The 286133-nt window shown below is 44.3% G+C and overlaps 7 protein-coding genes and 3 long non-coding RNA genes across 15 annotated transcripts; 4 read left to right on the forward strand and 6 right to left on the reverse strand.

Annotated features, from left to right (window-relative positions):
- Nucleotides 1-49662: 49662 nt before the first annotated feature.
- On the reverse strand, nt 49663-51818 carry LOC147172997 (uncharacterized). Its single transcript, XR_015095428.1, has 3 exons — nt 51636-51818; nt 50534-50673; nt 49663-49931 (listed from the first exon to the last, which is right to left on the reverse strand). It is a non-coding gene; the product is annotated as an uncharacterized LOC147172997 (long non-coding RNA).
- Nucleotides 51819-62600: 10782 nt separating this feature from the next.
- On the forward strand, nt 62601-64818 carry cited4b (Cbp/p300 interacting transactivator with ED-rich tail 4b). Of its 2 annotated transcripts, none has more exons than XM_086079443.1 (2): nt 62601-62854; nt 63316-64818. In XM_086079443.1, exon 2 carries the CDS (start codon nt 63324-63326, stop codon nt 64098-64100), a length of 777 nt encoding a protein of 258 aa, XP_085935569.1. In that variant the 5' UTR covers nt 62601-62854; nt 63316-63323; the 3' UTR covers nt 64101-64818. The 2 variants fall into 2 exon arrangements, with proteins under 2 accessions (XP_085935569.1, XP_085935568.1); XM_086079442.1 differs by having other exon boundaries at nt 62604-62854; nt 63303-64818.
- A 13532-nt stretch (nt 64819-78350) lies between these two features.
- On the reverse strand, nt 78351-88923 carry LOC147172999 (polycomb protein SCMH1). 2 transcript variants are annotated; one of them, XM_086078017.1, is made up of 17 exons: nt 88757-88923; nt 88126-88240; nt 87195-87267; nt 86930-87007; nt 86748-86818; nt 86441-86675; nt 86277-86365; nt 85176-85419; nt 83730-83968; nt 82867-83052; nt 82163-82289; nt 81800-82000; nt 81562-81732; nt 81033-81146; nt 80457-80576; nt 80243-80376; nt 78351-79041 (listed from the first exon to the last, which is right to left on the reverse strand). In XM_086078017.1, exons 3-17 carry the CDS (start codon nt 87217-87219, stop codon nt 78922-78924), a joined length of 2154 nt encoding a protein of 717 aa, XP_085934143.1. In that variant the 5' UTR covers nt 87220-87267; nt 88126-88240; nt 88757-88923; the 3' UTR covers nt 78351-78921. The 2 variants fall into 2 exon arrangements, with proteins under 2 accessions (XP_085934143.1, XP_085934142.1); XM_086078016.1 differs by having other exon boundaries at nt 85176-85422.
- LOC147173000 (uncharacterized) lies at nt 88449-167387 on the forward strand. Its single transcript, XR_015095341.1, has 5 exons — nt 88449-88545; nt 92912-92991; nt 98884-99004; nt 167177-167247; nt 167327-167387. It is a non-coding gene; the product is annotated as an uncharacterized LOC147173000 (long non-coding RNA).
- On the reverse strand, nt 165762-214709 carry LOC147173001 (forkhead box protein O6-like). The gene is made up of 2 exons (XM_086078019.1): nt 213170-214709; nt 165762-169668 (listed from the first exon to the last, which is right to left on the reverse strand). Exons 1-2 carry the CDS (start codon nt 213650-213652, stop codon nt 168004-168006), a joined length of 2148 nt encoding a protein of 715 aa, XP_085934145.1. The 5' UTR covers nt 213653-214709; the 3' UTR covers nt 165762-168003.
- Nucleotides 214710-222789: 8080 nt separating this feature from the next.
- On the reverse strand, nt 222790-225699 carry med18 (mediator of RNA polymerase II transcription, subunit 18 homolog (yeast)). 2 transcript variants are annotated; one of them, XM_086078899.1, is made up of 3 exons: nt 224943-225699; nt 224769-224871; nt 222790-223439 (listed from the first exon to the last, which is right to left on the reverse strand). In XM_086078899.1, exons 2-3 carry the CDS (start codon nt 224839-224841, stop codon nt 222883-222885), a joined length of 630 nt encoding a protein of 209 aa, XP_085935025.1. In that variant the 5' UTR covers nt 224842-224871; nt 224943-225699; the 3' UTR covers nt 222790-222882. The 2 variants fall into 2 exon arrangements, with proteins under 2 accessions (XP_085935025.1, XP_085935026.1); XM_086078900.1 differs by having other exon boundaries at nt 222790-223435; nt 224765-224871.
- Nucleotides 225700-226117: 418 nt separating this feature from the next.
- Nucleotides 226118-236389, forward strand: cyp4t8 (cytochrome P450, family 4, subfamily T, polypeptide 8). Its single transcript, XM_086078898.1, has 12 exons — nt 226118-226632; nt 227332-227476; nt 228125-228169; nt 229621-229748; nt 230440-230564; nt 230654-230808; nt 232373-232479; nt 233410-233600; nt 233682-233815; nt 234334-234398; nt 234777-234859; nt 235903-236389. Exons 1-12 carry the CDS (start codon nt 226447-226449, stop codon nt 236072-236074), a joined length of 1536 nt encoding a protein of 511 aa, XP_085935024.1. The 5' UTR covers nt 226118-226446; the 3' UTR covers nt 236075-236389.
- A 1612-nt stretch (nt 236390-238001) lies between these two features.
- Nucleotides 238002-260942, reverse strand: zbtb7b (zinc finger and BTB domain containing 7B). Of its 3 annotated transcripts, none has more exons than XM_086078010.1 (4): nt 260499-260942; nt 257990-258068; nt 242351-243405; nt 238002-241898 (listed from the first exon to the last, which is right to left on the reverse strand). In XM_086078010.1, exons 3-4 carry the CDS (start codon nt 243397-243399, stop codon nt 241313-241315), a joined length of 1635 nt encoding a protein of 544 aa, XP_085934136.1. In that variant the 5' UTR covers nt 243400-243405; nt 257990-258068; nt 260499-260942; the 3' UTR covers nt 238002-241312. The 3 variants fall into 3 exon arrangements, with proteins under 3 accessions (XP_085934136.1, XP_085934137.1, XP_085934135.1); XM_086078011.1 differs by lacking the exon at nt 260499-260942 and adding an exon at nt 259634-260042; XM_086078009.1 differs by lacking the exons at nt 257990-258068; nt 260499-260942 and adding an exon at nt 251557-251670.
- LOC147173005 (uncharacterized) lies at nt 260678-274285 on the forward strand. Its single transcript, XR_015095340.1, has 3 exons — nt 260678-260976; nt 264346-264551; nt 273293-274285. It is a non-coding gene; the product is annotated as an uncharacterized LOC147173005 (long non-coding RNA).
- On the reverse strand, nt 263626-285869 carry LOC147173006 (uncharacterized). The gene is given in 10 exon segments (XM_086078008.1): nt 263626-268475; nt 269382-269546; nt 269631-269871; nt 270416-270562; nt 271538-271756; nt 273284-273360; nt 273363-273444; nt 274536-274749; nt 276249-276455; nt 284648-285869. Coding segments are annotated over 10 exon segments (4329 nt in total). The 5' UTR covers nt 285313-285869; the 3' UTR covers nt 263626-266163.
- Nucleotides 285870-286133: the final 264 nt, after the last annotated feature.

A 286133-nucleotide genomic window follows, 5' to 3' on the forward strand; every position in this document is an offset into this window, starting at 1 on the left:
TTATGGGTAAATAGAGATATTCAAATCATGGGATTCATGTTTTATGAATCGATATCAGGCTCAAAAAGGAAAATCGATTCGTTATTGATTATTCGATTTTTTCTAGGTACCTCTAAAGTCAGAGTTTCCGAATCCAATCCAAAAATGTTGTATAAAACCTCACGCGGTCACAACGGTGGCATGCGAGGATGCGCGACAGCCTCTTCAGGTTTGGCGACAATCCGTGTCTTTTCATACGGTCAAACAATACACTGCACAGAACGAGGTTATTCTATTTCTGCGTAAGCCAACCCCCGCCGGCATCGCCGTACATCCGCCTCTGACAAACTACTGTCCGTTCACACAAGACAAACAGTCAAAAACAAACAGCCGGCCGGAAAGCAAACCACCGCAAACTTTGATCACTTCGGTAGCTCAATAAAGCATCGACGCCCACAGAGAGCAAGCAGGCCCTTGCGGCACATCTGCGTGCCACATGTGCGCTGTAAAACAACCGGCAGCTTTTTTTTGGACTGCGCAGGAGAGACGCCGCGCTCGTACGTAGCTGGGGAAAGGGTCTGGGCTTCCTTTCTAAAGCTGCAACACGACCCAGGATAAGCGGTAGCAAATGGATGGATGGAAATATTTTCATCTCATCCATGCTGATGTCAATGTTTGTGTAACATTATAAGGTGTTATTTTCATTAAAAAAAAACTCAATCATTTAACCAGTTACGGCTTCTGCAAAATTTAATTTGGAATTTGTTCGTCGAGGATTTATTAATTCCCTTAAATTGTAAGAAGAATTGATGTTCCATAATTAATTAATATCGAAGCTGATCAAATCGGGGGAAAAAAATCGAAATTGAATCGAACTGAAATCGAAACGATTGAGGAAATTAGAATCGAACCCAGCCCTAGAGGTATGTCAAAGTTACAAAGTTTTGACTCATCAAGTCAACTGTGAGGCCGCCACCTTAGAGGTCACATTTTGATCAGAACTTGTTTGTGGTCGACCATACAGAAGCGTGGAACTGCCGATGAGGAGTAAACATTTTTTGACTGGCAAATAACGTATTTGTAAATAAGTTTAAATGTATTTAAACATGTTTAAATGAACTTAAACATTGAATGTATTTGTCGGCTAAAGGCATTTTCCCATAGATGCACACGTGCAAGTCGATAGCGCTTAATACTATGGCTAAATTGCTAAACGAAAACATGCACTGCAGACATACAGTAATAATAATAATAATAAAAAAGAATAAACAATATTTACTTACTTATATTTTTTTTTGCCAAATGCTAAAAAAAAGTAGCAAGTCAATGTACCGTGGCTTTATGGGAAAAATTAAAACGTTTTTAGCATTTAGCATTGAACGTTGAACGTACTTGCAAATGTTTGAACATATTTGCAAATACAACATATTTGCTGGTACAAAAATGTTTACTCCACATTGGCAGTTCCGCACTTCCGTATTACCAGGATCATCCCAACATATATTTTCACTTCATAAACAGAGCCCATTCGTTTTTTTAATTTGGTCAAGATGACCAAATCATTCATATTTTTTGTTTCCGTCATTCTTTTAATTATTCCAGGAATAACACGCAAATTTGAATGTCAAACGTCACGCTTTACGTATGCCTTTATTGTACTGATCCCAACTCGATTGTTTGGCCTTGGCGGAGGTCGGCGCTCAGAGTGCTGGTTCTAGTTCTTAGTTTATCCTCAAGTGGGCAAACATTTCTTGACCTGAATTCCATCAGCAGATGTTTTGTCTGTGAGCAGCCAATGAGGAGCTCAAAAGAGATTTGAAACACCTTTCAAAAATAAACCTCAACCCTAAGCAAAGGCTTACTAAGAACGATGCATCGAAAAAAATCTGTCTTCCCTTTTTTTTTTTATGAAGTTATATTTTACCGGACCTCAATCTAATTTCACAGATTTGCCTCTTTGTGCCAGATTGTGGACAATGTGGTTGCACATGATGTCGTTAATTACACACTAGCACAACAAAAACAATTCTAAGCAGTTGCTTTTTTTTCCCCGGGGATCCTTAAAGCAACAATTTGTAGTCATTTTAGCTTTGAAACAAGAGACCTTTACCACGGCTCCAAGGGAAACGTGTATTTTTTATTTATTTTTGTTGTGTTGTTGAAAATTTCAAAAGGTCTCCTTCGGTCAAAATACACGAGGGATAAAGAAAAACTGCCCACGTAAAGACGCTGTAAAGTGAATTTGGAGATTTGCTTCTAAATGCATGTTTGAAGATAATTTTGTTTGTGGCAATATAGCATTAAGCTAATTTTCACCATTTTAGTTCTCCTCATTTTGGGGGGGGGGGGGGGGGGCTGTGGCTAAAACGTTGTTGTGTGACGCACTTTGGAGTCCAGTTTCCCCGGCCGCTCTGTAAAAGAACTTCAGCGTCTTCATTCACATCACCGCCACCGGTAATCTACCGCATTTGCGACATGCTAGCAGCTGGCTAGCTACACAATGAAAATGCACCTTGTAACAATCCGCAGTGTGGCACCGCGCCACTGGGTGGCGCCTCTTTGTTTTTTGTGGGCACGAGCAGCGCTTTTTCATTTTTTGATGCCGGGGAGGCACGACTATTGCGACGCGCACTGTTTTTTTGTTTCCTTTTAATAAAAGTCAACCTGCTGCTCCGTCCATGGCCGATCAGCCACCGCGCATTATAATTTTCCCTTTGGATAGTCCACGAGCGAGGCCGTTTAGAGCACCTTGTTGTCTGCTTTGAGTGCACACATCCGGCAGACAAAGACAAATGAGCCGGATTGTGTGAAAAGAATAAATGGGGGGGGGGGGGGGGGTCAGACTTGACCAATTGGGGCTTCAGGCTTGTGTGGCCACTTCAGAGTGCCTTGTTGTCTGCTGTGAGTGCACGTACGTCGTGGAGAGAAAGCATAACCAAAAAAATCTGCCTGCACACTCATTGTGGCGCAGGCAGCGGACACGTAGCCAACCACAATTACCAGCCGCCGCCATGCTGACAACTTCGCCCAACATTCTGTGCCAAAATGTTTTCAGAAATAGTCGGCAATCAAAAGACGCACTTGTTGTTTTTTCGACACATCATTGCAAGACCCAACAATTTCTACGCAAGCCATTAAAACGTTTCCGCAATATGTCGCATTTTAAACATATGAACTGAGCAACAGGATTAAAGCGCTAAACGGCTAAAAAGTATCATCCATATCCAACATTTCCCTTTGATCTAATTTAACAAAAAAATGATAAAAAAATTCGATCTGACCCTGAGAAGTTCAAATTTGTGCTTTTTCTTGTCGCAAAGAAATGTTGAACATTTCCAATTTCATTGCGATGACAAAAAACTGTTAGCGGCAAGTCAAAACCATCTGCAAACCTTTTGCAACCTTTTGCAACCTTTTACAAACCCTGATGAAAACTTTAAACTTGCTCAGTTAGCAAGCATTTGCCTCTCATCGAGATACCAGCTCAACGCTTTGGCCGGTTAACCGTCAGCCAAGGCTGCATTCTCATTTTGCTGATTTCCGATATCCCAAACCCCCCAAAAAATGTCACGCATTCAATGACATATATTTGCCGCAGATACTACACTGAACAACAAATAACATAAACGCTCTTTTTCCAATATATCAATTGGTGCGGTATCATTGGAAAAATATCACAATGATATCATAGTGTGATTACTTTTACTTCCATGTTGCGAGAACCTAAACATAATAAAACACGAACTGGATCCTAATAACCTTTTTTGAATAAACCAACAGTCGTGCACATTTGTAACGTTAATCGGCCCCTCACACCCGCAGATCGCAAGCGCGCTGAACACATTTGACTTTACTTTTACTCTCCGTGCCGCTGCCCGCACAGCGACTTCCCATATCATCCATAAGTAATTCAATTAGGGTGGAGACTGTTTGGTGACCAGACGGAAGCTTAAGCATTAACATAATTCCAGACTGTGAGGCACTCTCCGGTCTGTGGTGAGCCTGCGTGTGTCCTCCTCCTCCGCACACACACACACACACACGCACACACACACACACACACACACGCACACGCGGCCCAAAAACCAAACTGAGCATCTCTGAGAATTTTATTATCATTTTTTAGGGGGCTCTTGTAGCAATTTAGTGAGTAATCGTCGGGATTTGCAGCTCCCAATCCTCCATTTACATGTCAAAACCTCCCTGGGCTGTGGATGTAAGGGACCCAATTTGGAATGACAAAGCTCAGCCAGACACAGCTGATCCACAAAAAGAGGGGCTGGTTAAGTTCTTCCTCCCAGTCACCAGCTGCTCCACTGACCCATAGAACCCCCCCCCCCCCCCCCCCCCAGCCCCCACACATTCAGCACAGCACAGCGGTGCCGCCACGCGCGCGCGCGCCATCTGAGGAGCTCGCGCCCTCATCAATCTCATTTGCTACCATTGATTATGTTATCGGGGCGCTCGTTTAGGAGCATTGTGTTTCCTATTCGCTTTTTATTCACTCGATTTGCTGCTTGATTGTATGCGAGTCCGACAGTAAAAAAGGCAACGTTTTTTGCAAAGGCTTTGTTGTGGCTCAACAGGCAAAATTACAAATACATGGTGCCTTGAGATAAGAGTTTGGTTTGTTATGTGACCACAGTCGTTACTCAAGTCGGTCGTATCGCAAATCATCTTTATGCATTTGCATGAATGGAAATGTCATTAATCTGGGCGAGCCTCCACTAAAAGAAACTAAATTGGTAAATTATGTGGGTTTTTTTAAATGAGAAAAATAGCACTCAATAAAAACATTCAGTAATGAAATTCAATAGATTTTGTTTTGTTTTGAAAGCAGTAAAAGTTAGATAGACGACGGATATATACCGTAGCTCTAAAAAAAAAAGAAGAAATAATAATAATAAAAATAAAGAATATATCACTAGGATTACTTTTATAATGAATTCCTAAATGTGTTACGGCATCACTGGATGTCAAATATCAGTTACTTAGAGGGTTACGGGTATGCGTTATATAATGTGTTAGCATTAGCATTAAGCTAGCAGACTAAGCTAAACTATGTTGTTGTTGTGACTCTTGTCGTGTGTTTTAAATACACAGCGTGTAATTGTCCTTGTTTTATGTTTCGCTTGAAAGTAAATTTCATCTGGTTGTGACATTAAATCGTTTGAAGACTTTTTTTTTTTTTGTGACGGCCTACGGCGTAATCTCAATTTCCACTTGAGTCAGAGTCGCCCTAAGTCTGTCACTAAACAACGCCAGTGCAGCAGATCTCATGATTGCATGAAATATGTGTACATTTTTAAAGAGAGACGGGCATTTTGCATATTTTTGTCGGTCTATCATCATCAGTCCACCATTTTTTTCCTCAAGCCCGGTCCACTTTTTTTATTTTATCCACACTTCCGTCGTCACTTCGTCACCGCTATTTTAGCACCGACCAACAAAAGTGGGCAAAAAAGTGGTCAATATTGTTGGACTGTCCGTCACTGACGTCAGTAGTCCTTTAAGTCGAACAAAATAAGCACCGATACCCCCTCAATCGACTGTTGCCAAAGTAAATTCACACTAAAAACAATTCACATGAAACACGTCATTAAACGAGTTAGCACACTCGCCGTCGACGAAATAGCATCAACTGGCGTGAGCGTACACATTAAGGCATAAATCTAATCACCCACACACACACACACAAAAAATAAAAAAATAAAATAAAATAAATAAAAAAAATAAAAATAAAAGAGCAATGATGATGACATTTCCGAATAAACAATACTGAGCTCTTAAAAAAGTACGAAAAAAAATAAATAAATAAAAAAAACAGAAAAAAAAAAAATAGACATAAATCTAAAAACAATTTACATACAGCGGTAACTGCCTACTTGTGCCACGTGACCACGCGTCGTTCATAACCTCATCATGTTGTAAACTAACGACATTTCGATATTGCGCAATCTTACATGTTTTAGTATTAAAGTCGTTTTTGTGCAGTACTGTACAATCAAAAAAAAAAACTTTTGTCAAGATATCTTGTGCCCGCCGGACGATTGATGAAATAAGCTCTTACATCATCTATTTGGGTCCTGACACTCAGTTTAGAAAAGGTTGCATAAAAGCAAAGTGGTTGCGCAACATGCTAATCCCCTCACAGTTGCATCTTTAGCGTGATTATGTAAACTCCAGATGATTCAAGCCTTCCCCTTTCATGCATTTGATTTATTCCATTCGGCAGGGCAAGGTGATTGTCTATCACGCGCGGAACCGAGTCCACTGCTCTATTTGTGTCGGCCTCTCAACACAAAGTGGTTAAAGGGATGCGTCACCTCCCTACATTGTGCACTGGAATGACAGGACCCAAGGCTGGGGGGGGCTTTTGTTTTTTTCCGAGGTCGCACCCATTGTGTTTTTCTTGGATTTGGCCGTCATTTTCGAAAAAAGGGGGACTTCAGCATTTGCAACCGCCGCTAAGTGTTTCCATAACTGAGGACAGAGAGTACCTGACTTGCTTGTTGTAAGTAAGACAAGCCCGGGGGGGGGGGGGGGGGGGGGACGGGGGGGGGGGGGGGGCGGGGGGGCGGGGCCAGAGCCCAGATGGTCGGGCAGAGCCGACTCCTGTTGATGCAAAGGAGGAGGATTACGTAAGTAGATTTAAAAGCGGCGAAAAACGGGGACGCGTTTCATTAGCGTCGCCGGTGGCGGCTCTAAAAATGGAGCACCAGCCCAGAGAAGCAGACGCGCGGGGATGGAAATAGCCTTTAATGGCCCCCGTTTGGGGAGCTTTATTCCATCGCACTCTGCCGCCACAAGGAGAGCGACAGACGGCGCACGCTCCGCCGAGAGCGCCGCCGCCATTCGCCCAATCGCCGCGCTCCCTCGGGCCGGCAGGGAAGGAGGAGAGTGTGGGAAAAAAGGAGGGGGGGGGGTGGAACAATAGAGGTGGGTTATGGTGGGGGTGAACGGAAAGAAGGGTGACAAGAATGAGCTGGAAGTCGTGTTGTTTGATTGTATAACTAAATAGTTCATCCGCTGGCACCGTTTAGCGTTACAAGTACTTCTTGGGCGCAGCTCGTGATATCGCGCTGAACGTTTACGAGGCCCGACCTCAAAACGTTCCACTCAATCGTAACCCCCCCCCCCCCCCCCCCCCAAAAAAAACATGTCTCACAGCTGCAACAAGTTAGTCTGTTCTTTAATAGATCATTCGAAGTCTTTACCAACAAATGTTGGCAGCCTTGATTATTTTTAAAACATTTGACTGAACTTTTATGCAAACAATATTCATTGATGTATCTACGCTCTAAAAAATGGTGCAACCAGAGGCCGGCAGTGCTGCGTTGCATCGACTTCATTACAGTGTTTGATTTCTTTCGGAAGATGGAAGCCGATTGCGTCGTGCCCAAGCTACGCCGTCTTAGCCAGACGAACATGCTACCGTTCGATAACTCCCCGGGTCCGGACGGCGAGTCAACATCTGCTCTGGTTTTTGTTTAGGCTGTGCATTGTCTTTCCGGCCCACGTATCCTCAGGCCCCCCCCCCCCCCCCCCCCACCAGAGTGTCGGCCGGCACACCTCTTCACAGGCGAGATCAAACTGAATAATCCTCACTTCTCAAGTATAGCAAATTTCGCAAATTTTGCGGACGAAGCACGCCGGGTTGGCAGCACACGTCGGAGGCTGCTTAAGCAGCACGCAGGAAGATGTTTTGGGACATCTGCCGAAACTTGGGATCGAACCGGGGGACCGTTAGATCTTCAGTCTAACGCTTCAACTGAGCTATTCTGGCATATGTTCAGTTGTATGTACTCCAAACACAGTTCATAATTCGGTAGAAGATGTGCCCAAACTTGACTGGTAGAAATGAAAACAATCGAGCGACACTGAATTTTCACAACCATCGAGAGTGTTGAGAGATTTTTTGTGTGTACAATATTCAGACTGTTCTAAGCAATTAGCATTATCTTGCCACACCACCAAACTGTAGCAGTAAATATAATAACCTGTTCTTTTCACGAATTCCGATTTCAGATTGAAATCAACATGAAATGAGATCTGATTTGGATCAGAACCATATAAACGAGCCACAGTAATGCTATTTTTACAGCGTTTTAGGTGCTCGTTACTTGTATAATGAAGACTTACCAGGTCCTTCTAATCTCAACTGGCAAGGCTATATTAAAAGGTTTAGGTCTCTGGAGGGTCGTCTGTGCACATTTACTTGTAATAGCTTTTTCATCCAGAGGTGGCCTTAGCTGAAAGCACGGCCACAGTTGCTGCTGCTGCTGCTGCAGATGTGTTGGGGGTTGGGAGGCATGCAAGGATGGAGGGCGTGTGGGTGGTAGAAACCCAATCCCCTCATATTGGGTGCACATCGCCCCCAGAGAGTATCCAAGAAACCGGAGGCCCAGCTGTCCTTAACAATGGACCTGCCCCTCACCAGCCACTGCTCAAAAGGAACGGGGGGGGGCTCTTTGTGGCTCCTCAAGGGCTGCTTCCAGGGAGACTAGCCAGGACATGCTTTCATTCAACACGGACATGTCTATTGCTGCTCAGGACGAGAAGCGGATATTCCGTTGCCAAAGCTTCATATGCAAGCAAAACATGTACGAAAAATAGAAGGGCAGTAAAAAATATCAAAATCAATCCTCATTTAATATGATGTGAATCTGAATGTTTAAATGGCGAAATGTTGAGTCCTGTCCTCCGCTGTCGTATTAGCAATTTCGATAGCAGCGTGAAATGCACCTTGAGATATTTTCCCAACCAAGTCCTTGGAAGTCACCATCGGATGCACCTTTGGTTTAAGATAGCGGACAAACGCCAACATCCGGGTTTTCCGTGCATCCGTGGTTCATGTGCACTTTTTAACACGACTTGGGCTGTGACAGATGATGTTTCGCATCAATCACAAGGACGTAAGAACGGACGAGAATGCAAATTGAGAAACGGCTTTCAGTACGCTCAGACATATGTCCGAATTTGGTTCACGGCATGGCTTGTGGGGGGGGGGGGGTCGGGGGGGGGAACCTTGACAAATGAAAATGTGTTTCTCGTATTAATTACGTTATTCATTAAAAATATATATTGCACATGTATGTACACCCACACACATATAGCCTTACAGTACATACATACATGAATATGTATATATATATATATATATATATATATATATATATATATATATATATATATATATATATATATATATATATATATATATATATATATTTATTTATATATATATATAATATATATATATATATTTTTTTTTTTATATATATATATATATATATATTTATATATATTTATTTATATATATATATATTTATATATATTTATTTATATACTGTAGGGGTGTGAATTGCCTCGTACCTGGCGATTCGATTTGTATCACGATTCATGGGTGACGATTGGATTCGATACCAATTAATCCCGATGCGAATCTATAAATTGATTATTGCGGGGGGTTAAACTCAAATTTAGAAAATACTAATCAGTAAACTTGTACATGTACACTGTAAGATTTGCATGAAAATGTATTTATTTCTCTGAAAATGCAGGCTTCTAACTGAGCCGCTGCATTTAACAAACAGGCTGCAGTCTGTTTCATGTTTGAACAGCACTGAAATAAAATATTAAGGCGTAATGTTCCATTAATATAACATTCTTCCATGCTTAAAGTGTGAACCCTAACCCTAAGTAAGACGTTTTGTTGAATAATCCCATAAAAAAAATGATGTTTAAAAATCGATTTGGCCGCTTATCGAATCGATTCGAGAATTGCGCACTGTAATATCGCGATATATTGCCGAATCGATTTTTCTAACACCCCTACTATACAGTATATGTTTTGAGTACCTTCACCCAAAGCTAGTATAAGCTACAGTAGATAGCGTAGATTGTTTTCTGTATGGATTATGACGATGCCAGTGTGCCATTATAATATTGTATTGCAATAAGCGAAGTGCGCATTACGTTTGCGCATGCGTGAAAATCAAGTAAAAAAAAAAAAACTTGCTACCAAACAAAGCTGTCATTTGAATGGCGCCGAATGGAGTGCTGAAAGTGCCTTAAGTGACAAAACGACAGGTGCACTTGGTGCCATTCTTAACTGCTCGAGAAGACAGAAGCGTACGCTTGTAAACCTCCGTTCACTCTTCCCAATTTCCAGAAAGAAAAGAACGATCCAAACGGACGTATAAGAGGCTAAAATAGATTTTTTTTCAAAACACATTTATTTTGTCAATATCCTGAAAGCGAGGGAACAGACGGAAGCATCACGACGCTCGCTAGCGGACGTACGTGTAACCAAGCTAATGAGTGACGGTCATTTAAGAACCTGCTTTTAAGCCCCAATTGATCCCTTCAGTGAAGAAAGCTCCCAACCCGTCTCTCGATCGCGTCCCGGTGTTGCGTCCTCGGCCCGACTCCCGATAAAGTGCACGCATTCAATCAAATAATAAGCACTTAAATAGGCGTAACTTTCGTGTCCCCTGCAGAGGGTCGTCAGTAACGACATGCTATTCATGTTTAAAAAAGATTCAATAAAAAAAAACATCAACTTTCCAACGGTTTGAAATGGTCCAAATCAGCGTTAAGACTCCATTCGTTTTCCATGACATGCCTACCCATAATGCACCGCGCTGTCGAGATGCGCACTTTGCTCCTAATATCATATTGTGACTTTGTCTATCATTACACAACCCCTTCTAAATCATTCTTAATTAAATGACAGTTTTAGCATTTTATGTGTGTCATCCTGTTTTTCATAAATAAAACGCTTTGGTCTGAAATGTGTGTCAAGATATCAGCATGACCTTTTTTGGTACATAAATTAAATTGACACTGCCGTCATATAATTTAGCTAGCCTTCATATGAAACATTCCAATTGTTTTTTTACAATTAATATTAGCGGCTTGGCAAAACAAATGCAAATATGCCGACCGAATGAGAGCTTACGATGAAAACAAAATCATCCCACGACTTCAGTGGCATTTTGGCTGCTAACGTTAGTTTGCGTTTGATGTGAGCCAACTTCTTGGAATCATTTTGTGCCGGCTTGACTGTTGTTATATGTCTTTGTGTCGGAGGCTTTGCCGCTCTTTTGTTCAAGTACAATGTTCGGAGCCTCTGAGGTGAAAACAAAAGCGACCACTAAAGCTAGCTAGCTATTCAACGAAAATCCTCATGCTACAGTGGAGCGAGGGCAGCCAACATTCGTTTTCTCTTATGTAAGCTAGCAGAGCATATCCCTTTTACAGCCTGATTAAGTGTCTTTATTTATTCATTTTAGTTTGAAACCTTAGTGTTTAACTGTAATCAACCGCTAGCTCTAGATTGTTTACGGTATATTGAAACTAATCAAGCATTTGTTTGCAAACCGAAATGCTGAAAGGAGACGTTTGCTTCGACAAAAAAAACAAACAAACTGATGGACAGCTGCTAACGTTAGCTTCCTATTAGCATAGGCTCCAGTTACATCCTAATGGAGTTTGTTCAACATGAGCTATTGTTGATGTGGACATTTTACATGTGGTTGAGTGGTCTCGTTTTTCAGGTATTGTTAAGTGAGCAGTCGTAAAAGCAGCTTAAAATTCAACTTATAACACACGGCAAAAGGGATCTCATTGTAACTGGATTGGTTAGCTGCTCATATATCATTTCACAGTTGTCTTGAGTGTGTTTCATATTTTAATTCAGCGTTTTCCTAAAATACATGAATAACCAAAAGCTTGACCAATATTGTCTTTTTATTTTTTATTTTTATTTTTTTTTCTCTTTTCTTATAAAGAGCTCAGTATTGTTCATTCGGAAATGTCATCATCATTGCTCTTTATTTTTTATTTTATCTTATTTTATTTTTTTATATATAGAGCATTCTGTTTCTCTTAGCTTCGCACAGAGTGGTTAGTTTACAGCATCATGTTTATTGCTAGGAACTTTAGGAGTTTTAATCATTTTTGTACACAGTGTTTTGTTGCAATGCACATTTTAATATGCAATACGCATAATCAAAATATTCCAATTTAGCCGGCACATAAAAACAAACAAACAAACAGCTCTAATATCCTATCACATCTGTTAAATGCTAGCGGCTAACATTGCATTGATTTGAAGGTCAAGTTTGATTTGTTTTCCTGCATTGATTTGGAATAAAATGCCGCATACAGTTTATCATGCCGCTTAAGAAACAAACAACCCGATATTTTGTGACAGCTGGACGCTAACGTTAGCCTTCCTTAAATGATTGTGTTTGGCGTAAAATGTCATGTTTGAAACATTATAAGCAATTAGCGTTATCTTGCCCCTTGTGGTACTTATTTGCAAATACTTGTTGATTGGCACCTGCTTTCCATATTCGTATTTTTTATTTTTATTATTATTATTTTTTTTTTACAATCACCAGCGTGAGCTGTCGGTCTATATTGTTTGCTAGCTGCTGATTGCTGATGGAGATGATGCCGCGCTGAGTGACTTGGAGTTTGTTGGGAAACGATTGAGAGCCAATGCGGGTGAGACAAAGAGAGGCAAACGTTTTTTTGTGTGACGCTGTTTTGTGTAGGTGAGCGTCCCCTCAGGTATTACTCCTCCCGCCAGCGAGGTCTTTCAATCCGTGCAGCACAAACAGGCAAAAGTCCACCGGGGAAAGCAGCAGTCTGTCAGTTCTGAGGCTTATGTTGAAGGCGCCCCCCCCACCCCCCACCTCACAAAATAACAATGATTCTCTCTCTCTCTCACACACACACACACACACACACACACACACACACACACACACACACACACACACACACACACACACACACACACACACACACACATATGCTCGAAGGCATATGACACGCACACACATACACACAGAGGGGCGGCCTTTTTCCTCCTTCGCACACTCAATTGTCCTCTATGCCCTCCCTGTGTTTATTCATGGCGACCCCGGCGCTGATACCATCTAATTCTATCTCAATTACATCAGCCAACTCCCTATCCTCCTCACCAACAACTGTTTTCTTTCGTCCCCCTCTCTCTCTCTGTCCACCTCAATCTGCACTGTGCCTTCAATAACAACAACAACAACAACAACAACAATAATAATAATCGCACCTACTGACACTATCTGCTGAAAAATGCACCAATTTACAATTTTCCCTCAAATTATATATTTTCTTTATAACGAGAAGACCTCAACGTGCAATTTAAGGCGCATTCCCTTCCTCTAAACACGGAGAGTGAATTGCAAAGTAGCCTTGCTCCAGAACACTGTATTGAAAAAGAATTAAAGTAGGCCAAAGTACCAGCTGTAAAACTTACACAGCCGGCAGCCAGACACTCGTTGGTCATGCTAGCAGCTAGCTTGCGTCGGAGACCTCTGCCGTACCAATTAGAGGTTTCTTAGCATCCTAAAGTAGCGATTGAACATGAGTGTTGATGTTGGTCGCGATAAAGGAACATCTAAAAGGTGTACTAAGGCTATTGCCATTCGTGTATTACTGTATTTCGTAAACTTATTTTGACGTTAGGCTTAGCGTTGAGTATGTTTCAGTGTTCTTTGGACCTGTCAGAATGTTACTGACTGTGAATGCGCGCTTTGTTTTTGTTTTTCCCCACCAACCAATCGCGGATCGGGCGTGGTCCGAATCGCGGGGCCTGATCCGAACCGATCAATGATGATCCGTTGCACCACTCGTATGATCCCTGAGATTCAATTCAACATGGCTGCTGTGTGACCAAATGGCTCCCTTCCTGTTCAATTTTAGTGCATGGCTCCTTGAAACATTTTCATGCATCCGGTAAAAGGCAGACGTTCACAAAATTTCCGTGGCCATCATTGGAACCAGTGTTAGCGGCTAATTATTTTTCTAACTTTCCAGGGGGCGCTATCGAGTGAGTTTGGGGGGGGGGGGGTATTTTCCCCACGAACGCACATGATTGCAAAAATCATCAAAAAAAGAGTTTGCCAGCATGTTAAAGAAGTTGAAAAAGTTAGTCGGTGATTGGTCTGAAAAATAATATAGACAGCGATTCCAAGAGGACCTTCGTACTTGCTGGCCCTAATAATAGAGTGCGGGGGGGGGGGGGGGGGGGGGGGGGGGGGGGGACGACAATACAACAAATAGCACCACTGTGATTGGCACGGATTATAACCCAAGCAAACAAACAAAAAAACAATGTGGATTTAGGACAAAGCGAGAGCGAGCCAAGAGCGGGAAATTGGACCGTTTCGTTCAGTTGCATCAGCACTCCAGCTTGCTTTGTTACGCCAAATAATAAGGTGGTGGTCATGCGTTATAAACTTGCAAATTGTGATGCAACGGGGGGAAAAAAAAAAAAAAAAGATGCCCGTGAGATATGATTTAGTGCTTTCACTACAAGTTGGTGGTTGTGTTCGTCTCTAATTACACGCTGCTGCCTTTCCTGGAGCCAGAACGCACGCACCCCCCCCCACCCCAGCACCGCCCCCCCCCCCTCCCAAAAAAAAACCGTACCTTTCCTCCCCTTGGCAGGTAAACCATAAAGTGAAGAATTGGTATCCGACCAAGTCGTAAATCATTCATACGGGTTTGATTTGTTTGAACATCGCATCGCATGCGGCTTTTTTAGCATCGCTGTTGTCTTTTTTAATGAGATGCACGTGTCGCGCTCAAACACTTTTGTCACATTGACCGATTGTGTTCTTTGGCTTTTGTAGACTTTCATCACTATTTTTGTTACAAAGAAAGAAAGGGAAAAAAAAGCGCCGTGATCCACTTTAATGCCATCCGCGCTGGCTTTTTATCAGGATTTGCCATCTTTATTCCTTGTTCTCCGGTCAAATGCGTCTCTTGTGCTTTTAACGGGCAAACATCCAGAGATTGTCCCTACTGATGCGCAGGACTAAAACGAACTGTTTTAATGACTTCAGCCACTCGGCGAGGAGGTCGGGTCAGGTGCTTTTAATCCTGCTGCACTTTTCTTTTTTTTGCAGCGCGCTGTCAGGAACAGTTTGTAATACGGTGCAACCTCGAAGGCTGAATATAATCTGTTCGGGCCAAATGGAATTTTGTGATTTGTTTTTTAACTTCATGGAAACATGGAAATTATTTTTTTTTTTAAAAAGTGTGTGCAGTCCTAAAAGTGAGCTAACAAGTTAACGAATGCTAACGTAAATAAAACACTTAAAAGAAAAAAAAAAAAAAAAAAAAAAAGTAAAAAAATAAAAAATAAAATAAAAAAGGATTGTAAATGTGTGTTCGATGGTCCTAAAACGTTTTTGCAGTGCTGAACCTATTTAGTAAAAAAAAAAAAAAAAAAAACGACACCCAATCCGTCGTCGGCCAAAAGGTGAACGACGCCTACCCCCCCCCCCCCCCCCCCCCCATGGCGTCGGCCCAGACGTCGCACGTCGCGTAGAAATATGACGTAAATACACACCGTGCCGACCCCGACTATTACGTACCTTTAGCGCATACACGATAAGTAATTCCCTCCATATCATCAGCGGCGGCAGTCATTGTTTCTAAAGGCAACCGGAAACCTCTTTACGGGGGCGGGATATAAAAACGTAAACAATGCATACGGTTACTTCTTCCCTCCCACGTGAATGAAACTCTCCGGCTTTTTGCACTTGCTATATTCAGTCGCGTTCCCATGTCATGCCACAGTTTGGCTTTCATACCTTTGTCGGCATACCCTTAACGGTAATATCAGACAATGCCGGTCTAACCTGAACCAAAGAGACGTCATATTCCAGATCTTCTGTCCAGACAGACATTGTACGTTCAAAATGCATGTACATGGTCCGGGCTTTCCATCAGTACTGGTTTACCCGCGTTCGTCACTTCCTCTTCTTGCCCCCCGTGCGCTGATTCGCTAGCTAACAGCCAATCACAGCGATCAAATGCCTCAACGCCGATTCAACATGACAAATTTGCTGAAAACGATCAATCCGACTTTACGACAGTAATTTCTACACTGATCAGACGGCGCGTGCCGTCGGCCAACGCTGTCCGACTCCCGACGTCGGATTGGTGTATTTAGGCCTGTAAAGCGCCGCAACGTAGATGCTAATTAGTGCTAGCATTGAGCTAAGCTATGTTTTCAATAACGCTGGCTCGGGCAGAGTCATGATTTGATGAATTTCCATCCATCCATCCATCCATCCATTTTCTGTACCGCTTGTCCTCACAAGGGTCGCGCGGGGTTGCTGGAGCCTATCCCAGCTGGCTTCGGGCAGTAGGCGGGGTACACCCTGTACTGGTTGCCAGCCAATCGCAGGGCACACAGAGACGAACAACCATACTCACAATCGCACCTATGGACAATTTGGAGTGTCCAATTCACCTGCCATGCATGTTTTTGGAATGTGGGAGGAAACCGGAGTACCCGGAGAAAAGCCACGCAAGCACGGGGGAGAACATGCAAACTCCACCCAGGAAGGCCGAAGCCCGGACTTGATCTCACAACCTTTGCACTGGGAGGCGGACGTGCTAACCAGTCAGCCACCGTGCGGCCTTGATGAATTTCATATTTAAAAAAAATCTATACTATCGGTAAGTCCACACGGGTAGCAGGTGTTATTATTATTCATATATTTTTTTTTCCAAATGATTGAGCAACCTAAAGTGTTGAAATGGCTCGCTGTCTTTGACGATGTCATGCTAATGGTTCGGGGACCACTGCCTCAAAAGGAAGACCGGAGCACTCTGAGACGCGCTCGGGAACGGAGACGCCCTTCACGCTCGCTGGCTTATTTGTTTCCACTTTGGTGGTGCACGTTGCTGCCACTTACAGGACTGGAGCAGCACAACAACAACAACGAGAATTAGAGGTCGAACCGCTTCACACACACGACTTGAATGTCTTCCACGTACGCAGCTGTTTCCTGCTGTTTCTGACGTCCAATATGACATTAGTCTCTCAAACTAACGGGGGAAATCTTCCATTATGTGGCATTACGAGGTCTGCGCCGGGCGGAGTGTTTTTCTTTTTTCCAGCTGCTTCTCGAGTGGGTCATTTTGCGCTGATCCATCGCAGAATGTGAACGCGCAAAACGGAGGACATTTTGATAGCCCTGTCATTGAACTCCTGCAGTGCAATGACCATCAACTTCCTGTTGCAGACAATAACAGGAAAGTGGTTAACAAGGTACCCGGCGGGCACGTCCAATATTCGACACGTCCTCCCGCGACAGCAGCAGCAGCAGCGCGACTCTTTCAAGCTTAACGACACAAAATAGAATCGAATCAAGTCAAATCTATTCGGTTGTTTTGCAATGCGCGCAGCGGAATTAAAAATATGGCATCGCACGCACGCACGCACGCACGCACGCACGCACGCACGCACATACACATCCTCACCCACACACACACACAAAAAAAAAGAAAATATATATATATATATATATATATATATATATATATATATATATTAAAAAAAAAAAAAAAAAAGATAAAAAAAAGAGCAATGATGATGACATTTCCGAATGAACAATACTGAGCTCTTAAGAAAAAAAAAAAAATAAAAAAAAATATGGCATCGCAAAAATCAAACAGCGCTTTGTGGTGAAAGTGAGAATCTTTTAAATAATGCATGCATGGCGTCTAAACTGCAGGGGCTGACTTATTATATATTTCCAAAAGCAGTGACCTTTACCTTGGCGCGCATACAAATGAAGCGAGTGCTTAGACACGGCCGTCATGTTTATGCGAATGTTAATCACGCTCGGCTCGCTGCAGCGGATACTGGAAGGAAAACAGGCGCACTTCCCCCCTTTTTTCGCCCAACAATTTGCACCTCAGCAGACAAACAAACAAGCAAGCGCTAAAAACAGAACAATGTTTTCATTTGCGGTTTGTAATTCATGTTGTTGAGTTATTTCTGGGAGGCGGCGCTGCAACTGTGACTAATCAATGGAAAGAATGAGCAGAGATTGTTGTGCGTTTTTTTTTTTTTTTCTCTCTCTCTCTCTCCGGCTTTTGCTACGATAAACGATGATGCAACATCGCCCCAAAGGTCATGTTGTGTTAGTGAAGAGGCATTTTTTTCCTTTTTATGTGCTGCGTTGTGCTTTCTTTCTGTCTTTCTTCATCTGGATGGATGAATGTGTTCTATTGTCGCGCACAGCCAAGGAACGGATAAAGATCTACGCGAGCCGACGGGGGATATTTCAATCAAATTACTTTTGCAAGAGTGTTGGTAATGCCAACGTAAGCTGTGATCTATGAATTTAAATGTCAGATCCAATCACTTTAAGTTTCACTCTTCCACTTATTCGCGCTCAGCCGCTGCGTCTGCACGCAATCAATATTCGGGTTAAGGTCAAAATTCGGAGACGTTCTCGATAACCCGTTTTTTACACGCACGTTACTCGTGTACGTTTCTCGATCTAAACTGCAACGCGCAGACGATGCGATTACGCAAATAGATTCCGCTTTTGATTTTCCAACGTCAATAATGCACCCGACTAAGTACAATTTCTACAGAAATTGCGTGGGAATGCTGAAAGCTAAATGCTAATAGCTGAATGTTAAGTTGAATGCTTATGAAGGAAATTGAAAGATAAATTATGAGTATTAATAGTAATAATGATAGTAAAAAATTAACACCTGAACTGCAATCTGTCAAAGTTGGGATTTGAACCATCACCTCCTGTTCACCGGTCAAAAGTTGTCTCGCACGGAATTGAAATTTGAACGGCGTAAATCGGAATTATTATGTGGGAGTCGTTTCTTGGCAAAAAAAGTGAGGAGAACAAAAAATGGTTTCATCGTCCTCATGTGTGGAGGCGATAAGCTCTAGTATTTATGGGCTCGGTGTTTGTAAACCAAACCCCCCCGCCAACCCCCCCCCCCCCCAAAAAAAGGAGAAGAAGAAAAATGGATCTTTTATGACTGGTCTGACTTTAAAATAACAAGAGAACCGCAAAATAGCTCGGTAAAATTGCAATAGCTAAAATCATGGTTACAAATGAAACCCCGCGATAGAGTGAAGCCGCAATCACTGAACCAAACGGCAACGTAAGATGGCCGCCGCACATACAAGTCGCCCCTGTATTCAAAAGACAAAGATTCCTTGTGAATAAAGTCTGCACAGAACACAAACCAACGTTTTATGAAATGGAGGCATCCCAATACACAATTATATGACCAAATGTTTGGGTTCGAAAAGTTGTAACCCAGGGGTCTTGCGCGTATACGTGGCCTTTCAAAACCCAATATTTGGGTTTTCTCAGCCTTCCCAATCCTCGCCGCTTCGACCACTCCTGCCATTCTTTTTTGCAAACTGCTCCCGGAAAGATTTTGCTACGTTTTTCCTTTCCCTCAGCCTGTAATTAATGTTCTTCGGGGGGGGGGGGGGGTGTAAATATAGTTGCTTTTAGCCAATTACGCAGAACAAAGACAGCGGATGTCAGCAGAATCCTCGGCGCTCGGGGAGCTCCGAGCACCAGCAGGGCTGACCTTCAGGCTTTCACGTCTTTACCGCTCCTTATCTGCCACGCGCTTCGTTCTCATCGGCGTCCGGGCTCAGCCTGCTGCAGTCTTCCAAGGACGGATCCGGCGTTTCAATCAAACAAGCACATTTTTTTGGGACTGCATTTTTCAGCAAAATTATCATACTGGAAATAACAAACATTGGCCAAGGTCGAACAGTCCTAATTTGGATTGCAGCCACACCAGAATGGGGACGGATTCTTGCTTGGCTCGTTCTCCGTCACTTTCAAAAGATTTGTGAAAATTCATGTTATTAATAAGCCTGTTAACTATTTACGAAAAAAAAACACCACAGAAAAAAAAATGGTTGAGTTGTTTTTGCATAAATTTGCTTATTTAAAAAAAATCTGTGAGGAAATAAGCTTCTATGAGGAAATGAAATGTTCACAATCGACACTAAACATCAAGATATGTAAAGTTGTGTTTCTGCTCTTTTTTTTTTTTTTTAAGAAAATAAATATGAGTGAAAGGACAATTTCTTTGATGCCAACATTTCATTTCTATCTTTTTCTTGGCTAATTCTTTACATCTACACATAGCACTAAATTTTTACGGGAATTGGTGCTTGCATGCGCACGAACGCTGATAATGAAATTTCATATGATCGCCACCAAAAATTGCTGGGTTATTTCTCGGTCAAGCGTCATAAATCCTTGACATTTTGGTATTAATCAATTGTTATGTAACCGCTCATTGTTCCCCAAAAGAAAATGAAGAAACAATCATTGAAATATCCAGGACATTTTTCAAATGTAATTGGAAAAAAATGTTTTCCTGAACTCCGCAAACGTTTAAAGGAATAACAACAATGACGAAACATTTGAAGGCTACCGAAACGGAATGCATTTTCCAACAAGATGTAATTGGATTGTTTTGTGGCCAATGTCACGCGTCTTTACAAAGTTTCATGGCAATTGTTGAGTTGCTTTATGTGTGGTTTGGAGGAAAAAGTCGATAAAGAAATAACCTTGCAATGTTCACAAAAGCTGGAGGTAAATTCCTGGCAAGCGAATACTTTCTTTTTCTCGGCAGCCCTACAACACAAACAATGGGCGCCATTTTGTAGCCATCGCTGTCATATGTCTCCGCGTGACCTCTTTTGGAACAGGTTCGTCACAGAATCAACATTTCGTTTCTAAAAAAGCCATCGGCACTCGGTAACTTGCATATGCAAACGATGTGTTCTGAGGAGCTATTGGGCGGGATGCCGGACCCGACCGATCTTTCTGGAAAGACTGGCTGCACAAAGTGGAAGCTGGCGATGCTCCCCCGCTGACTTGCGCGTGGAACCTGCCGCCAACAGGCTAGCCAACGCATGTCAGATGGTGCGAGTGGCGGCTTTCAGCTCGTCCATTGGTCGATTGGGCCGCGTTCATAAGACACGAGCTTGCTTGCGCTTCTATTTGCATTGGAAAGGAGTTTCGTAACATTTTTACGTACTTATGGATGGATTTACAATGCGTTGTAGGCAAGGGCCAAATTCCGATTCAAAACTTTATTTGCACGCACATTTCAAGTTTTACTCATGTTAAAGATTAGACAGCACTTAATATGAAAAAGCAAAATGCACTGAGCTGTCACCAACGTCTTACAAATGCAATTATGCCATCTAGTGGCAGAAAATTACCTCAACACAAATCAATATCACACTCGGGTTTTTTTACAGTACAATACATATATTTTTTATTTTAACTAAATTTTATGAAATATTATGAAATTTGTGTATCAATGACAAAAAAGATGCAACCATTTTTCTATTAGTTTAACAGTTTTTCCACTTTTATGTTAACAAGAGTATGAAAACTGTACTTGTACTTTTAGAACAGATATAAAATCTGCGATTAATCGTGAGTTAAATATTCAAGTCATGCGATTAATTACGCTTAAAAATTGTAATCGACCGACACCCCTAATTTTGATACATAAATGTTTTACTCTCATAGGTTAGGCTTACATTAAACTAAAATGAATCAGGATTTTAATATGAAAGAGTTTATGTATCGAGTTTAGTTGGAGTTGTTGAGTGAACAGTTTGACTGGGTCCACAATTTCGATGGGTCAAATGCAGAGGTCGAATTTCATGTACAGGATGTGTGTCCATCCGTCCGTCCATCCATCCATCCATCCATCCATGACAAATCTTCTTTTCCGTCTTGAAAAGCGATGTTTTTTGGAGATGCAAGGATTCCGACCGACGCTAGCGAATCGTAGAAACAAATCTCTGAGTTTACTTGACAGAGTCTTTAAGTCGCAGGAGCTGATTCCTTCCAAATTTTCCATCAATCTATTATTATTATTTTTACATTTTAAAAGATGGCTTTGTTTGTTTGAATTCGTAATGAACTTAAAGTCAATATTCAGGCTACTGCAAGAAGTTGGTATCAATGAAGGTACGAGTCCAAATTAGATTTATTTGGACTTGGTGTGGACGCCATTCTAGTGTTTTGTTTAGTTTTTTAAAATATATACACACAGCATATAACAACTGTAACATCTCGTCACACCCATTTGCATTATTTACATGGCATAATCGAACCCATTTGCATATTTAAAGAACAGCCTGGCCTCATCGCAACATCTCGCCTACGGCGGCTTGTTTGCCACGCGGCGCCGTGTCGCTTTTCATGAGTCTCATCGGAAAACACTCCCGGAGAATTCAGGAAACGTTAGCCAGTCCGCGGATCATCATGACGATATTTGTTTTGTAAGAGAAACACACAAGAAGGAGCCTTATTTGAACTTTGATCCACGAGAAAAAAGGCGATGGGGAACAGCAACGAGGGCTCGGCGAGCACTCGGGGCGCTTTTGGGGCGCCGTGCGTGACCTGTGGCGAAGGCGAGCCGGAGGTGTGGCTCGCTGCCGACAGGATGCCTTGGGGAAAAAAAAAATAGGTCACACGTGCGGGAGGGCAAGATCCTCGCCGGCGACACGTCGGGAGCGCTCGTACGCGTCTTCGGAAGTGGGGATTGGTTATCAATCGGACGGCGTCCGCTGGTGCGGGCGAGCAGAAGGCGGCGAGGGCGAGCGGGTGTTTTGTTTCAACAAAAAAGTGGACGTTCATCAACGCTACCCGCTGGGGTCGCCTTCGTACTCGTGCTCGCACTCTGTGCTTAAGTGCAAGTACAGATACCGGTGTAAAAAAAAAAAAAAACTGTTTGGTAAAAGTACAAGTAATGATTCAACTTTTGTAGTGAAGTAAAACAAACAAAACGAAATTCAGCACAAAATAATTGTACTTTCTATTTTATACAATAGCCACTTTGATAGCTCCAAAACCTCTTTGTATGCAAATGTTTGGCTCTTCTATTAATATGCACAGTGATAAGAAAAAAAAGAAGGAAAAAAAAGTGTTGCGCAATATGAACCCCAATTTGACTCCTTCATATCGGAAATCTTATATCCCGATAACGATGTACGCCGATGCCTTGAGATGAGACCAAACTCATGTTGTGTGTTTCAAACAACATTGCCTTAAGAATGGCTCGCGAGCTTAATGCAATCATAAAACGGGATATTTCAGAGTGTAGAGTGTCACTTGGCGGTAATTCAGCAAAAGCATTTGCCAACTGCCAAAATTTGAAGAAAGAAATGGAAGAAGAAGTCATGTGAGTAACGTGTGATGATGCACAAACTTCAAAATTCTTCACATCCCACTAAATGATGTTATGACTCGGTTTGTATAAAGTACAATATTCTCGAGTACTATTTCCTGAAACACACACTTTGTGTTGGGTTTGTGGGGGGGTCGGAACGAAACAATGGCAACGATGATGTGAGATATTTGAGTTGTGAGTGCAATAATCGCGCTACAAACTAAAGTCGTATCTCAGCTGTGCAAGTAAATCAGCAGAAAAATACAAACTCCCACGTTAGCTACCTGTAAAAGTCCAGTCACGAAGTAAAGTACCGCTAAGGCAAAAAATAGGGACCGGGTCACGGGTTAGCTGCACGAGTTGCCAAGTTAGTCGCTTTAACGTCTACGTTTTACACTCGGAGTAAACTGCCATTTAAGTGTCATGGCCACTTACATGTGAATGGACGGGCAGCGGCAGCCCACTGAGCTGCCGCCGACACCCTCTTATTAGCTGACATTAAACATTCTGTAACCCGGTGAGAAATTTCTTGGCAAGGAGCACGCTTCTTTTTTTTTTTTTCTCTTTTTTTTTAAGAGCTCAGTATTGTTCATTCGGAAATGTCATCATCATTGCTCTTTATTTTTTTATTTTTTTTATTTTTATTTTTTTTTATTTTTGTGCGTGCGTGCGTGCGTGTATTTGTTAGCTCACCAAAAAAAACTATTAGAAAAAATCTCATACCGTTCACCTAAACCGAACACCAGGAGACCCGAGGGGACCAAAGAAAACCAAGGAAGGTGAAATCCAGCACCGACCAGACACCCCCCACCAGAACTCCTCCCCAGCCCAAGAAACATCCAGACCCCAACAAATCCAAAAAACATAAAATCAGGGAGGCCTCAAGAGACCGAAGGAGAGACCGAGAAAAGGAAGGAAGGACGCTTCTGACTCCAAACCATCACATGCAGTTTTAGATCCACTCCACTTGTTCTTTGCGTTGGCATGTGACAAAAGTCCACAGCTAAGAAAGAAATGCTTAATAATATAATGTTTTAGCTAATAAAGAGAGGCACTCACATCATGATAATCAGACCTAATTTGAGCATTTTATAGTCAGTCAGCAAAGTCGCGATTGTCGGATAACAAAAAGATTACCCTGAGTAATTGTCTTATTGGCTTTAGCCCCTGATGCTAGCTAGCTAGCTAGCTTGCTCCCTAGCAGGTAAACGAGCACTATGGGAGCTAGCTAGCTAGCTAGCTAGCTAGCACCTGGGGCTAAAGCCAAACTGTGGCAGGGTTTTTACTTTCTGGACCTGGATTTGCCACCCCTGGAACTGTATTTCTTCCCAGCCACTCGGTGCAATGATTCAGCAGCTTGAATTTGTCTGATGTAAGAGCATTTATAAGGATCATGACTGCACGTCTTGAACATTACCAGTAAAGCAGAGTTGCGTCATGAGATGTTAATTGCGGTCAACAAAGAGTTCCGCACAACTTTCCATCACGGGGCCGCACTTCTCCCAAAATGGTGACTCGATTCTCTGGAACTGTGACTCGATTTACAAGCCAATCGGCTTGATCACTCTCAATTTATCATCACATGAGTGAGACGGAAGTTTATGAAAGGGTTACTTGGAAGATTTTCAAATGGAAGCGACTTGTGGAATATGTCTTGAGGGATTTTTTTTTTTTTTTTTTTTTGAAGAGCCGAACCCAAGCCAAATAGTCTGCTGCTGCTTCTTTTCTGCCAGTTGTCACAAGAGTAAACAGGATGTGTGCAGCGTGTTCGAGGAGGGAGGAGGGACGACGAGGCGCACGCCTCCAGAAGAGAAGCAAAGAAAGCTCCGTTTTTGTGACAGACAATGAGCAGAACAAAATCACACGGCCACGCGTCGTTTTTATGATTCCGTGACTCATGACGCTATAAAAAGAAGCAGCTGATCACTTTGAGACAAAACAGTGACTAATTGAAAAGAGGAATTGAAGGTGGAGTCGGTGCTTCTATTCTTATACGCCTTTTGTTGAAAACATATCAAAACACTTTTGGAATGAAGAAAAGTTTGTACGTAAAAAATGTCAGCGACTACCTTCGCATGCGGTCAATATTCGGGATCGGGTCGAAATTACGCTTTCTGAAACATTCAGGATAACCAATTTTACGGACGTAACATATGTGCTATTTGTGATCAATTGGAATATCGCGATCCAAAAACGCAAATAGACGGCATTTCTGATTCTTGCTTTTTACGGTCAATAAGACAATATATTCACGTCAATCGTCACACTAATAAACGAGTCGGTTTCCTCCTTGCCGCAAAAGTGCGATTCACATTTTACGCCCTCAGAGGCCTTCAACTTAAAGGTGTATTCAAGGATCTTCTCGAAAAGTTGAAGCCAAACGTCCATTTGTCGCTTAAAAAAAGAAATGCGCATCAGGAAAACCATCCTACCAGCTTTCCTGCTCTTCCAGGGGAAACGCCTACACTGTAAAAAAATGGGAGTCATATTTACTTGAAAAAGCCTAATAAAGGTTGATGCACTCAGAAATTCAATTTTACAAGGAGTTGAACTCGAATTTCTGATGTGGAAAAAACTACTAGCTATTTTCAAGTAAATCCCGACATTTGAACCACATTGTGCGAGCTCATCTTCCTCGTTATCGGTCCCTGCAGCCGGCGTCGCTTCACAGACCGACGTCCTCCTGCATTTTCAAAGCGAGATCGACGAATGGCTGAATCCGAAGCTCAGCCTCAACATGCTCCGAACGCTTCGAAGTGCGACGCACGGCGTGGTTGCGGCAGATTGATTGACGGGATCAAGAAGCAATCGTTAAGATGATCCACCCTCTGGTCTGGGGTCTGGATGTTTCTTGGGCTGGGGAGGAGTTCTGGTGGGGGGTGTCTGGTCGGTGCTGGATTTCACCTTCCTTGGTTTTCTTTGGTCCCCTCGGGTCTCCTGGTGTTCGGTTTAGGTGAACGGTATGAGATTTTTTCTAATAGGTTTTCTGGTGAGCTAACAAATACACGCACGCACGCACGCACATACACACAAAAAAATAAAAAAAATAAAAAAAAATAAAAAAAATATAAATAAAAGAGCAATGATGATGACATTTCCGAATGAACAATACTGAGCGCTCTTAAGAAAAAAGCGAAAAAAAAGAAAAGAAAAAAAAAAAGATGATCCACCCGGAAGATTCAGCGAAAAAAGATCTTTGAATGCATCCTTTGACAGCTTGAGCATAAAATATGCTACGACGTTTGATTGCCTCGTCTCGCTGTCGTAGAAGATGACCAAAAAAGTGACTGCACAGCGAAAAAAACATTGCCCTGGACGATCGAGGTCTTCCGAATGCGTTTCTAAGAGCAAGAATTTCGGACTAACCCAGGGGTCCTATTCGGGTTTTTAAAAATGTTGCGCGTGTTTAATGGCCTTACGAAAGCCGAATATTGCCAATATCCGGGTTTTTAAAAAGGTTCTTGCCTGCATGTAAACGTAGTCACCGAGCGTGTGCGGAGGCTCGTCCGCACCCGCGGTCCATATGTTGTCTTTTGTTTGTGCTCCTTTGTTGCTTTTCATCACGCAACTCGTTTGCTCCGGAGCTGACCAGCGGCTGCCAGAGCTAACGTCACTTAGCACAGGGCGCAGCGGCGGCGTGTACATTTCATGACCGCAGCGTGTCGTCGCTGCCAAATTGTCCGCCCCCGCGAGCGCGATTCACTCTTGACGCTCGCAAAAAAGCCCGTCGCCTTCATCTGTTTTTCGGTGGGGACGCTTAATCCCGCGGGTCGTCTCAGGTAGACGGATCCCGCGCGCGAACCGTGCGGGGACACGAGGAGGGACGCGGTGCGTAGACTGACAAGCAGACAGACGAGCGCGGCTGCTAACGTAGCGGGCAGGGAGGCGCCGACGGCCCGTTGCCAAGGTGACACCAGGCCGGCCGGGTTCCGTCTCATTTGCGGATGCAAACGAGACCTTGCAGCTCTTCCCGACGCTTGCTAAGCCTTCTCCGGAGACGTAGACTTAAAACCCGGCTCCCGGGAGAGAGGAGCGCTCCTGCTTTAGCGCACACCTGATCTGACGAAGGAAGGCGCGCTCGAATATTTGTTTGCTTTTCACGTTTTTTGCTGCCATTTGCTTCCTTTGTGTCCGGTGGGCTCCTTTTGAGAAGAAGGATTGCGAGTGGCTCCGAAGTGTCCCCACAACCCCCCACATTGACATCTTCCCTCCTTATATCCTCCAAGCTGCCATTGATTCTCTCAGTTGAATTGGCCCTTTTCAGAGACAGGGGGGGGGGGGGGTTAGGGGGGGGGGGGGGCGGGAGCTGTTGAATAACAGCTCTGAGCCGACGCAGCACTCCATCCCCGGCGACAACAAAAAGGCAGACTCCTTTTGTTTAGCTAAAGGTAAACAGCTGGGAACAGATGACGCTGGTCCCGCTGATTTACGCGGCCACAGCAACTGGCGTGACGAGGTTTTGTCGCGGAGGACGCAAACGCGTGACCGGAGAGACAAATCAAGTCGGACAGGATGAAAAATGGAACAAACAAAAGCAGGCTTTTTGTTTGTCTTCCGCAAGCACCTGAAAGATTGGATGACATTTGAAAAACAATGTGCCGGAAATCTTCCGGCAAAAATAACAACTTGTATTATGTTGGCAATTCTCCAACAAAATGAGTAACCTTGAAAAGGAACAAAACCCAAGATGTCAAAACTTTGTGTTACGTTTGAAATGTTCTTTATCAGCATGAAAAACATCGCATCTACTTTCCTGATGGGAGCCGCCATTTTCATGTCTTTTCACTCTCACACGTCGGAAGAGGTGCAAACCGCCCAATCCCCCGCCGGCACGACGTCACGGCGGCCCATTTCGTCTCCAACGCTATTATTTCTTACTCTTCGTATTTTTCCGTTGGTCCGTATGCGCTGTGACACTGTGCTGCCTCCCACAGGTCGTTCTTGGTACTTATGAGAGATCCAGCATGGACGAGGAGCTCAATTAGCGTTACGTGCGCGGTGTGCGCACGTTGGTCACTGATTTGGGGTTTTTCAGGCAGATTCCGATATTTGGCAGAATACAATTCCGATAACCGATTAATCCAAGGAAATGAGGTCAGTTCCTGAAAATGTCAGAATCGCATCAAACTGGCAGTTCAACCTCAGATGTCAACATTTGCTTTTTTGCACACGTTTTTATGAGAACAGGCTTTACGAGAAATATGCATTCGAAATCCTTCAAAGTCGTTGTCACGCTCAAATCGCAGCAAGTATTTTTCACGAGAGAGTAAATGCACTATTAGCTGCGATCATTTTGCAGTCGCGAGTACAAAACGGGCGCAAATGGAGGAGCCATTAACAAGCGAGGCTGACGCACACTTATGAGAAATGCCACATATGCCGCGCCGACCAAATCCTGAATGGTTAAATGGTCATGAATAATTAGGGCATTCTCTCAGTGAGCAGATGTCTCTTTCTGCTCCTCGCAAGGATGAACTGGCGGCGAGATAAGCCTGGTGGGGGGGGGGGGGGGGGCCGGAGGTGGAGAGCCGTTCTTTTTCTTCTTCTCTTACGGATGTTAAATCGGAAAATATTGCACGGTGCGGTCTGCCGAGACAATGTAGCATTTGGGCACAATCACACACTCCCCCGCATATGTAACACTCTCACACTCACCCCCCCCCTCACCCCCCCCCCCCCCCACACACACACACTGAAGGCTGATCAATGCCTCCGGCCCGCTGACCTTCCCCCAAAACACACACAGCGCATAACACGGGTTATTTACGAGCATTCCCACTTGAAGGCCCCGAAGTCCAGAGAGACTGCGACGGTACGAGGCCCCCGCTCTTGTGCCTGCACGGCCATAAATTTCCTACCTCGCCACTTTAATATTGATAATCGCTTGTCTTGTCTAAAGAGGGGGGGGGACACTTTGTCTTTGTAAGTATATTCCTGAGCTCCGAGGACTCTTCCGTCTAATGGCTTGGCGTTTTAAAGAAGGAGGCTTTTTTGAGCCGAGGCTTTCACGACGCCCCCCCCTTGTCGGTCAATAAAGGGTGTTCGGGAAGATCGGTGGAGGTTAAATGGAAAATTGACATTCATATTGACTCGATTCTTTTATTTATCAAGCACTACAGAGGTTAAGAACCAGATTTCTATGGGAGGGAAACGGTATCTGTCTGTTGCGTTTGCAGTTCAGGAACAACAGCGACTACGAACGCCGGCAGTCAGTAACCCTTTCAAAAGCCGCATTTGGACAATATTCAGGTTTTAGCTTCCGACGCTCGTACCTTGGCGCGTAAGCTCCAAACGACTTCATTTTGCCCTTCTCGTAACCCTCAAAAAAGTCACATGAATGGTCTCCTGGTGTTCGGTTTAGGTGAACGGTATGAGATTTTTTCTAATAGGTTTTCTGGTGAGCTAACAAATACACGCACGCACGCACGCACATACACATACTCACCCACACACACACACACAAAAAAAAATATATATATATATATATATATATATATTAAAAAAAAAAAAAAAAAAAAAAAGAGCAATGATGATGACATTTCTGAATGAAAAATACTGAGCTCTTAAGAGAAAAAAAATAAAAAAATAAAATAAATAAAAGTCACATGAAGATCTCTTGTGAGCCTGCATCGAAGCCGTGCGTACTTTGCACGCCGGGCCGGTCGTTAGCACCGGACAAGAATTTGACTCTGATTGGATTACGTAGGATAGTTTTGTTGTTGTTCTGGGTTTTTTGCATTCAAACGGGAACAGCGTCGTCAAGAAGGCGATCATTATGCAAAAAAGCCGAGGTAGAGATAAGGCTTGCATATTTTAATAACGCGCCACTCTGGGACCGTCTTTGATTACGTTGTCTCGGAGTAGAAGGCGTAAAGAAGAAGAAGAAGCCTTGGAGCCAAAGTCGCTTGAGAGGGATCCGAAAACAAAAATACGGATGAAACCCAGATAAGAAAATGGAGGGAAAAAAAAGTCAAGCCTTTAACAAGAAGAATCGCTTTTCACGTTGGGTTGACCCGGGAACGCTCAAGTGATTAATTCCAAGACTGTTTAAAGAAAATGCCAATCCGCAAGCTAAACATGGCCGCCCGTCTGATTATTTGCGTCCGACGCGGCCTTTTTGTCGAAGGAGCGATCCGCTTCCCGTTCGTGTTTTCTTCCCGGGCTCGCCGTCAGTTGTTGTTTGACGAGCAGACCGAGACGAGACGGCCGGTCCACGGGCTCTCCAGACGGCTCCGGTGTCCTAGCGGGATTTATATCCGGGCAGATCCGGCACCGCAAATTACAGCCTCCTCGCCGACACGTTCGATAAAAACAGAACCTAACAAACCCCCCCGAGGTTGCGGGGATTTATGCTGGTTTTTACGCTCATCTACTGTAGCTTCATATTAGCCCCGATGGGAGGCCGCATGCAAGACTCCATTTGCTGGATTTTCCCCGCAGGTCCAAGGGCCCAGATTCAATTCAAGCCCGGTAGCGCTGATTATATTTTGCCGTCCGTTTCAAGTGTGACGCGTGAAACACGAAGGAATCAGGATTGGTGAATATCTCACCTGAAACATTACGTGAAGAATCAATGATCAAATTGATCGGCAGCTATTCCGTTCATCATTTACAACCCCTGCTGCTGCTCACCACTCCTCCTTCAGTGGCTTGCGCTCGGGGATCATTTAGTGATGGGTCCCGTTTTTATAGTCTTTGATATGACCCGGCCGAGAATTGAACCCTTGACTTCCCAGTCTCAGACTAGCCACTGAGTTGGTATTTGGATCTGTTTTTTCTGTTTTTTGGGATGCTATGCCGACTTGTTAAGTTCTTTTTTCTCATCAGCTCTGTTCTTTGTGTCTGCCAATCAGCTGCCTTCAGCCACTTGTGTCTTTTCCAGGTATGTTTAGTTTCTTTCAGTCTTTGTTTGTTGTTGCTGTTGGGTTTTGATTTTGTTAGTCTTATCATGTTATGTTTCATTTTGTAGTGAGTTTAATATATTTGTGTTTCTTTGTTACTGTGTGTCAGTTCTGATTCTATGACCTTGTTTGTCCTTTTTTGTTTTTTGAATAAATGCTTTTTTTTTTTTTAGACTTCTGCACTTCCTACTTCCCTGCATTTGCCAGCACAGCTATGCTAACTTTAGCCTGAAACTGGTTAGCAGCACATTTACGCTAAGCAGTTGTTGCCTCCGAATGAATATCGGAATTTGTTTGCAAAAAAACTTGCATTTATCGTCATGATTTAGCATTTAGCAAAAGACATGTTCCTTTTGTCACCGTCATGGCACAAACCCGATGCGTACATTTGTAAGACAACGGATTCCGAAGTTTTTTATTTATGCTATCGTGGTGCATAGCCGAATTAATTTTTTAAAAATGGTGTCACGTGCCAGCACAGCTATGCTAACTTTAGCCTGAAACTGGTTAGCAGCACATTTACGCTAAGCAGTTGTTGCCTCCGAATGAATATCAGAATGGTTTGCTAAAACTTGCATTTATCGTCACGATTTAGCATTTAGCAAAAGACATGTTCCTTTTGTCACCGTCATGGCACAAACCCGATGCGTACATTTGTAAGACAACGGATTCCGAAGTTTTTTATTTATGCTATCGTGGCGCATAGCCGAATTATTTTTTTCAAAATGGTGTCACGTGCCTGTCTGTCTGCTCATTCAGTTGATCTCATACGTTGTTAGCCTTTCAATTAGCCGTCCTCGGCGCCGAATGACGCTCCGCCAGGCCACAGCTCGACAGTTTTATGGCGTGTAAATGCAATCTCGTAAAAAATACCTTAAAGGTCATGCGGCGCCCGCCGCTAAGAAGTGCATCCAGCGCGGCGATGTGACTTGACTGACGAAAGTTAGCGGGCAGCAAATAACTGTCAGCGGCACGCGGCGACACGTGATCCAATCGCGGCGAGTCGCCTTAAAGGTCGGCCAACGCAAACAAGCGCAACCGTCGATATATGCATTTATGGATTTGTTTCTTGGCGGGTTGACATGTGGGGGGGGGGGGGGAGGTGACATGAACTCTTGGATTGGAAGCAGGAGGGGCTGACGGGGGAAACAACGTTATTAAGTCGATTGAATTACACGCAAGCAAATTTGAAACAATCAATGAGGAGCGAAACATGTTTAGGGCTTGAAGCTCATTGATTGCGATCACGATGCGTTTCTTTTTCTTTTTTTTTTCCCTCCGTCAAGCCCGCCTGCTTCCTCAGTTATGACTGTACTGCGCCGGGGGACAAAAGATGTGAGTCACAAGGAGACGATGACTTATTTCTCGGCTGAGCTGCTCGACAGCTTTTACTGTCCGATCTCGACATGTTGCGAGCTTCCACTTCCCTCATTTCGCTCATCATCGTGCACACCTTGCACAAGCCAATCACATCTAATGCAAGCGCTGACAAAACAACATCGACATGAGGAGTAGTTTAGGGTTCGTTTTTTTTTTTTATTGTACTTATATTATGTTGCTCATTTTTCCACATGGACTCTCACTACAGACTCACATAGCAAATTAATTAATGTGAGCTCTTTATTATTGCGATCCCTTCATACTGTCAAGCAAAAAATAAAGAAAGTGGTCAGACGAACATGTGCGATATGGATTCACATGTATGGTGTTCCACAGGGTTCAATTCTGGGGCCCCTGCTGTTTCCATTATATCTTGTTGCCCCCTGGATTCCATCTTAAGGTCGAGACGCACCGATCCGATGTCGGGAGTCGGACAGCGTTGGGCTGACGGCACGCGCCGTCTGATCAGTGCCGTAAAGTCAGATCGAGTTGGAATACGTCGGGGGGGGCGTTTCCAGCAAATACGATATGTTGAATCGGCCTCGGGGCGTCTGATCACTGTGATTGGCTGTTCACTAGCGAATCAGCGCACGGGGGCAAGAAGAGGAAGTGACGAACGCGGATAAACAGTACTTGATGGAAAGCCTGGACCATTTTTTTTCCCGCTCATTTTGCGCATCGTCACAAGAGCGAGGCATTAAACGATACTGTGCAAAAAGACGGAGGGTTTCATTCACGTGGGACGACATCGCGAGAAAGAAAAAAAAAATCGGTATGCAGTGTTTACATTTTTATATCCCGCCCCCGTAAACAGGTTTCCGTTTGCCTTTAGTAATAATGACTACCGCCGCCGATGGCATGGAGGGGAATTACTTCTCACGCATGCGCTGAAGGTACGAAATAGTCGGGGGTTGTCATTTTTCTACGTGACGTCGGTTGTTGCATCGAGGCCTTTAAAAAAAATAGCAGTGGTTGCGTTTGTAAGTAAATATCGAGTTGAGTTGAGTTGAGTGATGGAGTCACTTCCTTAAGATGCACGAAGATGGGGAATGTAAGAACACGAGGATTTCTGAATTCAATTGAAGAGAGTCACATTTGATGAAAAGGCAACCCTCCCTGTTCATTTTGGTCTCCGGTAAACCCTATACCGATGTCTTGAATTTGGAAAAGAAAAAATATTTTTTTTTTGCAATTGGGTGAATGTGCATAGAAAACTGGTGCAAAGTCATCAAGCAATTGAAAGTTTCCTGTTCAAACTATTTGCAAGACTTGCAAACTGCCTCCACCAAGGGTGTGCCTAATTTTGTGTCCGTTGGGTGCAGATACTGTGCAGCGATGAAACGGTTTGACTGTTAAAAGTGAAAGCGTTTCCCGTCTCGGGCGTTTTTTGGTTTTCAGTCGGATGCGAACTGTATTTTCAAAATAGATCTCAACATTGACAGGACGGCTGTGACCGTTTCTCAAGGTGAGGCGTCGCACCCGTCAAATGGCACTTGGTAGCAAGCAAGGGGGGGGCTTTTTGGGTGGGGCGGGCGGGATTTGTGTGATTGTGTGTCGGCCCGGCTGAAGGTATTTGTGTGTGAAAGGAAGTGTGCGTGCCGGATCACCACATCAGCAGGAAATCTCCGCAGGAGGCCCGCTCGCGGCGCCTCGCCCCCGATTCGCAGTCTTTTTGCAACCGACACGCTGGGGCATGTTGGGAAATAATGGATGTTTGCAATCCCCAAAATAATAAATCATATCACATTTGGTGAGCGAGGCAGCGTGGATGCGGCCAACTGCTAAAGTATGATGACTTTAAATGTGTTCCAACGCCTCCGACGAGGCGATCGTTTACTTCAGAGCTTGAACTTCTTTATTTCTCATCCGCTTGGCAGAGGCTGGCAAACTGGCCCGAGCATTTTCAATTTTTTTTTTTTTCATTCTATATTAACTTCACAGCATCCCTAAAATTGCGAGTGGAGGCGCAAAAGCCACTTCATCTTGTGCTCAAAATGCGGACGGCGAGCCAGCTGGAAGCGCGACGGGGGGGGGGGGGGGGGGGTGGGGGGGTGGGGGGGGTGGGGGGGTGGGGGGGGTGGGGGGGGTGGGGGGGTGGATGGTGTGCTGGTGTGCTGCCCATTCTCATTTTGTAAACTTCACTTGCGCTCAAGTCGAGAAACATTCGGCAACTGATACCTGCATCATTAAAAGAATATGTCTTTTTTTTTCTTTCTTTAAAAAAAAAAAAAAAAAAAAAAAAAAGAATATATCAAAAAATGATATTTGCTTTGGAAATGCCTGCCATATAAGATCAACTTGAGCGTGAGCGGTAACGAGAGACCGATTGTTTTTTTTTCCAGGGCTGATGTGGATGCCCGTAGTTATTCGTAGTCAAGGAGGCCGATAACCGATTTTTTGCAGCTGATGTTCATTTGCTGAAAAAGGACAAATATCGACGTCAAAAATTGGGTAGTACAAACTCTTAACGTTGTTTACATTTCTTGAAGCGTATGTTTTAGGGAGTGACGAAAAACGATTTCAATCGGAAAAGAGGTGAAAATGTACCGTCTTGAATTGCATCGAGATGCTTATCAAATCGTCTTTTATCGGAGAGGTGCGCATCTAATGTTTATTAAACAGATTTGCTACGTTAGATGTTTTTTTTCTTTATTGTAGACATCTTTATTTTAGAATTCTAACAAAAAGTTGTTTGTTGATGTTTATTCACATACTGAGCAATCAAATCTTTACTTTCACAACCAAAATAACCCAGTTTTACATTCATCTCTAAACAAATCTTAACACATTTAAAAACGTACGCGTTTACCGCATTTTTGTGCCATGATCAAGCTTGTAATTCATTTACTTAAATATCAAATACATTTTTTTCAATTGAAATAAATGGAAATGCCGTCGTTCCTTTCCAGCTGGCCGAGACGCACACCAAAAATGAGTTTGTGTTTTTACAAAAATAAAAATAGCAACTGAGCGGTCTTTCCATTATGTTTGCATGAACAGCAAAAGTAAATCAGCCTGCACTGTTTGTGCTTTCGAACCTTTTCAAGGTCTTTTTCCTCAAGACTAAATCATGGCAGGCCAAGAGTGACATTCTAACTGCACATTTCTTTTTTATTTTTTTATTTTAATTTTTCTATTTTTATTTTATTTTTTTATTTTTTTTATTTTATCTTAAAAAAAAAAAAAAAATAACTGCACATTTCTACAAACATCAACATTGTCGCTCTTACTTCCCCCGCTGACGCCTTCTCAGCTTAACACTTTTAAGCGCAACGGCGGCCCGGACGTGCGGCGTTTACGATCATCGACAGGCGCGCACAGAGCGCCCTGGTGGTTGGCCCGTTGTGACGTAAACATAACACGGCGGCGCTTAAACGCTGTCGATCGGGTAATAATGGCCGCATTGATTCCAGCGGAGCACTTGACCGTCTGCAGCTGCTGGATGACGTCTGCGTGACGTCGCGCCTTCCACATGACCACGCAAGGAACAAAAGGCCTCGAGGAGGAAAAAGCATCCGGAAAGAATTGAGCGGGATGGACGCTACACGGGTCGTTTCGAATCACGCTCATGGAATCTCCCAAAGGGTCTCGCTCATTGACCAGCGCTTTAATTTCCCATGTGAAGAAGGGGGAGGGGGGGGGGGGGGGGCACTGTTGTTAATTGACACGCCATGTTCTGCCATCATGACTTTTTTTCGTGTTCAAACTTTGGAGATTTTTTTCCCGCCTGTTGAGCTTCACGTGGGGCGGCAGCGCAAAACGTGGCGCGACAACCTCAGTTTCACATTTACAGTTGGGGACACAATGAATTGATCCCCTGCTCATATTTGTTAGTGTGCTCTCTTACAAAGAAATTAACTAATTTTCTCTCCCAAGAACGTATAAATACGTTCTGTTTTAAATATTGGCATGCTGCCAAAGACGTATTTATACGTTTTTATGTTTTGTTTTATGCTAGAGCATGCAGAAGGCTTTGATGCAGCCTCAGAACTGAAGAGAATGCTTGAAGCAGTGGTAGTTATTGCAAAAACGGCCAGTAGGTGGCAGCAGAGTATAAGAGATCAACCAGGGCCATGTTGCAAAAAGCTCTTTTCACCACCGTTTTCAACTGATTTGTGAATAATGATGAAACTTAGCTATCTTCTAATGCAAATTGCTGCAAAACTGAAAAAGATACAATATACCTTTTTTCCTGAAGAAAGAAGAGAACGTTCTACATGGCGCAGAGTTGTAAGAAATTCCAAAAAAGGAGCAACAGGGCTTGCAGGCACAAACATCAAGATACAGAACTTCAGTTTTATGCTACAACTATGAAAAAAAACAAACTCTCTGACTGTTGAGCATTTGAGAGGATTAATCGATTTGTTCTCAAGCTATTTTCAACACTGAAACGGATTTGGAATTGAAATTAAGAGATGACATGGAGACGGGCCAATAATATGGGTTTGTGGAAAAATACAAAGTGGGCGATATTTGGTTGACAGTATTTAGAAATTATACTATACGAGGGTCATAGAGTGGCCGAGTCATTTTGCAGATCTCAACCAAATAGAAAACCTGCGAATGGAGCTGAAGTTTCAAGTTTCCAAGCGGCAGCCAAGAAACAAAAAAAAAGATGTCTGTTTCTGTAAAGTGGAGTGGGCCAAAATCTCTCCAGTTGTGTTCAGACCTGCTGACCAACATTAAGAAACGTCTTATCGCTGTGTTGACGTTTCTCCAGCAAGTTTCAATTTCAAGAGGAAAGATCATTTGAGATGCGACTTGAGTTACGAGCATTGTGACACCAATTTAGTGTTTGTGTATCATTCCAAATTTGAGACTTTGCTTCCTTGCCAGTGAGCAAACTTCCCAAGCCAGCAAAGCATGAAGCGATGTTTTGCACCTCGCATGGGATGACCCGCAATGAACAGAACGGACGTCAAGTTTCGAGGTACAAAACCGTCCCGCCAATCAAATCCCTTTCTGTCAAGTCAAGAGTCCGCAACGCACAAAAACATCATTATGATGTAACTGTGAGGAGAACACTGCAGGTTTTGTCCTCCGTCTTCACAAGAACAGAAGCTCGTCTTCTCCGTACCATCTTGCAAAAAAAAAGGAACAAGAAGATCGACACACACAAGCCCTTGAAAGGGGAGCATATGATTCGCAGAAACGCCGGCGCGGTGAAAGTAAACAACACGCCGGCACTTGCATAAGCTGCCGTACATTCTTCCTGGGTTCGAAAAAAAGCCGACTGTCCTTTTCAATCAAGGCTTGTACTCGACCCGCTCGGTGAAGAGTCAAAACGCGGCTTGAAGTGTTCTGCAATTTACCGTTCGAGAGCCCCGCACTAAAAAAAAGATGACCCTGGGCTATAAAACATGACAAAGCGCACCATTGACTCGCGTCGCGAAATGCGGACATTTCGCTAAGCATCTTGAGGACGGCTATATTTAGAGCCAACATTATGCAATAACGCTCTACGAAACTATTTGTATCAAGTGGAATGCTCTGGGAAGCGTCTTCAACAGTGTTGCCTTGTACTTTTTTTTTTTCCCAGTCCCATGCTGTGAGCAATAACCCCGCCCCCGTCTCTCCGTCCGTCCGTCCGTCCGTCCGTCCCCGCCGCCTCAACTGAACAGCGTGCAACAGGGTGGAGGTCAAAACAGACTGCAGATAAGAAGGAAGGAGGAGGAGGAGGAGGAGGAGGAGGAGGGTGGCGGATGACGGTGGGGCGTACCCCCTGACCGCAGAGCACAAAGTCTTATCTTGTCCTCGCTGGTTATCGGCCGCACATTGAGCATGTGTCCTGCTGCCGTCAGAAATGTTTGTAATCATCAAGAGAAGGCGAAGAAGCGGAGCAACAGAAAAGTCCACAATTTGATTTTTTTATTTACTGCACGTGATGCAGCACTTGACGTGATAGTCACTGTCTCAAAGGCGCTTTGGTCATTACGAGTGGGGTTTCCATTCACCTATTTTTATTTACATTTTCAAGAAATGCCAAAATAAAACTAAATTAAAACGCTAGAAATTCAAAAAAGGGCCCAAATTTCGCAAAAAAAAAAAAAAAAAAACGCTTAAAGGGAGTGGATTTGGAAGTTTATTTACATTTTCAAGAAATGCCCAAATAAAACTAAATTAAAACGCTAGAAATTCAAAAAAGGGCCCAAATTTCGCAAAAAATAAAAAAAAATACGCTTAAAGGAGTGGATTTGGAAGTTTATTTACATTTTCAAGAAATGCCAAAATAAAACTAAATTAAAACGCTACAAATTCAAAAAAGGGCCCAAATTTCGCAAAAAAAAATAATAATTACGCTTAAAGGGAGTGGATTTGGAAGTTTATTTACATTTTCAAGAAATGCCAAAATAAAACTAAATTAAAACGCTAGAAATTCGAAAAAGGGCCCAAATTTCGCAAAAAAAAAAAAAAACGCTTAAAGGGAGTGGATTTGGAAGTTTATTTACATTTTCAAGAAATGCCAAAATAAAACTAAATTAAAACGCTAGAAATTTAAAAAAGGGCCCAAATTTCGCAAAAAAAAAAATAAAATTACGCTCAAAGGGAGTGGATTTGGAAGTTTATTTACATTTTCAAGAAATGCCAAAATAAAACTAAATTAAAACGCTACAAATTCAAAAAAGGGCCCAAATTTCGCAAAAAATAAATAAAAACGCTTAAAGGGAGTGGATTTGGAAGTTTATTTACATTTTTAAGAAATGCCAAAATAAAACTAAATTAAAACGCTACAAATTCAAAAAAGGGCCCAAATTTCGCAAAAAAAAAAAAAAAATTACGCTTAAAGGGAGTGGATTTGGAAGTTTATTTACATTTTCAAGAAATGCCAAAATAAAACTAAATTAAAACGCTAGAAATTCAAAAAAGGGCCCAAATTTCGCAAAAAAAAAAAAAAAAAAACGCTTAAAGGGAGTGGATTTGGAAGTTTATTTACATTTTCAAGAAATGCCCAAATAAAACTAAATTAAAACGCTAGAAATTCAAAAAAGGGCCCAAATTTCGCAAAAAATAAAAAAAAATACGCTTAAAGGGAGTGGATTTGGAAGTTTATTTACATTTTCAAGAAATGCCAAAATAAAACTAAATTAAAACGCTACAAATTCAAAAAAGGGCCCAAATTTCGCAAAAAAAAATAATAATTACGCTTAAAGGGAGTGGATTTGGAAGTTTATTTACATTTTCAAGAAATGCCAAAATAAAACTAAATTAAAACGCTAGAAATTCGAAAAAGGGCCCAAATTTCGCAAAAAAAAAAAAAAACGCTTAAAGGGAGTGGATTTGGAAGTTTATTTACATTTTCAAGAAATGCCAAAATAAAACTAAATTAAAACGCTAGAAATTTAAAAAAGGGCCCAAATTTCGCAAAAAAAAAAATAAAATTACGCTCAAAGGGAGTGGATTTGGAAGTTTATTTACATTTTCAAGAAATGCCAAAATAAAACTAAATTAAAACGCTACAAATTCAAAAAAGGGCCCAAATTTCGCAAAAAATAAATAAAAACGCTTAAAGGGAGTGGATTTGGAAGTTTATTTACATTTTTAAGAAATGCCAAAATAAAACTAAATTAAAACGCTACAAATTCAAAAAAGGGCCCAAATTTCGCAAAAAAAAAAAAAAAATTACGCTTAAAGGGAGTGGATTTGGAAGTTTATTTACATTTTCAAGAAATGCCAAAATAAAACTAAATTAAAACGCTAGAAATTCAAAAAAGGGCCCAAATTTCGCAAAAAAAAAAAAAAATTACGCTTAAAGGGAGTGGATTTGGAAGTTTATTTACATTTTCAAGAAATGCCAAAATAAAACTAAATTAAAACGCTAGAAATTCAAAAAAGGGCCCAAATTTCGCAAAAAAAAAAAAAAAAAAAACGCTTAAAGGGAGTGGATTTGGAAGTTTATTTACATTTTCAAGAAATGCCCAAATAAAACTAAATTAAAACGCTAGAAATTCAAAAAAGGGCCCAAATTTCGCAAAAAATAAAAAAAAATACGCTTAAAGGGAGTGGATTTGGAAGTTTATTTACATTTTCAAGAAATGCCAAAATAAAACTAAATTAAAACGCTACAAATTCAAAAAAGGGCCCAAATTTCGCAAAAAAAAATAATAATTACGCTTAAAGGGAGTGGATTTGGAAGTTTATTTACATTTTCAAGAAATGCCAAAATAAAACTAAATTAAAACGCTAGAAATTCGAAAAAGGGCCCAAATTTCGCAAAAAAAAAAAAAAAACGCTTAAAGGGAGTGGATTTGGAAGTTTATTTACATTTTCAAGAAATGCCAAAATAAAACTAAATTAAAACGCTAGAAATTTAAAAAAGGGCCCAAATTTCGCAAAAAAATAAATAAAATTACGCTCAAAGGGAGTGGATTTGGAAGTTTATTTACATTTTCAAGAAATGCCAAAATAAAACTAAATTAAAACGCTACAAATTCAAAAAAGGGCCCAAATTTCGCAAAAAATAAATAAAAACGCTTAAAGGGAGTGGATTTGGAAGTTTATTTACATTTTTAAGAAATGCCAAAATAAAATTAAATTAAAACGCTACAAATTCAAAAAAGGGCCCAAATTTCGCAAAAAAAAAAAAAAAATTACGCTTAAAGGGAGTGGATTTGGAAGTTTATTTACATTTTCAAGAAATGCCAAAATAAAACTAAATTAAAACGCTAGAAATTCAAAAAAGGGCCCAAATTTCGCCCAAAAAAAAAATTACGCTTAAAGGGAGTGGATTTGGAAGTTTATTTACATTTTCAAGAAATGCCAAAATAAAACTAAATTAAAACGCTAGAAATTCAAAAAAAGGGCCCAAATTTCGCAAAAAAAATTAATAAAACGCTTAAAGGGAGTGGATTTGGAAGTTTATTTACATTTTCAAGAAATGCCAAAATAAAACTAAATTAAAACGCTAGAAATTCAAAAAAAGGGCCCACATTTCGCAAAAAAAAAACGCTTAAAGGGAGTGGATTTGGAAGTTTATCGGAAAAAGGAAACAGGTTTTGCGAACAAATGCTGACAAGGCCGGATACATGTCCACGTTTTGAACGGATATTACGTCACACGTACGTTTGTAGTCCCAAAGCAATGTCGGCCGATAAAGTAAGGTATGTTTGGGATTGCGACGAAACAGAAATCTTTTTGGAATTAATGGAATTTCCGATACAAAACAGCAAATAAAGGCTACGGTTTATCAGGAATTGCAAAAGCTCATAAGACGTCATTGCACGGCGCAGTCACTTCCTGTTTTTATTTTTTATTTATTTTTTATTTTTTAAAGAGCTCAGTATTGTTCATTCGGAAATGTCATCATCATTGCTCTTTATTTATTTATATATATATACACACATATACACACTTCCTGTTTTTCTTTTTCTTTTAAAGTACTGATGGATCACATCTCTAGGTTGTCGAGAGGGTTTTGTTTGGTGGAGGAGCCGGTCGCAGGAAAGCAGGTCAATGAGGCGAAGGTGAAGTGCAAAAAGGGATTTTAATTTCTACAAAACAAAAAAGCGAGATCCAAATCGCAAGGAAAAACAAAACATGGGGGGGGGACAACGAGGCAAAAACGGGCAGCATGACATGAGGAAAAGACAATGAAGCAACCAGACAGAGCGGAGACAGCAGACTAAATACACAGACGCTAATGACACAACAAGACACACCTGGGGCAAGACACAAGGGCACTGATTGGTTGACACGAGAAAGGGCGGGATTACACGCTTAACAAGACCAAGGGAGAACACACAAGGAACCCAAACATGACATAGGTTGTATACTGCCACCTACAGCAGCGGAGATCCCTCGCAATATTCGCAAAAGAAGAACAGATGGAAACGGACATAAGTCGCATGTCGGGTTTGCGCATTTTCCACGAAATTCGCTTTAAAAATTCCAAACGTTTGGATGTAAACCTGACTAATAACACAAATGTCAAACTCGAGGCCCAATGTCATTTCATGTGGCGCACAAAATCATTTTTTCTTGACTTCTGTTCAAAACGTATCCCTGTTCTGTTCACTCCATTTTCACTTGACCGCCGGAAACAGAAAAAAAGTGACTGATTATTGACAGCAACCTTTAAATACGAAGACGCTCGGTTGAAGCTCACTTTGAGCCGCTGCTCCTCCACATATGCATCAAGAGGAGCCAGATGAGGTGGTAGTGTTCCCACCCTTGGACAACCCAGGACGCGGCACAGAGACCACGTCTCCCGGCCGGTGTGGGAACAGTTCAGGAAGTTCAGTTCAGAAGAGCCGAACGAAGTGGCATCCAATAGCAGAGCGGGGTCAGAGTGCGAATAGCGATAACATCGGGAAAAGCTCGCCTGATATTTCCTGGCAAGCACTTCCAAATATTGGCAAGGTTGCACCAGGTCACTGTTGTCCATACACGTTGCCCCATGGTGAACACCCCAAAAAAACAAGTGCAGTGTGAAAAAGTCTTTACAATGGGAAAACTTGCTAAAATCACACGGCTCTACCACTTTTAACCAATCCGGTATGTTCGCCATAAGGGAAATATCCGTTCATGCCGTCTTTACCGCGTCACTCTACGACATTTGCCCCCGTGTCCCATGCTGAGCTCGGGTCACGGGGGTACCGAATACTCAAACTTTCCCTATATTTTACCAGCTGCTATGCAACTCTGCAATCAACCTGCCGGCACCAAATGAGTGGCTGCCCGTCGCCACCGCATTCCATCAACGATGCGCTGTGCTCTGCTAATTGCAGTGTGAAAAGGGCTCAACAGTATTGGAGCAATTGATATAGACAAAGGCCGCGTTTCCACCGCAGGACGCTCGGGTATGGGGAGGGGGTAGGGACTTTCACAGGAGCGGTCCTCCCTTGTGACTTGCGTCTCCACTGCGGAATACGACCCGTTTCACGGCGTTACGATTTTCGATCGACATGTAAACGACGGTTTCTCCCGTGACGTCACCCAAGCACCGCGCGCCGAAAATCACCAGGAAAGAGAAAAACTTTGCCGTTTTTTTTCTGCTTTTTATTTTATGTACTTGGCGTGGACGGATGGTTTGAGTGAGAGGAGACGGCGTCTAGATGAAGAATTTGAAAAGGCTAACAGCAGAGTGGAACGAAAACAGGAATTATTAAGAGAATTGTTTTGCCGGAAGAGACTCGAAAACCGAGAATGCGTCATCGTCACGCATGAAGGTAAGATCGTTTTTTTATACAAAATCATTTTTAGCCAATCAGCACGAAAGCCCGATCGGGACTTTATCGGGCCGGCGGACTACCCTACCCTCGAGTAGGACCTCCGCTCGTCCCCGTAAGTTCCTGTAAATGTGGCCCGGTTGAAAATGGCTCCTGCAGTGGAGACGCGCACACACTGACTGGGCCCGGCCCCGTAAATTTACCCCGAAGCTCCTGCGGGGGGAAACGCGGCTAATCATTCACACTGCCTAAGCCCAGATTCGAACCCAAAACCTCTCGACTATGAGGAAGATGCGGCAACCAACAACTTGGATCTTTTTGATATTGCCCACTTTTTTTTGCATGATATTGAAGCGCATAGACCCAATATGGTTCTTTGAGTCACTGCTCATGCAGCACCTCTGTCCGTCTTCATGAGGACATTTGTAAGCCAACCTATCAATCATTACACACATCAACAGTTCAGCTGTGTGTCCACTGAATGAGGCGGTCACAATCTCGGAGTGAGAAAACAGCAGATCAAGTGTTGCTTCTTGGTATTTTGTCACGGATGTGCGGCAAAGATCTTTCCCAGAATTTTACTGCGTCTCGTGTTCTCGATTCACGGTTTCGAAACTTGCAATATCCCGGGGATGAGCCCAGAGTGGATCTTGGATAAGCCGCTAGCCTCGTGGCTTAGGTCCCCCCCCCCCCCCCCCCATCTCCCTGGTGCTCGCTCCTTCCCGCACCCGCCCTCCCCCTGCGCAACGCACACTACACACTTGCCAATTTAATAAAAAAGAGACTTTGTGTCATGCGTGTCTCTCCTGCAGCTTCCTGGCCTGAGTGACAACATGGCGCCTTGAGAGAGGAAAAACAGGACCGAGACCGGCAGAACTGATCGAGTCTGAACGCAGGCGCTTGCAGTACACAGTTTGGTCTGAACATAAAAAAAAGCCTCGCCAGGACGTTGCGCAACACGTCAGGACCGAGGGTGGCGCAACGCAGATAGCTTTTCCCGGACAGGAAGGAGAACTTGTCGCTTCCTGTCGAAGGGCAAACGTCGAACTGTCAGCGCCCGGGCAAGAGCGGAACTCTGCGGCCGGCGCGGGGGAAGAGATTGACGGACCGGCATAAGGCGGCGTCTGAACTTTTGCCCTTTGACTTCGTGGTGTTTTTAACATCTTTGTATGTTTTTCCGTGACATCGGAGGAACACATTTATTGGGTCGGACTAAATGTGAGCGCTGCCTCCCACCCAAAGTCTTGAATGACTTGAATGAAGAGGATCAGCGTAGATATGGACGGGACGGATGACTGCTTGTTTATCGATGTGCCCTGTGATTGACTGGCGACCGGTCCCATGGTGGACCATTCCTCCTGCCCAACGTCAGCCGGGATTGGCCGCAGCTCAGCTAAAGCGTTACAGAATAAGGATCGATGGGTTTTGCCCTGCGATTGGCTGGCAACCAGTTCAGGGTGTAACCCCGCCTACTGCCCGAAGCCAGCTGGGATAGGCTCCAGCAACCCCCGCGACCCTTGTGAGGACAAGCGGTACAGAAAATGGATGGATGGATGGATGGGTTTGACGGAAACGGCCCTTTTTAGCGTAGATTTGGTAGGCCAACGGAAATTGGTCGGCGATGCAATTACTGGGCTTTTTATATCGTAGCAATTGCGCTCGTTGTCATTTTGGTTGCATGCTTACAAACGATGCGTTATAAAATGGCGCTAAACGTTTTTAAAACAACATTAACATTTTCATGTAAGGGCTCTAAAAAGCATAAGTTGAAATGGAGGAAATGCGCAAGTGTTCAAGTGTAGACCTGTGTAAGTATTTTCAAAACCACGACAAGAATGGAGACCAATCACGCAGTCTGTCTTTGTGTCAGTCTTTCAGTCTAACAACGGTTGAGATGCAGGACACGCCCTCACGTTTTACTTGCCACTTTTCGGCATGCTCGCAATGTTATTTTTTAGTCCGATCTGTACCAATAACAGGACAACCGTTAAATTTAGGGCTGAACGATTATGGAAAATAATCAAATTTCAAATTTTGTTTGCCGCTTGGAACGATTCGTTCGCCAACGCTACAATGCACGCACGTCAAAAGAGGCTGCGGCAGCGACACCGAAATGGCGGTGAGCAATGACGAGCAATAATCAATGAGTTTGTCCTCATTTTCATTCATGAAATCGGACGACTCAACACGCAGACCTAATTAACCTCAAAATATAGGACAACTCAGCAATATCAACCTGTTTTTGTTGTTTAGTTTCGTCCCATGTTGTGTTGTTTTCATGTCTTACTCATTAAGTTTCCATTTTCACCTGTTTTCGTCATCCCAGTCTTGTCCAGGTGCGCCTCGTTTCGTCCGATTGCTTGTATTTAGTGCTCTGGTTTCTTTCAGTCTCGGTCTGTTCATTGTTGTCGATGCTCTTGTCCCACAATCATGCCACTTTTTCGGAGTTTGTTAATTTTGCTATATTGATTCTTTTTTTGTTATTGAAAATTAGTTTTGCATGGCACTCCAAATTGTCCATAGGTGCGATTGTGAGTATGGTTGTTCGTCTCTGTGTGCCCTGCGATTGGCTGGCAACCAGTTCAGGGTGTACCCCGCCTACTGCCCGAAGCCAGCTGGGATAGGCTCCAGCAACCCCGCGACCCTTGTGAGGACAAGCGGTACAGAAAATGGATGGATGGATGGACAGTTTCCATGTGATGCTGAAATGGATGGATGGATGGATGGATGGATGGATGGATAGTTTTGCTTCCCTGCAAACACGTCCACCCCCTTCGTACCTGAAACTTTTCAAATCTGCCAAGATCGCCCACTAGGTTATTGTCACGTGAATATATCTTAAACGTTGAGGTCAACTCATGTTGCACTCCATCCAGAGAGAAAATGTCTTTTTGTCTGCAAGTTTGCAGCCCACCTCCATAATCCGGCAGCACCCCCCCCCCCCCCCCCCCTTCATCTCCATCCTCACACACTTCCCGATTATCTCGCCGCTGTAATGAAGCGCTTGAGCGCTAACTGAGTCCAAAGTGATTTCTGCTGTGAGTCATTTGGGTAAATATGAGGAATGACAGCGCCGACTTTCAATTTGGGCTCAGCTGTTGAGCAGTCGAGTTGGAGCGCACAAACGCGCTGACGGACGCACACGCAGCTGTCAGCGCTTTGGGTGTTTTTCCTTATGCTTTGGGAGAATTGTTTAATGCGTAGATGCGCGGGAGATGGCGGCGTAAGCGTTTTTTTTGTGTTTTGCGGCGTGGCTCGTGGCGCGGGGCCGAGCGCGTTTGAACGGCCCCCAGTGTTATTTTGCGACGATTAGGCCGGCTTCAGTTTTGACGGCGCCCCAGATGGTGAATGGGGAAAAAAATGCTATTACGCCGGGAATAATACGGATTGGGCAGCACGGTGGACGAGTGAACACCGCAGAAATAATAATGCCTTCACTGGACATATAGAGACTGACTAATTGAGGTTGAAGGACTTTTTTTTTTTTCTCCAGTCGCCAACACAAACTGGCTCACTTACTGTCCCGACCATCCTCAGTTGCACAAGCCCCGCCCCTAACTTCCTTATCCAATGACATTCAGGTACCTTGTTTGTTGTCTTCTAGTCATGTGGCTGTTTTTTTCCAAACCCATACTGTGCCCCTCCCTTAGGAGCATAGTTTAGGTTTTTTTTTCCCCCTCCCCCTTCCATATCTTTTTCTTTTTCATCTAAGAAAACTGGCGGCACGGTGGCTGACTGGTTAGCACGTCCGCCTCCCAGTGCAAAGGTTGTGAGATCAAGTCCGGGCTTCGGCCTTCCTGGGTGGAGTTTGCATGTTCTCCCCGTGCTTGCGTGGCTTTTCTCCGGGTACTCCGGTTTCCTCCCACATTCCAAAAACATGCATGGCAGGTGAATTGGACACTCCAAATTGTCCATAGGTGCGATTGTGAGTATGGTTGTTCGTCTCTGTGTGTCCTGCGATTGGCTGGCAACCAGTTCAGGCTGTACCCCGCCTACTGCCTGAAGCCAGCTGGGATAGGCTCCAGCAACCCCCGCGACCCTTGTGAGGACAAGCGGTACAGAAAATGGATGGATGGATGGATAGTCATGTGGCAGTTTTTTTCCAAACCCATACTGTGCCCCTCCCTTAGGAGCATAGTTTAGGGTTTTTTTTCCCCCCTCCCCCTTCCATATATTTTTCTTTTTCATCTAAGAAAACTGTCACGTGTCCCGTTCTGGCTCCCTCTGAGAGTTTTTTGTCTCTTGGACGGATTGTAACTTAAGCGAATTTCCTTCCTCAATATCGGTTATGTGGCTAGTTACGATACGATACGATACGATATACTTTTATTTTCCCCGTGGGGAACTTTTTCCTGGACTCCGTCCAGCTGCAGTTACAGTAAAGAAAAAAACAACAGAATAGAAAGAAAATTAAAGTTTTAGTTGCGAGATCCGAGGGTCTACAAGACCCCTGAAGGTGCGATTGTGATTGGATGAGCGAGTCTGGTGAGTGCTTGTGTGCTGCGCGAACCAAACACCCGTTGATTTCAGCAAGACGTCCTTGTTGTTGCCGAAACACGTGATCGGCAAATAGTCAGTTAAAACCCTATGAACTATTATATAAAAACCACAAGAAGAAAGAGTAGTAGAAGAAGAATTGTCAGCTGACCTGATAAGCGCATTGCGGTTGCCAATTCTTGTTCTCGTCGTTTCTACAATGCTGAATGACTTGCGAGACACGTTTTGCTGTGCAAACACTCCCCGGGTCGCTTCCTGATGAGCTATTGTTCAGGTTTCACGTTTATAATAATCAAAGTCAGTGGTGACCGCACACAGACGGATTTGCCGTCGTCAATTTTGAACAGCTTTAACATCGAATGATTTTTTGGTGTGCGCAAGGAAAAGTCACTCTTAACTCAGCCCATCCCACGAGATCAACTGGCCTTTTGCTAACTTTGATCGCAAATTTGATGGGGGAAAAAAAGTCTCCGATTAAACCAGATTGTCGGTATTCAGGCCGAGATTAGATTCCCCGCAACAAAAGGCTATAAACAAACCTTTTGGCGACGTGACCAAAGTCCTGCGCGCAGCAAGCCAAACAGGCTGCAGGTACAAACGGGCGCACGGCGCGAGCTGGGAGGAGCGTCGCCGAGCGCTCGACTCCTCCTGACATCTGTGAGTAAATTACACTGAAAGAAGCGAAAACATCCCTGCCCCCTCTCTCGCACCCCTCCTCCATCCCCCGCGCGCATCCCTTCCTCCGCCAAACAACTCCCAACCAGTCCGGGATGGCGCAGCACAGCATGCCGGCTTCGGCGGGTCTCGCAAAAGCCAGCCCCTGTCTGGCCCGCACTTGCTGGGGGAGGGGCGCCTTTCAGGGCCTGGGGTGTGAGGCTGGTGGGGTGATGAGGTTGGATGTCAAGAATGTGGCTCATGGTCGACTCTTTTGTGCGAGATGAATAGGCCCACGCCGAGGCTGGGGCGCTCGCCGGGCTTTCCCGGTTGACTTGCGTGCTGGAAAGGCCTTCGAGGCCTCGGCCCGCCTCTCCAAACGGGACCGTTGGTCAACTTAAACGCCCACTTCTTGTAGACCTACACGTCCTCTTCATGTTTAATGTCACATCATCTTAGGATCGGATAGCTTGTCATTTCGTTTCGACGCCTTGAGCGCCCCCGTACTGTCTTTTGTTCTTATTCACATGAGAAATTAGTTGACGAGCACAAAAAAATGCACTGTAATTAGTTGGCATATTTTGGGATTCTTAAAGAAGCTTCATTCTTTTTAAAGTGAATAAACGTTATGATCACAAAGTATAATTGCACTAATTAGAGTGCAAGGTTAAAACAGTCAAGAAAAGAGGAAAACATGATAGAGTGTATTTGTTTGTATGCTAGCAGGCTACTTCCTGGTTTATTTAGAATAACGTGAGAAAATGGGGATTGTGGCATTTTTTTGGTTGTGGAATTTCATCGTCTGTTACATCATATTGTTGGGCGTCATTTGTATCCTAGCAAGTCATTTCCTGATCTCTTGGACGAGGCTGGAGGTACGCCTTGAATGCTAACTGAAAACTGGGACGCCACAATTTTGCTGAAAATCAAATATAGAATCACTTCTCACCAGGAACTATTTATAACAAATTCAGTCAATCCGCTGGCTGTGTTATTGCTTTAGCTAATGCTACATGCTATCTTGGCCGGACAGTTCAATAGTGCTAAACAAAGCAATGCATTCACCATTATCGAACTTTTTTTGCTTGGTCCCAGCAGCTAATGCTAAAGCTGTATCCTAACATTGTAAATATGCTAGCAGAAAACCTCACCTTACATTAGGACAGCCGGACTACATTTCCCATGATTCTTAGACACGAAAGCAGGAAGTAGTTCTAGTTTTGGTATGACGAAAACATAATCCTGTTGTTGACATAGCCATGGCCCAAAACCCGGGACGCTAGGATGTGACCTGCGTAAGAATGGGACAAAACAATACTGCGATTGGGATTCTTAAAGAAGCTTCATTCTTTTTAAAGTGAATAAACGTTATGATCACAAAGTATAATTGCACTAATTAGAGTGCAAGGTTAAAACAGTTAAGAAAAGAGGAAAACATGATAGAGTGTATTTGTTTGTATGCTAGCAGGCTACTTCCTGGTTTATTTAGAATAACGTGAGAAAATGGGGATTGTGGCATTTTTTTGGTTGTGGAATTTCATCGTCTGTTACATCATATTGTTGGGCGTCATTTGTATCTTAGCAAGTCATTTCCTGATCTCTTGGACGAGGCTGGAGGTACGTCTTGAATGCTAACTGAAAACTGGGACACCACAATTTTGCTGAAAATCAAATATAGAATCAATTCTCACCAGGAACTAATTATAACAAATTCAGTCAATCCGCTGGCTGTGTTATTGCTTTAGCTAATGCTACATGCTATCTTGGCCGGACAGTTCAATAGTGCTAAACAAATCAATGCATTCCCCATTATCGAACTTTTTTTGCTTGGTCCCAGCAGCTAATGCTAAAGCTGTATTGTAACATTGTAAATATGCTAGCAGAAAACCTCACCTTACATTAGGACAGCAGGACTACATTTCCCATGATTCTTAGACACGAAAGCAGGAAGTAGTTCTAGTTTTGGTATGACGAAAACATAATCCTGTTGTTGACATAGCCATAGCCCAAAACCCGGGACGCTAGGATGTGACCTGCGTAAAAGAATGGAACAAAAACAATACTGGCGAGATCCGTTGGGACGTTCTCACCCTAAAATGATACATCAGGCCATGTGACCCGCGACTCCCTGTTGCCCGTTTGTCGACACCCTCCAGGCTTCTGCTTTATGGAAATATGCTCCAGTCGCATTGCTAATTATTTAAGACACGTCACCTCATTAAGAGTGTTGTGGAGCGAATGAATGATTAATAGGTCACTCTTGCCATCATCGGTCGCCATGTTCTACTCCGTCCTTACTTTAGCAAGTACCGGTTTGACAAGTCGGACGGGCGCTCGTGGCGTCCACTGCATCCATTCTCTCCCGCGCCGTGCGCGCATTCCTCGATGTAACTGGAAACAACATCGGTGGCTCGGAGGCAGGAAGTGCAGCGGAGGGGACGTGATTAGTGTGCGTGTCGACAAAGACGCCCCCCGGGCTAGTAACGCCGAAGAATGGCGTTGCTTGGCTATGGAGGCGGCGGAGCTCGTGGCTGCGACTGTAAATGACCGACATTGCTCGGTAACCATCGCAAGATCGGACGCGCGAGCCGCGGTGCTGTTTGCGTAGTCATCATCGGCGTGTGTGAACACCTGCAGGCACTAAGGCGACTTATCACGCCCCCCCCCGGCATCGAGATAAGGGGAAAGGGAATTCTCCGCTGCGGCGGCCAACGTTATTTTAGCGGTTATCTGATGCTTCAGACTTCCCTTCGCGGGCTCAACTTTCGCAACCGCGACAAACTCTTCCATCAGCCTTCCAAGGGTTCCCGAACGCTTCGGATGCAAGGAGTCAAACGAGCTTTCAAGCGGCTCCCGTCGCAAAGACGCAGGGAATTGGAGGATGTAGCACAGAAAGTAGCTAACTTTGAGCTGCCGCTCCTCCGAGGCGACGATAGCCTACAGAGAGAGAAAAGCCGTGTGAAAGATTGCAAAAGATTGAAGAACATTCTCGCACCTTTTCATGCCACTGCACACACAGAAACAGTTTCCCGACGTGAAGGCTGCTAACGGGCCCATTTCAAAGCAACTCAAAAGGAGACTTCTGGTGTCTGTTTTTTTACAGCCATTGTTTCGGATCTGGGCACAGCGCTTGTTGGAAGGAGTCCAATGTCTTGCAATAACGTTTTTAACTGACAACCACAGAACAGTTGCAAGAGGGAATTTCCGCCACAAAGTCGATGGGGGGGGCGGGGGCGGGGGCGGGGAGGTTTTGAAGGCAGGCGGCGCTTTGAAAACAGTTCGGATTCATTCATGCAAGAAAAGTCCAAAACACATTTTTTTTTCCCTTTCCAGCTCGATAACATTGTTAAAAAAAAATGTCTTCGCGCCGGCGTTACGGTAAACGGCAGCATCTGAAGCATGCCGGCAATTCTTCTGTCGCTTTATGCTTTAGAAGCCATCCAAGTGTGACATTTATGTCCAAAGTGCGCATTCACTCAGCTGATGTGGCTCAAACGCGTTACCGTAATGAGATCCACGGTGGCACCGCCACAACAGTGACGATTGCGTACACACCGCTGAGGTCCCACCTCCGAGAAACATCATCATCAGTACACTACACAATGATGTACTTAATTATATAAGGCGGGAACTGTGTTTGCTGGCCTAAAAACACAATCTCTTGAAAACTGGTCTTAAAGCGCAAGAGCGTTTTTGGCGACATTACTGCTCAATAATGAACCCGCTCACGTGTTGAGGTAATAAAAATAATAATAATAAAAAATAATAATAATAATATTGCATCGCTTTGGACATTTTTACCCAAAATGTACAGTTTTTAAAAGCCTTCTGGCAATTTTTTGAAATACAAAAATAATACCTGGCTGAGTGGACGGTCTGCTAATAATTAATTAAGATGTGGACTTTGTGTTGTTTGGATGACTTCCCGAATAAATTAAAATCTAGATCACTGTTGTTTGTTTACCCTTGTGTCACTGATAATGACTTTATTTTTAGATGTGTTTTTGCTGCAAACGATTGCGTACACACTGCTGAGGTCCCACCTCCGAGAAACATCATCATCAGTACGCTACACAATGATGGGTTGATCCGCGTTCCGACCCTCAACTATGACCACAACCCAAAGCTTGTGACCTCAAGACAAAGATTGCTTTTTACAAGCAGCCAAAAATGAGTTTCCTCTGCAAGGTGTCCAGGCTCTCCCTTAGAAATAAGGCGAGAAGCTTGGCAATCCTGCCAGAATGAGAAGAGCTCGATGAAGTGGCTCGGGTATCGATTTTATGCCTCCCTAGTGAGGTGTTCCAGGCGCGTCCAAGCAGGAGAAGGCCTCGGGCACGACCGAGGACACACTAGAGTCTCTTCGCTTGCCCGTGAATGCCTCCGGAAGTGGCTCGGGAGAGGGAAATCCGTTTCCTGCCGTCCTGCAACTTGACGACCCTGAATAAGCAAAATGGATAATGTATGGGATTTAAAGTTTTATTGAAGTCATTTGACTGCAATGATTGCAGTAGCGGTTCAGCAAACGTACCTCAACACGTGAGCGGCTTCATTATTGAGCAGTAATGTCGCCAAAAACGCTCTTGCGCTTTAAGACCAGTTTTCAAGAGATTGTGTTTTTAGGCCAGCAAACACAGTTCCCGCCTTATATAATTAATAAGTACATCATCTGGGTTTACGCTACAGATTTTAAGTCGATTTCAAACCGCCCCCGTTGGATTTAGCAGTTGCATTTTTGGATGGCTGCCAATCAGTATTAGATCAATTCCAAGCATTTTTTGGACGTCTTTAACTCATTTAAGACCCGAAAAGACCTGATGAGGCTCGGCCGGTCATTAAAATGCCAGAGTTGTAGTGTACTTGAAATAGTTGGCGGAAATGCTGGCCGGACACTCAATAAAAGGAATTCGGAATGGAACGCAGGTGGCCCCATTTGGAAATAGCTCAGTAACAATTTGCCAGAAGGGGAACGCAACAGTTCATCCATCCATTTTCTGTACCGCTTATCGTGTTCTGGGTTGCTGACTTAGGGTGATAGGCTGACTACATCCCGGACTGGTCGCGAATCAATTTCAGGCGACCATTCACATTCACATTCACATTCACATTCACACCATCCCTGAGTGGAAATTGAACCCGTGTCGCTTGCACTGAAGTCAGTCAGGCGAACGAACGTACCACTGCACCGTCCGTGACTCACGTTCATGGAAAACATGTTTTCATTATGGCGCCAAACGGGGAAGGAGAGAAGGCAAATGGACTTCCTCATTCAGATGAAAATATTGCATGGTCACCTCGGGTCTCCTGACGGCGGTGTTCGGTTTAGGTGAACGGTAGGAGATTTTTTCTAATAGGTTTTTTGGTGAGCTAACAAATACACGCACGCACGCACGCACACACGCACGCACGCACATACTCACCCACGCACACACAAAAAAAAAAAAATAATAATAATTTAAAATAAAGAGCAATGATGATGACATTTCCGAATGAACAATACTGAGCTCTTAAAATAAAAAAATAAAAAATAATAAAAAAAATAATAAAAAAATAAAATAAAATAAAATATTGCATCGCTTTGGACATTTTTACCCAAAATGTACAGTTTTTAAAAGCCTTCTGGCAATTTTTTGAAATACAAAAATAATACCTGGCTGAGTGGACGGTCTGCTAATAATTAATTAAGATGTGGACTTTGTGTTGTTTGGATGACTTCCCGAATAAATTAAAATCTAGATCACTCTTGTTTGTTTACCCTTGTGTCACTGATAATGACTTTATTTTTAGATGTGCTTTTTGCTGCAAACATGCCAGTGGACTCGTTGGACTCCGCTTAACCACGTGACCACACAAAACGTACATTTCCCACAGAACTTTAAATGCCCAGCATCCAAATCAGCAGAAGAGAACGGTCTCTCTCAGATTTTCTGTTTACAAGTGCAAAAAAATGAAGCACACAAAGAAAAGAACACTCGACCCAGTGTGAAACATGGAGGAGGCTTGTTTATGTTCCGAGGCTGCTTCGCTGCACGGGGGCGCCTTGGATCTGTTCTCGCTGTGCTGTGCCGGGTACAATTACTTCTAATGGCTATCAGGGCGTTCTGGAGCAAAATGTGCTGACGAGTGTCAGAAAGCACCGTCTCAGTCGCAGGTCACGGGTCCTGCAATGGGACGAGGACCCAGAACATACAGCTACGAACACCCCGACCAAGATATCAGACTTGAGTCTCGATCCAAACACGAACCGACATCTGCGGAGGGAGCTGAAACGTGCGGTCGGCAGGTGCACGCGTCTCATTGGGAGTTACAAAAATAGTTGGCGGCGGTTGCCTTGAAAGGTTGCAGGCTTTGCTTTCCATCCTTTTTTGTCCATTTGTTTCCTTCTGTTGGACCACAATTCAAAAGCAAGCAAACTTGAAGTTATTTCGACTTTGGTCCATTTTAAAGAGATTTCTTTCACCCTTGCAGGTTTTTCCTGTCCATGTGTGTAGCGAACACGCACAATACTCAGGTTTCCATCCAATTGTTTCCAATTTTTTAAGCAAAAAGGTGACCGGTTTCCATCCGTTGTTCTTTTGCGAATATTGAGAGGGGACTCCGGCGCTGTAGGTGGCGCTATACGCCATACAGATGTGATCCAGGGCTAACTCTGTCCAATCACACATTTTCAAACGGTTATTCCGAATGTTTCAGAAACTGGAACTTTGACCTTAACTCGAATATTGACAACAAAGTCACACATGTGTTTTTTCTGGTTGCGTTGACAATAATTTGTGACTGATACCGTGTAGCGTAACTTCTTCTACGAGGCGCACATAGATATGAAATCATATTTTTAACCTTCTTTTTAAACGACACCAATCCAATGAGGGCTGACATTTACGTACAACTTATCTCCTAACCTGATGCGTGTTTAATTTTACTTTTCAAAAAAAAATGCTGTGGGACCGAAAAAAAAAGACATTTAAAGTACAACAAAAACAAGGTGAGTCAGCATTTATGTGGAACAATCCAACAATTTTGGGGAAAAGCTCTTTCCGAAAGTGGTACATTCCGACCACAGCCAACCCACTTTTTAAAAGAAAGCCTCCGACCCAAAAGTCCCTCTCACCTACTTCTGTGTTCCAGCGTGGTAGGCTTGACTCAGAACACCCCCCCCCCCCCCGAACCCATGCTCCCTCCCCCCAGCAGCCTTGACTCAGGCTTATTGCCCTCGCTCAGCTGCTCAGCTGACTGTTGATTGGTGCACCAGAGGAGAAGGAAGCCTTGGGAGTATTTATAGAGACTCTCTCGTTTACCAGAACAATAACAACCCCCCCCCCACAACCCCCCCTCCAAGAAACACACACAAAGAAAAGAGGCTACATGACTTTTTAGGTTTCACGTGGGACACTTTGCACGTCGCTCACATGCGGCGATAACAATATACTGGAACATGAACTTTGCCTGCGTGGGTTCGCATGCAGGAAGAAATGCGGCTGCCAGCGGCGGCGTTGACGCACACGACCGCAATCGACTTTTAGGAAGTGGCAGCGCGGTGCCCACGGTCACATGGGATCAACATTCAAGCTATGCAGTTCGACAGCAAATCTTGTGCAAGTTCCTCTTGAAGCTGCAAAGGGCGTGTTGACACCATAACAATATATTCAACAGCTTTCTTTTCTTTTCAGTGTTTGAAGACTTTTCGGGTCCGGGGCGACAACTTTGCAGGTGAAAACTGCATTACGCATACCAGGCCAATAGTTACAAATACTTGGAAAAAGAACCCATAAATAATTTACTTCAACTTATCATCAAATGAATCAATCTCTTTTCAAATAAAATGAAAATGGCAATAATCAATTTCAGCCTCCAAAAACTTCTTTTTTTTTGCTGTGTTTTCAATTTTAAAAAAAATTGAATAAATAATAACGGATAAAAATGTAAGAAAATGTAAATAAACTAGTTTTAAAATATATAATTTCTTTACATACTGTAGTATCTGCGCGATAGATGTGTGCCTTTAAGGGGTGTAACCTAGTTTGTGATGTCAAGGGTTGGCCAATTTTGTGTGCGTGAGTGTCTGGACGAGAGTTGTGGCTTAGAGCAGCAGTTTTCATTTTGTGTTTGTCGGACTATTTAGTTCTGTTCAATTCAACAGCTGAAAGTGTTGCTGTTGTTTTTTGTTCAATCACTTCAGTAGTGTCGAGGCTTATAAACAACTTGCTCGTACATCAAATTTGGGCTCACAACACAAAGTAACAAACAAACAATTTACGGCTGGTAACGTGACAAACCCATGAATTGGTCATGGCGGCACTTTGCGTCTCATGCAAATGAACCAGCGCTCAGCATGACTGGACCAACAATGTCGCTTACTCGCCATCGGGAGAAGTGAAGCAACCGGCGGCCATCTTGTGTTGCCGCTCGCTAAAACCCGGCTCATTACTCCTCGCGTCGAACACGCGCCGTGTTTTTAATGAAGGAAATAACCGTTGTCAGTAAAAGTGGCAACGTAAGATGTCTTCCCTCTGCCATCAGCTGCGAGGGCATACATGAGTCGGCGGCAGGCACACCAGACGCCCGACCCGCTATTGGTATACGCGGAGGGTTGGGGTAGGTAGCAACAGAACGTCATCGTCAACAGCGGCGACGTAACCGGTACGTAAATCTGAATTATAATTCAACAAAAATGATTGATGCGTGTAACTGCACGGTGCCTGCGCGCGTTTTAAAATGTTCAATGAAATCCCACTTGGAGTTTTCTGTAAAACGAAACGTACAACAAAAACACACAAAACTTCAACGAATCATGAAGAATCCGATTCATTATCATTTCATTATCAGTAAAAACAATTGATTATTATTACTTTTTTTTTTTGTGTAAATGTCTTATGTCTGCCATTCAAAAGTATATTTTCCATAATACGAGCCCTTGAACCGAGCTGGGGACGATAACGCGTCTCAACATAGTTTTCAGACCTGTTTTTGAACATTTGCATATTAAGGCTCCAAAACAGTCGCCATGTAAACAATCACCCAAAACCAACACGATTTCAATCCATTCTTACGTGAACGTTCGTCCTGAGTTCGGAACCGGACGGCATTTCCAAATGTTCAAATCTGTTCGGATATTACCTGTGTTGACTTTTGCTTCTGTTTGCTCGCGCGTTTTGGGCGTGGCCGGCCGCATGTGTGTTTTTGTTTCAACGCACTGATACCGGATTATGGCTTAACTTGCAAATACATGTCGATTGTTACATTCCGGTCCAGAGATGTTTGGGCATGGGCACAATTTTGCCAATATTTACGAACCTGACTACAAAAGAATGAAATACATGCGGTTCACGTGGATCCTTAAATGAAGACAATATTTCCACACGTTCACATAAAAAAAGGTATTTACAAGATCTTGATTTTATCGGCACCTTGGGAAACTAAAGAGACCGCGTGTCGCCGCGCATGTAATTACTTTCGCTTGCTAATGGGTTTGTGGCGGCGGAGAATAAAGCCGCAGCAGCGCTTGTTTGATGTTTTTTGGTATGCCGAGCATGGACGCACCCGCCGGATTCACGGCGACAATTGCTGCCACTTTGCTTTTTGCCGTACGTGCCAATCAATTTGCCGTCATGACGGGTTCGTTCATAGAAACGGTCGCAGGCTGCCGGGCGAAGTGAGCGTCGGCATCGAGATTGACAAAGAACGATTTGGCGCAACCTGAGTTGCGCCAGTTGTTTCGCAAGTCGTCAAACGGGCGAAAGGACGCCGCATTTAATTCTGTTGTCGCAGAATTCATTGCTCAAACGTTCCTTGTTGAATTTGAACAGCGAGAAGCGCTTTGTGTGTTTTGATGTGTTATATCTCATTTTAAGAATACTTTGGCTTCCGGTGTTCTTTCCTTAAACGTATTGCACAGGAAATACTTTACGAGGTATTATGGCCTAATATCTTTTCTCATTAAAGTAATGGTGGGATGACACGATACCCCTCTTTTTACCTAATCAACACTAATTAACTTCATGTCTGAAGAGCATTTGTCATCCAATTTTTCCCCAGCGCCACAAAGGTGGGCGGGCAGATCAGTCCGAGGGTCTTAAAGTCCCTAAATCTCATCGTTGGGGGGGGGGGGTGGGTGGAACACAATTTTCCATTTGCGCATCATTTGCTGTCACTAAAGATGAGTCATCCGTCGACTTTGAGAGCATTTACGAGTGCGTCATCGCAACGGCGTCTCCGAATATGCCGCCAGCGCAGTTGACGTGAAATGCGGCCCCGGCGTGACTCACGCTCTGGCGCAGGCCGGCGGTCCTCGCCAACGCAGAGTGGAAGCGCCACTTGCACCTTTGTGCTCCTATTAACATGGTCACATGACACCCCCCCCCCCACCCCCTCCCCACCCCAGCGCACTCGCTCACACGTTAGGGATCAATAAATGGCTGAAGGCGGCGGCCGTGTTGCATGTTTGTTTGTGCTGTGTGTTAGCTCCGCCCCCAAAATTGTGGACTACAGTCAGTGGGCAGGATGCGTTCATCCAAAGTACACAAAAGCAGAAGCTTGTTGCCGTTTTGTAGAAATGTTTGTTGTTTGTCTTGTCGCGTGCTAAAAATAACATTTGTGCAACGCGTGTGCACTTACTGAAAAATGAGACTCTCCTGCTCGGATCATTTGGCGCCCACGACAATGGAAACGCAAAACTAGCAAACTAGCAACCGTACCCAAGCCAAAAAAGGTGTTTCATGCCACTCCCAGCTGAAGTTTACTTTCAAATTTAACACAAAGCAAAGAGAAATACACGTTGTGTGTTTTGAACAACCACAAAAAATACAAAACTTCATTGACATGCCAACGGTTCGCGATGAGAGTTGCGGTTTTAGAAGCAACTGATTCTTTACATTCTCTATGATGACGTTTTTCTAGACTAGAATATTATAGAGTGCTTTTTTGTCTTTTTAACATCCACAAAACAAGCACGCCCTTCCCCCAACCCAGAATGCAAATGTTTCAGTCCCATTGACCTCAACCGCGCTTGATGAACAGGAAATACATGAAACCAAATATGGCACTTTTGTTCGAATTTTCGTTTTTGCATCACAATGGCAAATTCCCCAACACAAATGAAATGCAAATTGTATGGTCCCTTCGGTATTGCGCAACGTACATCGTTCTCCCAAAACTAGGAAGTGGCCTGTAACTACCAGACGGATCAACAAACGCAAATATACAAATTCACCATTCAACGATAACAGCCACAGTTGGAATTGCAATGAAAGGCCTTCCTCTCCAAACCGGATTGCAAATGTCCGCCCACCCCCCCACCCCACCCCACCCCCACCCCCACCAATCCATCATTCTCCAATAGCCAGAAAGTTGCCTACTAAGTACAAAACAAATCTGCAAAACGCGGGCAATAAATGATTCTTGGACTTTGGTTCAATTGTCATTTTGTATTTTATTTTCCAGATTTGAATCACAACCGAAACCGCTTGATGAATGGAAGCCCCCCGGCCAGTCGTTCCTAACAATTTACAGTAAGCTCAGTTCGGGGCTGCACTTGCTTAATATTCATGAGCTAAAAGTTGTTCGTACAAAGTTACTGTCATTTTGACTTTACGACTCTGTCACGCGTACGTTGCAGTCCAACTTTACACATTTGCGTGACGTCAGTCCCGTAGGAATGGATACGTAAACTAAAGACCACTTTTAACATATTTGATCAATTAATACGTGTTTATCAAATACTAATCAGGTGATTAAAAATGGTGGCCACACAAAATATTGACACTTTGGCCATTTTCACTAAGGGGTGTACTCACTTTTGTTGCTAGCTGTTTAGCTATTAGCTGAGTTATTTTGAGGGAACAATAAATTGACGTTGTTCGGTGAGATCAACATTGACTACGTTTGATGATGTCGGTGTCATTTCTTCAGTGTTGTTGCATGAAAAGATCGAATTCAACATCTGCAGATTTTTGTGACAAGTTTTGATACACGAAGCAGTTCTAGATGTTGCATTAGGGCTTGAAGCGCAGTGTGAGGGTCAACTGAAAGTTTCTTTGAATCCTAGCTGGAGATCAGTTTTCTTCACTTCTTTCATCAATAATGTTGCGATAATGATCCATCCTGAATGTTTTTTTGTTTTGCTTTTTTGCCTGAGCATGATCGTGAACTGTGAACTGTGAACTGTGAACTGTTTCAATGTGCCATCAGAGCCCAAAACAGCAACCCAATGTTGATTCTGTTTTTTTTATTTGCACCGACGGACTGGCCGGGTGAGTTTGTGAGTGGAGACTGGAGTGCCCCTCACCTGGGAGTGGCTTAATAATACGCGCTTAAAATGGCCCCCGAGAATGTCAAACAATGACAAAGGCCTGCTGAGCAACCGTTTGCCATTTGCAGACACATTCCCCGGACGATCTCCCTCACGTCTCCGTGCACTGATTCGGGGGGGGGGGGGGGCTGATTTCATTTGCAAAAGCAGGCGCAGGGTCGTTGTCCTCAAGTGGGCAATCGGCAACACGTGCATCTGGCGAGCGAGCGCAGGGCCGCATCGATAGTCGGAGCACATCGGCGCACAGCTGTAGCTACATGGCCTAGAATAGCACATTCCTCCAGTGCCCCCCCCCACCCCCCCTTTCACAAGGACCCACTTGCTAGCTCACATGGACCGCAAGTGGACGTGCACAAGCAAACATAACAGCATAAAAAATGTTCCTTTAATGCCACTTTTCCCCTTCTTCCTCGACCGCGCACTTAATGGCAAACTCATGTAATCACCTAAATTGTCCGCCGCTTTTGCAGGCTTATGTTGCTTCCTGTCTCTCCAAACGCACGTCTCATGTCTCCTGAGCAAAAAAAAAAAAAGAAAGAAAAAAGAGGTCAGCTGGCTGCAGGGCCTTTTCCTATTGGGCTCTTTCTTGAATAATCTGCCTGATGACATCACAGCGGCTACGTTTACACTCTGGCGTCAAGTCAATGGGGGGAGCAGAAGACATGCTCATGTAAACGGAGCGGCCAGGAAAAGGAGATGTCTTCTTAAATGAAGGTTAAAAACAAAGAACGGCAAAATAAGGAGGTCATGTTGCGAGTGAGCAGTAACCGCATTAGGACATGCAGTAATTTCATTTGCGTGTCTTTATGGAAGTCGTGTTTGGACATCGCTGGCTCGATAACATCTTTTGCTATCTTCTTCAGATGCATCCGTCAAAAATAAATAAATGCACAAAGTGGGTTGTTTAACCTCAACTATTAGCCAATCGTATTTTTGGGAGACAGACAACAACAAAACTGTGGAATGTTTTTGTCTTTTAGCATGCAAAGCACTTTTGAGTCATCGCAATGAAACAGGGCTGAAAAAAAAATCCAATTGGCTGACTTGCAAATCCAATTTATGAAATATTCGGCATCATTCGTTTACATGCGCCTGCTGATGACATGTTAATAAAAGCAGCCATTTTTTTTATGCCCTTAGTCTCCTCGTGGATAAAATGTGTACATGGCGGAGAGCCCTCTTCTGGATTCAGTGTCTTGTCTGTCCATCTATTGAACTGGTTGTGGAGGGAAGTAATTGAGTACAAATCCTTCATTAATGTACTTTTCAGACAATTATTTTTACCCTACCAAGTCATTTAAAAAAAATATGAATACATAACCACACATGAACAACTTTCTACTTGTAGTCTCTACAGTAAAAAAAAAAAAAAACTATCTTTCTATCTATCTTTCTATCTAAACCAAAAACGGTTTGGTTGGGGGGGGGGGGGGGGGGTTATCACCACAGCAGGGGTGGAGAGTATTTAAATGTCTTTGCCGCGTCACCGCTCCGACGACCGCCCTTTTCTCCGTTACGCCTCAGCACAATTACACTAATGAGCCAATGGGAAGAGAGGAGGCGCCCTCCCCCCTCCCCCTTCCCCGTTGCCTCCGCCCCCAGCCCCTCCCTCCAACGGAGAAGACCGCCTTCCTTCCTCGGGAGGCTTTTTAGATGTGCATAATCCCCGAGTTGACCCAGAAAATCGTCAGTCGCTCGCTTGAAGATCTGCCGCTGCGGTCTTTGTGCGCACCTCACCCGGCAATGACGCGCGGCCCCGCGGACTCCTCGTACTGAGCGCGCGCCCCCCCCTTCCCCCCTTCGACCTCCCTCCTTTTTCCCTCCCTCACCGCAGCAGCGGACCACCGAACCGCCGGACCGGACCGAGCCTTGAGCGGAGTAACTTTTGTTTTTTTTTGTTTTTGAAGACGGTAAGGTAGCGCACATTTTCTTCTTGTGGTTGTGTTCGATTTGGAAGGCGGCGAATGTTGTCGTTTTGTTTGCGGTGTGCGCACGCACGCGCGCGCGCGCATGTTCCTGCCTCGGCGCTCCATTGTTTGCTCGTTTGTGTCAAAACGCGCCCTTCAAAAGATGATTGCGATGGTTCGGCGGCTGCAATGTCTCCCGATGGAGTCGCGCCGCGCGTTGCATGATGTCAGTCTTCTTTGTTGCAACCTTGCGTGCGTAAAAATGACCCCCCCCCCCCCCCTCCCCGCCCCCCCTTTTCCTGCTCGATCGCATTGAATTGGACACTGTAGCCATTTTAAAAGGCAAGTGCGTCGCTGATTGTTCTTTATTGCGACGCGTTTTCAAGGCGCTGTGATGAGGAAGAAGCATGCAAGGTGAAACGCACGTCCTAATGTGTTGTCGTCCCCACAGGGGGGCATGGCAGACCACCTCATGATGCCCATGAATCACGGTTCGGCCGGCGCCGGTCTCCACGCGTACCGAATGGGCATGAACGGAATGCAGGCGGGCCACCCGCCTCACGGCCAGCAGACGGCGGCCATGCGGCCCATGCCCGGCGGCCAGATGATGCACTACGCCGGCGCCCAGGCCGGCATGGACATGCGCCAGCGGCAGGGCATGGTGCCGCCTGGCGGGCCCATGAGCGGCGCCCAAATGGGCCACCACCACCAGATGATGTACAACGGGCAGCAGCATCACATGCACCAGGCCCAGCAGCAGCAACAGCAGCAGCAACAGCAGCAGCAGCAGCAGCAGGTCCAACAACAACAACAGCAACAACAGCAACAACAACAACAACAGCAGCAGCAGCAGCAGCAACAGCACGCGGCCCAACAGAACCAGTTCATGAACGGCGGCCTAACGTCGCAGCAGCTGATGGCCAGCATGCAGCTCCAAAAACTCAACACGCAGTATCACGGACACCCGCTGGGACCCATGGGCGGCGGCGGGGGCCACATGGGCGGCCCCGCCAACCAGTACCGCATGAGCCCGGCCCAGCTGGCCAACATGCAGCACATGGCGGGCCCGGCGCTGGCACTGAACGGCATGGACGCGGACATGATCGACGAGGAGGCGCTCACCTCGCTGGTGGTGGAGCTCGGCCTGGACCGGGTCCAGGAGCTACCCGAACTCTTCCTGGGCCAGAACGAGTTTGACTTCATCTCGGACTTTGTCAGCAAACAGCAGCCCAGCACGGTCAGCTGCTGAGACCGCCGGCAGCCCGGGCGCCCCCCCCCCGCCGACGCCACAGCTCGCTCGGAACCCACGGGACGAACGCGCGGATTTTTCGGACCGCAGAGCCGAGGAGTCCCCGCGGAAGAAGAACTCTTGCCGGCTGGCCGTTGCGGTCTACAAGGTGGCGGGGGGGGCCTCGTTTCACCTCGCCACTTCCTGGACGTGAATGTAAAAAAGAGAAAAGAAAAAAAAAGTCACAAAGCCACTCTGAACAATGAATGACACTGTGTTTTCCTGCGAGGTGTATTTATTTCCAATCGGACCACCTGCCGGGCCAATAATTTGACTTTCTTGATTACGTTTTTTTCCTTCCCTCCTCATCCTCCAACTTGCTCTTCAAATAAGCTCAGAAGGTCCAAAAAAGGAGCCTTAATTTTACGAGGCGTCGTCCACTTTTTTTCCCTTTTATTTTTTATTTTTATTTTTTATTTTTTAAGATGCGCTGTTGTGGAAAATCAACTGCTTGTACTGTACGAAGCTGTAAACCTCCGACATGTCCACACTGTTTTGTGTTCTCATGGAGACGTAGAACCGCCTTAATCACACAGATTCTTATTTATTATTCTTGCTTGTTCGTAGCCCCTTAATCTTATTTTAGTTTTGGGGTGGACGAGCTTCTGGAAGCAGGAGGAGGGACTTTGGGGTCTTTGTGAAAGGTTTTGAGGATCAATAAAGATGGCCTGGATCGAAATGTGGCCTGCTTTTCCATTCATTGTGTGGCCTCTCGCTCGCTCCCGAGCCAGCTAAGTGCCGAGGGTTTAACCTGCGGCTGAGGGGGGACGTCAGCGCCATGGAAACCTGATACAATATTTATACCTTGGAGGTGCGCGCCTCAATTTGTTGGAGGCGGCGGACAAAAAGGCCACCAGGAGACGATTGTTGTTCTCACTGATGTGGCTTTTGTAGCGTTTGCCGTTTTCAAACACAAAATGCTCGGCAATTCTCTCCTTGTCACAAAGTCACTATTTGGATGTCATCGATGCAAAATGCTACATGTTTGAATTTGCGACGGGTGAAATAATAGCAGGAGGGGTTTGCTTTGTGGAAGAAATTCAAAGTCGCATTTATTTGGCGTGCAGCTTTTTTAAAATCTTCTGATCCAAAAGATTGGTTTGTAGGGGATATTTGATGGGCAAGCACCGATACCAGGTATCGTTATCAGGTAGATAGATACCAGTATTGGCCGCCCTCTTGTGGCCATTTTACAATCAGGAACTAGAAATGACATATTAATGAGAATCGAAAATTACCATTTATTTCATGCCATTTTAAGAAAAAAATGCTATATTGGGATAAATAGGTGTTTGTTTTTTGGGGTGGTAAATTTTACATTTCATAAGTATCGGTGGAATCAGTACTTAGCATCTGTATCGGACGGTGACTACTCGATAGTCGAGTATTTGTAGTGGTATCAGCCTGTAAAGAAATTGCTATCCAACATCCCGAGTAGAAAATGAGTGAGATTTGTAGGGAATTTCCATTTTCTTGAATCTTGTCTTGTTTGGCGCCCGTTTGGAAGAATTGTGAAGGAATATTTTGTTGCGCTACACTCGTGTCGCAAATTTCAAGCCTGACTAAATGTGTGTGGCCTACGGCCTTTCAATTTTGATTTTGGTACCTAACAAACAGCTATTAAAAACCATAACGAGCCGATGTCGTCGTCCGTTTGAATTTTCAAGCCAATCCGATTTTACGGCTGCTGTCTCTTTAAAAACTGTCAGATTTCTGTGCGTTTGATATTTTAAGCCAGTCAGATTAATTAGTTCGGGGTTATTCTTTTTTCTTTTTTTTTTAAATGAAGACAACAGCTGGACTTGGGTCAGACTTATTGGGTGGTGACTGTAAATATTTTGCTGCTCAATCACATCTGGTCCTCAGCGATGCTATTTTTGAAACGAATGTCATTGCACGACCGGGCTTTGTAATACGTTTCGAATCCGACTCAACTGGGCTGGTTGCTGATCGTAACGTCGCACAGTTTCGGGGGAAAGTTCAACTTGTGTTTGAGAAGTCCAAGTCAGTCAATTTATGAGCTGAGAGAATTGTGAGTTTCTATAACAGAAACCTCCACCTCAGTCAAAAGATGTTTTGTGGAAAACACTTTCAATTCATCTGCTTATTGGGTGAGAGGATTTTGAAATGTTGTCATCATGGTGATCGTTAACAACAGCGCCCCCAACTGGTAAAAGGTTCAGATCCAAAGCATATTTTCATACTTTAGAGACATTTCAAGTCGATCTGAATTGAATTGTCCTGATTGTACGTTTTTTTTTTTTGCAATACGAATTTAACACGGAAGTAGGTTATGCTGCTTACATGTTGCTGGTTTAGCTCGCAAATATGCAGAACGCTCGAGTAAATCCACAGAAGAATGTGGACAATGTTGCCACCTACAAGAAATGTCCAATTTGATGGCCTTTGTTGGAGGTCTGGAATTTCCTGAACGTTACGTTTTGTCCCTGCTGACAAATGACGATGATGCTGCTAGAAACTCATTGACTTTGCAGGCCATCAATTTTTAAATCCAGCCTTGGCGGAGGTTCTCTTATGTAAATACCGTGGTAGGTAATTTCCAATTCACCTGTTGACTTCAAATAAAAACTCGCCGCCAAAAGGGTAAGAGGCTTTTTAAAAGTAGTATTTAACTAACATTAGTTTCACTTAAAGCACTGCAAACATTTGGTTCATTGCTGTGTGTGCGTGTGTGTGTGCGTGTGTGTGTGCGTGTGTTGGGGGAGGTGTGACTGGCCAAAGAATGCTTACCTTGATGGGGGTTTAAGTGACTTAAGGCTTGTAAGCCGCGACTCACAAGAGGCCCGGTGCCTTTTCACGGCTCATGCACACGCACGTACACACACACACACACTTGTCTTTGTTTCATTGTGGGGACATCTCATTGAAATGATGCATTTCCTAGCCCCTCCCCCTAACCCCAACCATCAAAAAAATGATTGCTTACCCTAACCTCAACCATAACCCAATTCAAACCTAAACTCTAAAACCATGTCTTGACCCTCAAAAAGAGATCTGAACTTGCGGGGACCAGCAAAATGGCCCCACAATTTCAAGTCGGTCCCCACAATGGTAGTTACACCTGGAAAAGCACGCGTGTATGGGCCCCGCAATGTAGCAAAGACAAAAACACATACGCATGCATATGGAGTGAAGTGGGCGGCTTTTTCAAATGTTGATGTTAAATAACAGCAGCGCCCCCATCTGGCAAAAGTCTAATAGTCCGAAATATTTTGTTGTTGCTGAGAAAACTGAAGTGGACTTGTTTCAAGTTTCAAGTTTCAAGTCAATAACACTGGCTGCCTCTGACATTTTGCGTTTTTGGACTTGGACTTGACTTGTGTGTGTGAGAAAAATCAGAAAGCTGATCCCGATCAGACATTATAGCGATTCAAATTTAACATAGGAAAACAGGTCATGTTTTTATGCTATTATATGAGAAATCAACAGAGCGTCAACAACACTAACTCTTCTGATGAAACATTAACTTAAAAGTAGTTGAAAGGTCCGTTTGCCATGGCCTGCGGGGGTCGGTATCATTTTTACCTGGCAATAAACGACTTTGAGGAGGACGGTAGGAACACTGGCGCACAAAAAACTACAAATGTGCTGACTGCTTTGTGGCATACGTCACCTCCCCCTTTCCTCATTCGTTACAAAGACGGAAGTCAATTTGAATGTCGACGCACGATTACGGCTTTCCTGGCAGAAGCCGCAAAACAACTTAAACGTTTTTTTGTCTCAGGAGGCAAAAAAAGGTAAAGGAAAGCTATTCGGATAAAAGACAGTCAAGGAGCAACATTGGCCTGGCTTTCACAAACAACGCAATGCGCTTGTCCTCATGGGAAATGTGGTCTTCCTTCAGGCATAACATTACCGCTTTTGGCCGCCATAATCAACATCAACTGTAAGTTCCTTAGTGTTGCTTTAACAGGTGAGCAACATTCGACTTTTTCATGTAGAAAACATTCAGCTGGACTTCTTTTACCCCCAAAATGTCAGAATTTGTAAATTCGTAAATGTCTATTGTGTGTGTTGCTGCGTGCTAATTAGCATAAACGGTGAAGAGAGTGAGTGAGTGATGCGGCGCTAAAGTTTTTGGGCTTGTTGTGTGCCTGCGGGCGACGAGGCGCTTGATTGGAGGTCACGTTGGGGGGGAAATTTCATGGCTGCGTTTAGCGTATCGTATTGTCAACGCAAGCATGTTTAGCCGCGCAAGCGCTAATGAGGGGAAAACAAGCGCTGCTGCCGCTGATGCTCCATTTTTGGCCTTCACATTTCTTCGCCGCTTGTTGTGCTTTACATCGACGCTGCAAGTATTTCCTTCCACAAACGATGTTGAAATGTCCTCAATAAGAAAAGAGAAAATATTGAGCTGAACTTGTGCTTGAGAAATTTCAAGTCATCAACCCCCTATTGACATTTGGAATGTTGACATTATGCAGCTTGATAACAGTATTCATTTTTTTTTTTTGTCTAGAAAACACAACTATGAGAGTGTGAGATATTTCACGTCAAATTTTAAAGCCGGACGCGATTGAAGGACGAGCGACGCCAAAGTATTCCCGTTTGTCGAACGGCGTTCACCAATTAAACGTCTGCGTAGAAAGAAAAGGTGGTAAAAGTAGGCCATGGCACATCGCTTAGCAACGGGCCTCGTGCATGGCGCCCATTTGGTGAGATGGTCTGCGTGTGTGCGTGCGTGCGCGTGTGTGTGTGTGTGACGCCCGCTCGCATATCTGCTAATTGCGCGCTGTAATGTCATGCCTCAATTAAAGCGGCAACGCATTCATCATTTTGGCTTCATAAAGATGCAAACGGCTCCGGCGGCCATTCGGACGCTACGCAGGGTCGTTGCAATAAGCTGAAAGGCACTGAAGTCGTTGCCGCGGCGACCCCCCCCCCCCTCCCCCCCGGATCACTTATCTTTCTTGTGTGCAATAATGGCGGACCTGACTGGACACTGTTAGCATTTTAGCATGCACATTCATTAGCTTGATCACTTGGCGTGTGGGCATATCTTACCATTAAAAAATTGCGCAATCCAGAGTTTGGGGCTATTTCATTCAAGAGGAGACTGAGGGCAGCAAGATTTTAGGATATACAGACTGTATACAGAAATGCTGACTTAACTCTGAATGCTGAAGTATTAGATTTCTGACTGAGGACAGTAAAAAAAACATTTGAGGATACACAGATAGAAATTGCAAAAAAACGAACACAAATGCTAACGTTAGCTTAAAACCAGTTGCTGTTCCTCAGCTCCGGATGCTGCCGTTTTACACTCCACAGTCTCCTCTTTGCTGCACTTTGCCCTCAGTCTCTTTTTAAATATTGGTTGTTGCTAATACTAGCATAGCAAAGAATAGACTGAGCGCAGCAAGAAAATGGTGTCATTTTAAGATACACGGTTAGAAATGACACAAATGAGCACAGTTGCTAACGCTAGCTTAGCGAGTTACTGTGTCTTAGCAATGTCCACTGCAATATTATCCTCCACAGTTTTCTTTTATACTGACAAACAAGTATTCACATCCGTGGACTGTTTGGAGTTGTCAATGGACCAAACAAAGACACACATTATTGTGTGTGACTTGGGTGAATGTGAGGCTATGAAAAGCGCTTTGGGCACTAAAGCTAAAAAAGTGCGATATAAATAGCAGTCCATTCCATTCCATATTTGTGGAATGTGACCGGAATACACGGAGAAAACCCCATAAAGATGGCGACAATTCATTGATTCGGAAAAAAAAACTCAAAAACTATTTTCAAGGCGGACTTTTAAAGAAAAAGCAGCCGGTGTGAGAAGAGGCTGACCACGTTATTTTAATTTAAGCTTTTTGTTTTTCTTACTCCATAAATATTGATTGTGAACCGCTCCAGTGCAATCAAATTGATGCCGGTGATATTAAATGGACGAATGAGGCCACTTAAGGCTCCGATTGGAAATGCAGCGCCCGCCGCTGCTTTTGGGGTCGGCGACCAGTTCTAAATGATGATCCCTTCGTGAGAGGCCACCTGCCTTCCTGCCTGGGTCAGGATGCGTTCACCGCTTCTGCTTTTTGCAACAAACCGTCTTCCTGTGACGGCTCATCATGCTCTCGTTTCAAGTCAGCCGGGGCGAAAGCCACATGCTGACTAATAAGGCAAAGCGAAAAAAAGGGGGGGGGGGGTTTATATGTAATATTTGGACATTACTAGCTCATTTGAAAAAGTTGCATTCATCTTTAATGGGGGTTTTCCAGCAGGTGTGTTTATGATGCCGATAGAAAAAAAAACACCTGACGTGTTTATGTCCTTTCATTATTCGTAGGCGTTGTTCCAGGGAAGGACGGGCGTCCATTTGCAGCTTTCACACATGAGCGGGCCTTCGAGGAGGTGGCACGCACGCACAGTCAGGTGCACAACGTGATCAAACAAGCTAAAAGAGACTGCTCAGTATCAGCGAGGCATCAAGAGAAGCAGGATTTACGTCTCGTTATGTTGGATGTCGTTCGAAGACGAAGACGAAGACGCGCTTTGCACAGCAAAATAAATCCAATCGATCAGCAATTCAAGGTCTGACAAGTGCTTGAATGTTAAACCCCCCCCCCATCAATGACTGTTTATTTTAGGATTAACAGTATCCAACGAAGGAGGTCACTTCTCACTCCTTCGCACTAACTATATCGAGCAAAAAAAGGAACTCGCGGTGTCAGGCGATTAACTTTTTCATCGTAATTAATCGCATGACATCAAGAGTTAACTCACGATTAATCACACATTTTACACCTGTACAAACATTTTTGTTTTTTAAAGTTTTCACACTCTTAGACTACTAATAGACAACTAATAGAAATATGGGTGCATCTTTTAATCGTTGACAGTCATTTCATTGTTATTTCTCAATATGTAAGACGTTGGTGACAGCTCAGTGCATTTTTCTCTTCATATTAAGAGCTATCTAATCTTTTTTTTTCTTTTTCTTTTTTAATAAAAAAAAATAAAAAATAAAAAAATAATAAAAAAATCCCCCAAAAAATAAAAAAAATAAAAATAAAAAATAAACAAAATAAATAAAAAAGAGCTATCTAATCTTTAACATGAAGTAACTTGTGAAATTCTGCTCAATACAACTCGACCCCAGCCTCTACAAATATATGCTTTCTTATTAATTCATTACTGCTAAATTTTGACGTGGACTTGTCTGCTGCGTTGCGATTGGAATTCCCCCACTACAGGCTTTCCAAGTAAGGTGCGGTCATTAATCGCGTTAAAAATAAAAGAAGACATTTAAATCAACTCAAAATGAATGCCCTAATTTTGACACTGGGAGTGGTCAAACGAGTATGTGCAACATGAATTCACATGTAAAGCGGAAGGCACGGTGTTCCACAGGGTTCAGTTCTGGGGCCTCTACTGTTTTCATTGCATCTGCTGTCCCTGGGTTCCTCACCTTAAGACTGGAAGACCGTCTTATGCTGGGAATGAGGGTTTTTTTTCTAAATGGTTCAGACCCCCTTGTAGATGTTGTCTTTTGTAAAATGTGTGCCATTGAGTGAGTTCACGTACTAAATGTAAGAATTGGAAGCAAGCATTTGATTTGTGTTGAACGCAATGAAGAGAAAGTGCGAGATGACAAGACAACTTCCAGTTATTTATTGACAACATGGGCGTGTTTCTATCTGTTTGACGGTTTCTAAAGGGGGGGGGGGGGGGGTGATAGATAGAGCATGCTTGAACTTGTCAGACAATTTTAAGGTTTTTGTCACGTTGCCGGTGTTAGCAGGCGGGAAAACAGCGTATCCCTCAAGGGGGGTTAAGGTTCATTTTTATGGACTCGGGTGCAACTTCCTGACATGTGACCGTTGTTGTTTTCATGCGAGAGGCCGTGGGGAAGGGAAAAAAAAAAAAACGCACCCTAATCACATCCACGCCACGTTCTTTCCAGGAGACACTCAGTTAAGCTAATTGTTTTGTTTTCCGCCCGCAAGCTGCTGAGGGGGCTTTAAAAGGCAGCCATGTATGGAGAACACGCATGCAAGCCTTGGCGGCTAAGTGGCTGATTTTGGCATGTTGAGGCAGGTGACAGGTTGCCAGGCGACGGGAGACTCCTCCTCCTTCGCCACCCTCCCCAAATCTGGCCTCGCATGATTTGCCAGCTCTTTGAAGTCAAAAGCAGGCAGCGTAAATAATTGATTTCGCCGCACGCGGCTGACACCTTGTCGCGGCCCGAGCACGTCGAGGTATCCCGACGACGTCTGAAGGTGATAAATATTTAAGACGCGTGTGATACACACCGGCTGCGGCTTGTTGTTTTTTCTCGCAGAAGGGGGAGGCCCGAAGTTTTGACAGCGTCGCGCAGAATTAAAATGTTATGCGTTGTTTGTATTCTGTCAGCAGGTGAATTCCCTCTGATGAAAAAACACTCAGGCTTCTCTGATGTGATTTGTCGAAACCTGCCCAACGGATTGTAAACAGTGACATTTAATTGTTTTTGATTTGTTTTGCTCACAGGCTCCCCCTGCAGGCTCAAGTTGAATTCATTTTCAGCCAGTCAGGATATAGAATGGCAAACATCTGAAGACACGGATGATCCAAAGCTACTTAAACTCGAAACTCAAACAGACTTGACTGGATTCTACCTTGACTCGCTGCTCACCACGCATACCACCACCCTCACACTGCACGCCAGCACATTTGTAAGCTACTTTTCAATTTTCTGCCCCAAACACTCACCAACAACACAAACTCATTTAATTTATTCCAATATCATTAAGTTGCAAGTGTAAGTGAAAATCTATGAAACCCCCCCCCGAATCGAACCCTTCTTTTAACTCATCAAACCCACTTAAAATGATTAAAACTTGAAACATTATATTCACAATGTAAATGTATTTGAGCACAAAAAATGCTGTACTGTAGTATTGTTGCATCTGTGTGCATGCATGCATGTGCCTTTAAGAGGCGGGACCTAGTGGTGCGTGAGTGGCTTGGCGTGCGCTGTGGCCGTCAGCAGCTACTGCGTGAGTGTGTGTGCTCATTGTGTTTGTTTTGCCCTCCTCCCAACATTCAATACACATCTGAAAAATGCATTGGTCACTGTGGCTCTCTTTTTCCACACGCGAGGGCATCACAAGTAACTATTGAATACCGTAAAACATGTCAAGAACGATCGCTGAACAAAGACGATCCACCGACTGACGACAAATTTTACCCAACGAATTTTTTAGATCAATTTGAGCTTTTAGATCAATTTGTCACATGTGCGCACATTTTGTAATTATTTGCACACTGTGCATATATTCTAAAAACCGTATTCATATATTTAGATTTGTAATATATATATATATATTTTTATTATATTGTCCTTTCAACACAATTTAGTGAAAGTATAGCGGCACTTAAACATTTTTTTTTTCATTTGTACCATGTACTTTGACCAATTGTGGGTAAATCTGGGTCACTGGATTATTTTAGCAAGGCTAAATTATTATAATGTATCTTATATTACAGATACAGTATGTATTGTTTCCATAAACACTGAAAAAAACTGTGCTGACTGTCGGTGATTCGTCAGGTCAACAAGCAGATGTCTCTCTATTACAAGCCTGTGGACAACAAAGACGATTTTGTCGCTGGTATTTAAAGACACCTACATTCCATCGTGCTGCTTTAACAGCCGAATGTTCCAACACAAACAATCCAAGTACGTTGACTGATAAAATTGTTTCCATTTTTCATGGGGAAAAACATCGCCACGTTGACGCTGTAACATATTTCACAAGCCGATCAATAATGACTGAGGTTCAATTCTGCTGCGGGGGCCTTCTCACTGAATTGCATTATATTGCAAGGACTTCATATGATTCCATTTGCACCGTGTACTCGCGGCTTTTATATGACCCGGCCAGCCAGGGTCCAATTTTTTATGAGAGCAGAGTGGAGAAACGCAGCGTCCGTCGGCCGACCGGCAGGTTTGTTCGCAGGCTCGAAGGGATCCAAAGAGTATTAGGGCAGCCTGTGTTCTGTACACAGTGTCTTCATGAGCGGCGCTTTAAAGCTACGTGCTAATCTGGTGACGGCGGCGAGCACATGCTTCCCAAGACAGACTAACTGTCTGTAAGCGTGGGGGTGGAATTAACAGAAGAGAGCGCTTCTTGTCAGGCTTCATGTGGGGCTGCCCAGCTCATCAAATAGCACAAACACAAATGTCGCTATTCTGCTGCCTTCCACTTCAAATGCGCTGTTAAATAGTTGGACAGTAACCGCCCTCCAACACGGACGGGTTCGGTCCCGCTATTTCATAGCCTTTTTTTTTTATTGTCCCGTTTTGATTCTATCTGGGTCTAACTGTTGTTTACATTGGGTGTAATTCCACTGTCAACCACCAGATGGTGGCAAGCTATATAGTTTGAGACGGTGTACATTTGAAAGAAGAACGAAAACAGGAAGTATTTCAGTACAACCTAGTTTTTGTTGAAAAATGACTGTTTTTTACTCCTACAGAAAGTGACGGCTTTAGGTTCATTTTAAAATCGACATCTTTGGGCAAGATTATTGACATATATTGTGAGTTGATCACTTTGCTAGTTTGGAAAAATGGGATTTGTTTAAACACATAAAGGGATTGGTACTCTGTTATAACTTTCAATATTTTTGTTATCTATTGCTTTGTCTCACTATATTGTGTGTTTCAATGTGTTTGTATTATTTCAAACGTTTGCTTAAGACCTTTAAAAAAAACGAATTAAAATCGGGCATTTCTATATTGCGGATTTCACTTATTACAGGAAACCCCCACGATGGAGGGGGGATTACTGTAGTTGTAACAAGACGTGCAGGCAAAAGAGGGTCTCCACCATTAACAAGGAGACATATTTGATCTAATAGGAGACTATTGCAGGCCACTGAATCTGGAGTGGACAATTTAGCCTCGAACCCCTTTGTCTATGAATTGATTGCCCATTCGTGCTGTTTAGGAGCATTGTTTAACAATATTCACACTTAAAATATTAGCATATAACTCTATATCATTATTATTATATATTTTTTTTTAATCCTCAATGCAGAATTGTCAATGCCTCTGTGTGAGTTCATTTGTCATTCAGGCTGTTTTTAGACCCTCGGTTAGCTTACAGCAGGATGCCTTCACTCTGTATGAAATATAAACAGAGCCTGTAGTGGAACGTGGCCTGTGGCTCAGATATTATTGCCCACACTTAACAGTAGGCCGACTAACATTTTACCTTGCAGGACAAATGTGGTTGCGATGAGCTGGCCCACACCATCTGTGGGCGGGGTGAGGGTGGAGGTTTATGTGAAGATTGGAAGATATTAAAGCCCCCAGTGCCCCCACTTCCCCGCCATCTACAGCCACCCTCAGAGCCATGTGAGCAAAAAAGTAGGTCTGCTGCTCCTTTTTTAGTGGAAAGTAATGAATTTTAAATGTAGAATGATGCCACACCAAAATTGACCGATCCCTTTTTACGGACAGTGGAGCCCGAAGGCCTCACATTGGTCGCAAAAGCCGGAGCATAACAGATATTTGAACCTGGATTTACTGACTGTTAGGCAGACATGTTAACCACTTGAGGTTGGAATTCCACTAATCAGGAAAGCTATGCCTCTGACATTGAACAACAAAAGAGTTCGTACCGCCGTCATGCAAGACATCAGACGGTCACAGCTCCTCAGTAAGCCGCAGTAAATGTAAGCAAAGGATAAAGAATTTTTATCCTCTATTATTGGTCGACGTGTTGCTCCGCTGTTTGTGTTGGAATAACGCGGCGGTCTGTGTTGCTTTGCAAACAGATCACGTACTCAAAGGGCTTCGGAAGCATCGGCGTACACTGGAAGCATCTTGAGTGCCCTGAGGCTGCTTGGGAAATGTAGTAGCGCCAAGGCGAGGATGATGTGACCGCTAGAGCCGAGTTGAATCTCATTTCTTATTTGCAACCTCCTCGATCTTTGCGTCTGTTGACAGGATTCACTTGACTAACAGTTTGAATAGATATGACGAGAAATCTTTCTTTTCAAAACTGCTCTCTCTTCAAAGTTTCATTTAAGCAATACCTATGAAACGGTACGAGGTATCGTCCTTATATTTACATGGGCCAGCAATACTATAGGGCCCGGGCGGATTAGATTGACATAGCAACACAAAGAGGCTGAAATCTGATTGGACAAAAAAAAAAAAAAGGAAGCAATGTGGCTAAGAAAAATATGACAAATGAAAAGAATAGACTGTTATAAATTACAATTTAGTGCAGTGTGCTTTGAGATACAAGTTTAATTCCATCTGTGACCATGCTTGTAAACCACATTACTCGAATCTCAAATAATTGTATCCTATTGAAATGAATGCAAATGCCATTAATCTGTTCCAGTCAGTCCGGAAAAAAACAAAAAAATAAAATTCGGCTCGACTTCTCAGTACAGCAGTAGTATTAGTTGTTCTTTGCTGAGGATAAAGACATACATCTGAATATCAATCTGGCCAACACATGCTAACTGTGAGTCTATCTGTCTATGCAGTTTCCCATTGTATTTTAGCCAAGTTGAGTTAGCATTAAGCTAGTGAATGCTATGTAGTTTTTTTTTTTTTTTTTTAACACATAATGTGTAATATTCTTGTGTTTTTTTTTTTGCTTAGTTCAACAATAAACCTCAGCTGTTCACTATGCGCTAACTGCTGCATTGTCGCTTGAAGACTCATCTAAAAATTCTCAAGTCAGGTTACTCATAACTCAGGGTAACGTTTTAGATTTTAAATGTACTGTATTTCTGTATTCATGAGTGTTTAGCCTTGTTGACCTCCCATCACTGCTTTCATCATACAGGATTTTTACAATGAAGGTTTTATGATGCCGTACAAATTAATTAGCTATATAGAGGAAAATTGTCTTGGGAAAAAAAGAACAAATCAACCCTGTGTGTACTTCTACACACACCAACACTTCCCTGTACGTCATGTGATGTATGAGTCAGTAAATCTGGTGCGTAAACATCCCGGTTGAAACATTGCTATCTGTACGCCATTACGTGTCATTACGATACATCTCGAATGCGCTTTAAGAGGTGACAGTCGGCCAGGCAGCACCTTCACAACACACAATATTGAGCACAAAGAACTGTTATTTCTGGCTATAAATAGCGCCGCTTACACACACACACACACACTGGCTAGCATCAACAATAAGCAGCAGAGGCATCAGGGCCCTGGCTTGTGACATGAGTGTGTATGTGCTCTCTTACACATGCACGTCAGTTACAATCAGTGGGCTGGGTCCCTTATTTTCCTGTTTGCACACAGAGGATGCGGTACAACGTTTTTTGCCGACGTCAAGTTTCACACACGCACACTCTAATATAAGCCCACTGCTGACAGTGAAGGCCATCGTTGTCATCACAAGCCACACACAGCATGGCGCGGCGGATGGAAAAGGTTGGCTGGTAATAAAACGTCAGAGTAAAACAAAAAAGTAACATGGTGTTGAGGGGAACAGATGGGAAAGCGGCCCACCCATGGCACAACATGTCACAGTCCCAAGGAGAAACACCAAGGAGACTAATAAGGGAGGGAGGAAAGGAAGGAGAGAGCGATAGTGAAACTCTGCTGCCCCCTGCAGGCTGACATGTGTCAGTGGAAAATGTGAATTACAGTACAGAGAATCCTGGACATTCATGATTGGGCAATTATAGTATTACTCGGGTGTATCTTGTGGAACCTTGGTATTATTTTTCTTCCACAATTTCTTGGCAGTCTTTCAATGCATTTTGCGCACTGCAGTGAAACTGAAAAATGTAGCAACTGATATCAAGCACAGTCTGCTTTGCCATTATTTGCCTGCATTCACTAACATTGACTAATTTGTTATTTTAAAAGGTGAGTATAATGACGTAGTCCATCTTTGGGATTTCACATTATGTTAGCATCAGGGCTGTGAGGGTTCAAATGTATTCGGACAGTTACTAGTTGCTTATTTGTTTTTGTCTTAAAAAAAAAAGGCAGTAGCATATTCCAAGTACCATATTATAAAAGTCATGTAACAATTACTTTTGGAGTACTCCAATACCAAATATGCTAAGACAAAGGAATTTAAATAACAATACAATATATATATTACAATATACCGTATCTGTATTGATTTACATATCGATTATTATATACCTGCATCTAGATCTATTGTGTGTCCAACACACACAAAAAACAATATAAGCAATCAAAAATTGCATTATATATTTATTAAGCACAGTTCTCTTCATGTAGGAACTCTAATATAGTATCAAAACATTTTTTTTCTCAAAAAAGTACAAACAGTCAAAATGGAGACAATGTAAATGTAATCCATAACAAGAAATTAAAAACACATTTTGTCATGGCAGAATTATAATAGTTGTCATTTAGCAACAAGCTAATTTGTCTGACTGTAGTTAATGTTGTAGTAAAAGGGAGACATTTGTCATAAACATCGACTCGGACCAAACGTAATGATTTTATCAGTTCACGTTCTTCAACAAAAAACGCAAAATACATTATATTTTAAGTACAAAAGGTGAAATGTACAATCAGGCCATGAAAAAGAGCCCATTTTCAAGTGTTTTGTAACAATAACAATAAAAAAACAGAAACTACGAACATATCCCATGCTGCCTTGGGGCCGGATTGTGCTACATGAAATCAAGCGTCCTCATTGGATGAGACGGACGTGGTTCCCAAGATGGCGGCCGATATATGCAACGAGTCAAATGGTGAAGACCTTTGGAAGGCAAACCTGCGGATATCGGGCTCCTTCTGCGCTCAGGCTCGTTTGAGCTTGTCGATGTGAAAGGTGAGTTTGAGGGCGGGGCCCAACTTCAGACCCATGTACTTCATCATTGTGTCGCTGCGCAGCAGCAGCAGCGCCTTGCCATCGATTTCCTGCCGCGGAGGACAGACGCTCGCCTCATTTTATGTTCATGCCGTGCATACGGAACACAGTGGCACCTGCCTTTACCCAACTTAGAATTTTTTTTTTCCACTTATTGTCTACCATCCTACTTTTTACGCCTACACAGAGCGACGACCTTTGGGCATGTGTAATTTGAGATGATAAGTTTGTTGGTTTGGAATACACTGATACACTGTTTGTACAATACTTTTGTCTTACCCATTTCTCTCTTTCAATATATTATACGTGTTAAAATGTGTATTGTTTAAGTAAGACGGCGCATTAGGGCCACGTAGAAATATATTTTTTTAGAGGGCGGGGGCAATATTCCGCGAAAAAAAACCTTGCAAATTTGCGAGTTTATAAAGTGGTAGATTTGCGAGAAAAAAAACTCTTACAAGAACTACAAGTAGCGTACTACTCGGATGTTTGTGCCAATACTTTTCGGTCGGGTTTTCAAATAAGGAGATAATAATTGCTTTAGCAGAGATTAACCATATCATGTTGAGCATTGGCACGTTTGAAGCGTTGGGAACAACAAAGACGCCTCGCTTTGCCAACGTCCACACCCTGAGGATCAAACATTCAAGTTAATTTGTTAAAATGTATATTTACTACTAGTACTAATTTACATTTATGTTTCCAGAATTATTATTTACACATTCATACATTTTGGCATTTTTTTGTACAAGTAGCTAAATTGACGTGTCAAATCTGCTGCTCTCCGTCATTCACTTGCATTTACCTAAAGTATGCTAGCTTCTGATTGGTTTGTGTTTAGTCAGCTGATAGGAGATCAGGAAGTGTTGTCGATTTAGCTGCCATGTATGATGAGTAAAGTTGAAATTAAGAATGAATCCGTCTCCATTCTGCCTTTTTATTTTATAAACAGTGTCCCATTAACCACCAACGACTCCTCACATTAGACTATAGCTCCGCTACGAGTATTTCTCGTAAGTTTCTGAGTTTTTTTCTCGTAAATCTTCCACTTTTTAAAGTCGCAAATTTGCCACTTTATAAACGCGCAAATTTGCCACTTTATAAACTCGGAAATGTATGACTTTTTACTCTCGCAGCCCCTGCCCTAAAAAAAAAAAAAAATTATACGTGGCCCTAATACGCCGTCGTATAAAAGTGTGTAAGATATATAAAATAGGATATTTCTGTATCGCGGATTTCACTTATGCTTACGTGTTTCCTGAACAGGTCAGCGTGCGGTGCCAGCACGGGGTCGATGTCTTTGATGTAGCGCATGACATCGCTGACGCTCCACAGGTTGGGGTCTTGACCGCCGGGCTTGGGACTTTCCCCAAAACTACTCGATCCTAAAGGAACACGAGCGGCGACTCATTACAGGGACTGTGTGTGTGTGGGGGTGTGTGTGTGTGTGTGTGTGTGTCTTTACCAGACGAGCTGGCGTGTTGTACACGGCTCCCCGACTTTTGCGTCAACGAGCTCGGTGATCGGGAGCTCGTCTTTAAGTGCTCTAACGTTGCCGCCACAGCGCTGCTCTCCACGGACTCCCCTGACCAACACACAACAATCACTGATTAAATGTGATATTTGTGCAAATAGTCATGCAAATCACTTTTTCTTCAAACACCCCTGTATAATCATCTTTACAGATTAAGAACAGTTTTAAGACGAAAAATGTAAAACGAAAAATTTGTCTTTACAGGTGCCACGTTGAAGAATTTCGTTTTAATCTCCAACTTCAGCTTTAAAAAGGCCTGTTATCTTTAAAAATCGCCGTAAAGCAGATGCTTTATGTGCTGTGGTAAAGTTGTGTGACACATGGCGGTGGTGGTATTGGCAAAAGTGCTTCAACACGTGGCACAGCAATTGGAGGACAATGTTTCAGGAATTACAGTACAGGAACTATCCACAAATACAACACCGTTATTTTTTCCTGTGTTAACAATAAGGAGTGCCGTTATTCGTCATTTAGGGCGGATCACAAACACCATGAGCTTAGTCGTACAATTGGCGGCGGGCCGGGAGATCTTGGCCAGGGGGCTTTTGTATGAGTCCTGCAGGAGCCTCTTGGTGCCTCGTCCGGGACTTGTGGTCAAGTTGTCTCCCAAATTTCTCCTGTCTGTACCCAAACAGAGGAAGCGTTAAGACAGTGAACCCCGACCATATCACCGTTCATCTAATCTATTATAGAGGCAAGTCCCAATTTAAAGTACAATATTAGTAATTTTTCAGAGGATACAGAATACATAACTGTCAGTATTGTTATATCATCTGTCTGTGGATGTGTGGTTCGCCATTTGCCGTCAAAAAAATGACACTAACCATTAGCATGTCAATGGCATTTTCCATTACATGTTAACATTGAGCTAGCTTTTTTTTTTTTTATAACTCATCTTAAAATGCATTTTTAGTCTACGGCGTTTGTCTCAACATGGGACTTGGCATTGTTTTATGGCGTTTACAGTTTTTATGTTAATTATATAACTCCTACGATCATGTGACGTACGAAGACCCCCAACATGGCCGCCGCATACCTGTTGTGAAGGTGCGCCCGTCATAGTACAAGCTTTCCCTGGCCACGGGCTGACTGCCAAAAAGCGGGTCGCAATGTAGATTGTGGCAAAGCTTCTCCAGGAAGCGGAGGACATAGGTGACGCTGCTGGCGGTGGGCAGCGTCAGCGTGTGCTGCTGCTTCTCAAACGATGCTGCAAGCACAAATTCAACCAATCAGCATTTCAAGTGCAGTTCATTTCATATGCATAATAACCTCACCTGAAATGAGCTCGCCCCCCTGGCCGGGCTTCAGGCAGGAGAAGACGGTGGCCTGGTTGTGGGCGGAGTCAACACAGGCTTGGACGCACTGCTGTAGCACAGACGACGCCTGGCCGGGCCCAAAGTGGTCCGGCAGCTGCTGGATGCGCCGCTGGTCCAAATGGGGACCAACCTTTCCGTACTTGTTTAGGTAGACACATACTAGGGGGACAAAAGCACAATGAAAATGGCTTTTTGCATAAACTGCATTCGAAGAGGACGACAGTGGCATACGCAGTGAACCCCCTGAAGTGAGTTTACAAGTGTCATGTAGCTCGGTCCCATTAATGGGGGCCTGTAAAAACGGACTTCAGCCAACAATACCTGTCGGGGCCTGTAGTGCAGATTTGGGGATGGTGGCGTTGTCGAGGGGCACAGTGCTGGTGTCGGGCTCCGGAGTGCTACTGGTGGGAGACGCGGGGACTGGATTAGGGACCAGTCGAGGTTTTCTCTGGAAAAAAAAAAGAGCCATTAGAGCATTTGTACACTGAAAGTAAACTAATATCTTAACAGTAATTTGCGTTTTAATCTATATGAAAAGACAAGCAAATGGTAAATAACTGACACAGTTACCAGGACCGATTCTGACATTTAGCAGGAAAAAAATCTAGTGCACTGTGACTGATTGGTGACTCGTCCAGGATGTCAGACAGGATTGGCTGAATTTGATGAATGTTTAATAAGTACTTTTTCGTCTCTCTGACCTCATCAGCTTTTTTTTGCATTCTTTTGAGGGAAAAACGGAAAAGTGAAAATGGTTGGCAGGTGTTCGGGCGTCACATGGGAAACAGCAGCTTCAAAGTAAAGCTACAGGCCAAGAAATCAATCAAATATTGGCAGTTGTGGCTGCTTGGCAGCTTCAATGACTCTCTGGTGGCTCCATTATTATTATTATTATTATTATATTAGGGTTTGATGAGCACTTTTATGATCTGCTTTGCCAGCTTGCTAAAGTGGAAGCGCCACTAGCATAGCAATTTGCTGCACTTGTCAAGCCCCCAAAAACCAATGACGCGTGTGACCGCTACCTTGCTGCCAGGCTTTGGGCCTCTTTTCTTTGGAATCTTGACAGGCACGTCGTGCATCTGCGGCAGGGATAACCTCTGTGCCCAGTTGGCCGGGAGTCTGCCGCGGGGTCGTCCTGGACCCGCTGTGGGCCGCCCAGGCCCAGCCGTGGCATCTGGCAAGAAGTTGGCTCTCTTGACCCAGCTCAACTGCAAAGATGAAGCAAACGAGCTGAACGGTAGAAATAATAGTCGGCATGATGCTGCCAAAACTTGAGAGACTTGAATCGACCTTTTAATACCACAAACACATGATCGCAATTACAGAAACCAATTAATACTATACAATAACACTCTCAATATTAGAATCAATATTTATCAAAAACATTTAAATAAAATACATCATACTCATTAAATGTAAGCAGATTGTGACAGACGCATTTTGTTCGTCAAAGTTGGCAGTAACAAGTTTTGTTCTGACCAACCAAACAGAAGTGCTCACATCATTGAGGGCCAGCGATCTGGCCCTGTGAGGATGAATTTGAAATCTGATTGGTGAATGAAACTGTCCATTGGTACTGGCCTTAGGCCAGCATTACTGATTCTGAGGGACCTGGGCGGATTACCTTGACATGACAGCACATTACGGCTACCCAAAAAAAGAAAAAGGCACCCACTTGTACTGTTAGCAAGGCAGCCAAGAGAAATACTACAAAATTAAAAGAACTGACTGTTGGGAATAGATTACTAACATTTTATGGAACAAATTTAGATGGTAAATGTAGGTCAGTGCTTTTGATATTGTTTGGGCTGGCCCTCATTTTCCCCTGTGGTAAAAATGAAAAAATCAATCACCACTTTGAAATGTTATGCCGTCTGCAGCCTACCTTGCGTCCTGGTTTGGGTCCGCGTTTCTTGGGGATCTTAACAGGCTCCAGACTTTTGTCCGTCTGGATGCTTGCCGGCCCTGAGGCTGAGGCCTTCTGAGTCCAAGACCCCTTGGCTTTCCTGCGGCCGGGTTTGCGGCCCCTCTGACCAGCGGGTTTGCTTTCCGCGGGAGGTGTGTGCATGGCCGAGGTCTCCATGGTGCCGTCTGATAACGGCCCGATGGACTTTGGCATCACCGCTGCAAAATAGACAAGGACAGGTAAAACATACAAAACAAAAAATGAAGGGAGGGAGTTACTAAGAATGTTTCAGGGAAAGGAAACACATTGAAATGAATAACAAGCCTAGTCATTTGATCAAGAGTGAGGGGAAGAGCTTGAGGTTACATAAAGCTGTTTATTGAGAAACGCCTCCCTACAAACATGTAATAATACTCCCATATTGTCAACAAGCTCACGTTAATTGCTTTCAAGGCAGTTCATTCATTAAATTCACATATACTATTTTAATGCAAAACTTCATACATTTTCAAGTGTGTTTTGGGGACTTTTTTTTGTGTGGAGGCAAAGCGGCAGAGAGTGACAACAGCCATAAGAAGAGGAAATTTAACTCACTGCAACGTAAGACAGCGGTACATGCATCTTTGTTAAGGATGCTCAGTACAATATGGCTCAAACGAACAATAAGTCCACATCAATAGTAAAAGATAAAGAATGAAGTGTATCTAAATCATACTATCATAATTTTCTAAAACAAATGGAACCAAGCAGCAAATCGGGAAAAGATGTGAAGATTTCAATCGGGTCTGCACGGCGGCTGTGACAAAGCAACAAACGGTGTGAATGAAAGCCTTTGAGGCCCACGGGTGCAACTGAGTTTGAGGAAGGCAGCTGCTGACAGTCACACTGACAAGTCAATCAAATACCTTCCACAGACACGTGCCACGGAAAAAAATACAGTAAGCGGCCTGCGGGGATTTTTTATTAAATACACTTTCAAACGGGCACAGCAATCAATATAGCACTGAAAGCTGCAACAACTTTTCATTAGGTAGCAAAAAAAACAACAACATCTGATGAGTTAATTCTTTGTCAATACATTTAAGGACCTTTAGGTTACATGTTCATTGTTCAGCCTTTGCCCGTGCAGAAGCGCTGAGTAAGCAACTTCCTTCTATCACTTGAAATGCATTTCTGCCAATTCACTCTTCTTATTGTAGCTGTCCTGCTCAAAATTAAACACACGTGCCATCTCGTCTGTTCTCCGCAGATTCATTTTGTCTAGTGCCTTAGTGACACTCGTCCTCTTTGCTCTTCTCTGTCCCTACAATCTGCTAACCAGTCGACATATATGGAAGATTGACACTTTACCGGCTTGTATTCAAATAGATGCTTCTCGGGAGTGCCCGCCCACTCCCACAAGCCCAAATTTGTCAGAATCGGCACCTTTTGTTCCAGGCGGCTGCAGGTTGTCGCCGGTGAGCGTGCACCAGCCGACCGGGAAGATGTCGCGCGAGTCGTAGCGGCAGTAGTAGTCGAAGGCCCCCCGCCAGCCGTCGAAGGTGACCTGCACTTCTACTCCGCGCAGCGCGCCCACAGTTGCCGGGCAGATGAAGTGAGGGTTTTTGCGGTCCACCGCCTCCAGCTTCATGCCCACTTGGAAGGAGTTCTGCTCCGGCGCCGGGGGCTCCTGCTGAGGATGATGCAGGTGGAAAGAGAGGGTTACAGCATGTAAGGACCTGGCATTGCGAAAAACACTTACACACAGCCCACTGAATGCCTCCGTTGTCGGTTTAAGGCAAAAAGCCAAGGCAGCTTCATTTATACAACGCATGTCACATACAAGGTAACTCAATGTGCTTTAGATAATTAAAAGTACAACAGTTAAAAGCACTTACAAACAAAAGAGTTAAATACATTTAAAGTAATAAAAAGAACGTACAGTGCAAGTACAAGATTTTTGAGAAACTTGCTAATGAATGGATTTTAAAAATGCTTTGAAAGACCGTAATCATGGGTATGGGGGGAAAAGTATTGTTTTTAACCTGGATTTAAAAGTATTTTCACTCGGGCGGACTTCCCCTTCTATTTGCAGCTTATTCCATTTGTGTGCAGTACAACAGCTAAATGATGCTTCACCATGTTTGATTTGAACTCGAGGTTCCACTGATTGACTCCAGTCTGCAGACCTCAGAGTCATACTGGGTTTATATTCAGCACTTCACGGGCGGGTTAAATCCTGCCCTGCTATGACAATGTTCAGAGGTGGCAAATCCAGATCCAGAAAGTTAAAACCCTGCCACAGGTTGGCTTTTGCCCCTGATGCTAGCTCCCATGGTGCTCGTTTACCTGGTGGCTAGCTAGCTAGCTAGCTATTATCAGGGGCTAAAGCCAAACTGTGGCAGGGTTTTTACTTTCAGGACCTGCATTTGCCACCTCTGACAATGTCATGCAATTAGCAGAGCACACGCATGTGAACTAAATAAACCAAGCCACATTGCGTAATGAACTGCGAAACTGCCTACTAAATGAGTGTTATAGAGGTACCTTGTGAAAGATGCGCGGAGGCGCCATCTCAGCACCATTTAGCGTCTTCAGAAGAAACAAAGGCCAGGAGGACGCGTTGAGACGGAAACCTGATCCAGGAATATTCCAAATTTGAAGCAAAAGCGCACAAATCATGGCCCATGTCAGTCGTGTGCGTCTTTTACCAAGCGGTGGCTGCAGCATACCGCCGCTCTTCTCACAGTTGCCAATGGGCTGGATCTCGGACGAGTCCACCAGGCGCCAGAAGTCGTTCTTGTTGTCGGAGCCGTCCAGGCGCAGGCGGAGTCGCGAGCCCGTCAGGCCCACCACAGTGGCGATGCAGGTGGACGTGGTGTTGCGCGGGTCCAGAGCCTCCAGCTTCATGCCCGTTTTGAACTCGTTGACTGGCGGCGTAAGGCTCTAAACGGGTTGTTGATTGACACGTGTGAGCGTCAGACTGTTGTGACGGACACAGACAAGGGTATTGCTTACCTGACGGAAGCACGAAGCAGGTCCTGCGCTGGCGCCTGTCTCTTTGAGGTACTTCTCCCAACTGAAATGGCCTGTGGCGATCCGAAATAAGTCAGTCAAAAACCGACATTTTTGCGGGACTTGTTTGCATGTAAGGCCTTTAAAGTTGTGTGATTGGTAGTTTGACAAGTAATAAGACTTACCTTGGAACAGGGAGGGCACCCGGGACGGCCGTCCACTCCGGGCATGCTTGATCCTTCTTGCATCTTTCCACTCTATAGCTTTAGTTTTAGAAAGTAAAATAAATTCATCTACTGGAGAAATTCCTTTTATTCAATGTCTGACATGACAATTGCTGTACAAATAAATAGTCTACGGGAAAAAAATCTGAACTGATTGTAAATGCAACAGCTACAAGCTATTCAATGGTTACTACATATTTTGAATGACACCATAATAACATGTTACCTTTCTGCGGCACAGGCTTCCTCATGCTCCAATGGTACGGAACAATTTCAGGATATGAAAGTTGCCTACAACCCTATGAGATAAAAAAAAAAAAAAGGTTACGTTTTCCTTTCAATCTTAAAACATCATTTTTTATTTTGAAACATTCAGAGTATTGCAACTTTTGAGCAACTAGACTTGTGAATGACAGATGAATATGGAAAAGTTGATCTTACTCGATGACCCTTCAAATACATGCACCAGCCACAACAATGAGGAATGAATTTAACAACATGTTTATAATTGAGGTGGAACTAACTCATTCATAGAGGTTCTTCTAATATCCATCTATTTTTATAGAATTGTCCTCATTAAAGTCACGGGCAGTAGTGCAACAATTAATCAAGCAACTAATCGATATCAAATTAATTTCCAACTCATTTAATAATTGAATAATCATTTGTAGCCATTGCAATTTAAAATTGTCCAAATGCTCAGAATTTCAGCAGTAAATATTCAGATTCCTGTAGTCCTCTATGAAAGCTGAAATATTATGTTTGTGTTTAATCAAAGTGGCACATTTGCCAAGACCTGCTTTCACTTTGGAAACCAACAACCTTTTTGACTACTTTATGAAATGTTACAGACGAAAGCAGGAGCTTAATGATAATAACTTATGAAAAAAATTATAGTTTAATCAATGGCGGACATAATCATTATCTTCAGACGTAGTGTGAATAACCTGTAGTTGACACAAAGATAAACCTGAAGCAGCATGAGAAGTGTACATTAAACTCATTACTGCGCCAACCAACACCAAATGAAGCGTCGAGGATATGCAGAATTTGATTGTTGAAGAATTGCGACACATGAACAAATACAGTAGTCCAACAACGAATAAAGCCGCCGCGTGATTTCCCATTGCTAATCCGACACAAAAGTGCACACTTACCTTAGAACTTCATAACAATTAAGCGTTGTTCGATCCCCACCGGACCGGACGGGCTCCTTTTCAACACAAGTGCGCCTTTTTTCTTCCGGCGTTCAAATCGAAGCGACCCGCCAACCTTCGAAGACAAATGACAAGACGGGGACAGCATTAGCGGGGGCTTCAACTTCAACAAAAGCCCCCTCAGCCGCGGAAAGCCTCGAATGGCCCAGAAACAGTTGCGGGGTTTGGCGTGGGTCGCCCACGCTAGTGACACGCAGACGCGCGGCGGCTCATTCAAAGTACAAAAGCCTCCTCCCTCCCACTTCCTCGCTTAGTCGCTTCCCCCCCAACAGCGCACACAAGCCGAGGAGAGCTGCCAGCGCCGTTTGACAGGCGGCGTTGCGAGTCGGGAGCTCGGCTAACCAACGCTACGGTCACGGTGTAAGTGCCACAAAAACTAACAAGCTAATGCTTGAAACTTGACGCTACTTTGACATGTTATTACAAACACAAACACGCCATGTTAGGCAAGCTAAGCTAAGTAAGCCAAGTGTGCTAACTAGCTTAGCATGCTAGACGCTAGCTTGTTGTTGACCTTATTAAAAAAAAAAAAAAAAAACATTGAATGGCAATCCGTAAAACAAGAGCGTACCCAGCACAATGGAGCGGTCGCGTTTGCTTTTGCGGGCTCCGCAACGACGACGCGTCCTGAAAGAAAACGCAGCTCTCAGTCTTGTTTGTAGACGTGAGCTCGCTTTGTAGCGTGTTGTTGTTGCCAAGGAGTTACCGCCAATCCGCCATTTTTTTCCCTACTGGATGACGGCGGTAGGGAATGAGAAATGTTGGGGGTGGGGGGTATACTCAGACGCTGTACGATGGCCAGAAGAAGAAACAGCGGAGCCCAGTGGCCAAAAGGTAGTATTGCGACAAGAACCTCACGAGAAACACTCCTCATCTCGCGAGTTACACAACTTTCAATTCATAGCAACCCACTAAAAGTTAAACAATTTTTGTCCTTTGTTTTGTTTTTATTACCAATAGTTTAATTACTGTTATTTAAAAAGTTATATATATATACACATATACTAGTATCCTTAGTATTGTTACTGTTTATATCATTATTCTTTAGAACAGGGACCAACAACATGGTGCCCTCGGACAGCAGGTAGCCCCCAAGGTAAGTAGCTCGATTCATGTATAGATACAAAGAGTGACTGATCACTAATACAGTATTTTCAAATTGTATTAAAATGTTTATAGAGCAACAGTGTACGCCAATACTGTTCATCGTTTGAACACACTAATGACTTATTGCTTAATAAAATGCTGTTATCGTACACTGTATAAATATCTATTCTCATAAATGACTGCAAGAAAGTCATGATTCTTTTAAATGCTACTGCAGCAAAGCGTTATGGTGCAATTTAAGCGCATTGAAATGTGTTCTAGTTCAAAAAAAAAAAGAAAAAGAAAAGATTGCCTTAAGCAAAACCTGGAATTATTTATAACTATTTGTTCCAGTAAAAATATTCTAACATGGTGAACCTACAAATAGGGAATTTCAATATTTCATACACGGAATATATTAAGCCTGAAATTAAGTCTTATAAAACAGTTTCTCTTCAATTTTTCAGGGCACTTACCAAATAATTAAATAAAATGCAGACCTCTTTTCTATAAATCTGCATCAACAGTAGGACTGCTTTGCACTCCAACATTATACCACCAGGCATAGGTGGTTCTAGCTAAAAAAAAGAAAGAAAAAACGATGCAGTACTTGATTGAAACTTAATATTTAAACAAAAAAAATACAGCACCCCTCTATTGCCTCAAAAATGGTGTGCTCTAAACAACCTACACCCCCCACACCCCGCCCCCTCCCAAATCATCTCCTGGACTGGCCCCTGAGCGCTAACTTTATACCTACACTGAGCAATAAGTTACCTTCCAGTAATACGGTGCAAGTTCAAAATATACAAAATTGTTAAATTGATCTGGCCTGGCTGGGAGATCAGCATCCCTAAACAAACCTCTGACCCTAGAATCGGCCCCTCGAAGCGAATGTAAAAAACAAAGATGAACGATTCAGATTAATTGTTTGTTCTGGTAAACACTGTCGAAATTACTTTGGGTTACGTAAAGTTACTTTTTTTTTCAAATAATTAATGTAATATGTTTATAATCGTGTAAATTGTGTTTTGCCATTCACGGTCTTTTTCTCTACGCCTGGGATTTCCGAGTTCAAAGGGGCATTGCCGTGCATACTTCTAGGTATGAAGTCGGAAAAATCCAACTTCCCACCTTCTACAAATGCAGCATAATCCACTAGTAGGACAGAAAGAAGGAGAAACAAAGACAGGATTTTTATTTATTAGTATTAAAAGTACAGTATTACATGACATCTCACTTCTATTCATATTAAAGTCCAAAATAAAGTCAATTTCTTAAATACTCACTATGGGGGCTGAAGTAGAAAACTTTTTTTTTATTTCAGTTTATTTTGGTTGTAGGTGTGGGAAAATAGCTGCCATGTCAATTAAGGCCCGTGTGGCAAACGTTGCTATGTGATTTGGACAGAACACCTCCAGGCCCAGCACTCGGCTTGTGTGCATAACGGTCACCTGGCAGTGCCACTAATGCCGCTTCGTCCTACGCGGGTCAGGCCGTGGCCCCGTGGCACCCTCATCCTCCCCTCCTTGCAGCCCAGGCAATTATGTTTGGTTTCACACGGTGAAAAGGGTTAATTGGCAGCGCCCACGCGCCTGATTGGACCTGTTTCACGCCTGTCGGCCTTCATCGTGTCAAAGGAACCCCCCCCAGTCCACCGGGAGACCGTTATTAGAGCGCTCACACAGTCGCTCCTCGTGGACATGCACACACCACACTCGTCTTAAAATCTGACCTTCTTATCATGGTGCACATGAGTGGGAGAAATGTGCATGCATGCATGAATGCATGAATGCATGAATGCAAGCTGCAGTGCACTTCATGCTCAGACCTGAGCGTGCTTGCATTCTAGCATTGCCCACAAGGGGTCAGTGTTGTTTAAATTAAGTTTCATTCTCACTCCTGTCCTTCCCTCCTCTCCCCTCATTATCATCATCATCATCATCATGCTATCCTCTGAGGACCCACATGATCCATCACGGCACATTGTTCTGTCATTTCAAATCACTCGTTAAATCCTAATAATGATCGTCCTCTTTCATTATATAATATTTATGCCGTCCTTTTCTCTCGCTGGCTTTTCTTTTTTCAAGTTGATTTTGTCTTTGAGAGTGGCTCATTGTCAAGTTCCCCTCCAGTGTTATTGTGTGCTTGTCTCTCAGTAAGTCCATGTGATCTTAGTTCTTTATTAATAAGGCATAAACCATAGAGCTGCTGGCACCCAACTCCATTATAGCTGCCATACAAGTTCATTAGAGCCAATTAACTGTGTGGACAATGGGCCTTGCTTAGCGGCCATTTCTTTTATGAAGCGCGCGCTTTCAAGATATATTATGCTTCTATAAGTCTTGCAAAGGTGCTTTTGAAAGCTAGTGGTGTGAACGAGTCTCTCAATGTTGGGCGCTTTCCTGAGAATTTAACAGGATCATTTCATAATCATCTGTTTTCTATAGCGCTAATCAAGGCCGCCGGAGTTTACCGAGGCTGACTTTGGGCGAGTGCTGGGCCACAGCTTCGATTGTTCAGTCCATCAAAATACACATTTTGACAAATGACCTTTCACTTTTCAATTCTCACATTCAGATCCATAAATATTGGGACATGGACACAATTCCCATCTTTGTGGCTCTGAACAAAATATTCTTTGACTGCAGATTTTCAGAAGTATATATATTTTTTCAAATCTAAATCATTTTTAGGGCTGGATAAATGTCACGTCATACCCAGAAATGTCATATTTGTTGTATGTTCATATGCATTTTGCGACAAACTTTGCATGCTTAACTATTTTATCCACAGGTGAATTATTTATAATTATATTTAATGTGATGTCATTACACTACAGTATATATATATTTTTTATAAAGTATATTGTAGAGTGCTATTAGTTTTTTAGGAGAGTCTGGAATGGATTAAGGGCATTTCCATTAGTTTGGTTGGCAAAAGATTTGAGATACAAGTGGCCTAAGAACAAATTCAACTCGTATCTCAAGGCACCACTTACGGCCTAGCCATGGCATAGGTTAGCTGAATCTCACTTGTACCTTTGTTGTGAAAGTACATTTGATACAACGTCATTTTCGATTGGCCGTCACATCTGCGGCGCCATTCACCAGCGATTCACATTTTGAATAGCTAATTGAATATAGCTTACCACCACACATTCAAACAAATTGTAATCCTTAACAGGTGGTTTATAGCGGGAGGATTGGAGCAGCCGCTGATGCTTTATTGAACAAATGCAACAAGAAAAAATAATAAAAATACACACAGTAATTGATAATACACTGAAGTATTTGGTCGGTACTTTGCAGATTTCATTTATTACAGGGACGGTCTGAAATATAAACGAGTATGATGAACGGAGTCAAATGGAAGGAATGAGGGATTACTGTACATCCAACTGTGAAAAACGGATCCCTACATTCAGTGTCAGCGCAACAAAGGAAAACGGCGGAAAAGTGGCGACTTTTTCAGACATTGTTCAAGGGGCTCCGAGTGTTTGCGTGTCCTTCTGTTTTTACTTCACACTTGGCGGGTGCATTTCTGGCGACCCAAAGAAGTGCAGTATCGAGTGTGAAGACGTTTGGACGTACGATCCCTTTGGAGTTTTGGCTAAAATGTGTTTTTGCTTTCACAGCCGCATGTTTCCACGCGCCAGCTTGCATCGCTTTGTCAGCGGGACGCGACCGCCTGGAACTCTCCCGTTCAGGACTCAAGGTATCGAACTCCACAAGTTGCACTTAAAGCAAAACTGCAGTTATGGATGGAAATGTCACAAGCAAACGCTTTTGTTATTTATTATGAGGGATTTTTATAACAAAAAAAATGTTTCTCTGCGTAACAAAGTCACATGAAAATGTTTTTTCAAACGACCTTGGATTTGCAAATTTTCTCTTAGTGAACCCAACGACATCATTACAAATGTAAACAAGATCATTGAGGGAGTGCATACCCTTTGTGATTTTTTAAGCCAAGATCAATGAGTGATTGAGCACAACTGTGAAACTTTCAAACGGTTATGTTGTCGACTCTTCTTTTTTTTTTTACTCCAGTCCTGTAGGAGGCGGTAAAGCGCAGTTTGCATGTGTTCCATTGCCTGAGTGGATTTCTTCAGGTTCAAATTCATGAACTATTGGCTACTGAAATCTAAAACTTTTACACAAGACAAATATTTAATTCACTGAAGGTGAATGTGTATATAGAGCTGTTAAAACCAGACTTTAAATGAAAATGTATTTTGTAGTTTTTAAACTCAATATGCAAACATTTTAAAACAAATCTCAGACTGGAAGTAGAAGCAACATTGCTATCAGTTCCTTCTAAATGCTGAAAATTGTCGTCTGAATTTTTACGTAATTCCCATAAATGACAATGGGGTAAATTCATGTGAGAATCTGGGCTAGCACCGTCCGTGTAGGTCTGGTCTTCGGATTTTCCTGTGTGGTGTTTGCATGTTCTCCCTGTACGTTTTTTAATTTTTTATTTTTGCACACGTACTCCACCGACTGTTATATGGAAAAGCTTTTCATGACATCTGTTTTGTCGAACAATTGTCATGTATGTCTCCTTTTGATGACTGAGATATGCGCGCCACCTGATCACCATGACTGCAGTCACATTAGTTACATATCGTAATAATATCTACATACAAAGCGGAATTGTAATGTTCCCTTTGCATGAAAACAAAAAAAATCAGATACTTACAAATGACCAGCAGTGTGAACCCAGTCCATGATGTGGCACAGAGGCGTGTCGACAACGTTGTATTTAAAATTTGCCAAAGAATGCAAACAAAAAGAAAAACACTAATTGTATTGTGGCTCTACATGCAGTCAATAACTCTTTCAAAACTTGAATATTAATTATATTCATCGACTGGGGAGGGGGCGGGTACAGCTGACGAATGACATACCTTGAATCAAAAATGCGCAAAACCCCGAATATGACCCCTGGGTTACCCCTTTTCGAACTCGAATATTTGGCCAGATAAACGCGATCGACTTACCTCCATTCAACGGAACATTTGTTTGCGTTCTGCGCATGCTCTATCTTGGTCTTTTGAGCACACAAAGTACTTGTATGCACGCTGTCTGGCGAGCATGCGGAAATAAACAAAACATGGAGAAACTCGGACGCAAGACAGAACCACACTTCTGGAGGGAGGAGGAAACTGACTGCTTTATTAGTGTGGTGAGTGACATGAATGTCATGTCTTTTATTGAGTCATGACTATGGCTATCTGCCGATACCGATTCCGATTATTAGTACTCATGGAGGCGATAACCGATATTTCAAGCCGATATTCATTTGTAGTAAAAGAGAAAATAATAGCGTAAAAAAAACTAAAACGTTTTCTTTTAATTTTAAACATATAAAGGATTGACAGCTTTGTTTAAAAATTATAACAAAAATTGCAGGGAGCTTCCAGGGTCATCAGCATGTGTTAGGCTAAATTAGAAAGTAAGCAAGTAAATAGTTCCCTAAAAGCTTCTACCGTAGTTTTCCAAAATGTCAACATATCTTAATTTTCTTTCTTTTTCTTTCTTTCTTTTAAAAAAAATAAAAAGTGTAGCAAGTTCCAAGTGTCAGCATAATTTTTTACAAAGTGGAAATTTAAATAGATCCATAAATAAACGTTCCCTGTATCTCACTGGGCGACAATGCATGCCAATGTAGCTAATTTGGTGTATTTGTCAGGGTTCATTAAAGGTTTCACAAGATCTTCACAGACAGTGAAAAACTGTCTGAATATTTTCAAAATGTCTTTGCGACAAGTAAAAATTGTCTGTGAACATCTTAAAAATTCCTGACTAAAGCCCTAAATTTGCTACGTTGGCAAGCTTTATCGGCCTTCAGATTCGTCAAAAGTCTGACGCCGATATGTCCGGCCGATCATGGTTAGTTGTCCATGTTTTGCCGTTTAAATTGGGACATTCCAGTTGAACACGGGAGTAACTCTGTACACGCACATATATAAACAGGTCATCCCGAATGTTTCAGAAAACGGAAATTTTGACCTTAACCCGAATATTAACAGCATGTCACGATTCGATTCAATTCCAATTTTTGGGTCTGCGATTCAATTCAGAATAGATTTTTGATTCAAAATGATTTGATTGACAATGATTTCTGTTTCAATTTATAGATGAGCAAAGAATCGTCATGATCTACTCCAGTCTGCCTCGCTAATGCTAATTAGCGCGCTACTAGCGGCACTTTTATCACTCAAAAGAACGGCTATTCATACAAAACGCATCTTAACATTACTCACCGGCATATGCTCTTCCTACGCTGCAAAAAACACCTTTTATTGGCTTCAACGTTTTTCCTTCTACTTTCTAATGTGGCTACAATTTAACTGTGTATCAGAACGCGCGGTACCACACTGCCCTTAAGTGGCCAAATTGGGTACAACATGAACAGGATTCCCAGTAAAGGCACACACAAACAAGGGCAAGATGGTATAAAATACAGATTTTGGGACATTTAAAGTCGATTCTGAATCGTACTTAATGAGAACCGCGATTCTTATGAGAATCGATTTTTTTCGGCATACCCCTAATCTAAATGTAGTCTGTATCAGCCTGCCCTTCCTTTTGCCCCTTCCACTTTTCCAAATGACCCTAGACAGGTTAAGCGGCATTACAAATAGTTGGTACATGGGAGCAGCCTCTGTTTTTGGCAGCAGCCTCAGTTTTGGGTCCGTTCCGAATGTCTTGCTTGCTCTTTTTCATTTTATCACACTAATTGAGTCTGGCTGGGCTTGCTGGCAACGTGTTTTTGGGCTTCCAAACATGTTGCCGAAGGTGTCCGCTCGCCAATGGCCGGGCTCCATCGTCGCGGCCTGTTTCTGCTCACGCAGGCGGGACGGCGAGAATCTTTTCCCACCGCGCCTCCTTGTCACTTTCAGCACTCTGGCACACTCTAACAAAGTCACCCCCGCACCAACTCCTCCTTTATTCACACGGACACAAATATCCACATTCAGGCCGTCATTAGCACGCACACACGAGCGTGCGCACACGGCGAGAGTCAGATTGCGTGTGTTCCCTCCCAACTGTGCCTCAGAGGACCGCTAGCGTGCGTTGCGCAGACGAGGACGACACACACAAAAACGAGTCCTGGTGCACTCCCCATCTCTGCTGGCATCCTGGGAGGGACATGCGATAGGAAGAGAGAGAGCGAGCATATGTTGGGTAGACGTTTGTGGGAGGGGGGGGGGGATATTTCTCTTTGGATGTTGTCTCACAAGCTCTGACGGCGTGGCGCAGAAAGAAGGCATTTTTTCCCCGTCCAATTTATTAATCCTTTTAGGCGATGTTCTCTGTTCAGAAATGCAAATTGAATCAATCTGAGGCTGACTTTAAGACTTTTCAAGTGGGATTTAATTAGAAGCTAGGGCCTGCAGTTTTTAATGAGAGAGGGGGTGGAGAAAGACAGAGAGAGAGAGGCAGAAAAAGAGAGTCATGGGGAGGGAGAGCGGCTTTGCGGTTTTGATCTGGGGTCCTGCTGGAGAAAGGATACACAAACACACACACACACACACACGCACACACAAAGTTACAAACATGCGCACATGCACGCAAATTCACCCTGTGTTTGGTTTTTCCCTCATCTCCATCTTCAGAGAGTTCAAGCATGCATCTTTTTTTCACTTGAAAATACATCTGCAAATCGACGGCCCAAAAGTTTGTCGGCGTAGACGGAATGACGCTTGACTTTGGACTTCAATCTTGTTGTTAGTCGTTAGCGCAGGGTTGGAAACATGTTACAATAAAGATGCGCGTCAGAGGGAAAAGTTCACTTTTGGAAATCTTGGGACAGCCAACTCAAAATATCAGATCATTAATACTATGGATGTTTGCGAATCTTATTTTATACCCTGTTGGATTCTATTAATTTAAAGCTCAGGACCGGTTCACCAAATGTACTTTCACGTCATTTTGTAATCTATTTCATTTGAGCGTTTGATTTCAAATTTGATATCTTGATGTCCTGCTATCACATAAGACTTTGAGTTGTGAAAGTCTGAAGATTGTTAGAACATTTCCAGTGAAGATGCCTTTTATCTACCTCATGTGCTACAAATACTTTAGATTTTCACTGAAGAAAGAAAACAAATACCAAACTAATTTGAGATTATGATTGACAGAATGTTGGAATGTACTGATCTGACCTGTTACCTCATCCACCTTGGGTCAGATAACCTGAACAATAAACATCCATGCAGCTCTGACAAAAGACGATGAGTATGAAAGTGGGAAGAGTGGTTGAAATTCAACACTGACATTGCCTATGACCTCAGCTCTAAACACTTCAAATGTTTGACATCTATAAAGTTCTTGCTAAATGGGCTTTCGTTTATATAGCGCTTTTCTACCTTAATGGTAGTCAAAGTGCTTTGACTCTGACCTTGTTCACCCGCTGATGACGCAGCATCAGGAGCAACTGGGGTGACTGACGATCATGCTGATTCATGGTATGGAAATACGGACAGTGGAACCTCAACTTATGAACGGCAATGTTTACGAACAATTTGAGTCGCACACAAAATGTTCAAATTACCGCTATTTATTATTTACTATTTGTTGGATCAATGCATAGCCGTCATTGCAACGTGCAAAAAAACAAAAAATTAAATCACTGAAATGTTGTATGTACTAGATTTAGAGAAGTCTAAAAATTGGTTGTAATTTTACATTGAACGTGTTCGGGCATAAGTGAATGGCACTATTGACCTCCTCGATGAAAATTCAATCATGGTTAAATCAAGCGTGTCCATATGCTTATTGGAACATCTCCTATCAACTGGAATTTTCGTACCTGCTATGTTTTGTATTAGTTATTGATAAGAATCAGTAGCCTTTTTATTGGTCTATAAATCACTAAATGGTTTGGGTCCTGTATATACTCAAGAAATGCTGATTAAATATAAACCCAGCAGGGCTCTGAGATCTACAGACTTGGGCCAACTAGTGGAACCCAGAGTTTGTAATAAACATGGTAAAGCTGCAGTTAGCTGTTATGCTGCACACAAATGGAATAAGTGAATAATAATTATAATTAAAATCAGCACCAAGTGTAAATGCTTTTAAATCCAGGTTAAAAACGTAACTTTTTTTCCCACATACTTTGGATTAAAGTAGCACAAATGAGCATTTGGTTTTCGTTGATTATGGCGGCACCTTTGGACAAAAGCGGTATTGTTTTCCCTTTAATTTCCCTCGAAAGAACCAAATTTCCCATGAGGCCAAGCGCATATCATCGGGAAATCCGGACGTCCAAGGCGTCCGCAGTTGGACTGAATAACATTGTTTCCAGTGGCTATTTTCTCTTCTTTTTTTTGATACAGCACTGTAACTTTTCTCAAGTATGTTAACAGCAGACGGTGGTTGTGATCTTACCTTCTTTATTGCACACACAAACGATTGCGCTCCCCTCCTCCCTCCCTTCCCGTGATGCATTCGTAAACAAGAAAGAACACAACTTTTGAGTGTTGCGTGGCTGGTCGGGTCAGTCTGGAAAGGCGAACTATCAAGCTGTTTGCTATTTATTGCTACCATGCAATTTTCCAACAGCTAACATTAGCATAATTGTTTTTTATTCGAGCATGGAAAGCTACCTTCTAAAAAGAGGCGAGTCCCCGCAAAGGCAGCGTCGTTTGGGAATCCCCCGTCTTCGGCCTCGCCAGCAAGTGAAAATCCTGTACTGTGATTTTAATCACATCCAGGTAGGCTTTTTATCATCATTATCATTGTCGCCTCAGACAAAAATCTTCGTTTCTTAGGGTGTTTTGTAGCTTCTGCATGATAACAGTAATTGCGCATAGACGTTTGACGTGACTTCCCTCTGGAACGACTGGGGAAAGGACGTATGTCGTAAAGCAGTCTGCACGTTTGTAGTTTTTTTTTGTGTATGGCAGAGTTCGCACTATCATACACCGTCAAATATTGTTCAGATATGATGATTGATTTGGTTAACTTGTCCACCTCTGCTCTCATAGCCTACATATCAAAATCCATATTAACCTGGTTCTGATAGTTTATAAGCATGAGAAATGGCCAAATATGGAAAACAGGAAGAGAATAATTACGGTCTGCTGTCGATGTGCGATTAAAGGACGCCCGATGCTCTTATCTTGCCATCCATCCGGGTCATTCGTCTCGGTGAGAAATTCTTCTCTGGCGAACACTTTCGGAGCAACCGCAGTCGCCTCACATCACAGGCCGACCAAGGCTCAGTTCAAACAAAGTCGATTGAGCGTCCCACATGCTTTCGCTTGACTTCCTGAGAAGGGCCGAGACATCCAAAAACGGCGTGCAGTCAATGAGCGCACGCATGTACGGTATGTGTGTCAGAGCCCAAATGTTATTTCTGTGTTTATTGTGTTTATTTTTAGTTATTGCCGCTCTTTTGAACATTTGCGGATCCTCCCATCACTCGAGTAGCAACGATTGTAACAGACAACGCCTCCTTCAAAAGAAAATCTGTTGCTTGGATTCATCAGAGACGTTTTCACTGCCATTTGGCTTCCGCACACTCAGGCTGATACATTTTGGGGAAATATGGTGCCGTTAAAAAGGGTGAAGTCAGCCCGTGGTGCCAGGATGTGGTTTTCTTGGGAGCCTTCCACCCTCTTGCCTTTCCTGTCACCCACTCAAAGTGGGGCCGTGGTAACATTTTTGAGGGCAGATGTGTGACTTCTTCACAGCCGCGCTGTCAGATTTTTTTTTCTCTTCTCCTTTCTGTGTGCTTTCCTTTTTGTGTTGAGGAATCCACTAAAGCCGAGTGGGAGGGGAAGGCTTTGACTCATGAGTGCTTCTAAATTGACCATTTCCACTTTCAGAGGTTTCTGTGTGATGCTGTCTCACATGAGATGCGGTTTGTCTATGCGCACAAAAAAAAAAAGGCGATAAATGTCAGGAAGATTATTTCAATCTTGCAAAGCTTAACACGGGTACGACTAAACATGAAAAGATAGGAAGCAAAACAACAATTTTCTATGCCAGCGGGGTTGACGAACGCTCGCAAAAAAGATGTGAGGACTCCCATTAAAGTCAAAACAGCCAGCGCGTGCCACCACCAAAAATGTTTGACATCTAACTCGCACTGTCAATGTTTAAACAATACTAATTAATCTCTGTTATAGAAACATGTAATTAATCTCCCTCTCATCCATTATGGCTGTTTCTCTGTCTGCTCGCTCACATTTAATGGAACATGAAAGAGAAACCCGAAGAGCAAATGCTATGTTGTGGTCCTTGCGGGGAGCTCATTGTGGGACTTACATCAGAGGAGAAGACAGGCCGAGAGACAGACGGACGGACATGTTTTGACAAACAGACAGTTGGTCCAAAACTCCTCCCTATCTTAGCGCACTGTGCCACCTCCCTCTCTCTCGCTCGCTCGCTCGCTCGGTGTCTTTGAACTAAGGCCTTCATTAACAATCTGCTGATTAACAAGCTAGGGAACACGGGGGGTAGATGGATCAGAGGCGCACAGACAGACAGCCAGAGACATGGAGAGAAATAATAAGAGCGCCATGCAAGTTAGACTGCATCCACATTATGCTGCCACATTCAGACTGCATATTAATTTCCACGGGGCCGCGGCAACAGCACTAAAAATACAGCTTCATTAAAAAAAAAAAGAAGGGAAGGGAAAATTTTAAAACGGATGGAAAAGTTGGACGCGGCTCAAACTTAGCCGCAACACATGAAAACACCCAATCAGTCTCAGCGTACACTGGATTAATGTCAGCGACTTGCTCCGTTCCTGGGAGATCACTTTGTTCCAACGATTAGCTGGTTAATTAAGTAACAATCGGACAGGATTCCTACCTTAGGGGGGTCTCCAAAAGTCTGTCATACAGCGTGCCTCGAGGAAAGAGAGACCATACCCATGAGTTTTCAGAATCACTCATCTGATTTGTTTTGGCTTCGACTTACGAGCAAAAATTCAGGACACAAGCATTGTAACTCACTTACAACAACAAGGAACAGTTTGGCAGGTATTGAGCAATTCTTCTTAAAGAAAAAAAAACTGGCTTCAAATTTCAAAGTAGGCCTGGGAAAAAAAAGTCGACCAAGTCAGATAAGTCATTTTTGCGAGTTGAAAGTTTTGTGTTTTGTTTTTTCTGGGAAACTTATATCAAATTATTACATGTATGACGTTGGTTCATTTGTCTTGTAGGTTATAATTGCCCCCCAAAAATGTGTAGGCAGCAACTGGAAGCTGTTCAAACCACAGGCAAATGGATTGACAGCATGCCGTTCTGTGTTTGTTTTACTCTGCTTTAGTCTGGTTTATTGTGTTTCATTTGAGGCCTAATTAATACCGAGGTTGCTGGACCATGGAGACAAAAGAGTGGGCGCAAGAGGACATTTTTGGACTACATTTTGCATGCTGATGTCAAAAGGAAAAACACTGACAGATGACAAAAATACAATAGCAGTCCCTGTTTGCGGCAAGAGCCTACGTAGCAATTAGCCCCGTTTATTCCTTGACATTAAATAAATTTTAGGGGTTGCTGATGAACTGATGTTTTTCAAAACCCTAACCCTAAATCCAACCCCATACTCAAGGGTGCCTTTTAAGCCAATCTTCAAAACCCCGACCCCGACCCTCACCCTGAAACCTTAACCTTATTTAGATGGACATCTTGTGAACTGAATTTCTTCAAAAGCACAACCTGACCCCGAACCCTATACCTAGGGGTGTGTTTTAACATAATCTTCTTTAAAATCCTAGCCATATATGTAGGTGTCTTGTGAACTGATCTTCAAAATCTCAACCAGGACCTCGAAACCTATATCCATAGGGGTTCCTGTGAAGCAATCGTCAACACTCTAAACCTAACCTGGTTCATAAGGGAGTCTTATGAACGATTTTCTTCAAACCCCCAACCCTAATCCCTAACTCTGACTGCCTAACCAGAACAAAATTCTTCATATCCCAACCTGGATTCCTATCTCTAAACTGTAAACCAAACCCTATCCATCAATGTGTCTTGTGAAATGTATGTCAGACCCTAAAGCTAACCCTTTTCAGAGGGAAGTTTCTTATGAACTGATCTTCAAAACCCTAAATCTAACTGCAAACCTTAATCATAGGAGTGCCTATTGAGCTGATCTTCTTCGCGACAGGATTTGAGCGTAATAAGCCTGTTCACTTTTCTAATGATACCTGACACGTGATTATTGAGGTAGTCGAGGTCAAATCACTACACAGTCCTTGGGAGTATTCTACCAGTGGCAATTTCCAGCAACTATTCTATTTCTGAGCAACATAACCTTATTGATTTTCAATGTGTGATCCACAATGTAAATGTAAGTATTGTAGAAGTGCTTCTTTCCTTACAGCTAATCATTGAAGTCTTCATATATTTCATATATATATATATATATATAAAAGAAGATTATCTTTGCTGGATTTTTTAGAAATTGTATTTTAGCTGAAAGGGTGGAAGGAAAAACAACGGAGGTTTTAATCAGCAGAGAGAGATCCGACTCAACTATTTACTTACCACCGCCGTTGCACCGTACACATTTAAATGCAACTCGAAAGAAACGTTCAGAATTCATTTAATTATCTTCAAATGTATTTTTTTAGAGCCTAGCTAAATGCAGAGTATAGGAAGTGGGGAGTCAGACATTATTTTCAAACACCAACATCTTATTCGCCAGTGTGTTGAGTGCATGCAGCAGGAAGTCACAAAGAAGGAGTGAAGGAGACGTTTAATAAGACCGGGTGAGATGGGAAAACCCGGCTGACACGGGGTGTTAGAGGGGGACAGGAATTCAGGCTGATGTGGCGAGACAGCCAAGGAACTGGCCTGACGGACGGATCGGGCGAGACAGGATCCATGGAGGCAGCGAGTGCGAGGGATTGGTCTGCGAATTAATTGCGCCTCTCATCACAAGATGAATACTCTCCGCCGCTCCCCGTGGAACTGAGCACCCGCAAAAAAAAATAATAATAATGAATACGCAAATAAATAAATAAAAGCTGTAAATATATGAATAAACATGATCAAACTTCTGAAGGACGGGATCGTGATCGATATGCAGTCATGGTGAGAGTTTGCGTGTCTGCCCATCTTTGTAAATGGATTTTTTTATTTTTGCATGTTACGACTTTTCAACGAATAAGACAGTCCTCACTGCATGTTTGTCTGTTATGCTCGTGAACGCGCATACATGCATACGTGCGCTTGTAGGCGTCCATAAGTACGTTCAAGAGTCTCGACGGAGTTTTTCTTTGTGCAAGTTTGTATTTACTTGCATTTGGCTTTGTGATGCATTTATCCATTTTTATTAGTTTAGGTCTACTTGCATGTGTGTGTGTGTGTGTGTGTGTGTGTGTTGGGCTCTCTGGTGAGTCTCCTTAACATCAAACAGCTGGAAGTGATAAAATATTTAGGAAGCACTGGGAGTCTGTGAATATTAATACTGCCTTTTCCTTCTGTCTCTCCCATCTCCTTCTCTTTTTCCTGGTCTTTCGCTTCCTCGTTCTTTCCTCGACCGTGTGCCTGGCTTCCTAACGCCACTACGTGTGTCTGCGCGTCCCCTCTTGTGACCCCGTTGATGGGGGTAAATCACAGCGCTTTAATTGGGAGTTGCCGATGCCCGCCGGCGCGGGGGAAGAGGACTTGACCTCTGTCATGCTGGTGGCGTCGGCTTCTCGCCGCGCGGGAATGAGCCGTGTCACATGTCCCGCGTGGTGCCCGGCGGCTGCAATGGAGTTGGCCGCGGCACACCCCCGCGCCATGTCAAACATGAGAGTGGACCAACTGGCAGACACTCACACTGGCCGGTGAACAAGCAGAGCCATGGGGCCTTTTTTCCCAACTGTGCTTAGTATTTTTTGGAATCCAAGCCTTAGCATCGACTGCACTGACATTGCTTGTGATGGAAAAGCAGGGTACACACACATCGCTAATTGGGCCAAATTTTGAGTGTTTATCCTGCTTCTGATCAAAGATAGTAATTGTCGGCTGTATCTAAAACATTATCCTGTGGTGTGGGGTGTGTCCAGAGTCATATTTCCTCCTCAAACTGCTTGGAAAACAGATGTTGAATATCACTGATTTGAGATCGGAGCGGCCCAAATTTCCTTCCGAGCAGTCGAGAAGAGTCTGAACACACCACACACAGCAGGAATATCTGTTCAGATTTTCTTTTTGAGGCTTTCCGGTAATCGGCGTGTCCTCAGGTTTGTCAGGAGGGAAGATTTGGGACTGAAATTGGGCAAAATTTTCCGCCGTGTGAACCGGACTTAACCTGAAACTCGTCACGCCAATAAATGGTGACGGCTCTGACAAAGGCTGAAGCTGTTAACCTAAAGAACTTGTCTTTAAGAAATCGAAAACTTATTATTATTGCAAAGCATTTTGGTTGTAGTCAACACTGAGTACGGAAAAATGGCTAATTAGAAAGTGACCTGAAGCTTGCGCTGTTGCCAGATACAAATAGAGCAGTAACTGGTTGTGTTGAGTGTTTGAATAAAAATGAGATAACAGTTAGCCTAGCTTCTTCTACTGCTAGTCTTTCATCGTTATTGTATTTTCCTGCAGTCCGGATGCCCTGTGGCACCATTCTGCTTCTAGCAGGTCAGTCTTAGTACTACAACAGCCATCTAGTTCACGAGGAAATGTCCTATTTTCAATGAATGCCTATATCCTTATGTGCATGATGTGCTGTGTTGATCATATCGATTACACCACAAGAGCAGTAAGCACACCTGCCGATGTTTTCCTCATCATGTGCAAGATCCCTCAAATTTTTGAATAACAAATCTGTATATTTTTACAAGGGTTACATTGAGTGGCTGGATGGAGATTGAATGTGCAATGTACAGAACTCTGTACCATGTTAACTATTGACACCCAGTACCTCAATTTCTTCTGGCATTTAGAGATTATGCCGAGACTCAAAATTGGGCAGTGGCAAGGAACATGTACTCCAAACTTATTGGCTTGGAATTCATTCAAAATCAATATTGCCTACGTTTGGATTTTGGACATAATCCCTGGAGTATTGAGAATTGTGATTTTCAAAGCCCGCCAAGTGTGGACAAATTAACCTTATTGGGACGTATAAATCCATACATATTTGTCTAGGTTCAGTAAACCAAATATGTTACGTTGGAATGTGCCGTAGTCCAGAGGTAGGCACTTCCCTCTCTTTGTTGGCCCCGTTGTTGATGGATGCCCACATTTTCGGCGAGTGCTTTATGACGCGAAGCCTCCAAAAAATACCCGGACTGAGAAGGACTGTCTGTACTGACCTGCAGAGATGGACGAAAACCTGCTTCAGTCCGTGCTCAGTCTGTGTATTTTTTCGGGTCTTTTTTGCCTTATGAAGCACTTGCCGAAAATTCGGCCTTCGTCACCAGCGGAGAGATGGAAGTGCTATAGTCAATAACTAGCCTTCACTAACACATTAGTAAATGTAATAAATATAAAACAATAAAATGAAAAATATCAAGGACAGCGGTAACTGAGCGTACCTTATTGTGAAGACGTACAGTATTCTTAGTTACTAGTTGATCGTGCGACATTTGTAATCCTGAAATGTCATTTGTCGGTACCATCATAAACCGAGGACCCCCTTGTATTCTGTTCTATTATTTCCTGCCGGAATTTCTTGTTGAAAAGCTTCATGAACCGATCTGACCTTTGCTTCATCCGTCATCTTATCTGAAGATGCAATGCACCCTGAAGGCTGCAGGATAGGTTGAGAATTGCAAATGTATAATTACATAATGATCAAAAGCAACAATGTAGATTGCGAGATGCGAATGTGACTTTGCGGCGTGCAGGAAAGCAGGTGGCGTGAATGCTGGCATATTACAGGACAGACAGACGGAAGGATCCTGCCTGTTGTAGCATCGATGACAAGAGCGGCAATGTAATTACAGGCTCTCTGATAAAAATCAATCTCATTTCTGACGCTCACAACACATTTCGCCAGCTCAAAAGATCTCTGCCTCGTTTAGAGAGAGAGAAATGGCAGGAAGTTGAGGTGAATGGATGAGAACTGCAGCCATCTCTGATGTGCACTCAAGTTGCACCGCTGGGGCATTTTCTCTGGCAATTCTGAAAAATCACTCGCTGTTAAACTGCAGTGACCTCATCTACTTGGCGCTATTTCAGACCTCGCTAGGTGGCGCTACATTTCTGTATATCTGGTCATGATAACAATGACCTCGCAATCCAGCGAGCTTTTTTTCTCTTTTCCTCTTTGGAACATGTGTTTTTTGTGACTTCTTTGTGATAAAGACCGCACGCATATGCTGCTGCGTATTTGTACCAACGAGCCCATTTTTTTGTGTTAAACCTGATTAAAATTTACGGTAATGGCCCAGATGTCATGATATTGAGGCCAATAAAGAGCGACCGGTTTTATATGATCATCATGTGACAAATGAAAGGTCACTATCAAAGACTTTGTGCAATCAAGAGCCCTCAGCAAAACGTGGATTGATTTAGACTCAATTTCAGATTTATTTTCATCTAATGGAGGAGGCCTTGGTACTTTCCACATATGATATCAACTGATGTGACTTGGCGTCTGCATTGATTTTGAATGGATTGTAAATTTAGACAGAGAAGAAGAACCCTGTGTTATCCCCGCTGAGGGCAAATTCAGTTCTACATTCCCAAGTCTGGCGCAGCACGACTTGAACTTCAAGCCACCCTTTGGTCTGGTGCAGTCCCCAAGCCAACACGTGTTTGCTTGGAAATGACAGTGAGTATCGTCAACAATGGAAACAAGAACAGGATGTCTTTCCAACTTATTTGAGTATGGAAGACTATGTAAGTGCCAGAGATTTTTTTTAAACCCTGTTTCTCAAGCAATCAAGAATAATTTGAATCGTCACAGACAAAATACCTGTGGTTCGGATAACACGAAAGGACAAACACTGCGATAGCTTGATTGAAGCCCTGCTCACATTGGCTTTTTTTTTAACCATCTTTTTTTTCAGCTCACTGTCGAGTGTGTGAAGTAAAATACAAGATAGGATGGTGAAATCGACTCACTATTTGAATCTGCAGTTTAACACACAAGATCACCTCCCATCCCCCATTATCTTGACACGCATATAATTATCTGACTGTGTACAAGGAGTCAATAACCCAACAAAAACCCGAATATTGGCTTTGAAACACGCTCACAACCCCGAATATGTTCATATTCAGTTTTTTAAAAACCCAAATAAGACTCCTGGGTTATCCCTTTTCCAACCCGAATATTTGGTCATATAAACACACTCGGAATACCTTGATTAAACGTATCATTGGTTTGTGTTCTGCGCATGCTCTATTCGCAAGGAATCTTGTTTATAAGCAGATGTAAACAAACATGGCGATGCAACACAGCAGCACACATTTGGAGGGAGTAGGAAACTGGCTACTTTTATTAGTGTGGTGAGTGCCATGAATTTTTCTTTTATTGACGGTCGAAAGTAAGAAGCAGAATTGACGTCACCCATGCGTCGCCATTTCGATTGAACCACCACAATAACCACATGTGGGAGTCACTCTGTTTTCTCACGAATGTAAATGGGTTATCCCGAATGTGAAATGGTTTCTAATGGTACAGTGACCTGTGGTTCATATCGGTAAGCTTTCAGGAGACGGACAAAAATATGGAACAAATGAATGAAGAGTTCCAGATGGAAGGTATTGTCTGGCCTTGTGAAATTTGCAGCTTTGGACCGTCGTTGCATGTCATAGTCCTCCGCTTCCTCGCGTCTCTTGTCCGTCCCCATCTCATCAACTGTCCAGTAGAATAACTAACGCATAAGCGACGTTTGAATGTGACAGCACAAACACGGATGAAGGAGATTATCACAGCATGCAGTCGGCCCCTGGTTTAAGGTTTTGCTAAATATAGTACAATCATCTTTAGATCCAATTTGGAATTTTTTGGATGCTTTTCATTTGCGAGTTTGTGAATGTCAAAGAAAGACGACAATAGTTTATTGAGTGTCACGTTAAGGTGTTGAGCCACCACAAGAATCCTCCGTCCACTTGAATGCATCTTGGTGTTCCGACAACAATGTGGAACTCTTTTGACGAGATGAAGGCCAATGTCCCAAAATATAGCCCTCTAAATTTGCTGTCTCAGTGGTGGCAATGGTGACGAGCTTTTCAATTGGAATGAGATCTGGGGACTGTGACTAAACTTCAGCATGTGATTCACATTGTTTTCATGAAGAAGAAAAAAAAGACCTCGATTCTGAATGGAAGCATCTGCAGTTGTTGTTTCCACTCTCATTAAGGCAGGTTTTTTCCTTTTGTTTGTAAGCCATCTGTACACTTATAATTTTTAAATCTTTTGCACTCACTTGTAAAAATCTGATCTTTTGTATAGGTGTGATTATTGCATGTAGTTTTAATGCAGAGACAATGACAGTTTACCCAACGAGCTCAGAGAAATCCATTGATTTGGAAGGTACAATTTGTACATATTATAGATAGATTGCTATTATTCCACAATGCTCTTCCCCTGCCAAGGATACAAAGGCACGGAAAATGACACAAAACAGACACACACGCACGCACATACACAGCTGTTGAAGGAGAGAAAAGACAGAGATGGAGGAGAAAGGCGTCAGTGTGGAGAGGATTTATGAGCGGGGCCTGTCTGTTGGCGATGGGCCTGGGCCCTCTGTGGTCCACTCCTCTGTAATATTCACCACTCCTCAGGCTCCCATGTGTCTGCCTGCGGCCACACTGTGCACTCACATGCACGCAAGCGCAGACACACACACACACACATCGCAGACGGCTCCAGAAGAATCCAGTCAGTTTGCAATTACCCTTCTGCTGTCATTGGGCAGTTAACATCTGCTTGCTCTTTCGTCTCTTCTCATCTCGCGCTTTTTGCGTTTGTATTCATTTAATCTTACCCGTCGGTCCCCTCCGCCGCCCGACACTCCACCTGACCTAGCGTGCAGACGCAGAGACAAAGCCACAAAACCGCAGATCGGCGTGCTCGACTGTACAGGAATTCCACAAAAATGTCACAAACGGTGAAATGGTTTCTTGAGCTCTGATTGAGTGGCGGCTCGATTGCAAGCTCTTGATTGTCTCAAAAGCTTAGTAATAGAAACCCTTTAGCGTATTTCCACTGGAGCCTAGCACCGCACCGTGCGAAGCCAGCACGGTGTTGGCGAGTGTTTCCATTACAGCTGACCGTCTGGGAAGTGGACCGTGCAGAGCTGCTTGTGGCCCTACGCCTACGTTGGGCCAGAGCGAGCTCTGGTTCATATTCTTCTTCGCTCCCACTGCTAGCGTGTATAGCCTCGAGGGCTTTCCGACGATAAAACATCGTCCTTTTCTTCGCGGCGGTGATCATCCTTGCGTTGCGAGCTCTGAAAAAGCGCCACATCTGAAGCACCACAAAAAAACAGAATGAGCAACCGATACCGGGCAGCGTCGTCCTGCATGGCTTCGGTGTTTTGGTTATGTGTTTTTTCCCGCTCGACTATTGTGTCGCAGCCGGTTATGCGTTATTTCCGCCCAGCTGCACATTGGAGGTGGAAACGCAGTGCGTGCGTGGGTTGGGCTGAGCTGACCCGCCAGCGAGACGAGCAGCGCGGCGCTGGACTCCAGTGGAAATACGCTATTTGACATTTGAATGGTGAAGTTGAAGAAAATACGGCAGCTATCATTTGCAGGTGAGATGTCCCAGTCATTTGGGGCAGAATATTGAGAACAAAATTGACCAAAGGTTGTGAGGACTTTAAGAATGAAGAGGTTTATAAAATTGCTGGAATGGAAAGTTTGGGTGGTGATATGCATGGTAAGCTAAGATAGGGTTGGGTCTTGTCCTTGTGTTTGTTTGTCTTTAAAAAAAAAAAGTACATTTGTAGCAGCCCGAGCTGACATCACGTTGCCGTTCTTTAGACAGCAAACTAGTTGAGACTGAATCAACAGCGCCTCTACAAAAGGTGTACAATGCAGCAATTATGGCGGCGCCCTGTGGAACAGGTCAGGGCTGACAAGACTTGTTGAAAAGAGACACAGGAAGAGCACAGCAATGCTAAGGGGGAAAGTAGACAGCCTAAACAGGACTGTGATATATAGGGATTTTTTTGTGGCTTGGTTGTCATGGTTACAAGAGCTACAGGAACTACAATGGACAACACAAACACAGTCGCTTTGTTTTTTTGCGCGCAATGAATGCAACCAAATTACAATAAGCTCTTGCAGCAGCTACCTTGTTGTTGACACAAACGCACCTCATGTTCTGGTATGGTAGATTGTTATGATATTTATATGTTGTTGTTTTTTGCCTATGTATTTGGCGACAAGTTACATATACACAGTCATAAAAGACCTGGAAAAGTTAAGGAAATTGAACATTTTCTAAGTCCTTCAAAAGTTAATGAAAAATAATATTTTATGTAAAGTTTTGGAAAAGCAATGGAAATAGTACAAGGATTTTAGATGGAATAAAACAAATGCAATGTGTGATTACCGCATTTTACAAACCATTTTGCGCACTGTATTAGGTACAATATCAATGAACAGGTCTATTTGAAAACACTTTCGTACATGAGGCACAATAGTAGTTAAATAGTTGATTCTAATTCTACAGTATGTTTATTTGACAGATTTAGCGCTATTATGCTAGTTCCAGACCGGACACGAAATATCGGGTAGTACGGTGTCTCACCGTTTGTTATTCGCCGTGCAACTCCGCGGCGTTTGCTTCGAGTTAAGGAGGGGATCCTCAGAACATGAAGACATTTTTGAAAATTGCTAGTCGATCTGGCGACCGGTGGTTGTGTTATTACTTTGGCTGAAGCTAAATGCTATCTTAAGTCACAGCTCAACGGCTGTAAAAAAAAGTCACCATTATCTCACCTTTTTTGCTCGGTCACAGAAGCTATTGGAAGCTGGCGGGCTACTTTTCCCATGACTCCTAAACACGGAAGCAGGAAGTAATTCTAGTTTCGGTAAAACAAAAACATAGACTCCTGCTAGCAATTAGATGTGGAGGAAAATGACAACGCAAACGTAATAGGAAGAAATTTTAATTCAAGATGATGAACCAAGACGCCGACATCCATCCACACTGCATTACAAGGCACACTGTCAATTTTTGATAACAAAAAAAAAAGGTCAGATAAATACAGAATATTTTAATTGACACATTAGCGATGTTAGCGTAAAACCAACAAGTGGACGGTTCATCCACGCTCTCAGAAGTTTTAACAAGGTTTATTTTTTTTAATGAGAGGTTTCAACTTTGGCCCATAAGAGCGCCTTACCACGGATGTTCAAAATGTAGACTTTGTTTCAAGTCCTTTTGACGTTAGCGGCAATCAAAGATAAGAAACACGTGGTAACTGCAAAACACTGCAGAAGCAACTCAATCGGATGTTTATTACAACAGGTGATGGCGTTAATATGGCGATAAATTGAGACCAGATCATTATTCCAGTATATACTTTTTGTGTGTGTTTTTTTTTTGGAAGGTAAAACATTGAATCAATAAGATTTGGAAACACAAATAGGGGGTGAAACGTGAGCTACAACTCTTCATCATTGGGGTATGTTGACGAAAGCATATGAAAGACATGTTCTGAAGACACCTGGGAGCCCTTTTAAATGTTTAGAACATACCCGTTAATGTCACTAGTCCTGTCCCTGTAGAATCCTTTTTGGTTTCTTGTTCATTTACAGTCCCTAGTGTGTTATTACGAAATGTTGTTCCTTGCGTTTGTTTGCATTTTGGTCTCCTGGCCTGCACAGTAACAACATGCACAGCAAAGACATCCACTAAAAAAAAATCAGCTCAAGATGATCTAACAAAAAAACCAATGAAGCACGTTGCAGAAAAGAGCCATCAAATAAGCATTCAGCAGGGATCAACTGCACCACTGACACACGTTCCGGGCTAGCTCGCTAATAAGCTGCTTAGGTGCATCAAACGGCGCGCACAGCTACGCGCAAATATCGCTTTTTTTTTTAGATGCTGGCTTGATGTTAAGGAGGTGACATGGCGCCTGCTCGTGACTTGTAACCGCCGCGGTATTCTTTTTTTTACTGGCTGCGCCGAGTAACGCCGTCAATCTGCGAGCTGCTGTCAATCACGCAAGACATTAGCATGCAACTCCAACCAGCCGAGACGGAGGCCTCATTTATTTTAAACTATGCCACCATTATTTCAGGCGGCACAGAGGGATAATTTTAATCTGATTTGAATTTTAGAGGAAAAAGTCAGAAAATAGAAAAATATGGTTGAATTAGTTTGCCTTCTTGTTGATGTGAAGTGTCACATGCAATATGGGTGAGTGGTTACTACGTCGGTCTCACAGTGGAGATGTCCTGGGTTTGAATCGTGACTCAAGTAATAATAATAATGCATCAGATGTATATAGCGCTTTTCTAGACACTCAAAGACGCTTTTACAATGGAACGGATACATTATTCATGCACTCACACATTCACACTGTGGTGGCGGTAAGCTACTTAAGTAGTCACAGCTGCCCCGGGGCAGGCTGACGGAAGCGTGGCTGCCAGGGTGCGCCTACGGCCCCTCCGACCACCACCAAACATTCGCACCTTCCATACACCAGTGTGAGTAGCACTGGAGGCAATGCGTGTCAAGTGCCTTGCCCAAGGACACAACGGCACGACTTGGGGAGAGCGGGGATCGAACATTCGACCTTCTGGTTACTGAAGGTCTCTACACCTTGAGACATGGCCGCCACAAGTGTGTTTCCTTCCACAAATAATCAGGACTAATTTAAGCCTGACGTTCAAAGTCAGCAAAAACCCGATTATTGATTCAAGATTACCATGACAGATTATCCTGTGGTGTGGCTTGAGTTAAGAGTGATGTTTGTTACACGCGCAACATGAAGAAAAATCGGAGGGGAAAAATGTCATGTGTACTCAGTGTAAATGTTTTTATAAGCATTGCGGAAATTAATGAAGCCTTGAGATATTTTAATTAATTGTGTTGTTCTTCACTAAAGACAACACAGAGAAAAGACACGCTTCTGTTATTCTGTGGCGTTCCCACTGAGAAGTGTTTTAGCCTCTTGTGTGGCTACACGAGATAACCGATATTGCCAAGAAAACTGTCAGGATGATGCAGTGCACGTCTGATGTTGTTTAATGTTTGCTTTTTATATACGGTATGAATGTGTCTGACACCAATCACGGCAGCAGCATTTCCTGCTTGGCTTCATGGGAAAACACAAGAAAGGGTTTGAGGTTAGGCTTGGTTGTCATGGTTACAGTAATAACAGGAATTGGAAAAGAACAGGCTCAGCCGTATCATTACTGGCTTTGCAGTTAGGTGACTTATATGGCAGAAATCCGGGTTGATTTATACCGACATGATTGGCATGCACAGCGGAAGCTTCAAAGTTAAACAATCCGTTATGCGATGCCGACGCTAAAAGTGAATTTATGCTTTCAAGGCTGGAATTGTCACCATCAAAGAAACATGATTAATTGTTAAGGCATTTTAAAGTAACATTTTGGAAAGAAAAGCACGTAAGTGGGGTCACTCGTATCTCGAGGCATGAACGAGTGACTGATTCCGAACGCACTTGCCATGTGATTGTACGCCATGACTGTCACTCATTAGCAAGAGTAATAAAGGACGCTTCCGGGAGCGGTAGTGAGGCAGTGCTGCCGTTTTAACCGAGCGACAACAGCTGACAAAGGAAGAATAAAGCGAGGGTGATAAAGAATGGGCAAGGTGAGCGTACAAAGGAGAGGGACCGAGAACTGTGAGGGACACATGAGAGAGTCCAAATGGAAAGGAGTGCTGGCGGGGCCGGCTTATGAAATTGAGCGCGTCCACACGTTCAAAGCCAGCGCATGAGGGATTTGACAATAAGAAAGACTGGGGAGGAAGAAGAAAAAAAAAACATCAGTGGCACTGAAACAACAAAAGCAAGAAAAAGCTGAAGAAAAGCAGCAAGGAGGATGAGGAAGACTTTGGAAGTAACCCATAAAAAGTGTCCTTTTTCGGGGGCCTCCACAGTATGTCGGACACGTCTAGGGGACACTGCGAAAGCCTTCAAATGCAGAAGATCCATGTGCTGCTTTATTTCAAATGTGACCTTTTTGGAGCGTTTTAAGAAAATTGGATGTGATGGTTATTGAGTGGAACTCTGGACCTCAAACACAAACCATTCCGGGAGGCAAGATGCCTTACTCATTTTCCCAATTAGAAATATTTGTAATACTGTCAAATGAATTTGCCCTTTGGCCAGCATAAAACTTGAATGTTGCTCAGGTCATGTTTTAAGGTACATTTAAGCGTATTAAAAATACAATTCAGAGATTGGATGGATTTACTTTGAGGCGAAAATTCCGTGTTAACTTATTTTTGTGGTCGACGTATCCAACTTCAACCAAGGTTATTTTAGTTAGCGAAACTGCATTTTATGTTTACAAATCGAACTAAAACTAAGTATAAAAAGCAACTTTAGGAGGGAAGCCCAGTCTTCCCTCTCCCCAGCCTCCCGCCGGTGGGACATGCATCCAGGTGGCATCCAAACCTGATGACCGAGCTTCTCACCCGATCTCTAAGGGAGAGCCCCGGACACCCTGCGGAAGAAAACTCATTTTGGCCACTTGTATCCGGGATCTTGTTCTTTCGGTCTCGACCCACAGCTCGTGACCATAGGAGAGGATAGGAACATAAATCGAATGGTAAATCGAGAGCTTCGCCTTAGCTCTTTCTTCACCACCAACCGATATTCGGTCTACCCATAGTCGCAAATTTGCCACTTCATAAAGTGGCAAATTTGCAAGTCTTTTTCTCGCAAATTTACCACTTTATAAAGTGACAAATTTGCACGTTTTTTCTCTGAATAACACCCACCCTAAAAAAATATATATACGTGGCCCTAATACGACGTCGCACATTCCATTCCATGTTCGACAGGTTCCACTGTACTGTTTCCAACTTTGCAACTCAGTTCTTGAGTCCGATATCATTCAAAATCAGCAACACAGCCACCCATGCAGTATTTATTTAATATTTTTGGAAAAGGAAAACAAATCCAAGGCTTGTGTTGGGTTAAGGCAGTTGGAGCGGGTGGCAAATTCGCTGCATAACACGAGGGCGGGAAGCCCCCCGCTGAGAGCCAGCTCTCAGAAGTGGCCTTGTGGCGCTCGCCGCCACTTCCAAGCAGCATCATGAAGGAGCGTCACTGTGTCCGCCGTCGGGACCCAATTCAAAGAAGCCCCGGCCGCAGCATGTGAGCTATGCTGAGGGACGGGCTGCAAAGAGCTCGAGGAATGTGGATGCGCTCCATGTCCTGCCATTGCCTCCCCACATTCCACCCTTTGTCTTTTTTTTCCCCTCCCTCGACATTTCCGTCTTCACGACGACTTTCTTCATTTGCATAAGTGAGGCGAGCGTCCCAAATTGTGCTCTCTCTTCCCTGCCGCGCTTTCTCCCTTTTAGTTAACAAGAGCAGAGAGTTCAAAGTGTAGCCCTAACGGCTTACATGTGTTTCGATTAAGGAGCTGGCACGCACTCGCCATTTTAATGGGCTTTCCCTGCTCTTAGTTCGCACGGCGCTGGGAATTCGGAGGTAAAAGGCTCTTAATTGCTCCGGCTATGGCAGGAATGCGGTGGGTCGGATGGCAGGAATGCGGCGTGGCGCTTGAAGGCACATATGTGGCCACAGATGCTCAAATGGCACACGCGGCAGAAAGACGAACATCAGAAGGTTGAAGGTCAAGTTAAGGCGGCGCGCTGCATAGAAGCAATGAATTAGCACCGTCTGCCTTTAATGTGAGCGAGATCATTGGCTCTTCACTAACTGGCCTTTATTCAGTCGGCCTTCAGCTTTTTAGGAAGTTTCACACGAACCTTGTTGTGAAATTAATTGATGGACTGGAAAAGACACGTTAAAAAGTCGGAAAAAAACACTCAATTTAAATTCAGCAATCCATTTTTTTTATACAGCTCTTTTATTGAAACTTTTCTCTCATATTACGACATTATTCTTGCAAAACCGTAATTGTACAATTACAGTCATTACAGAAAATATATATATCAAATGGAGTACAATAGACACATTTTCAAAGGTTTTTGTAAAGAATAAATACTACTAATACAAATGTACTTCTTACATAAAGCGATAATTTGACCTCAATGTAGCATCTCAAACAATGTAATGATTTGATTGCTTATTCAAATTGACATCACACTCGTGGCTGGACTCACTAAGAGAGTGTGAGAGGCCAAATATTCCACGACACACAATTTATTTATGGGTGTCCACTCAAATGTTGCAACTCCCCATGAAGAAGGGAGACAGGACATCCCATCCAAATGTTAGCTATAAACGCATTTCGACGTTCGTATTTAAAGGCTGATTCGCTGCTCAATTTGAGTGACTGCCATTTTGTTTAAATACGAAGGGTGTCAAAATGTGTTTGTTAATTTTGAGTGACTTTAAAGTTCCTTTAACGCCACAAATTTCTTAAACGTACGATTAATGACCGGCCCTTACTTGGAAAGCATGTACTGGGGGAATTCCAGTCGCAACGCAGCAGACACGTCCACGGCAACAATTAGCAGAAATACATTTAATAATATGCATATATTTGTGGCGATTGGGGTCAAGTGGTATTTTACAATTTTAAAAATGTGCAGAATTTCAAAAGTTACTTCATGTTAAAGATTAGATAGCTCTTAATATGAAGAGAAAAATGCATGCGTTTTACAAATACAATTATGCCATCTAGTGGCAGAAACATGACCTCAACAGAACTCAATCACACTCATTTTTTACAGTACATGTTTTTAATTTCTCCTCAATTTTATGAATTACTATGAAATTACTGTATGAATGACTAAAAGATGCAGCCATGTTTCTATTAATTTAACATTTTTTCCACTTTTATGTTAACAAGCGTATAAAAACTTTTATTTTATTGTACATTTTATTATATATTTAGAACCGATATAAAAAAAATTGGATTAATCATGAGTTAACTATTCGGAGGTATGAAACTTTGAATCGCCTGACACCCGTAGTAAATACACTCAAATTATAAATGAAAGTCTGCTCACTTCCTGCGCATCTCCTGGCGGGTTTGCCCCCCTCCTCCCGGTCCATAAAAGCTAGTGACGCCCCTGGGGTTAGGCTGTCTTCTGTGTTCCACTCTCCCCTTGGAATACTTCGCCCTCCCAAAAGCACACTTGGGTACAAAATTAGAAAATGGGAGGAAGAAGAAGAAGAAAAGGGGAAAAAAAACAGCGTAACCGACGTGGTGGCATGTGAACTAATGAGAGGTTTGTGCGGGTGTGGGTTGCAATCGTCACCTTTTGTCCCACGTTTGTTGGTTTGCGGTGTGCCCGTTGGACCTCCTTGTGGGTGCCCACTCCAGGCTGGGAGGGCACACGCATTCCTAGTGGCCTTATTATTATCATTATGCAAGTGTGACTGCAAATGGTCCCCGTGAGCGCCAACAGATATGAAGGCATTTTTGATGACACGCACGCACACGCACGCACACGCACGCACACACTCGTTTCCCTTCGACCTCTGCTCTGAGGCGAGACAGCGCCAGCACACGGGCCGCCGCGGGGGCCGAGCGCCAGCGTGTGTGCCCAGCTGCATGCCAACTGCGCCCGCGGGCAGCCCGGCCCCCACGCACCCAAGGGAGCAAACGGCCTCTATGTTCCTCACCCCCCCCCCCCCCCCCATCAGTTTTCCTCACCCCCTGTCCTCCCATCCCCGTTCTCCCGTCCATCTCTTTTCCGTCTCACTCGGGCTGCAAGTCCTGGAGAGTGACTGACAGGCTGTGAATTGCTCTGAGGCTATACCCAGATAAAAGGCAAGGCATGCACACGCGCGCACGCGCGCACACGCACACACTTCACTGAGAATCACATCCACTGTCAAAGACACAAATCCTGCCATTCTCATATTGGGCCAGCTGCAATACACACTCCACCCAATGTAGGGTGACAATCTCTTTGTCCGCTCCCTCCGCCCTGTCGTCTGAGTGTTTGGTCACTCGCTGTATTGCTGCCTGTGTGTGTGTGTGTGTGTGTGTGTGCGTGAGAGACTGACGCAGGCAGGCACAGTGTGTGTGTGTGTTTGTGAGAGGGGGAGATATTGCGTCGCAGTGTGTGGTGTCAGGTCTGGCTGCGTGAGCTGACACTGATTATAGTCTTCACAGCTCACTCCCATCACAGGCAAACCATACAGACCAGGCCAAAGCCCGTTATTTATAAAAAAAAAAAAAAAAAGAAACGAAAAAAAAGTTGCAAGGCCGCTGCCTGGGTACGCAATTGCTTTTATATGCCTTCAGCTGCTTGGCTATTTGCCTTCACAAAGCCGCACTGCTGGTTAGCAGACAGCAAAATGAGCTCCATGAATTACAACAACGTCAAAAAAAGGCCTCTGAGATCGCACAAGTCGGAATTGGAAAAAAACGGAATTAGGGGGAAATAAACACCTAAAGTGGCACAAAAGAACTTGGAACTGGTGTCATTGATGACCCAAGTGTACATGACGAGACCTCACTTGTCTCTGTGCGTGCGTTTTGTTTTTCTTTGGCTTTTTTTTTTTTGGTGACACTGTACACATCATCAAGGTTTATCTTATCAGGCATCCTGCTGATTTTTAAGAAGTAGGGATGGGTGGAAACTGATACCAGGTATCATTATTGGGCCTTATGGCAAGGTATCAGCGTCTTGTGACCATTTTACGATTAGGAACTAGAAATTACAGGAATAGAAATTTACCATTGATTAATCAAGTTTAAGGGAAAATGCTATTAGTGTCAGCATTTGTTATTTCGTATCCGTGATCAGTGATCAGAATCTTGTTAAAGCCATGAATCTAAAAACAAGATTTTAAACGGCATTAAAATGTCTTAACCCTGTTGTGTTTGTTTCTTAACAATGTTCATGGGTCAATGTGACCCGTTCTAATGTTTAATCATCAAAAAATATCACATAGCGCTGTGTTTTTATTATTTAAAAAAAAAAAAAAAAAAAAGGCCAGGAGCTAAAGTTGAACCTAAGTTTTTTTTTTTCTTAACCCACCATTTGAACCGCAGCGTAACAAAAGGGTTAACACATGAATAGATGATATGTAATATTTGATGATATAGGCGGGCTTGCAGTTCATTTTAAATGGACGACAAAGTCTTGAATGTCACTTGCTGAGCCCTCAGGCGCTGTGTTGTCATTTTCAGTCGGCAGCTCAAGTTGCAAAATGGCCTTCATATTCCACAAAAGCAGAATTCATCAGAACGCCGGGTTTAGCCCTGGAGAACCCAAGAACCCTTTTCTTCTTTGGAAAATTATGAATTATACATTAAATGACTGCTATAAGTTCACTGAACACCAAAATATATGTTTTTTCAATTTTAACCCTTTTTTTTTTTAACTAGCTCAGAGTTGCTAATTTATCAAAATGTATATATAAAACATACTCCTAGGCATTCTGCAACATGATATGAAATAGATTAACAAAAAAACACAATTTTACCATCTGATAGTTTGCTGAGAAGATGCTTTTGTTTGGATTGATTTCCAGCTCAACAAAATTGGCATGTTGCCGCCATCTTGTCAGCACCACTCAGGCTCATGTAAGTGCAATATTCATCCACTAGATGACCCCGTGCAGGGGTCAGAAGTGGCACTCTGGACTTTTGAAGTTAAATTTGTAAAAAAAAAAAAAAAAAAGGGCTTTGTTATTTGAGTAGCAGAATTTATAGGGGTCAAATTTGACCCCGTGGGTTCTCCAGGGCTTAGACAAGACAACATTTTCATGAAGGAAACTTTGGACTTCCTCTTAAAATCACGAAGCACAAACTGTTAATGCTTTTCATTGTCCATCCATCCATCCATTTTCTGTACCGCTTGTCCTCACAAGGGTCGCGGGGTTGCTGGAGCCTATCCCAGCTGGCTTCGGGCAGTAGGCGGGGTACACCCTGAACTGGTTGCTTTTCATTGTATTTAATTGATATATATATATTATATAAATCACACTATTATCTCATTTGCTCCCCAAAATTTATTAATATGTTCTATTTTAAATGTTTTAAGTGTTCCAAAGATGTATAAGATGTATTTTTTTATGTTTTTCTTTTATGCCAGACTTTGATGCACTGCAGAGAACGGTTGAGGAAATTATAGTAATTACAAAAACGGCCAGCAGGTGGCAGCAGAGTAAAATAAATCAAGCAGGGCCATGTTGAAAAAAGCTCATTTATTCACAGTTCTATACAGATTTGTGAATAATGATGAAACTTAGCTATGTTCTAATGCTAATTGCTGCAAAACAGAAACAGATAGAAATATACTTTTAGGATTGCTTCAGTGAAAATGGCTGCTGGTAGTAAATGAGTTAAAGAGTGCTTTTTTTTCATATTCAAAATACAAAAACACAGGAATTGGAGGTTAAATGTAATTTTCATCCCATTCAATGGGGAAAGATGACTTGAGATACGAGCGTGGTCACAGAACAAATCAAACTCGCATTGCGAGCACTGCTGCGTTAAGAAAAAAAACGTTTAAATTGTCCTTACTTTGCTCAATGGAGTTGGTGGCAAACCACAGGTGTTATGTTGACACCAAACTTTGCTAACCACAAGATGCGTCCATCCACTGACTGACTCCCTGTGTTGAAACGCGCTGTTCTTTGCCTTTTGTGCCAGATAATAGGCCGCACTTTGGAGGGTATAATTATTATAACAAGCATTGTGTGCCCCCCCCCCCCCACCCCCACCCAACCACCCACCCAAATGCAAGCACACAAAGCGTGAGCACCGAGACTAACAAACGTCAACGTCTGATGGCTGCGCGCTCACATTTCAGTGTCATCGACTGCTTTACGGCACATAGAAAAAGCAGTCCATGCCCGTCCAAGCGAGTAATGGGCGCATTTGACTAGCTGGAGTGGGAAAGCTGAGGTAGCGAGGGTGGGGGTGGGGGTGGGTGGGGGTCAGGTGAGATAATGAGGATGGGAGACAGATTGAAGGTGATTAGCACAAAGGAGGGAAGGGCGGCGGCCCGCGCCGCGTGTTACAACGGAGCCAGTCACCTCGTCATCTGCAGCCTCAGCGGGCGTTGGCGTGACGTGCCGCACGACGCCGGCGGCAATCTGCGTGCCTGATGCCAAGACGACCAGCGTGGTGGCGCTGACGAGAGAGGCGCTGCTAGCAACCGCGTGATGTGATTCTTTTTTAAACAGCCGATTAGAAGCTCGACGGGTATACTTTGCCCGATTACCTTTACACTATATGTGATCGTTAATAATGATTGAAAATACAAATGTATGTGAAGACACTGATCATGATTTTTCACATTTATTTCTATAAATCTTTGCCACTTTTTACATTTTGAAGAGATGACTATTCAAAAATCACAATGTCTCATCACTGATGAGCTATTTTTAGGTAGAGTCCCACGGGCTGCTCATGCGGTCCCTGCGGGCCTACCTGGTGCCCGTGGGCAATAACCACCTCATGGTAATCTAAAAATGATAGGGATTGTAATTGTTATGGAGATGAATTTCTATAGGTTATAGCTCTGTGGTTATATTGCCACCTGTCGTGCATTTCCACCAAATGCTACCAATGAGCGTTAGCTTGGATGAAGCCTGTGCCAGGCTCAGTCTGCGCAAGAACAGAACTAGTCAGCCGATGCAACAACCTCTCAGTCACTTGACTCAGCGCGAGGGCTGCAGACTCTGGAGAGTCGCCAGCGCCGGTCTGGTTCTGAATCACGAACACCGCTGACGTGCACCCTTGTGCCCACAGCCACAGCGTGAATGTGAAATCACGTCGTCAAGCGGCGGCGCGCACACTGCATTAACCCCTCGACTGGAGATGATGTAACGGTGAGGTCGGCGGAGGTCTACTGTTGTTCGCAGCATTATGGAAGGAATCCATTAGCATGTTTTTCTTAAAAAAAATATATATTTTTTTCTCTTTTTTTTTTTTAGTTCTTTTTCCTTCTTTTCTTTTTTTATTTTATTAATTTTTTCTCTTTTTTTCTTAAAAATTCTTAATAGAGCTACGACTACATCTTGTGCTGAAGCGTGGTAGACACATACTGATAATCGGGCTACGTTTGAGCACTTTCTTTCCCCCATCTTTAATTGTCAACAAAGTGTCGTCTGTCACTGAATTCTTATCCTGCCCGGCAATTATGATTCGGTGTCGGGTGCGTCAAAAGAAAACGGTTAGTGTTGACAATCATAAATGTAAAAGCTCATATTTACTCGGGCCAATCTTTACGTGTGTGGTAAACGTTCAAAGTTCTATTCAAGAACTAAACTCATTTTCTTCTTCTTTGTATTTTGCGTCAGTCTGGATGCCCTGAGTGAGGCAAGCGCCATACTGCCTCTCACAGCTTTATTTTGGTACTGTAACAGACGTTTAGATTTTAGATTTCAGGGGTGCACCGTTCACAATTTTCCCGCCACTCACCAATCCCCAATCTTCTAAAAAGTCGGCCCTACCATTCGCGATTTTTGCTGATCCCGATTTTTTTTTCATAACAAGCAGCATACACTTTCAGTGTTTGGATCTTGTTTTATTGGAAAACATTGACAAATATCTGTGAAATAATATAAACGGGTTGTTTTAGCTGCACTTGAAGTAGTTCTCTCAAATAAAAATGAAAAACCTGTTAGTCATTTCAGCAGAACAGGAGAGTGACTGACTTTTCCAGACCTCTAAAGGAGGGAGATGAGATCGGTGGAAAAAATCGGTTTATTTTTAAGGCATCGGCCGAAATCTCATCTCCCCCAAAATTAAGGAAATCTTGTCAGATCAATTGGCCGGCCGATCGATCGGTGCACCCATACTCACGATTGCGATATTTGTGTGGTGTGTCGTGTTTGTCATCTCGAGTTCACCAAATACAATTCCATTTGTTTTTGTCATCATGTTTGTTGTCTTACATTGTCTCGCAAAATCGAGTAAGATGTTAAAAATCGGTAACATGAGCCTGCCTACTGAACATGCTAATGAAAGGTCTCCTCTTTCCTGATAAAATTAAACTTTTAGGTTCAAAAACCTTTCTTTTTTTGTAGGGATTTCCATACTATTTTTCTTATAAGAAATCATGGAACTGGTCTGTTCCAAGATTTATGATTTTGCTATCATCCATTTTCTATTACATAAAAAGACAGTTTAAAAAGTGTTTAAAAAGGTCAACCATTTCTCATAGTATAACAACAAAACACTATAACGTACGTACAAAGTATATTTTCGGGCATGGACTGCTTTTTCTATGTGGCGTATAGTTTTTTACGAAAGTTTTGACTGCCTTGAAGGATGCTGGTGATTAACTCTTTTGTTGTTGTTGTTTTTTTAAAGAATATTGATTTTGAGCATCATGAGAGTCTGTCTGTCAAATACTGCAGCGGTGTATCAATGAAAGTGCATCATTCAATTTCAATTGCTTTGAAAGAAAGATGAAGTGTCATCATTGCTGACTTAAAATAAGCGTGCGTTTTTTTTCACCGTGGTTTTCATTGCCTCCAGATGTCCGCCTCATTTTACCCGCTTGCGGCTTCTGTGAGCGGTAGCGGCGGTGAAAATACCGATGTGTGGTGCGTAGCGGCATGCAAGGAGCAGGTGTACAGCGGCGTAGCGGTGGCGCGGTTCCGGTCCCCGCCGCCCGGCCCCTTCCGTTGCTTAATGACTGTGCCGCAGCCCCGCCTCTTTTGCCTTTTTTTTTTTTTTTAGCTTTTGAAATGCAGCCAGGCAGATGTTCAGGGATTACACCTGCACAAGATGCAGCCTTTGACATGCCGAACACACATAATTACGCTCATCCAGGAATCCATTTTATGTGAGAGGTGGCATTCGTGGAGACAATCCTAATATTTTGCCAGTGATGGGAGTAGTATCATAATAATAAGAAAACATGATAAATGTTGAGATCTATGGAACCGAAGAAGGTGAAAAAAAATCACACTGGGCCTACATGAAAATAATTGAACACACCCCTAATGGAATGTACTAAATACAAAACAAATCAAAAGTTTTACAGTGCACATTTTACTCTTTAAAAAAAATACTCCTCAAGCCCTCTCTTTATGTTGCAGCTGAAATTGACCTGTTAAAGTTTACTCTTAGAATGAAAATAAAAGCCGCTAATATCAACTAAAATGTTGTAGCTCGATTACCCCCCCAGGGTTTTCCAATAGGTGGCGTTCTGAGCCCTAAATAGAAGGAAAAGGTGATTGAAGTAGTAAGAATGAGAAATGAGGTAATAGCAGGAGAGGTATAGAAGATAATTTTGCCTTTGCCCCGCAGAGTGGAGTGTCTTATGAGGTAAAAGACAGGTTCTTTGAAAGCTTTAAATAGCTGATCCTCAGAATAGATCAAAGTGAAAAGGTTTTAGTCAGAGCAAACCTAAATGGACATGATGGGAGAGCCGAAGACACATTTCACCAGGTGCGCGCAGGAAACCGGTATGGCAAAAGGAATTAGGAGGGAGGAACAATTCTTGAGTGTGCCAAGAATGTCAGCGTCGCTCGAGTGAATATGCTCTATAAAAAGCCAGATGAGCGACCAATCGCATGCAAAAGTGGAGGAAATGTGTTCGTGAAAAGAACGGATCGCAAGTGTCCGAAGAACTGCAAAGTAATACTGCGTGAAGACGTAGTGGCCCAGCACAGACTGTCGTTGGGCATTAGAAGAGAAAGTCTGCGGACGTTGAAAGCAAAGAAGATCGTAATCTGGAAGTTAAATGGTTCAGAAACTGGTAGAATGCAGAGAAGAAGTCAAGGACAGATTGGGGAAGCTGTGCCTTTAACATTACAAGAGACCCGGAGAGCTCCGAAAACTGATACGCGGAGGAAGCAACCGCGGTTTACAAAGGTGAGCAACATCAAGGGGAAGAGACTTGCTGCTGACACGAAGTACAAGAAAGTATAAAAGAAAAAGAAAGAGACCTTCAGACGGTGGAAAAGGGGATAGCTTAGAGAGCTGTGACAAACACCAGAAGAACCACGGTCCGACTCATATAGCAACATGGAAACGAAAGGAGGATAAGAGAGATCAGAAAAATAAAAAAATCGGAAACGAAACTGGACATTGAAGATATTCCCATTTTCAGAGATTTAGACGGGTTGCTGCTGACAGAAAAACAGAAGATGAAAGACCAGTGGAGAGGTTTTCAACAACCTTGTGAACCGGGCATCCACCTGTAGAGAAACCCATATCATTTTGGAACGAGGTATGAAGATGCTTGAGAAGTTGAATTGGAAATGTGATCACTGGTCAACATTGACAATATATGCAGTTCGGATTCAGTCCAGATTGTTGAGCAATGCATTCTGTGTTCGTCATCAAGCGGCTACAAGAGAAACGGCCAGAGCTGAATAAAGACCCGTGTTCACATATATAGATTACGACCGCAACCCAAGAGGAGACCAAGTCTGCTGGTGCCTATGAAAGAGAGACAAGTCCTGAAGAAGCTGATCAAATTGGTCAAAGCAACACCGTGAAGCAGGAACAGTACGGGAGGTTGGCAGCCCCACTACACCATATGGGAAGTTCTGTTATTATGTTATTAAAAATTAAGTGATTGCTGGAATCTCTCCTGAGATTGGTTGACAACCAGTCCAAGGTTTGACCTTGCTTCTTAACCAAAGTCAGCTGGGATACGCTCCAGCACAACCTTGACTCCAGTGAGGATAAGCAGTTTTGAAGATGGATGTACTCGATTTGCAATTCTGGCTGATACTTCTCACCCCCCCTAAAAAAAAAAAAGAGGCTACATTGAACTGAGAAGATGGACAATCTCACGCTAAGAAGCTCGTCTAAACTTGGTTCATTAGAAGAAAATGACGGCAAATTCTCTTCAGCCTGTCTGTCGAAAGCGCAAGTGCAGGTTGTGTTTTGGGGGACAGTTCTGATAAGGATTCTGAAAAGATTGGTTGTCTGGCCACATCCAAGAACATGAAACAAGAACGGCTTGTAACTTGAAATACTTGCAAGGTGTGATGTCGTTCCCCGGTGGGGTTAACCAATCAGTTTTTGATTAGAATGAAAGTGGTGTAGGCCAATCGGAGCACAATTTTGAAGCCTACGGCCCGCCGAATTGTGCCATTTTTGGCGAAAGGGGGCGTGGCCGCCAACCCTTACAGCTCAGGAAACACTGGGTCAATCTTCACATAAAAGCTTTTTTTTTTGGAAAGGGAATCTCCTCTTTTATATTGGGAAAATATCAACGGCAAACCGCCATTGTGGTGCGACGATATTGGTAGCACATCATATTACACAATCGCACATAGTTGCTGACACATGTTGATGTCACTCTTGTGTACAGTTACATGCATGTCAGAAGACACGACCCGATTCACTGACACGCATCTCTGCCTTTAAGCCCTGTTTTTTTTTTTTTTTTTTTTTTGCCCGGACGTGCGGTTTTTAGCAGCTCGGCGCTACGCGCCTCAATCCGCTGCCGCCTCCCCTTTCGATATTGTGTGCCATTACGCTTCTTGCGGCTGGAGTCGGCCTGTCTGGCTGGTGCGGCCTTAATGGAGAGGCGCTCGGCGAGCCTTCAGCAGAGACGGTCTACCTTTCTCGCACGCCGCTGTCAGAAAGCATACAGGCCTGATTAACGACAACAGCCACAATAGCTCTTTATGCATTCTCTCCTCCCGGCTGGCCCGCTGCCAAGCCAGCCTCAGGGAAGGAGAGATGTACTCCTGTGTGTGTGCGTGTGCGTGTGTGCGTGTGTGTGTGTGTGTGTGTCACAGTGAGAGTGGGGATGTGTGTTTGTCAGAGAGCGAGAGAGAAAAAGGTGAGGGATGTAATATGTTCTAATTATGTGTGTGCGCGCCATGTAGGGGAGGAAGGCATTCTGAAAAGTGCCAAAGAGAATAATCAAACGCTGCAAAGCCAATTCACAACTCTCCAAGCGGCCTGAGGTCTTTGACAGATTTGAAAAATGGGGCCGTTTTTTTTTTCTCGTAGGCCTTCATCAGCCATGTAAGCAAATCGGTAACTTGAATTATCCGTTTGTCCATCAATCTATCCATCTTATGTTTATTCTTATTAGAGAATTTTGTTAGACTTCTACTGACACTGTTTATTGTCCTTTTTTAAAGGCGTACTTGACTCATTGAGCCATTTCCAGCAATAAAAAGTTGATATTTTGTCTATAATTTATGCGATAACCTTTAAAAACACATTTTGCCACCTGCTGTCAATGCCGATGACATCATTGATTCTCAGGAAACCGGTAACAACCAATCCCGGCTCAGTTGGCTAACGTCACATGACCAAACCCAGAAAACAGGTGAGCCGTGATTGATTGGCCGCTACTTGCTTCCTGAGCACCTGTGATGTGTTTTAAAAAAGTATATTAATTGCACATGAAAAAAGAATGTTATCAAATTAATCATAGACAAAATATTAACTTTTTTTTTTAAAGCTGAAAATGAGTATCCCTTTAAAGAAATGCTTTATATATATTTTATAAACATATTATGGGTGTGCTCAAAATATCAATATGGAAATATACCGTTGTGGGCCTCTTTACAATACGCGCATCGATATGGAGGCATAAGTATCAATATTGCACATTCCTTTTCTAGCTTGTCACTGAAAGCTGCAGTGTGCACGCATTTCGATTAGGCGCAGCGCTGGCGGGAAATCGGAAGCGTTGCTAACGTAAAAACATGATGTAAAGTATCGGGATATGCATTGCCTTGAAGTATGTATCGTGAGGTTGTTAGCAATACCCGATATACTTTATGTTTGAAACACCTCGCGCTTTATGGAAAAGTTTCAGCCACCAGGATTCCTCGTCATACCCTAGCCAACGTTAGAACCCATTGTGCTTTTTTTTTTGGTGCTTTTGGTCCCATGCTAAGCTAGCTGGAAAGTTCGCCTCTCAGTTTTGGGGTCCCATCATTGGTTGCTATGACGACATGAGAGGCCAGCAGCGAAGTAACAACAGAGGCGTTGTTTGGATCGACTCCGTGATCGAGCTCATAACTGAAACTTGCGCCGATCTCAAATCGTGAGACAACCTGGGTGGATGTTGCTGCATCCTTTTCCGCCACCTAGCGACGGCGTATCCAAAGCTAGCTCTTACCTCAAATGTTGGCTTGTGAAACAGAGGGAAAAAATCAACCTAGCGACGTCTCGTAAGTTGGCGCACTCATAAGTCAAGATGGCGCTGATCGCATATTGTGAACTTCACGCTAGCATTAAGCATCAAACCGAGTTGGATGGCGTAGCCCCGAAAGTTGCTAACTGTTGTTGCTTTTGGATGTTGAGGCGCGTTCGCGTGCTGCGGGGTGCATGCACGCTAGCAGCCATCTCCCCTCGCTCCTAACACAGAAAGGTTGAGAAGAGCCATCTTTCATCTCCTCTGCATCATCACAGCGTCTGCATTATTAATGGGCCTGATTACTGTAATCAAAAATTCTTATTTATTTGGAGGAGTCGGAGGAAGGAGAAGGGATGGAGGGAGGGAGGCGGCGGCGGCGGCGGCGGTGCCTGCGCAGGCTTTTCTCTCCAGACAAAAAACCTTTTGGTCTCCTGCTTTAATTTTTCAGAAATGGAGATGCCGCAGTGCCCTATCTTCCCCGAGTTCAGAGCTAAGCTAGTTAGGCGCACATAAACATGCAAAATACAGAAGCTCTGACATTCAAACTTTTTTTTTTCCCTCGCAGTCTTTGAGCCTCGCCATGCCGACGCTTACGCACACACACACACACACACACACACACACACACACACACACACACACACACACACACACACACACACACACACACACACACACACACACACACCCGCACGCACATGGAGATAACTGTCAATAATAGCATCTTCACCAAGACAATCACGCAGACCTTCAGAGGAAGCCGAGGCAGAAAGCGGAGCGTACGCGTCCTTGCGTTTCATCCGCCTTTTTTGAGCTTCCTTTCCAGCCTCTTCAATGAAATCTTCCTCCTTTGGCCTTCCTCGTACTTTCCTCTCCGTTCCTGCCTTGCTTTCTCCTCCACCAGCCCCGTTCTTAATCTCTCCAGGCGCCGCCATTTGCATGCAAATTGTCCATTAGCGGCTGTGGCAAGAGGAGACGCCGCCAGGAGCTCGCCACCAGGTAATCAAGGACAAAAGGAGCGCAGGAAAAGGCGGCTGATGAAAGGAAAGACAGAGTGCCGGAGGAAGGCGGGTGGCGAGGGGCGGGCCTGAGATCACAGGTGAAATATGGCGGCGTGGAAGGAGGAGGTGAGGCGAGGCGAGGAGAGGAGAGGAGAGGAGAGATGGCACGTGGAAGGAGGAGGTGATCTTTGTAATGCAAAAGGTACACGTCGAGATTAGAATGAGTGCAGCGCGTCGGGATCAGAGAAAACTACTTTGGGGCTTGCGTCACTCGCAGCGCTTTGGGAACTCGATAGCAGTCGGCATTGGGAGAACGCTTGGTTTCGGGGTTTTCTGCATTTTCCCCATTTAAAGCAGCTTGCGACAAAAAGTAGCTTCTCACCAAGGCATTGTCCATAAAAAAAAAAGGAACATTTTGATGCATTTTTTTCACATTTTAAAACCATTCCCGTATATCTTTAGGAGGTCAATTTCAAGTTTTCAAGTTTGGCTTTGACTTGCGAGTACAAACTTCAGATACAAGCATTTAACTTCACAGCAAAGCAGCACTTAAGCAAATAGTGAACAGTTCTTCCAAAAAGTTCCTTCGAGCGGTTTTCACGTCAGTGCCAGTTGAAGTTTACTCTAAAGCCCGTATCCTACGCAGAGGGCGAACGTTTGCTAGTATTTGCAAAAGTGGCGAATATTCATTTGTCTTCAGGATTCGTCCGGTTTCGTTCAAAGTCGCCATCGTTCGCTAACATCCGCCAACCGTTTTGATGTTTTTTTTTTCTTGTGACAAGAAAAAACATTAAATACATTTTGAACATTCAAAAACAACAAAAACTGCTGGGAAATGTTTAGCAAATGTTTTTAAGCTTGAACAAACCCTGACGAAACATCAACAATCGCTAGCTTTGCAAATACATTCGCCACCCTCAATGTCGTGCGGGCTTAAACTAATTACACGTTGTGTATTTGAGACACGTACTGTAGCTTAGCCTTTTGGCTGCTACCTTAATGCTAATGCTAGCACATAACAGGGAACCATTATATATAATTATTTACTCAAGCAACAGTTATTTGAACACAAAATAACATTTAGTAGTTCATTGCAGTATATTTTTATTGAGTCACCTTACAATAATATATTAAACAATACACACACACACACAATCAACAGTCATACTGAGTGGTGATAGAAATGCGCAGGCAAGAGCAAACATTTATTTACTGTAAGCCTGGCCAATTTTATTTTATTTACAAAAATCTAAATTTTGCTTAATCTACCAGCTTCTAAAATATTCAATATAACTGTACTCATTCTTTATCCTCTACAAGGAGCTGAGCCGATCTGTGAGGAATAGACAATTAATTTGTTCAGTTTCCCCCCCAAAATTTTTTACAATTTTTCAATTTTTTTCTATAATTTTGCTACAAAAAATGTACAGCATAAACTAAGTTAAGCGTGATAATCTTACGTTAACCGAAATCGAGGTTGAAATGAGTTAATCATGATTTTGTTTTATGCCACAATTGCCCAGGCCTAATGAGGGGTTTATTTTTTTTGTTTTAATGCGGGATGCTGAAGTTGAGGATCTTGGCCCGCTATTGCATCTTGCGTCTGAACGTGCATGTTGCAAATCTCTTCCAACTTACACTTTGCAGCAGACAAAAATGACAGGAAAGGAAAAATAAACGGAAATTCCGCATGCGAGATGACATTTTAATTCCCAAATCTGACATTTTTTTCCTCCTTAACACAAGATGTTCGCACGTAGTGCAATCTTGTCAGACGACATCGAGGAGTAGGTTGAGCATCGCAAATGTTGTGGTTTAACTGAAAATAAACAAATAAATAATGCATCTCAAGCATGGTCCATCCTCACCTGCACTCGTGCATGTTAAACTTCTTATGGGAGAAGAAGTGCATAAGCGTCAAAGCAAATGAGCTTCCCACCGCCACCGCCAAGGCCCCCCCCCCCACAAAAAAAAAACCTCCCCCCCCGCTGCAAAGTTCTTGATTGCGGCCTGTTTGATGTCCTAAACGCGGCGTGCTAAGATTTGCTCTGTGTTCCTCGCAGAGCCGCGTTTGAAGCCGCGCTTGAGCGACACCGCATTCGCCTCGTTACACTTTTCCTTAAAACGGCAATTATTTCCCTTTTCTTTTTTTTCAATCTTTTTCGCATCTTCCGGCGGGGCGGCGGAGGAGGGCGGCGACAGGGAGCGCCGACTCGCACCCACACATTTGCTCTTAACGAAGCCGTAAAATATGCGCGCGGCAAATTCCTCTCTTCCGACTGCAGACAGCCGCTTTACTGTTTCCTCAACGCCTTTTTTTTTTGCCCTCCTCCCTGTCACAAGTATTACCGAAATTACACCTCCCGCCGATATCAGCAGCGTGCACCTATTAAGGCTCATATATTACTGTCACGGGCGCTTGGTTGAACCTGCCTCCGCTGCTTCTGCGCGTCTTCATAAGCTTCCGCTGTCACTTGTGAGAATATAAAAGAGTCTTTGGAGATACAAGGCGCCGTAAAGATGTTTATTACCTCCACCAAGGAGGTTATTATTCGCTTCACTGTGTCTTTATGTGTTTGCGGGATTGCGCAAAGGCCCAGTGACTGCGATCGGGGGAGTTCTTTGCACTTTTTCGCAACGGCGCCAATGGTACTGTCCAATGTGGAATCACAATAGACTTCTAAACAGCGTCCATTTGAGAGAAATTCAGAGAAAATTAGGATGTTTTTTTTACCATTTGTGACTGAAATAAGTTGAATTTGGGTGGCATAGCTCAATGGTAGAGTGGTCGTCTAATACAGGCAGAAACAGTGAAAGGAAAACTTGCCCCCCCCCCCCCCAATATAAATATAAAAATGTGAAGAGCTTGTTTCTTGAATTCTGTCAGGCGCGGCGGCTTACCTCGTTTTGTGGCGCTGCTGCAAGCGTCGAACAATGTTCAACGTACGTGTCCGACGTAATCTTCTTCCAGAGTCTGCTGCATGTTGCTTCATGTTTAGTGTTTAGTTTTTTCAAGACCAGAGGTGGCAAATCCAGGTCCAGAAAGTAAAAACTCTGCCACAGTTTGGCTTTAGCCCCCATGCTAGCTAGCTAGCTCCCCTGGTGCTTGTTTACCTGCTAGAGAGCTAGCTGGCTAGCATGGGGGCTAAAGCCAAACTGTGGCAGGGTTTTTACTTTCTGGACCCACAGCGAGGTATTACCCGGCCAAATGTTCTCATATCTACTTCCGGGCTTTCATCCAATCATTCTTCTCTGACGACAATATGCTATGACGCATTCTGAGTCTGATTCAAATGGGAAAATTCTGATCGTTTTGACATTCTGGATCCGGATTTGCCATCTCTGTTTAAGACGTTGTGGCAAACGGCAGTTTTCGATGGTTGGTAAAACCACATTTTATAATCGTACTGTTGGCAGAAAAAAATTGCTTTCGTTTTATTTGGTATCTACGTTATCATTATGTTGCTGTGTGCTTTTAAAGAGGCACAGATTGGGCCTTGCCCCCCCCCACTCCCCTCATTCCTCATCCCTCCTTCCTTCCCCATCTCAGAAACTCAGGATGCTAATTAGCGAACCGCCAGGCTTCCCGTTCTTTCTGATTCAGAATTTTAAAATGTACTTTATTTTTTTAGCACGACTTGCACATGTACAACTTTTATTTAAAAATAAAGGACTGTTTCCTCCATTTTTCCTCTAAAACATACAATTTTATTCTCATACGACTTTCTTTTCAGTAAATGTATGAGATCTTGTGCGCTTTTTGCATGCAGAATCTTGAGGGGTCGTTTGAAAGCAGCTTTCCTCCAAAGCAGATCCAGATTGCGCAATTGAATTTACGGATGGAAAATCCCATTCTCCGTCCTGGCTCAAGATGAAACCCAACCACCTTTTAACAATTAAGATCTTGATCTCGTCTTTGTGTGAATCAAGGTCACCGCTTGTGCGGCTCATAATCGCACGCACGCACACACACCAACACACGGCTGACCCGCCGCTTGCGTGCTACGCGGGCCAAACTAGCATTATGCAAAGGCACGCGCACGGCCGAGTGCGCCGAGACGGTGGAGGACACGCTCGCCTCACCGAACTTGGCCTGTGCCCAGCGGTGCACTCCCCTTTTATGACCCGTGTTTTATGGTTTATTTAAAAAGTAACAGTCCCTTTATAGGTCATTAAAGTCCAAATAAAAGACAGCAGACCGACTGCGCTGGAGTGGGGCGCGAGCAGACGCCACGTTGACATGCACATACACGCGCACACACACAAGGGCATGACAAAGAGCATCCAAGGCCTTGAGTTACGACCTACGTTACTTACATTTTTGTGTCCTATACTGTGTCATGATGAGAGAGAAAGGGTGAAAACATGCAATCACTTTCACCGGGAATTTTCAATTTCTTTTGAATTTGCAAATATATGTTAATACATGGCACGGTGGCTGACTGGTTAGCACGTCCGCCTCCCAGTGCAAAGGTTGTGAGATCAAGTCCGGGCTTCGGCCTTCCTGGGTGGAGTTTGCATGTTCTCCCCGTGCCTGCGTGGCTTTTCTCCGGGTACTCCGGTTTCCTCCCACATTCCAAAAACATGCATGGCAGGTGAATTGGACACTCCAAATTGTCCATAGGTGCGATTGTTCGTCTCTGTGTGCCCTGCGATTGGCTGGCAACCAGTTCAGGGTGTACCCCGCCTACTGCCCGAAGCCAGCTGGGATAGGCTCCAGCAACCCCGCGACCCTTGTGAGGACAAGCGGTACAGAAAATGGATGGATGGATGTTAATACACTTTTTTTCCAGAAAATATGGATGGGCTCGTGGTTAGCGCGTCTCGTAGTTCTGATTTTCAAGGTTCGAATCCTTGTTGTGGCTTTTCTATGTGCACGTGGGGGCCAGGTATTATTTTGCTGCACTGTAGAATCTGTGATGTTGAATGTGTGAGTGCCTTTAAATGACAGGCCTCGCCTGTCGTGCGACGTGGGAGTCAGCGAATGGAAAAAGAAGTATGAAACCCTCGTACCTACAGCAAATAATTTGCGATACAATACGATTAAAAACTTTACGATGCAGTGAAGCAGGAAAAAGGACGACTGCAGTCTCTTTCACGTGATAACGACAGTTGAGGATGATACGAAAATAAGTGTCACTTTGAAAATCAAAGAAAACGCACAAATATTTGAGTTCATATTTTCATGCAGTTTGCCCAATATGCTAATGGCAATATGTTTTTATACCGTTTTCACGGGATTGCGTGCACTCAACAATAAACAACAGAGCTCACACTTTGCGTGGTGGACGAATGAATGAAATTAAGCTAATGCATGCACATGAACGCCTCCTCACCTCTTTCCGTGGTCACACTTTGACCCGCGCGCGGCGGCAAAGTGGCCGTGATTAACGTGACAGAAATGTCAGCGGAGAATAATGGCGGCCGTGTAATTACGCAGGCCGTGTGGCCAAAGAGAGGACAGAATGAGACAGACGCCCCAACGAGATGCATGTTGCCTTTTCACCAATCCGCGGTTCGGTTCGGTTTCGTGCTGACGGTTTTCGGTCATTTTGGTATCATTGAAATTATTATCATTATTTTATTTATGCTCGTGGCAGGCATAACAAATAACTGCTCAGTTGGAAGGTCAAAGGTAAAACCAACTTATGTGTGTTGCCATTCATACAACAAAGCAACAGTTGCTAAATAAGTCTCATTTGACGGGCATAAGACAAAGATGTGTCATAATTCATATCTAATATGGATAAAGTAATGATTACCTTGTGTATTATTACTTTCTCGACATGATGTAAAAGAGCTCAACTCATGCTCTAAGTAGCTACGGAACCTTTTAGTCATCTCTTCATTCACATTCTTTAACACCACCACACTGGATTTCAAATGAAACGGACACGATTGGCTTTAATTGCAGACCTCCATCTTTGTTTGGAGGGGATTTGCGGTCCAGTCAACATTTTCCTTCCAAGCCTCGATAACCCAATCTGACGTCGGCTAGCTGCTTGCTATATGCGGGGTTTGAAACAAAACACTACAGTCGTGCACCAGCCAGTTTTAATTCCGAAGGTCCGTTTTATGTTCCGAAAAGCTTGCTTTGGATTAAAGACTCTGTAGCGATGCTCGGAAACTAACGCCAGTAGTCGTCATGAAACCCGAGAAGGCTTTACCCGCCCTGCTGCAATTTGATTGGCTGTCCCGTCGCTAGAAGGATCTGACGCGCCGTAACCATGGACACCATCGTAACCATGGTCACCGCCATATTGGTGTATTGGGCGTTCCCAGCATGCTTTGCTGCGCTAAGGCTTGAAATTGTGTTTTAAAGTGCATGTTCTGTCTTAATGAATTCTTTAGTTAGTGGTCTAGTTTTCTTAGTTATTAGTGATACTATCAACTTCGCTGTAATGTGGTGATTTTAGTTTTGATGTGACGCCGTGATCGCGCATGACGTGTGGAATAATGATTTGCCTACATTGTGCGGAAGGGAAGAGAGATATTCTGCTTGAAAAAAGTGACGTGTGAACTGAGCCTCACTCCTCTTCGTGAGTGCCACATTAGGTTTGTGCTCATGAGGTGGGATCCAAAAAAAAAAGACAGAACGTAGCGCGGGCGGTCCGAACCGAAACTATTAAACCAATCGGCTTTAATGGTTCTCAAAAAACGTTCCAGCCCTACTTTATAAATATATATATAAATATATATATAAATATATATATATAAATAAACATATATATATATATATATATATATATATATTTATATATATCCAATATATATATATATATATATATATATATATATCCAATATATATATATATATATATATATATCCAATATATATATATATATATATCCAATATATATATATATATATATATATATATCCAATATATATATATCCTATATATATATATATCCAATATATATATATCCAATATATATATATATATATATATATATCCAATATATATATATATATATATATATATATATATATATATATCCAATATATATATATATATATATATATATATATATATATATATATCCAATATATATATATATATATATATATCCAATATATATATATATATATATATATCCAATATATATATATATATATATATATCCAATATATATATATATATATATATATATATATATATATATATCCAATATATATATATATATATATATATCCAATATATATATATCCTATATATATATATATATATATATATCCAATATATATATATCCAATATATATATATATATATATATATATATCCAATATATATATATATATATATATATATATATATATATATATATATATCCAATATATATATATATATATATATATATATATATATCCAATATATATATATATATATATATATCCTATATATATATATATATATATATATATCCAAAATATATATATATATATATATATATATATCCTATATATATATATATATATATATATCCAAAATATATATATATATATATATATATCCAATATATATATATATATATATATATATATATATATATATATATATATATATCCAATATATATATATATATATATATATATATTGGATATATATATATATATATATATTGGATGGATTGATTATTGCTGCTGAAATTTCTGTGTTTTGACGAATGGCAGCATCTACCTTTTTGAAAAATCGACCATCCGAGATCCATTTAAAACTGTGTTGACTTCAGGAAACGATTTATTTATATTTTCAGATAACGTAATAATACATTGTAGAAAAAAGATGCTTTGGTCCCTTTTGCTTTTGTTTGAAATTAAATCAGAAATAAGTGAAATTTTAACAGTTATTTTGATATTTTGGAATTTGGAATGATTGGAATTGTTGACAAAATTATATTTATTTAATTTCTATATTGAAAAGTGTGATGACTTTTTATTCGATTATTAAAATACGTACTGAAACCTTTAATACCGAGACATTACGCTAATAATTAATAATACGGATGTACGGTGCCATTTTTATCTTGTTGCATTCATTGCAATGTTGATTATATTCTTATTGTGCGGAGCTGATGTTTGGTGTGCTAATGCATCCTATAACAAGTCATTGTGATTCAGCCTTCCTTTCCGCTCACGTGGTCGTTGTGGGTGAACGTAACAATGGAGACGAGCCACTCGATAACAACGCTTGGCGTGTGTAAACGAGCGGCGAGGCCAAGTGCAAGTTGTGTTGCGCGTTGCTTCCTTGCAACAAAACACCGAGTTATATGCGGCGTCCTTGACTGTGACGCACTTGCACAACTTCACTCTTGCCGCATGTGAACGTCTCCTTTTGTATGCACGAGTGAGAAAAGGAAACAGAACGATGGCGAGGGGGGGGAAAGCTTTTCCGTTGTTCGTTCGCTTGCTTTGGGCTGCGTAACACGTGAGAGATCGGTGCGTATGCGCGGGGTCACCCTCAAAAAAGGATGAAGCGGCCTTTCCCCTCCTCTTTTTCACTATCTGCGTCCAAATATGCGTGTGAGAGAGAGAGTGAGCGCGGGCAGCGAGGCCTTAGTCTTATTAGCGATAATGAGAGAGAGCGAGACACTCTGCCAATTTACATCCGTAATCTGATATTAGTTCCTGCCACCCACACTGGATGAGAGCACACATACCCGCACACGCATTGTAGAAGGTGAACGGCGCAGATGCGGGTTAGACTAGGTGTTGGTAATAAAAAAATAAAAATAAAAGGTGTTCATTTGTGTAAGGTTTGGGTTAACCATCCTCACATTCTACACTGATCTGTGACTGAATGCGTGTGACTTGAAAAGGCGGAGCCTGCCTTGTAGAGGGACGTCGGCTGTCAACTGGCTGGACCAATAGCATGTTGAGGCAAACGGCGGGTTGTGCGTCAATGTGTGATTGTGTTTATTTTGTTACCGTTTTGTCAAAAAGACGATTGAAAGTGAACCGGCAGTTGTGCCGCATCTTGACCACATTTGAAGGGATTTCGGGATTCTGATTCTAATTATAGGAAATTAGCTAACAACAGTGGGGTTTCCATCCACCCTTTTTTATTAAAATTTTCAAGAAATGCGAAAATAAAACTGAATGGAAACGCTAGAAATTCGCCCAAAATTTGCAAAAATGTTTTTACACTTGGAGGGAGTGGATTTTCAACCGTATCAAAAACAGTAAAATAAACTCTGACCGGATACGCACTTTTTGACAGGATATTACCTCACACGTACGTTTGTAGTCACAAAGCATGGTCGACGATCAAGTAAGGGATGTTTGGCGGTAGGACGAAACCTAAATCTTTTTGGAATGAATGAAAGAAGCGGATATGATTGCAATTTTAGATGGAAAACAGCAAAGAAGCGCTACGGTTGATCAGGAATTACAAAGGAAAACGTATACGACGTCATCGCGCGACGCAGTCGCTTCCTGGCTCTCGATGGCGTTTGCCACCACCTACCGCGGCGGAGTCCCTTCTCAATATTCGCAAAAGAAGAACAGATGAAAATGAGTGGCATGTCCGTTTTGCGCATTTTCAGTAAATTAGCTTAAAAAAATTCAAAACTATTGGATGGAAACCTGACTATTGTTTCTCAACTGTAGAAATGCAGTTATGCAACTTAGCGCACGTTACACTTTAGCTTCTTTTGCCAACTTTGGACAGCCTCCGTCTTTTACGCACTTTCTTGCGTTCGCAAACGGTTTCGTTTTGAAATATAGCGGATCTACCTTGACGCCTGACTTCCTTTCCTTTTTTTTTTTTTTTTTTTTCTTTTTTTAATTTTTAAATTTTTTTATTTTATAAATATACTTCCTTTCCGCCGCCGCGCGTAATCCGCACCGCACTGCAGCTGGTATGAATTGACACGCTGACTCAAACCCGAGTGACAGCCCCCACTGGAAATATGTCCAGTCCAAGGATCGTCCCATGAGTGTCTATTGTACAAATGTAGGCCTATTGTAGCCCCTTTTCTGTAGATTTGCCGCACTACGTCGCCATAATGAAAGTCGGGCTCATTTCTTGCAATGATGTGCGATGCGATGCGATGTCTCAACAACGGCGCCGCTTTCTCCTACATTTCCTTTTAGCCTTGACCCTCATTGCATTGGAGCCGCAAAAGTGTATTTGTGTGTTACTGCCTTTTTGATTTTTTTTGTGTGCGCATCCTTTCTCCCTCTCTCAATGTTGCGTACGGCATCTCCTCGTACCGCCACACACTCTTTCTCACCAATTACCTGTCTGCATGCCTCCGTCTGTGATGTGTGATTGAAAGAGGAACCGAAAGATGTGTGTGTGTGGGTGTGCGTGTGTGCGTGCGTGCGCATATGGCAGCTTGTGTGAGAGAATGTGTGTGTGTGTGTGTGTGTGTGTGTTTCGGCGTCTCATTCTTCTGTTTCCCCCCTCCGGATCTCATGTATAATTTATGGGCCTGGCTCATGAATATGCTAATTAGTCGCCGTGCAGGGAGAGGTGAGAGGGCTTCCCCTGTTCTATTCTTACATCCGTCTGATGAGAGAGCAAAAGAGAGAGGGATGGAGAGGAGAGAGGAAGGTGGGTGGGTATTGGGGAGGTAGCGGAGGAAAGAGGATAAATATGTGAGGGGGGCGGGGGGGGGGACGACAAAGGGCATGATGCTGGAAGGAGAGTGCGCGGGAAACGCATTTATATGAAATCCCCGCTGCTCAACAAATAAGCATTGCGGCAATATGGACGCCGGCGAGCTTGGCGTTGTTGCTATATATCGTACGGGAGACAAATGAATCACCCATGCTGAGGGGACGCGGGGGGGGAGATTGGAGGCGGCGGTGAGAAAAAAAAAAAACCTGTGAGATAAGACAAAAGAAAATAGTTCTCTCCATATTTCACTCATGATTTTTTTTTCGGTGCGAGACAGTAATCAAGTACAAAGAATTTGTAACTTTACTTTACGTTCCTGTGAATACATTTAATATTTGCTAATCCAAAAATTTTTCTCCACATTTGCAATTTCGCGCTTTCATCTTTCAAGATGTGAAAAACCCTTGTGTGTGTGTTCGAGACCAAAATACAGCATGCGAAATACTTTTGCCATTTCTGCAGAGAAGAACACGTCGTTCTTGAATATTTAAAAAAGACGGCGACAAAAGAAGGCTAATCAGAGAAGTTGCATCAAGATGGTAGCGAGATTTAGCCAGTAGCTAACAAACTAGCCATGAGAAGAAGTGGAGGGGGGGGTGATTGGGGGGGGGGGGCGCTAAACATCAAACGCGTCGTCTTCAAAGTTGCGTAACATGAAAACGCTTTTAAAGCACATCAAACCCTGACAGGCAGCTGCGGGAAGATCTCGCTCGCCTTTCTTCTCACTTCGTCTTTTCCTTCAACCACGGTCGTCTTTCTGCCGGGCCGCCGCCGCCGCCGCCGCCGCCGCCGCCGCCGCCGCCGCCTCGCCCGCTTCCTTTTGTCTCGAAATCTCGCTCTCAGGATGGGAAATAGTGCATGACATGCTCAGTGTGCATGCATGTGTGCATGGAGTCCGTGTGTGTGTGTGTGTGTGTGTGTATGGAGGGTGTGTGTGTGTGTGTGTGTGTGTGTGTGTGTGTGTGTGTGTGTGTGTGTGTGTGTGTGTGTGTGTGTGTGTGTGTGTGTGTGTGTGTGTGTGTGTGTGTGTGTGTGTGTGTGTGTGTGTGTGTGAGCCCTGTGGGTAGCGAGGGCATTCCGGCCGACAGCTGATGATTCAGCATCTGTCGCCGCGCTTACGTAAGAGAAGCGCACATGAGGCCCGAACGGCTGACTAACAGGATGAATGACCCGAGTGACAAAATAGCTCGACGGACGCACGAATGACCCGCCCACATGCAAATGAACACGCCGCCACCGCCGTGCTGTACTCGAGTACACCTGTGCGTCCTAATGAGAGCCGCGTCAAACACTTCCTGTTCTTTTCTGCTCCTTGTGCTTGTGATGGAATAATTGCCTCTCTGGGATTCCAGCGAGGGATCGTGATTAGCCAAGGTGGATGTCACATGGTTGGATTACTGCTCTCTCATTGGTTGAGCTGTCAATCACACGCCAACCGTCCCACTAGTCTGTCAATGTTCACTCAAAGTCATACAAGGATATTCTATATTTATCATTTCTATTTTGTGATAGTTTTAGTCCTGATTTAGTCGACGGACACTCAAAAATAGGTTTGAGTCTATTTTTAGTAGAGATAGAACGCTATATTTTTTTCAGGGCCGATACCGATGCCGAGTATTAGTAGTCAAGGAGGCCGATAACCGATATTTGAAGCCGATACTCTAGTTATGGCGTCAAAATGTTTTTGAAATAATAATGGCAATCTTGTCTTTGTTGTAATGCCTTAAAGCATTCATGCTTATTGAACACATGTTCTGACTTTTCAAAATGTAGTAGTTGTTTTTTAAGTAAATAGCTCTGTTTTTTCCCAAAATTAAAAAAAACTGACATCTTAAACTTTCACTTTTTTTTTGTCAAACAAAAAGAAAAGGTACAGAAAAGTTCCCAGGGTCAATCAATTAATTGTTCAATCTATTTTTTTTTAATTCAAAAACAAATTGACTGTAGGAAAATTGTCAGCAATTGTGTTGATCATTGTTTTCCAAAGTAAAAGCAGATGTTTGCAAATGTCTTATTTTGATCAAACACAAAGATAATCAGGATGCTTTCATGGAGGACGGCAGAAATCAAAATCAATTTACTGTTGAGAATATGAACTCATTCACTCGCAGCCATTTTCACTGATGTAACCCCCTTCACTCCCGGCTGTTTTACTTGATTTTGACCGATTTTGCAAGGCCAGCATTGTGTTATTTTGCTATCAAAACACGGAACCGACCAAAAGAAAGATTAGAGTCTCTTTTTTCATCGGGAAAGTATGTTTCTATCTGTCTCCGTTTTGCAGCAATTAACTTTAGAATATAGCTAAGTTTTATCATTATTCACAAAACTGGGGGGTAAAGGAGCTTGTTGCAACATGGCCCCGGTTGATCTCTTATACTCGGCTGCCACCTGCTGGCCGTTTTTTGTAATAACTACCATTGCTTCAACCATTCTCTTCATTTCAGAGGCTGCATCAAAGCTTTCTGTCTTGTCTTTGGGAGCATAGAATGTATTTATATAAGTTTTTAGGAGCAAATGAGTTTGGACAACTTTCAGTTAAACATGATTCAAATAGTTGTTCATTTAACAATTGATCTAGTTGTCAATTAATTGATTAATTGTTAGCTTGTGGACATTTGTTGGATGAAAGGATATGGCTTGGTTGAACAACTTCTAATTCTTGTTGTTTGAGCTTGCCGGGAAACTTTTGCTGATACCCGAGAGAGCAAAAAAACCCGATGTAGCCGGTGAGAGAGCAATTGAGAGGCGGAGGTGTGGACCCCCAAATCATTACGCTAAACTCGGACAGCGTCGGGAGGCGGAAAATGGAGAGTGACAAGAATTGCGCCGGTCGGCATGCAAATCGATGCGGTTAGCGAGTCGACCTGCTCCTTATCCAGATATAATGGCAAACACACACACACACACACACACACGCACACGCACACACACACACACACACACACACACACACACACACACACACACACACATATTTACAACACACCGGAGTGAGTTCCTGGCTGAAGGTTGCACTTGCCCAAGAGCACGTACTGGCACAGCTTTAGGTGCTTGAGAAGCCGAAGGAAAAAAAGGAGAAAAAAAAACCAGGGTATGTGTGACGACCTTCAGAGTGCGGGCCTGACGGGGGGACGGACGTCTGGGATGGCCCGCCGGAGTCCTGCGAAGGACTCGAGGTCAGGCGCCGTAACGGCGAGAGACGCAATAACAAGACAAAAAACGCCTGCAAACAGCTCGCGCGTGACACTTTGAGTGGACCATTCGAGGAGAAGCAAAAAGTAGAGAAAGTAAGCGAGAGGGAGCGGGCGAGCGAGGTGTCGCCTCTCCTCACTGATCCCTAATGCCGAAGGGGATTTGCATACATTTTTAATCAAAGCAAATTAGATCATAACCAAATTAAATCGTGCTTTCCAGCCGCCCCCTTTCTCTGTCTGCCTCCTGTTCCATCCTCCCACCTTTTTCCTCATCATTTAATCATAAACACTAATAGGTAGACCGCTGCAAAAACTTCACCAGCATGAAAATAATTGACCAAATAAATATACGACGCTTAACACATCCATGTGAGATTGACGCCACAGCTGTTGCCGACATTAGCAGCGATGGTGAGAACCAAAAATGGCGTAACGGCTCATGCAGCAATATTCAGAAACTCTGCAAGCTATCATGACATCGTTAATGCTAAGAATGCATTTTTAATTGGTAGAGTTGAGTACATTTGCATTAGTTGATTAAGACGTCGCTACGACGCTGACATTATTATCATTTCTATTCGCAGCGTTCGCATCGATGCTGGTACGAACACGAGGCGTCCCGGCTGGCTCGCCAATTGCCGGGGGTTGGCACGGCAACCAGCATAGCCTCGAGCGCTTTTGTGAGCTGCTAGAACCGGCTAACGGCATTTCCATTCATTTCTATTGAAGAAGTCGCGCCACCGAGCAGTATCAGACACCTGGCGATGATGATCAGTTGCATGTATGGAAGTGGGCGTGGCAAGCGGTACTCAGAAAAAGTTGAATGTCAGCCCCATTGAAAATGAATGGTTTCCTCCTCAGGTTATTGAATCGGTGGAGGCTGGCTGGTGTCTGCGGATCTCACGCGGCTTCGTCCGTCCTTCCTTCCTTTTCTCGGTCTCTCCTTCGGTCTCTTGAGGCCTCCCTAATTTTATGTTTTTTGGATTTGTTGGGGTCTGGATGTTTCTTGGGCTGGGGAGGAGTTCTGGTGGGGGGTGTCTGGTCGGTGCTGGATTTCACCTTCCTTGGTTTTCTTCGGTCCCCTCGGGTCTCCTGGTGTTCGGTTTAGGTGAACGGTATGAGATTTTTTCTAATAGGTTTTCTGGTGAGCTAACAAATACACGCACGCACGCACGCACGCACGCACATACACATACTCACCCACACACACACACACAAAAAAAAAAAAAAAATATATATATATATATATATATATAAATAAATAAAAAAATAATAATAAAAAAAATAATAATAATAAAAGAGCAATGATGATGACATTTCCGAAAGAACAATACTGAGCTCTTAAAGAAAAAAGAAGAAAAAAAGAAAAGAAGAAAAAAGAAAAAGAAAAAAAAAAAAGAAAATGAATGGGGACAAGTTTTGCGATGACCGTAAGTAATGTGGAATCGGACGATATATATACCCCGCGAGGCGTGAAATAGTAGTTGTTTCAGGGAAAAAAAAGTGTGGAGAATAAAAATCACAATAATAATGTAGTCACAACTTCTTTTTCGTTTTTACAAGCGGCATAAGGTTGAAGTTTGGTCTGTGTTGACTCCATAATGTGCTGTCAGCAGCTAATCCGAGAGCTTGGTGATGGGCATGATGGCATCTTCCTCCCCTCCTCCTCTTCCTCCCGCATCCTGTATGTGAATGTGTGAATGTGTCATGGAGGAGACATCAGGAGGCAGCCTGCTGATTTATTCATGATATGACTTTTAATATCATTTACTGGGACATGGAAGTCTGCATCTTAAATAGGCCTGCAGGCACCTTTGGGTGGCGGCGTGCGGAACGCGCATCCATTTTGTGTGAGCGTGTGTGTGTTGGGGTTGGGGGGGGGGGGGTGGTGGCGGTTGGGGCAGGGAGCGAGGGCAACTTGAGGAGACATGCAGATGCCTTGTCTGCGTGTGTTCGCCGTTTGTTATATGTTGGGCTTTCGGTTGCAAAATGGTGACAAATGTGTGACGTGTCGTACGTTGCAATTGAGTTATCTGGCAACAGCCAGCAGCAGGTGGTTGTAATGGATGGCAGTGTACCTTGAGATACAAGTTTAATTAAATCCGTGACCACGCTTGTAACTCAAAACACTCTCAAATGATATTTTTCCCTTGACGTGAATTAACAACAATTAGCAATCCCTTGAACGATGACTTTTGCATTCGGTGGTGGGAATGTGTGGCGTGCCAGTTGAAAAGAAGATGCGACGTGAGGTAAATCGCTTGGAAGGGAGACCCAACGCTGGCCGTGGTTTACCTGTCAACAGGTGGGTTGATTCACTAATAGATGCGGTGGAAATTCAGACCTCGTTAGCAAGCTCTTTGAGGGACTGGCTAATGAATTGAGGAGATGGCAATAAATGGAACGCCTGAACCTCGGCCGTGCCAGATGAAGCCTTCAGGCTCTCGTGCTAGCATCGTTTGGAAATGAGCCGGGCCTACCGCTTGAGTGCTTCTTTTAGAAACTGATGCTGGTCATTTCCAAAAAAGGAGCAAAAATAACTAGCAAAGCAAAACGCGTCTGCCTTCCTTGAGCGTCAAGCAGAAAAAATGGTAAAAAAATGGACCCGTGTCTGCAGACCTCACAGCCCTCCTGGGTTTGAATTCAATGAGCATTTCCTTAATATATTCAGGACCCAAACCATCCATTAGCTGAACTGCTTATCCTTAAACCATTCAGTGATTTTCAAGACCAGTAGCAGAATTTTAAAATCTCTTCTACGGTCGACTGGGAGTCGCCTTTCGAACTGGAGTAATATGTTCTGATCTCTTTGTTGTGGTCAGAACCCGAGCTGCAGCGTTCCGAATGAGTTGGGGGAGAAAAGCAAAATTGACTTCTCCTTTGGACGACAATGCTTGATCCAATTGTTTCGATTTTTTTCAAGCGAATGAACTTCCTTTCCATCTGTTCTTCTTTTGAGAATATTGAGAGGGGACTCCGCCGCTGTAGGTGGCGCTATACACCATTAAGAGATGTGATCCACCAGTAATTTAAAAGAAGAAGAAGACCAGGAAGCGACTGCGCCGTGCGATGACGTCGTATGAGTTTTCTTTTGTAATTCTTGACCAACCGTAGCATTTCTTTGCTCTTTTCCATCTAAAATAGCACGAATATTCGCTTCTTTAATTAATTCCAAAAAGATTTCTGTTTCGTCATCCCTGCAAACATACCTTACTTTATCGTCTGACATTGCTTTGGGACTACAAACGTACGTGTGACGTAATATCCCGTCAAAACGTGCGACGTGTATTTGGCCTTGTGTTTCCTTTTTTCGACAAATCCGCCCCCTCTAAGCGTAAATTGTGAATTTCTAGCGTTTCCATTCAGTTTTATTTTCGCATTTCTTGAAACTTTGAATAAAAATGGGTGTAGCCTTATGCAAGAACAATGATGATAATGTTGTCAGTTGCTATGCCGGCGGCCATCTTGCGTTGCCACTCGACAGAGCTTGACTTGTACACAAAAAAAAAAAACATCCTGGCATTTTGACTTTGGCTGATTTTCTATCTATATTCAGACTAGATTAACAGACTGGTCCCTGTAAATATTAGGGTAAAATGTAGGAAAATAATCATTCAAAAGAGGCTGGCTCACCGGGCACCTGCCCTGCGTGCCAGGTGGCCAGTCAGTAAGCGGCCACGCTGCATCTCTCACGAACCCGCCTGGAGAACGACTGCCGTTGCTCGGAGCCATTTTGAGCTCCATCAGGACCAAGTCGAGTTCAAACCCTAACCCTAACCCTAACCCTAACCCGAACCCGAACCCGAACCCGAACCCGAACCCGAACCCGAACCCGAACCCGAACCCGAACCCGAACCCGAACCCGAACCCTAACCCTAACCCTAACCCTAACCCTAACCCTAACCCTAACCCTAACCCTAACCCTAACCCTAACCCTAACCCTAACCCTAACCCTAACCCTAACCCTAACCCTAACCCTAACCCTAACCCTAACCCTAACCCGAACCCGAACCCGAACCCGAACCCGAACCCGAACCCGAACCCGAACCCGAACCCGAACCCGAACCCGAACCCGAACCCGAACCCGAACCCTAACCCTAACCCTAACCCTAACCCTAACCCTAACCCTAACCCTAACCCTAACCCTAACCCTAACCCTAACCCTAACCCTAACCCTAACCCTAACCCTAACCCTAACCCTAACCCTAACCCTAACCCTAACCCTAACCCTAACCCTAACCCTAACCCTAACCCTAACCCTAACCCTAACCCTAACCCGAACCCGAACCCGAACCCGAACCCGAACCCGAACCCGAACCCGAACCCGAACCCGAACCCGAACCCTAACCCTAACCCGAACCCGAACCCGAACCCGAACCCGAACCCGAACCCGAACCCGAACCCGAACCCTAACCCGAACCCTAACCCTAACCCTAACCCTAACCCTAACCCTAACCCTAACCCTAACCCTAACCCTAACCCGAACCCGAACCCGAACCCGAACCCGAACCCGAACCCGAACCCGAACCCGAACCCGAACCCGAACCCGAACCCGAACCCGAACCCGAACCCGAACCCGAACCCGAACCCTAACCCTAACCCTAACCCTAACCCTAACCCTAACCCTAACCCTAACCCTAACCCTAACCCTAACCCTAACCCTAACCCGAACCCGAACCCGAACCCGAACCCGAACCCGAACCCGAACCCGAACCCGAACCCGAACCCGAACCCTAACCCTAACCCTAACCCTAACCCTAACCCTAACCCTAACCCTAACCCTAACCCTAACCCTAACCCTAACCCTAACCCTAACCCTAACCCTAACCCTAACCCTAACCCTAACCCTAACCCTAACCCTAACCCTAACCCTAACCCTAACCCTAACCCTAACCCTAACCCTAACCCTAACCCTAACCCTAACCCTAACCCTAACCCTAACCCTAACCCTAACCCTAACCCTAACCCTAACCCTAACCCTAACCCTAACCCTAACCCTAACCCTAACCCTAACCCTAACCCTAACCCTAACCCTAACCCTAACCCTAACCCTAACCCTAACCCTAACCCTAACCCTAACCCTAACCCTAACCCTAACCCTAACCCTAACCCTAACCCTAACCCTAACCCTAACCCTAACCCTAACCCTAACCCTAACCCTAACCCTAACCCTAACCCTAACCCTAACCCTAACCCTAACCCTAACCCTAACCCTAACCCTAACCCTAACCCTAACCCTAACCCTAACCCTAACCCTAACCCTAACCCTAACCCTAACCCTAACCCTAACCCTAACCCTAACCCTACTCATTAGGAATTAGAAATATTTTTTTATATAAAAAAAAAAAAATTTTTGATTGTTTTTGTTTATTGTTTTATATTAATAGATAGTGATTACATATATAACAAAGGCCACTTCTATTGAATAAATAAAAGATTAAAAATCAATTATACCCGAACCCGAACCCCGACGCTTTCTCTTTTTTGGGCCCGCGCGGGCTTTTGAGCTGAGGGGCGGGAGGGAACATGAGTCTCAAATCTGGAGGCTATGAACACTCATTTCCACAGTAAAGGATCACACACCAGTGGGACTGCGGGTGCTTGTAAATGAAAGAAGATTCCCTTCCAAATTGAAGTGAATGCTTAAATGTGCGATTAGTTGGATGTTTATTTCTCGTAATGTGTGAGTACTTGTAGGAACATACACAGATGACTTGAGGCGGTATCGCAAAAGCTGCTCGGCGCACTTAAAATTGGAGTTTTCAAGTTTTGCATTTCTCAACAAGATTGTGTGAGCGAGAAGCCTGGAGCTATTTGTTAGCATGCTAGAGGCATGCTAGTAGGCCTCCCTTTCAAAGCGGAGCTACAAATGGGCTTGAAGGTCATATTAGCGTTTGCGGCTACGCTAGGCCAACTGGATAATGATTGGAAAATGCGACCGGAGGAGATGGCAAAGCTTAAGTCGCATCATTTCCCATTTGTGCCGTCTATATTAATGTGTAAAAATCATAAAAAAGGAGCCAAATAACTGTTTGATACTTTCTTCTTTTCTTTTTTTTTAAACTGATATCAGTACGAGTATCCACTCTTTGGGTACCTTTTCATATTTAAAATTTCATTGAACACAATGACCAAAAATCAATTAAAACAATTTTTGACGTAGATGATGTTTTGCTGCAACTACTGTCGAGAAGGACTTACTCAATGTCAGAATCTTCTGAACTCTCTCTCTCTCCCTCTCTCTCTCTTTTGCTCTCTCTCGCTTTCCCTTTCTCCCGCTCTGTCTCTCTCCTTCTCTCTCTTCCACTCTCTCCCTTTCTCTCTCTTCCACTCTCTCCCTTTCTCTCTCTCTCTCTCTCTCTCTCTCTCTCTCTTTTGCTCTCTCTCGCTTTCCCTTTCTCCCTCTCTGTCTCTCTCCTTCTCTCTCTTCACTCTCTCCCTTTCTCTCTCTCTCTCTCTCTCTCTCTCTTTTGCTCTCTCTCGCTTTCCCTTTCTCCCTCTCTGTCTCTCTCCTTCTCTCTCTTCCACTCTCTCCCTTCTCTCTCTCTCTCTCTCTCTCTCTTGCTTTCTCTCGCTTTCCCTTTCTCCCTCTCTGTCTCTCTCCTTCTCTCTCTTCCACTCTCTCCCTTTCTCTCTCTCTCTCTCTCTCTCTTTTGCTCTCTCTCGCTTTCCCTTTCTCCCTCTCTGTCTCTCTCCTTCTCTCTCTTCCACTCTCTCCCTTTCTCTCTCTCTCTCTCTCTCTCTCTTTTGCTCTCTCTCGCTTTCCCTTTCTCCCTCTCTGTCTCTCTCCTTCTCTCTCTTCCACTCTCTCCCTTTCTCTCTCTCTCTCTCTCTCTCTCTCTCTTGCTTTCTCTCGCTTTCCCTTTCTCCCTCTCTGTCTCTCTCCTTCTCTCTCCCTCTCTCTCTCTCTCTCTCTCTCTCTCTCTCTCTCTCTCTCTCCTCTCTCTTCTCTCTCTCTCTCTCTCTCTCTCTCTCTCTCTCTCTCTCTCCTTCTCTCTCTCTCTCTCTCTCTTAATCAATCAAACTCTGCCCAATACGGTATCTAACGCAATCAGGCAGGGAACCAGCAGCCGCGGCGCATTGGAATAACACATGCCGACTGAGGAGGGCGAGCGGGCGCCAACTGCCGGTTAAAGTACAACACATTCTCAGTGTGATGTGCAACAATTGCAAAAAACTTCCAACAAATCTCTCAAGTTTGGCAAACAAGAATGGAGGGGTGTGCGTGTGCGTGTGCGTGTGCGTGTGTGTGTGTGTGTGGTGTGTGTGTGTGTGTGTGTGTGTGTGTGTGTGTGTGTGTGTGTGTGTGTGTGTGTGTGCGTGTGTGTGTGTGTGTGTGTGTCGTCTGACGGGCGAAGGCGTTGCTGCCTGCCTGCAGGTCCAACGTGCCCGCAAGTCAGCCATCAAAGTTTCACGTGGGCACATCAATAATTCAGCGCACCTGCATTGTGAAAGTGTTGGCATGCCACCTGAGGCTGACGACAAAGCGGGCAGGAGGGGGGCTGAGGAGGGGGCGGGCGGGGGGGGGGGGGGGGGGGGGGGGACGTCACATGTCTCGGTCTCGACGCTAATTGCTCTCCCTTCCCTACTAGTGCATGTCCAATTAGAAGGATTCCAAACATTTCCACACACTCAAAAACGGTCAAGATAAACCGCACACGTCACATTTGATGTCGTTTGTGCATACGAGTTCTGTCAGAAAAGTTCCAGGACTGCTGTCACAAAATATGCGACCCGACCGCCAGCTCACTTCGTCACAAACACACAAGCTTCGAAAAAAGGAGCCTTCGAGGTCTTTAATGCAATTTACTCAAAAACTAAACACCAAATGAATTGAATTACACTTAAAACAATCACATAGCTTAGCGTTTCGGTCCGCTAGCTTGATGCTAACCCCAAGTAGCATCCATGTTGTGATGCCTTTGTGTTTGTAATGATGTCATTACTGTATTACATTGGCAATCAGATTATCCACTCATGATGATTTTGCCCATTTTGTCTGCTTAGCTTGTCTTTAGCATGCTGCTGCCTCATTTGTTGTACTTTGTATGAATGATTCCAAAAGGTCAATAGCGTATTAACTTTGTATTATTGGATCGTGTCGGACAAGTTCAATGGAATATTTTGCTGTTTGTACCTCCTCTGCTCGCCTAAACGTTCTGCCAAGACATTCACAACACAAATTTGTGCCCCTAATGAGATCGCCACTGCCACCTACTGCAGTGGATGTGCAATTACACTCTATTTTGTAATAACAATAATAATAATAATAATAATAGCAATAATAATTTTGCAATCGCAAATGGACAAGCTGCCACCGTCATTATCAATTTGCACTCGTCCTCCTCTATCGCATACATGTTAGAAAAAAGCTGATGGAGCACAAACACACGTGCTGTACGGGGTCAACGTGTGTTCTCACACGCACACACATGGACTTGACGTTGGCATGCGAGGCGTCCGACGGAGACGACTTGACAGGCGAGCCAAAGTGCTGACGGGGGGGCAACGTTGCTGCGGGGAATTCTCATGAGATGGGAACGTAGCGCATGTTTGCATCGCAAAACAACGCAATCGGCGGAAATTTCACCGTCCTGTCTGGATCAACGTCGTTGCAACGGGGAAGACCTCCGCCAAGGCCCAACAATCGCAATTTGTGTCAGCATGAAAACTTATAATCCGGCCTTTCTCGCTGACAAATGAAGGCTGATAAATTGAAGTTAAAATGGTCGCCACTTAACGCAGCTAAAGGCAGGAGAACCATGTGATCTCTCCCAGCCAATCGGGGACAAGAGTCATCAGAATAATGATTTGAGGAAAAAAAAAATATATATATATATATAATAAAAATAACTATTTAAAATTATGTTGTACAGTTCAAAATAATGATAATTTAATAATTATAATTTTTATAGAAAAAAAATCTACAAAATGAAAAGACAAGATATTATTAATAGTTACTATAATCGTAAAGCAAAAAATAAATAGTAGAAAAAATCTGTAGCAATAATTATACAATTAAAATATAAAAATTTTGTATATAAAAATTGTACTGCCACAATTATTTCTGAGGTTAAAATTTTGGATTTATATTGTATTGTTTAAAAAAATAGTTAAAAAAAAAAAGTTTAAATAATTTTGTTTATATGTATATAATTTAAATGGTTTGTAATTTACTGTAATAGTTTACTGAGGTCACAATTTTGAATTTGTAGTAAAAATAATTATGTAAATATATAATTATAACTAATAATGACTTTCTAAAAAAAATATTTTTTGTAAAATGTTGTTTTTGTTTACTGCACAGCTATATAAATCTATCATCATTATGATTATTAATTGCTTTGACCTTCGAGATCCTTGTTGCTCCGTCCTCGTCTTTCTCCCAATGACTCCCGAGTGACCTTTGGTCACGTGACCTTGCCGATTGCACAGCAGCTGACCTTGGGCGTGTGTGTGAGCGTGACGTCCTTGGGGGAGGCCGCCGTCCGTCTGTGTGGATTTTGCTCCATCTCGCCAAGGTGACAAATCTCAGGCAGGACTTTTTTTTCGCACCACTTCAGACGTTCAAAGGTCACGCTCGGGTCACGTTCAAGGTCGCTGCTGAGGCAACCCAGTGGTGCTTTTCCTGCCTATGTTGTTAATGCAACCAAAAACAAAAAAATGCTTTTAAATATTTTGTTAAAATAACAATACTGTAATTATTAATGCCTGTCAAAAGAGCCCAAAAATATTAGTCATTTTAATTATACATATCATTCGAAATCATTATTATCTTGTGATTTATTTAAAATTTTAATATTTTCTCCATTGTGATATTTTACTATTCAATATTAACACTATATTTGTATTTATTTATTTATTTGATTTATTTATTTTACGTATTAATTATATTGCTAATTGTTTGTTTTACATGATTTCATTTTTTTTGTATACTGTATAATTCTTGAAATTGCAGTCAAAAATGCAGTCACGTCTTTTTTCGCAAGAATTTAGTCGGATTTTGGACAAAAATTAATGCACCGTGCTGCATTTTGGTGAATTTTCACTTAGGGGTGTACTCACTTTTGTTGCCTGTCAGTTGAGATACACGCACGTACCTTTTGTACAGTTTTTCCACACAGATTTTTTTACAGGTAAAAGTAAGTCCAAAATAAAAATGAAAAATAACATGAGAATTAAAATGTGTATGTTTTGTTTTGTTTTGTTGCACATCATAAAAAGTTGAATAATATTTCTTTATTTATTTTATACGTTTTCATTTTGTATCCATCAATGCTCCATTTGAAGCTTGCTCATGAATACAATTTTGGCTTACACCAAAAAGCAAAAATTGGGGGCACTTCCTTCGACTTGAATCAGTACGAAGCGTCCACCAATGGGACGCGGGCGTACCTTCTTGATCCCCACTCGCTCAAGCAATGAGAAACGAGGCGGCCCACCACGGAGATCATCTATATTTCATGCGCCTCTCAATTAGCGGCATGGTTGACGGGGTGTGAGGTCAAGGGGAACCGTCGCCAACCTGAAGTGGGTGCGACTCGCGAGGGGGGTTTGATGTGATGTCATTTCCTAAATGCGATGATGACACGTGAGCGTGGCAAGAATTGAATAAGGCGGTCCCCGAGGACCACCGGCATGAGGTCACAAGTCACCGTTCGTCGTGCTTGTCATGACGTCCTGGAGGGTCAAATTAAAAGTACACAACCCTTCCCACAATACCTCATTATGGACGTGGCAATAATGTAGTATTTCCTTCAAAAAGTTATAAATACATGGTCATTTCTAGAAATGTCACTTTTCTGCATTCAACGTTGAGAATCTCAAGGTTAGTGTGGTTTTAACTGAAATTTGATGATACTCTACCTCGGCTTATGAGTTTGATTGCTAACTGAAATCCTTCCAACCTCAAAATGCCACAATACAAAATTGTGCAAAATAAAGACACGTCCTCTTCCAACATAATCAAATGTAAAGAATTCATCAGTGAGTGAATCATGATTTCATGTTTTCGCTCAATGGGCATTGTGCTGCTCCTTTTGGTGTGCACTCCCTGGCCACCAGGGGGCCATAGAAGGCATACGTACACATTGATTGATTCAGCGTGGCCCATTTACTTTCAACAAAATCATGTTTTATTCATATTAAATGCATCCTTAGGTCATTTGTTAAGAAGATGTCAAATGTAGCTGGCTCTTCAGTTCCACTTTTTTTTGAAACAGCCTCTTAAGGAAATGCTGTGAGTGCAAATGAAAGGAATGAATGTGAGAAGCTAAAGTGGCCTTTGATCGACAAAGTGAAAAGATGGAAGTGACGCGAGCGCACGCACGCACGCACGCACGCACGCACGCACGCACGCACGGCCTCCCGCCGCACTCCAATTGCCGGTGAAAAGTGAAACCCAAAGTCCGAACGCAATCGCTTCCCTGGAGGAGAGTCACATTGCGCAACGCGGCCTTCAGCTCCTCGCTTTTCCTCCGTCCCCGTTCTTGGCCAGTTTTGCAACGACCTCGGCGATTCCGCACTTCCTTTTGCCCGACCGTCCTTTATCGCCGGGCCTTTGCGGTTGCTAATGGCACAATGCAGTCAAACCCGCAACCACAACCTGCCGGACAGAAAGATCAGAAGTAAAACATTTTATTTTTAACATCATTTGTAATTAAAAACGGTGGCAGTGTGCGGGCTCCGTGCATTGCAGATATTTGCTACCGTACTTCTGAGAGTTTCAGGACGGGGTTTTCAGCATACTGAAGCGTGTAACTGCCAATGCGGAGTCAACATTTTTGACTGGCAGGTGCGTTCCAACGTAGTTGCAAGCACATTTGAATGTATTTGCAAATATGTTCAAACGTAGATGTTGGTTAAATACAAAAACTTTTTAAGGCGGTGGATGTACTTCCGGGTCATCTTCCGTGTGAGCGAAAGCGACGAGGACGAACCGGGTAAAGCAGTGGGAAAGCGTTCCCGCCACCGTACACGCTCCCTCCTCATCGAGAGATCGCAAACGTTTTTTTGCGAAGGAACACAAATGATTGTTTTTTCCCAACCATGTCACCTTAGGGGCTCCGTAGATTTACGCATGCAAAATTTAAAATTATTTTTATTTTTTTTAGCATTTGAGCTACATTATACCAATACGTTCAAAAATTAAGTACGTAAACATTATTTATTCCCAATTCTTGTGATTTATCATTATTTCTGCAGTGTAGGATTTTTGTTTTCTCCCGTAATGTCACGAGATTTGCAACTACATTCAAACTCATGTCAAAATGTTCGAACGTACGTGCAAATATGTTTAACATAATTCGCAAATACATTGGAACATATTTGCCGTCAATCGATGGAAGTGATTGGCGCGAATGCAACGTGTATCGCCTGGCGTCCTTCTCTCGGCCACCGTACGGCGTCTCGTGGCGGCTGGCGAGATCCGAGATCAGTCTGCCACGGCGCCCGCTGTGATCTTGAGCTGTGGGCTCTGGTGAGTAGTGAGAAATTAATTAAGAGTGAAACAGCAGCAGGAGGCAAGATGGAGGGGGAGAAAAAAGAAAAAGGGGGAAGAAAACGCCTGCGGTGGTGGAGGGATGGGAGAAGGGGGGCGAAGGGGGCGAAGGGGGGGGGGGGGTCCTCCTGAAGGATCAAGACAATTATTGCTATTATCATTGTCTAATATGCGTCTCTCTCTCCTCACTTGACTCGGCCTTTGATTGTCGCCCCCTTCTGGCCCCTCGTTTGCGCCCCCCCCCCCCCCGCCCCTGCCGCCGCCTCCCACTCCTCCTTTACCCCCCCAGAGCAAGGACGGCGCTGTTTGCCGGTGGCGGCTGCAGAAGAGGCCCTAATGAGATGTCTATCGCCTCCGTCTAGACTGGACTGCAACACGCACGCACGCACGCACGCACACACGCACACACACAGCCCACAAGCACGGGTGCGCCACCAGGCAATGTATTACACTGTACCCTGTCTCCAGCCCTGGGAATAGCAAATGTGTGTGTCTGCGCGTGTGTGTGTGGCATGACCAACGTGTCTGGGAGGCAGGGGAGCCGCGCTTGGCAATGGATTTGTTTTTTTTTTGTGTGTTTTTTTTTTTTTTTTTTTGCACTCTTGCTTGCGCGCATATGTCGACAGTGTGTGTTGGAAAAGGCGCGATTGGGGGGCGGGCCGCCGGGTGGGCAAGGCGACACCATGATGGATGCCCTGGCACGCACCCCTCACCCTCCCTCATCGTACACTCTGATTGCCTATTCCCCAAAAAACTATGGCAAGGATAATGCCCTCAAAATCCAACCATCCTTGTTGTCAAAGCCTTCGGTCACTTCCTGCTGGGCGGTCCCACGGTGGAGCTCCGCCACAGGGACCAGCACTCGGGGGCCCTGGTGACTCTGGAGAGTCCTCTCCACTGGCAAAGACAACATTCCTTTCACACTTTTTTTTTTTTTTTTTTTTTTTTACTTTTAGAGATCATTGCAGGCAGCACGTTGGCCTAGTGTTTAGAACATCTGCCTCACAGGGCTCAGATTCACATAACGGCTCCAGTCTTTTTGTGGTTTTTACACGGCTTCCGACTTTCTCCCCAATTTTTTAAACATACGTTAGACACAAAATGTGTTGATTTTTTTTTTTTTTTAACCAAAAACGGACCTCAACAACAATTGCTATTCTGCTGTCGGTTTTCTTCTAGCACATCTAGTTTTTTTCTCCAGATGAGCAAAACTCCACTGATGAGCAGTAGTAAGACTGTAGTAAGAAGATCTGATTCTGATTGGACTCATCTTAACTCGCATGGCAACTTGTTTGTGCATCCACAATTGAGAGGTGTGTAATAGCAATGCTAATGGATAATAGCAATATCTGCAAACACTAGCTAGCATCGTCGCAATTTTTCATATAAACAGTGATTTGTAGTTCAAAAACTTGACGTGGTCGAGAAAAACCGACTTCAGTTTTGGATTCCGCACCTCAAAATGAGTTCAAAACAGTTGTCAGACCAAACTCAACAAAAATTCTAATGTTATCATTGTTAAATGACGCACATGTAGCTTCACTTTAGCTTGCCACGACAACGACCACAACGTTCCCCTCCTCTCTGTGTTTATTTCCACTGTTTCCGGCTGTGTTGCGTAACATAAAACGTATATTGCTACTGTGTATATAGCCCTTAAAAAATAAAAATAAAATAAAAACACAATCTTATTACCACAATTCCGATCAGCTGAAAATGACGTGATCGGGCCCAATTTCCCTTCCCATGATCGCAGTCGGGACAATCTCTAACTAGAATTTTTATTTTAAAACACCTTGACAAGAATTGCTTGCTACAACAATGTCTACAAAATACTTCTCCTCTTTTATTACCTCGCTTGGTGCTCATAACTGAAGAAGAAAAATCGTACTATGTCGTCATCGACAGCTAGCTAGCGTTAGCTCGACGTATCAAACATATTTCGTTAGTTTTCCTAATGTGAATTAGGTGACCAAATTGTTAAATGATAACTTAAAAACATATTTTACGAGTATGGGTTTTTTTCCCGGATAAGGTGGATAATGTTTGCTTTTAAAGTATTTGTACTTGTCACGTGGTCTCTGCACAGTCTTGTGGGCTTCCATGTTGATATTCCAGGGAGCCTCCATTTCTACAATATGGATGCTGCTAGGGTTCTAGGGTTTGTGAGTGCGAACCGTTTCTAATATTCCGCTCCAACTTATTCCGCTCGTGTTTCGACGTCTCGGTATAGAGAGCGTGCGGTGTCCCTAATCAAGTGTCTGTTGTGGGAAAGACGTCACTTAGTCTGATGCGATGGGAAAAAAATGGAGCTTGTCTCACAACGGTGGCCTCGCCCCTCATAGTGTGTGAGTGTGTGTGTGTGTGTGTGTGTGTGTGTGTGTGTGGCATCTCTCATGGTACCCTGCAGCACACACACACACACACACAGTGGCAGGGTGTGTGTGTTGGGGTGAGGGGGGGGGGGTGTTCTGTAGAAAAGAAAGAGAGACAGCCAGCTCGTTAGCAGCCATGCTGAAAGTCTGCTCCACTTACTCGCTCGACTGGGAGGCCCCGCCTTTTTTTTCTTTTCTTTTTTTTTATTCAGACTCCCTCCCTCACCTTTTCGCCCCTAGCCCCCCCAGGTGACGCACTCGCCAAGGGTCGCCCAAGGGGGCCAACAAGGTGAGTCACTTTGTGAAGGGGGGTTAGCAGCGGTGGTGGGTCAAAGCCGGCAAAGCCTTCGTTTGCCAACAGAAGCACCAGCACAAACACGGACGATAATTTCAAACAGCAAAAATCTGAAAATAACTGATGTGCGTCATAATTACATTGAGGGGGGAAAAAATAACCCCAAAAATTCTTGAATACGTGGGGGGGGGGGGGTGTATACCGTCAATAAGTGTTTTCCATGATAAATGGGAGTTGCCCTTCCAATTAAAAAAACAACTTTTTCTTGACCAAAATTTCAGCCATCTGATGGAATAGCAAATGTGGATCTTTGATGCCAATCTGAGCTCTTATACGTATAAATAAACATATTGTTGCTGCTATGTGAATAACACACAATTTTTTTTACGTTTTTGGGATGTCTGCATTCAGTTTCATCCCCAAAACATAAAAATGTAATAAAAAAAAAAAAGAGTCAAAAATGGACATAACGTGTTTTTCACAAAGCAGCGACGATATTCCCTTTTTTTTTAAAGAAAAATATTTAGTAAAACATAATTCCCTTGTGTTACTGAAACCATAAACAATAAATATCTGATTTATATCTGATTTTTGATAAATATCACTTATTGTCCAATCCAATGTATTTTGTTGTTGTTGAATACTTTAGCTGTATTCAGCTTTAATGAATGTTTAAAATCAGCTTCCTCAAAGCATTTCTTTTCCAGTGCACTTTTAGTACGTCATTTACCTAAGTTCACCTTACTGCTGTCGACTGGGGGGGGTTTGGGAGGGTGGTCGTGTGTGTGGGGGCGACTGTTAATAATCGGAGGCACTTTTGCGTTATTTATGCGAGGCTGCGCGTGCGTGCGTGCGTGCGTGCGTCCCGCGGGAGGTGGCAAGCATGTCTTATCCGCCGCCATCGAAGGCTGACGCTCCGAAGCTGCTGCCATCAGCCACAAACTCATTAATTACTCTTTAGTATCAAGCTGTAATTAGAGACACCAATCAGGATGAAGATGCCCCCCCCCCCCCAAACAGTCTCCATCCACCCCCAGCCCCTATTAGCACTGTGCTGTGTGCTATCGTGATCTAAAGCTGGGGGGGGGGGGGGGGCTGGGGGGGGGGGTGAGGAAGTAAAGGATGGAGAGAGGAGGGGGCACAGAGGTCGGGTGAGGAATAACACAAGAGGGAGGCGATGTCGACACCGGCGAGGAGCATTAATTTGACATTAATTGTGTCATCTTGTGCTTTATTGACCCCCCCCCCCCCACACACACACACACACACACAACTCTCATCTCCCTCCTCCCACCCACGCAAACACCTCTCATCCTTCCTGAGTGAATCAGGAGATGAGCAAAGAACTGATTAGACGTGTCTCGAGTGTGTGTGTGTGTGGGGGGGGGGGGGGGGGGGATGAGGATGATGAGGGTGACACGGGGACAAGAGGAAGAAGAGGTGAGAAGGTTTGTGTGCGGTCCGCAAGAGGTAAACGCGACCTTCCATGTGGCGACCCACTGATGATGTCATTGTATATTGAGCGCCTTGAGATAGGAGTTGTATTTGTTTGATGATCACACACTTAACTCAAATCAGCGGTCCCCGTTGAGTTGCTAATGCTAACAAAAACAGCAGCTCTACGCAACAGATACTCGAGTAGTTTGTTTCAGTAAATGTTAACTTGAGTAGTTATTTTTTTTCTCATGTCCTATCGTAAAGTAACATTACTTTTACTTGAGTACAGTTTCAGGCTCCTCTACCCACCTTTTCACTCATTTTCTTGGTAAAAGCAAAACTATCGGTTCTTCTATTGGGCCTGATTAGAACGCGGAGGTGTACCTAATGAAGTGTCCACTGTTGTGTTCATGTCCATCGTAACGTTGCGTGGCGGCTGAATGGCATCCACGCAACTCCAGATTCCTCCGCCGAGCTTTTGAGTTAACGACAACAACGAAAGCACACTCGTAAAGATCGTCATTGGCTGTCATTCAGGAACGCGCGTGCGCGCGTGTGTGTGCGTGATTACGTCGACTTTTCTTACCAAATATAGACGCTGCCATCAGGCCGCCATCTGCGGCAGATTATTGGACTTGTGCGAGGTACCTGGCACACATTTGGACCAATCCGAATGCTTGTCCACACACACACACACATGCGCGCACACACACACACACACACACACACTCGTAGGCAGTGTTCAGAATCACACGCTACGGTCAGTTTGCCAATTTTTAGTGCTGTTCAAATGTGTCGTATCTCCGACGTTGCAAATTGTCCCACAATGCATCTTGAAAAGTAGCGAACAACCAACTGATGGTGACTAGAAAAGTGCCTTGAGATATGAGTGACTTGACTTACAAGTTTTTGAGATCCGTTGATGAATTATTCTGTTCAATTCTTGTTCCCCAAACGCAACATTTATCAGAGTAGCGTGTTTTTTTTACGAGTGCCGGCGCATCTAATGTATTCTTGCTTGCAATATTTGGGGGTTGAGTTCCGTTTTAAATGGACGGCAACGATTTGATTCTCATTTTTTCTTCCTAATTTCCTTTCACTACTGAAAACCCATTTGAAGAAAAAGAAGAAATATTATTTCAGCCATTGTACACAAAGAGATTTAAAAATCAAAGGGCAGAAACATTGTGCCATTGTGCTGAATATATATAAAAAATAAATTGTATTTAATCAAAGTTAAATAAACAACGAAATACTTAATTTTTACCAAGGTTGATACACATTTTAATAATTCAGTTTGATGGATATTTCATATATCAAGTATGACATAAAAAAAAAATCTGTTATATATTTGTTAGTTTTTTTCCAGGAGAGATTTAATTCCGTTACAATAATAGGTTGTGCATTGTGATGAATATTGCAAAATTCATCCGTTTTGGGGGGGCGGCCATTTTGTCACTTGCAGTGAGGATGACATCATAGTTGCTTCGGGTTCAGGTAACGACATATTGCAAACGTTGCAGAAAGCAATGTAAAAAAAAAAAAAAATCAATTAATAAATAAAAATAATTACATGATGGTCTTTACATGATGGTTTTTCCCATCTCGCGTGGGCACGTAACGTTCGCCACGCGATGAACGGCAGCTTGTCGCCTTCATGCCGTTGTGACGCATCAACTCATGAGAACTCGCTCGTGTCGTTTTCTGACACACTTTGAAGTTTGTGCAAGTGATTGACACGTCTTTTAATACACGACTCGCGCTCGACAACAACTCTTGTTATTAATGTTTGCCCATACCGCCTTGTTTACGTTGACGCGCGGAAATTTAAGCCGTCCGAGGTAATGCAAAGTCTCCTCCCGGGTGGACTTTCCGGGCGGCCTTAATAACTTAAATGGCGAAAGTCGCGTCCGCCAGGAGCCGTCTGCTAATTGTTTGGGACTTTTGCGAGCGACTTTAAAGCCCCTCAAGGTTTTTGCGATGACCCCTCTCGACCGTCTCGCGCGGGTCTCGTGCTGTCGTGCGCGCGGGTGTGTTTTTTTTTTTAAAGCTTTTTGAATGCAAAAAAACAAAAAAGCAAACATAATCCAGTGGAAAAGTGTGATTGTTTTGTCAAAAAGATGCTTATCGAACGAAAGCTCCGAAACCGTTGAGATGTTCCATTTTTTTCACGACTTGAGGGATTTTGTGCAACGCTAACCTTCCCAACGAGCACGCTTTGTCACCTTGCTTAGCGCATTTGCTTTCTTGTGATGACACCTTTGACTCTCTCGTCGTTTAACAAGATGACGCAAAACATTAGACGCAAACAAACGTCACGGCTCGAAAACCGAAAACGGGACATGTATTGCTGAATTCTTCCACAAACGCAAAATTCATCAGAATATCCTCTTTAGATTATTGCGGCGGTCACATACAGCAAATTATAGCAAATAAATTAAATAAATAAACAATAATAAATATAAATGAATAAACATCAGCATTAAACAACTTTTTTGATTAATTAAAACAAAAAATGGTCAGAATGATAACTTGTGCTGCTGTTTTGGTTAGCAACTCAGTTTAAAACGTTTCCACATGCATTATGTTTTTGTCTTGGGGGTTAAAAGCGCGGTGGCCTAGTGGTGAGTACATCTGCCTTATGCTTCTAAGGCTTTGGGTTCAAATCTCGGCCATTTTCTCCAGGTACTGCCATATCCTCCCACAAAAATAATAATAATAATAATAATGATAAAAAACATGGATGTGAGTGATGAGTCTAAATTGTCAAGTGTGATTCAGAATCACATTTATTGGCAAAGTATGTAAAAATGCACAACCTGTTCGAGAAACATGAAAACTAATAAGCAACAGAAGAAGACAGAATGAGAAGCCTGGTGGTTCGTTAATTAGCGCCCCTAAGTTTCTTCAGTGGTAAAAAGGAGACATAAGTAGGGAGGTGGGGGGGCGGGGGGGGGGGGGGGGGGGGGGGTTAAACAAGCCCCAAACTGAGCTCCTTTGAAAGGTGTACTGTAATTGTAACTGGTTAGTCTACATATGCCTTGGGATTGGCCGGCGACCAGTCCAGGGTGAACCCCAAATCAGCTCGGAAAGGCTCCAGTTGATCTGTGAGCAATAAGAATGGACGGATATGTCGATTAAGTAAGATGCGCTGATACTCGACAAACTCTCAAGGACATCGCAGCTCGGTCTGCTAGCGGTTAGCGTCCCCAGCCAGCCTTTAGCTTGGAGGGCGGTCCGCATCCAGCACGGAGGAGGAAGGACCCGCTCCCAGATGCTTGAGTGGATGAGTAATGGCGCGCTAATGCTGCCTCGCTCTCTCCCTCTCTGCGATAATGAGCAAGAGAAGAGCAGACCCTCCCCGAGGCACAGCACCTGGACCGAGCCGACTGCCTGGCTGTCTGCTGCGCCTCCCAGGAGAGCCTCGCTCTGGATCCACGCCAGACTCCAAAGTGGACGTCCTCGTGCCCCGTGGACAAACCAAGGAGCGTCTTGAGAAAGTTTCTCGAAAATGTCACTTTCCACACCTTTGTGCTTTCCCTGCAGGAGGTCATTGCGGAGTGGGCGTCGGTTGCACCGTTCACGCGACCTTGAGGGTATTGGGTCGTAGTGGTTTTTAGATTTCAAAGGATGCCTTTCTGTGACTCCTCCAGTATTCTTCTTTCTTCTTTTTTTTTACAACTCGCTGATGGCCACTTCCTGGTTGAAGCCTTGCAATGGCGACATACGTTTTGAGTCAAATGCGTTATGAGAACAAATTGAACTTGCATGTCCAGTTTAAAAAACGGAAGCAACTTTCTGCACCACTTTGTACAAACGTAGCGATTTTTATGTTGTTTCCAAATGTACGAATGTGTCTGTGTGGGGGAGGGGTGGGTTGTGGGGGTGAACGTATGTGTGGGTGGTCCCGCGGGGGCCCGGCGGTATGGCGCCGTAGTGCTGCACGCTCCTCCCGTGAAAACACGTCCAGTGGGAGCAGGACAGCTGTGGCCAACCTACCCTCGCTTCCTTCCTGGGTCATAACGAGCCTCATGACACACCCATGACGCCGACACTCACAATCTGCCTGCCTGTGTGTTTGTTCGTGTGTGTGTCTCTCTCACACACACACACACACACACACACACTTGCACATGCACACGCAGCGCTTTTCACATGCAGGCTGAAAAAACAAAAACAAATGATGTCCCCAGACTGCCACAGGTCTGATTGTCATCCTCACTCATGCATCAAACTCAAGGATCGAAAACCCCAAGTTGGGTATAGACCTCCGCCAAGGCTTGAGCACAACACATTACAAGCCTAATTTTATTGGATTACATTTGTCAGCATCTGAACATGTTCAATTTGAAAGCTTGCCAGAATCCAGGATCCAGAATCGACTCGATTTGACATGAAAGCTTCTGATCATGCATTCGCAAAGCAAATGGAATTAATACAAATTTTTAAAAAATTGTATATACTCTGGTGTATGTACAGAGGTGGGCACTTCCGTCTGTCCGATGGTCCTCACGGACTAAGGCATTCGTGCTCACATTTTCGACCAATGCCTTATTACAAATGGTAGAATTTAATCATTATATTTTAAATAAAATTAGCAAAAATAATTTCTTAACAACTTGGAAGAAAGGGCATTGTATGTCTTAAAAAAAAAATAATACATTTATAAACTGGTTTATGAAAAATTATTTTTAAAATGTTTTCTTTCTGCCTGAGCTGATGCAAGGAACTACATTTTGTCAAAGGTGGGCATCGTCATTGACTGGAATTGATGATTGATGGACGTGCCCACCTTTTGGCGTTTGCTTCAGCACTTTCAGCGAATGCTTGATATTGCGCAACCTTGGAAAAAATGCACAGACTGAGCACTGAGTGAAGCAGGATTACTTCTGTCGATCGTGGTGAGTACACACTTCTCAATCCGGGTATCGTGTATTTTTGTGAGGCTTCACATGATCAAGCATTCGCTGAAAGTGATGAAGATTGATTGATTTTGTGTTTAAAAAAATAAAAGAAAAATAATTTTTTAAAGAATCAAAAAAGTCAGCCTGAGCAACTTGATAGCATCTTTTAAAAAAAAAAAATTTTTTAAAAATAAATAAAATGATAAAAATTTATATTTTCGTCTTTTTTTTTTTTGTGCTGTGTTTGTGTTCTGCCAGTAATGACAACAGATTTGTGGTAGTTTCTTTTAAATGCATTTATTTAACAGTCACCAGATGATGAGATACATTCTCTTGAAAAAAAGAACAACAAAACTGATATTCTTTTCAGATTTTTTTTTAAAAACTATTTTACAATATTCTTAATATATAGATTTTGTACAAAATAAATGTAAGTAAAACAGGGGGAGGAGGAGGATTGACATCTTAAAAAACAGGAGGGAGGAGGGCGGGTGGTGTACGGGCGTTGACTCAAACAACTAACCACATTTAGGATTCTGCAAAGACCAATCAACCTCTTTCATAAATAAATATAGCAAAATCCGACATCACGTAGCGCTCTCTTTTGGGATCGAAGAAGCGTGTGGTGGCTAGCATGTAGCGTCTCCTCACACAACTCGCCCGTTTTGCTTCCCAGCAGGACGTTTGACTGGAACCAGTGCGACCGAAAAGCCCTGCAATTGAAGGTGTGTTTCCCTCCCTTAATGGTCTGATAGTCTCTGCCACGTTTTGACCTTTGGCTGGAACAATAACCCCGCCCCCAACCCACCTTTAGCTTTTGTCTACAAGTCCAAATGCGTTGGAGGGATGAGGGAGGGGGGGGGGGGGGGTTCTCCTTGGAGGAGCCAGAGAAGAAGAGGGTAAAAAAAGGAAGGGTGTCCTCTCTATGACTCCCTCAAGGCCAATGATAAAGAAGCTTCAGACTACCCCCCCCCCCCACCCCACCCCTCGCTCCTTCTTCTTTACCACATACACACATACTCCACCCCCCCCCCCCCCCTCCCCACACTCACAAACATGGAGACAATTGAGCAAAGCACACACGTGGGCGGGCGACCGATCGGCCGAGCGACCGGAGGCTGGGAAGAAGGTCACACTTGCACGACTACCGACATCATTTCACCCACAAGTTTCCTCACTGCTAAAACGTCAGCGCTGTTGGTCCTCAGAATTTGCAACGACACGACGACAACAGAATAAACACACAGAAAAAAAAAATTGGGCCGGGCAGGCGGGGAGGTTGCGAATGGCTTTGCGGGCTTCTCATCAACCCGAGCCCCTTTTACGCTGGCTTGCTGTCCTGCATGTAAGGTCGGGGTTCTGATCCAGTATCCGAATAACACACCAAAGTGTGAAGCTGGCCATTTTGCATCATCAAGTAATTGTCGCTGTGAAAAACGCCGGCAATGACATAGCGATGCGTCAAATGATCTGAATGCGCAACGGCTGCGTGAATGTGCAACATCGAGTTCTGTGTGAAAAAGATGGTCACATAAATGCCAGCTCTATGGTTATACCTCCGAGGTGACGGCAGTGTGGGCGGGAACAAGACATATGATTTTTTTTTTTTTTAATGAAGAATAGTTTGGTGTTAAGGGGGAACTCAAGGCAAACATTTTGCCCCCACGAGTCTAAACACAGTATTGTGATTATTATTACGTTCGTGGAATAACAATTAAGCATTTTCATTCCTCTCAGAGGGCTGCCATTTTGTCCCATACCACCCTCTGCGGCTCGCATTGTGAATGTCATGGCCGAAAGTTTCCACCAGCCGAAAGTCCCAAAATTACGTTTGGGAATTTTGGGAGTCCTGTTCAGAGGTGCCAAATCCAGGTTCCAGAAAGTAAAAATTCTGCCACAGTTTGGCTTTAGCCTCAGGTGCTAGTTAGCTAGCTCCTATGGTGCTAGCTAGCACTAGGGCTAAAGCCAAACTGTGGCAGGGTTGTTACTTTCTGGACCTGGATTTGCCACCTCTGGTCCTGTTTTCTCAGTTTCATCACGTGATGTTCGCATTGCGAGCCCGAGGGTGCAAATTCAGTCGACGGTTGACACAGTACAGGACAAAATGGTTAGTTATTATTCCACAAACGCAATATGGATCCGAATGCCGTGTTTAGACGACAAAGGATATTCTTTACCTCGAGTTTCCCTTTTCGGTCCAGACTTCTTTTCTGTCTCGCCCAAAAGTGGACGCTGACATTGGCATCACACCATTTCGTCTTTGCTTTCTTGGCGCCCCACCCCCTCTCGCCATCCCTTTTTCCCCACTCGGGTGAGATATGGGAGGACAATGTGTTAGCTTCTCAATAATGACGCATCGCTGCCGCATCACTTTGGAGATTAAAAGCAAGATGCTGAATTTCAATCAAGGCCCATTAATGGCTGGCTGTGAGTAATGGCCACTTTGTCTCTGCTGGCAGAAGGGAGAGAGAGAGCCACTTCCAGACAGCGGGGCAAGAGTAAGAGAGAGCGAGAGGCTCCAGAGGCCCAGGTGAGACAAGGTGATACAAGTTTTTAATTCACCAAATTGCATGCAAGCGAGTAATGATGGAATCCATTTGGTGATGTAGTGACAACGCGACTGGGCCGAGTGGCAAGAGGACATTAACTAAACATCACATCCAACAGAAAGAGTCAAAGTGCCAAGGTCTGAATGTATGAGGCCGTAAATAACAGCAACGCCGCGCAGACATTGGCGAGAATTGATTGGATCTCATGAGCATGAATTTCATTATGAGGAAAACAGTTCTGGATCAAAAATTGATTTGCATTTATTGAGTTTTTGCTAAGGTTTTTTGTGCTGCAATCGTAATGCGGCAAGGGATTTGCTTGTTTTTTCTTGCACGTTTTGGTCCCCACTTCTGACTATGACTGATTAAGGGTCCTATTTGAGTTTGGTTTCTGACACTTTATCAACTCACAAAACATGCCGGGTTCTGCAAGAGCTGCTCCGTGAACACACTTGCGATAAAGTGCATGGAGAGTTCAGCTCTCGTGGTAGATGAGAAGCAATGATGCTAAGAGATTGTCATCACAGTATAGCTGATATGAGGAAATACCAAATGAGACGTGAGCTAGAACTCAAGGGGAGAGGTGGGGTGGGTCGGGGAGTAGAGGGGACCAAAAATGAGGATGGGGCGACAGACAACAAAGAAAGACATGGTCCTATAGTCTCTGTGTCAAGTCAGGAATGTCACAGTTGAGCACAGTGCTTTATGGGTAAGATTGTTCATTTGTGGGCCGGAGTTTAGCCAGGGACCCAGCTCTGGTTGCTGTGGGTTTGCTGTGGCCCGGCCAGTCCGCTCATTCCCATCCCCATGCCCATGGTCACACCCATCCCCATTCCCATTCCGATGCCCACCCCCTGGGCGAGGGAGCAGTCAAAATTGAAGTCCATCTCCTCTCCAGAGTCCATGATGTCATGGAGGAGGATGGACTCCACGTCGCAGTCCAAGCTGCCCTGGAACATGTCAATGTCCAGGTCAGCGGGTAGTCTCTCGTGCGGGTGGGGTTGGTGGTAGCCGTGATGGTACCCGCCGGTGCCGTTGCTGCCGACCATTCCCTGACCGTGGTGGAAGGGTCCGTTAGCCATGGCTTGGTGTTGCGGGTCGGGGTAATGGTTGTGACGCGGGTGCGGATGCGGCGCGGTGGCCAAATGGCAGGAGTCCTGGGGCATCCCAAGCATCCCCGCCGGGTTGGGGGGCAGCGTGGTGGACGCCGGGAGGTGGGCGTGCGACGGGGGGCTGTACAGGTAGGGAGTTTTGTGATTGTAGGTCTGCAGTGGGTTACTGTTGCCGCACGGGTTGAGCGACAGCGCTCGAGGCGGGGTGTGGTTATGGCCGATGCTGTTGTGACTGAGGTTGTGAGATGAGTTGTGATCATGAACGGGCGTATGGCTATGAGTTCTGTTGTGGCTGTGCGGTCCATTGTGGCTCTGGCCGTGGCCGTTGTGGTGCCCGGCGTGGTGGCTGTGAGGGTTGGCGCCGTTACACGACATCAAGGGATGGCCTTCTCTCTTCAGGCCCAACATCATTTCCTTGGGGCAGTACGGCTGCCCGGCTGACACTCCTGTTAGAAGACTCTGCAGGGCATTGGTGCTGGAGTACGTTCGCATTGTCCCGGAGAACCTGGCTGGCTTGTTCTCTTGGATGGTTTGCATGGGTGAGTGGTGTCGCATCATGCCCATGCCTGCCGTGCCATACCCGCCTGTGCCATAGGAGGACTGGCCCTTCACTCCAGAACTGTAGTGATAGACTGAGGTTTGGTGCTTATGTCTGCCAACAGAGGGATGCTGTTGGTGTTGCTGCTGTGAATGATGGTGATGATAGCCGTCCTCAATCAGCTGTTCATCAAGACTGATGGCACCTGTCAGGCTTGCCAGCTGAGGCAATTGCTCAAGGGGAGGACAGCGGTTGCCTGCCCCCATGGACGGAGAGCGGGCGGTGGGCGACGGGTAGAGGTGGGGGGAGGTGGAACAGGACAGCCCTCCCTCATCAGGTTCCTCCGGTTCCCCCTCCGCGAGGATGGGCGACAAACGCCCACTTAGGGTGGAGGCTGAGGAGCTGGCCCTGGAGTGGAGATCTGTCCAGGCATCAAACTCACTGTCCGTCACAGAAGTCCCTCCAGAACCAGGTAGGCCTTTATGCGGCGGACTGCTGTGGTCAGGGGAGCCCTGCAGTCCCACCACAGCCGACCCTGCTCCAATTCCAGGACGTCCGACCCGCTTGCCTCGAATGCGACCTTTGCTCTTGAGATACTTGGTGTTGTTGTCCATGGAGACGGCTCGCCGCCTTGGAGCCTTGCCCATCTTCCCTCCGTCGGGGTTCAACATCCACCAGGAGCTCTTTCCCGTGCCCTCGTTCTGAACACGGATAAAACGCGTGTGCAGGGACAGGTTGTGGCGGATGGAATTCTGCAAAGACAGAAGGAAAAAATGGTTTTAAAGATCATATTAAGACTTTCTAAATGACAAGTGTATATGTCTGTCCAGAGTCAGCACTGAAATTTACATTGTGGGTCTTTGGCATTTCTGTGGGGGCGATGTAACCCAAATTTGTGCAACCCCCGGATGTACTGTATGTTCTCTCTGTATTTCCAAAACATATATTAGGGTCATTGGGGACTGAAAATGGTCTGTAGGTGTGAACCGTTTCGTCTGTCTCTTTGCGATTGACAGATGACCAGTCTAAAGTGTGGCCAGTCTGTCATCAGCTGGGGTAGGCTCCAGGGCCCCCGCGACCCTTGTGAGGACAAGCAGTTAAGAAAATGGATGGCTGGATGGAACTATCAATGGCCGGGTCACTTTCACATCTGTTATTACTGCACTCAAAATTCTGTCCAATCATTGTCAACCAAAGTCACGGTGTCGTAAAACAGTGAAAACACAAACAGCTCCAGAGGACAGCGTGAGCTGACGAGGCGCTCAGACCCTGTCAGCCGCCGCCAACCTGAAACGACCCGCGACTCCGTCTTTAGAGGCCCTCGGCACGCACGTCAGTCCTCCCACTTTGGTTGCCATCAATCCAGCTGTCCTCCTCTACGTCTCCATTCGGGCCGGGCCACGATGTGAGCTGCTGTGGATGGTTGTAGTGTGTTTGAAGTCTGTGCCAACCTGGCGTCGTGCCAGCCGCCGTTGCACTCTGGAGCTCGCCTTGAATGGGAGGATGTATCAGGAGATTGAGCTGGGGGCAAGGAAGGCTAATGGATGCATCCCGATTTCCAATATCTATTGCCACTGCCAATCTCCTTCCTCACCTCCCCTTCATTTTTTCTGTCTCCGTCGCAATCCCCAGCTTCTATTTTGTCACGGAGTGCTTCTTATTTTCTTGTGTCGTTTCTTATTTCCTACATGTCTGTGCCCACAACAATCATTTTCCACGTCTGCTTTCAATCGCTCTGCCGTCAATTATGTAGTGTGTCACCAATTACTTTCCCATTATCCTGGCAGCGTGTACAGTCAGCGACTCGGTAATTCCGAGGATCTCATTTTTGTATTATCATTTACATTTCAAGGGTTGCTGGATGCTGAAGTTCCCGATGCGCAGCAGAGCCACTCACCGGAAAATTTGCCTTTTTTTTTTGTTGTTGGCACGCCAAGCGCTTTGGCACTCAAGTCGAAAAAGTATCCAAAAAAAACCCCACCCCCTGTGGTTTGGGAATATGGTGCTACAATGGGTTTATTGAGATTGAGGGGTACGCACACTTCCACCATCTCCATTATGTCGCAGATTATTTGTATTCACGGCGAAGTGCGCGCCAGGGAAACAAAATAAATCAAATTCTGGCAGAGAACACGCAGGAAGAGAGAGAGAGAAAGAGAGAGAGAGAGAGAGAGTTGGGGAGACGAACTGAATTCAGGTGATCTGTGAATGCCTCCTTGGGTTATCTCGCTGTGACACCTCCGGCGGCGCGGCGCCATGGCAACCGGGTAAACGTGCAACGGCAGAACTATATCATATTGTGGTGCGAGAGCGAGAGAGATGGAAGGAGAGTGGGGGATGGGGGGGATGGGGGGGGTGACTCGGTGGAGGATGCGGGAGGTTCTTTTGATGCCGCTTCTTCAACACTAAACAGCCTTTCATCTCGGCTGTGCAAAGGCCCGCAGGGGACGCCCGCTCCCCGCTACTGACGTCTTCTTGACGCGCCAACTTCCCCCCACCACCCCAAAACCGTCCCTCATTCTCTCCCCCCTCAACCTATCATACCGCTCTAAATCATCCCCATCAAATCCTGCCTTAAGTGAAATATATCGTCACCCCCCGATGCCAACCTCGTATGCCCGCTTGATGACGATTTCGAAGAACAGATCACGCCGCCTCGAGTCACATTAGCTCCTTCCACACTGGCCATGTAAGCCTTTTTTTTTTTTTTTTCATTGGTCGCTCTTGTGCTTGGATGGCCGGTTCAAGATTGAAATATACGTACTTTTTTACCAACGTAGTTATCAGAGACGGCGTGTGAAGGCAAACATCTGAGACGCTCCTTCTGGGGGTGAACGATTTTCATCGCAAACAGTATTACGTTTACATGCAGTCAATATTCAGTTTAGGGTCAAAATACAACCCGTTTGCATGCGTGAGCGGACAGAGTTACTGACGTAGACGTATCCCGATCTAAACCGTGACGCACGGACAAGTCCTTCCGTAAATGGACGCCATTTCCGCGTTTACTTATTTAACTCACCACACTAACAAAGTCGTTGCTTTCCTTCTCACTCCAAAAGTGTGGTTCTTTGCTGCGTTATGTTTGTTTACTTGTGTATTTCCAGAGGGTTACTCAGGGTTACATACACGTGCGTGTGTATACATACTGTAGCATTTTCGCCGTAGAGACAGAAAATAACATGAAAACGTCCCAGAGAAATCAAATTATTCAAGTTAGGCTTGTTGAGTGAATAGCAACGTAAGATGGCCGTCGTGCATTCAAATCAAGATTCCTTGTGAATAGAGCATGTGCAGAACTCAAACCAATGTTATGTTCAAGTTGAGATATTCCAAATGCGTTTATATGACCAAATATTCCAAGGGGTATTTTCGTTGTTTTTTTTTAAACCTGAATGTGAGCATATTTTACTTTTTGTGTTTACGTGGGTTTGAAAGGGTCATTGGCTGCATGCAAGCATAGTCAGTGGCACTGATGGTGCCACCCCCTGAGCTTTTTGTAAAACCGAATATCCCTCAGTCTACAAAAAAAAAAACTTACCACCACGTTTTTGGAAAAAAAATAACTGCATAAATTAGCATTTTTAAGGACATTCAGAGGGCATCCATACTGTTTCTGAATGTAAACACAAATGACATATGTGACGTAGGAACATCATTTTTCGCAGGCTAATGTTATGGATGTCTTCCAGATCTTCACTTTGGTTGGACGTTTTTAAAAGAATCATTCATGTCAATCTGCGCTATTGCGTGGATGACAGGCAAAGATATCTTGGTTTTGTGAGATACTCCGCTTTCAAGTCTTAAACATTGCACCTTCAGCAGAATTCAAGCTTTTCGGGTCATAGCAATCCAAATAGCAGCCTGTGAATTCCTGTCGGGCCCGGCTATCATTACGTCCGCACACTGTGCGTCCTCATTCAGGCACCGAGTCCAGTTTCTGGTTCTACGACAGAGCTAAAGTGTTTGCACGTGGTTGTCATTAGAGTAAAGATGTGTGAAAAAGGTTTGAAGCCTCTGCAGCCCATCTGAGCGTAAATGGGGCCAACCCTGGCCGAGCTGCACTTGCACTTGGGGCTAAAACTCTGTGTGACCCGTCTGATTCAAATCTCAATTTTATCCCCGTGTGAGGGAAGAGCAGCCACACTAAACTTGGAGGGATTTGCCGTCATCCCAAACCCTCTTTATCTGATGAATCCACCTGCTAGAGAGATTTGGGAGATTTCGGACAGCAGCCGGCCATGACGGTCGTCATCAACATCGCCCAGCCAGCTTCCCTGCGCCGCGTGTTCTGCTTTCAACGTCGGAGATTAGGGCACGCTTGCAGGTGTTTCCACCGTGCGGACGCGCACTTTATTTCGGCTTCCCCCCCCCCCCCCCCGGGTCTGAGCCGGGGGGGCAATTTGGCCAAACGATGGCCCTCACGCCCCCCCAAAACAGGCAGTCACTACTAATCCCTCTCTATCCCAGCGTAATCCCAGACAATCCTGAGCTAATCCCGAGTAGATTCAGGGACACTCCCAGCTGGGCGTCTCGCACAGAGCCATGCCGGGTCACCGTGGCGGCAGCGGGCAGCGGGCAGCGGGCAGCGGGCAGCTCGCTCCAATATATCGGCATTCGGCGGTGACGCTGAATGATAACCGTCATATAGAATATGATCATTACAGTTCCAAAAAGCGTTGACATCATTTGAAATCTGAGGAACGACAGTACATGTCCTTAAATCGGCTTCATGTTGAAAAAGTGAAGACGATTCCGCAAAGCTTCACTAATGTTTCCTATTCGCATGACATATTTTTGCCTCCTGCAACATCAGATCCTGAAACTGAAAAGTTATTCATAATTTTACAAATGTAATTATTATGCAACATATCAATAATTATTGGAAAATCTATTTTACTACCAGCAAAAATATTCATCGTGGAAGTTGAAAAGTAAAAACGTATATTGAATGTTTTGGATGAAAATTCAGTGTTAGTAACTCAGATTGCGAATCAAATTTTGCAGATATGCTTCTTGAAATTTCCCATGTCGAAATTTGTTCTCCAGATGGTGTATATTTATTGAATTCCCTGCGCAATCTTGTTTGTTTTAGCATATGCTAACTCACAAAATGCCTTCTCATTGCCGGTGAATGTTGTGTTCACTCTGAAAAAAGCAACATATTCATCTTAAATTGACCTTTAAACTTAATCTTGACATATCTCGTGAACATCTTAAGTCATTTGAGCGGGAATTGGCTCTGTGATGAGGCTGAGGAGAATTTTTGCAAACGCCCGTGCGCAAGTCAAGCCGACTGCCTTCCGTCCTTGAGTGGGGCCTAGCGAGCTTTGCCACATTTTCGCCCCTTTCAGATTGAATAGAATAAAATCAAAAACTTTATTATGTATTAAATATTCATAGAATGGAAATTTCTCCTCCAGCCCCCCCGGCTCGCCGAGGCAGACAAATGAAGCCCGCAGAAACATACAATGACAGGGGAACACACACATCACACGCTCGGGTCCGAGAAGCTACTTCCTATTCAAATCACCCCCCCCCGCCTCCCCTTTAATACAACGGGCCTTCAAGAAAGGCCGCTAAATAATTAATGAAGCGGCGGCGGGGTCTATACAGATGCACTTTCTGCTCCCATAATATTTGGGGGGAGGGTAAAAAAAAGCACAAAAAGAGTTATAAGAAAGTCGTCGGCGTGGTTTGCAGGCCAGCACACCCGAAGTAAATTAGGTCAAAGGGGGCTAATATGGTTATACAGTAAAAGAGGATAAGGTCATTGAGGAGGAGCAATCACAGCCAATTAAAGTGAACAAGATTCTCCCGGCTGATCAGAATCAACTCTCATTAGGCTTTAAGTATCCAGAAAGCTGATTTGGACATTTTAGACAAGAGACAGCAATCCATCTGATTGGCTTCTTCGTACTCAAATTAAAAGTGTGACAGCAAAAACTGAGAACTGGGAAAGTGACTGCCCAGTTCTGGTCAGACAGACGTCATCAATGTCATCCACGCCAATGCTGATGCGCAATCGAACTCTCTAAGGTCATCTTCAGATTCAGGAAACGAAAATAAACACCCTGTCAAGTATTTTCATGAAGGTCTTGTGACAAATGTCGGGTTCAAGAAATTGGGAACTTGTCAAATATAAGTGTCGTCAGACTGTCCACAGCATTTGTTACTGTAATGCCCTCGCATATGGGAAAGGAGAGCTCTTCAGAAACCACTTAAACCTATTAAGTTGAAATGTGTTAAGAGATTGAGAAATTGAAATTGAGATTTAAAAAAAAGTTTGCAGGTGATTATGGCACATAACTCCACGATAAATGGGGGTTTAAGATGCTACAAAACTGAATACAACCAATTTTAACCTTTCTTTTTGAAGCTAATCGTTCAAAAGTTTGGACATCATTTAGAAACATCCTTATTTTTAAAAGTATACAGTATAATAATACTGAATGTGTTTGAATGGAAATCTCGAACAGAATTGTCTGGTTGAACCCAAACTTTGGAACCATAGTGTATATAATTGCTCCAATGTCAAAATATACAATTAATTAATTAATATTACAAAAGGAGTATTGATTAAATAGCAGATTTACTATTAAATAAATAACTATTTCTGTATTCACTGTTTTTTCAATGTGCCTGAAGCCATCTCACTATATTTTTGAGGCCGTGCTAAAAGTGACTTTTAGAAAAAGAGGAGGTTTGTTGTCAAGACTGTTGACAGTCAAATTATATTTCACCAACAAGGAAAACACTAGCTTAGTGCGGTCGTTGTCCATGGTTGTTGTTTTCGTTTGACTGGAACGCTTTTGAGGTCGAACCTCACGAGCTCCTCGTGGCTTCCATACGATTTCCCAGCATTCTACAAGAACCGATCTGATCCCTTTCTAGAAACAATGAACGGAAACGGTAACTCCAACGCTATCGCTAACGGGACATTATCGCGTCCGGACCGATGTAACACTGTTCGAGATGACCGATGTCGGTTTGTTTTCAACACCGTTGACAGTCTAATCACGTATTCGCAAACAAGGAAAATGCGAACTTAGCGTGGTCATTGGAACGGAACGCTGTTAATCACACAATCTCCGATTGGTGTTTTTGTCTGAGGAACCTCCTCAGTTGCCTGTGAATCGAATCCACATCGACTCGATGGCAACAGAACAGAACTGCCGTTCTGCTTGTCTTAGAAGATGTTATTCATCCGTTCTTAGCTAAAAAAAAAAAAAAAAAAAAAACACTCTACCTCTCTGCACATTTCTACAAAGCTCTAAGACGCCACAAGTTGGTGACAAAGACCTCACTAACAGGAAAGTAGAAATTGGTGTCTAGGAAGTATTGCTAGTGGGGGTTCACTGTAGAGAAAGGAGTGGATCCAGGGTTGCCATGGGAATGATGGTGGTGGGGGGGGGGATGCCAAAAGATGTTAAAGTTGTTATGTAAAGGTCAAACGGTCCCATATTGTTTCTTTGGCACAGTGATGGGGGCAAAGGTTACTTATGTCTGCTCCAATGATTTGTGTGGGATAACCTGACTGGCACAGTGGCAGCTGCGCTCTGAGGTACGGGGGGGGGGGGGGGGGGGAAACGGCGGTACCGTAAGGGGCCCCCGTCCCAGGCGCACAAAGAGGTGCCCTCGAAATGCCCCCCACTCAACCCACCCCCAAAGAAGAAGCCGAGAGGGGGTGAGACGAAGCGGGTCAAACGGTCTCATGGTGAGGCGGCGAGGTCTGGGAAAAAAGCGCCGGGTCCCGATGGATGCCGGCCGAAGCGCCAGGCAGGCCCCGCTAAGAAACGCAGCAGCTGTTCTTGTCGTGGCACCGGGTCGAGCCGCTTGCCACACTCCGCTGGTATTACCGCAGCATTTTTCACGCAGAATGGAGCCATTATGTTTCGGTCAAAAGGGGTATCCCTGCATGGCGCGCATTCATTTGATGGGGCGAAATCAAGAGGGACTAACACAAGCGCTAACTGTGTTTATTGTGGGGTTTTTTTCCCCGTGTGCACAAGGCGGCAGGGATCAGGGGAACGGCGGAGGGAAGAGTGGGGGTGCAAGGGGGGCGGCGGGCGGGGGGGGCTCTCTACACAGGCACAGTTTTGTTCTGCGCAGGAATGAGTTTTGTCAGCTAAGCCTGTCTCCGGGCTATTGGTGGAAATTAGCGCCGGCTAAATATTCGCTTTCCCTGATTGATGTCACGGCTGCCGTTGTCCCCCCCCTTTGAAGGGAAATAAAGAATCGAGGGGATAAATAGGGACAGGGTTGCGGGAAAGAGAGGACAGGGGGGATTGGTGTCTGTGGGAGCCTTGAATGAGGTCTAAAGGGCCTAATGGCCGCACAGATATGACACAAAGGAGCCCAGACAATATGTTGTAGCGGCGACAAGTGAGACTATGAAGCAACAACATGGCGAACGTTTGTGCGCGCGTGTGCGTGTGCGAGCAAGACATGTCGCTATTTGCCTGAGCAGCTCCGAGCGAGATGATTAAAATCCCTTTAGGAGGCTTCTTTAAGAGAGACAGATGGGCAGGGCGGCCTGTTTTTGGAATGCAATCAAATTGAAGAGATTAAAAATAGGCCGGTCGTCTATTAGGAGGTGAGAGAGAGTTCCTCCTCCGCCACGCGGCGCCGTCACCTCTGCGAGCACCGCGCATGCCACGCGGGCTCAATAAAGCTGCCATTACTGGCATCGGGGGGCCGGATTGGATCCGTGTGGAGTCTGGCAATTGGCACCGCGGCTCAGTTCTTGCACAACAAGCGTCAGGGGGAAAGCTGAGGGGCTGGATAAGCACGACTCCGGACCTAAACCCTATTGAGTGTCAGGATCAGACTACAAAATGTGGCCCAATATATTTTGTTGGGAAGGACGAAACTCCTGATCGCGCGGCGTAATCCACAACCGGCATTTTGGCATCGGAGAAGCCATCCGATGCCAAAATGAAAAGTCGGTCTCGTTTGATCTTTCGGATGTCCGATCTTCCGTGTTCCGTGCGTTGTCCACGATAACCCTGCAACATAGCACCTTGAGGTCAACCAATAGGATTGTGCCTCGCTTGCCGTCGTCAACAGGATTGTCGTTATTGCTGCGACTGTAACGGTTATGCCCGGTAACGATTTTCCCCTCCCGCCTCGCCCCTATTTGACACGATTAGCCCAATCACCGTAAAAGACGTGATACGGCGATATCATCACATCTGCCAGCTCGACACTCTAAAAATGGATTGGTTAAAAAAATAAAAATTACCAATCTAGTAGGTTAAGCTCATATTGACTTGATTAAACAAAAGACTGGTCAGATATTGACCATTCCGGGTGTTTACGGGCATACCAATTTTATTGGTTAGCCAAACAACCAATGAAATTGGCTACATTAGAAAGTAAGTCTCGATAGATCACTTGGAAATACATGTATTATTATTATTATTATTATAAGTGATTTCAACATATTATAATGATCACCAAATGACTCCCGAGCATGGCCGCTGCTCCTGCTAGTATATTAGTCACACCGACAACCGTTTTACTTTTTAAGAAGTGAAAACGCATGTAAATAATATTTTGAAAATCCCACCAATGCCATGAACATGTTGTCGTCATCGCTTTATGTTGCACATTTAAGTTCTTTTAAATGTTTGAGGATGACTTAGAAGAAGGACCGGATGTCATGTTTTGTCCCAGGTGCAGTAAAAAAAAAATTTAAATAAAGTTTTCCATCCAAACCACAGCGCACATGACTGTTATTAGACAGCTTAAGCAGCAGATATGTAAATCTATCTTTTCACAGCCATCGCTTTTAATGCTTTTTAAGCGGATTTGCCCGCAGCGTCCGCATGTGAACGGGGGGGTGTGGGGGGGCGTGCGTGTGCAAACGTAATAACGCCAACCCACTCGAGTGCCGCTCAGCTTGTGAAATGGCGCGTTAGCACAATGCTCACAATGTCATTAAAGCCTTGCACGATATTTATATTTGTACAATTAAATCAACAAGCCTAAAGACTCGTGAATATGGATTGGCATGCGCTTTGGATCATATCGTGAAAATAGATTTTAGGGGTTTGCCGATACAAGACTCCCAAAAGTCACTCAAAGTTTGTTGAGGATTCTCATAATGTTACAAATGAAAATTGCCTCGGCACCAGTTTCGTCGGTTTCAAATCGGCTCCACACGTCGATCGTAGCAAAAAGTCTTAAGACCCGCAATTAAACCGGAAGTCCACCATTTTGATTTGAAGCAGCTATTTTGGGCTCATTTTCTGAATGGAAACGCTAGAAATTCAAAAAAAGGCCCAAAATTTGCAAAAAAAGAGTTTTTACGCTTAGAGGGGGTGGATTTCAAAGCGTATCGAAAAAAGGAAAATTTGGGCTATGGAAACAAGTTTTGCAAATAAACGCTGACAAGACCGGATACAAGGTATGTTTGGGGGGGACAGAAATATTTTTAGAATTAATTAAAGAAGCAAATATTAATGCTATTTTAGATGGAAAACAGCAAAGAAACGCTCGGTCATCGCACGGCGCAGTCGCTTCCTCTCTTCTTTTAAATGGCGGATCACATCACCTAATGGTGTATAGCGCCACCTACAGCGGCGGGAGTCCCCTTTCAATATCCACAAAAGAAGAACAGATGGAAACGGGCGGAAGTCATATTTGTTTGTTTTGCGCATTTTCAGTAAATTTGCTTAGAAAGTTCGAAACAATTGGATGGAAAGCAGACTCATGAATGTGTACCGGTAAAAAAAAAAAAAGAGAGAGAGAAAAAAAAATCCCTACATGGCTTCCATTGTACTCAAATTGACTGAGTTTGTACAGTTGAGTGATTGAAAAGCTGCTCCATACCCGACCCCGTTATTCGGCAACGCGGCGGGAGTGCCGTTTATGAAAATGGAAAAGCCGAAAGCGCCGCGCGCCGGTGCGCCGGATCAGGAAGTGGCCGTGGAGAGGGGCCCGTAATGGAGTTGGTGGGGGGATTCCTGCCTGACTGTGCACTAATTGCAGCCAAGCCTTGGCCAGTCGTCAGCGCGGCCCGCCCCCGGTGCCAAAGGGAAGCGTTGGCATCGGGGCCGGCGGAGGCGGCGGGGCGAAGGGCCGCCACAGCTTTGGAGGGTAAAAATAGACGCGGACAGATTAGCCGAGCATCTGAGACCCGGACAGGGGATCGGAAAATCCACTCGGCTAATGCCAGGGACAGCTGAGTGTTGCCGGTGGGCGTGAAGGGGACACAATCTGGGCCTCGCATCTGACGCCCACGCACGTTAAAACGGGAAAGGAAAAAAAAGTGTTGCGCTGGACACGTAGCTGCTTTTTTTTTCAATATTTTTTTTTCTGCCGATACCTGCGAGGGAGGCCGAGCTCACACCCGCCCACGGAGGATTCACACAACAGGTGTTTGGGCTCGGCCACCTGCGGGGCCGGCAGCCTGCTCGCACTTCACACGCTCGGGAGCAAACGTACATTTTCCACTGGGCTCGCCGTGCCTTTGTTCGCTCAAAGCAACACCGCGCCGGAGAGGAGGCGCTTTATGAGACTTGTTTTTTCTTTTTTCTTTTTTTTTTACAAGACAGGCCAGGATCTGAACGTGCGGGCCTTCACGGGTCCACGTGCGCACCTGCGCGTCTCAAGGCGCCGTTTATACATACGAGCGCTTTAATGGCCAACAGACGCGGTGTGGATTTGATTATGTGACCTCCATGGGAATGAATGCCGCTTTTTTCCATTTACTTTTCTTTTAAGTCGTTAACTACTCTTGTTCCGAGCAACGGGAATGCAATTCCCCACGTTCTATAGGTCAGCAAACACCCCACAAAAAAGTGACGCTATTGAATGTACGTGTAAAAAAAAAGATTTTGGTTTGTACAACAACTCAACACGGCGGCTCTTTGACTTTGACACGCATAGCAGTCGTCCCTCGTTGATCGCGGAGGTTTTGCTCCAGACCACGCACACTTAAGACCAGTGGTTCTTAACCTGGGTCAATTGAACCCCAGGGGTCCGGCGAGTCGGGGGTCCAGGGGAGGTCAAGACACGCACCTGACTCCAATGATGTCATGTGATGACACGCCCTGCTTGGCCGTCGTTGGCTGTCGGTGATCACGCTACATTGCTTGGCCCATCGAGCAGTCGACTTGTGGCTGTTGTGATGGGACGTCGTGTGTTTTCTTTATTATTATTATTATTTTTTATTTATTTTATTTTATTTTTCTTTATTATTTTAATCCACTCGTATTATGTCGAGCAAAAAAAAAAGAAAAAAAAAAGTGGTCGGATGAACGTGTGAAACATGAATTTTTTAGTTCGGTGAATGTGGAAAAACTGGTCCTTAGATGAAATAAGTAAAAGTAGCAATTCAATATTTATATGAACAAAATATTAGCCTGGCGAGCCACACTGGCGTCCATAGACAGCAATTTGAAACACCGGCCGAAAACAGGCCGGCCAATCAAATTGGTCGTTGAATATCAAAACAGAGTGACATCATGACACCGTAAATCGTCAAGTTTGCGTTCAACGACGACGTCATTCACTGCTGTCTCTCTTTTAAGCTAATAGCCATGTTGGAGTTAGCATCCTGAAGATGAAATGAGCATGAATTTTATTGTGAATTGAGAATGTAGAATTGTCTGACTGTTAACGAGCTGAAACGTTTTAGCCACTTTAGCATGTTGTGTGGCGGCGTCAGATGTGGCGAACAATGTTGGAGTGTTGACGCTATTTTGTTCCCGTTGAGCCACGAAGATGAAAGTGCACCGGCGACCGAGTCTCTTTGGCGAAATGTTGCGAGGGGATAACAATTTATTGAAATTAGCGATGGTAGGCTAACCATACACGTGCATTTTTAAGTGTGAAATGATCCCCAACTTTGGACATGTTTTGTCTTTTGACACATTTTACTCCCGCGTGTGCGTGTTGGCATGTAAGTATGTAATCATGTGACAACGAGAATGAGAAAAAAAAAGTGGACCATAATATAGTGACGGGTGCGGTGTGATGATAGTCGCACTTATTGACTGCAGACAGAGACTCACCACACTTCGCTTTCTATCCATAAGTACATATGAAATAGTTCATGTTGCATATTATCATAAAATACATGAATTGCATTGGCACGGGTTTGAGTCTCTTTGTACCCAGAAAAAAATATATATATTTTTTTTATTAGCCTTTAATTACATCTGCGACATTTTGATGTCATTCACCTGAGGTTCAAATTTCAGATTGGAACAAAACGAGTTGGTCCGCAATTAGTGAGAAAAAGTTGTTCGGTTGCGTTTATTATTGTCATATCGTTGTTTTCCAAGTTAAGATCGATTGTAGACTTTTTTGCTCACGTCAGACAAAATTGGAGATATGTTGAAACTTCAGAAACGTTGTTGCTAGCAACAACCAGCAGCAAGAAAATGGGCCGCTTATAATAATAATAATAATGATAATAAAGTACCACAGGAAATAATTTGCTGATTTGATTGTGTTGCCTCTGCGATGCGCAAAGAAACTCAAATCATCCTTTTTCTTTTCTGCCTTTTTTTTTAGCCCGGGCCTAATCTCATTCATAACGATGAGAATCTCATTTCCTACGTTCCAAAGGTCAGCGAACGCCTCTGATCACACTTAAATGAACACCATTCTCAGCATTTAATTCAATTTCGCTCGCCATTCCTTGCATTGCCCCTTTAATCGCATTCCGCCGTGTCATAATAAAGTACAATACTCACGCACACACGCACGCACGCACGCACGCACGCACGCACGCACGCACGCGCACACCCTAAGGGTGAAGATAAGTCAGTCAAGTGGTAGTTTGGGTTACACATGTTAATAAAATAAGCTTCTTAATTCCGCGCTCTCAGTTAAAGTAGCATGAATAAAACACACGCACGCACGCACGCACGCACGCACGCACGCACACGCCGGCGTGACACAAAGCCTGGCACGCCGGGCACACTCATTACCGCAATGCCAAGCTACCAGTTGCTAAGGAGACCTGTGGGAGAAGGAGGGTTCCGTGTTGTTGCCATAGCAGCCGGCTCGCTCCCTGCCAGCCGGCTCCCACGGGGTAGGGGAGAAACAGCGCCAGAGGTGGGTGGGAGGGGGGAGGGGGGAGGGGGAGGGGGTGAAGTGGGTACAGCGGTAGGGGGCAGCCGTTTCAATGGGCGATGAGGTGCCGCCGAACTTCATTAGGCCCGCCCCACGTGACCACACGCACGCACACGCACGCACGCACACACACACGCACACGCACACACACACACGCGAGGAGGACAGAACAAAGGGGTGTTGAATGCGGCCCGCTTGCAAGTTTGTTGGGAAGCAGAGGTCGAGCAAGGCCGAGCGCGGAGGCCTGCGTGTGTGTGCGTGTGTTTTCAGCGCAATGACCTTGACCTTCATCTCCAGAGTTATCCCCCCCCCCCTCGAAAAGCAAGAGCAGTCGCATGGCAAGCATCTGCGTGCACGGAACGCAGTCCTGCCGTTTTGTACGTGACGACTGAAAAACATTTGGAACGACGTCCAAATGCGGCATTCGATTCGATTGCATGATCGATTCGGAGTCTCACAAACGTTCAAGTTCAAAATCCAGCAGAATGATGATCATTTTTCAATATTTGATCGGTTTATTTCTATTTTTATTGTATTTTTTTCACCCCCCCCCCCCCTACAATACACAAAATTGTAAAGTAGCCAGCAAATTTGTTTTATTACGTTGCCATCCTCACTTTCTACACTGTCGTATCTGCGACATTAAATGTGTGTATGCCTTTAAAAGGCGAGGCAGGCCTGTTGAGTGACGTGAAAGGAATTTTATTTCAAACTATTACAAGTGCACGATCCACCCTCTATGCCACGGGTGTCAAACTCAAGGTCCGGGGGCCAGATCTGGCTCGCCACGTCATTTTATGTGAGCCACCAGGATTCCTTGCTAAAATTTGGACCAAAATTTGAAATTGTCTTGTCATAATAACGTTGAGGTTTTGCAAGGTTTTTTTTCGTTACCCTTTTAACACGTTGAACAATAATTGAACAAACAACTTTGTGTTGCTTCCCTCCTGGCTCGTGCTAATTACAATGTGAGACTGCAGAAACACGAGTGAATCATCGGCAATAAAAGTACAACAATGGAAGCCCGCGATGTCCAAAAGGGAACTGAACTGGAACTTGCCTTGTGCGGGAAAGAAAAAAGAAAAAACTTTAAAAATTAGCATCATGAATTTGACATTTAAAAAAGAAATCTGAGTTCACAGATAAAACAACGCTAAAAAGATGTGATTTCATTTGAACATCATTTTTAGCAGATTTGAATCATTCGCAACCGGTTGGAATGAAGCACATTCAATGGACCGGTTGTTGTTTTTTTTCCCGTGTACCTTCTTTAAGTCCCCAGTAATTAAAAGTTGCCTTCATTTTAATTAGCTGTCGAACGAGCGCACGAGTTATCATCTCGGCGGACCATCCAGTCAAGTCATTGATTTGAATTTGCAGGAAGCCTCGCAGGTCATTAATCAATTTTCCTATTTGTCCTTTTATGGTCATCGCTGAGATTTTAATACGCTGCAAAGATTACGGTAAACACGGCTTCGTTAATGAGGTTCAGATCAACATGATAAGTGACTTCCCGTCACGGCCGCTGCACTCGTTATGTTTTCCAAATCTGGTGACGCGCCGCAGCTTTTTTTTTGTTGCTGCTGGTGTTCTTCTTTCTTTTTTCATCTTGTGTGTGTGTGTGAAAGTTTATCATCAAATTGAGGGAAATGTCAAAATGCCAAATGTGTCCTCTTGGACTTAAACGAGCGCCTTTAAGTCAGCGAGCGGCTAATGAGCGTCTCTTTTCAACAATGCCGCCGCTGTTTTTGTTTACGGCGTCGGCGACAGGAAATGTAAAAAAAAAAAAAAAAAGAGAAAGAAAAAAAGTATTGAAAAAAGAACGGTTGGGGATAAATCACGAGAATGCGGCGGCGTTTTTTAAGAGCCGCGTTACAAGACCAGAGCGGCGAGATGATATACGGCGTGCGTCCACATTCATGATGAGAACATTTAGGCGGGATTTACGCTGCGGGATTCACATTTGCGGTTTATACTCTCAAGTGGCGCACGAGCAAATGTGGATAAAAATCGGATCCATATCGAAAGTGTCTCCCAATGCGAGCGTGAGGCTCAACAAATAAACACGCAACTTTTATTTTGAAATGTTGTTACTTGAAATTGATTAATAAACGTGTTGTAGAGTTATGCACGTGCAATTTGGACTCTGTATTAAAAAAGAAAAAGAAAACTAGCACGATATTGGCATAATAATATACTTTATAAAAACACACAATAATGACGTAATTAAATTGTTTCTGTCATTTTTTTGTTTTTTTTTGCTTCAATTCAATGGAGATTGTGCTGCTCCTGCTGGTGTGGCCACCAGAGGGCAGTATAATACAGACACGGAACAGGTCAAAACTCCTCATCGGTCTTAATTATTATCATTATGCTTTTGTTGTGACGCAGATACTACGGTGAGCACTTCTCTGGTATCTTGCTTTGTTTGTGAGCATTTCGAGACGGTCATAAGGAATGTCGTTAATTTGAATATACAGCGTATAATTCTCTTAAGCCCACTGAGGGGGAGAACGTTTGCGAAGGTAGCCACTTTTTTTTTTTTTTTACTTCGTTTTAGAGTAATATTGACACTTGGGAGAGAGTAAAAATAAAGAATTGAAAAAAAGATCAATGAAGTCAACTCAAGGGTTGAGGAACGACAAACTCACAACCTTCGCCTTGGGAGGCCGCCGATCTACTGCCTGAGCCACGCAGCTCGTTCTGTCAGATGGAATCTTCCTAACTTGAGAGCAAGCAGTAGGAGGGGCACAGCTTAGGTGGTCGTGTGAAAGTCTCCCAAGATGAAAGTCGTGAGTTAGTTCCTCAACCCCTGAGTGACTTTTATTTATTTTTTCAGCTTTTTATTTTACTCTCTTCCAAGTGTAAATATTAGACGACTCTAAAACTGAGTATTTTTGGTCCCACTCCAAATAGAGTCAAATTTACTGCAGCATTCAGTGCTTGTATCTCAAATTTTTTGCTTGCAAGTCAAAGCAGCAACAACAACAAAAAAAGTTCCAAGTTATTTTGTCCCTCAATGTTCGAGGCACCACTGTCGTTGCTTTGAATTGGACAAAATCCAGCATTGGCAAAAGCAATTAGCGTCACGGCCGGGGTGCGAAAGGGTTAATAAAAAGCCTGCTTCACATTTTGCAGCGTAATAACGTCGCGGCCGCGCGCATTAAAGATCCTTGACCCCGCTTATCACGTTGTATCAGCTCCGGCCGGCGACTCCCATTTCCATAGTGACGACGAGTCCTTTAATCAACACGGGCCCCGCCAGCCTCGGGGCCGATCCGATAAGCCGCAATCGATCCGTTGTGCTCGCTATTTTTGTCCACTGCTAGCATTTGGCTTTTTGTTTACTAAACCAATTTCACACAGATCAGATGCGATTAAGATTATTTATTTTTCTTTAGAAGAAAAAAAATATTAATAAGTTGTTGCTAAATTCCCGCTCGGCCGCATATCCGGTCCGGTGCACAGCAAAAAGCGAAAGAAGGGAAATTCCTGCTCAGGGCGTAAGTCTGCTTTTAGCGGACATCATCGTGCGCTCCAAAATATCAGATGACAAAGTAGCATCGAAACAAGCAAAAAGCAATGAAAAGCCTTTCACTGCATGATGTGTCCAATGAATTGAACGCTACAAAGTGTCCGTCAATCCGTCCATTTTTTATGTTGCTCTTTTGATCCCAACTGACTTTCGACAAACCCTAAACCGGTCGCCAACCAATCACAAACAAAAATGTCATCATATTCACACCTTTGGACAAATTTGGGTCACGATACATTTTATAGCGTCGCCCAAGTGAGCGAGAGGCGGGAAACGTCCTGGACCAGCGGCAGCGGGACCGGGGGGGGGGGGGGGGGGGGGGGGCAGGTTTTCATCATGAAGAAAGTTAGTATCGTACATGGTAAACAAAAGGTTGATAAAACAGGGGCCGTGATCATGTGCAACAGTGGTGTCCGACATACGTCCCGCGGGCAACAACTGGCCCGTCAGAGGGTCCAATCTGGCCCAGGAGGACACAACAAAAACTCAAATGAAGTGTCATTTTTGTTCACATTTCTAATTACTCTGCAATAAGATAATAATAAATGGGAATGCTGTATTTTCGGGATTTAAAAAAACTGCTGGAACTGAGAATGCAGGTGGTAGTATGCATGGTGAGCAGAGAGCCAAATCGGGAGCGGAGTCTTGCCAATCAATATTTTATAGACGGAATTCCTCTGTGTGAGTGACGAGAGGGCCAATTAACCAGGAAGTTAAACAGTGTTAAAAGGGACACCAGAAACGGGGCACTCATTCGAGATCTCCAACTGTACTTGCATCCTGCGCATTATCTTGCGGCATCGGCAGACGTACGCCGCGATTATACGCGTACCGCGGGCTAACGACTCGCTCGTAATTGTCGGCAGTCCATTACGGAGAAGCATCACAGATAGAGGTGGCAAATCCAGGTCCAGAAAGTAAAAGCCCTGCCGCAGTTTGGCTTTCGCCCCAGGTGCTAGCTAGCTAGCTAGCTAGCGAGCTAGCAAGTAAACGGGCAGATACAACAGTGTCGAAAGTGAGGATGGCAACTTAATAAAACTAATTTCGTGGCTACTTTACAATTTTCAAGTCCTGTGCGGTCGCAGCGTGTCGCGTAACCAGCGCCCGACATCGTTTGATACCGCCTGGTAACCCCCCCCCCCACCCCCCAGCCACGCCCCCCCCTCCCCCGGCCTCGTTCTGCCCCGTTTGAAGCTGGCATGAGGACGATGAGATCCGGGGAGGCGCCTCTCATCTGAGAGGAATGAGGATGCTGGTTGTGGGGGGGGTTGCAAGGAAACGCACAAGTACCCCCTCCCCACTGAGCGCCATGAAACAAAAAAGCGCCCAATTAAGTCAGTTTGAGTTAGGGTCTTTTTGTGTGTGTGTTTATTGTGAGCGGGGCGGGGGGGTTGAACTGTGGATGCAATAAATGGAAATAAGGGGGAAATACGCTAAGTAGCTGAGACTATCTAAAAGGCGGCAGTGTATATGTGGAACGAGGGGGGGGGGGGGGGGGCTTCCATTGCCTCTTGTAGATCACCCCCCCCACCCCCCCCACTCTTCATTCTCCCGCCTTGGAGGGCCAAACTCGGCTCTCAGCTCCTCGACGGGAGCCGCTGAAATATTAATCGCCGCGCTCCAGCCGGCGACGAGCGAACACAATCGCTTGAAACTCCCACCCTAATGAGGGTGTTCATGAATGGCTAATGCGCACAGATGGGTGGCTGATGACGGGATGGCTCGCACCGGGGGGGGGGAGGTGGGGGGGGATATAAGAAGACGAGGTGGGGGGTGGTGGAAAGTGAAATTTGGGCGGGGGCGCAGGGATGCTGGTTGTGTAAGGGGGGGGGGGGGGGTGCGCGGGCACGCCGTAACCTTTTAAGAGCCTCCTGAAAACTTAATTAAGACTAACCCTTCTCTATTCTCTCTTCAACACACACACGCGCACACGCACACGCACACACACGCTATAGCGATAGCATCAACACACTAAATTGGTCTACAGCGAACCCCCGCCTATTCACTATTCTTTTTTTTTTTCTTCCTGTGGGATACCCTCGTGAAGCTCAAGAACTGCTTCTACCGCCAAGTTGGGAAAATGCAGTTTGCATTTGTTTGCCTTCAATGGTCGTCATTAGCATAATTGCTAACTGTTTAGCATAGGCTAATTTTGTTGGTGTGTAAATAATGAGTAGAATTGTAAAAAATTGCAGGTAAGAGGGGGTTGCGATTATCCAATGGAATAATTGATCAGATAATACATTTTAACGAATTCAAACCCCAAAACGTATAAATACATTTTTTAATACTTTCTCCTTCACTCCCAAAAACGTATTTATACGCTTCATTTGTCGGCAATAAGATTGTCACCTAAATAGGCAGCAGAACATAAAACATAGTCGATTTTTCGTTCTAATGTATGGGGTTGTTTAGTTTGTCAAAATCACATCAATATAAGAACAATTAAAAGTCATTCAAACCCAAAAACCTATTTATATCTTTTTTGATGTTTTTTTTTTTTAATGCTAGAACATACAGAAGGCTTTGATGCAACCTCTGACAAGAAGAGGTGGCTTAAAGCAATGGTTTAAGTTATTACAAAAAACGGCCAGCAGATGGCAGCACAGTATAAGAGATCAGCCAGGGCCATTTTGCAACAAACTCTTTTTGACAGTATTTTAAACAGATTTGTGAATAATGTTGAAACTTAGCTATCATATGCTAATTGTTGCAAAACGGAAATAGATAGAAAACGAAAAAACGGCCAGCAGGTGGCAGCAGAGTATAAGAGAGCTTTCCCCACAGTTCTAAAAAGATTTGTGAATAATGATGAAAATATTCTAATGCAAATTTCTGCATAACGGAAAACAGATTGAATATTTGTTTTTCCTGATGAAAGAAGAGACTCATTTTTCTTTTGGTAGGTTCCATGTTTTTATAGCAATAGAACACAATATTCTGTGGGCCTTGCAAAATCAGTCAAAATCCAGAAAAACAGCCAGCAGTTTGAGTCAAAATGGCTGCCAGTGACAACCCTATATATATATATTTGCCCCCCCCCCCCAAAACTCAAAATACATCCCGCAGTGATAACATAGAATAGAATAGAATACGAGAACGCCAACGAAAGCGCTCACATGGGCCTTCACCTTAACCAGTGCTAATAATGCTAACATCCGAGCCAACATCATGCTAGCTGCTTGTTGACTTTTTCAGACTTGCAAACAAATCCAGGCGCCGTCGCAGCTATTTAACGCAAGGCCTTCGCCAACTCTCCATAGACGCGGTCGGGTTGGTGAGCGCGTGCGCCAACATGCCCTCGTCTCGCCGTGAGAGCGCGCACGTGCTCTCATTTACATTTGGAGGTCATGTGCGCTTGTTGACGTCGCGCGGCCAAAAAATGCGGGTTAACGCGTCTTCCCGGGACGTTTCCACGGAGGCCACCTGGGGATTAAGAGCAGCCGCGCGTGAGCGGACGCACGCGCCGCGCGCGCACGCACGCACATATGCAGCAAACTGCATCTAATTAGAGGAGCGAGATGCTGTGACCTAATTCCTAACCTCTCCTCCGCTGCCAGTCTCGGGGCCTGCGCTCGCATCGGTCGGATTGGGCGGGAAAATGGAAAGCGGGAGCGGGAGCCCCGCGGGATTCGGACGAGGAAGGCGAGGGTGGGAAAGGATTCATACGTTGACATATTGTGAATAGCGTACTTACGCTAACGGGGCTCGTCTGCTACTCAACCGCAGATGGACAACAGGCATCTATTGAGGACAATACAGCAGCCGTGTTTCGAGATATGAGTTGAATTCGGTCTGTGGGCACGCTCGTAACTCAAACCGCTCGTATTTGAAATCATCTGCACGGTTTGTATGCAAATGTCGCTTTCAAGGGCTTGTCTCGACGTTCCCTTTAAGTGTTAGCATTAGCATTATGTTAGCAGGCTAAAGGCCAAGCCATGTGGTTATTTTAAGTACATGTCATTCACTGAACCCTTTTGGATGAGTGTTGTAAAACTCCGCCTCTTCTCTCACTCTGTGGGAGCCGTGCAGCATGATGTCACCTCAAGATTGAAATTGGGATTGATTGATTGATTGATTGATTGATTGATTGATTGATTGATTGATTTGAGCTAGTAACAAGTGAAAATAGTTAGGCGAGATGCATTTATGTAAGAATGTTACGTTAATGTTTTGAAGTATCGACCAATACCGAGTCTCAATCTGATTCCCCAACAATACATTTCCAAGAAAAAAAATGTGCATCCACATTTTCTTAATTATCTTTATTCAAATGGAAAAAAATAATTAGGTAACTTCTTATGACTGTAAGCAAGCATTGGTTCAAATCAAGCAAACAAATGAAATATTTCATTCTTGACTTCAAAAAGAAGAAAATTCACAAATCGGATCTTTTTTCAGCTGAAAATCACGCCGGGGTTTCCCCCAGCGCTTCGTAAGCTTGGCGGGCGGCCCTTGATGAATAATTTCCTGGCCTGAATTTGCTTCCCAGTCCATCCTTTACCAGGCTTAGTTTTCTGGATGTGATTGGCCGGCCCCCGATTTCCGACCTCTTTGAAACAACTCTCTATATTGTTAATTTTCACTCCATGCAAAAAATGGCGGTTGACTGTAACTTTTGACGTGTCCAGTGGCGTGTGTTATTACGTGCGTGCCATCACACGTTCAAGAGCTCGCCGGGATCACCTTGATCGGCCGTCTGTCCGTCACACGGACGTGGGCGTATTTATAGTGAAAAGTGCGTGACAGGGGTTTGGGGGGGGGGGGGGGTGTTTGTCTCGGGAGGGAGTGAGAGACTCGACGACACACATCTGACAGCATCTTTGCATGAGACGATACACGCATGTGGAAAGGTGCTGCACCTTCATGTGTGTGCGTGTGTGTGTCACAGCTCTCCTGGAAGGAATGGGGGGAGGGGGGAGGGGGGAGGGAGGAAAGGGGGGGGGGGGCGTGTTCAGCAGCAGAAGTTTCCGCCTGAGTGCGACTGTCAGTGGGCATCAGTCAGCCCAGCAGTGTGGCAGGACGCGGGGATCATTAGTGGAGACGGAGCGAGGGAGCGAGGGAAGATGCGGGCGGGGAAAAGGGGAGCAGAGGGGGCGAGCGAGTGGCTGTGGGAGTCGCCCGCCGCCGCCGCCGCCACCGCCGCCATGTCTTCATATCCCGTCTTGAGAGCATTACGCACACGGCACTGCACTTTCCTCTCAGTCACGCAATCGGCCCCTCCGCCGAGACCCCGGCCCGTTCGGGCTTCCCGTCCCTCGCCGCCTCCCTTCCTCTGTCACTCTCCTCGCCTGCGTCCGTCCTCACCCCGGCTGTCCTCACTTAAGAAAGGGAGCGTCACAGATTCCCCCCCCACCCCCCTTCCTGCGTTCCGTCTCCAACCGCTGTGCCCATTTTTTTGTCTGCTCCACATCCCACTCTCCGGTACTTGACCTGCCGGTAACCGCGACGAGCTGGAACAGCTGTGCGACACATGTTGCCAGATGTGTGGACACAAGCGACGGGGATGCCAGGTCGTGCCACAGACGAGGACGCAACGTTGCGTCTGGGGGAATTTGGAGGAGCACCTGTTGGCTCGTCAGCTTGTCCTTACAGGTCAGGGGTGTGCAAATGTGGTCCTCGAGGGCCCCTAGCCAGCCTGTTTATTATTATTATTATTTTTGACAATTGATGAATAGTTTTTTCATTTAAAATTGTCCATAGTCTCTTCATTTCCGTCGTCACGCCTTCACCGCGCATACACGATGAACAGATTCATCAAAACGGCGCCCTGCTAAGTGCAGTGTGAAAAGGCCGCTGCACTTCCTTTTAAGGATGCTAATTGCTCAGCTCATTCGTTGGCAGATGCCGACGCTTGCCAAGGAGCATTTCGCGAGATGCAAACCTGGAATCTGGTCAATATGTAAGATTACGGCTCTCCACGTGCCAATATTTGCTAATGAGACGATTAAACGTTCACATATTAATTAACTGTCATCTCATTTCCAGCCGGCGACGCGTCCCCGCGTCCCCCCCCAACCCCCCCCCCCCCCCCCCCCGCGGGTCTGTGACCTGCCCCGCAACGCCCTTCGCTGAATAGCACAGTCAACATCGCTGACATTTACCAAACACAACGGTGCCTACAGAGCTAGCGGTGTTAGCACAAGTGGTAAATCCTCCCCTGGCTCGCCGGGTTGCGGGTTCAAGGCTCCCATCTGTTTGCTTTGCTGTTGTAGCATTTACTGCTATGATACACAAACGGCCACGCCGGCGATATACAGTACATCTGGGGCGACCGGCGGTTCGGATTTGGCAGCTCGCGGGAGCGCGTCGTTTAGCAGTACGCTATGCTAATGAGCGTAGCCGCATGATGTCACGGCGCTACGATCTGGCGGCACGCCAGAGAAGCCGGCAGATTACCGCTTTTGGAGTGAGACAAAGTGAGGACGTGTGAGCGAGAGGGTGAACGAGGACGCAGACGGCTCAAAGGAATTACTTCCTCAAATAGATTATTGATTATTCGTAGTAGCGCGGACGCCGTACGGGACGGCGACGCCAATTTGGACCTGGCTGCTGCGAGCGGAGATTTATTTGTAAACACCGATCTGCTTCAGACGCTCACTATTTAGTGGAGCCGCAGGTTCGGAACACAATCGGACGGTTTGACCTTCAATTTGTTTGGATTTCAAATGAGAAAAGAACAATTCTGGAGCACCTCACTAAAAGTAGCAGAATTCTAAAGTGTGCATGATTATCTGCTCAAGTTCTGCCAAATACTTCAAACAACTCTTTGGAAGGTCGGCGCTTCACAGTGCAGATGGACAATGACCGGAATGACGCGTACGGCGAACGCAAACAAAGAGTTTTTCAAGGCAATGAAGTCATTTACAGGTAAGTCCGAATTTAGAGTCGAACATCTCCAATGTAGTCAAACGTTCGGAGACGTGTCGGGTGGGTCACCCCAACGTGATGTGCACTCTTTTTGCGGTGTGCACAAACACACCAGCAAGCGTGGAACAAGGTCAGCGAACGCCTCACGGTCGCGCACAAACTGCCACACAAACTTGCCCTTGTTCAGTTCCCACCTCATCACTATTCCAGACGCAGCGCCGCCTCCTTCTAGACAAGTGCGCGCACACACGCACACAAAGAGACACCCACGGTCAAGCTTGACCCCCCCTCGCTTCTTCGCAGCCCCCCCCCCCCCCCCCGGCTCCCCTCTAACACCTCCTTGCCACTCATCGAGATCATCGGCCTGCTGCGGATGACTTGCCAGGATTTAAGGAATACTCCACTAAATTGATTGCAGATATGAGGGGGGCAAGGGAGACAGGTGGGGGGGGGGGGGCATCTTGGGTTCGATTACAATTGCACACGTGGGGTAAAGAACCTTCATCGGGGGTGTCAACTGAATTACGACAAGTCAACTCAGGAAAAATGACTGACTGCGTCTGAAACGTTGCCAACCTCAGACGAGTCGAGGAAAAAAAACCCAACTTCAGTTTATTTTGGGAAAAACTCCGAAGCATTTCACAACCCAAACTGAACACATTTCATGGAGCATGACTTCCTCAACGTAAACTTTCTTATGGAGCTATGAATGCATTTGCGGGTTTTGAGCGTCACCGTGTCGGTGGATTTGACAAAAATGAATGAATGAATAAAATACGTTGAGAACCAGCCAGGGGGCGTGGCTTCTTTTGCGCCGCCGCAGTCCCGCTCAGAGTGCTCGTTGGACGGCCGCGACGTCGTCAGGCATCACCACGAAAGGAGGGGCCGGGCCATCGCACTGCCGTGGTCGCCGGAACACAATTCCGCCGGCGGCCCGCTGAATGAAAAGCCGCAAGACGCCCTCGTATTGAGAAGTAACCAATCAGAGGAAAGCTGTTTTAAATATCGAATCAAGTTGAATGTTAATGAGAAAACAGATCGCTCGCAATCAGTTATTTACGAAAATTGTTGGAAGGTCATCCTGCTCATTCCCAACCCCAATTTTCTTTCAAGCCCGGTAAAACAATATCCGACTATATATTTTTTTCCCATTAATTGACGAACAATTGCACTGAAATGTATTGTTCTGTATAAGACACACAGTAATAAGATTTTGATTTGATATACAAAAAAATTATTAATTTAGAAAGAAATGTTGGATAACTACTTCTGAAACAACTATTGTTTACCTGATTACCAAAAAAAAGAAATTATAATAATATATATATATATATATTTTTTTTTTTTGTTTACTACAATCTCTCAGCAATATTTAAGAATTTGCAAATTTGGGACAGATGAAGTAAACGCACATGATTTGCCTTGTCGGGTCGCATAAAATAATGCAACGGACCAGATCTGGCCCCGGGCCTCGACTTTGGCACCTGCGCCTTATGTAATACTACGTTGTGCGACTGCTTCTAAAATACACGCACGCACGCACGAGCACGCACGCTCGCACACACGCACGCACGCTCGCTCGCCCCGACCCCCGCACCATTTACCCATTTGGCACTAATTGAGGGATCTTTTTTCAGAAGCTGTAATTGCACACATTTAATTATTTATTTTGATGGGAGGCAATCTGCTGGATAGCACTGTGTGCGCGTGTGTGCACGTGTGCGTGTGTGTGCGTGAGTGTGCGCATGGCGCGAAAGAGCACGGGTGGGCGAGATGGCGCGGGTCAGCGCAGCTTTTTGGCTAAATGTGTGCGAGGGCAGTCGGACTGCAAGCTAACGCTCTGCTGGGATTTGAACGTATATGAGGAATTCGCTCCAATGTGAACGCGAGTGCGCGATGCATCCCAAAGTGCGTGCGTGCGCGAGCTCTCTGAGTGCAACGGGAGTGCACTAATGGACGCACACTTGAAGTGAAGTGTGCAGAATGTAGCTGAAGTGCAGCCAAGACCGGCTCGGAAGCTCCGAGTCTCCACTCTCAAAACGCGTCTTCTGGTTGCTCGTCGCCGATCGGCTTCACATTTTCATCTTCTCGCATTGATAGAATCATAACCCCCCCCCCCCCCCCCCCCAATCCCCCCCCCCCCCCAGCAACCTCCTCCGCCATCCACTCTCGCTGCTAAAGCTCCTTTGAGGAGGAGACGAGCGTGGCCGGCAGTCTGGCCTGCCGGCAGTCTGGCCTGCCGTCCCGCTGCGCTCTGAGCCGAATGAAATAAGGGAAGATGACATGTGACCACCAGTCGTCTTGACCTTTATCAAGATCGGCCGCCTCAGGCAGGCCCCACGAGACATTAAGAAAATGACGGAGCATTATTAACCCGCACTTACGCACACACACTTGCACTGGCTGCGGACTGTTCGGTTTTCTTTCTTTCTGCTTTTACACCCCTGAGAGTTAAATCGAACGATCAAACTGGGATTAACAGTCCGCGCTCGCTTGATTTGTGATTTGTGCCCTATTTTAAGAGTTTTGAGTTACAAGCAGCTGCTTGGGCGACAAACTTGTGTTTCGTTCACAATAGTTGGGTTTCCATCCATCCGTTTTTATTCACATTTTCAAGAAATGCGAAAATAATGGAATAATGGAAAGGCAAAAAATTCGAAAAAAGGGCCTAAAATTTTCAAAAAGTCTTTTCATTTCGAGGGGGTGGATTTTGAACCATATCGAAAAAAGGAAAATGCTTATTTTGGCTATGGACCAGGTTTTGTGAATAAACGCTGGCGAGAGGAAATTCACTCGCCCGTTTTGACCGGATATTACGTCACACGCATGGCAGCAAATAAGCTAAACATCTGACAAGTCTCATTCTCACAAAAGATGGAGAAGCCATATGCTAATTGCTAAGCTAACCTAAGTCAGACAAGCTAGCACTTTTAACACAAAAAACAAGTGCTTGGGGCCATCTGGCTCGAACCGGGGGAAAGCAGAGAACATCCAACTTTGGATAACAAAATAGCAGGAAAAAACATATTGTGTGTTTGGACTCCGCAGACAAAGTCCACTTGAACTTAAACAGAACCGGAAATGGAAATGAAATATGCTACGCTACACCGAACGTCAGCCAGGAGGAGTGGCCGACATGTTGCATCATATATAATAAGCAGTACGGAAAATAAATGAATGAATGAATGAATAATGTACAAGTAGTATAAAATATTTATATCAGTAATATTATTTTCTTGTTTTCACAATAGAGTTCTGAGTTTTGATTTTGACTTTTGAGGTCTGCACAATCGGTGTTCTCAAATTACATTACAGGAGTTTTTTTTTTTATTCCAATTAAATTTTGCTTCTAGACAAGAAAATACAGTTAGCTGAATTTAAGAAATCAAAACTCAATTATATCAAAAAGAAAAACAACTGTTCATTGCAAAGATAAGAATATTTGCAAAGAATATTTTTGCTTGCGTTCCCCTTTAAAAATAAAAAAGGTTTTATGACGGTGGCAGGTTGATCCGGGAACAAATGAAGTCCCTTCACATTCTTTCTTATGGGAGGAACTGATTTGAACTTGTGAGTCAACTAATATAACGACATACCACTATGCGCTTCTTTTTTTTAATACAGTTGTGTGTTTGTGTGGACTTTCATGTGTCCCTCTTCACAAAGCACAGAGCGGCCCACTTGTGAGTGATCCCGCATGTTGAGCACGCCGCTCGGCCCCATTGAGATCTTTTATCAATTGGCGAGTGCTTCAAATTGATGCGAAACCTGCGAGGGCCAGATGTGGACCCTGGCGGCCTCCCCGTACTTCTGACAAGGCAGCGTTTGCCGGCTTTGCTTTCCGTCTTCTTCTCCTCATTTGGCGGCGGCGGCGGCGGCGGCGGCGTGCGTGTGTGACCGCCCTGCTGCTCCGCAGTCAATCAATGAGCAGAGACAATTCCCATAGTGACATTTACGCAGAAGAAAGACGGGCATTTATCACTTGAGTTTGGAAGACGGGAAAAGAACGAGTGAGCGAGCCGGTGTGAGGGAGGGAAGGGAGGATGGGCGAGAGAGAGAGAGAGAGAGAGAGCTGGCAAGAGCGAGCGCCACAGATGAAAAGGGGATTTCAAACGCACATGAAAGCAGAAGGAGAAATGAGCGAGGAACGAAGGAAATGAGCGATAAAAAGGCTACTTTGTGGGGAAGAGTGCGACTGCAAAACGGAACAAGTGAAAAGAGAAGAGGAGGAGGAAGAGGAGGAGGAGGAGGAGGAGGAGGCGGCCCGCCAGTGATTGACAGCAGCAAAGAGCAAGACGAAGAAAAAAAACGAAAAAGGGGATCGGCTGAGAAAACCCCGGGGTGTGGAAAGGAGGTATAAATAAAAAAAGGAAAGAAAGGCAAAGAAAAAAAAGGCTGTGGGCGAGGGGGAGGAAAAAGGAGGAAGAGGGGGATGAAAAAGGGAGAGCGAGAGAGAAAAGACTGAGAGAGCCAGACGGGCCGGGTTCATTCGAGGCGATGAGCAACCTCGGCGCTCAGACCTCACACGGTCAGCATACTAAACACCGGACCCGGTCCTGACCCAGATTAACGCCAATGACATACAAATCCAATTGGGACGCATTTGCCCTAACACAACCCCCCCCCCCCCCCCACCCCCAAGTCACAACGCCCCCGCCTTGACCGGAGCCTTCCCCTCTCGCTCGCTCGGTCCCAGCTGCGCTCACACGCACCTCGTAAACCGTCAACCTCACCAAATCCTCTGCCTGGAATATGCCGGGGGAAAACAGGAGAAGACAAACTTTATCCAAGAGGAGATTGAGGGTGGCAAGAAAACGGGCTGCAAAAACAAAATTGAGACTGTGGATAATATTGTGGTATCCAGAGCTAAAAACACAACAGTAAAAGAGGAAAAGGGCCTTCTGTATATACTACTTGGTAAGAAGATGACATTTATCCAAGAGGAGACTGTGGGCAGCAAAAAACAAAAACAGACTGCGGCAACAAAATTGAGACTATGGAATATAATACGACACCATGACAGAAATCATATTATACTTAGTTTTTGGTAATGTGACAAATTTTTATCCAAGCGCGCAGCAAGAAAACTGGGCCAATGCAGCAAAGTGGAGACTATGGAGTATTTTACTGCAGCATCCAGAGATAATCAAAAGTAACACTGGAGATGAACGAGGGATTCAGTTCGTCAGTGTGGCACTAAAATTAATCTTTCTATGCTGAGGATCAAGTGAAACAAATTAGACATACAAATTATTTTCATACAATTAATGATGATGATGATGATGATGATGAATATTAATTAGAAATCCATTTTATACCTAGAAGTGTTGTATGAATTTTAAACTGGGCATGTGCAAAGTGACCAATCAGATGTGGACTTTTAGCATTAGCCTTGAAGCGTTAGCCTAGCAAGAAAGATGTTTTGATTGTATTTCTATTTTCTGGTGTTCGATTTCACATAGTTGACGATCTTTGGGCTCATCCTAAACCACGGCACGGCGGCGACTTTCAATCTTTTCGGTGCTGGCAGTTCACACACTTATTTCGGTGAGCGCCGCAGTTCGCCATGATGGACAAACGTGAGTCGTAGCAAGCTGGAGTGAAATGTAAGCGGCGTTCTTAAAGCCGCGCCGCGCAAAGCGATTTCTTTCCAAGGTCAGTTCCCTCTTTTGGGCTCAGGTAAAGCTGACATTAGCGCTCTCAGCGGGGCGCGAGGCAGCCGCTACCCGAGGTGACCTCGACTCCATCCATCAGCCGCCGCCGCCGCCGCCGCCATCCATTAGCATAACAAGCATCCCTTCTGCACATAACTCTTGCCGCTCCTCCTTTTTCTATCAACCAGCTGCAATCAGTCACCGCTAACAACATTTCCCTTTGTGATGCCCGACAACACGCCTCCTCACCCGTCCCCTCCTTCCATCACATGTGAGTTCAGGTAGACCGATGAACAATATCCCCCGACCGCAAGTCCCTTTCCAATCCTGACGGGGCCTTGATGGACACGGGCCGGAGACGGACGCCGTTTAGCTCGGCATGCATCATCGCCTTCCTCGGTGACGTGTGCGACAACACGCCGCGCACGCACGCACGCACGCGCGAGCAAGCGCCCATCCATCCCGTGCGTACAGCGGGAGGGGGGCGAGGGGGGTGAGAAAGTGAATCAGGAAATGGACGGCGTGATTTGTGGCAGAAGCGTTTTGCGTCCGCGGGAGCGATCCGGCTCGGGGCGCACTTCATCTTGCGGCGGGCGAGGACGCATCTGTGTTGTTTATCTAGCGCGGCTGCCATCTTGTTACATTGAAATATTCATACACATGTATGACAAGATCAGGCCCATTATGGCGCGCTTTCGGCGGGGGAGGGGGGGGGGGGGGCATCCGTCAGAGTCAATTATCAAGACAAGACACATTTCATAATCCTATAGAAAGGCTTCAAGTGGAGGATTATTGCAGGCCGGCATCAATCACGGCGCCGCATATTGTTTGCCGTCATCAGTATGATAATGCGCAACGGGCTTTTTCAAGGATAAACTCGCCATTACAATATTTCACCGAGCATGTAAGCAAAGGAAAACACATTAGGGCCTCGCGTTGTGGGTGTCACATGACAAACGCTTCAAATGGATTGGCTGCGGAAACAAATGAGGCCTCGAGCGCAACGCGCAATCGATCGCAAAGTCCGCGTCGCGCTCACGGATCAGATATTTTTTCTAAAGATTCACCAAAAGTATCAAAAATATAGAATAATAAATAGATGCAAAATAATATAGACAAAATGTTGCCATCTTAGAACAAAGAACAACTGCACATCCACAACAGTAGGTGGCAGTGGCGCGCTCATTGTCAGAGAGTAGCGCAAGGAGCTCCTCTGCAAAGTTGTGCTTACAGCATCTTTATAGACTAATTGTGCTCGAGTTGGGTTGGGGGGGGGGGGGGGGGGTCTTATTTTCAACTTCCTGCGGGGGCGTAACAACAAATGATTGAGAAGCACTGGTTTAACTCCACAACGGTGCTGCCACATACTCCACATTGTTGCCAAAAAAGCGGGCTTAGTTCCCGTTGAAGAGTTGGTCCTCGGAGGCCGGCGCCGTCGTGAGTCGTAACCGGGCCGGGCTTTGAAGCCCGGAACAAGAAGCGGGAAAATCCTTGCCGGCCAACAAAAGGAAGTCGTTCCACAAAAGGCACTCGTGAAAACTAGAGAAGGCATCTTTAAGTACAAATAAAAATAGCGTGTCGGGCTATTACGACGTACGCTAACAAGAAGGCGGCCCGCCCGGGGCCACGGCGTTGCGTTCCCAGAGACGAGGCAGAAGCGAGCGGGGCAGAATTGGCCCTGTGGTGGTGGAGGAAGAGAAGCCAGCGTGACTCGTTCGCTCGCTCGCTCGCTCGCCCGCAATTAAGGTGGAATCAGGGAGAAATCCGCGCTGCCTTGATAATGAGCCTCGTCTGAATTATTAACGAGAGCTGCTCCCCCGGGACCCGGGCTCCCACTGAGCCCATCAACCCCCCCCCCAAACACACCCGCATACACTCAGACGGAGAGACAGCGCAAGCGTGCGAGCGGCCTGGCGCGCACGAGCAACACGAACGCAACACACGTGTTGACTGAACTGCTCTTTTTTTCGTAGTCGGACGCATGGATACGAAAATCTTGCACATTTTCTGTATCTATGAAGAAGCACTTGATGACGTGAATGTCTTTTTTGTGTGTAATTGATTTTTAAAAACAATTCAAAGTGTGCTTCTTATTGAATTGTGCCCAATCAATGCATTGAAAGAGTTTTTCTGGCACGCGCTGGAGGTTATTTGAAGACTCCACTTTTATGACTTTTATTTCATTTCAAACAAAATGTCACTTGTTGGCAGCCATTTCAAGTCATGAATTTTTTTTATTTTATTTTTTTTAAAGACTCGATCCCACTTGTTGCCGGTGATCGTCTGCGCTGTGATATGAACAACCGTGTTCCCTTTATGACGCGCATTATTGCAGGGTGAAAATAAATGAGCACAGTCAATGTATTGGAAAAATGAGGAAACACTTTTGTTCTTTGAAAGGAAGCTGCCAAGTTCAAATGTTTTGTCGGACTTTTTTCTTTTAGCGTTTGCCACTAAATTCTCATGAGGTGTTCCATTTTTCTCACACCTGCAGAATGACGAAACTTTAGCAGGATTTTACGCAGAAAAGTAGTGCAAGGTAATTCATGTCAAATCAGCGAATGTTGCCGTAGGAAAAAATATGGCGGAAGAGCTTTCGGTTGTCAAAGGAAGTTCAAATGTAACGGAATGCTTCATTTTTGTTTTCGAGTTTTTTCGTGCAAGATTTTCTGCTAAACTCTCGAGATCTTCTTCCATTAGTTTTTTGTATATATCTTTTTGGGGGTTTCTCACAAAACGTTTCTGTAAACTGCGCCTTCAGTTTTGAAAACAGAATTTAGGGAGATTAAACTCAAGAAATAATAGAAGAAAATTGCCAAACTGGAATATTGCGCGTCTTTTTAAATCATTTTTAATTTCTTTCAATATTTATCTTTCATTATTTATGACTGCTTTTTTTGTACCGTATATGCTTTGGAAAAAGTGGAGGGAGCCGAGCAACGTTGTGTTTTTACAACGCATGTGGAAAAAAATAAACATCTTAAATCTTGACAAATCGGTGAAAAAATAATTTAGTGTGATTCTCTCGAAAAAGTAGGCAAGTTCAAACACACTTCTCTTCAGACCGATACCGATTTTTATTTTTATTTTTTTTGCCTAACTTATTGGTGGCTGCTAATGACAGCCTCCACGAGTACCAAAAAAATAAGGCTGGTATCGGCCCGATGCCAATATCGGTACTCGCCCTTCCTTCATAAAAAAATAATCGTGTAAAATTGTAATTCATTGGTGTCATGGCTTTTGTTTGGCAAAGTATAGAAGTTTCAGTGCCCACAAGTCTTACATGTTTGTTGGCAAAAGTTCGTTTTTTTTTCCCCGTCACATGATTTGGAGGTTCATATACTGGACGGACGGACGGACGGACGGACGGACGGACGGACGGATTTCCCACTGAACATTCATCTTCTCACAGGAGTTCCTGTAAAGTGCACCTGCGCTGATTTGAAGGGAAATGTGTCGTTTGATGCCAGCGCTTCCCAAAATAGTCCTTTCCCAATTGTTCGGAATGTGTGGCAGGAGCTGCAGGGCCGCTGCGAGCCACGCACACAAACACTGTCCTATTTTTTGCTGCGACCCGAGGACAAGTTGGAGGATATCGCAACAGGGACACGGGGACGTTTATTCCCCTTTGATTGGGATGTGTGTGTGGTGAATGGAAGCCCCCCCCCAAGTGCATCCAGCAGCACTGGCGTGACTCACAAACCCCTCGACCGCCCCCCCCCCCCCCCCCCCGCGCCCCAATTTCATAACGCCTTTTCCTGGAAACACGCAAGCTGTGGTGTAACACGTCGACCCCACCATCAAACGTCCGCGACATCAAACTTTTGCACACACCAACGCAGCTGCTAAGGGCTGTTGAACCCGCTCCACCCCAAAAAATCTAGACTAACCCCCCCCCAAAAAAAGAAGGCAGACAGCAAAGCGGGCACCACAGAGACCGTCCTCACCCCTCCCAAGAAAGAACACGGCGTTCCTCCATGGGTGGTTCCAGTTTGTGTTCCATGCAAATGTGCGCAAAAAGCGTCCGCCTTCCCGCTGCAGCCTTTCCCAAAACATTTGAACGTCCCGGAAGACTTGGCCAAGCGTCCCAAAAAACAACATGAAGACAAAGGCCACCATTGAAGGCGGCGTTATCGCCATTTGGAGGGTTTTCCCGCACTCAAAAACTCAAGACGACGATGAAGCATCTTCATACCACTCAAAATTTCCATTTGGTCGCTAGCGGTTGCGAGCTTGACCTCCGCAAATTTGCTTTGTGGCCAACCTAGACGGGTGCTTTTTTAATTCAGCCTCAAGCGTTTGTTTTCTGAGGAGTGTGAAATTTGGTAGGCATGTTTATCATGAGGAGGCTCACAAAAAAGGAGTCATCCCGAAAACACACAGGAAGTCGGCTGCCCTTTTGTTTTAAGAGGGCATTATATGATCATTTTGTCCATCTTCAATGCTACCAAATCATCAACAAGTCCACTTCGACAGATGGCTGACGCAAAACTGCCAGACGTGGCCGTTTGCGTCCTTGCGTGTGGGCGGGGCAAGGTGGCAAAGTTTGATGACTCATAAGTCTGCTCCATGTGTTAAGTTGCACTTGATAACATGGAATTTGGTAGACATGTCTACCATGAGTAGACCTCCAAAAAAAAGTCTCCAAAACGATACAGGAAGTCTGCCATTTTGGTTTGAAGCAAACGTTTTAGCCAAAAACAAACGTTGCTATTTTTGAGTTCGGATTTGTGAGCGAGTAACGTTCGATGACTTGCCACAATAGACCCCGTCTTCAAATGGTGAGAGCCTATTTTACTTAACATAAAATTTGGTCGAACCATCAATCATGAGAAGTCCAACAAAAAAAAAAGTCTCAAAAAGCCCTGCCCACAAAGACACAAGAAGTCAACCATGTTGAGTTGAAGAAGCCATTTTAGGGGCATTTTGCGATGAACTCGTCCTCAAGACTTTGTCTGTCCGATTGGTACCAAATGTGGGCAGGGCACGGCAGTGAAATTTGATGAGTCATCATAAAACAAGACACTCACAGAACTCAACTTTGGAAGTCACAGTTTGGCAAATTTCATATTTTTTCAAAAATCGATACTTTTGGCCAATCCACAATCAAAACGATTTGAAAGTGTTGAAAATGGCTTGTTCTCTTTGATCATGTCATTTTAATAGTAATTAATAATTTTTGGGGTCTCGTAAAAAGTGACGATTTTGGAGGTACAAGGTTTTGGCGTGACGCTCGTGATGTGATGATTGCCAGTTTTACTTGATAGCATGAAATTCGGTAAGCATGCCTGAAGAAGCCATCCATCCATTTTGCGAAGCGCTTGTCCTCACAAGGGCATGCTGGAGCCCATCCCAGCTGGGGTGGGAGGCGGGGTACACCCGGAACTGGTCGCCAGCCAATAGCAGGGCGCAGTCTCAACAAGCCATTGTTTTGAATCTGCAATTTTCTATGATTCTCTTAAAACACGACTTTAAGACTCCTTGAGATTTCGGCCATTTGCTACTAAATTTAAAGGTGTATAGATAGTCAATGCTAAACATTAGCATTAGCATTATTCTGCATGCGCATTCCTGCCCTACTGAGAGCAATTGGTGATGAAATAAATTCAGGAAAAAAAAAGTCAATATTCTCCATATACTCAGAGCGGCACCTGATAAACGTTTTTTTTATTCGATTTTTTTAGGAGGCTCTGCCAACAGGCTTGGTCGGAAACGCTTGAACTGCGTTCAGCTGCGTTCGGCTGCAAACTCCGTCTAAATGAGTCCAAGCCTGTCGAATTGTGAACTTGACGCTCTCATCCCCTTGCGTTGCGTTCTGCTCCAAAAGCCCCAGCAGCTCAAGGGAGAGGAGCGGAGGGGAAATCCGCCATTGTTATCCTATTATCTGGGAGATAATGTGAGAGATGAGATTTCCTCCAAGATTAGCGTCGGCGTACTGCTTAAGGCGCTCTGCCAGCTCGCAATCCCGAGGCCACGCCGCTTCTCCGCAAGCGCTCCTCGCCTGGCGTGCCCTTTGCGACAAAAAAGACACAAAGAATGCGCACGCAACGTCTGAGACGTGGACGGACGGGCGGACGGACGGCAGTGATGAAAGAGGAGAAATCAAAGACAACGGATGGAAGGAAATTGCAAAGTGGGCAAACTCGCATTGTTTTTCATTCCGCCGCCTCCGATTGCTGTCGAGCGTTTCTGAATGCGTGCCCGTGCTTTGGTCATTTGCATGAGCATTAATCATTTTCAGTGAGAAATGAACTGCCTGAAGGCTTAGGAGGGGAGGTGGGGCCGGCGTGGGGGGGGGGGGGGGGGGGTTGTGATGGCATCGTGTGCATCTTGGCATTCCGACCCGCGACTCAAAAGGAATATACTGCCGGAATTCAACCTGGCTTGAACCGACGAGAGACGAAGTTGCTCATAATCCCGCAACATAAATCTCACCAACATGCATCATATGCTCTCATTCTGCAAGTGTGTGCGTGCGTGCGTGCGTGTGCGCGCCGCTCTCTCAAATTACTCGGCTCCCCTGAGCCAAGACGGAGGATAAAATATGAATCAGCTGATGTCTGGGATAGTTTCCAGTCTCTCCAGGCTTCCCAGCCAATCGTCAAGTGACACAAGCCTGCACACGAAGAGGACAATAACACGCACACACAAAAAGTGTCGCCATGTCATGAACACACTAACCCCCCCCCCCCCTTTAAATCAGATATGATTATGATGTCAAGTGGAACCTCTCAGATTGACTTGAAATCCATCGCGAGATGCTAACCAACCTCAAAACGAATTTCCCCAAATGATAGAAATATGATATAACGTTTTTAACACTCTTTGTGCCACTTCCTGGTTTGAAGGTAGCCGACAGTTTTTAGTCACAGTTCCCGAACCGTGAAGACAAAGTGACACCACCGCTAGCCGCTACTGTCCAGTGTACAAATGTTGTTCTGCCATTTGTACTGAAAAGTCCGTTGCTTTAAGGGTTGCAAAACTGTAATTATTGATGTTAAGCGTTAGCATCCATAGGGCGCCTTGTTATGCTAACATCAAGCTAGCGGGAGCCATTCATATGTAACATTGCTTTTTTTTTGTGTTTACATTGACAGTGAACTCGGTAGTAGCATTAAACAGCTTGAAGTTTTTGTTTTTTTGATGAATTGTCCTCGTGAGGATGAGCGGCATGGCTAACGGATGGATGTTGACTCTGACATTTTGCTGCTTAATGTGAGTTGAGATGAGTTTTACGACTGACGCATCGTTATATGCTTGGAAGTCAAAGCAAGAATATTTGCGAAAATGGCGGCTCACATCTGAAAACCCGTACGTTGGGGCACTCGTATATCAAAGCACCACGACAGCTGCACGATATTGGAAAAACATGATAGGTGATCATGCAATAACGATTTTTACACATACTCACCCACACACACACACACACAAAAAAAAAATATATATATATATATATATATTTAAAAAAAAAAAAAAAAAAGAGCAATGATGATGACATTTCCGAATGAACAATACTGAGCTCTTAAAAAATAAAAATAAAAAAATAATTAAAAAAATAAAAAAACAAAAAAAAAACAAAAAAAAAAACGATTTTTGATATTTACATTTGTATTATCTAATGAAGAATTACATTTTTCAATGCTGCAAAATAAGTAGGCTTGTTGTATCGTTAGCTTAATTTAATAACTTCCAGCATTTTAGGATGCAGCGGAACTCGAGTTCCGGATGAATTCTTTTTACAAACTTTTTGTGTACAAGAAAAGCTGCCTCTCGTTTCGTAATGCGTTTAAGGTTGCATCTGACTGTCAAATAAAAACATACAATTCCATCTTACATTTATTTCAAGTTTCCTGGGCCATTATTGCGATGACGTTATTTTTCCGATGTGCTATTTTTCAAACGTAAAATATTTACACGCTAATCTCCAATTTTCAGGTGCCTCCAAACAAGGCCAACGTGCACGTTGACGGCCACCTTGCACTGCACAACATAAAACTCTTGTTTGTTTTGTTGCAAGTCAGAGCGGCTGTCTGTCAGTGTTGCCAACCTGCTGCATAATCCCGCGGCGGAGTCTCAAGTGTTGGGAAAAGCCCACAAGACTCGGCGTGACTAAATGTTGTGGAGGGGAAACGCGGCAGTGTGCCTTTACACATTTCCGCATCGTTACGCATCCTATACAGTAGCTGATGACGTCGATTCCAACGCCGACCCCAGCGACACGATCTGCCGCCTTGACGAACTCGTTGGTACCTTGGGGCCATCTCCGCCCACCCCTATACATCCATCCACTTGCATTCCAATCCCACCATTGAACAACAAAACCAACGCTGGCAACGTTGTGTGCAGTGACACGCTGTCAGGCCAATCGCGCCGGCGCAGCGTACACGCCTATGGAAGGAGACAGCCCCTCCCTCTGGAACCCCCCCCCCCCCCCCCACACACACACACACACACAAAAGAGGCAACAAACAACGCGATGCATGGCTGCAACTGACAAGTGCCTCTCTCGTGCATATCACGTGCACCTGCAGATACAAGATACAAGTGACCTGACTTGCAAGCCATCAAATGTTTTTTTGTTTTCTTGAGGGAGGAGGCTGGAACGGATTAATGGCCTTTCCATTTGTTTCAATAGACAAAGACGATTTGAGTGGTGAACGTTGGTCACAAAATGGATGAAACTTGTATATTTAAGGCAGCACGGGAACTGGTTTTGTATGTTTGTTTAATTGGTATCAATATCCGTATGTTTTGCAAAAATACGTCTTAATTTATTCCTCATTATGTTCTGTCTGTGCGATTCAAAACGCTGTCCACGCCTCTCAGTCCTGATTGATCAGAAAAAACGATATGGCTAATAACACACATTATCTTTCCTTGGTCCGTTGACTGCCTGAGTGGTTGGGATCCCACCATTTTCTTGAAATAAACGCACCACAGAGCCCCTGAGAGCAGATCGGATTACGGCTCAACTTTGGGCCGTCGGACAATAAAGGGCCAATTAATCTCCCGTGGTGGCGACGAGTACAGCTGGGAGGCGTAGGAAGGGTTCAAAAGTGCAACGCGCTTCCTAAACTCCCTCCTGTAAGAAGGTAATTGGGAAGTCGTGACCCGAGGACGCTGCAGCCTTCCAAGAAGTCAGAAGCCATCAGGTATTTATAGGAGCTTAATGGCGCTGTCTCGGTGTAGCCCCCGTCTGGCACCCTGATCTCGCCACCGTTCCGGCGTGACTCACGGTGGGAATCGTTTACGCTGCCCGCGGAGGATGATTTTTCCACGTATAAGTCCAGGTTCGATCCGCCGTCCCGAGAGCTTGCTTTGCTTTTAGTTGGCCTCCTACGCAAACAGCCGAGCTATATAGCGCTTCATTTCATTTGATTTCATCAGCGGCTTACCGACAATTATTATTTTTTTTTTTTTCCCTTTTAAATTCTGCGCCACATCAGAAAGACCATCTCTTGATTTTCAAGCCAATGTTTTGCTCGTGGCTGAAGTTCTTTCACAGTGCCGCTAAAATGAAATTGCCTAATGTGAATAAAAGGCTCCAATTGGAGAACACAATGACTTTTTCAAATTAGCTTGTCGATGATGAGGCCATCTTTTAAATGTCATAATCAAATACGTCGTTGTGAAAATACGTCATTATTAAATGCAATCTGACTGAATGTATCTTTTGAAAGTGTCTGATTTCTCTTTCAAGAAGATTGATGTAAACAATCGCAAGAAGTTTCATATAAAGGAGACACGCTAATGTGCTAATGTCGCCAAAAAAAGCTTGCAATGGCCAACGTAGCTGGTTGCGTCACAAACAGGACTAAAAGTTCATCAGCGGGAAAGCATTTCCACTTCCTGTTTGTTTGGGGCCCGTAGCGGCCACATGTGACCCGCGCGCCGGGCGGGTCAGCCAGCACAGCCGCTCGCGCATTAGGCCAGTCTGCTTTAAACGTCTTAGGTAATCCCGCCCGCCATTACCTGAAGTGGGCCCCTTGTCTGGACCGTGGCCTGGAATAGCCCGGCCCGCTACCACCGGATTCCAACCCCGTCATTTGCCCTCAACGGAAATAGCAAGTTGCTTAAGCTCTGGAGCAACTTCCTGAAAAGGTCATAACGTTTGCACTCCATGCCAGTAAAACTCAACTCTGTCAAATAACTCCAACATTGACCTCCATTCAAATCAAACAATGTTAAAAAATACACTTCAGGGATTTAAATCAATTCTGAGACATTTAACACTCCAATTTTTTGCTGCAAATGCATTATAACAGTCTTAGATTCTCAAAAGACAAATTGGAGAACTTTGGACAGAAAATGTCACATATCAAGTTTTACACGACCAGTTTTAGGAGAGAAAAAAAGACCCACATGAAAATGTCATAAAGCCCTAATAATGTAATAAGGATGTAACCGTAACTGCAGTATCACAATATTAAAAGCGGCACGTCCGTTAAAAAGGCAAGGTTATGTTCCATTTGTGCAGTTCTAGCACCTCTAGTGGTTAGTTTATTAGTGCAGTTTAATTTTAATTAGGACTGTTTTGGCCACGTTGACGGTTATCACTGCCATAAATCAGTCATATCAGCAAATATTTGTCAACATCTCCACCCACAATTTTTTTTTTTGCCTGCTTCAGCTGAAGACAGCGTTGAGAACTAAAACAGATGTTTTATACAAAAACACAAAATGGGTTCGTTTTTTTAATATGAGCCTTTTTTGGGAAGGGGGGGTTACAATATTGTGAGTTTTTATATAGTATCTTAATTAATATCACCAACCTCCCCACAATATTGCGATCATTATCGTACGCATCGTGAGGTTCATATCGTGATATTTATTGAATCGTGACGTTTGGATATTGTCACGTCCCTACAGTGTAATTTGTTACATTACATTAACGGTGAAATGAGGACATTATCGGCTCTTAAGTGCAAACGTTCTTACATTTTCAGGAAATGATTAGATTAGAGGGTGTTACAAGGTCAAGAGGTCGGCCTGTGCGGCCGCTTGACGAAGTCGCCTGCGTCGTAGGCCGAAGTCTACCTGGATACGTGCCTCCGTGGAGTTCACTTTAATGGGGCCGGATTAAAATGTCAGTCAGGTGCGCGTTGTCTCGACGGAAGCGGTGACTGAGTTGAGCGCTTATGCAACGCAGCACAAGTTTCGTCCGAAAGGCAAATCCCCCGACAGGGGAGGGAGGGAAGAAATGAATGGCCGCGGTGCGATTCTACGGTTTGCGTGACACGCCTAGAAGATGTCGTAATGGCACAACGTGACAGCTCCATGCGATAAATTTAGCAACGGCCATTTGAATACATGTTCAATAACGAGATTAGAGAGGAGAGGGGGCGGCCAGCGCTAAATCCCGCTTTGTAGTCAAGGATATCCTCCAAAGCGGGATATCGTGTCAAGTATTTGACAGCCATCCCGACAATGCGCCCACGGACCGACCGGCCTTGGCCGTGCGCGTTCGCACGCGTGGCCGCGGAAAGGAAGGCGACGCCATTCACATGCAAATGTGACGAGAAGCGAGGAGGGAAGGTGAGACGTCTCTCGCGGGCGCTTCCTCTCTCTCTCTCGTCTGCTCAAACGGTCACGCTGAGGGGCGGCCAGGCTGATAACACGGGCATATGTCTGTGGGTTGGGGGGGGGGGGTATAAAAAGAGGCGGGGCGGGGGGGAATATTCTAGGCTCCCAGCCAGTATGCGCTCAGTTCTCGTCATCCTTTTGAATATTTACACAGTGCGGGGCAGCTGACCCGGTGACCCCGCTTACAAGTGCGGACTCTCGGTGGCCACGGAGAGGCCGACGTGACCGCGCCTCCTCCAACCGTGTCACGTGAAACACGAACCATCAACTTGACGTGCATGCGCATCACTGTCGCAACAGCGGAAAGGCCTCGAGGGAACGCCGTGACTAAACGCGCCTCGCGGGACTCATTAGTGGACACCAAGGTAACACTTTGTATACCTGAGCAGGGCAAAAAAAGGTACAGCATGTTCCGAACGTATTTGAGAGCCAGTTTAAACCCACAAACACATTTGCAACATTTGCTTCTTAAGACTCTTTAGATGCGCTCCTTCAAACCCCAGTTACTTGGATCTTTATAAATATTTGCTATTGATTCAAATCAAGATTGTATTCAAAGAGGCATCTTGCCAATTGGCACATAAAAAAAAGCAAGTATTGTGTCCAGGCACGTGCACGTACACTCAAGCGGTGCTCAAGTACATAATAAGAAGAAATGACCCTGTGCTGTGAATTCCACGCAAAGATTTCAAACATTTGAGGGACGTTTCTTGATTTTGGTCCCACCTTCATTTATTTGGGCTTCATCAGAGGAACTTGGAATGGCGACATGTGCGAACTGACCCCCAGTTAACAAAAATGTGAATATGAATATTAAAAGAGGGTGTGTGCACTTATGCAGTCATGTTGTTTCACTTGTTTATTTGTACTCCTCATTTTTGACATTTGAGTTTCATTGCAGATTTTTGGGTTAACTAACGGTGGGAAAAGGTTTTAAGGATTTATCTTGGTCTCATTTATGTAATATTGCCAGCAAGTCGAATTCTGGCGATATTTGTTGACAAATACTATGAGACGCCATCTTGTGCTGCTCCCACTGCGAACGTGAAAGAGGCCTCTTTTTTTTTTTAGGTGGGACCAATCAGGCGTTGTTTAGGGCGGGACATGCAGCGCAGACGAAACCAGGAAGCGCAGACGGCGGGGAAAACAAACAAATCTAACATCGACGAATGCACACTGCAATTATTTCTGTTCTCGCAGAATTACTGAAACGGTTTCACCGTTTCCTTGTTGAATGTTAAACAGCGAGAGGCGCTTTGTGCATTTTTATCTGATAAAGATGTTCGTGCTTTTTTTTTTACAAGACGGAAGATGACATTTTCATCCGTTGCCATGATTGGTCAAAACAAACGTGCACAGGATGCCGCATCGTCCAATCAGCCGGAAGTATTGTACAGCAAGTTGCGCCTTTCCCGAACGGATCTGCCGAGTGAAGTCCAAGATTGATCTTGTGAAGAACTCCCTTGAGTCAATCACGATTATCAATATGGCTTGCGAGGTTATCATTTTTGCATACCACAAAAACCTGGCATTTGAACAGGGGTGTGTAGACTTTTTCTTGCCACTATAGTATAGAACCTCCCCCTTCCATCTTTGAAATAGTTATCTAATTAATTAATTACTTTTATTACTTGGTCAGCCATTCCAAAATTGCTTACAAAAATCCTTAAAGAATCCTGATGAAGGTTATCATAAGTCGTGCATGAAAGAGCTACAAAAAATATATCATAACTGTATACATCATTTTTTGTCTTGAGCTGCACCTGCCCCCAAAAATGTATCATCTGCTTGACTGTACCCCAAAAAGTACCAAAATACAACATGATGTTGCTCCCCTTGGAACTTCAATTCAGCAACCTTTAATTTTGGGTCGTGAAAGTTGGTTGAATTCATGCAGATTTGACCTTCGGGAGCAAAAATGCCTCCCAATCAGCATCTCAGACTCTTTCAAATCTTTTTTTTTTTTTTGTGCTCAGGATCTGAGGCCATGTTACACCTAATTAATAGTAAGCTTGTCACTGAAGCAAGTCAAGTCAAGTCAAGTTTCGCCCCTTAATCACCAAAGTCTCAAAGGGCTTCAAAATGGCCACAGTTGACATCGTCACCCGGACAACCAACTGAAATCGACTCTTCGATACTATCAAAGGTGATTTCAACCCCAGCGTGCGTTGTGCCCTCGTGCCTTCACTTATCACTTAAGGTGCGCTAATGGACTTGTTCTACTTCAAGTGACGGGCAGGCCGTATAAATGAAAGCGGCTGCTCGGTGCACTCCGACCGGCCGCCACGCAGGCTCGTTACACGCCGCAAGCGGCGACTCAATCATGCCATCGATGATCTATTCGAATGATTGGCGGCCGAAATGAAGCGGGACGAGCTCACTTGCACTCAATGCTCTCTCTCTCTTTCTCTCCCACGTTGCTTGGCGGAAGCCGAACAAAGGCTCGGCGACCGAACGGTACCTGCATGTGTGCACGCGGTGCAGGTGCAAATTGCGCGCGGTCGCTGGCCGGCGTCTCACCTTCCATCCGGCCGAGCTGTTGCTGTCGCCTTTATCCTTGAAATAGGGCACGTAGCGGACCATCCAGTCGTAGATCTGCGACAGCGTCAGCCTCTTCTCCGGGGTGCTCTCGATGGCGCGGGTGATGAGGTCCGCGTACGACTGGTTCCCCCACGCGTTCCGCCGAGACGACTTGGCTTTGCGCAGCGGTCCGCCGGCGTCCAGGCACGGGCGCGAGGCGACGGCGGCCGCGGCCGCGACCGCGACCGGCGCGCCGGCCGGATGCTTGAGCTCGCCCGGCGCGCCGCCCGCCAGCAGCCCGGCTCGGCACGCCGGCACGTCCTCCGGCTCCACCTTGATGGCGGCCAGCGGGAGCCCCCCGCCGACCTCGGGGAAATCCTCCGGGCAGGGCAGCGGCCAGGTGCACGAGCGAGGCCGGCTTTGCGGCTCGAAATCCGAATCAACCTGATGAGCGTCCAGTTCGTCGTCCTCCATCATCAACATTTGCGTGCAAAGTGGGGAGAAATCAAAGCTGCGGGGCTGGCGTGGGGTGGGGTGGGGGATACATCCACCTTATTGTGTGAGTGATTTAAAAAAAAAAAATGATTTGGAAGCTATGCTTTTCTCCCATGCACCGCGTGCGCGTCTCGCCGGATCACTTGACGCCGAAATGCTCACGCGGCTATTAAACTTACGGATCAATGAGGGAGGGGGGGTCGTCGGCATAGACGGATCATGATGAATCGAATCACAGCAGCGGGAGCTACATCGCGTGTAAGGACAGCAGCAGCAATAAAAGTAACAACACCTTCTCGTCCATTTTAGCCCCAAAACGTCCAAGAAAAGGTCCTCCCGGATCAGGCTCGGCACATGGCAGATGCCGGGATCGGTTCTCCTCCGGTAACGGCGGCGGCAGCAACAGATGATATTCGAGATGCGTGCGCAGCTCGAACGCTCGATAAATCCACGGAGGAGACACCGGGAAGGTACGGAGAAAGGCAGGGAAGGATCACCCGGGGGAGGGCGGGGGGCGACGAGGCGTGATTGTAGCGTGAATTATTCAATCTTTCCGATGAAGCAAGTCGGCGGGCGCGCAAGTGTCTGCGATTCGAATAAAGAGGCGTGACGAGGCGCCGGATTCCCAAGCAGCAACAACAACAAAAAAAAAAAACAGTCGTCCACTTGCCAATTTGAAAGAAAAAAAAAATGTCAATGAATCGCTGTCCTCTTACTCAGATGACACACATGTTCTCCGCCAAGGCGAGGATGTGACGCGCGCGCCGTGCGGCCGTTGGAGTGCGAGGCGAGAGATGCTGCCAATTGTGGAGTGCGCTCAGCAAATCAATACGCTCCCCATCGTGATCGCATTGAGACCCCCGACTCTCTCCTCCTTCCTTCCATCTCTCTCTCTCTCTCTCTCCTCCTCCTCCTTCAATTTGAGGCTCCACAATCCTTCAATCCCAAAAAAAAAAAAATCCTGGTGAGTGAGTGTTCCTTCTGGCGCAGCGTCGCTTTGTGTGTGCCAGATTCCACGCCCAGCCGTGATTCAAAAAAAAAAAAAAAAGAATACACGAGAGGTGGAATTTGTGCACAATTCCACTCATGCATGCACGAGCAAATGGGGGAGAAAACACTACAATGCAGTGAGGGGATTTGCGTGACTGCGTGCGTGTGTCGCGTCCAAATGTCCTCCACGGGGGGGGGGGGGGGGGGAGCTGGAGAGCGCGCAGGTTGCACCTCAGCTGATTATTTGGCAGCTATACCTCAGTGAGTGTAATTTTCTATGGCGATTAGACAGATTTAGCTCAGATTAGGAGAGATTAGGTAACCCTAGATTTTTAATCCGAGGGGAAGTGAGGTGAAATGGGGTCTTTAACTAAATTAAATGTCCACCACACAGGAAATAAAACGCTTGATGATGAGAAATCCACAGGCAATGCTCTCGGTCTGTGTGAAATGCTGCTTGGTTGAACGAGGGGGGCGTCCCCCCCCCCCCCCCCATCATCATCAGCCTGCACCCCGGTCAACTGCAGCCACAGGTGCTCCCTATCTATACAGGCCTTGCTTTGGAGGGGAAGGGGGGGGGGGTCCTCACAATGAAGGAGTGAGTGATACAAGATACTGTAACTCCTCATATTGCACTAAGGTGACGAGAATGACGGCAAAATTAGGAGAACAATCTTTGCAATGATATAAAACTAAAAACAGCGACAGGAGAATCAAGTCAGAACGCTGTAAGGTTACAAGAACAGTCACAGTTACAAGACGAAAGTTATAAGTGTGATTAGAATTTGTAACGTTACAAGGGCCGTCGAACAGTTGCAAAAACAATCTGAAAATGAAAGATAATATTGTTACATAAATGAAAAGGTGGTTGTTAGCAAGTGCAGCGATTCCCAACCGGTGTGCTATGAGAGATCAGCAGCAGGTATGCAACTGGAAATGATCCATTTTGCTTACCTGGTCTGAAAAGGATTCCAATGTTTAGAAATGTGCTTTCATTAGATGGCATTTTGTCATTTCTGTTTGGTGATGTCAAATACGACTTGTTTGGGGGAAACGGTGTTGCAACCCCAATTGCTAATATGAACACAATTCTATTTGTGGCTCTAATCCTGCTTGGTGTTTTTTTTTTACCTTTAATCACCCAGAAAGATTGGCCCGGGCTATTTTGCAGTCTGCCACGCATTTCGCGCACACTCACACCTGTTATGTTGCTGCTTGCTGCAGGGAAGCTTATTACTTATTCATGAACTTTACAGCCAGACCCATTTTCACACACACCTTGACGCATGCACACACACGCACACACGCTCAGTCACCACAACATTAGGTACACCTAATCAACACGCCATCAGAACTTATGATGGTTATTATCATCTCTGTAAATTTTGGATGCAGCTCTTGCATTGGACATGATTCGATTTTGTGCAAGAGGAACTAATGATGAAGAGTGTCGGTGGATGCTGGGTCGGGTGTGAATCTTTTGTAAAGATTTGCAGCTGTTGTGATTTACTACCGCAATGTGCACGTTCCAGTCAGCGTTTCCATAAAAAGAGTATTTTTCATTTTACGTTTTTCTTGCTATTCTTAAAACCCTATTCTACCCTTGCTATGTCCTCAACTATAGCCAGACAGATACTTTCCTTCATTAACACCTGTTGATGATTCGTGCACTTTTATTCATCGCAGAGCTGACTCAAGGGTGTAAAACTGCAACATCAAACATAAAAACATTTACATGCTGCTGTAAAATAGAATACAAGAAAAAGCTGTGCCACACTTGTCTGCCGTCCAATAAAAAAATAGGCTATGCTAGCATGCTAACGTTTTTGAGCAAATCGCTAGCTCGATGCTAATCACTAGCTCGATGCTAATCGCTAGCTCGATGCTAATCGCTAGCTATCTTAAATGCTAATCGTAAATAAACATATGACAACAGGAAAAACTCGCAAATTTACAAGACTGCAGTTCTCACAATACAAGAGTGAAGTGGTCTTATTATGAAAAATAAATGAAAATAGTCGCCAGTAGTTATATTTTTTTAGACTAAAGCGGAAGAGTTACAAGAATAAAGTTACACGGATAAAGATGCGTTGTTACGTGAATAAAGACCTGACAACAAGAATAAAGTTGTGCTATTATGAGAAACAAGTCGTGATGATGAAGTCATAAGTAGTTTGTAGCAAGTACAATAGAATAAAGTCTTAAATGTTACGCAAGACATAACAACCCAAGAATAAATACAATCGCAAAATTATAAATCAATCAGATCATAACCGTAAGTAGTTTTTGGTGCAGCATTAAGAGTATAAAATTGTAAAGTTACATGAAAAAAGTATCAACATTACATGAACAAAGACGTAACGAACCAAAAATAAAGATCAGCTATTATAAATAAATCATAATCGAATGAGACTAGTCACAAGTTGTTGTAAGTAAAAAGTGGCAAAGTTTAGAAAATAAAGTGACAATGTTGTGAGAATTTTACGGTGCTGAGGTTTTGTTTGCGGGTCATACACGGCTCACGGGATGTCGGCTGGCTAACGTAGCTTAGAGCTGCATTCGTCGCATCGGAAACAAGTTGAACTGCAGCAGTTCAACATGAATTCGCTTCGTTTGCGCCTCCTGTAACAGAAGGTGCAAGTACTATAAATAGACGAGAAACATAAATAAATATACTTACCAGATATGCCAACTTTCGAGCTCACCATTCCCGTTCTTTTTTCGTGCGCTCCCGGGATCAGTAGCACGAGTTATCAAAATGTTCCACAGTGACGATTATTTTCGCCTCCATTGTTCGGATCCACAACTCCAGAACGTTATGCGTGATGCGGTCGATTCTTGATGCCGACTGGCTGTCGTGACGCAGCGCCACGCAAACTTGTGGCTCAAGATGCCATTTTCCAAACGTATTTTTTAACCCCGTGCGCTAGCCCAGTTGGCGCCAATGGAACGGACAGTCGACAATATCCTTGCACCTTAGCTTCCCCCGCGCAAACGGGACTGGAACCTGCAACCAGAGGACAGGCTTGAGTGGGCGTGTCGCATTGTGCGTGAGGGTGGGAGGAGCTGTGGCGAGGCCTCCACCGCACATTTGCCACGATGCCAAGCATTTTCCGAGCACCGCGCTAGCCACATCAGAACCAGCATTTTGTGTGTGCGTGTGTGCCAATGTGCCTTGTGCATGCAAAGCGTGGCGTTCATGTCAGACGAACACTTGAGCCGGACAGACGCTGGATGTTTTAAGCAACAACCTGCAGCTCGGCTACGCTTGCGTGGTTCATTTCACCCAAAAGTGGTCGAGTCGACTTTTCTTGTTCAGACAAGTGAGAATGAGTGACGAGAGGCAAAAATCGTGTCAGAGTCCAGCAACTGAGTCAGAAAACCGAGACGATCGAACCCGTGAGAGTTTTTTGTTTTTTAAACGACATTGTCCCCATACCAGACATTCCACAAGCGTGGTGGCCGGCTGCGTGCGGCTGATCCTGGAACAGCGCGTTCCTCGCCGCCGTAATCACCTCGCCCGGCCACAAGCGAGGAAGCGGCAGCATCAACCGGGCGCGCATTTTGCGCCTGTCAATTAGCACCCTGGAAAAAGAGCTGTGGAATTTTTTTCCGCATAAGCTCGGGGAAGCTAAGCTAAGCCCACCCTGGTTTAAACTTGAACAGCTTCACAATGTTGTGTAATATCGGCAAAGCTCCCCACTGGGATTGCAATAAAAGGACGCCAAAGAAGCCACAAGATCACTCTGGGGAGTTTGATGCATGTCTAGAAGCCCAAGTCTCCCCCCCCCCATCCCCATGCAGCACCCTCCCTCCCTCTTCTTTCCCATGGCGGTTTCTGCCTTCCCAGCACACAAGCCACACTGGCTAACAAGCATATGGACTGCCAATGACACAGGAAGGAGACGGCTCCAACCCAATCCAACAGTTGGAGACGTTCCTTCCAAGGTGATGCCGGATTTCGGCCCCCTGGCGGCGCTGGCCACCGCGCCGCCTGACTTAGAAGACTTCCTGCCCCAAGCGCCATCATGCCTTCTACGTGGCGTCTTGTCATCGGCGCTGCCAACTTGGCATATTTCGCCTCGGAGACAACAAAGACAATGGCTGCCAAGAGTTTTAATTAAGAGCGTGGTGAAATGGAAAGAAAAAGGCACGCGCAGGTAATGACTCCTCTGCCTGTTTCTTAGGTCTTACAAAATGTGATTAATTAGCACTATCGGCCTTAGCCAATTAATTATATTTAATAGTTAAATGCCCAAGGACCCCCACCCCTAAAAAGCAGAGAGTCAATCCAAACCCTCCCCATTGACATCCGAGCCAGCATAATTGGATTAAGATTCGAAATTTAAGAGATTGGGGCCATTGGATAGTAGATGTGGATTATTAGAATGAGATTGCATAAGGTTCAAAAATTCAAAATAGACATGAAAAATACGAGACATACGTGGACTTTTAGAAACCAAATGTTGGCAGCAACGGGTTTCGAAAGGCCATGTAAACACACGCAAAACTCCAAATAAGACCCCCGGGTTACCAATTCCTAACTTGAATATTTTGTCATATAAACGTGATCGGGTTACATCCTATGAACGGAATATTGGTCTGTGTTCTGTGCATGCTCTATTCATAAGGAATCTTGGTATTTTTGAGTACAAGAACGACTTGTACGTGTGGCGGCCATCTTACGTTGCCACTCACTAAGCAAGCCTGACTTGAGCACGTGGCGCTTTCACGTTATTTTCAGCCCCTATGACGACAAAGTGTATAAACGCACACATAAACAAGTTTGTGTGTCTGTTGTAAACAAACGTGGCGACGAAGCACAGAACCACATTTTTGGAGCAAGGAGGAAAACGGACTACTTTGATAATGTAGTGAGTGACACGAATATAACGTCTTTTACTGACTGCAGAACGTAAGAAGCGGAAATGACGTTTATTTGTGTCGTGACGTTGTCCGCGTGTGGCGGCTTGGATCGAGATATGCGTACGGGAGTTGACCAACCATGAAATTGCTCAACTTAGCTGTCCCTATAGTTCTGGAGATGCAGCTCTAGCCTATGTTTACAAGAATCATGTCAACATCAGTTCCACCAATGACCACAATAACAACATCTCAACGGCAAATCCACGGACGGCATTAAACCTAAACTAACCGATCAGGATAACCGGAGCCTTATCAATATTGTGGCGTGTGCGTATTGACAAAGTGCCACTCTACAAGTCAGAGTTCCTACAAATAACGCATGCAGCCCATATTGCCTCTGGCAAGGAGTTGAAGGCCTCACTTGTGCATGTCAGTGGTTGGCTGCATCCACAAAAGCCGAGTAGGCCCGATGCCAAGACACTGATTAGCCCGGCAAGGCCCTGCCCGCGTTCTCCGGGCGATGCGGAGCGGAGGTGCAGAGGGAGTGCATGCGGCTCATCACCAAAGAGCACTGTGCTAAACACAAGTTTAAGTGGAAGAAAGCCAGGAAAGTGGAGAGTACCCATGCCGGACATGGAAAGCCTTCGGCAAGGAGGCATCTGCCTCTTTAATGCATAATTCAGTCCGAGCTGAAACATCGTGCTTTGGTCCCTCGTCTTGCTGGAAAAACATCCACCGCACGATCTGGAATCATTGGCTGTCATCTTGACGCATCACGTGCATTCGGCAGCCACATCATTGCGAAGATCGCCATGAACAATTCCGCGTTTAGGGAACACGACTTCACTTCTGTCAGCACTGACACAGAGGTTGACTAACAAGTTTCCCCCCCCCCCATCATTAATTTCTGTATCGTGAATTTGTTCAAAATGATGCCATGATAAAATCTGTATTTCAAGCAATCTCAATACACGGAGCCACACGAACAACAAAAGCACTCATAATACAAGTCTACAAGTAAAAAAGTTTTGCTGAGCTTAACTTTGGTTTGTTCTATGAATGTTTTGGGTAATTATTTCATGAAAACGTGACCGTGATAAAGACTTCTCGGCCATGTTGGTTGTTTGCTACGGTGTGAAAGTAGTCATTTGGAGTCACGTTAACTGAAGATGTATTTTCATTTCATATAAATGTATTGTGGCAGAGTATAACGGATGTAAGACGACGGCATCCACGCGAAAATGGCAGAAAAGTCCAAACAAGCGTCTTACATCTGCAAATGAATTCTAATTCTCAATCCCAGCAAAACTAGTCGAGTTCAGCCATATCAAAATAAAAATAAGGCAAAAGTACTCACCCAGCGAAGAATCCTGACGGGTGCTTGCAGTGTGTGCAATACTGCCACCTAGTGGAATAATAAATTCATGTTTATGTTAGCATCTGCTTGGGAAAAATATTTAGCAATATTTCAAAAAATATTTAATTGCATCGCTCATGTTGCAATGAGCAGCCAGACAGATTTCCCTGTCGAAAAGAAATTCCGTTTTGGATTCTCTGGCTATCGTAAATTAAACACCAAAAGTCAAAGGGAAGACAAAACACACTAGTGGAATTCTTCATTAGGGGTCAGATGGCAAACATGTTGCTTTGAACTGACAAAAAAAGAAAGGCAGTTTAGTCACAACTGCAGTGAAATGTGCATTAAGCCCATTCCTGAGTATTCGTCTGTAAATTTCTTTCCATGGCAATCATTTGCAGTAGTGTGAAAACGCGCCGCAAGTCTGAATTAGTCACAAGAACACCTCAGGGAGCCTGTTGGACGTTCTTGCATTGCATCTTGTTAAGATTGTCGTGACCGAGCTCATTTTGCGGCCTGCGACACACTAACATGTGGAAAGTGCATCCGCTGTGTGCGTCGGCCACAGCGTCAGCGCAGGTTTCCACCTCAGCGAATTTGCCCTCATCACCTGTGATTTGCAGGTAGGTCAACACGTAGGGACAGACGCGGGTCGCCGAGTGCTCCCTCCTGACACTTTACATGGCAAATGCATCTTTCCTGGACGGACGGATATTATTAGAGGCACTCATGGCTTATTGGCCGCATTATTGTGTCAACTGACAGGATGTGCATTAGTTACTTGAGTGGCCGCGCTGCGGATTGGCCATAATGTTGACACACTGGCGGGCAGGCGGGCGAGGCCAATTTGGAGCGCAGCGTGAAGTGGGAAGAACCTGAGGCAGATGCGCACGCAGCTTTCATGTGGAATCGTCGCAGCTCAAGTTCCCATGAAAGAGGCACTAATGGGTTAACAGTAGAAATGAGCGCGAGAGGGGAGGGAAAATCAATGCTTTTGTTGAGGGGAAGAAAGAAAGCCTTTCACAGGTCTATGTATCATTAAGCAATTGAGAAAGCTAATTAGAGTGTGGGGAGGGGGGGGGGGAGATGTACGGTTCGCGCAGCTAATTATTTCCATGGCAACCAAACCTCCTGTAGATGATCTGTGGTGGTGAGTCAAGCAGAGCAATTAGGAGGCCAGTCTCGCACTGAGGAGCAACAGTGACCCCTAGCGTGTGAAGAAGGACATGTCCATTAAAATTGCAATCGCGGTCGTAGCAACAAATGTTCACAGATCAATAAAGATGTTTGGCTGCAACAAGTTTCGTTCATCTACAGTATGCCAGCAATATATATTAAGTGGCGGAACAATAAAATGTTATGCACAAATAACTTGTTTGATCAAACAGGCCCACATTTCACACTTAGTTGAATAATAATGATATCATTTGGATTTCATTATTTGTATTGCCTTAAAAATCCTGTGACAACACTCCTACGCATAAGTCCCCCCAAAAAATCACCCTTTAACATCATTCTTGCTAGTCTGTACTTGTACGGTGCTCCAATTTTTAATTCTCAAGAGTGAATAATATCATTATGAATGAAATTCTAAACATCCCAATAAAGTGTAAATGCTTTTCTCATACCTATCATTAGGGTTTTTTATGATTTTGAAAATGTTGCACTGTACGCTTTTAGTAAGCTTTTTTTTACTTTGCTTTTAAATCTCTTTACGTTTGTAATAGCTGCTTTCAAAACTTTGAAGACAGTATGTGTGACATGTTGAGTTACGTTGTGTATGAAATACGCTGTAAATCAGTGATACCATTTTTTTCCCGAGGTGCTCGGTAGTGATAAACATCTCAACGGTGTGAATGTTTTGGTTTGTTTCTTAAGTGGCTCCCTTAAATAAAGCAAACGGACGACAGTGTTAGGTCAATGGTGACGTGTATTTCATTTGGTGTTAACACGGAAAAACAAACGTGAGATCTCGCATGTCCGCGAGGACGCGAGGGGAGGTCCTTCAGTGTCTCTGTTTGCTGGGGTCAATCTTCTCCAGGTGAACCAGAGGTTTGAGCTGCTCAGCAAAAGAGCGCATGTCCTCCGACACCGTGTCCTGGCCGGCAGGCGCCAACACGCTCAGCTCCACCAAGTAAGACAGCGACAGACGCTCCGTGTTGTCCGTGTTCCCCGGGACCAGGATCCGCGACAGCTTGCTGACCACCACTTTCATGGCCCCTTTGCGGAAAATGTGCCCATTGGCCACAAACTCGTGGTCCATGCGGAAGCCCATCTCGTTGAGGAAGTCGGGCAAGCTGTGCGAGGCAGCCACGTCCACGCAGTTGCGCACCAGCGCGTGCCGGCTCTTGTCCCCCACCTCCGGCTGGCCCAGGTAGCGCAAGTGCCACGGGGCCGCCGGCTGCGAGAGGGAGCGGCGGGCCCGCAGGATAAAAGGGTTACCTTGCTGGCCTTTCAGCAGATAAACCAGCTCGTGGTCCGTGAAGGTGGAGGGTTCCATGTTGTCGCAAAGGCCTCGAAGGCGATGCAAAAGGCTTTCCAAGGCCTGGTCCAACACACTTCCTGAAGTCAGATAAACAACGCGGTTCTCAATGACACACGCCGAGGCCAGGTTGGTGATCGCAATCAATTGCAGCTCGAGCACGGTGATCGGCTGCGAGCAAATTGGCTCACTCAAACGGGGCGAGCAATCACAGTGGTTGTGTGGCGCAAAAAGGATTTCTCTACATTTTGTATTTCATTTATTTGTAAAACACAAAAATATTCATAACGTTTGCCATCTCAATGCTACAATCCGAGCGTCTGGTAAGGCAGCAAACATCATCCTCTGCTGGTCAAAATTAGACATTGCAACTTATTACACCATAATGTTATTTTCCCTTCAAAGTATTATTTTTTCTTCATTTTTCTTTATTTACAGTACTTCACGTTAATAAAATGTTGAAGCGTTTAAAAAACACATAAAAATAATAATGATTTTGTGGGTGCCCATAATGCCCAGCCATATGATGAGCAGATTTAATAAAAAATAATAACAATATAAACTTGCTGTTTAAGTGCAAATGTTCTGATTTATTAGACAGTATAACATCTCCAAAACACTTAATATGACCTCCACACATCCAAATGCTCAATGTTTCAGTACTTGTGGTACCACTTCCTGTTCTCGAACAAGGATTCCTCTCTTTTTGATGTTCCCAAAGCACACCTGTCCCAAGTTTGCATCCCTTTCAGTGTGCAAGGCCACCGCGAGAGAAAAGGCCCCATTTATTTTCGATTATTTTATTTTTATGGCCAAAAGGACCCTTGTGAGTGATCTGCGAAATGTGTGACATATCGGTACTTAAATGGGCTTACTACATACTGGCACTGCCTTCAAATGCTGTTTACTATCTTAAGATTGTCCACAGTGGTTCAGTTGTTTTTGCTGTGTACATTGAGTGTGCAAACATCTCGAATAAAAATGATACACAATATATCGATAATAAAGCCATCGCTGGAAAAAAGGCTTAACATTGAAGCTACACCATAATAATTGCTGTACCTTGATTTGGATTTGTTTCCCATCTTGTGTTTGTTTGTTCTGGCTGCTCTTAAAAACTGACCGAAGGGAACCCTGCTATTCAAGCTCTTGAGGGTTTTTTGGCATTTCCCTGGGATCCCCCCAAATGTGTTACAACTGCATTTGTTTTATTGTGTTTATAAGTATTTTTAATATGTGCCTAAATAAATTAAATTAAATTGGTATCGAGACCTCAATCAACGTTTTTGTTTGGGTACAACAGTAGTATGGTAGTATGGCTCGATTTAACCATAGTGTAAGGGCTTTTCGTATTTCAGGTCTTCAAGTTTCTGCATCAAATTTGTGTTTCCTATGTGAACGGAACTTGCCTTGCAAAAGATACTCCATCATGTTGATGGTGCCGCCGGTAACGGGCATCACAGTGACTGGGGGAGCCTCCATCTCTCTTCAGGAACGGCTTGCAATTAAATTCTATCATTTATGAAACAACATTTTTAAGTAAAGAATCAGGCAAAGTTAGCAGAAAAACAGTGGTGGGTCACCTTTGACTTTTTGAAGCTCCAGCTGCTGAAGGTCACCGGCAAAGACAGCCGCTGTCCGTCGATGAGGCTCGGTTTAGCCTCCGCAAGAAACCGCGAGGATCCAGTAGGCCTCGCGGTGGACTTTGTGTAGCTTTCGAGAAATGTCACCGCGCTTGAGAGTTAAGTCATCCAAACAACGTCCTGTTAATCAAACTTTTCAATGTCGCGACTTGTTATTCAAGACATAAAGGCACCAGACAAGATGGGGGATATTCGCGGGTCTGTTCATTCAATCGAAGTAGAGCGTTGTAAGCTAGCGAGCTAAGTAGCAGCTCGCAAGCTAAGTAGCAGCTCGCAAGCTAACTAGCAGCTCGGAAGCTAACTAGCAGCTCGTTAACTTGGACGGTGGTTAAAATTTGTTTGAATACGCCGCGACTAAAATAGAGCAGGTTTGTCTGGGAAGCTATAGAAGACATTAGTAAACAAACTACAGTAAAAGTTGTGCTTTTTCGCTACCCACTCGTGTACTTCATCGTTACTGCTCTTCTTCTTCTTGTGAATAATAGAGTAGATGCCACGGACTTCCGGGTTCCAACACTTACACTCGCACCCCCACCCCTGCTCCCCCGCTCATCGGCGGGAGGGCGTCTCGGCTATCTGAAATGCTTCGTACACTGAGACAGACACTACACACTCGCAGCCTCGCACCCGTCGACAGGAACATACAACCGAGGGGCACAAAGGCGGAAGCGGCAAATACTGGGACGCTGCCCACACGCAAACCGGAAACGGAAACCAAGTTGATGGGTAAAAAGTCGGAAGTCCCGCCTCCTCCGTGACATATAGTCTAGAGACGATTGGCAAACAATGAAATGGTGCATTTCCGCCACCTACTGGTAAATCTGAAAATTGAAATAATATGTGCTGTATCACTTACTGTGTTTTGCGACGGTTTGCAAACTACAGTTTGCTCTGGCTTTTGCTCTGGCGTACAAATCTAAACAACAACAATGTATTAAATGACATTTACACAAACAAAATATCTTAGATTACAATTGTTTATTAACCACTTTGCAAAAGTTCCTTCCACTTTATGCTCATTTCTTTACTGCCTCTGCCACTGCGCATATGCTACTTTTTCTTTATCTTGACTTGTTTTTTGTTGCTGCTGTTGTTTTGCAGCTTTGATACGCTTCTGCCTGACGTCATCTAAACAGCTGAGCCATTCTTGGACGCACTGGTGCCACCTGGAGGAAGAAGTCAAGTAACGCGCGAGAGAGCGTGAATTGGGCGCGACTTAAAGCACTTTGGTCAGTCAGCCAAGTATGAAAACATAGCGCCAGCAAACATCCACGCGACTTTTAAGATAAGCGAACAATGCAGTCCGCGAGTACATTATTAATTTCTGCTCAACCCCCCGCCCATCGCGCTGCAATGACGTCACGTCTCCTTGCCAGCGAATTCAACTGCACAAGTTAGTGGCGCTTTTCTTTCTTCTCGTCTTCGTTGCCGTTGCAATCAAAACATGTCGCTCAGCGAGTCTCTCGGCCTGCCGTCGTACCGCTCCGTGCAATACTCGCTTGCTGTGCTCTGCCTCGTCGCCGTCGTCTACAAGCTCGTCGTGATCCTGATCCGGAGGCGGGATGCCTTTCGGAACTTTGAGGCGTTCGCGGGACCGCCGGGGCACTGGTTCTTTGGGCATGTCCTGCAGGTAAGGAACAGAAGATCTTCCAGAACTTTGGGCTTGCGATGCTGAATGATGCGCGCGCAGCCAGTCTCGTGCAACTCAAACGCTTTTGCATGCACGACACTTGTTGGTCAGCCTTGTTTTCTCTCTCTCTTGTTTCTCTCTCTCTCTCTCTTGTTTCTCTCTCTTGTTTCTCTCTCTCTCTCTCTTGTTTCTCTCTCTTGTTTCTCTCTCTCTCTCTCTTGTTTCTCTCTCTTGTTTCTCTCTCTTGTTTCTCTCTCTCCCTCTCTCTCTCTCTCTCTCTCTCTCTCTCTCCCTCCCTCTCTCCCTCTCTCTCTCTCTCTCTCTCTCTCTTGTTTCTCTCTCTTGTTTCTCTCTCTCTCTCTTGTTTCTCTCTCTTGTTTCTCTCTCTCTCTCTCTTGTTTCTCTCTCTTGTTTCTCTCTCTCTGGTTTCTCTCTCTTGTTTCTCTCTCTTGTTTCTCTCTCTCTCTCTCTCTCCCTCTCTCCCTCTCTCCCTCTCTCCCTCTCTCCCTCCCTCTCTCTCTCTCTCTCTCTCTCTCTCTCTCTTGTTTCTCTCTCTTGTTTCTCTCTCTCTCTCTCTTGTTTCTCTCTCTCTCTCTTGTTTCTCTCTCTCTCTCTCTTGTTTCTCTCTCTCTCTCTCTCTCTCTCTCTCTCTCTCTCTCTCTCTCTCTCTCTCTCTCTCTCTCGTGTTTTGTTTCACAGTTCAAACAAGACGGGACGGACTTGGACCAGATGGTCAAATGGGGGGAGCAGTATCCCTACGCGTTCCCTCTGTGGTTCGGCCCCTGTGTCTGTTACATAAACATCCACCATCCAGATTATGTGAAAAGCATCCTGACGTCAACAGGTGTCTCGTGTATTTTCATTCTTTACTATAACAGATAATAATGAAGGTCAGCATGCGAGACCGCAAAACCATCTGAAGGCCCAGACATACTTTTACAACCCAATTTAAGAGACCAATAGAATTGCGCAACGCATACATTTTTTTTTTTAGTTATGTTTAAATGATGACTTATTTTTTTCCCAATTCTTATTATTTCAGTGCACACTTCCATCAGACTCAGCCAAACACAAATTTGTTTTTAGTCTAAATTTGGAATTCTTCACAAGATCATTTCAAGACATACCAAAATATTAGTTTTGTTATGCCTTATTTGTTACTAGTTATAGATCATATAGTTGCGTTTACATTCCCAGGGTACGTAAACTCGAGCACGACTGTAGGCTTCATAAGCTAAACGTAACCTCGCTTATAGATACCAACATGCTTTGAACCGTCACCAAAATCCACATGCGCATCTCTACTCGGGTCAACTTCAAACAATTGCTACAGAATTTTAGATTTCTCACCAGCTGCTCCAAATGATGCATGCAGCGCAGTCGCATGCTGTTGAATTGTGTTATTGTTTAATATAGGAGTTTTTTTCAGAATAATTCTATAATCTAATGATCTCATGTCATGTGACTTTGTGTCTCCTTATTTACCTTACAGAGCCAAAAGATGATTTTGCATATAAATTCATCAAGACCTGGATTGGTAAGACAAGCCCCCCCCCCCCCCGCTGCCAGAGGTGCCAAAAGTAATTAGAGTATATCCAGTTCCCGTTTTTATGACTTGATACAAAAAAAAAAACTTCGCTGCACACAAAATAGTTTTGCTCTTTATGAACATGCATAGTGCGCGAACTGAGAAGAAAGCGCTAGCTAGCATTAGCTCAATTGTTATGTAACCAAAAAAAAGCATGTTCCCAAAGTTGTGCAATAACAAAAATACTTCAAAAAACTCCCTGTATAAGTTTCTTCAGAATGTTTTTGTTTTGTTTTTTTAGACCTGCAAAAAACATTTGCTACAACAATACTTCACTGTAATTCAAATTTCATTTGTACCTGCGGATGAAATTGTGAAGCTTGTGGTAAAATCTTCGCAGGCGTTGCACACCTTTCAGGGTTCATTCAAGTGAACGGCGTGAAACCCGTCGCACGATGTCAGTCACGTTGCTACGGAAAGAGGAAGTGGGCCACAATAAAATATTGAAAGACCAGAATTGCTCACAATCAAATGAATGGCGAGTTGTGCGCCGCTAGCATAAAACAATTACGATGATTCAATATTTCATCCACAGCTACGTATGAAACGGTAAATATGGTTAAGTATGATTGCAAAAAACAATATATGGCGACTTCTGCCCGTTTCCATCCGTCCTTCTTTTGCGAATATTGAGAGACGACTCCGCCGCTGTAGGTGGCGCTAAACACCAGAGATGTGATCCGCCAGTCATTCAAAAGAAGAAGACCAGGAAGCGACTGCGGCCGTGCGATGACGTCGCACGAGTTTGCTTGCGTACTTTTTGATCAACTGTAGCGTTTCTTTGCTGTTTTCTAAATCTAAAAAACATGAATATTCGCTTCTTTAATTAATTCCAAAATATTTCTGTTTTGAAATACACACACATTCTTTTATCGCCCGACATTGCTTTGGGACTACAAACGTACGTGTGACGTTAATATCTGGTCAAATCGTGCGACGTGTATCCGGCCTTGCCAGCGTTTATTGGCAAAAACCTTTTTCCATCGCCAACATTCGCATATTCCTTTTTTCGATATGCTTCAAAATCCACACCCTCGAAGCTTAAACGCCTTTTCGCGAATTTCTAGCGTTTCCATTCAGTTTTATTTTCGCATTTCTTGAAAATTCCACAAAAAATGGCTGGATGGAAACCCAACGAGAGGCCAAGCCGTTAGGAAACCTGTCATTTTTTTCCCGATCAAAGTCATCTCAATCGCGGTTGACTTCACTGCTCTCTATTTCCATCGTTTTTATGCCGTTTTGTCATTCGCCGAAGGTAGAAAGTAAAAAAAAAAAAAATCTAAATCCGAAAAATACTTTATGTACAGATACCTAAAAAAATCGACTCAAGTTCAGCACCCAAGTATTTGCATTGTCTTACTTTCCCGTAACGATTGCATCGATGTCGCTCGCGTCCGCAGGTGACGGCTTGCTGGTGTCTCACGGTCACAAGTGGTTCCTCCACAGAAGGCTCCTGACGCCGGGTTTCCATTATGACGTGCTGAAATCGCACCTCAAGTTGATGTCGCAATCTGCTCAAATCATGTTGGTGAGGACTATTATGATGTTTAACAGACCAAAAGAAAAGAAATGGAATGAAAACGTTCAATTGACTTCACTTTTCAAAAATCCATGCAAATCTTGTAAATGGAAATCAATATTGAATCATTGACGTGAAGCACCGGTGGAAACGTTTGTAGTGGTTTAAAAGAATCGACACTTGTGACGTCTGATACTAAATCTTGACCCAGATTGTGTTTATGGCTCTGCGATGACAACTTGCCGCGCACGAGCACAGCCTCAACTCATTGAGCGTATTTGTATAGCGAGTGAGTACTTTGAACCTTCGGGGAGAGAGAAATCATTGGCTAGCATGTTTTATAACTTGGAGGAAAAAAGCACAGGGAAAAGTCACATTCAAATGCACTTTAGCAGCACTTTGGGTCCCAAAAAAAACACAACCCATCAGTACTTGCAAATTCAGTTCAAATTATTTGAAAAGAAAGCAGAACTTTGGCGCCATCTTGTGGCAGTTTGGTACCAATAAACGATGTTAACATGAAAAGAGGAGTTTTTAAAGCCCTGCCTATTCGAAAAGTAGTGCTTTGGCGCCATCTTGTGGTACGTAGGGCTCAGGCGTGTAAGGATCACGAGATCATCGGCTATGTTGCAACTCTGTATTGCATATAAATTCATTTTTGAGCAAGAAAAGCATAAATCGGAACTTGTGGACTCGCTAGGACAAATGGGAGCGTTACTCACGGACCGGCGAGTCCTTCGAGCTGTTCGAACACGTCAGCCTGATGACGCTGGACACCATCATGAGGTGCGCGTTCAGCTGCAACAGCAACTGTCAAACCGAGAGGTGAGTCGGCGCCAGGCGTCGGCGCCAGGCGTCGGCGCCGCACGTGGCGTTCCGTGACGAACGATCAACGTTTGCTTTTCTGCTTCCAGCGGAACAAACGAGTACATCAAATCGGTGTACCAGCTCACCCATTTGATCAACTTGCGCTTCCGGACCTTTCCTTACCACAACGACCTCATTTTCTACCTCAGCCCGCACGGCTTCAGGTACAGGAGAGCCTGCAAGCTGGCTCACCGACATACAGGTAAAAAACGTGGGCAGCGGCGCTCAAAATGGTGGCAAAAGTAGCTTTTGCGGTTGTCGCGTCACACACAAAACACAAAATGAACATTTTAAACAAACTCATTTTTAGATATTCATTGCGTATTCAATGAAATTCTGCGTTTAGAAAAAAAGAAAACGGATTAACTTCTGTGTTTAACTCATTCACTGCCATAAATTCATTAAAAAAAAGATGATTAAAAATTAGGGGCAAGAGGCGATTATTATTTGTTTATTATCACATGACTCACGATTAATCCCAAATTCTATATGTTGTAAATGTACAATAAAAAAATTCTAGGTTTTCATACTCTTGTTAACAAAAGTGGGAAAAAAATGTTAAACTAATAGAAATAGTTCAAATGAATTTTTGACGTTTATAGCCGTCAACGGCAGTGAATGAATAAAAAAAGAAAGAAAGAAAATATTATTAAAAATTCGGGGCGTCAGGTGATTAAAGTTTTTAATTGTAATCAATCGCATGACTTCACTAGTTAACTTGCAATTAATCACAAACTTTATGTGCAAAACTAAATGTACAATGAAAAAAATATAGATTTTCAACAAAAGTGGAAAAAATGTTAAACTAATAGAAATAGTTGAAATGAATTTTTGACGTTTATAGCAGTCAACGGCGGTGAATGAATAAAAAAAGAAAGAAAGAAAATATTATTAAAAATTCGGGGCGTCAGGTGATTAAAGTTTTTAATTGTAATCAATCGCATGACTTCACTAGTTAACTTGCAATTAATCACAAACTTTATGTGCAAAACTAAATGTACAATAAAAAAAAATCTGGATTTTCAACAAAAGTGGAAAAAATGTTAAACTAATAGAAATAGTTGAAATGAATTTTTGACGTTTATAGCCGTCAATGGCAGTGAATGAGTTAGACATTTGCAAACATCGGTTTTTACTTTGGAAAACAATGGCCGAACCGGTAACGTAACCCTTTTTTTTAAATCCCTATATGAATACAAAGTACAAAATAAACACTAATCACTGCTTAATAAACAGTAATTAGGGAAAAATTGGTTTTGTAATGCAAAATTCAAATAAATCCGTTAAGTCAATTAATACATTGAATAATCGATAGATTGTAAAAATATTCAATAGTGACAGCACTATATTTTTTCAGAGAACACGTGAGCGATTACATTTCAAGAAAAAACGTTGACGTGATCCACAAGGTCAATTTCAAGGTCAAATTATAGGTCAAAAGGTCAAGTTACTAAAATATGCACCAATTGTCTAAATGATGAGCAGATTTGGAACCCTTGTTGGTTTCCTTTCCAAAAAAACAGTTTTGTGAAGATTGACCCAGTCGTTCCTGAGATAAAAGTGGCCACGCCCCCTTTTGACCAAAATGCCCTCGTTTGGCAGGCCGTAGCTCCCAAACCGCTGCTCTGATTGACCTCAGATTTTAGAGTTAGTGTCGTGGCATCGCTATCAACGAGTACACCAAGTTTTATTCCAATCCAAATCTGCTTGGTGAAAGCCAATTTGGCATGAAACGACACATCTTTTCTGTCTTTGTCTCTTCAAAGAGGAAGTGATAAGAAAGAGAAAAGAAGTCCTGAAGGAGGCGAAGGAGCCGGAAGGAATCCAGACCAAAAGGAACTTGGACTTTCTGGACATTCTCCTCTTGGCACGAGTAAGTTGAGAGAAGTTGAGCCACACGATCGTCTCGTTGCGGACAATCACGAACGACAATAAGCGCCGAGAGCTTTTCGGATGGTGCAATTGTTCGTCTCGGAATTACGGCAGACGCAGCATTTGACAGCATTTTCAGGTTGCAAACTGCGCATAATCAACTCGTTTACACATTTGGGCGTCGAATAACACATTTTGGCGTCGAATAACACATTTTGGCGTCGAATAACACATTTGGGCTCAGACTCGTTTGTTGGTGGATATTTTTGACTCAAATGATTACAGATTTGGAATCCTTTGTTTTGTGAAGATTGACCCGGTAGTTCCTGAGATATAAGGGTTGCAAGGAAAGTGGCCACGCCCCTTTCCCCCAAAATGTCCAAATTCAGCAGGCCGTAGCTCCCAAATTTGTGCTTGGATTGACCTCAAATTTGAGATTGAGACAATTACAGTACAGACAGGAATGTGTTCAATGCACCCCAAATAGTCCAAACACAGTATTGTGATGAACTCATTGACTGGCAGCCATTTTCACTGAAGCGACCGCCTTCTTCTTTTTGAACTGGATTTGGACAGATTTTGCAAGGCCGGCAGTAAATTGTGTTCGATTGCAATACAAGCATGGAACCTACCAAAAGAAAAATTTGAGTCTCTTCTTTCATCTGGAATAAAAGTATAGCTAAGTTTCATCATTATTCACAACATGGCCCTAGTTAATCTCTTATACTCTGCTGCCACCTGCTGGCCGTTTTTTTTAAATAACTACCATTGCTTCAAACATTCTCTTCAGTTCTGAGGCTGCATCAAAGCCTTCTGTATGCTCTAACATAAAATAAAAAAAAACATGAATATACGTCTTTGGGAGTTTGGGAATATTTCAAATAGAACGTTTTTGGGAGCGAATGAGTTGATTGTTTTGTTTTCCACGAAGGACGAGAATCAACAGGGACTCTCGGACGAGGACATCCGAGCCGAGGTGGACACGTTCATGTTTGAGGGTCACGACACCACCGCCAGCGGCATCTCCTTCGTCCTGCACACGCTGGCCTGCCACCCGGAGCACCAGAACGTGTGCCGGGAGGAGATCGCCCAAGTCCTGGACGGCAAAGACGACATTCAGTGGTAAGAACATATTTCCGACCACCGGCGCCTCACTTTGACAGTTGAAGAGTTTGATGATGAGCGAGGGATTGTCCTCGCCAGGGAGGATCTTGGCAAAATGCCGTACACCAGCATGTGCATCAAAGAATCGCTGCGGCTGTTCCCGCCTGTGCCGGGAATGGCCCGAAAACTCACCAAAGACGTGACTTTCCTGGATGGAAGGACCATGCCAGAAGGTGGGATGTGTCAAAACACAGAAAAAAATAGGACTTGCAGATCAACGATGGGCTTGCACGCCGTTTTCTCTGTCTTTGCAAATGGCGTCGGGCATCATTTTCGACGGTCAGAGAATCAGTTCAATGTTTTTAAACAAACCTCCCGAAGATAACAATATTGAATTCCAGAATAAAAATGGAGCTTTTGTTCAAATGCACTTTGTTTGAAATGATTATGCACAATGTTGCGTTCCATACGCAAGCGCGCACCCGCCGATGTGGAGGAAACATTTTGGACTGCCGAGTACGTTCGAACGTACTCGCAAGTATGTTCGAACGTACTTACAATGTTTATTTACTTAATTTTGGAACATATTTCTGTGCGCCGAATGCTGTGGTATTATGGGAAAATATGCTATGCTACGTTTATAGCATTTAGCCTACGAGTATGTTCGAACGACGTACTCGTCAAGTCAAAAATGTTTACTCCACATTGGCAGTTCCACACCTGAAAAATCTATTTTTTTTATATTTTCTAGGTTCTCTCGTGGGCACAAGTGTGTACGCGCTCCACAGGAACGCGACAGTCTGGGAAAACCCGAATGTAAGCTGCTGCTGCTGTTGAAGACACTTTAACATTCAGTGCCATTTTTGTCAACGAGAATGGTATACACTTTCCTGGCGCACAACCACCAGTAGATGGCAGCGATGCCTCATTTTAGACATGAGACTTTGTCCACTGGAAGAAAGCTGAATTTTGTGCAACCTACCTTTGTTCTACCACTGATGATATCCGTCCGTCCGTTTGTCCGTCCGTCCGTTATCTGAACCGCTTATTCGCGGGCCTGCTAATTATAAAAAAACAGAAAAGGGCAGAATGTGATTTTTTTCTTCTTCTTGCTCACATTTTGCATGATGCCATCCTGCCGTTTTCCAAATCTCCCTTCAAGGGTCTGATTTGTGTTTTCTTTTGTCATCGCAGGTGTTCGACCCACTTCGCTTCCTGCCAGAAAACATTTCCACAAGGCCGCCGCTGGCATTCGTGCCCTTCTCTGCCGGCCCCAGGTCAGTTTGTTTGAGACGCTGCGAATCCTCAAGCTTTTGGCACCAAACACAAGAAGCCGACACATTTTCTTTGTAAACTCAAGAACTGATCCGCTTCCAAATAGCAAGTCGCTCTTAATCCAATGAGCTGTCGGCGATCATCAGGTGTGTCGAGGGAAAGGATCCATTTTCACTTCATTTGACACAAAACTGTTCGTTTACAACCCCAAAAAAAGGACAATTTCTGTCTATGCCGTATAACGACCGTAGAAATAAGTCAAAGCGAAGATTATTACGATTATTAACTCAATTGCTCCCAAAAACTTTCTATTTTACATATTGCCATAGTCCCAAAAACGTATTTATACAACAATATTTATACTTATTTTTTTAAACGTTTATTTATGCAAGAGCATACAATGGTAGTAATTACAAAAAAACGCCCAACAGGTGGCAGCAGAGTATAAGAGATCAGCCAGGGCCACGTTGCAACAAACACCAGGAATGGGAATAATGATGAAACTGAGCTATATTCTAATGCTAATTGCTGCAAAACGGAATCAGATACAAATATTTTTATTTTTTTATGAAAGAAGAGACTCTAAACTTTCTTTTGGTAGCTTCCATGTTTTCATAGCAATAGAACACAATATTCTGTGGGCCCTGCAAAATCAGTCCAAATCCAATAAAACAGCCGGGAGCGAAGGGGGTTGCTTCAGTGAGAATGGCTGCGAGTCAACGAGTTAACAACACAGCAACATGCCCGCTATCGTGCCATGGAAAAGTTTGTCTTTTCAGTTTAAAAATGGCTTACCTGAACTGGAATCTGGCGCTGCTTTGCGGCCAAAGGCAGAATCCGCGTTGGTTGCTGCGCTTTTTGCTGCTGTAAATATTCAACCCTTGCTGTCGTCATGGTAACGCATGTGCGACGTATGTTTTAGTTTTACGTTTAGTTTGCCGCCGCCTCTCACAGCAACAAAATGCCGACTGCTCATTTAAATTCATATATCGTAGCCCTTAATTGGATCTTATTATTAAGTGTGCGCGCGTTCCCACTTTTGCAGGAACTGCATCGGTCAGAACTTCGCCATGAACGAGCTGAAAGTGGCGGTGTCCTCGATTCTGAGGCGGTACGAGCTGATGGAGGACGCCACGAGGAAGCCCAAGATCATCCCTCGACTGGTGCTCCGCTCGCTCAACGGCATCCACATCAGGATCAAACCTCTGGACGTCTGAGCTCATCGCGTCGGCGAAAATTGCACCCAGGCCGTCCTGCCGTCCCCGAGACCCCCGCCTGCGATCTCGCTTATTGCACGTTTTCGTTTAGTCTTCGTTAAGGTGACTGGTGTTTATTTGATTATTATTATTAACGTTTCGGTTCATGTGCAAGTTATCTGTTGGCAACGCTTTCCTTTTTTTCCTTTCTTTTTTTTTTTTTCAAGAATAACAATGCATGACCGTTAATGCACTTTTCCCTTTTGCAGCTAGAAATGTCATATTAATCATGTTTTGTTACATTGATTTGTAATAAGAGTGAATGTGGCAACACTTCCTCAGAGTTGAACTTTTTTACACCGCGCGAACCTTAGACCTTTGAGCTAAAAGTAGTTATTGAGTGGCCCAGTGAGTTCAAAGTTCACCCAGGATCATGACTTGGAAGTTTCTTTCCATGTAAGACGCTTCGTTAGTTTTGAATTCAGGATAGTGGAACGTCAAATTTGTCAAGAACAAGAGCAACTCATTTATAAATCGCTTTAGGGGAAAATGCTTAACCTCACTTTCAACGGACGTAAACTTGCAATCGGGCCGTCACTATTCAATTCATTTAGAATCGTGTATTGCATTGATTATTACAGCAATTAATCAAGTTACCAGATAAAGCCATTTTTTCGTCAAATTTAAGAGGAGTCACTGGCGAAAACATGATAGTTTTATTTATATATATTTTTACTTTACTTTACTTGGCAGGTAACTTCCATAACAGCGAAATTCCAATAGCATATTATTTGTACGCTTTCGGCGTCGTACCTCACAGGAAAAAATCCTTGCTCAAGTTACTTCCACGAGGCCTTGCGTACCAAAGTGACAAGTTCTGAGAGTTGCTTCTATGAGGAAAAAAGACGAGCTGTAAAGCGGAGTCCATTTTGATCGTTTCGTTTCACAGGACAAGAATTCTATTCAAGGATAAAAGAAAGCTATGAAAACAGTCTTTGATTCTAAATATACTTTCTATTTGATCGTTTTAATTTGACATGAATTCCAAGATTTATCTCAAGTAAATATCTGTTACAAGCTTTGAAGAAAAAAAGTAGAAGCAGAAGTAGAAAATGTGATTATGGAAAATTGTGCGAGTAATTCGTAAAAAAAATTTGAATCGTTTGACAGCACAAATATATATTAGTCAAAGTTTTAACGTCATGTAGTTATGTTTATTGCTCAAACACAACCTGTGCTACCTTCAGCGTAACCATCCACTGTCAAGATAAAGTCAAATCTGGTCAAAATTATTAGTGTGATTAATCTCAGTTATTACATGATTAATCCGATCATTCTTTTGTGATTAATCAATGAGTTAACAGCACTAATATATATATATATACATACAAATAAATATATATATATATATATAAAAATAAATATACATACAAATATATATATATATATATATAAATAAATATACATACAAATATATATATATATATATATATAAATAAATATACATACAAATATATATATATATATATATAAAAATAAATATACATACAAATATATATATATATATATATATAAAAATAAATATACATACAAATATATATATATATATATATAAAAATAAATATACATACAAATATATATATATATATAAAAATAAATATACATACAAATATATATATATATATATATATATATAAAAATAAATATACATACAAATAAATATATATATATATATAAATAAATATACATAAATATATAATTATACACAGTTACACTTTATTGGATTTAAAAATTTAATTAGCCACTAACAATTTGATGCCGTTTGGAAATGGAAATCGTTGATTCTTTGCCATACCACTAGAGGGCGCCTGCGTACGACTGGTGCTGTTTATTTATATCACACTGACAATCATGGACCGAGGAAGGCAGCAAACAGCAAGCTTAAACATATTTTTTATATTTTTTTATTTGCGTCCCTTGACATGATGTGAAAGAAAAAAAAAAGGTTGAGACATAAAGTGAAGGTCAAGAAGAAACTAAAGGGCAAATATTAAACGTATCCCTGATGGTGAGGTGGTCTCGGACCCTCCTCCCTTCACCCAAGCCACGAAAACTTACATAAAGAGGTACACTTCACAGCTGGCATTGAGTCACATTCATTCATTCACTCATTCATGCATTCACTCCGTTTAGACTGACGCTCTCCATTGAGACCAGCAGTTCACATAAATGCCGTTTTAAACCAGCTCCAAATAGGAGTCAAATGGGTTTCTTTTCTTTTCTTTTTTTTTTTCAAACTAACGACCTCATGTCCGCAAGAACGAACATCTCGTTCCCCCGTTTTATAAGTCCTATAACCATTTAGTGCATTGCTCAAGAGTTCCTGAGAAGAAGAACAAGTGCAGCATAACAAAAACCAAGGCAACTTCATCCTGTTATATACATATTAGATTAGATTACAATACAATTCTGTGCTAAACAAGAAGAAGAACATTCAAAGTATTCGGACATAAAATAAAACGAAACAAAAAAAAGTCTTAAATTGGTCCCGTGTGAGTTTGTCGACGACTCAGCTTAGCACAGTGCATCTTACAATTTGCACCAACAGGAGGCGCTAGAGGGCAGCAGCAAGTAGCGCTGCGTTTAAGACTACTGGGAAATTGGAAATGGCAACTTTCGCTATAAAGTCAATGAGGAACATGTCGGCCAAGCTGTTCGTAAGGCATTCCTGTCGAAAGGGCAGGACGCATGCGCTCGTATTTGTCGCGTGCTGCCGTGTTTCATAAACAAGCAACGTTCGCCTCCAGCGTCTCCGTTAGCGGACAGACACAACGGCGCCGCACCGAGTTCCTACAAAATGCGCCAGCCTGTTAGCTCATGAGCTAGCTAAAAGAAAAGAAGAAGAAAAAGCAGCTTTAAAATAAGCGGATATATTTTTGGGGCTCAAAATAAATGCTAGATGTAAAAATGTATTTGATTGACAGTTGGCAGTTTAGTGGGACGTCTTTTCAGCACGTTCGGCCGACACGCCAAAATGGCGTCAACCATTTTCGAACCTCATTTGTCATAACCAGCGGTTTTGTATTCCTTCAAATTTGCCATTTTTTGCTAACAACCGTGATGCGGCAAATTCAGAAGGCAGTTTTATTGTCACTTTTAGTGGCCGCAAATATTTTTTTAAAGTCCCACAGCTTCTATCAAATAGGAATTCCTTAGAGGAAATAAGATAAATATCATCTTGACCGATGAGGCGTTGAGTTTCAAACATCCCAGCTTTCTCGAAGGCAACGCAGATGCAGAAAGTGGCTTGCAGCGGTCGAACGTCATGACAATAAACTCATGGTACGTTTAAATTGCGTTCCCACGCTCGGCGGCTACTTTTGGTCTTTCCTGAGGTCGTTGGGGTTTTTGGGGACTCTACAGACTGTGACACTCATTTGGACCTCCTTCGACATGAATGATTGCCACCTGTGGAGTTTTAAACACGGGCGCAGGCAACCTTTTCCAAGAGACATCCTAATAAAAAAAAAATCCATTGTGAGTTGGAATAAGAAAAAAAATGTCTGAATGAGGTCCAAATCGAAGGCCGTGGCTGTCGTAAGAGGCTGGAATGTTTTTGTGCAGTACCTGACAGGGTTCACGTGTGCAAGGAAGCGCAAAGAAGGGACGAGGAACCCATGACATAAGATAATGAGCAACCCGGGATTTCATCTCGCAAAAAAAAAAAAAAAGAGCAGAGAAATAAATAAACACAATAAATAAATAAATAGAGGAAAAGAGGGAAAATGCTCTCGTCCATCCCCTCGCCTGTTTTGTCTCGACTAAATGCGTGCGTTGGAAGGCTGAAATCGGAAAGTCTTTTAAAGGGGAGAAGTAACTTTGACCAAGACTTGGTCTTTTTTGGTCAATCAACACAGAAAAGTCTGGAAGCAGAATCGCTCAAAAACATTCGGAAGGAAGCTTGAAGAAGTTCTTTGAACCCAACATTGGCTAATTCATATTATTATATATATTTTTTTTTAAGTGATCAAATAACAACATCTTTGGTTCTTCCAGCACCAAATCTAAGCAAAGACAGACTTTTTACGACTGACGGCGCTTGTGCCGGGATGCGCAATGACAAGATGAATAATATTCATCTTTGCTCCATTTTGCAGCTTTGAATTTCTGTTTGCAACGCGAGCGGCATCCCGGTCAACGCAAGCACGAACGCAAACATTTAAAAAAGACAGCGTCAAGGGGAAAAATATCTTCGACATGTTCCCGCTTGTCTAAGCAAAGAATAAGGTTTAATGTTGCTTTCGCGGAATAAGTAGCAAGCAAAAAAAGCCATCCATTTTCAACCATCTCATTTTGGCTTTATAGCGCCCTCTGCTGTTGACTGAAGAAGACAAGGCTCACCCGTTGTCTGGCTTTGGTCACGTGACCTTCACAATGCGAGCCCGAGGGAACTTTGACGTCAACTTCAGTCGAAGGCAGAACTTCCAATCCAGTAAGAAAAAGGATCTCTGACGTCTATAGTCGTCAATGGCAGCGAACGAGTTGAAAAACAAAATGGCAGTGTTGAAAATGACGACAGCGTGAAACTTCCAATGTGGAGTAACACTTTCGGACTGAAAAATACGCTTGAACGGTACTTGCAAATATGTTTGAATGTGCTTGTAGGCTAAATACTACAAACTTTAAACACCGTTTAAAAATGCTGTTTTCAGCATTTGGACTATGTTCATGTGTGCGTAAATATGATGTATTGATAATTGATAGGATTTATAATGTCTGCAGCACATGATTTCCATTCAGCATTTTTCCCATAATGCAACAGAATCAACACCTCATGTCATTATAGGAAAAACATGCTATGTTTTTAGCATTTAGCCAACAAGTATGTTCAAATGTATTAAATTTTCTCCAGTCCAACATTGGCAATTTCACGCTTGCGTAGAAAAAAATGGTTGAATCTGCGTAATTCTTGTTCCTCAAACACAACATGAATCAGAATGCTGTGGTTAGACGATGTTTACCGTAAGTTTGTCTTGAAACCTACAAAGAAAAACATAAAAAGAAAGAGAAAAAAAATCAAACGCAACGAGCCAGCGGACAAACAAACATTTGGAACGACTCAGAAAACCCGTTTTCCTTTTTTTTTTCTTTTTTCTTTTTTTCCCCCTTAAGCGCTGTCGACATGGAGCAGCAGGCGCGGCCACCTGAGTGAGATTTGGTTTTTGCTTTTTAACGTGGATGTATTAATTCAAACATTCACTATTCCTCCTCGTCCTCCTCGTCCTCGTCCTCCTCGTCCTCGCCAACCTTCTCTGCCGTTTGGCGTGGCCAGCTTGGACGCTGCGAGTGGCCTCCGCCGGGATCTTTTGCCCCGTCTTCCCGGCCGCCTTGCAGCTCGCCGCCTCGCAGGAGGAGGCCGTGGTAGTTGGCGAAGCGGTGCGGGCTGAGCTGCGCCAGAGCCTGCAGGGCGAGCAAGCGCTCCCTGTCGGCGTGGGCCTGGAACATCCCGCCTTCCAGCATGGTGGGCCTGGGGAAAGCCGAGGGGCGGGGGCGGGGCCGCGGCGGCTCGCCGGCGTCCGGGTCCGCCTCCTCTTGGTCGTCGGGTCCCGGGCCGGGCCAGCGCGCGCGCAGCTCCAGGCAGCTGTGTCCCTTGCGGTGGCGCTGCAGGTGGTCCTCCCGGGCGAAGGCCTTGTGGCACAGCAGGCACTCGAAGGGCCGCGCGCCGCTGTGCAGCGACAAGTGGTTCTTCAGGTCGTACGAGTGCAGGAAGCGGGCGGGGCAGTGCGGGCACGAGTAGGGACGCTCGCCCGTGTGCTTCCTCATGTGGATCTTCAACTTGTCATTCCTAAACACAAAAAACATTTCAGATGGTGACAAGAAAGCCCAGCGCGCAAAAACAAATGAGGGTGTGTACACTTGTGCAACCATACTATCTCAGTGGTTTGTTTTTACTTCTCCTCTCATGTTATTTCAATTGTACACACTATAAGTTAACAAATAGTGGGAAAAAAAAGTTTCATTGGTTGACCTTGGTTTCATTTTCGTAGAACACAAAAAACGTCAGTTTGTGTTGAATTCTTGCTCGGCTTCACCGCCTTTTGTTTTAAGGCTTGATTTAACAGAATTGTTTTTTAATTCATCTTATATTACTGTGCAGGCAAGCGAGTGTGATTGACAGGCGACCATTCCCAGATGCATCCCGCCCTCTCATCAAGTCAGGCGGGATAGACGGCGGCATGTGACCCACAACAGGATCAGCAGCGCGGGAAAATGGACAACTGGTTGAGGTTTGCGTACCTGGTGAAGCGAACGCCGCAGGCGGAGCATTGGAAGGGTTTCTCCCCGGTGTGCGTCCTCATGTGCCGCGGCAGTTTTCCCGCTCCGTGGATGATCTTCTGACAGACGGGACACTGCTGAGGCATTTGCGACTTCCTCTTCCTGCCGACTGCCGCCTCGGCCGCCGCCGGCGCCGCCGGGCCTTTCCCTCGCTCGGCCACGGAGGCAGTGGTGGAGGTGCTTTCCATCAGCGTGCCCTCGTTACCGAAGCCCTCCATGTCGTCGTCCTCGGACAGTTTGTCCTCAGGGGGCGCGGCCGGGGTCGGGGGTCGTTGGTGCATCCAATGCAGGTGGCCCCCGTTTAACGTGAGCCCCCTCTCTGGTACTCGGACCGCCTCGGGGTCGCCGTTCTGCCTCCATCGGTAGAGGAGCTCCTCCGTTTCCGGGCTGAGGGGTCGGGCGGGGGGCAGCGAGTCCGACAGGGGCGAAGGGTACGAGACGGGAGTAGCGGGCGGCGGGTTCAACAGCGAGTTGATGTGATGCGGCCACACCTTTTTCACCTTCTTTCTGTCCGTTTTCCTTCGGGATGCGTGCTCACCTGCCGGCCTCCCGACGGCAGCCGCGTGCTGCGCCCTCTGCTCCTCCTCTTCGTCCGGCTCCGCCTTCTCCCCCAGGATGTCCATGCAGGCGTCCGCCACGCACTGGATGCCCAACAGCTGAGCGCCCCGCAGCACGTCCCTCATCCCGGAGCAGGGGATGGTCAGGGTGGCGGTGTAGGCGAACTCCAGCAGGGCGTCCAGGGCGTCGGGCGCCACGCAGTCCAGCTGGCACACGCTGAAACCTCCGGCGGCGCCCTCGCCACAGCCGCCTTCCTCCGCCCCGAAGAGCCGACGGAAGTAGAGGCTGACGGCGGCCATGACGGAGCGGTGGGTCTGGTAGCGCTCCCCGCGAGAGGTCAGCGTGAGGTCGCACAGGATCCCCGAGCGTCTCTGGTCATTGAGGTGGGACAGAAGCTCGTTGCTGTGCTCCAGGAAGGGGATCCCGATCAGTCCGTCCTCGCCTGAAGACATCACCGCCTGCGAGACCCACATAAAGAAAAAAGAAAATACATTGATTCCCTGCATTACCCTTGAAACACCACTTGGTGGCAGTGTCGCTTTGCAGACCATTTCCTCTTCCAGCTCCTTGTCAGGGCTTTTCAAAGTGCGAGTGGATGTACTTTCTTTTTGTTTTATTACCTTTTCTTTAAACATGCAGGACAGCCGTGTTGGCCTTGTTAAAGATCTTATGATGAGCCTTCATTTAACTTTTCATTACACTGGCGCAAATAAAATTTCTATCAGAGATGGATTTAGGTGGTCCCTAAACATATGTTTGATGCTGATTTTTTTTCTAGCACATCAGGTTTTTCAGAGATTTTCTTTTTCTTTTTTTTTTTAAAGTTTGACCTATAAAAGCTTGTGTTTCAGAAAATAAATTCCACCAGCCTTAATTCCTGAATATGCATATTATTATTATCATCATCATCATGAAAACCTGATGTGCTCGAGGAAATAAATGCAGGCAGACTACTTCTAAAAATGACAACACAGTTTAAAGTCCACCAGCATCATGCAACAGATTATATATTTGTATGTTTAAATAGATTTTTTTATTGAGGCGTTAACATACAGTATATGAAAACACTACATTTTAGGGATGCCAGATTGGACTCCTCAAAATGGAGTCACTAAACCACAGAGAGTAAACAACACAACACCAAACAACAATAAAACTGATTGGCATGTCTCGCACCATAAGACGTGTGTTTAAAGAGACAAAAAAAACGGTCATTTACGGGATTTAGAACTTTAATGGGATTTGATCATTTCAATCCACAGAGCAGTTTGACACCCAAGGTAAGCTTCAGGCACAATAACTTCCAATAAGACCTCCGTAACAAAGTCAAGCTAACACTGAGCATAATTATCCTTGTAAGGCCAGACTTTTTTTTTTATATAACTGCAGATTTGTTGGTGTACCTAATGAAGTGTCCAGTGAGCGTAGTAGCAAGCAAAGCATTTTCACGTGTCTCGTATTTGAGAGAGTTAGCGCTGACATGTGCCTCACTGGAGACACAAAGATCATAAGCGAGGGCAAACCTGACCAGAAGACGTCACAGTGTGTAATTGTTTGGGACGAGGAGGAACAGACACGGGATTATGCAATGGCGGGGGGGGCGGTGTAACCACAGGGCACTAGGTTAATTCCCTTTATAGCATTAGCCGTTTGATTAAAATACCTGAGGAAGAAGCGAGGACGCGCACTCGCAGGAGGAAGTGCAAGTGAGAGGATGAGGAAGGTAAAACAAAAAAAAAAGTGCGACATAGCCAAGGCAGGCCGACGCTCACACCTGCGTGCCGTTGGTGGCACGAATGTCGCCCTTCACAATGTTGTTCAACTTCATTTTACATTTACTTGCATCCTTATTTGGGTCAACATGAAACTTGCATCTTACGTGGAAACTAGAACATTTGCCATTTCTGGAGAAATTGTATGTGAAGGCTAAAAGGCTGAATAAAAAAAAAAAACGTTGAAAGATTTGAAAGGACGTGGAATGAGATGAATATGTTGGATCGGTTTTAATCGGTCAATAAAACGTGGAAACGGGAGGTGAATATATCGATATTTGGAATTTCATTTTGAAATTGGAATAGTTTGAATGTTGAGGGAGGAGTGAATAATGCAGAAGAGTTCCTGATACGGGAATTTTGGAGGAAAAAGAAATGTGAATGTTCAAAAATTTGGCATGTTGAAAACCGTTCATAATGTAAATTGAATAAGCAGAAGGATTTAAATTTCAAATGGGAACTATCCGAATCTGTTATTTTGAATACGCCAATAGAAAATGAACAGTGAATAAGTATTGGGGGAAATTTGGCCTCAATTGGAATGAATGGGAGATTTGCAGGTGAAAAATGTTGAATTATGGGAAAATCATGACTTTTTGGAATAAACAAAATGGAAGCCCTCATGGTGTGAATTTTTGGAATGATGAGAATCGGATGAATTATGTGGAAGGAGAAGAGTCAAAAAAGTGGTAGGAAGGAAAAAATAGGAATAACTTTTCTTCAGCCTTGGTGGAGGTCTTTGCTTAAATGAACTGTGTGGAGTGTGGCAGTAGAAATGCTCTATTATGTAAAATCCGTCTGTAGTGAATTGGCTCTATAAATACACTGTTAAAAAAAATGAAGGGAACAAAGTCTTCCTTTAATTTTTTTGAACAGTGTACAAGTGAACTGAATGAATTTTTTGTGTTATGTTCAATACTGAAATGTGTATCAAAAAAAAAAACCTCATCATCTCTCTGCTCAATACGACGAGGCAGTCAATTTCCAAGTGTGGTACGAGAACAGATAGTTGTAAGCAGTCGCCCTCTGGTGGCACGTGATAGAATCACGTCAGTACATCCCTTTCTATGTGTATGTTCTTTTGGATGGCCCGTTTCTGGGATGCGGCGGTATCGGGAGAATCCCCGCGTGAGCAGCGACAGCAAGTTTGCTTGCTGTCGCTGCTCACGCTCCTCAAAAAAAGGCTGGATATATTTGATCCCGAAAATTGAGAACTGCGATGCAGACATTTGTATCATTTCCTATTCGACTCAAATTCCACTTGAGGCTTTCGGTACCGAGACCCAAGTCCCTCGTCCCGCCTCACCCCGTCCACATTCTACCTCTTCAACACTAATTCCCGCACCTGAGCGGACCAGATTTTCCACAAACAAGCCAAGCCCTCCGCTTGTTGTCTCCCTCCCATAGCAACCAGCAGCCCCCCCACCCCCGCCCCCCCCGGCCATCCAATATGAGCGTTCCCACGACGCCCTGCACAACCGCGCCGCATCCACCCGGACGAACCTGCTCCAAAACACACCCAGCCAAACACGCACATGAAGCTAAGCACGCATTGTGTGCCAGCCTGTGGTCTCAGCCCCCCCCCCCCACCCCACCCACACACACATTTTGCCCCCACCCACCATTGTTACATTTAACCTGTTATGTGACTTAACGGCAATCTATTTAAGACTGGCAAAGGTGAACTCCACCCAATTGAAAAGTCAAGCCAATTAAATGTTTGACAAGAGCTTGGCAAATCAACGCTGAGGTGGCACACGAAGTGGCACAGGCAACATTGGTTTTCAATACCAGCTGTACGGCCCGTGACAATATCGCAGCTGCGAGGGCAACGCAACTCACAGATTTGAAATGTTTGCAAATTTGAGCGCAACCGCCTTTAAACTCAGGCCCATGGTAACAAAAATCTGTAACGTAGCATGAACGTAGCATTTTTCGCTATTGGCCCAGCAGTGACAAATGGTTAACTTTAATGAGCCAAGGTCACCATCGCAAAAGGGCTCATTGCAAGCAAGTCGGAAAAAAAACAACAACTGTCAATCTTGATTGTTGGATATTTTGACTTGCACCTGGAAATTCATTTGCGACGATAAAAATGCAGATTTTATCTTGTGTTTTTAACATTATGACCACCAAGATTTATATTGCTGTACTAAATGACCCAGTTGGGATTTTAAAAAACTGGACTAATCCACTACTCAATTTGGCCCACTGAACAGAACAACCTCCCAAAAATGGCTCGTTTTGTGTAAAGCAAACCAAAGGATTGGATTGGTTTGTATAAAACAACCCCAAAAAACCGGGTTGTATTGTGTGAAACAACCAAAGAAAACTAAACCCAACAACAACAAAATAACCCAGAAAGCTGGGTTACTGTTTTTACACAATTTGTTAATTGTAATAGTCTACAATAATCCCTTGTTTATTGCATTCCAATACACGGCCGCATACATAGACAAAGTCTGTGCAGTGAACAAATATGAATTTTATGACCTATAATAAGCGTCACGCATAAGAAATCAGAATATACACGTGAAGCACAGGCATTATTCGCCACCTTACATTCGGCAGTGTCATATCTGTGATGTTGAATGTGCAAATGCGTGCCTGGCCCTGTTGTGTGACGTGCAAGTGAGCAAATGAGGACGCCGCGTTGGCTCAAGAGTTTGCCGGCGCGCGCGTCGAGTGACTGCATCCGTTTACCGGCAATGTGCTTGTGTTGATTGTATTTTATGATTTGTTCAAGAAAGAGCACCGGCGGCCGCGTCCATTCTCCATCTATGCATGTTGCACGTTAGCATCTTTTATTAAGTGTGAAATAATCACAGACTTTAGACGTTCTCTGTCTTTTTATGCACTTTCCTTGTGCTTGCCTGCTACGTGAATCTGCAGTAACGGGTCCGAGTGGAAAAATAATCAGTTAAAAACCTCCAATATTAGCGAATAATCAGTGTTTAACGTACGATTGAAGAAAGCCGCAACGCACTGAACCCGCAAGAAGGTGAGCCGCGCTTTTCTTTTTTCTTTTTTACCATTTTGAAATCTTGCCATCCGCAATATGTTGCAAATGCGGCCTTTGCTGCGGGACCGTCCACACGTGCCAAGACTGTGTTAGAAACAAAATCTTACCTTTCCTGCCCTTAAGGGCATCGGCGGTATGCATCTTATGACATCCATCTTTTTTTTTGCTCTCTGCTTTGAGAGCACTTGTTCCTACTTCCTCCTCCTCGCCTCAGATGGGCAACTTTCAAGTTGCACTCTCTTTCGAAGCGGCACGTTCAAACGCTCATCCTCGACCTGCTTGGCACATTTGTTCGTTTTCCTGCCGCGATCAAAAGTGACTAAGACGCACTGCGAGTTAGTTACCCCTCCCCGCTGTTACATAGACAGCCGCCTACGTGCCCCCCGATCCCCAAAACGTCCAATCGCATTCCGATAAACGTATTCAGAAGAAGTTTGCCGGGCCGTATATCCGGCCTCGGCAGAACCGCGGACGTCCAATCAAATAAATCCGAAATGATGGCTCAGCAGCGAGTAAAACCTCAAAACAAAAAGCAACACTTGACTGTTCTACAAATCAAAAATCGTAGCATAATCTCAGCACTGAAATGATATATTTGGCATCAATCATGAGTCATTTTGCGCCAAAACGCAAACGTTGTGGAAGGAGCAATCTAAGACTTCAAACAGCAAAAGCGATGCCTCGCTTCCTCTAAAAAGCACAACACGGTCGGTAGAAACCAAATGACATCAACTTGTCTTATTTTTCCACACCAAAGCTTTTTTTCATGTGCTCGATAGAGGTTAGAAGTTGACTAATTTGTTGCTTACATATTTATTTGTCCCTGAAATATACACAGAGGGGTTGTTTGTTGGTGTTTGTGATGATGAGAGCAATTTGAGGCAAGCGCAAGATTCATGACGTGCGTAAATGTGACGTTCAGACCTAATAAAAAAAAAAATGTCTGAGCATATACAACTAGAAAAACAACAATTACAGTCAGTACCTAAGGAATTAATGATTTTGTTGTTTTTTTTTAAATTGTACGTCAATGGAAAAGAATTTCAGGTGAAGGGGGTTTTCGGAGGAGCCCGCATGACATTTCCTGTCCCGGACAAACTAAAATGCATCAAGAAGCATCACGGCTCGTTTGCGGCTAACACGAAGCGCACTCGGAAAATAAGACATGGCAAAGGAGGAAAAAAAGACAGGCATCAAAGTAATACAAATGTGAACAAGTGTGAATTAGGTTGTTAATATTGACACTGCAAGAAGATCAAACTAATGCACGAACACACACGCACACGCACACACACACACACACACACACACACGTCACTACACACCCCTGAGTATTCATTTTTACCCTAACCGGTTTATTCATGTTAATTGAAGCTTTGGGCCTTTGCACTTCAATTATATTTGACTTAAGGTGTGTCTTTTTATCTGATTCTCAACCAAACCTATAGTTCATATCAAGCACGTTAACCCTCAAGCTGCCGTCGACTGCGTGTGTCTGCTTTTCACATGAACGCAAATTGTTATTCCTTCACTTTGCAGTGCGGCCGACTTGAGCTTCCTCATTGCCTGCTTTCATTATGCAAACTGGCTTCCTCTCACTAAGAGGATTCATTTGTCACTTGAAGGCCACTCGTAGCGTATGGCGGGCGCATTTCATAAATGTTGTTTCTAGCCGCCCACGTCTGCACGCCGCGCAAATAAAGAACAAACGTGAACACAAGACGTATTTTTCTATGAAAACTTAATGAGCGTCCATTAGCAGCTTAACTGCCAGGAAAGTGAGCAAATGTGCACATGACTTCTGCATTTGAAGAAAAAAAAAAAAAAAAAGGGGGGGGGGGCACAGTGTCTGTATATACATCATGAAATCCCACCACTACTACACACACACGCGGTGCATGCGTGTGGAACTACAAGTGTTATTCTAATGGCTCTTGTTTTCCATTAAACTTAAGTCACTTTTCCCGGCCCACCTCAATTATGTCCGTCTCCAGCGCGAGCAGGGAAAAAGTGACTTGTATGCTATTCAGAGAAAAGCGCGGCCGAGAGGGAGAAACGCTGTTATGAAGTCTGATGTCACATGTTTTCCAGCGTGCCAGTGCACGAGCGTGCGCGTGTCTGCCCAGTTTTGTTTTCGCGAGGCTGCTTTTCGAAACCAGTGCCGTACCATAATAGAATCATTATTACTACCTCTGTATCGATTACTTCCACCAAGTGGTAATTGCTTATTTGTCGAGATTCCGCAAAGCAGATTTTCCCCGAAACGCGTTGGAGGGGTGGCACTCGTTTCGAGGAAGAAAACACGAAATGGCTTCAAGCAGATAAAGGAATTCAAGCGTGGCTGCTCGACGGAACGGCTCTTCCGTTCCCCGCCATGCAAATGGACCGGTCCCGTCTATTGTCATCAATGTTGATATTCAGCTACAAACACAATTAAAAATATATATATTTATTGTTAGCAGAATTTATTTTCACAATGGAAACATTGTCATGCCCACCAAAAATTGCCAATAGTCTATTCCAAATCCCCTCACTTTTCCATAATGGTACAGTCTGGTCACAATGATCATCTTACGTCATTGTCCGTCAAACAGGAAGAGAGTACAAAGCGAGCCAATTTTTTTTTTTTTTTTTTTTTTTAATATATGTGTATATAATATATAATATATATATATATATTTTTTTTTTATTTTTTATTTTTTTGTGTGTGTGTGTGTGTGTGTGTGTGTGGGTGAGTATGTGTATGTGCGTGCGTGCGTGCGTGCGTGTATTTGTTAGCTCACCAGAAAACCTATTAGAAAAAATCTCATACCGTTCACCTAAACCGAACACCAGGAGACCCGAGGGGACCGAAGAAAACCAAGGAAGGTGAAATCCAGCACCGACCAGACACCCCCCACCAGAACTCCTCCCCAGCCCAAGAAACATCCAGACCCCAACAAATCCAAAAAACATAAAATCAGGGAGGCCTCAAGAGACCAAAGGAGAGACCGAGAAAAGGAAGGAAGGACAGACGACAGCGAGCCAAATTTTGATGTTCATCGAACCACAACATAAAAAAATAATAATAATAATAATACAAAAAAAAAAGTTTTTTTTTTTTTTTTTAAAGAATGGTACAGTTCCAATGATAATGTTACCTAAATCAACCATCAGTCATCTGCTAACTAACCAACAATTGGTCAAATCAAGATGCCTTATTGCCTTCAATGTTTTAATTTCGTCGAGCTATTTGACTTCAAAACTCTTCTTAAGGTGTGATGTCACACCGCCAACCAGGAAGTAAACTGCTCACTTCTTTTTCTTCACATTGCTCACCCCAGAATTAGGAGCAGGCCACCTCCTGCTAACATACAAACTAAAGCATTTTATAGTACCCTTGTTGTGTTTGGGTCAAAGTGAAGTCACTCCCTCGAAGCAGATATATATATAAAAAATAAATTTAAAAAATGGTCGTCTTACATTATGTCATCATTAACTATATATTTTTTTTTATTCCAGTTCTCACCCTATCAAAAAAAAAGTGTGAAAAAAAGAAGTGGCCTATTTTTAAACAAGGTATGTGCTGTTGTAGTTATTGTTGTCTTCCTTGGAAATTGAAAAAGAATAAAATCAAAAATAACTCCACAACAATACGACGCAGCTAAGCGAGCACGTACGCGTATGACTTGAAAGGGAGCGGACTGACAAACGAGAAGTGATTGCTCGCAGTAAATGGAAGCCTCCTCCGCAGTCCAACGCACGCGCACGCATTACGACACGCCACCGCCGCCGTCCAGCTCTTTCCATCAACAGCGACATGAAGAAGCTCGTACCGTTTGTCCTCCACACGCTCGTCCTCCTCCTCTCATGGCTCGTCTCCCGCCTCAAAGACCCGAACGCACTCTTCTTTACACTTGCTACACTCGTTTGGGGGGGCGAGTGAGCGCAGTGGTTTAGTGGGACACCTTGGAGGGGAGGAGGGAGCGCGCGTGGCGGGGACGACAGGAGCGGCGAGCGCGCACACTTGACTCGACAACATTCGTACGACACATTTGAGCAGCCACACGCCAAAAGAAGTTCAAGTTCCTCTTGGAATTAAAAGAGAATCCAACATGTTTTTTTTTTGTTTTTTGTTTTTTTAATGCTCCTTTGCACAGCCCTGACCCACATCACCCCCCCCCCCACCCCCAAATAGCCCAAACCCAAAACGTGTCCACTTTGCCCTCCTCTGACCTTAACAGAACTGGAGCATTAAGGTCTGTGCGTGTGTTTCAGCGTGAGCATGTGCAGCACACTGTGGTCTTAGTTCTAAGAACACATTACATTATTTATTTATTTCAATGGCACAGCTCATGCATCCATCCCACCACACGCGTGCGCGCGCACGCGCACCCGCACGCGCACGCGCACCCGCACGCGCACGCGCACACAAGATCTCGCGCACTTGCTACTAAGCATACTATCGAAAACAATTCTAGCGATATGATACAAGAGGGTTGGCACGTAAATGAATGCAGAGTTACTTGGATGACTGAAATGTAATAACCTAAAATCCCATCTATGAGGTAGCTCAAGGGTCTGTCATAGGCCCTCAATTATTCATATTATACATTAATGATTTTATGCAACGTTTCTAGTAGGGGTGTTAGAAAAAAAATCGATTCGGCAATATATCGCGATATTACGGCGCGCAATTCTCGAATCGATTCGATATGCGGCCGAATCGATTTTTAAACATCAATTTCTTTATGGGAATATTCAACAAAACGTCTTACTTAGGGTTAGGATTCACACATTAAGTATGGAAGAATGTTGTATTAATGGAATGCATTCATATCATTTCCAATTTATTGTCCCTGATAGTAATGGTATCGGTCACCGCCGTGAGCACCGATACCTTAAAATAGGACTGGTACTGGCACCGATACCTGGTATCGGCAGTCACCCGTCAGGATGATACCACCTCTGCCTCAATTTGAGCCAGGAAAAAAACCCTGACTGCATTTTCCCTAACATGGTGAATAACCGCGATTAATCATGGTGATTACAATATTGATCAAAATAATTTCGATTCTCATTTTGGCCATAATAATGCTGCCCTCATATGCATTTGCTTTTATTTCATTTGTTTTTACTCAGCCCGGTCCGCATTGCAGATTGAGAATCTTAGCTGGATAAATAATATTTCTTAAAGGGATACTTGACTCATGGAGCCATTTTCAGAATTAAATAAATTATATTTTGTCCAGATGTCATTTGATAACTTCATATATATACACACACATTTCATGTACAATTGATAACTTTAAAAACAAATGTTTCCACTTGCTGTCGACTAAAGATGACATCGCCTGTACTGAGGAAATAGTTAACGACCAATCACGGCTCACCTGTTTTCTGGGTTTGGTCAGCAAACTGAGCGTATTGCAGGTGACGTCATCTTCATAGACAAAATATTATCTCCTTAATGTTAAAAAGGGCCCAATGAGTCTAGTATCCCTTTAAGAAACTATTTTTGTGTTGTAAATCATTCGAGTAGAGGATTTTGTGTGCGACTGTAAGATTTCTGCCACAACAAAAGGAGAAAGGTGAGAAAAAAAAAAAAGCACAGGAAGAGAAGTTTGAAGGAAAAAGGAAGCGTTTGAGATTTTGAACGGCATGAATTGGAGGGGATGCTTGAAGGCGTTCTTAGAAATCACACATGACAAGTACGTTTGCGGGGGAGGAGACGGGGGGGAGTGGGCGTCGAGATGCTCGGGGAGATAACGCGAAGAGGGGAGGCAAGCGTCAAACAGGAAAATCGAGTGGCGGGGGCCTCCGACAATCTGTGTTGGGGAGGAGACGTGAAACAAGAGCGCTCAGCAAAGAGTTGAGTTACAGGCCAAAAGAGAGAAGACGCAAATAGGGAAAGGAGAGCAACCGCCGTCACCGACGCAGGACGCGCACATGCCGCCGCTGAGCAAAACGAAACGTCTTGCACATGGCACGCATAACACACAATCACATCTTCGTTCATGACGTCGACAACTCTTTCAACATCGCCAATCGGCACATTCTGGGCCCCATCAAGTGTGTTTGCGTGTGTGTGTTCTTTAAGGACGTGTGGGCGAACCATATTCGACATCTGACGTTAGTTGACATGTCAAGACCAAAACTGGATGTTTTGGTTTTGATTTGATGAGTTCAAACACAAATGGCATCTGCTTAAAATGGAATGAGTGTAGAAATGAATACATTTATATTCATTATTTGCTAGGGGTGCACCGATCGATCAGCTGGCCGACTTATCGGCCCACATTTCTCCGATTTAATCTGGGGGTGGAATCGGTGATCAACCGATCCCTTAAACAATAAACCGATCTTTTCCATCGATCTCATCTCCCTCGTTAGAGGCCTGAAAAAGTCAACCACTGGCCTCTTCTGCTAACATGACTAATACGTTTTTCATTTTACATTTGCGAGAACTACTTCATGTGTACTTAAAACAACCCGTTGTTATTATTTCTCAGATATTTTTCAATGTTATACAATAAAACAAGATTGGAACGCTGAAGGCGTATGCTGTTTGTTATGAAGACAATTTAAAAAGGAACCTCGACTGTAATGACAAGTTTGCTCTATATTATTCATTTGGTTGTTACTAGCGTAACTACGAGATTCATTGTTCAAAAACCATTTCCAGTTGAATACATTTTGTAGAAATTTCATTTGGACCTACGTCGCCATTGTTATTTACGTCGCAACGCATTCAGTGCGTAGCGACGTAGAATGGCGGCTCGCTCTCTGCCGAGCAATGTGAAAGCAAGGTAAGTCGCCGTCGCGTTCCTAAAGGGACGATCAAAAGTCTTGAATGCGTCTGGTGAACGACAGGAGCGCGGCGCCGGGGAGGGCGACTCTCCCGATCGCATGTTGTTTCAAGAACATGTAAACACACAGCTAACGCCGCACAGCTAATTGATCCCGATCAGGTTCGTTTTCCTGTACTTGCTCAAGGTGGTCGAGCGCCTGGCACGATGAACGCCACTCAAGACGCGAGTGAGTGAGGTCACACCTTCCTGAGTCGTCGTCACACACAGCCGAGTCGGGAAGGAGAACGCACTTCCCGTAAATCCGTGAATTGTGTCCGCAAGGAGGAACTTACCGTACGAATGACTAATGTGTGTGTGTGTGAGTATGAATTAACTCAGCATATTCGCGAGACGGTATTGTTGTGACATTTCACCACCGATTGCGCAATTACGAACATACAGTATAGCAAGAAAAACATCTTCAATACATCAAATAACTTAAATAATGTAATGAAAATGGAAAATGAAGTTTTTGGATGGTACGAGCCATCGATCAGCAGAATTTTGTATGGCGGCAGGTGACTCAACTCACTTCAACGAGCAGCAATTAGCATCTATGTAGCGGTGTTGTTACCCTTTTATCAATATACAGATGAACACCAACAGTGGACAAACGTGTGTAAATAATATCGGAATACTGTTTTTAGTTCGTTAACGAAAATGTATTTTTTTTTTTCAATTTTAGTTTGATAATTTTGTCCTTTTAATTAACTGGTTGCAGGGATGTGAATGATGAGAATGTGCAGTTTCACATCAAATCGTCCAAAAAACGTAACAGGCGATATAGGAAGACGACAATTTCAATATTAGAAGGAAGCACATCGTGACCGTGCGCAGTAAGCGCGTCCCATTCGCTGTAATATGGATCATTCTCACCCACAAGCAACGAAAAGGGAATTTTTCTTCCTCCACGAGGACAACGTGCATCTCGGCGGAGTTCCCCTTTGACACGTGACATGCGAGTGGGGGGGTCACTTTCAAACCGAGGGTGTGCGTCTTACTCATCGCGTCTTTCTCACTTTCTCTGAAGCTAACCTCCTGATGATAAGCGACCGGCGCTCTCTTACTCGAAGAGTTGAATCACGAGCTGCGACGGAGGAGTCACACGAGGGCGCCGGTCCGCGGCGCGGGCGGGACCTCCGAGGCTGCGGCGCCCCGTGACTGAAAATGAGGAAATGGCACACGCACAACTTCCTCTATTGACACACGTCGAGTGGGGGCAAGACTCAACTGTAGCACCGTGGACTTAATCAACACACGCACACGCACGCACACAGCACCTGTTGAGAATGCATCACTTGGTGGGAGCGGATGAGTTGAAAAGATGAGAACAAATGTTCAACTTAAATCCAATTCTTCTGACCGAATAACTCAAATCGTCACCTTCCTTTTACACGAGATCATCCCGAGAAACTGGAAACGATGTCAACCTCACAATTGGAGTTATTTTTATTCGTGCGCCCACGAATGTGTGTGCGTGTTGCTAGAACTCCTCGATCCAAAACAAGCGCTCCCCCCGCGCCGCAGACACATGCTCGTCACCAGTCAGACTCCAGCAGGCCCGATGGTCACATGATTTGTTACGCCGTGTTATCCAGCGCACGCAAGCTTTTACTCAATGGCAAGTTCGCACCATACACGATGATGTCATGGATTTTCTTATTTTTTGGAATGTGAGGTTTCTCATGTGCATGCATTATTATTATTATTTGGGATCTGATTGTCAATCGATCACGTTTTAAAGCAAGCGAGGCAAAAAGGTCGCAAGAAGAGCAACGCCACATCATCGTCGTGGAGTTGAGCTTCAACATGATTCTGCTCAATGCAAACTTTGCCGGGAAATAGGAGCTCAGAACAGTCAGGGATTGTCCCTTCTCTTATAAAAACAATTCATTGACTAAATGCCTACCCTCTATTAATTGCCTTTTTTTGATGAAATAATCTAGTTCATTATGTAGAAATACAAACACAGTTTTAGTCTGATCACCCCAATATTTAAATTGGACTCAAACTATACTTACTCATCCGCATATTAGCTAAATGCAAGTCTTTTTTTATACTTCCTATAAAGCCTGGTGGATCATTAAACTTGAGCGTCCGCTAGCAATAAAAGCGCACGTGTACTTTTTTGGCTCAATTCCTGCAGCGCCTTTAAAAGCTGAGAGCTCGGGCTGCCCTCAAACCACACAGGAGTTAACTTCCAGGCCGCCTATGAAATATTCAAGCGCTCCACCACTTTGTCCATCTCCAACAGGCTGGGGTGGGGTTTTTTTTCAGGAAGCCCTGCCCCTACGGCAGAAGCCCCGCCCACTCGGCTATGCCACGGGCGGTTTCATGGTTGCGTTTTTTGTGGCCTCCAACTACAGGTAAGGATGAGAAAGACGTTCTTCAAGGGCAATAAAACGTAAAAATATGCATCTCCAATTGTTTGGATCGATTTAACACTGTAAGAGAGTTACTCGTTTCATAACAGCATGCACTGCATCACGACCAAGACTTGCTTCTAGAATTTTGGTCACCATATTTAGCTATAAATGAATGCATGACAGGCGCCAAAACACTAGAAACGCGTGCAACAAGGATATGAACCAACGTCAATGTGTCAACTTTACCACGGTGCAATTATTACATTTAATTAAATCTCCCCGTCACCTGTCAGCAAATTCACCAAATGCCCGAGAAAAGACAGACAGAGACGGAATTGGACCTTGACACGAAGCAGAAAGTGGTGGAAACCAAAAATGATTTATCTTTCTTCACTACCGTGATATCAAGAGAAAAGCTGTTACTTGTTTAAATGTACGCTAATTTGCATCTTTACTGATATAAAAAAAAAAAAAAAAGAGTTCCACAGTATATAAAAACAAACTTTCGTCGCAAATGTCATTTTATTGCATTGTGCCAATTAAAAATGGATGGCGGGTCAAAAATGGACACCAGTGTCTTATATGAATTGGTGTTCAAGTTTTCCAAGTTCTGACTGTCTGTGAGGCCATGAAGGTATCAGAATGTGATTGGATGAACAAGTCCAGCTTGTGTTTGGAGGCTCGTACAGCTACTTCAATAAAAAATAAAAATAAAAGACCTCCGATTAATCGTTGATGATGACTTCACGTTTGAATAATTACGCAATATAAATATACAAAATAAATGAATGTATTTCAAACTTAAATTGAGAATACATTGAAATGAAAACATGCTCCTCCTCCGTGTTTACCATCTTTCTTTTCAAGCACTTGCATTAAAAGGCAATTCATGTAAAAAGACTCTCTCGTTTGTTGTGGAGTGATTCCAAAGCAGCATCACGTGACAAGATGATTTTGTGATTATTTTGTGAAGATGTGGCCCAACATGAATATTAGCAACATTAGTAATAATCACGAGCAGTGCGTGTTCCTGACAAGAGCGTGACTCGTACCTGCAGTCCATAAAAAGCGGAGGAAATGGCTTGTTTTCTGTCTTGCTCCCTTTTGTAGTCTCAGCTGATGTCTTGCCACCTGAGGGGATAAATAAAATTCAGTTGGAGCATTTTTCATCATTACTTTGAGCTCTTTTAAATCCCATAAAAAAGGACTTCAAATAAAAAGATGTGCTGAGTGTACAACGGTACGCGCACTCTCTCACATGATACATCGACAATTTATCACGTAGGGAGGCTTTGGAGAAGTGGTGCGGGGTGTCTAGTAAAAGAAGCCAGCCCACATCCTGTAACATCTGAAGAGATTTTATCAGATGGGTCAACGTAAGCAAGCCTTTCGAGGCGGTCTTTTTATATTTAGCCTATTTTTCATTATACGTTCCGCTTGAGTAGAAGATGTAGGTCGCACAAGCTGATTCACTGCACATATGATGATGATGATGATGATGATGATGATGATGATGATGATGATGAAGTGTGGTAAACGGAAGGAAGCAGGCGAGCGCAGAGGTCACGCCGGGACAGCGGGAAGCAGAGACGAAGCAGATGTCCAATTATCCCGAGCCGCAATTGGCACTTGATTTCAAAACGTCGCTCTTGGACCGTCGGCCGTACTGTTCGCCTTCCTTCACGGACGGCAGCAGCGAAAAATGGTGATCACGCACACAATCAAGAAAAGAAAGAAAAATTCCAGGGGATTTGTGCACTCTTTTGAAATCAAAGACTTAAGATGCGCGTAATAGCAACGTGTCAAATGCTGTTCTTTTCATCATTTATGTCCATGTTTGAGGCGATACATGATTGGGAAGAAATCGTTTTACTTAAAGCTAAAAAATGCTTCTCTAAACAAACTAAATGCAATGAAAATACAGCAGCGTTTCCCTCCAATGGTTGTCTGCCAGCCTTTTCTTTTTGAAACACTTCAAATTCATTCATGTTGTCATATTTTTCTCAATTTGTGATGGAATTAAAGCTATGCTCTTGTTTTCCCATTCGGATCGATTATTTTGATTACAATTTATTAATTTTGCATTACCTCTGAAAAAATGTGGAATGGGCCCAAGGTAAACAAACGGCATGGTGTGAAATGACTTCGGACACGATCGTGGGTCCGTTCATCCTCCGGGATACAACGAACGCCGAAAGGTACCTCACCACGCTGAGAGATGAAATCTGGCCAATTATCAGTCGTTGGGAGAATATTGACGATTTCATTTTCAGGCAAGATGGCACTCCTCCACATTTTGCTATTGTTGTTCGTTCCCTTTGGAAATGGATGGGTCATCGTGGTCCGCATGAGTGGTCAGGCAGAAGTCCTGACTACCAGTCTGCCACTTTCTTTCTGCGGGGTTGGTTAAAGGAGCAAGTTGACCAAACTAACAACTTTGGAAGAACTTGAAGGGCGTTCCTCGTCAAATCCGTTTATGTTGCCAGGCGGCTTTTTGAAACTGATGGCTAATGATGGTGTCCGTATCAAGTTTTAAATAAAACTCATATTCATTTCTTGTAGGAATAATAGTGCAGAAACAAATTACCAGTAGGGAGTTACTTTTTTAAATCACGCTAAAGGTCGGTAACCCTCGCTGTATAGCAAAATCCAAACTACCAATAGATCACCACATTGTACCCCAATAAGTCACCCACCTCATTCTGGGTAACCATGTGGTCCCGCGGGTGCCATGTTTGTTAGCGAGCCCTGACTTGGAAACTTCCGTTTCAACCTGCAACTGCTGAAGATCCGCTTTCTAATATTTTGACCTGAGCCGACACGAAGAAGTCAAGTGAGGTGGTATCGCACCTGCATGGGCGTCTCTCGACTGAACCAAACAAGTCGTGTGTGCCCATCGCAGGGGAAACCAAACCCAAGCCAGTCGAGCTTGTTGGGCCGGTCTGTCAGAGGGGCGAGCCAGCCTCATCTACCTCTGTGATCGCGCACACGCACACACACAAGCCCACTTGCATGCCAGGCCTCCCCACCCCTTCAAGCATGCGCCAGTGCACACAACACAGGGTGCGCCCTTGGTATGAAGAGGATAGTGATGATGAGGATGATGGTGAAAAGACCACGCACTGACATGACACAGTATGGCTAAATCCCCCCCCCAGCCTGCGTGCGTGTGCAGGGCAGGCAGGTAACGTGCGTGTGAGCAGGTTAGGTTTTGGATATCAGCCCACGTCTTCTATAATTAGCAAGTACACAAATAGACTTCACGACCCTTCTTCTCTCTCTCTCTTGATCTCTCGAGCGCTCACCTGGTTGACACATGTATGCTCCAAACTATCACGCAACTGAGGACACGACGGTGGAATAGTAAATGGGACCGTGACGTGGTTCACGAGTCCTCCCGTGACCCTTTTCGGAAGCTTGAGGGGGCGGGTGGGGGTGGGGGGGTTAAACGGGAACAGGCGCGAACATATACATGCTATATATACAGTATATAAACACATACACAAATAAACAAGCAAGCAACACAATCAAGGTGTTAAGAGTTGAAATGTTAGCACTCACCTGTGTCACCTGTGCTGTGTGACTCGTCGCCTCCCACTCTCACTTCCTGGTTCGCGTCGACCCGAAATGCCAGCTTCTTCTTCTTCTTCTTCTTCGTCTTCGTCTTTTTTCAGTTCTTCAATGAATAAATAAATAAATAAATAGAATCCACTCGTGCGGACCACAGCCTTCAGTTCGTGTCACAAGTTGGTCCCACGGTGTCGTCTCCACACTCCGCACTAGTCCACACCGCCGGTCAACCACCCCCCACCCCCCCTCGCCGGTGACACTGCCTCCTCTGGCCCGCTCCAACTCCTCCCGCTCCGCCTTCCGAGAACCAGGAAGCGGCTTGGCCTACTTAACGCCCAGCCGGGCACCCATTGGCTTCGGCGGCGTCGGAGAAGAGCACGCCGCCGGTGGTGGGCAGGACCCCGTGGGGAAGGAGAAGGCAGGACCGGGGAAGGGTTAAAACACCGGCGGCGGGAAGAAGGCAGGTCAGGTGAGTGGGTGAAATAAACAGTATCCCTTTTGACCAGATATTACAATTCCCGTCAAATTGACTCAAAAGACCAACATCAAATGCGAAGAGAATATATGCAACTTCTGTGTGTTGCTAAACTGCTACCACTTGCTACAGCTAGCAAGCAAATAACATTTTAGTTACCAACAAAAACATACAACATATTACTTCCATGTTTATGCAGTAACATTAACCTGGCAATAGCCAGATTGATATTAGTGTCCCAATATATTAGTGGTATGTTGTAGCACACTTTTGACAAGACGAGTCCCACTTTTAAATTCACAGGTAAACTGATTATGGACAATTCCGAACATTTCTGATATTTCCGCAATGCAGATGCTTCCTTTACACAGTGAAAACAAACGGCGTACCATATTGCCTTTGCCTGTGACAACCATACAAACCAGGCAGAGGCAAACGACATTTCATCACATTTTGAAAACAAAATAACGCACAGCAATCAAATGACAACGATCCAAAGTCCAATTTTTCTTTTTCTTTTTTTCTTTGAGAGCTCAGTATTGTTCATTCGGTAATTTTACCGATTTGACATGTCATCATCATTGCTCTCTTTTTTATTTTTTATTTTTTATTTTATTTTATTTTGTATGTTGTGTGTGCGTGCGTGTGAGTGTGTACTCATTAGATCACCTAAAACCTATTAAAAATCCCATACCGTTCACCTAAACCGAATACTAGTCGAATCCAGCTAGAGTCGTGAGGTTGTCAAAGTCAAATTTTTCAATGAGCAGAGAGCTTGTTTTAAGACTGCCATTTTGACTTGTGACGTAAATGTCCATACCCTTGCTTTTGAAGGTGAAATTTACGTTGTATATTTTCAAAATTATTGTTTAAAAAAAAAATCACTTTAATCTAGAAAATATTCAACTTTGTATCTCAAAAATATACAGCTTTTGTCTTGAAAATATCTTAACATACACTTGGTGAGATTAACTATAATATATTAGGATATGTCGGGATTAAAATGCATAGATAGCAGTAGGTTAAAAAGACTGCTCAGACTCTTCTGATTTATCTTAGATAAAACATATATTTGAGTATAAAGAGGGGAAAAAAAGTTCTATTCACAAGCATTGAGTTAAATGCAGACAACTGAGAGTCTGTTTGAAGTGGTTTTGAGTGGGAATCTCTGCTTTTCTTTCTAAGTTTGAATCCTCATCTGCCTCCCTCCTTTGTGGTGGGTTCCAAAGTGAGGGTGCAGGAAGTGGCGAGCTCCACCTACCCACTTTTTTACCGCCCCCCTCTTCACCCCCAAATCTCTGCTTGTTCTGTGCACACTTGCCAAAATCTTGTTTCAGCCAAAGCAGAAGTGACTTCTATACGTTGTCGCTTCAATAAATTGAATTATTCTTTTTTTCCCAGCGAGACCTCAGCATAATTGATGCAGCACAGAACAGAAGTTTGAAAGTTTCCTGGCGGCACGCCGTTGAAGTTATTTTTTTTATTTTTTATTTCCGCTTCCAAAACCTCAAGCCTCACCCATATATTTTCAGATTCTGGATGTTATTCTTATCGTCAAACAATTAGGTCTTTGTCTACTCCGCAGTATTAATTGCATTTGTATTAGTTGTTCTATTGCTAAGCTGTTGTTCTGTAGGCCAAGTCCTATAGCTTTTGAGTGATTGTAACAGTATTTAAAGGCTAGCAATGCCAGCAGTGGTTGACTTTTGTCTACGATTTCAATACGTACAAACTTCCATTTTTCTTAGTTTTTTATGATTTCTTTGTGTCCCTTTGACAGGTAAAATCGAAATAAATACTGTGCAACCTTTTGCCTACTTCTGTCTAAAATATACTTTCCCCCAAAATAAATGGGTAATAATTTCCAGGGAGTGCAGACAGTGGAAGCCCACGTTAGTTAACGAAAACTTGGCACACTTCGCAACAGTAACTAGGGGGACAGCCAGGTGCTAGCAAAAGGTCAATCAAAGGCACCATAACGGCGGTGAGGAAAACAATAAGTGGTTCGCAGGAGCATTTGCCCCACCATGCAATTAAAAACAAATAAAACATCAGTGCGGGGGTAACCCCAAACACCACATGAGTCACCCATGGGACTGTTAAAAAAATAATAATAATAAGAAAAAGCCCACCAGTGATGAGACATAGTGATTTCCTAGGAATGTCATAGAAGTGATTATTTGGAATTGTAAACATAGTTAATTTACAATTGCAGTCAAAATTTGTTTGGATAACACTTCTAGGCTTATAAATATAAAATAATCAGATGGCGGTTACTGAGCGTGCCTTGGCTCTGATGATCAGAACGTTGTCTCCATCTAGTGAGCACTGACATTTAGGCACTCAACTGAGGCTTTCAGCATGATCAGCGCTTGTCTTTTACTTATATCATCCATCCATTATCTGAACCGCTTGTCCTCATATCATATTATATTATATTAAATGACATCACATTACATTATTTATTTGGTTCGTGAAAGTCAGCGTGTCCAGTTCAAACAGCCGGCGAATGTAAATCCAACATGTTCATGCCTCCTATATGGCAATCAGAAAAAGTCATCATGCACCGCAGAGCGGAAGGTTCAATAAGTGTGCTGCCCACTGGTGAAGGAGGATAGATATTCATTTACATGCAGACGAGATGGGACAGATTTAGGAAGGCTTAACCTTGGATGCAAGCAAGGCCGCTCTGATGAGAGGCACTGAGATTATCTGGAAAATTGAAGGTAGAAGAGGCAATGCGGACGGTGCCGAATGAGTCCAGTTGCTTGTAGACGTCAAAGCCTTCAGTGTGTGAGCTTGAGAACAAGGTCGCCATGGAGCTGCAACAAAAGAATGGGAAAAAGACAAAATACGGTCATATTAATAAAGCTAGCGATGACAAGACTTTTGACTCATTTATCATTTTTGGTGTGCTAACATGCAAGAGTAGCAAAAATAGTTAATGTTGATGTCAATCCATCCATCCATGGTTTGTTGTTTTCTTACCACACAATCCTGTTACTTCCTGTCTGGCGGTGCCAGCAGCCATTGTTGTCACCGCACGTTAATTATGTATGCAAGGAGAAGGCGACACAAACATACACAAATATGCACATGCCTCAACCCACTCCACAGGATAATATCTAAAGCAGCTTTATTCTGATTTATAGTCACACATACAACATCATCGTCAACAGGACAATCAGTGTCATCTGTTCCTTCCACCACTCTGAGATGAATTTCTCTTTTGGATTTAGTTTTTTTTTTTTTTTACTCCTTTCAAAAGCTAGAACTGTGATAAATAGAAAAGAAAACATTTTGGTCCTTGAATATAGATATCGTCTAGGCATCATGGTATTATCCTTGTTGCTACCCACACAGAACATCAAACGTGAGAGGAAATGGAGAGAAAGCGACCTGGCCGGCAACACAAGGAGGAGGCCGCCGCGTGAACAAGAGGCTGATGGAGTGTTGAGGAAACCGAGAGCGAGCGGCGTCAAAAGGAAGCGTTTGCGTGCCGAGCTGTGAAGTGGCATGAAAGCACAGACGGAGATGAAAGCCGGAGAGGAAGCAAGGCGGGCTCGCAGGCACGTATTTACAAGCAGCCAAACTCATACAGTTGAGCAAAATGGCGATGAACACAAGTTGATGCAAGGGAAGTTTCAAAGTTTGCTAGCAGCATGTGAAAAAAACTACCGCACACACCTGGGACGAAACAAAACTAACATTGCTCCAAGTTATTCACGTGTTGTTATTACACTTTGGTGATGATGGGAAGCAAGAGTGTCTATTGCCTGTAAGCATTTGCTCCCTCCTTTTACAAACGTTAGGGGGGGGGCGGGGTCACATTTTCATATATTCATAGTTTCAGTACAGTGACATACAGTACTGTGCATAAGTCTTGGGTCAGAATTTGATTTTTTTTTTTTGTCTCCACCAGTGGTTCTCAACCTTTTTACATCAAGTCCCAACATCATAACCAACGTAAAAATACAGCAGCATTTTAAAGGTTAAAAGCATATTTCATCGTTTTGTGTGCCGCAGTAACATTATGCTCATGTTTGAACATTAATACACCACTTGAGAAAATGAAAAACTTTAAAGATTCAATTAAAACATATGAAATCATTGTAAACAAAATTTGACCTCTGCATTATTTGACCTATGACAGCGAACACACACTGCAGCAGGGGCCTGCTTAAGTGCCCAGGAAGAAGTTTGGGGTATAAGTGCCTTGCTCAAGGGCACAGCAGCCGTGTGTCTGGGCATGGTCTTGAACCGGGGGGCCCCACGGTGACAATTTTAACTGTCCTATTTTTGTATATTTATATTTGCTCTTTTCTGCTTGGCTCTCAACAAAGGTTGCTTGCTGACCATCCGCCCACATGTGGAAGTCTTAAGAGTTATATATATATATTTCCAGGTTCATACTGTGCCCCCTTTAAAGAAGCAGAGATTGAGCCTTGCCCCCCTCCTCCCATGTTTTCTTTTCTCATCGAAGAAACTCGGAGCGCTGATAACGACCCACCAGGCTTCCTGTTCTGTCTCCCTCTGTTGGTCATTGTTATTTTTATGTTTCTTGGATAGGTTGAGACTGTGAAGACAAATTCTTTGTTTGTTTTACATACTTGGCCAATAAAGATGATTGTGATTCAAAATTTTCCAAAACAAACATTCCAAACCTGCTGTAACATTGTGCAGTTTGAACATTTAATACAGTGATTCTTCCTCACGCCACAAGAGGGAGCTTGCGTACGCTAACATTCAAGCAAGAAGAGATTGCTGTACTTTGGGTCACTGACACATCAAAGCTACAAGTGTCCAAGCACTTATGCACAGTATTGGAAGCTGTTTCACGTGTATTGCTGTTTTAGTTCACTAGGGAAAGGAAATAGAACAAATTCCCACTCGCTGTTGTGGTTTTTTTTTTTTTTGCTTCTGCATCCCTGCCCCTAGCTTGCCCCAACCATCGTTGACCCACATATTTAGTGTAAGCATGTACACACATTGCATGTCTTCTTCCTTGACGGATGGCCTGGTTGAGTCACACAAACACGTGATGTTCTAAGACGATCACATCCTAGCCTAGCATGAATGCAAACACCATGAAGCTGTCCACATGAGACTGGATATCTGTCTGGATGTCAGCGTTACTGTGTTCTGCCAGCCAGAAAGAGCAAATTCCTCTTGTTGTTTCTTTTACATGTTGGCAGGCAGTTTGTGTCTCAGCCCCTCTGAGTCTTTTCTGGCCACTGGCAGCTGGGGGTCATTTTTGCCGACATTAGGGGAGGTGTTGTTAGCCGGGGTGGCTGTATGTGTTGCTGGGACGGTGGAAGCCTGCAAGGGTGAATTAAGTTTGGATGGATTGCTCGATGCGACTGCGGTGACTGCGTTTTGTTTTGGAGGGTGAGCGGATGCAGCGGAGTCACTCGAAGATGTAGTGGCCAAAGAGTGTGGCTTTGTTGAGATCGGGCTTGACTTTGCTAGACGATTCAAACCTGATGTGGTGCTCGGGGTGAGCACGGGATGGGTTTGCTTTACTGGGTGAACGGTGAACCGGACTTTGGTGGGGGAGCTTGTGCTGGCAGGGGCAGGATTTGAAGTTAGTGTTGACGCAGGTTTGGGGATCTGGCTGGAGGAGGGGGTCCTTGCGGAACTTAAGACAGGAGGCTGCAGACATGAGGTTGGACTTGGGGATTTACTCAGGGAAGGGTTGGATGTTGGAGGTGAATGTGGCGCAAGTGTCTGGGAAGTTGTTTGGGAGAAGACCGATGGTAGTGTTGGAGTCGGGATTTGGGAAGTGCTTGATGGATGGGTGCGCGCCACTTGTGTGAGAGTTGGGGAGGGGATTGGGGTTGGTGCAGGGCTGGGACCAGACAATGGTGACACAGTGGGCGGCGTATTGGATGCCTTGACCCGGGCACCTTGCGGGGGTGTTGTGCACATGGCGACCACAGGCGATGGGGGTGAAGAGCTCAGAGACGACTTGGGTCCAAATGTTTGAGGCAATGGAACCGGAGTGGAAACAGACGAGTGCGGAGGTGTGGATGAGGGCGAGGGAGATGAAGAGCGGGGAGAAGGGGTGGCCATTGGTTTGGGACGTGGAGTTGAAGTCAGTGACAGTTGGGTGGTTCCTGTCAAGGGAGGTGTGGAGCAGGGAGGAGGCGAGGACGAGCGGAAAGATGCGGTTAGAGTTGGTTTTGGGCGGGGTGTCTGCAATGGCATGGGTGTTGGGGACGAGGGAGTGGGCACAGGCGAAGAGATGGCAGATGGTGGTGTTTGCTTTGGAGAGGAAGCTGCAGAAGGCATGTGTGGAATGGGCAAGGGGTTAGTGTGAGGGGCACACTGTGCGTACAAGAGGGGCTGAATCGGTGCTTGTATTTGCGTATTGGATGTAAGATTTGCAACAGGCTGCACCGGAGGGTTGGAGGTCAGGATTCCTGCGCTGCGACCTCTGGCCAACTGTCCAGCCAGGAAAGGAGCTGCCAGTAAATTCCCTCCAGATGCCTTCCGATGGAGAGGAGGGTGAGGCTGCAATCCAGCCCAAGAGCGGTGAGGCAGTGTGGGCTGTGATGCTGACAGCAGTCTGGCCTCCTGGGTGAGTCTGCCCAACGCAGGTAGGCCTTGACAACTATTACCCCCATAGCGCAGCAGAGCTTCCTTTGCCCCTTGATGGTTAGTCACAGTAGTGCTGCTGTCTAATGGGCCAGCAGAGGCGGGAGAAGGGTTGGTGGTCTGCATTTTGGGTACAGGAGGAGTTGATGCTCCTCCACCGGTTAGGGTGCCAAGAGATCCACTAAGTACTGACGGATAATCAGCCTGGAGTCGCAGGTTGTGGTGAAGAGTCCTTCCTTGTTGGACTGGCACAGAGGAGGCTGCGGCTGAAGGAGTTTTGGCCACCGGTGGGGACGTCAACCCGCCTAGTGGACCCATGGTGGAGGGGGAGGCAGGGAACGCTCTGGGGGATAAACCTCCCATCCCGCTCATTGCCATCATTCCAATGAGGGAGCTGACAGAAGGGCGCAGGGGTTGCAAAACTGGAGCACGAGGAGGCGAGAGCGGGAACGAGGAGGAGGGTGACGGCGAAATAAGAGGGGAAGGCAGGAAGAAGGTGCCTCCTAACGCATGTTGCTGCTGCAGCTGCTGGAGCTGCTGTTGCTGCTGATGCATGAGGGCGATGGCCACGTTACTGGTGGCGGCGGCCGTTTGCAGCGGGGCGTGTACCAGTGGCGCCCAGATTACGGGGCGGGGCCTGGGGGACATGGCGCCACTTCCTCCGATGACACCGCTTCTTCCCGCCGCGGCTGCTGCGATGGCGTCCTGCATGGCCGGCATGCTGTCGTGCTTGACGATCTGCTGCACCAGAATGCTGTCGCAGGAACCCAGACTGCCCGCAGTCAGGCCACCGCCTGCTCCCGGACCTCCTCCGCCCCGACCCCCGCCACGACCCATACTGCCCCCGAGTGAACCTCCTTGAGATGACTTCCGCAGCAGTACAGAGTTCTTCCGGCCTGTAGGGGAACAACACAAACAAATATTGCTTTCCAGTAAACGTGAACGGCAGTAATTCCTAACAACTGCTGAAGTGTTACGCCGAGCTCAGAGTACATGACTTTTTTTTGTTATTCACGACGTTTGCTATGTCACATTACCAAACATGGTGTCATGAATCCATCCTGTGTCTTGGACCGGGTGAGTGGCCACACTACAAGTGGGGTCCACGCCGGAGCTTGGCTCCGCAGGAACAACGAGCTAATGGCGTGCGCTCCTGGCAAATGGTGATGCCGGAAGTGCAAAAAAAAATCGAACACACCAGACTTTCTGTGTCATGGTCGAGAGGCATTCCAGATGCTAGATCGGCAGTCTTACTGTGTCTGGCCGTTTGTTCTTTAAATTTTGTTTGCAAATGAAACAGTGTTGGGCGTAGATGGAATTAAATGGATCACCTCCTGGACGCAGACAAAGACCGACAGAGGTGGAAGCATTTAGTGTACCGTATATTATCTGCTACACTTATACTAGGTGATGAGACAACAAACTAACTAACTAACTATGAACCTGGAAAAATGACGGTGATGGATATAGACCATGACTGACAGCACGCTGCACTAACATCGAGGACCTTTTGTACAGGTTTTACAGTATGATGTGCACAGTTTACCACTAAAACAAGTTATTTCTTTTGACGTTATTTCCATCGAGAAATGTTTTCCCTAAAAGAGACAGCCTCCAGCTTTTGGTAATTCAAAGTTTTTCTCTCCTAATTCAAAGATGTGCTCTGACCTTTCTACCAAGGACATGCTTCACAAAAGCGCTTTAGAACTTGGAAAATGTGGGCCCATAATTGCCGGATTAAGATGGAAGAAAAAAGTCAATCCACTTAAAAAAAAAAAAAAAGCTGAAAAGTCAGAAATTACCTATACGGTCTAATCGGTCGACAGCAACGGTCTCGAAGGCCCGTCGCATCATGGGGTGCTCCTCCAGCACCTCATTAAAGTTGTCCACACTGAGAGAGTACAGCCGGCAATATGTATCTGCACGCACGCTGGCCGTCCTCCGCCCTCGAGTCAACAAACAGATTTCTGGGATAGGAAAGGGAACGAGCAAAAGAAGAGCAATCAAGAAACGCAAACACAAGCATCCTGCTCCCAAGACGACATTGCCACCTCCAAAGTAAGAGCCGTCGCTTAGTTTGGTCTCCTTGTTGCCACGGGTGAGCACGCCGACGCGGCCGTGCTGGATGAAGTACATCTTCCTCCCCACCGTGCCCTCTCGGATGATGAAGTCGGCCGGCTGAAAGACCTCGAAGCGAAGTTTGGTGAGCACGGCGGTCACAAAGTTGGGGTCGGCGTTGGCGAACAGCGGCATGTTGGCCACCAGGCTGCGGCAGTTAAAGCTCACGATCTCCTGCACACGCGCACAATGGAACGAAACCTTCTGTTCATACTTTAGTTTTTCCCTGCAGTATCTCCACAAGCAGCCTCGCCAGCCAACTCAAAGCGCTGTTTGTTTGTTTGTTTGTTTGTTTGTTTGTTTTTCCTGAAGCGGAAACACTAGGCATGCAAACAACCAATTCCTCGGAATCAAATCAGATTTTTTGGGGTTATCATTAGCTAATTTAGCTTTCTTTTTTGTTACTTAGTTTGCACCCCCCTCACAGACACCTGGACAGGATGTAAAAAAAAAAAAAAGTGGATATGTCCTGGCAAAGAGGACCTTTAGTCACCCTATTTGAATACTTTTGCCACCTTAGCTCTCTACTTCATCAGCCGATTACGGGACACATTCAAACAAACAACCATTCACATTTTCACATATGGAAACCAAGGATGAATATTTTTAAGTTGGAGCACGCAGAAAAAAAAAGACCGTACGGCAACAGCAGTCATCTCGGGACTGCGAGGACAACGTGCTGCCCACATTTTTTTGTTTTGAATGTGTGTGCGTGTACCTCTTTAAGCGGTTCACTGAGTTCTCCCAGGATGTTCTCCTCGTCAAACATCTTCCCTTGGAAGCGGTGCTCGTAGTACTCGTGGATCTTTTGACGCACGTCTGCAGGAAGCTTGTGGAAGGACATGTACTGTTCCACCTGCTTGTACTGCACACGCACACAAACACCAACACTCCTTTATGATTATTGCACCAAGAGCTTTCCTTTATTCTACATTTGGAGCAGTTTCGTGACAAGAAACTTATTCAGGTTATTCTGAGAAAGTAGCCGATTGCATGCTAGCATGGGACACCCTATTACTACATATATCGGTTTGCATTTCCAAGTGAAAATAACGTCTGATGTCTTGTAGTCTAAATAAGGTACTGCTCGCAGGTAAAGACGTTTCTCGTTCAAGCGAGAAAATGTTTTGCGAAAATTCTCTCAAAATTGTATTTTATTTTTTTTTACTACATAGAAATCTTAGTTGATAAATAAATGACAGATCAAATTACATTACAGTTTGAAATTACATTTAAACACAAAAAAAATGTGATTAAATACAAAAGTCGATATTTTTCAATTCAATTACAAATATACATACAAAATCAAAATACAAAATTACATTTTAAATTCAATAAATTTATATGCAGAATCATTGAATTGCAATACAATTGAAATTTAAATGAAATGTTCAAATAAAAAGAGAATATAAATCAAATAAATTTAATATGGAATAAAATGTTGGTGGCAAGCAGTTTACAAATAATGTCTCATGAAAGACAGGCATCAAAACGAGACTGCAGTCCTGCATATTAAGAAAACTCACAAGGTGGGTTTGGGGACACCTGGCCATTGCATAGACAGGAAGTCAAAATGGAAGATCACATAGAGTTGGTACTCTTTGCGTTCATAACAGTTTCCACTTCAACTTTCTACAAGCTGTTGGAGCATGACTAAGATTACCCCCCCCCCCCCCCCCCACTATTTACGATGTGAGAGGACATGGATGTTGATGACGCTTTCTCTATTTGAGTTCACGTTTAGTGGGATTCTTCCTCAACACGCTCCCAAAAGAGGAGAAGCATACAATAAATAGACTGAAACGTCTGGATAAGATGAAAAAGTGTCAGGCGACGTCACCTTCTCCTGGTACTGCCGCCGCGACGAGTCCAGCGACTGAATGAGGGCGGTGGCGTGGCCGATGAACATGGCGTAGCAGGTGGCGCCCACGATCATACTGAGCATGGTGAGCCACACGTCGGTCATGCCCTCCGGGGCTTGGGCGCCGTAGCCGATGCACAGCATGTGGCTCATGGCTTTGAAGAGGGCGTACGAGTACTGCACGCCCCACGTGTCGTTCTGTCGGACAAAAGTAGGGCTTTATTCATGCGACGCCTTCCCATCCCCGCTCAGCAAAGGCAGGCTGCACACATATCAGTAACACTGGGGAACAATTTTGGGGGGGGGGGGGGGGGGGGGGGGGTTCTGTTGAGTTACATTTTTATTCTGATTCAAACTAAAACTGGCATGCGGATTCCAAAATTGCAGTCAGTTGTGTTCTAGCGCGGCAAGTTTTTTTTCTCCAATGCTTAAACTCCAGATAAGCAAAACTGATGAGCTGTAGCAAGACTATAGTAAGAAAAGCATGATTAAAATTGGACTCATCTACAGCTACGTGGCAACTTGTTTGTGCAGTTCCCAATAGATCAGCAATAGCAATATCAGCTAACAGCTAGCATAGTAGCAATTAAGAGTATCCTCTTTATTGCTACTATGCTAGCTGTTAGCGCTGGCTGAACTCTTAACCTTGCAACATGGGCATACCGTTGTTAATTCAATTTTGTTTTATGCAGTTTTTTTAGTTTTCAAAGCTAGTAACTATTCCATGATACATATACATTTAGTTCGCTTTTTTTTTTTAAGAATGCAGGCATCCTATCGTGAAAAAAACACAAAAAATGTGTTATCATTGTTAATCAGGACAACTTTGACCATTTTGTGATCAAAGTCAGCAAGTCTTTTTCTTCTTTTGTTCTGTCGTTCGTATTTTGCTCTGTTGTTCCATTCTGTCTCTCACAAGTCACTCCTGGTACGACAACAGATATCTGGTTTGGACGACCACGCATGATTTTGTTATCAGTTCATGTTTGGCGCATGGAACACACCACACACTGTAAGCGCATTCAGCATTCACTGCGTTTTTTTCCTCGTCACGTTCGGGGTCGCTCACGATTTAAAATGGAATAGGATGTTAAAAATGAGGCTAACTTCACACCACCACGCAAGCGCACAATTAATCTGTCTCAAAGCACTTTCTAAACTGAAAAGTACCACTTGAGAATGTCATTCATTACAAAAAAAAAAATAACCACATCGGCTATAGAAGGACCATTATGTGATTATAAAGGTGGAATTAAATGCAAATTGGTCCCAATTAAATAATGTGTGTGTGTGTGGCCCAACACATGAGGGACTTTCTCCAGGGACAATCCCAGCATTTGCCTGCTCGGCAACAGTTGCCTAGGCAACGGCGGTGACATGACTCAGCGCTTCATTCGTTTGTGTCCTGTGTATGTATTGCGTTCAAAAAGAAAAAAAACGCCCATTGACAAACACACTTCCACCTCATCACTCTGGAGGATTCGTGTTATATTTTCCCCTCTCTCAGTGGCTACGTGATGATAATGACGTTTTTTTTTCCAGTCGGCCATCTTTTTGCATGAGCCAATTAACAGCAAACATAGTACACACACACGCACACACACACAGATAACCCTTAAAGCAGGCCTGTGTGGCCGCCAAGGGAAATCTAAAGAGCGCGGACTGTTCAAACAAAGCAAGCGATCTCTCGGTGTTTTTGAATGAGAAAGCAAACATTGCGCTCACCACCATCAGGTTCTTGGAGACCCAGCAGTCCGGAGGGAAATCCTGCAACATGGGCACCAAGAACTGCAGACAGCCGTCCAGTGGCACAGCAGCAGCATCATCCCGATCAGGTTGACGATCCGCACCATGGCGCTGGCCAGGTCGTACGTCATGTGGAAAATCTGAGGACGAGCAAGTCATGGTGGACGTCGCACAAAAACTGGTAGAAGCTTTCAACCGTTCTTTAAAATGAGGCAATCAATCATTACGATGCATTAGATCGTATCGTCGCTGTCTTGTGTCTATGTCTGTTTTTTGTGTTTTTTTTACGTTTTTTGGGATGTCTGTATCAGTTTCATACAATAAACATAAAAATGTGAAAAATTACCAAAATGGACATAAGTGTTTTTCACAGGACAGCGACGATATCAAGACTACATGCTTTATAATAATCAAATGCAAACAGTATAGTCCCGTCCTCATCCGGACCAGTGATGGGACATTGTGATTTTCTAGGAATGTTGTATAATATAATTGAAAACTGTTGTGAGAAACCATTACATTAAAGTTCATCATTTAAAATAACATATGATTAAAGATAGTTTGATAATATTTTTGTATCAAACGAGTAGCCGTTTGCATTATTTAGTAGCCAAGGAGTAGCTCTCACTTTAAAAAAATTAAAAATTGTTGATGAAACCTGCCATAAAGTGACATGGAGAATTTAATTTTTTTATTTTTCATTAGGACAAGAAAAGGTTTAATTTCTAACGAGAAATGTTCTTGTTAGGATGAGAAAATTTTGTTCGGACAATTGTTGTGTCTGAGAGACATTTAAAACGTCTTGTAGTCTGCTAAGTAGAAAAATATTTTAAAAAGTTGTACCGATTTTGTGATGAAATGAAAGGAAATGATGAAGTTTTCATTCAAACGAGGAAATGTTCTCATTTCTCTCTTTCTCTCTCTTACTTCCAATGTTTATGTGTATGACATATAAAACATAAAATATTGTAATTTTTCGTACCCATTTTGAAATGATTATTTCACCAAAGCAATATTTTTCTACGAAATCGCAACGTTTTTTTTCCCCCCCGTTATTATTAAAAAACACTTTTTTTAAACTATTGTTTTGTTTTTGCCAAGGATATACATTATACTATATGCACAGTACTTTGATGATTGAAATCATCCTGACTAAATAGTGGTGAGTGATGTCAATATTCTGCCGCCAAGTTTGGAAATGTGCTTTGCCCGTGGAGTGTGAGACTCGCACCTCCTCCCACTGGTGGATGTAGCGTATGAGTCTGGAGAGGCGCAGCAGGCGCAGCAAGCTGAGGATTTTGGTGAAGCGGACGATGCGCAGCGCCCGGGCCGTCCGGTACACCTCCGAGTCCAGACTGTCCACCATCAGAAAGATGTAGTCCACGGGGATGGAGGACACAAAGTCCACCAGGAACCAGTTCCTCAGGTAGTTCTGGCGGATGGCCCTGCGGCACAATCAGTCGGTGACATTTTATATTTGGCGCGGCGAGCTGGCCGCCGGATGTGCTCAGCTCATTCATATTCATCAGGAGAAAGCTGGAGCGTGAACAAAGGTCTTCGTCCACTGGCTGCTCAACACCTTTTCGTGTCACTCATTTGTTGGAAGGCCAGAAGTGCGCATTTACATTAATGGCTGCTGGCCTGCTCCGTCGATATCTCACCAGAAAGGCAATACATAAATAAATAACCAACTGAAAACTGCCCTTGGGTTTGGATTGCGAACATCACAGCTCACTTGTTTTCCTGGCTTGGTCATGTGACCTTTGCAATGCGAGCCCGAAGGCACCTTGACGTCAATTTCAGTTGTCAGCAGATAAAATGGCAGCGCCCTGAGGTTGTTTCAAATGGACAAATTCATCTGCTTCATTCATATTCCACGAACGCAATACTAATCAGAATACCAAGTTTAAAACTAGTGGGAAGCACTTAGAACATATTGTAAAGAAAAGTACCGCTTGAGCACGGCCCCCGCTAGCTTAATGCTAACATATAATAGAAAATACCCATGACTTGCTAACAGTTAGCATCCATATTAGCGGTTTTACCTTTAAAGCAATGAAAAATGACCACGGATCTGAATATATGACTGGACAGCCGAAAGCCCATACACGCTCGTGGGCAAGCCATTGAAGCGACAGGGCGGCCATCTTGCTCCTCTCATCTTGCGAGCAGAGTAGACGGTATGTGCTGCTTTGAAGACCCCCTTTTTCTTTTATCGCTGAGTTCCTTAGACCCCAATATTAGATTTGGCAGAGGCATCAGTTATAATTCTTTAATAAAAAATATACAAGTTTCCTTCTGTAAACATCATTAAACATATAATTTATACATGTATTTAAGACAAGTTGTAAAATGTTTGAAGTCCTCTTGTTTTATTAATTTAAAACATCATAAATCATGCTGTTTCAGCGATTGTCCTCCAATTTCGATATTGTAAGATCGTATGCCGAGAAGCGTTTCTTGGGAGGAGCAATATGGCGGCCTCGCGACTTCAAAAGTCTTATCCTATCGGCCATCCAGTCATATATTCAGATGAGTGAAAATGACTCATTTTACAGCAACTTAGTGAGTAGTAGAAGAAGAAGAAGTAATTCTTCTTCGTTTGTGTTTGCATGACTGTACTGTGCTGCCTCCTGTGGCCAAGGCAGGAACACCAAGAGGAGCAGCACACTGAATTCGATTGACTGTTTAATGCTTTATAATCTATTTAATGATGATATTACTCTATCTTTTAATGTACACAATATTAAAAAGTGCTACTTTTCCTTATTAAAACACAACATACAAATGTGGGTTCTTTCTAGGATTAATGCTATTTCCATTCATCTCAATGAAAATGGGAAAGATGATTTGAGTCACAGGACGAATGCTGTGCTCAACTTTTAAGGAGGCAAATGTGAAAAATGGAATTGAATGCAGTCGTGAAAAAGATACACACGCTCACCGGGGGTCCAGCAGTATCTCGGTGTTGTCCTCCTTGACGATGCCCGTGCGGAAGTTGAGGACCAGGTCCACCATGAAGAGCGTGTCGGACACCACGTTGAAGATGATCCACGACGGCGTGTTCTCGTCTCGAAAGAAGGTGATGCCCACCGGCAGCACGATCAGGTTGCCCATCATCAGCACCAGCATTAACAGGTCCCAGTAGAACCTGCGCAAGGACGGACGACAGTGCTGAAAACCTCTGCTCACTTTGGTGCTACTAAATAGTTTTTCGTTGGCACTTTGCGTCACTTCAATGGGAAAACCAGCGCCCTAAGTCAACTGTGGAGGACAAATGGAGCTTTTCAGTAACCTTGAGACGCCTCATCAATCTGGACGGCATGTGTGTGTTTTTCCCCGAGTGACGTAAGGCCCCTTTTCCTAAAAGTCTCAGGACGGACGGACGTGATTAACGGATGACAAACGAGACGACCCAATCATGTGCAGACCACTTGTGCCTCCTCCTTCCGTCGCTCTCATCCATCACGCTAACCCATATCGATGACTCGCCTCGCGCGCACACACAAAGTGTGCCTTTCCAAGTGCCGTGGTCGATCCCTATTGAGCTCTAATTTGGTAACAAAAGCTCATGGTGGGACCACTCGACTGATGAAGATGAAGTATGACTCATCGCACGCACGCACACGCGCGCGATGCAACAGGGAAGTTGCTGTCATAGCGATGCATGAAGATGAATTGTGACCTTGAGGACTCCCTTTCTTAATTGTGATTGCACAGAAGAATTGATGTGAGCCAGTGGGATGGCTAATCATGGTTGATTATTAATCATCATCGTTTCTTTTCTTTTTTTTCTTTTTTTTTTTCTTTTTTTTTCTTTTTCATTCGGAAATGTCATCATCATTGCTCTTTATTTTTTTTATTATTTTTTTTGTTTTTTGTGTGTGTGGGTGAGTATGTGTATGTGCGTGCGTGCGTGCGTGCGTGTATTTGTTAGCTCACCAAAAAACCTATTAGAAAAAAATCTCATACCGTTCACCTAAACCGAACACCGCCGTCAGGAGACCCGAGGAAGGACCAAAGAAAACCAAGGAAGGTGAAATCCAGCACCGACCAGGCACCACCCACCGGGCCACCCACCAGAACTCCTCCCCAACCCAAGAAACATCCAGACCCCAACAAATCCAAAAAACATAAAATCAGGGAGGCCTCAAGAGACCGAAGGAGAGACCGAGAAAAGGAAGACCTCGGGTCTCCTGACGGCAGTGTTCGGTTTAGGTGAACGGTATGAGATTTTTTTCTAATAGTTTTTTTTGGTGAGCTAACAAATACACGCACGCACACACGCACGCACGCACATACACATACTCACCCACACACACACAAAATAAAAATAATAATAAAAAAATAAAAAATAAAAAATAAAAAAAATAAAGAGCAATGATGATGACATTTCCGAATGAACAATACTGAGCTATTTAAGAAAAAAGGGGAAAAAAAGAGAAAAAAAAAAAGGAAGGAAGGACGTAGATGCTGGTGTGGTGCATCTGCCATGCATGAAATCATCATCGTTTCTTATGCAACATGCGGTCCAATGGGATGCACGATGGTGTGGTTTTTTTAAAAAGTTAAAATGGCAACTAAAATACAAAAGGCCGTGTTAAAATCAGAGGTGGGCAAAGTTAGGCTTCCTCCACTTTAGTGACAGATGTTCCTAAGAAGTTTATAAATGTGAGAATGAAATTGCGTTAAAAAGTCCAAAACGGTGAAATTGATCCTGCCTGGCTGGGATCTCGGCACCCTTAAAAACCTCTGCTACGAGAACCGGCCCCTAAAATGTGAAAAAGTCAAGCGACGTCGATACTTTCTGATCTGGAAAGCGCGAACCCATGCAATGACTTCTGAAGTGTGTACGCGCGTGTGTGCGCGTCGAGCAAGTTATTGAAGTGGACCCTGTTGGCGGCGCGCGCATCAGAATTGCAAATGCAATTAAAATTTGTCGACGGGCGCTGTCGCCAGCCAGCGCTGTGATGAACGTTGAGCGGGCGCTGGCGCTGGGCGGGAAGTAGTGACCCGCGAGGAGCTGCTCAGCTGGTGTGGCGGCTCTGATTGCTGCCTTGTCTGCCTTGATGAAGACAGTTGAGACCTTTTCGAGCGTCTCCTCAAATAAATTCCTTTTTCAACAAGTCGTCTCAGATTTGCTAGCTGGCGAGCTCGAACCGCAGCACGTGAATCCATTTCCGCTCGTGTTTGCGCCTATTTGGGTCGTGGGTGAGCTGGAGCTGATCCTTAGCCGAGTGCTGAATTTGGGCGAGAGGCCAAATACGCCCTAAAATGGTCGCACATATATAAAGACTAAAAAAAAAATCATTCACACCGATGGACAATTTTGAGCCATCAATGAAGCTTATATTTCTATTTTTGGAATGTGGGAGGAAGCAAGATGAGACGCATCCAAGATTTGAACCCTGGATGTTCAAACTTTGAGCCAGACTTACAAACCACTAGGCCAATATGCTTTTTTTTGTCCCTAACAATTTGCAATGTTTTTCAATTCCATTTCAAGTCGCAACTGAAGCAGCCAAATTCAATCCAAAATGTGCACCAACAGATCGCTCAGTTTCTTTTGAACAAAGTACAACCAAAATAAAAGCCAAAAGCCGCTGGGCTGAAAAAAAAAATAATAATAAATTTCTTTCATCCAGTGAGAACGCTGCTCGCGTCGTTCTGTAATTAATTGATGGAAATAAATGCAATAAAGTCCCGGCCGTACTCGCCACCAAAACAAGTAATAAGACTCGCATGGTTGGCCGTGGACAAAAGTAGTGAGACGTCGCCGCAGTCTTACTGCCGTGGATGCGGGTTCACATTCCGGCGGCTCGCTATACTTGGAAGAAGTGTCTAAAAAAAAAGGCAAAAGAAAAAGCTAAAGTCATCTTACATTATAGTGAATAAATGATACAAAGAAAGCGTGTCCGCTCATTTGCATAATAACCGCCTTCATACGCAGTTCTCTGCCTCGTGACTTGACAGCAACGAGGGCCAAAGATCCAGAGCCACTTTCAAGCAAAAAAAATTGGAGAACTGCTTTAATTTGTACTCCGTTTGCCTGATTTGGATGTAAAGACCCTGAAATGAAAGCTGAAAATCTGCCGCTGATTTCAAACGCATCGCGCTTGTGTTTAGCGCCAAAAAGACAACGATTGTGTCCGTGTCAAGAAGCAGAAATATGAAGACATCAGGAGACGCTTTCCCTTTCCAGCCTTGAGTGACATTATGCATGACGTGGCGGATTATGTTTGCCTTCCTGCCGGCGCGGCTGACTTTTCCTAACCCTCGTCTTGCATTCATTACGTATTCTTCCACAAGCGGCGGTGCGACTTAATGAGGTGAGCTCTTATCGGCGAGCTCCTTTAATGAAACACACGCACACGCGCCGGCTCGTATGTCGACTTCTCGTACGTACGCGTATCGGCGCGAGCTCTTGTGGTCACGGTCCGTGATGGACAAGGAGCAGCTTTAGGTCGTAATCCGTCTTTCCTCTCACTTCGGACGACAGGTGCTTAACTGAAAAGTTAGAGGAGGGAATTATGCATAATGCACGCTCAAGGTGCATAATTTACAACCGCATACATAATTAATCTATATTCAATTGTAATCGTTCGGCGGCGGTAATTGGAATTATTGACATCCGGGGGCAGGTTTGCGTGGATTTCAATGAGGACTGAGAGAACGCAGACGCAACATGACGGACGCACAATACAAGTCAATGTCAAAATGTGGGCCAGGAGGATCCCTGGGGTTCGAGTCTTTCATCGTTGCATCCGTCCGTCTGGCCCTTGTGGCATTTTTTTTTATTTATTTTTTTTATTATTAAGAGCTCAGTATTGTTCATTCGGAAATGTCATCATCATTGCTCTTTTTTATTTATTTTTATTTATTTATTTATTTATTTATTTTTTTGTGTGTGTGTGTGTGGGTGAGTATGTGTATGTGCGTGCGTGCGTGTATTTGTTAGCTCACCAAAAAAAACTATTAGAAAAAATCTCATACCGTTCACCTAAACCGAACACCGCCGTCAGGAGACCCGAGGAAGGACCAAAGAAAACCAAGGAAGGTGAAATCCAGCACCGACCAGGCACCACCCACCAGAACTCCTCCCCAACCCAAGAAACATCCAGACCCCAACAAATCCAAAAAACATAAAAGCCCTTGTGGCATTTTAAGGAAGACGCTATCGCACGGACAGACACTGGACCCGCACACCGGCGCGTGCCAGCGGACAGTCGGCGGCAGAACTTCCACAGTGGAGCGCCATCCGATCGGTGGCGTTGCGTAACTTCCAATCGATTCAGATCTCAAAATTCAAGCTTTTCAATTTGTATTTGTCCAACCTATCACCAGCAGAAAAACCTCAAGAACTTTACCGGCGACACGTCAGCATTTTGTTCACAAGCGACAAACTAGCTAGCCTGAGAAGCTAACGTAGCAATATGCGTCTTCGCTCAGTCCAACGTCACAAACGGAAGAACAAAAAAATCCTAATTGGAAAATGAAGATGGCCAATACCAGCTTTGGATGAAAGCTTTAGCAAATTAACGGCAAACAGGAAGTGGAAACCCAGCACAATAAAAGCAGGAAACAGAGTTCAACAAGAACAACATTTGAAGAATCCTCTTGATATCCTTGGGGTCATTTTGACCCCAGTCACCCATAGGGTCAAATGTGTTAAATTGTTTTTTTTTAGGACAACAGGGGGGTTAAGACAAAATGTTACCAAAAACGATTGGTTTGCACGTTTGCCTCGCAGTTTTGAAGTGCAGGTTTGAATCTCAGTGCTTCCTCATTATGCGGAGTCGGGCTCTATATTTGTAGACGGTGACCCGTGCGGTCGGCGTAAAAATGGCCGCATGGTCATTTTTGTGCCGGGGCAAGTCTGGTCTACCGTGTTTGGGATCGCATTGTACCTTGCTGGATGCTCCTGTGCATCTGGAAACTTGGTTACAGAAAGTAGACTGCAGACAGCGTAAAAACAGGCGCAACTTCATTTTCATCATCATTTTAGCATGTTTGTGAATTTGGTAAACGCGCGACGTCGCGCGAGGTGATACGGCAGACCGATCTCAGGCAGGGACCTCAGAGAGTCAATTTCCTTCACCCTGATGTTAAAGAGAATGAGGGGAGCCGCTTTGATTGGCCAGGAGTTGTCTGCATTCCATCCCGTAACAGTGCACCACGAACCTTTTTTTTTTTTTTTTAAATCAGTGCTAATCAATCAAAAAATGGGCGTGGTTTGTGCAGCGGCCATCAGGTTAGGTTCATCGAAAAAAGTGTCTGTCGGTGTCAATCAATGCATTGTAAATGGTTTGTCTACATGTGCCCTGACTGGCGACCAGTCCAAGGTGTTCCTGCCTCTCGCCCAAAGTCAGCTGGACTCAATTCCAGCTCATCCGATAGCGACCCCCCATGAGGACAAGCGCTTCGGAACACGCACGGTGGGATGTTGGCGAGGCACATTCTTTTGTGCAGGTTTCCGACTTGACGCATTTGAGAAGCGCGTTTTGTTTTGATGAGTGTGAAAGAAGCGCCCCGAGGGGGAACCCGAAATTAACAGCCTCGCTCGTCATTTTCTCCTCAGGCGCCGTTGACTCACGCAACAGCCCCCCCCACCCCCCCTAATGCTGCCGCAAAGTGGCCAACACGAACCGCTGTGTGTTTGCGTTACTCTCCGCTTGAAAACATTGACAAGCCAAAGTGACACTCGCGTGACACTCGCGTGACACTCGCGTGACACTCGCGTGACACTCGCGTGACACTCGCGTGACACGCGCGGGGCCCAACCGCCACATTTGCATGGCAACCTTCATCGAAGCCGGGGGAAAGCACCGATACTCGTCATCCAAATGGTGGAAGAAGCAATGACTTGAGAATCACAATGCATTGTTTTGGTTTGGCCTTACGTGACACTCGGAAGAAGAATGGCGTGCCGTTCGCTACCTCCAAAACACGATCACATGCACTGACCTACATTTACGACTTACATTTGATTTGCAGCTGTTATCTTCCTTTCATAGCATTTCTTTTTGGCTGCCAGGCTGCCAGTAGTGTTTATGCTGCTATGTTAATGAAATCTGCCCAGAGCCTTCAGAATCAGAAGTTGTGCCGCATGACCCCGTTAGCAATGATTGTTTTAACCAATCAAGTTTCAGATTCCGCACTCTTGGCCTTCGTCAGTTTTCAACTGATGTTGAATGAACGGACCTGAAATCAACATTTGTTATGGTTGCAAATGTTCATCCCTCGTTAGGATGCGGACTTGGTCAGTCTGACTGGTTCGAGACTGTTTAGGAAATGCTGCGACCTTGAACGCACTCTGGCATGAAATCAACGTTCGTTAGCATCGCAAACGTTTACGGGCAAATATCAGAAATGATTGGAATTCATTTTCAAGGCGGACTTTTGAAGAAAAAGTGGACATTGTGAGGAGAGGTCAGCTGGTTTCAACCCACAAAAGGATTGAAGTGCTAATCTTGTGTGGGGCGACCGGTCATTTAGTATTCTTCTCTGTCTTGTTTTCTTTTCTTTTCTTTTTTTTTCAAGACAGGCCTGCTGCTTTGTCTTTGTTCTTCTGCTTCCCTGAGTTTTAGTTCCTGTGACAAAGTCATTGCAGTCGGCGGCCAGTGGAGTAACACGAGGTTCCCTCATTTCAATCAAAAGTGATTCGGCACAACGCAATTAAATGCGACTGCGTTGTTTTATTGATGCGTGACTGTTTAATTCTGTGCTGCCGCTGCTTAAATTGCAATCTTATGGGTTATGTATCATCTGAAATGGATGGTCAAAACAATTGGATCCTCCACCTTGTGGTTGGTCCTCCAAATTCTTGTGTGAAGGCTCCACCTAATTTGCACGTCTGCGTCTGAGTGGCGGCAGACGACAGCGGAGTATTTTTACACGCGTTATCTAACAAGTGGAAACGGCGCTGTCTAAATGGGACGACTTGTCACCTGCATTTTGTCTGCAATAGAAACAATCCTCACTCCTCCTGACAGCTCCTGCACCCCCCCCCCACCGCCCCCCCTCCCCGATACCTATTCTTGTACTGCCCTACGTGGCCTCCAACCTTTCCTCTCACTGCACCGCACAATATCGTAACCTCCCAATCTACCAAATGTAAGAATAGACTCTTTGCTTTCGCCAGGAACAAAACGTTCTTTTTTTTCCTAATCTATAGTAGAAAAAAGGAAGGTTGCAGAAAACGCAGCTGTTTCTCCAAGTGGACTCGCAGTGTGCTAATGACCAATCACAGCGTCAATCACGTTGTAATTGGTCAACTGCTGGTCACATGACATATGGACGCCATCTTGTTACCCTGCTGAAGCCGAGTTGGTCAAACTCTCTCTATATACGGCTCTGTCTGAAATGGGGCCTCGATGCCATCTACTGGCGGTTGTGCATCAGTAAAGTTGTTTCCTAGTTTGACATTTATAGTGGAGCAGTATAGGATGCCCCCCCCCCTCCCAACCCATCCCTGTTAAAAAAACATCAACAAGTGGCAGTGAATGAATTAAATATAACACTGGCCAACATTTTTTTTGAGTGCCAAAGATATTTGCCAATATTTTTTATTTTGACTCGATTCACATGAATTGACTCGAGTCAGATTCAAGTCACATAAGTTGAAGTACCGCTGATTGTCACACCCACCTAAGTGGTGCGAAATTCTTTTTCCGCATTTGACCCATCCTCTGAGGGAGCGGTGAGCTAACCCCCCAATTCCAACCTTGAACTTGAAACTTAACTTGAGTCAGAGTTGAATCACATGACTTGAGTCATATTCGAGCCACATAACTTGACGAGTCAGTCGATTCACATGAATTGACAAGAGTCAGATTTGAGTCACATGACGAGTCAGAGTCAAGTCACATGACTTTACTCGAGTCCGATTCTAGTCACATGACTTGAGTCACATGACTTGAGTCATATTCGAGTCACAACTTGACTCAGACTCAAGTCACATGACTTGACTCGAGTCAGACTTCAGTTAGTACTTTTAGTACTTTTAGTTCTTAAGACTTCCTTGGCAAAAATGTATGAAAAGACTCGATTTTGACTGAAATGACTTGACTTAACAAGTCAACTTGCTTATAGTACCATAAAATTTAAATTTTGAACATAAATTTGAGGGAAAATAAACGTATTTTTAGGGATTTTTATGCATCATTCGCGCCAACCTTTTTTTCCACATTGCCATCTGCGGAGGTTGAAGAATAACGAGTGCGTAAGAGTAAAAAGCCATAAAAAAAGAATACATAGTCAAGTACAACGCAGATACCCGAAGAATCAACTTGAGTAAAGTAACTAAGTATTTGCCACTCGTGGTTTGCGCATGCGTTTTCTCACCTGAAGTCGCTGTAGGGATGTATGATCCACGAGCCGGCTGATTTGAGCCGTTCCTGTTCCAGAGCCACGGCCTTGTGGGATCCGAACATGCGCAGGCTAAACTTGTTGACGCCGGGCTGCAGCATGGCTCCGAATTGCCTCTGGATGAAGGTGCTCTGGTTGGACTGGCTGTAGTCCTCCCCGTCCAGGCCCGGGCCGAACCCGCTCAGCGCCGACATTCCCAGCGCCTCGGGTGTCCCCGCTGCCGTGGTGTTGCAGGCGGTGGTGGTGGTGGTGGTCTCGGGGCCGGTGGCCACCACCATCACCCCCGTGCCCGTGGACGAGGAGGTGGAGGCCAGGGCGGCGCGGGAGGGGGCGAACCCCATTGAACGCGGCGGAGGGTGAGCGAGAACCCCCGGGGTGGTCGGCGTGCCGGACGCACGGAACGGGTGGCCGGAGCTCATGATGGAGAGGCGGCGGCCGCGTCCCCCCGAGAGCGCCGCCGCGTCCCCCCCGAAAGACGCCTTCTCGCCCTCCAGGGACGCCTGCGACAGCCTGTAGCCCGGCGAGGGGAGGCTGCCCTTGCTGCGCCTCTTCGACTCGCCTCCGTTACGTCGGGGGAGGCTGTCGCCCCCGGACCCTCCCGCGCTACTGGGCGTCCCTGCGCCCCCCGCCACCCCATCCATCAGTGAGGAGGATCAAAACTATCAACGACAGTATTTGGACCAGCAGCTCATCTGGAAGGTTTTGGACTTTGGAACCCGAAGGTTGGCAACAGTTGTCAGAGAGATGCTAGTCTGCTGCTGCCAACTCTAAAGGTTCAAGAGGTGCACCCATTTCACGCTGACGCGCTCTTTGCATGCATGTGTGTCAAATGCTTCTCTGCTTTTGGTGTCCAACACAAAAAGACAGCAGAGTGCGAGTTGAATTTCACTTCACGGATGGAGACAAAAAATGGAAATTTTTCAAAAAGTCATTGTGGAGGCCGAGTGCCGTGAATGTCCGTTTGGCGGCAGCGTGTGACGTTTGTCCTCCAGATGTTTTTACTCTCCTTCCTCGTCCTTGAACGCTCCGCCAGCGGCCCTCTCTCGCCTCCCCACGACCACAGCCGCCCTCATCGCGCCGACGCCGGTCACGTCGGCGCCGGATCTTCGCTCTGCCGAGTCGCTGGCGGAAAAGGAGGACCGATGCCGCCGCCGCTCACGCACGCACGCAATGTGATCCCGCTGCCCAGCGTGCACGACGAACGATGATCGGGTGGCAAGGGCGTTTGATTCTCTGTCTGGGTGGGGGGGGGGGGGGGGGGGTCGTCGGTGCGCACTAAATTAGGCTCCCACTCGGAGGCGCGCCAGCCCGACATGAGTCGCCACGGAAGGCATGCTGACGTTTACGGGTGGGGTGGGGGCTTGGGGGGGGGGGGGGGGGCAAGGCAAAAGGATAAGGATGATGGTGATGGACGAGGGAAGTCGCGCCTGAAGCTTCGCTCACTCCTAAAAAAAATCCGAGT

This window comes from Leptonotus elevatus, chromosome 6 (genome assembly GCF_054856555.1).
Source record: "Leptonotus elevatus isolate MCC_2025b chromosome 6, RoL_Lele_1.0, whole genome shotgun sequence".
Lineage (NCBI taxonomy): Eukaryota > Metazoa > Chordata > Actinopteri > Syngnathiformes > Syngnathidae > Leptonotus > Leptonotus elevatus.

Bases quoted from the DNA above. Each gene is read 5' to 3' on its own strand.
- cited4b (XM_086079442.1), top strand. From the start codon at position 63,309: ATGGCAGACCACCTCATGATGCCCATGAATCACGGTTCGGCCGGCGCC.
- LOC147172999 (XM_086078016.1), bottom strand. From the start codon at position 87,219: ATGAGGAAGCCTGTGCCGCAGAAAG. The intron at 82,290-82,866 runs GTAGCGGTCACA...TTTTTTTTCCAG, and splicing joins GCCCAAAGCCTGGCAGCAAG to AGAAAACCTCGACTGGTCCC. The intron at 80,377-80,456 runs GTAAAGACACAC...GTGTTCCTTTAG, and splicing joins ACAACACGCCAGCTCGTCTG to GATCGAGTAGTTTTGGGGAA.
- LOC147173001 (XM_086078019.1), bottom strand. From the start codon at position 213,652: ATGTTGATGATGGAGGACGACGAACTGGACGCTCATCAGGTTGATTCG. The intron at 169,669-213,169 runs GTGAGACGCCGG...CTGTCTTTGCAG, and splicing joins ACAGCTCGGCCGGATGGAAG to AATTCCATCCGCCACAACCT.
- med18 (XM_086078899.1), bottom strand. From the start codon at position 224,841: ATGGAGGCTCCCCCAGTCACTGTGATGCCCGTTACCGGCGGCACCATC. The intron at 223,440-224,768 runs GCAAGTTCCGTT...ATCTGACTTCAG, and splicing joins GATGGAGTATCTTTTGCAAG to GAAGTGTGTTGGACCAGGCC.
- cyp4t8 (XM_086078898.1), top strand. From the start codon at position 226,447: ATGTCGCTCAGCGAGTCTCTCGGCCTGCCGTCGTACCGCTCCGTGCAA. The intron at 230,809-232,372 runs GTAAAAAACGTG...GTCTCTTCAAAG, and splicing joins GCTGGCTCACCGACATACAG to AGGAAGTGATAAGAAAGAGA. The intron at 234,399-234,776 runs GTAAGCTGCTGC...TTGTCATCGCAG, and splicing joins CAGTCTGGGAAAACCCGAAT to GTGTTCGACCCACTTCGCTT.
- zbtb7b (XM_086078009.1), bottom strand. From the start codon at position 251,592: ATGAGAGGAGGAGGACGAGCGTGTGGAGGACAAACG. The intron at 243,406-251,556 runs GTACGAGCTTCT...TGGGTCTCGCAG, and splicing joins GAGCGTGTGGAGGACAAACG to GCGGTGATGTCTTCAGGCGA. The intron at 241,899-242,350 runs GTACGCAAACCT...TTTTGTGTTTAG, and splicing joins TGCGGCGTTCGCTTCACCAG to GAATGACAAGTTGAAGATCC.